At 35.7% G+C, this 288358-nt stretch overlaps 1 protein-coding gene and 1 pseudogene across 4 annotated transcripts; both read right to left on the bottom strand.

The window, feature by feature from the left end:
- Nucleotides 1–84940: 84940 nt before the first annotated feature.
- USP25 (ubiquitin specific peptidase 25) lies at nt 84941–212629 on the bottom strand. 4 transcript variants are annotated; one of them, XM_027582611.2, is made up of 26 exons: nt 212438–212629; nt 188621–188698; nt 185291–185435; nt 174218–174341; nt 166510–166672; nt 158570–158656; nt 150639–150776; nt 148762–148838; nt 142059–142132; nt 137307–137455; nt 131025–131152; nt 130547–130642; nt 129216–129374; nt 128402–128628; nt 125229–125299; nt 124348–124576; nt 122719–122919; nt 114447–114580; nt 109274–109387; nt 107290–107385; nt 98279–98457; nt 96108–96186; nt 92706–92785; nt 88629–88752; nt 87163–87358; nt 84941–86842 (listed from the first exon to the last, which is right to left on the bottom strand). In XM_027582611.2, the coding sequence occupies exons 1-26, from the start codon at nt 212480–212482 to the stop codon at nt 86670–86672; spliced, it is 3366 nt and encodes a 1121-aa protein (XP_027438412.1). In that variant the 5' UTR covers nt 212483–212629; the 3' UTR covers nt 84941–86669. The 4 variants fall into 4 exon arrangements, with proteins under 4 accessions (XP_027438412.1, XP_027438415.1, XP_027438413.1 ...); XM_027582612.2 differs by having other exon boundaries at nt 84943–86842; nt 114447–114577; nt 212438–212623; XM_027582614.2 differs by lacking the exon at nt 212438–212629 and having other exon boundaries at nt 174218–174354; nt 188621–188700.
- A 381-nt stretch (nt 212630–213010) lies between these two features.
- On the bottom strand, nt 213011–232952 carry LOC113915864 (annotated as a pseudogene).
- Nucleotides 232953–288358: the final 55406 nt, after the last annotated feature.

Genomic DNA, 288358 nt, shown 5'->3' with positions numbered 1-288358 from the left:
TATAATAAAGCATACCATTGATAGGATATATCCGTATATAAATTATAATATAGAGAGAGAGAGGAATAAAAATATTATATAATATAAATGTGTGTCAAGAAGTTTCACAACTTAGGGAAAGGATTAGAGCAAATTTTTAAATTATCTCTTATGGTTTTCCATATTTGCTAAATTTCCTAGAATTGTGCATATTTTAGTTACAATCTGAAAACCAGTAGGTTAAGGAAATATTGGAAATCGCAAAGCTGAAGAAACATATTTTCACATATTTTGTAGTTTGTCTGATATTAGACCTACGGTTTTAAAACCGAAAACCCCTAATGTGCCCCAGTCAGGAATATATAAACATACCAGACTGGACTACTTTTTCCCAACAAAGGACTTGTTTTAATTCATGAAATGTCTTCATGCCTAATAGCAAACAGAAGAAAACCTTTCTCTTCTCCACTGAGAAGACAAGAGCACAACCGTGAGTCCCTGAAAACAGAGGAAGCTAGCTCTCAGAGCTCTAACCCTGGCTGCAGGCATTTGGAAAGCTTTTTGGAAGGGAACAAATCGTTAATAAAGACTCAATACTTACAGTGACCTTTGAGCAATTCCAGATGTAGACGTGCAGATTTTTCCACAAATAATAAAGAAGGGCTGGCTACAAGAAGTGACAGTCCGAAACAGACTTGCAGGAGGCTAGAATTACATGGGACACAGAAAAGAGACTGAGCAGAAATGAAACAACACAAAAAGAATTCAGATCCTTCACCAAACACCAGAGATTTATTCTCTGACATGAGCTTTTACCAATTCTTTCCTTCGTGGAGAGGAAATACATGTTATTTTATATTTTCTGGGTATGATTATGGTTTTATCAGTCTTTGTGATGCACTTCGTCTCCATCCTAACACTATGTCAAGTTTTTATACAGAGTGACTCATTTAATCCTCATATAAACCCAACTTGGTAAAGATGATTATTCACATTTTATAATTAGAAAAGTGAGGCACAGACATTTAGGTAGCTTGGCCAAGATCGTGCATCTAGAAGAGGGGTCGACAAACTTCTTAAAGGGCTAGAGAGGAAATATTGGATTTGCTGACATAAGGTGTCCGGCACAATTATTCAACTCTGCTGCAGAGTGCCAAAACATGTCCTCAAACCAGTGAATGTGGCCATGTTACCAAACTAAGTCTGTGCCTGTCATAATTAAACTGCCATACAATAGAGGATATAAAATCAATGGGGTTCCCCTTCCATAGTCTGGGTTCACTCCTTCTCAAATATTCTTTTGGCTCTCTATACGATCCTGTTCAAAGGAAACTGACCACTTAGCGTGAACTGCCACTTGCTGTGATTTGGTGGACGAAAGGAGTTGGATTCCCAGAGAGCATAAACAAGGTAGGTAGCTTTCCAAACAAAATGGGATTTAGCCACATTTTGTCAGGATAGATGTGCAGGCCTGAAATCTGGGCAATACTAGGCCTCCTAAAATGGAGGGGGGGAAGAAGGAGATGATTTGGGGCCCATTTTTAATTTAGAAATATTTAGCTTAACAAGTTCTATGTCCCCAATATTTTTTTCTTAATTTCAAAATTATCGTCACTGAGTGAATTTGTCTCCTAAGTATAACAATATTGGGAAACATAGCTGTATTCATTTTAAATTGCTTAAATTTCAAAGTTGTAAGGAAAAGATATTTTAACAATATTTAGTTTTTCTGGAATTTATGAAGTAGCATTGAAAAATAATCAACAAGCTGTGCCAGTTATTTGATTTTTTAATAATAAGGTCTTTAGTAGAATTTATTTGAAAGCTGCATCCACGAATACAGAATGAATCAAGATTATGTAAGACTGCTAAAACAATTGAGAAGTTACATGATCTATAGACAGGAAAAAGAAGAGTCAGAAATTTAAACTCTCAGTCTTAGTTATTACGGCCCAGTCAACAGACCTTGAGCCATTCTCTCTAAATCTGAATCTTCTATGGGAAAATGGCATTGATAATCACCTGCTAACTGACCAGGGCTATTGTGAAATTTATATGAAAAAATTCAGAAAGTTACCTTGTAGATTTAAAACACTATCTTCATTAAGGTAGTCTCCTGAGACTTACAATTTATTTTTGCAAAGAAAAATATCTTTGTTTTTTTTTTTCCTTCTATCTTTCACGGGCCTAAAATTTCTTTCACCAGAAACATAGTAAAGAAGACACCCAGAGTTCCAAATCTTTACCAGCCCATCACCGTGAAAAAGAAAAGTCAACCCATAATCCTATTACAATTTCAGTTTTCAGGACCTTTAAAATTGTTTCCTTACCATCAATAATCACCATTTCTAAATATTCCACTTACTAGATCCCTAAACGTTTTCTCAAATACTAAAGACTAAATCACAAGAACATTTAGAAGAACACAAGTTATTTGTTTTAAGTAGTTTACACAAACCAATTGACTAAAATTTTAGCTAGATTTCTAATATCATAAGGACACTGTAACAGATTGTGTTATTTTTTCTAAATATTTGCAGCCCAGCTCTTGGGAAAGATTATACTCTCCCACTTCCTGATGTCGAACTTTGTCATATGACTCGTGAAAAGTGAGAAGAGACATGTATGACTTGCAAGTAGAAATTTAAGAGCCACTATAATTTGCCAGTTTCTCTTTACTCCGGTGCTAGAAGACTATTACATTCCAGATAAGGGCTCCATCAACCAGGGGTCCAGAGTGAAGACAACATGGAACAGCACTAGACCAACCCATGAGACTATGGAGAATGAGTGAAAAATAAAGTTTTGTTCCTGCTGGTTACCGGTATTTTAGGTCACTTGTTACCACAGGATAACCTAGGCTATCCTAAGTGACTAATTAGAGAACGCCAAAGTCCAATTACATGCTATACCTTGACACTTTAATTATAATAATATAAAGATGGCAGTAGGATAAAACATCTCATTTATTCCAAAAGAAGCATTTCAATGTTTCCTACATGTTAACACAATTAAAACAGGATATAAAACTAATTTTTGTCTGCACTAAATCACAAAAATGTTGTAAGGAGTTCAGAATCCTACAGAATGTTTAAGTTTTTTACAGGATAGGAAAACATACAACCAGAGAATCACATCCAGAAATAATGTTGGCCACTATTAAGGGGTATCTTTAATCTGGGAAAATGGGGCTCTCACCACCCTTTTCTATAAGCACTTTTTTCTTTCTTGTTTTTAGCCAAGAAACTTCAAAATTATTTTCAAGGAAAAGAGAAAGGATTCTCAAAATATATTAGCAAAATTCAATAGATTTCTTTAATCCAAAGACTAATAATATGTACATTTCTTTGCCCAGAAGCTATGTCCTAATATTATGCAGGACATATCAAGATTTCTGTTTTTAATAAAAAGTAAATCGTGTCATCAGTATTTTTTTAAACCTAATATCTCTAATATCTGGCTCAACACAAGAAACATAACGGTTTCAGGGATAACATCAGACATGCTCTACAATTTCAAGAAATTATCAACACAGTACCAAGGATACCCTGCCCTCTGCTGTCTGTATCATAATTTTGCATGTTTAATAGTTAAATCACTTCATTTAAAATCCAAGTTTTTTCTCCTTCACATCGTTCTATTTAAACATTGTTTCTATTCTATTAGCTGTTCTCTTAGACAATGTAACCTATGTATTTCACTTTAAATACTAAAGCTAAGTAATCCCTTTATACTGTTCCTAAGTATAGGAACCCAAAGTGCTTTACTGTTAACCAGTCATTTCTCAACTTGGAGTCTCTTGTTGTTCCACATTAATTTCTCTTATTTTTACTCCATCAATTATAAAATGTGATTATTTCATATGGTAAATGTTGGCTAATTGTCTCACGGGTATTTCCTATTTTATTTAATTGCTATTCCTCCTTGCACATTAGACTTTCCTTTGAAATCACTTCATATTTAATGCAGATCTACTGTGAAATGTTCTCCATTGTTATTTGCAAAAATCTCTAGTTTGTCCTTCTTTAAAGGTCCAGTAGTAATCAATTCCAGATAAACAATTATTTTCCATGACTCCTTGGAGATAATGTTCTCTAGTCTTCTAGCTTCCATTGTTGCTACTGATTCCATGCCTCTCCATATTCCAGGTGGCCTCTCTCACTCTGTTTAGCGATTTTCCAATATGCTGTCCCACTAACAATCTAGTCAAGCTCTTGTCACTACTGATTTAGGGGAATTTCCCAGAGAATTGGGAAATTTCACTTTTTCACTGGCTTTCTATATCACCTGTACTGTAGGTCCCCCCTACAGTTGTACTATATTAAATTTAATATTTCACATTTTCTTGTCATTCTATATATATCTTGATGGTGGTCTTATACAGTAACATTCAATTTTTGTTTTAAATCACATACTTGTATTTGTCACAAAAAATGCAGTGCTCCCCCAATTATCATACATTTTTGCAAATTACATGCAGTGCTGGTATTAATCTTAACATTAAATAGTAATGAACACATTTTTAGACAAATAAATTTAAATAGAATATATAGAATAGATTTGCATATAATCTGAAGTGCATGTGCCACTTGGTATCATAAAGGGTCTTCAAAACTTACATAGACAGGCTTTGTTGAGCCATCTACCTTATAGTAGAGCTAGCTAGCTCTGTTCCTTGGACACTCTAGATAGCTTCAGACACTTTTAGATAACTCAAGAAATAAGTCTGAAAAAATACACACAAAATATTATTTTCTTTCTTTTTAAGATTTATTTATTTTAGAGAGATAAAGAGATAGAGAGGGGTGGGAGGGGCAGAGGCAGAGGGAGAGAGAGAATCCTCAAGCAGACTCCCTGTTGAGCACAGAGCCTAACGTGGGGTTCAGCCTCACCACTCTGAGATCATGACCTGAGCTGAAATCAAAAGTTGGGTGCTCAACCAACTGAGCCACCCAGGCACCCCAAAGTACTATAATTATTTTCAATTAGTAAATATGGTACCACTCAAATAACATTATGTCCCAACCAATATGCAAACAAAATAGGTGAAGTCTTACCACTAAAGTAGTCCTCACTAATTCAACAAAATTTGTTTTATACCGGACATGCGCTTGATAGAGATGCAAATGATAGAGCAGTAAAAAGTGGGCCCGTCTGAGGTCATAGACTGTAGTCTCCTACAAGAGAGTAACAATTGTCAAGCCCATACAGTAAAGTGTGGTGAGGGCTACAATAGGAAAAGTACAGCCCATCGTGTGAGTTCTTAATTTCAGAAACATTTTTAAAAGATTCAGGCTCTTATGATCTGGCTTGAGATCACACCATAGACAGAAACTTGAAAAGTATCTGTTTTATTTCTTAGCCCTGAGAATCACATCATAACTCATTTGTTCTCCCTAGATTATTTGAAATCCTAGACGGCCACTAAAAACAGTTCATAAAAAATTAAAACTTATTAAAAATATTAGTGAGGATTTACAAAGCTTCTTAGTACAGATAGTTGCAAGTCAATACAATTTTGAAAGGGCATTTCCTGTGATGGATGGGTTCACTCAAAATGCAGATTATTGGAGATTTGGTAAATCATACAACTATATCTGAGTTCTCTGAAATCAAGGCAGAGTGAGAACCCAGCAAATAAAAATAGGTAAGAGATGATATATGAACCAAATATACTTTTAAAAGTGTACTGTGCCAGTTTAAGATTTAATTGGTGTAATATAATCCTGCATAAATTTAAAAAGTATACCAAGTTATCAGGATTAGAGACTCATTAAAATGAAGGTTCTATTTTAAATACAACAACCCAATAAGCATCATCTTGCAACGAAGTGAAATGACCCACTTTCTTTTTCTTTGTCTTCTCTTAAGACAGGGAAGTTAAAGTAGCAAGGGGGCAATGCATATACATACTCTCAGAGGTATGCAATGCTGTGTCTGGGAATTCACCAAGTCAGAGTAAAAGGACAGTTCACCCTCCTGATGTGTAAGATTTACCTAAGTGTATATAATTGAAACATTTCAATAGATTATATAGAATACATACATTTGTTAAAATGCTGTGATTGGATATATGACTACATGCTTGACTTGTGTCTGTGGTTGGCCATGTCTGGTTGTGGTCTTTTCTTGGGGGTATATGATCACAGCCTATTTGGGTGTATTTCAAGAGATCTGAAGTTACTGCTGTTAAGAAGGAGCACTCAGACACAGAAGCCTGGGTTTGAGGCTGCCTCTTACACTCAGTTTAAGGCTGTGGACAAGGCCCTAGACCTCTGGGCTATTGGTCACAGTGTCCAGATCCCTAAAATGGGATCTCTGAGGCCCTTCCCACTCACATTCTGTGTTTCTGTGTGGTTTCTGCTGAGGTTTCTTGAGTCTCAAAAGCACAGGCACTCTACCTTCCTAAAAAGTATTCTTTGAGTCCCCTGATACAATAATGGACCATATTTATTCACTGCCAGCCCATGTTCAAGGAATTTATAAGGTTGGGGCAATTGGGAATGGTGGACCAGGGCCAATGAAGGATACATGTGTATAAATATCTATACTCAATATTATCTTTTATTAGTCTTCTGATGTTCATTATTAGTCTAATGTTTATTCATAAAATTACTTCATCCCAGACTGTAAACCTTACATTGTAGGAATTATACTCTTTATTCTGCCATCCAGACAGTAAGTTCTCAGAAACTTCTTGATCAATCACTAACTCAGCTTTAAACACAATCAAGCAATTATTTGGTACCTGAAGTTTTCACCCACTTTACTTCAGACAAAACTCTGAGGTGTATTTCTTAAATATAAAATAAGAAGTTAAATAATACTTCTCACTTTTATTCCCACAGCAGTTACCAGACAAAGAAGGTAAAGAAAAGATGAAACATTTAATTCTATACTTGATCTTAGCCAAAAGGCCAAGAAGCTGAAACATTTAATTCTAAAACAAGAGTGGGCAACACTATCATTTTATTAATACAAACCCATACCTGTCATTTTCATGTTAAACATGTTTATATTAGGAAATTGGTCCATGAATTATTGGTAAGGAAATTTTTCATGAGGAAAATAGCCTTTAAAATAAATCTTGTGCAGTGTATAAGAGTATATGCATAAGGAGATGGAAGGAAACTCGCAAGGGAGAAAGCTGTCTGAGCTCTTAGGTATGAATATAAAAAATCTCCCCTCATTTCACCTCTTTCCTCAGGGCCAGATTGTTCTGTGCACTGAGCCCATTCCAACTTGAATATACTTAATATGAATGAACATTATAGCAAACGTTAACAAGACCAAATTTTGCTACCACAAAAATTTTAAAACAAATAATCACCATAAGGAAAATAGTCATAAACCCTGGCTTATGGCCTGTGCTTGGTTGGGTTTTTAAAATATGCTACTCAAAATAATTCCACACAGTTTTATCAAGTTCTTAACACTCATTACTCCAGTGGCTTTCAAATTTTTACTGTGATCTCCAGTAAAAAATATATTTTACATCATGGCCAAGTGTATATACTTATGTGTGTGTGTGTGTGTGTGTGTGTGTGTGTGTATAATGTTATGTAGAGTTATATATATAAACTTTATGTATTTATATATATGAAATTATAAAATGGAAAAATGTTTTATAAAACACACCTAACCTTACTGCATGCTACACACGATATTTTATATTCTCTTCCTTTTTCTTTTAAAAAAGGCTGTTTAAGTCCCAGTTAATTGACTTTGCAACTCAGTACTGTATCATAAACCAATGCACAATAGAAAACAGGGACAAAATATCCTCTTCAAGAACATGGAGTAAGAGCAAATAAAGGGGCGCCTGGGTAGCTCAGTTGGTTGAGCATCCAGCTCTTGATTTCCAACCGACTCTTGGTTTTGGCTCAGGTCATGATCTCACGGTCTGGGATCAATCCCTGCGGTAGGCTCCGCACTCAGCACCAGAAGCTGCTTGAGATTCTCTCTCTCCCTCTCCCCCCCCCCCACCTCTAAAAAAAAAAATAAATAACAATCCATTTCACTCAGTAACTCTGAGAAGTCAAGGGCTTTTTAACTATATTTATAATTTATAAATTTTTATTTCTTTAACTGGCACTTAGTTCATAAGATTACTCAACAACTGTGCAAAAAGTACTGACTTTTTGGAAGCCCAAGTTTTAGGTTTGAGTTTAGGTTTCACCACTCTTTCCAAAGGGTAAATGACCAAACATGGTAGAAACACTTTGTAATTCAGATCCCCAAAACAATGTAGTTAATCCTCAACAATTATAGTACCATTATATTTTCATAGTTTAGAGTTAGAAAAAACTTTTCCATAGGACAGCCCGTTTAAAATATGAATCTCTTTCCACTTTTTCTCAATCATTCTAAGATCTTCCCTTTCAATTTTCCTACTGCAAAATAGTCCATCCGTAAGATTTGACTTTTTACTTGCCTGTTACTTCTTCAGAAATCCCCTCTTCTGATCTGCAAGACTCAGCCAATATCATCCTGAAATCAGCCATCATGAAAACAAATGTTTAGATTAGACTGTCTTTTGAAATTAAGTGATTCAGAATCTTCTATGCTGCAGATATTTCAGTGAAGTAGTGGTCTTATTTTTTTTCTTCCACTAGGCTGAGACTTGGTAAAAAAAAAAAAAAAAGTCTGTGCCTTAGTGCATTTTATTACCTTCATTATTAATTATTTTCTAGCTACTCTACTTCTGTAGTTCTCAAGGCAAGAAAATCTTTAGATCTGAAACCGGAGGGAGCTTTTGAAAACCATGGGATGAATCGGTCTCATTTATCTGCCCTGGGGTGGGCCTCTGGCATTGATTATTTAAGTCCCCAGGTGACTCAACTGGGCAGACAAGATTGAGAACCACTGGCTTCATTTATCCCACTAATTAAGAAGCAGCTAAGATACTCAAAATTCAGCCAAGAGACTCAAAATTGATTCAGTCAAGAAACTCAAATTACTCACTTACATTCCAGTGAGAGGAAGTTAGGACCATTATCAAAGATCTTCCAAGAGTCACTATCCCCTTTCCTAACATCAGTAATTTTTTCCCCACTGAATATTCAGGGCAGCATAGAAACCATCATTTGTCCCATCTTTAAAAAAATTAAAAACTTTTAACCAGCATATAGTACAACCCCTTCTCACCAACACTTCACTTCTATTTTTCTTGATACCAAAACTCTTCAAAATAGGACCTATACTGGCTGTTTTCACTTTCTTTCCTCATTTTCTCTGGAACTTATTCCATTTGTGATTTCCCCACTGCAGCCACGTCCTTGAAGTTGTTTGTAGGAAAGTTACCAATAATTTGCATGATCTTAAATAAAACAGCTGGTCCTCAGGCTTCCATAGCATTTGGGGGCTGTGGCAGAATTTGATAGCCCCTCCCTTGGTTACATACTCTTCACTCACTTCCAGGAGGGTTTCCCCGGTGGCTCTTCCTTCTCCATTCCCTTGGCTGGCCTCTCCTCTCCAACCAGCTCCAGCTGATGCTCACGACTCAGTCATTGCACGTCCGTGCTCATTCCCTTTCTGGTTCCCCATCATTCTTAGAGCTTGAAACAGTGTCTCTCTATAGAGAACCAATGAATTTAAATCTCCGACTCTTTTCTCCTCCCCAGTGTTTTTATACCCAGCAGCTTACTTGACATCTCAGTTGACTATCCATTAGGCATTTCAAACTTACTATGCATGAAAACAAACTCTTGCTGTTAGCTCAGATGTGTTCTGTCTACTGGCTTCCCCATCTTGTCTTCCCCATCTTTCTAGCTCTTCAGGTCCCACACTTGTTTACCATCTAGGACCACTCATTCTTTTACACACCCATTTGTTCACCCAGCAAGCCCTGTGGGGTCAGAGTCTACCTTACAAACAGACCCAGAGTTCAAGTTTGACCACCTGTACTGCTTCCTCCCTAGACCATTCCCTCTCACCTGGGTCACTACAGTAGCTTTCTAGGAGAATCTCCTTTCTTCTCTTACTGTCTACAGCCACAGAGAAGCCAGAGGTAGAATTTTAAAATACGTGTCCTATTTTGTCTTTCCCTTGCCCAAAAGATTTATATTCTGTTTTACTAAGAACTGTGTTCAAAAGATTTACAATTGTTGATAAGATCCCATGTGCTTTAACTCCCTATTCCTTCTCTAAATTCATTTCCTGTGCTTTCTCATCATGCATGCTGCTCCAGCCACATTGGTCTCTATGATGTTCTTAGCAGCTACAGATATGATCTCATGTCATGGCCTTTATATTGGGCTCTTCTATTTGCTAGAGATGCTTTTGCAACCCTCCCCTAATACACCCAGATACTTCTAATGGCTTATCTCTCAGTTCCTTCAGGTCTTGCTCAATGGTCTTATCAGGCCAAACTACTAAAATTATAATACCTCTCATAATCTCTATACCCTTTCCTGGTTAACTGATCCATGGCAATTATTAACTTATCACCATTTGATGTACTGTAGGTTTGGTGGTGGGATTCTCACCCCCACGAGAATATAAACTTTGTCAGGGAGGAAATTTTTGATTCGGTTTTGTTTTGGTTTTGGGTTCTTTTTAAGGTTCTATATTTTTTTTTAGCTTTCTTGAGGTATAATTGACAAATTGTAAGATATTTAAAGTGCACAACATGATGGCTTGATATGTTGTATATTTGAAAGGATTCTTCCCAAGAAGTTAACAAAATCCATAACCTCACTTTTTTTGTATGTGTGAGAGAACATTTAAGTTCTACTCTCTTAGCAAATTTCCTTACACACTATGGTCACCATATGAGACATTAGATCATCAGAACTTATTCATCTCATAACTGAAAGCTTTTATACTTTTACCCATCTCTCCCTTTGCCTCTCCCCACGCCCTGCCTTAGCCCTTGGCAACCACTTTTCTACTCTGTTTCTAAGAGTCCAACTTTTTTTTTTTTTTTTAAGATTCTACATATAAGATTTGCTATTTGGGGGTTATCTTTTCAGAAATCCATCTCTTAGTTTCATTGGTCTTTTTATTGTCTTCTTAGTCTCCATTATGTCCACTCTTACGTTTGTTATTCCCTCCCTTCTGATAACTTTGAGCTTAGTTTGTTCTTCTTTTTCTAGTTCTTGAGGTGTAAAGTTAGATTATTGATTTAAGATCTTTCTTTTTTCTTGATGTAGGCATTTATTTCTACAAACTTCCCTCTTCAAACTGCTTTTACTGCGCCCCATAAGTTTTGGTATGTTGTGTTTCCATTTTCCCCGGTCTCAAGGTATTTTTTGATTTCTCATATGATTTTTTCTTTGACCCATTGGTTGTTCAGGATCATGTTGTTTAATCCCCTATTTGCAATTTTTCCAGTTTTCAAGGGCAAGACATGTTGTTATGTTTCTTCACATTCTTACTATAATATACAATGGTGTTTAGCACTCATAGTGTTAGGCTTTCAATAAATACCAATTCAGTGAGTGAGATTTGTATAAAATAATGCTTTAGGGGCTGGGAGAGAAAGAATGTTTCTTTTCTTTTCTTTTTTAAATCTAGCTGAAGAGTATAAATGGGAATATTTCCATAGAGAGTCATTGAGAAGCTTTTTTAGATTTCCACCATTCCCCAGTCTTGAAACTCAAACACTCAAGAAGCAGATTTTTTTTCTTCTCTAGGATGTTTTCCTTTGGGGGAATTTAAAAGTCATCTTTTCCTCTACTGGACTGCTAGGAAATTAGAAGTTTCATTTAAAAGGACAGAAGCATATCTAAGTCTGGCCAGCTAGATAAGTGAGAACTAATCCTGAAGCTTTCAAGGAATGGATATTGCCTGAATCCCCCATTTTTATATTTTATTTCAATAATTTTTTGAAAAAAAACCCTAGAAAATACCTATCACTGAGTATCCTTTTAATTGCATATTCTAAAAAACAATATTTTTAAAAAAAAAAAGAAAAAGACATAACCTTGTTAAATAAATTTTAAAGAAATTTTGTTCAATTCACATGTCTAAGCTTACAGAAACAAGATTTATGTATTTAGTTTCATTGTACATCTGTGATATGAATTCATACTTCACTAGTTATTCCAGTACAAAATATCACTCTTCTGTCAAAAGAATGGAATTCAAACATGTTTAATTTGAGTTTATCATTCTTTTCCTAAAACTTATTTGCTATGCACACGGAATAAACTAAATTTATTTGTAGTTGAATTTTCTCCTCTGAAAATATCTCACCTTCACTAAAGCAAAAATCAGAGCTCTCTTTAGTTTGTTTTGTTTTTCAACTTTACAACTAAAAGTATTGACTTACCCTAATTGTATATTTCAGATATATTCAAAAGGTAGAAAAATCAATTAAAATACTAATAGCATACACAGTCTAAACATATGCTTAAGTTAAAGGAAAATCTTATTAGAATTTATTTGGAATTTGCACTCAAAATCAAAAGAAAGTTGAGGGATAGGACTTTTTCTGATAGAAATTTGTCTTCACATTCAAAATAGTCATTATTACTTTTGAGAAAGAATTTATGTTTTTAATCACACTGGGGAAGGATGAAATTAAACATCTTTAAAAATGTCTTCTCTAAGCCAAACAAAGCTATGTTTTTATTGGAGGATTTATCTAAATTATCTAAACCACTCAAATCAACATTTTCTAATTTTTCAAAGTGATGAATTACTATCATATAAAGTTTTCATCTAATGAACTATAGAAATAATCCCTGAAACTAAAGTCTTTAAAGCTTTCATCTAAATAGCTCAATCATTCCCCTAGTGAAAGCAGAGGACTTAGACTTGCCTTGAAAGGATCTCTCTAGATCATCCCATGCTCTGTTGGACATATATGCATCCTATAATCCTTTATCAAGCAACTTTTGCCATTGCGTATCGAGTTTTAAAGATCAAAATTCTTGCTTCCTTCCATAAAGAATTAACAGACAGCAAAAACAATTAAAATAAAATAAATGCTGTGCTGGGGTATGAAAAGTCTGCTATGCAGGATAATCCAGGTTCTGTAGGGCCTGAAGCTTACTCTATTTGAGGGATCTTTTTTATGAAAGAGAATATAAACTTACAAATATAAAAGTAGGTATGTATGTGAACATTTCAAATGAGAAAATAAGTATTGAAAAACTGCAAAATTTTTTAAAATGCTGAAAATACTACAAATTTTACAAGATCAGCTAATTCTAGTATCAAGATCAGTCTTTTCTCCAGTATAACTTATTGAAATTATTTCCATATTGATAGTTGAGAAAACTTATATCTTCACACTTGTTATTGATAATGCAATAAAAATGTTTAGGATTGTTATCCAATTTGGAACGTCTTATCAAGTTTCTTTCATACAAATAAGATTTCAGGCATTTAAGTATGCAAATGTACATGGACCATCTCACATTAAGTTGACAACATGTATCAGCCAATTTGTCACAAACATCTTCATTGCTTTGATGGCTTTAGGAGTTTCATGTTGTCTTCATCAGAGTCAATAATGATGTCCAATTAGCAATAAATTTAAGTCTTTTTCAGTGAGCTCATATGACTCATTCTTTTTCATTAATTTGATTATCTAATGATTCTGTGGCTATTCATTCCCTTGCCCTGGAAAATATCTCCCTCTTTTACAAAGTTACTACTTTAAGTATGATTTGAACATTGTTTTGTTACAATTTGCTTCTCATTGTCAAGATATTTTAGGTAATTTTAGTGTATTTAATTAATTATTCCCCTTTTTTGCTCTTGTTTGCATATTTCATTATTTTTATGTGAATTATCTCCCATTTTTAAATATAAATGTCTCAATTTATCTATAATATCTTACTTGTTAGATCAAAGCATTCCAAAAAGTATTTCCGTATAATAGCTAAATGTCTCCCCTTAGCTTTATCCTAAAAATGCTCTAGTGACTGCAATGAGTAGAAAAAGACCCAAATCATAACTAATTGCAACTGAACTATCTTTACCCCATAGTAAATATGCATTATGGCATGGAAAAATGGAAAGAAAACCAAATCATGCTAGGTAGCTCAAGGAAGGCATCACAAGGTATATGAATTTAATGCTAACTCTTAGAAAATCAGTCAGTGTTCATGAGGTAGGGAAGATTGTGGGCAAGCATTTGTGCAAAGGTTCAAAGCCCCATGGCACTAACCTCTGACACTGACATCACCATCTTTCTCTTCTAGTTAGTTATCCAACATTCTTGTTTCCCAATTTCTACCTACTCATGTACAGTAACAATTGCAGTCATTATAACTTGAGGACAATTAAAATAAGCCATGTGACATACAAATTTCTAGGTGAAAATAGAATAAAAGCACTTTAAGATGTTGGGGTTGTAAAGGTAAAGACCATGTGAAGAATATATTTGAAACATATGAAACCATGGAGGACATGTTTATTTTCAGTCCATGGTACCAAAAGGGAACCATGTTCTGGAAACTTGAAGGAGGCTTTTTTTGGAAAACGAATGCACATTTTTATTCAGTGGGATTCATCAACCTGGAAGGTGATGAACATTAAAATCAAGAGTTTCAAGAAAGCTTAAATGACATCATGGATGAGAGATCTTTATCAAGAGCAAATTGTATCTACTTCTAATGAGCTTCTAATATCCACTCTTTGCAGTAAATATCAAAGAAAAGGGAGGCCATCCTCTCCTCATAAAGGGGTCTTATTAAAGTCAGATGCTCTGGAGTTGGATGGACTTTTGCAGAGACTAAATGATTCCGATGTCCTTAGTTTCTCAAACATCTCTAAAGCCTCTTAGAAAAATAGATATCAACATCACATCCAAAAGATTAGGAACAAAATGCACACTACACATATGGTTTCTTTTTTAATTAATATGATGGCTAATTTTATGTGTCAACTTGACTGGGCCACAGATATTGGTCAAACACTATTCTGGGTGTGTCTCTGGTAGTGTTATTGGATTGGAGATTAACATTTCAATCAGTAGACTGAGTAAAGCAGATTGATTACTCTCCCCTGCTTGAATGGGCCCCATCCAATCAGCTGAAGGCCTGAAGAGAACAAAAGATTGACCCTCCCATGAGAAAGAGGCAACTCCTTCTGCCTGATAGTTTGAGGTGGATCATTAACCCCCTCCCCGCTCCTTGCAATTGAGTACCTTGGCACCAGCTCCATAACTCAAGCTGAAACATTGTCCCTTCATCGGTTTCTGAGTCTATCAATCAATTTCCTGGTTCTTAGGACCTTCCGACTTGTACTAGAACTATACCAAAGGCTCCGCTGGGTCTTTAGCCTCCTGACTGCAGATCTTGGGATTTCTCAACCTCTGCTGTCATATGATCCAATTTCTTTTTTTTTTTTTGAGCCAATTTCTTAAAACAAATCTCTCTATATACAGATAGATAGCTATCTAGATATATATATATATATATATAAAGTTATATATATATGTGTGTGTGTGTGTATATATATATATACACCTAAACATATATCTATCTATATAGAGAAAGGATTTGTTATATTGATTCTTGTTTCCCTGGAGAACCCTAACTAACACAACTGATATAAATAAGACAGAATTTAATAAGGTAGCTAAGAAGAGAATGTCTAAAATTAATACTCAAATATACTTCATCTAGTCTTTATGTTTGGCCAGTGAGATACAGCATAAGGAACAAAGGCAAATCCCATCTATTCAACATACAATCATGGAAGTTAAATTTGGTCCACTTCATAGATAAGGAAAATGAAACGCAGTGAGTTTAAATACTTTCCCAAAGATATACAGCAAATCGGTGGCAGGACCATCAGTAGCACACCTTTTCTGAATTCTAGTCTGGTGTTCTATCCTTCACACCAGTCTATTAATTTCACACTTCTTTTTACATTTTAGTGGTTTAATATGTAAAATAACCTCGGAAGCTACTCATACTCCCCACTTCATTATTGTGCGCCAATCCTTTCTTGAGAATGAGTGTGTTCTGCTGAACAAGACAGGTCCTTGAGCTGGACAAGAAGTATGCTTATATTTTAGGGAGGGTATGGCGGTAAAGGGCCAGGAGAGATGAGCAGAATGCCTCTGGCTCATGAGAGTCAGTCACAGAGAACACTTTGTTGTCCACTCTAAGATGGGAAGGGAGTAAATACGGAGCTGGTGCCAAGGTACTCAACTGCAAGGAGCGGGAGGGGGTAGGATGCCAAGGCCTACAGAGAGGCATTATCCTGGTAGCCTCCTTGAATCTCCCCTTCTCCAGAGAGGGCTTTGGTGACCTGAACATGTCATAAACAAAGCTGACGCTGCCACTGCTAAGAAGCACAAAATTTTGTTTCAAAGGACTTTCCCTGAATATTCTTGTATGAGGCCCTTACTGTGCAATCAACTGACCTGCTTTGGGTAAATTTCCACCACGATGCTTATTCAATTTTCACACCCTTGGAAGTCTCACTCAATATTTAATGATACACCGGCTTGGCAAAATAAAAGAAACAGTAGATTATTCCTGCAAAATACCTCTGCTTGCTACAGGAAAAAAAAAAAAAAGTGTGGAAAGAAAAATAAGGCATTGATTCAAATTTCCCCGGACAGCTTTTAAAGCCAGCTGAAAAAAACAAATCATATCAAAGAATACTTCCTAATTTCTAAGAAAGCAAATAAAACAGCCATTTAGTAAGTGTTCATCATGACTAGCTATACATTTTTAGTCAAATCTATAATAAAAGTTTTATTTATATAACTGGCATGTTCAGTATATTTTCCCTATTCTACAATTTCAAGCAAGATTTGGAAATTTAAATTATTGTAGATGTAGGTGTTGTACGTTTTGCTGGGATCAGATTTACATCGGGTCCCTGGTCAGAAATGCAGCACCTACCACCCATTACAATTGTTCCTGTGGGAAAAATCAATCTTTTGGCAATGAAGTAAGTCATGACAATTTCCATGAACATCCTCTAGTGAAAAGCGAGGATAGTTTGTTATATGCCTCTACCACATAGAAAGGACCAGAGGGAGCAATATCCTAGTATTTACCTAGGATAAATCATTCAGATTTTATGAGTCTTTGCATAGATCCATTCCCTCTGTCAGAACCAGCTACGTGTCCCTAAGAGGGTTTTACCGACCTCCAGGTGCTGCTGAGCTATGGTGCCCGCCTGTCCACAGGCAGGAAGGTCAATATCCGGGATGACCTAGATGAAGGGTTTGACATATTCTATGGTTAGTAAGCTGTGAACCCTAGGATATATTCAAGAGCTAGTTGTCAGTGACCCTAACTCTCTACTCACTTCTGATGCCTCTCTTTTTAGGGATGAATGAGGGATAAATTTAGGTGGGCACATGCATGGAATCCAATGCTTAATTTGGACGGTGATGAGATATCCAAGAAGAGAGGCAATTTCATTAGAAATATTCAGATATGAAGAATAAACTATATCATATCCACAAAAGTTATTTTCCAGAAGAATCTGTGGTTTAAAAGGTGTTTGTGGCATCTGGATATTTATTTTCTGACCCAAGACTGTCATAAAGCCAAAAAACCTAAATAAATAGATTAAGGCTTAACAAATTAGACTCCACTCAAAACTGTCCTTCCCACATGATGCTAACTTCCATTCCCACCCATCACACCAACCCCTTAATGGAACCAGCCTATCAGTTCTTTGCCAGGAGTCATGACAATCTGACTGTGGATACTGGTTGCTAAGTGAAATGACAAATTTTGTAAAAAACGTGGGGTTTCATGAAGTCCACGAAAGTGATTTTGGAGGACTGCTCTTATGATATGCACAGAAACTGACAATGAAAATTCATCTGGGGGGCGCCTGGGTGGCTCAGTCGTTCAGCGTCTGCCTTCGGCTCAGGTCACTGTCCAGGGATCCTGGGATCGGGTCCCGCGCCGGGCTCCCTGCTCCGCGGGAAGCCTGCTTCTCCCTCTCCCGCTCCCCCTGCTGGTGTCCCCTCTCTCGCTGTCTCTCTCTCTCTGTCCAATAAATAAATAAAATCTTTAAAAGAAAAGAAAAGAGAAGAAAGTTCAGCTGGCTTACTCTTGTTAATGACTGAGAAAACAACAACAACAGTTGACTCAAAAGAAAATGACTTAAGTATCAAAAGGTGAAGAGAGGATTAGGGAAAAAGAGGGTTTAGGAAAATTCCATTTCTTCCCAAAATATTACCAGATAGCTTTCTTCTACGTAGATACTGTTTTTGGGCTCCTCATCTAAAAATGGAGAGGAATCTTCCTTATGAAAGTGAAGTGAGAACAGAAATTTACTTCCTATCCTGCGCAGAGGTTCACTCAACCAGTGAATCCTAACATAGAACAAAGTTGAGGGAAGATACCAGAAGATTACAGGAAAAGTTGAGGGAATGAGAGATATGTAGTTTGAAAACCATATTTAGTATGATATGTTTTTGAAATTTTATAAAGCAGACAAAAAATATTTTGTACTATCAGAGTAGTAAATAATACAGACACAGAAAAGAATGCTTATGAAATCTTTGTAAGTGGCAATATGCATATGATTCTGTGATTTTTAAGAAGGTTTATTTAATTCAATTAAAGAGAAGGGAAATTTGAGAATTTTTTTCTAAGGCGCCTGTGAATAGAAAAGGGGGAGAAACACTGATATTTGTGAACGGGCCAGAATATTTTAAAGTTGGGGAAAGAAAATAAAATCCATTTAGTCATTTGAGGTTTGACCAAATCTATTCAGTCTAGTTGTTTCCTCTAATCAAATGACAAATAAGCTGACTTAAAGGTGGTGGATCTATTTTGACATTCTCTCTCCTCCCACCTGGATTCAGACCTAGCCTCTAAAATTGACTCCTTTATTTGATGAACAAGGATGGCCAGGGAAAGGCAAACATACACATAACCTCTTTGCAAGCTCAATCTATGTTTCTATGTTCCTATGAAGAAACCCTAGTGTTCAATGCAAGTCATGTATTTACACTGGTCTTAACTATATTTATAAAAGCAGAGCAGAGATCCTCCCTTGATCCTATAACTCATTCTGAGTTCTGGGAGGTTTGTATAAAGGTCAACTGTCATAATTGTTCATTTATATGGGAAAGTATTTTAACATTTTTATTGAGATCTTGGGATGCCCGATATAGGGATATAAAATTTCTTTCTTTTCTTTCTTTCTTTTTTTTTTTTTTTACTAAACCCTTTAGACAAGCTAGGAAATAGTACAGGATTTAAGCAACAGAATTTTAAAGCTAGACCAGACCTTAAAGATCATCTAGTTTGCTCACTTTTATAAATACAAAAATGAAGGCCCAGAAAACTAGAGTCCCAAGCTCATGCTTCCACAACAATGCTGCAAAGTAAAAGGCAGGACTGTAGGATTGGTGATTTCAGGAATCTGAACTTAAATCATTACTCCACCATTTGTAAGTGTGAGATGCTGGACAAATCATTTAATTCCAAAGGAAGCTGTTTTAATGTGACTAAAGTTAAACAATTTATCCGTTTGATTATCCATCTATAAGATTAGGACAATGATACCTAGCTTTCAGGATTATTGACAGAAATACAGGTAATATTTAAAAATGCTTTTAAAATGTTAACTGCTGGGGCACCTGGGTGGCTCAGTTGGTTAAGCGGCTGCCTTTGGCTCGGGTCATGGTCCCAGGGTCCTGGGATCGAGTCCCGCATCTGGCTCCCTGCTTGGCAGGGAGCCTGCTTCTCCCTCTCCCTCCTCTCTGCCTACTTGTGCTCTCTAGCTCTCTGGCAAATAAATAAATAAACTCTTTTTAAAAAAATAAAATAAAATAAAATAAAAATAAATTGGTAACTGCTATTTTTACTTACTAGACAAAATTCCAAAACACCTTGACTCTCAGACTTTTGCTCTTTCTAAGAGTATGATGTCAGTATGAGTTTTAAAAGTTAGATTCATATTTTTTTAAATCCTTTTACTAAAAACCTCCCTATTTCTTGATAATGTCCTCCAATAATGTCATAATTAGGCCTAGATCATTGTTTGACATGGAATGGGACTCAACAGCACACTCAGAATGCTCCAGGAAAAATTATGCAAATAATTCAGGAAACGCTGTATGCTTTGGCTCTAAACTAAAGAGAAGCAGAGTTTGTGAACATCCAAAAGGTTTCTGAAAAATCTTGCAGGGAGAAAGAAATCTGCATAAACTACCTTAACCAGTTTCTTTGCACACTTAAACTTAATATCTACTAGTATCCTCACAGACTTTTGTTACCTGGACCACCTCCTCCCCAAAAATAACTTACAAAAGTGCTGCTAAAGGCACAAGTTAACTAAAATAATATGTATGGATAACTAAAAAATAATGGCTTTAATGCCTTCTAAGTGTTGAATAAGTAAAATATCAAGTCAATTGATTTATTTGTACTTGGAAAATTTCACACATAGGATTATAGGATGGGAGAAGTGGGGGAGACCGTCCATGGGTTCAGAGTTTTACCTTGGGGTTGCCCAACTTTATCAGTGTGCTAAATGACAGTGAATTACTTCCTTTAGAATGGTTCCATTTAGATTGTGTGAATTTTAACCTCAATAAATTATCTTTTTAAATTTCACAAATGCATAAAAAGTTCAACTTCGAAGTGTTAAAACCTAAATATTTCAAGAGTTGTATGAGAAACCAACAAAAAGTTCCACAGATTTAAAGCATGTATAATCATGCGTATCGACTCATTACATTGTACACCTGAAAGTAATTTAATGCTATGTCGATTATACCTCAATTTTAATTAACAAATCAAAGAGCAAGTTTTCTAAATGGTCTCCAAAATGTCTATATGTCTTTGTAAAAATAAAAATCAATATTTCTTTTAAGCTCTGAAATTGCAGAAGCTATATAATAAAGTCAATACTGGGGGAGGAGGGTATTTTCTACAGGTAGCTAATATTTTACAGGCAGATTACAAACCACCACAAAACACATATTGACAGAGATTGACTGTAGCTGCTATAACTTAATCTCAGCAGTCGTGATCTCAAACCTCTAGAGCCTCACTTCATGGTTTATGATATAGTTACATCACAATCCCTCAGTGGAATTACAGCTTTGTCACTAATCTCTCCCTATCTGTTATCCTGTAAGGAAGGAAGCTGCAAGGCACCACTAGAAAGAGGCAATGGCATGAGTGATTGCATTCAGTCTCTTTCCACAACAATATCTGTAAGTCTGGGAGTGATAAATGGCACCCAAGTTATAAACGAGCAACAGGGTCAGTAGCACCAAGCAGCCGAGAGTTCAAAGAAAAGTCACAATTCTGACGGGTTCAAGAAAAGGCCACATACTGCTGGCATGCATCAGCAGAGATAAATCCTTAGAGATGCCTTACTGCAATTACAAAACAGAATTAGAAAAAGTCTGTAATTGAAGAACTAAGATTTTTGTCCAGGAATGGAATGAAGACATTTATTAGCATAAAAGTCAATGTTTTTATGGGGAAAACAATGAATTTAATAACGTTCCATGACCAGTCAAGAATCTTGATGGGAAATATCTTAAAATGTTAAATAATTCCTTGACACTGAAAGACATGTAACTGAACAGCACTAATTTTCTTTTCGTTCTCCTCTCCTGACTCTCTCAAATATGTCTGTAGAGTCCAGAAGAAACATGGAGAGAAATGACCTCTCTAGGATTGTTTTACACTGTGTCTATATCTCTTTATACATATCCTTAGGTGAATGTGATTTTTCCTTACGAATTAAAATACACAAATCTTCTAACAATACCACAAATAAAAACCACTCACTGAGTGTTATAATGGAAAAGTCGCCTGAGAAAACTTATTTGACCTTTCATGTAACGGAGACCCAGAAATGCTGAGGGTCTTTCTCAAGGTCATGTCACTGGTAACTGGCAGGTTAGGATTAAAATCATTGAGTTCCTGATGTCTTCTCCTATCTTCTTTCCACTTAATAAAAATTCCAGTAGCTCAAAGAGATAGCTACTAAAGCTCTTGTGGCATCTAGGTCTCTCATCAGATGGCTGTAGTCCTCAAACTTTTATGCTCTATATAGATTTGTAATAGATTTCACTAATCTTTGCTATTTCTCATTTATTTGTTCATGAGGATCAAGACAAATTGTATCATATTGGAAAATTTGCTAGCCCATTGTGATGCAAAACTGAAAAAGAATACAAGAAGATTCCACTCATTGGAATCTCCACTACTCCTCAGAGAAAGAAGCCTTAAAACAAAGTGGTCTTGAAGATATTGAAAGAGCTTCCCTCCATTTTCACTCCACTTCCTCATGAGGATACTCACCATACTCCTATGATAGCCATGGAGATTTTCTTCCTTATTTTAAGCAGTCATGTTTAAATAGAAATATTTTATTTTTTTAATGAAAATAGGATAAATATATTGGATAAAAAAGGACAAAAAATATTGCATCACATCTCCCATGAGTGATTATTAACATTAGGATTATGATTTTCACAACGCTTTTCCCTGAAGCAACAGGATATGAAATGTTAAAAAGCTGTTTATTGTATCCAGCAATGGAAATGTAAGGCATATTTTGTATATGTGTGCTTTTAAGCTTCAAGATGATTTTACAAAATTTTAACAACAGGACACTAACTAATGAAAAAAACATACTATATTTTCAACAGTGTTATAAAACTGTAATTAGTGCTAATCAAAGGACATGGGAGCTCTTATTATCCAAATTGGTGGACAACCCAAGAATGACTTACTTGTCTTTAAAGACTATTTTTATATGTAGTTATTTTGTGCATGTCTAATGTTCTGGAAATACTTCAAAGTATTAACATTTTACCATAAAGCTTTGAAGATTTATTTTCCCCGTTGTGTCCCATAACTGCCTCCACAACACTTTCCAACTCTTCATGAGAGCACCTCTCTGACTGGCATGGGATGAGGCCCAAAGAATTTCTGCAAACTTGCCGACTCACACCTCTCCTGAATGTGTATAATAATGCTTTTGCTTCCAAAGCATCTCTTCTCTTGCCATGCTAAACTTGGAAAACATAATATGGGTATTTCAATCAAGTACATAATTAATAAGTCTAGAACATGAAAGTGAAATTTTTTTAATGAATAATGCAAACCTTGGGTGATTAATAGAAAGCCACATAGCCTCACATACATGTGAGAATTATGGAGAGTGCTTGCACGCGACAGGAAGATCAATTTCTATTGCATCTTCTATGCAACCACTGGCGTGTCCTGTGCACTCTAGATTCTAGAAAAATTATAGTCCAAGCCAAATCCTTCTGCAACCACTTCAAAGATTGTCTGAATTCTTTCTTTGTGCTGGAATGTTCTAATTATTATGGCTAGAAAAACCAAGTTGCAGGATAATCACCTCCTCAGTCAAGATTGGACTAAAATAAAACAGACCTGAGTGCCCCAGGACTTCTCTTGGCACCTTTTCTTTAATTTGAGTAGGTTCCTTCATGAATATGCAAAATACAGAATTAACCATCATTTTGTGACTCCATGAAATAAATCGCTCATACTAATTTATCCTGTTACCAATGCCATGTGTACCACTTTGCTTTCCTCTTTTTGGTGTGGGTTTCCAGAGAAGCTGTGCGCTCAGTGTCACTGTAAATGTTTCCTTTAGTCCTTGCTAAGCTAGAAAAATCTATGCTCCATTTTCATGGGGGGACATCATGAATAGAGAAATAGCCCAACCAAAGCACTTTTTAACTTAATTAAGACTAATATTGTAATGAACACATTAAAACATAAACATTGTTGGCAATTGGCTGGAGCTGAAGACTTCTTTTAAACCCGTGGTGGATTTTATTGTTGTAATAATGGTTTTTACCATAATGAAATTTAATGCATTACTGGGGAAAAAGCCATGCTGTGTGGTAGGGTTCTGTTTATATTTCGAAACACGTTAGTGTGAAGCTACAGTGAGATCTAATAATAGAAATGAACTTACCTAAAGATGTATTGATTTTTATATTAGGTCATGTTGAGAATTTACAAAGAACATCTAGTCCATGAAAAAAAAATCCTCTTGAGAATAGCATTGATTGCAAGAAGGGTAATATTAGAAAAATGGAAATCCTCTCCTCCCACAATGGTATACATTCATATAATGGATTAAGTGCACTAGGTAGTTTAGGAAAGGTCATCTTTCAGATAAATGATAAATTTGATATATTTCAATAGATTTAATCACCCCCTGAGATTTGATCAAAACAATGAAGTAAAAAAATAATATCCATCTCACCCATACAATTTGCTTATTAAAATCACCTCACCCATATAATGTGCTTATTTATTCTAACTTCTGAAATTTTAAATATTATTTCTATTATCATGACCTGTTAAATAAAATTCCCCACAAAATAAATTCCTACCATGTTAATACTTACTTCAGTCATGGGATGGCTTCAAAGAAGGTAAGATTGTCTCTTAAGCAAAATACCCGAAAGGAGAAGGAACAGAGTGTTAAGGCAGTATTAGATTCTATCTTTTACAAAACCAGACATCTTCCCTAAGACATAAGAGACTGGAGAGGGAAGGTTACTTTCTTACACCCACATTAGAAAGGTGGAATCAGCATTTAAGTTTATACATATGTATTTAAAAAAAAAAAACCCACTTCGCTAACAGTTTTTTTCAGTTGTGTATTTCTGCATTTGCGTCATTCTAGTTTATGTTGTTTATCCACATTCTCTGCTATATTCCTAATGTATTTCGTTTTGAAATATTAGGTCAGTTTTCATTTCTTGGTGGGCATGCCTCTGGAGTGTTTTCCTAATCTGTAGGGATGTTCTGCTGCTCCTTACTCTCCTTTTTCCAATATTAAATTGGTATGAGACTCAACTCACTTTTTCTATTGCTCAATTTTAAGTAAAATGAGCTTTCAGGTCCTTTTTGAAAGAAGGGATGAGCCAACTTCATGGCTTTAGAGCTCCCTCTTTTGTTGATTTCACAAAGTGATTAAAACAACGCGGAGTCCTGCTTTCTGACATGGGCTTCTTCCACCTTCCTTTCCTATTTTCACCTAGATCAAGGGAGGCAAACTACAACCAGTGGATGAAATATGGACCTCTGGCCTGTGTTTGATACTGCCCTCAAGCAAAGAATGTTTTTCACGTTTTTAAAATATTGTTTAAAAAAATAGAAAAGAAAAAAGGAAGGAAGAAAGGAAAGGAGGGAGGAGGGGTCGAGGGTGGGGCAGAGGGAGGAATAAAGGGAGGGAGTGAGGGAGGAAGGGGGATGATCTAACAGAGACTGCATAGGGCCCACAGGCAAGCTTGGAGACTTACCATCTGGCCCTTTCCAGAAAGTTTGCCATCTCGAGACCGGGATCAACACTTTCCTTTTGAACTTGTTGTCATTGTCCTGTTTGGTTTGGAGTCTACTGATTCTACCGCCAGAATTTTCTCCTGGTTCAAGACTTTGACCTGGAAGAAAGCTTCCACCTTTTATTACCAAGGAAGGATTCTTGGGGTCCAGACCTAACAGTGGTGGCCATCCACTAACCAGTAAATCAGATCCAGGGAAACCCCTCCAGCTTTGCTGTTTTCAGATTGCCACACTTTTCAGCAGGTTTTCTCTCTATCTGTGGAAAGATTCAGGGAGAGCTGAAATTTAGGCCACTGCTTCCATCTTCCGAAAATCTTGAGTTAATTTTTTTTTTTTAATGATAAAGAGGACCTAGAAAGATGAGGAACCTTCTGTATTCTCTTTATGAACTGGAATGTGATTTTTTTTTTTTTTAAGGACCAAGTATGTGTTTGGTAAATACTTATTCGCTTGATTGTTTCTTCCTTCTTTATCTTTAATAAAATATTTAATTATATTTATGTTAATAAAACTGACCAAATAATTAAATTTCAATTTACATACCAATCTACAATAAAATCACATCCCCTCAGAGATAGCAGAGTATTTCCACAGGGTTAATTCTATGTCTCCTCTAATAATAAATTCTGCAATCTCAGAGAGTGTAAGCTCTTTTACTCTCTTTGTTTCAGATTTTTTTTTTCAAGGATGAAGGATAATATGAACCGTCATAATTAAATTTATTCTATGAGCATGATAGAGTCCCTTACTATATTGACTGGACCCATGGACAGGTAAATATTCAGAACTCTGCACAAAGTATTAAAAGTAACTCTGAGGAGACCCTGGAGAGCAAGCAAGAGCAGGAAGAAACTGGAGGGCATGGGACTCTCTCATGAAGGAAAGGAGCTGCATCAGGTCCAGTCCTTGTTTACTAGCTTTTCACTGAGGACGTCCAGGCAACACCCGGGGGGTGAAGGATGCTGACACTTAAGCCAAGGCTCAGACCGGCTGACTGCAAAAGTCAGAGCATGGAGTTTGGACTGCTAAATGGCTGAACACTGAGAGGGGGAAAAAAATCAAAGCTAAAGTCCACAAAGCAAAAGGTCCTCAAAACTGCATATAAGCTCCCACCAAAAATCTTGGCTGATTCTTGGGTATAGCCTGGGTGGGAGATGGGGAACTGTTAGTTTGCAATGTCAGGAGCTCCCCTGGTGAAATCATAAACTGGCCAGCAGATGGAGGGCAGAGAGAGACCAAAGAAAGTGGCAGATGCTCCAGATTGGTAGGTGGCAGGTTTAAAAAGCAAGGGAACTTACTAGGCTTTTCTCGGGTCGCCGCAAGAGGAGTAGATGCGGGCACCACGTGCCAGAATTTTGAGTTTATATAGAAGCTGTAATGCGGTCCAGTCACTTTATCTTCCAGAAGATCTCAACACATTCCTCTCTCAAGGCTTTGTCCTTGAGGTGGCTCTTAGTGTGGGGAAAAGTAAGGGAGCCCTACATTCCACAGGCAAGGGAGGGGGTGAGGAGCCTCCCATTGCGGGGGTCCAGCTCTCAGGTCAACCAGCGGTCATGTCCTCTTGATGGCCTCTTCCAACTGGAACTTCAAGGTTTTGTGTCAAACGCAACACCTGGGAAGGCTACAAGAACGAAGCAGTTTCAGTTGCAGCTCATTTCAGGGCAGACAGAGTTTAGAGTTTAAACCCAGTTAAATTAACTAACTACCTGCTGGGACAAAAATCAGCACTCTTCAAGAAGGTTACAAAACCCAGAGTCTCTCAGGGCAAAAAGTAGACAATAGACCAACCCCTCGCCTGAATGACCCAGATGTTGGAATAGCAGACAAGCATTTTAAACACCTATTATGAAAATGCACAGGGACTTAAGGAAAAAATACAGATATAATCAATGACTGAGGGAACATTATAGCAGAGAAAGTGAAAATCTACAAAAGAATAAAATGGAATATCTAGAACCAAATAGTAAAATATATTAAATGAGGAAGTACTTGGATAAACTTAACAGCCAATTGGAAATGACAGAAAAATTATAATAATGCAATTATTAAAATTTACAATGTATTATAGTTATAAAAATAATTAGTATTAAATCATAATTATTAAATTATAAATTATTAAAATAGAACATTATATTTATTATAATTATATTATTATTATTAAATCTATGCATATGTGCTGAAATATAAACATTAAAGATGAAAATTGCTAGCTGCTGTCAAGGTCTGTTTGTTTCTAAACACAGGTCCTGAATGCTATCTGGAACTCACTCTTCTTCATATCAACTGAGTAAACCATCTAATACAGATCAAAAAAACACAGAGTCAGGCATTTATCTGTGAAGCCAGGAGGAAAGAAAGATCATTATCTAACCCTCATCAACAAAAGGTTTTCAAACCAAGTCGGCTCAGACTTTGAACTTGGACCTTTAAGGCCTGAAAGTATGATCATCAGAATTAACCTAGGTTAGAGAAACATGATTCTTAAAGCAAAAGTCTGGGAAAAAATCTTTTTAACGACCTTAGCATTTTCAATTGAATTTTTAACTACTTACAATATATATAACTTTATTTATTCATAACTTTGGTAAAGACCTATAACATGCCCTGAGATGGGCATCACAGGAGATACGAAGTGAATGAGACATATTCTTAGCCTTTATAGGAATTTAAAATCTAGGTTAGATACTAAGATGTACATATACACATGTAAAAAATAAAAATAGAATATGATAAGTAATTCAAGAACAAAAGAACCAGGGAATTGTAGTCATTCAGAGAAGGAAACATTTACTTCTAGGGTGATTGTCTAGAAAAGATAGCATTTTAGGCAGCTTTTGAAAATAAAAAGCTTAGTCTGAGTTTTGGCAGTGGACATGTTTGTATAGAGCATTCGAGTGGATAAGGCCATGTTGATAAATGTTGGCAAATCAGATAAAAGAACAGGTTGCAAGTTTAGACACTCTTTATACCATCATTATTCTGCCAAGGCTTATATAATTTGAATTTTATGTAAAATAAAAATAATCTACTTATAGATCCAATCACAAACAAATCTCGCTACTTCATTAATGTTATTAACACCAAAGAATCAGATTTTAATCACCAGCATATTCAAGAAATTTCTCATGATTGCAATTTGAGTTTTAGGTTAAGTTACAAACAGTTTCTTTTTATATTCAGTCATGAACAAATCTCACCACTTTTATCAACATTATTAAAACCAAAGAATCAGGTTTTAATACCCTGCACACCCAAGAAATTCCTCATAACTTACTCTTTTTTAGAAATAAAACAAAAGAAAGAAAATCATATAAAGACATGAAATTTATGCATGCTACATCTCTACACTATTTCTCAAGTGAAAATAAACTGCGTTGTTAATGAGCATATTCCATGTATCAGGCGTAATGGGAAAGCAATTTATGTGTATCATGATTTCATGTAGCTGTCTACTCTGTGCAAAGCACTGTGCTAGATACTACAGAAAAAAAAAAGAAGACAGGTCTCCATCTTTTAAGGCGTTTGCACATGAATAAGGGAAACACACATGAGTTCAGTTATGCCTGAATGAGGTCTATGCATTTATCAGCCCAAAGTTGTAAATATCCTTGGCAATTCAGAAAGCGAGAACATTTTTCCCTTACCCCCTGTATGACTTCCATCCTTTTCTTCAGAATCTCCGTTATAGTTCTCTTCCCGCATCACAACACTTCTTAGACTGCATTTTAATTGTGTGCCTGACTTGCTCTGATGGGCCAAGACTGAGCCATCACTTTTTTTGCCTCTCAGAAACTGGGAAGTCCTTGAATATTCCATTATACAATAAATATTTCATTAAAGGAGGAATAAATAAATGAGTGGTACCTTTATTTTTTTAAAGATTTATTTATTTATTTGAGGGAGTGAGAGAACACAAGCAGGGGGAGAGATAGACAGAGAGGGAGAGAGACTCCTCAAGCAGACTCCCCACTGAGCGGGGAGCTGGTCACCGGGGCTCGATCCCAGGATCTGAGCCAAAATCAAGAGTTGGTCATTTAACCGACAGAGTCACCCAGGCACCCCTGAGTGGTAACTTTAAAATCACTTGAGATTGTAAACCTTGATTTAACAAAAGAGGACTATATATGGTTATGACCATAGAAATTACAGAGCTATAGATTAGGATGGAATCCAAAAAGATCCAAAAAGATCAAATCCTTTTATTGTCTCAAACTGACTTCAATAATCTTCTCCCAAAACATTATAATATCTAAATTATTTTAAGTGTATGTGCTGAAAGCGTGACCTTATCGTATATTTTGGTATTATATGCCAAAGTTCAATTAAATATTTAGATTCGTACTTTCTAAATTCTACTCATAGAAAAGTTCTCATCTTTACTCCGTAATAGAAACTGGAACTATCATGTGATGCAAACCTTTTCTTAAAAGGTTCCATGTCTTTGTTGGAATTTAAAATAATAACAAAGTTTTTCAGGTCTATCCTACTTTTTCCTCTTTTTTTGAAAAATATAGACTTTTTTTAGAGCAGTTTATTGCAAAATTGAGCAGAACGTACAGAGATTGCTCATATACTCCCTGGCCCAGCTCCCTCACTATCAAAATCCTGAACCAGAATGGTACATTTGTTACAATTGATGAGCATACATTGACACATTATCATCACCCAAAGTCCATAGTTTACATGAGGGCTCACTCTTGATGGGGCACATTCCATAGGTTTTGACAAACATATCATATGTATCTACAATTATAATATCATACAAAATAGTTTCACTGCCCTAAAAATCTTTTGTGTTCTGCCTATTCATCCCTCCCTCCTCACAAACCCTTGGCAACCACTGATCTTTTGTTTTTTATATATAGATTTTATTTTTTAGAGCAGTTTCAGGTTCACACCAAAATTGAGTGGAAGGTATGGAGATGTCTCCTTACCTCTTGCCCCCATGCATGCACTTTTTCTCCTTAATCATTTCCATTATACAAAGAGAGGTAAATGCAGAACCAGAAGCCAAATGTCCTAATTTTAATCATGTGTTCTTCCTTTCATTTTATAACAAATCTGCTTCTCTAAGCAGAGTCCCCACTGTAACAGGATGGGCCTTTGGGTCCATCTGCACAAAGTTCATTCAGGAGTGATTATGGCCCTAATTAGCTTATTAAAAATTCTCCTCTGAGAGCATCATAAATTATACCATTGCAATCTTAACCAAATTTTAGTGAATACAAATAATTAGCATTCAAATTTTGTGAACGCTCATCTCTCAGAAAGAGCTCTATGTATTCGATCTGTGCTTTCTTTCAAAACAGCATTCCCTCTTAAAGGAAGTCAGTTACCTTGTAAGGAGTCAGTCAACAATGTTCTTTCATTTGTAATAAAGAGCCTTTGGACTAAATGACATGTTAGTTTCTTTCCAGCAATAAATTCAGTGACCACACCATCCCTTTCCCCTATAGAATCAGAATCTCTCAGAAAAAGTGTATTAATTTAGAAAATTTAAATGTTAATAAAATATTTTTCTATTCCAGAAGTGATATCTTCTTCCAAGATTTAGCAAATGGGATAAGATTATATGAAATCAATTTTGCAGTATATGTGGTTAATATTTAATTATTGATAACAAAAACTATTATTTAGGTAATATAGTTACATAGGTATTATAATAGTTTATAATGTTGGTTAATATAATTATTGCCATTATTATTATTAAAATGATGCCAATATCAGAGATAAATAAAATATTATTATATCAGTGGAGGGCATTTATATGCCCTCATAGGAAAGGTAAGAGTATGATTGGAATCTGCTAGGAGACAGGATGTCTTAAGGAGAAGTTTATCAGTACTTCTCATCAAATAACAGTCTTCTAGAAATAGAGTGACTTACTCAGATCCCAGGCCCAAGATAAATTGGGGAAGCAAACTTGGATGTATTGGAGAGTAACTTCCCTGTGAGCTGTTGATAAGATGCCCAAATGGGTAATTCACCATCCAAAACAGTACATCTGACAGGAGCACAACATCTCCAGACAAGGGAGATCGTGAACTCCCCTCCATTGGGAAAAGAATGTGCTTCAAGGCCAGAACCTCACAGGAGCGTTCTGTTGGCATCATAACACGAGGCTGACTCCTTCATGAAATTGTGGAGTCCACTTTGTTGAACTAACTCAAAACAAAATGAGAAACCATATAGATGGTGGTGGTGGTGATTGGGGTGGCTGGTGAGGGGAACACCTGGAATTTAGGGATGAATAAATCCCTTTAAATTATAATTTTGTGTCCTAAGGTACCTTTCTTAAACTGTCCTGAGATGAAACAACTGTGAAAAAACAAATTAAAATGTGGGTTTTTTATCTTAATTACTCCATGCATCATTAAGCATGCTGGTTTTTCAAGATGCTTATATATAGAAAATTGGATACTATCTGTAGTTCAACTTTGTTTCTATCTGAAAAACAAAAAGCTACCAAAGTAGAGGACTTCACAGGTTAAAATACATAAGGAAAAGTTACGGTCCAGTGACCATTCTGAATGTGAAGACGAAGATGGATATTTCTAAAAATACCAAGAGTTATTTAATGATTCATATGGCTTTTCCATTTTTTACTGAAACTATCAAGTGATGAAGTTGATTTTATAGAAACTAACTTCTGGCTTATGAGTGAAATAACCCAGTAATCCAGTTTTATTCTCAGAAAGCAGGATTTCACATATCCACACACCCACCACCAGAGACCCGACCCTCTTGAAGAAACAGAATCACAGTGGTTCCAGAAGCCAGGGAAGAGGTCAGTGTAGGCACTGCCCCCACTTCCAGAAAGAAACCTGACTTCCCATCTTCTTTACAAAACACTTCCTAAAACTTTATAAGATGATGATTTATACCTCCTTTAATTTGAAGCTAGTCAGGTTGGTTAGGTGAAACAATTAGTCTTGATAAGATAATCCTATACTTGAATGCTGGTAAAATAGAAAAGGACGTTGGCTAAAATGAGGATCGCAATTTTCTGATTGTAAAAACACAGCCTAAGTAAAGGTTGTTTTAGCCTTTGCTTCACTTGACTATCTACATTGCTCACAGAGGCAGTCAGACATGGCATCCTTTATTGATGAAAACAGGAAGTTCAAGTAAGTTCAAATGAGAAATTTATACAGGAAGAAGTTCAGGGTATGCTTGTATGACAAAGTCGATTCAGCTCAATGCTCTATTTTCTATATCTAAGAAAAAGGACAATAACTGATTTTAAGGATTAGCATGGAAAACAAAATTTACATTGTTTTGTAGGACATAAGAGAGGGAGATTTTATACATTTAAGGAAAAAAGGTTAACCTCCAAAGAAGTCCAAATGATGGTAGTATTTACAGGGTTAGCCAGAGATACTAGAAGTTTTTAAAGCTGGAATGTGTGCCCTGACTAATCAAGTCATCTCTTGAAATTTTAATTATTTATTACATCTTATTTCTCCAATGAATGAAGTTAATTTGAGTAAATATCAATTCCAAAGCGAATAAAAATATAAATCCTAAATTGAATAAAATAAACCCCTTATAGCACAGTGACCTAACCTTTCTAAAAAATTAAGAACTCTTGAAAGCAGAATTTTAAATCGCTTGCCTCAATTCTGCACCTGTTAAAGTACTATCCTAAAAACACTCCTTTCCTGCTGTTGCCTATCAAATTATTGTACAGGTCACTACTTACTTGTCATATAAAATACTTAACACTAAAATTAAGTTGTAGCATAGCAGGGCCATCCCAAATATAATTTTTATCCCTGAGACCTACATCAACAATTGAATTCAACTTTTTCAGCTGCATCTGCTCCTTTTTCCCCTATCCACTGCCCCACGTCCATCATACCCTCTTTCCCTCACCTATCATAATTTACAAATGTACTTCCTTGCCTTCACTTTCTGAAATCAAACACTCTACGTGTTTAAACAGTTTGCATAAACTCTCTCTTCTCACCCTAATTAAAACTGGCTCTCTCCTGAATATACCATTTTCTTTTCTTTTTTTTCATTATTTTTTTATTATGTTCAGTTAGCCACTGTATAGTACATAATTAGTCCTTGATGCAGTGTTCAATGATTCATCAGTTAAATATAACACCCAGTGCTCATCACAGCACGTGTCCTCCTCAATACCATCACCCTGTAACCCCTCCCCACTCTCCTCCCTCTGAAACCCCCCAGACTGTTTTCTCTATAAAATTCTGCAGTTATAAAAACCACTGTAATCCATGTAATCTATGGTTCTATTCAATCCCCACACATGGAGTCTATACAGACTTGGAGAGGAAACAGTAAAAGGCATTGATCCTGTGATTCCTCAAACCATAAGTATATACTCCTCACCACAGTCACGATGTGACTTCCTGACCAGGAAGGAAAGGAGAGACTTCTCCTCTACATGTTATTTATACCTCTTCCTCCATCTTTTCCCAAAGAGAATTGACGTTACATCCCAATGACAGATTAAGCTGTTCTTTTTTTTTTTTAAATATTTTATGTATTTATTTATTTGAGAGAGAATGAAATAGAGAGAGCATGGGGGGGTGGGTCAGAGGGAGAAGCAGACTCCAGCTGAGCAGGGAGCCGATGTGGGACTCGATCCCGGGACTCCAGGATCATGACCTGAGCCGAAGGCAGTCGCTCAACCAACCGAGCCACCCAGGCACCCAGATTAAGCTGTTCTTAATTTAAAGCTGTACGGAGTTCAAGAATGAGATTAAAGTAGCAATACAACCTGAAATGGATACCTGGCTGTCATGTACCACACATTTTCCTGGGATTCCCAATAATATCCTGAAACAGTGATGAAATCCTTGTTCCTCTTGTATATTTTATAAGTTCACAGACTCTGTCATGCAGTTTACAAGGCTTTTCTCCTCCATCGGGTGTGCAGTAAAGATGGAGCTTTGTTCTCATGCAAAAATAATTATGAGATTGTGAGACACAAGATGAGCCCTTTATATGTAGTCAGAGAGTTGCACCAGTATCAGTGAGTTCTAAGACAAATTCAAGCAGCTAATATATGTGTATATGGTAGAGAGGGGCAGAAAAAAATATTGAAAAAATAATGATCAAAGATTTACCAAATTTGATGAAAACTATAAACCTACACAGCCAATAAACTCAGTGCTCCAAAAACAAGACACACACAAAAAAGTATACCAAACTATAGCATAATCAAACTCTGTAAACTGGTGATAAGAGAAAATCTTAAAAGTAGACAGAGTTAAAAAAATTATATAGAGAGGAACAAAGTTAAAGACGACAGCAAATTGACATCAGTGTTACTGGAAGTCAGAAGACATTGGGCCAATATCTTTAGGGTCCTGAAAGGTAAAACAGTCTAGAAATCTACATCCAATGAGAACAGCTTTCAAAACAAAGTCAAAACAAAGACTTTTTCAGATATAAAAATTCTGAAAGAATTTTCAGCAGATCTGTACTATAAGAAATATTAAAGAAGTCCTTTTGGTAGAAGAAAAATAATACCAAGATGTAATTTCATATACCCAAGAGAATGAAGAGCATTGTAAATTATATGTAAATATAGAAGACTTTTTTGTTGTTATTAAAGTTCTTCATAAATAATTGAGTGTATAAAAAACTTACCAAGCTCCTTGATGAACTGTTTAACATTGTTTAACAGGTTTTGTCTGTATTCTGAGTCAAAGTAAAAGCTAATAATACTAATATCCTATAAATATTCATTTTGAAGTCTTAAGTGACTAGTTTAGTTCATCAATTAAAATACAATGTGCTAGGGGAAAAAAAAGTGTTCCAAAGCACCGTAGCTTAAATCAAGATTAGATTATCTCATGCAACAAGACTGCAGGTAGATTAATATTGGATTTAGGCTGGAGTGTAGCATAACATCAAGAACGGAGGCTCTTTCCATCTTTTTGTTCTCCCATCCTTATATGGTAAGATTTTTTTTTTATGCATATTGCCTCCTACTGCAGAAAGAAGAAAGAAAGAAAGAAAGAAAGAAGAAAAAGAAAGAAAGAAAGAAAGAAAGAAGAAAGAAAGAAAGAAAAAAGAAGAAAGAAAGAAAGAAGAAAGAAAGAAAGAAAGAAAGAAAGAAAGAAAGAAAGAAAGAGAGAAAGAGAGAGAGAAAGAAAGAGAGAGAGAAAGAAAAAGAAAGAAAAGAGAGAAGAGAAAAAAATGGCTACCACAGTCCCAACAGTCATGTTTACATTCTAGGCAATAAAAGGGAAAAAGAAAGCAGCATCAGATATGCCTCTCACTTTCAACAAAATCTATCCCTAAATCCATCAATGGATTTTTCTTAGATCTTATTTGTTGAAATTTGGTCACATGGTCCCCTTAGGTACAATAGGGCCAGCACGTGGCAAAGAAAGACAAGAATGCCATGTGTGGCATAAACTAATAATATTTTATGACGTGGGGCTGGGAATGTTGGTATCCTACACAAATCAGGGTTCTAGTAGCAAGAAAGATGATAGAAATGGATATTGAATAAGCCACTGTGCCTACTAGTCAGTGACTGCAAATTACTCATTGTGAAAAGACCTAACGCTAAAACTTATAGAAGAAAAAAAATGGAAAGTTGCATGGTGTTCTTAATGGATGACTGCCAACATTTTCACATTTCATTTCTTCAGTATATTGTGTAATAATTTCATGAAATCTATGAGATGTGGCAAAAATTTTTTTAACAGGATGACAACCAAAGGAACAGTGATAGAATGGAAAGTTCTTATTAAAGAAATGTTTATTAGTTTCATCAAATAAATTGCCTAGCCTGATGTCCAGGGCTTCTAGTGACTATCTCCAGGGGCAATCTACTTCATATTTGGAATATGGACAGCAGTTATTTCTTATATTTAATCAAGTAAGAATGTGGTAATAAGTTTATAGCTGTGCATAAAAGAAAATGTTTCTATTTTCTGGTGGAAAGTAGAAGCCCCTCTTAGTAGGAGTTATGAGATTAAATTATAAGCACTCTGCAGAATAAATAACTCTTCACTCCTGAAGAATAAGGAGGAAAATGTTCTGTCATAAGATTGACATAAGTCTCACAAACTCCACTAATCACCGATGAGAAATCAACAGAGACCACACAAGTAACCACCCCTCCCAACCTAACCAGCACCAGGAAATCCCAGCATGACAGCCACCAGATGAAACAAGTATATTAAGAAGTAGGAAATAGGATGCCAGCCTGTGTCCCTCTATTACAACATTTGAAAGTCATTATCTGAAAAAAGAAGTCATTAATGAAGTAAAAGGAATCATATGGAAACAAAAGTAAATGAGAAATCTTGTCTCACAATCTCATAATTATTTTTGTTTAGTTAAATCTCTTTAATTCTCAGGTGATTCCATGATTTCATATATTCCATTTCTTTGGGAGCTATTACATCTAATGGGAAAATAATTTTTTAGGCAGCTAAATAATAGTACTAGAAAACAATGAATGAGTAAGTTATATAATCAAACACTTTGTTTAATAACTTTCTATAACTACTTATAGAGTTTTTTTCTAAATATGCTGGAAGTCTGAAAAACTAGAGGCTTCTTTGCCTAGTAGTAGTGCTAGGAGCAATTAGGTAAAGCATAAGCGATCGGAGTTTTCTAATGATACTCAATTCTGATGGTAAAAAAGCATGATCACAGAGAAGTTAAATGAAGTCTTTTAAGTTAAAGATCTTTCACTTGCTTATAGCCTTAAACATAGGTGTGATAATGATGCATCTCACCACTCAGAATTAATTCAATGTAATCGACATGTAATGACTGAAGTTGGCCATATGTTAATTGATTAAACGGAGCAACAATTTATAAATGGTTGGCTAAGGAATTCATCAATATTCTAATCAAGAAATGAGTTCTATGACTAAATTTGAGTTGAAAGTAGACAATATTATTAACATAATTTTAAGGTTATCAGCAAAAGAATTAGTTCAAATCGAATATTTTTTTACAGGAGTGGGGTAAGGGATATTGAGCCCAGCCCAGAATTACTCCACACTCTTTAGTAGAGTCTTGAACATTAAGGCCATGTCAGCAAGGCCTTGTCTACAGAGTATTTGAAGTAAGTTCTTTTGTGCAGAATATATCCCTTATTCTGATTCTTTACTCACTAAGTGAACTACCAATTATGATTGGCTAAAGGTGTCTATAGGTAAAGAACATTGTAGCCTGCCAACATCATATCTGGATGTCTAGAAGTAACATTAAAAAAAAAAAAAACAAACAAACAGAGATTAGCATTCCAGTCTATGCCTGAGACCCCTGTGAATTTAGATTACACAACTGATAATATATCCATTCTGGCCCTCCAAACCAGGAAAATTCCAGAGGGTTAGCTGCCTTATGTTGGCTACATTCCTCTTCCTTGCCCTTTCACATCCATTATCCCACACTGTCCTCTGAATATGAAAATTATGTCACTAGTCTACTCCTAATAAGAGGCATCTAGTAATTCTTCCAGAATTCTAGATAGATTGTACTGATCAATAGCCTTTTACCAATAGAATGTAATTGAAACTCAACCTGGAGAGTAAAGGTATGATTTATGGCCAATTTGGGAGACTGAACCTTCCACTTTAGCCTACTTAGTACCTACTGCCAACTCATTGGTTACCAACCCAGACATTATCCAATACGGCAGCCTCACTTGGTTGCCAGGGAGGACCTGGATCTCTGGGAATGCTAGCAACATTTTGAGACAAGACCCCCTTTTTATTCTCCCATGTATTTTAAAAATTTAATCATTGTCGTTTGCCTATTGGTTTTCTTCTTCTTTGACTATCTACTACACTACTCATAATTACTGTAACATCGACTTATGTTTGCTTAGCAAAAATTTCAATAATCTCTAGCAAAATGCAGGGCACTTCATGTCTTTATGATGATCTAAAAGATTAATCAACACCAATTAAGGCATTAGTTTCCCGTTGCCTGGTACAAAAGTGTATGGATTCAAATACAGTTTGTTAAGTAAGTTTCAGAGACCATCAATGAATGGATAAAATAAAGGATTTCTGATGTTTCTGAAATTTAACTCACATTATGGCCTGTCCATATCACAATTAGAGCAATATTTGGGGTATTGAGCCAGCTGGAGGAGAACCAGACTTGGAATATAATAAACCCAGGAGAGGAAGCCCAGGACAGGAAGCTGGAAGCAGTGTGGTGTTGGCTAATGCCACACTCAATCATCTGCTAGATTAAGTTTTGGCCATGTCAGCTAGCTGGAGGAAAAATGTGAAGCAGAAACTTGCTCATTATAGAGGTGTGAGTTGACTAAAAACAGAGTAATACTACTTAGTAATTATCACCTTTCCCCCAACCGCCCCCCCTCAACACACATCTAATAATGGATGGATATCTGGCATGAAAATCTTTGACCACAAAATGAACAAGCAAAGGGTCCAGGAATTGTGCCCCAGGAAAGAGCTCAAAAAACAGACACTCTGAAAATCTTCACTTTGCTTCCCTAGGTTTATTGAAGATGGTGTCCCCAAAGGACCAATTAAGATTCTTCTCCCAGATCCAAGAATCCTTCTAGGTTAACGAGACATATCCTCTTTTTTTTTTAGACCAAAAAAATCTAATGTTTTGAAGCACTTACAGCTAAGAGGGGAAAAACTTCTTTGTAGTCTAACTCTGTAAATGTCTGTTTGCATTCGTATTTTTTCTCCTAAAATTCTTGATAATGCATGGTAAAAGTAAAATAGCAGGTATAAAATAATGTTTAAAATCATACAAAATTGCTGGAGAGGGGGGTGGAATGGGGTGGCTGGGTGATGGACATCGGGGAGGGTATGTACTATGGTGAGTGCTGTGAATTGTGTAAGACTGTGAACCACAGACCTGTACCCCTGAAACAAATAATACATTATATGTTATTAAAAAAATAATTAAAAAACAAAAATAATAAAGTCATACAACAAAATCTCATTGAGGAATGTTGCCTTCTTCTACCTTCAAAACATAGAAAGATATTGACACTGATCTATATTAAGCAAACTGTCACCGCATTTATAAGGGGAGAAATAGGGCATTTCCTAGAGACGGAAGGATTTAGACTAGACATTTGTATTCATGCAGCACCACTGAGAAACTGTTAGCAATTTTTTGGAAAAATTATTTACTTCACAGAAGACCCAGAAATCAGTGTCATCAAGGTTTGCACACACCTGATTCCTTGTTCCTAACTTGCCATTGTTACCCCTTTGCTTTCACAGTCTTCTCATTCTGTAATTTGGCCCTATAATTTGGTTTTTGACCTGTTTCCTGCCTAATAGCCCATGCCCACCCCTATAGCCTGAACCCTAACCAGCAAGGGAGACCTATGCTTACAGATAGTTCAATTCTACAATGACTACCTGTACGCTGGGCTCTCAGTAGTCAAGGTTTTCTGATTTCCTTGCTACTGATCTGACTGGAAAATGACTATTTTCTTCACTGCAAATTAGATGGCAACACTCCTCAAAAATGGAGCCCCCAAAATTCGTCATCCTTTTACCATCAGCGTCTGTATCTGAGCACTTCCCCTATGTCATTTCTTCCCCAGAGAACAGATTTTGTGCTAACACCCAAACATGTGAAGGACAGATTTTCTGCTTTGTCCTACTCTAGAAAGACCATCAATATTTGGCATGAAGTTATCCCAGGATGTGGCATTATGGTAGGAATAATTCTAAACATTAGAATTATGTTCTAATTGATGGGAGAATCTGCCCTGCCAAGAGTCCCATCCCCTGATTATTTAAACACTAATCTAGGCACTGTTAGAAGATATAATTAAGGTTACTAATCAGTTGACCTTAAAATAGCGAGTTTATCTTGGATTATCTGGGTGAGCTCCACATAACCCTATGAAGAGAAAGATAGAAGAATTAGTTTTAGAGATACATTAGAGGAGGAAGAAGAAGAGATGTAGCAGAAAGAGGAAGTCAGATTCCAAGCAGGAGAAAGATGTGACTGTACATGTTACTGGCTCACAGATGTGGGAGCCCACAGGCAAGAACCTGAGAAGGGTTTCTAAGAGCTAAAGGCGTGGGGTGTCTGGGTGGCACAGTCAGTTTGGCCTCCGACTCTTGGTTTTGGCTCAGGTCATGATTTTAGGATCGTGGGATTGAGTCCCTTGGGCTCCGCGTTCAACACGGAGTCTGCTTGAGATTCTCTCTCTATCCCTGCCTCTCCTGCTTGTGTGCACTCTCTCTCTCACATAAATAAATACATCTTTAAAGAGAGAGAGAGAGAGAGAGAGAGAGCGCTAAGGGCAAATCCCAGCTGACAGCCAGCAAGGAAATGGAGATCTTGGTCCTAAAACCATGAAGAACTGGATTCTGCCAACAACCTGAAGGATCTTAGAAGGGGATTCTTTCCCAGAGGTTCCAGATAAGAGGCCAGCTCTTGATTTCAGTTTTGTGAGACCCAGAGCAAAGAAACCTATGAAGCCATTCTGGACATAAGACCTGTAGAACTGTGAGTCATAAATTTGTATTGCTTTAGGCCATTAATTTTATGGTGATTTGTTATGGCAGTAGTAAGAAACTGCTTCCAGACGTAAAATACACTCACACAATTTTTTGTGAAAAAACAATTTTTTCCTTAGGAAAACGATACCTGTGGTTAGGTTTAGCATCAATATTCTTTTTTATAAACACAGTGAGGAGTTTATCTTTCTTATAGTTCCTCTACCACTTAACTATTAGCAGCTTTTTGTAACCCTATATTTCTTCATTCATTATACAGTATTGAGTGTCTCCTACGTCCAAAGGTCTTTAGCATGTACAAACAATCTCTGCCTATGGACTCCTCCTTGTATGGAAGATGAGGTGACCTTGACAGAATAAAGTCTAAATCCCATAATATGGCATGCACAGTGTTCCATCATCTACCTTCTGCCTGTAATTCTCCACTTATCCACTAAGATCCAGCCCCACATGACATCAACATCAAACCCTTGCTTTCCTTTCATGCCTTTGAAACTTGGAACTTACAGTGTCATACCTCAAGGTGGCTTTTCCCTCTATCTGGAACTCTCCTCCCCCAGATATCCAGATGGACCTCTCACTTCCTCAATTTTTGCCACATTTTGCTTTTAAAAAACTTCTACCCTGATCATTCTACTGACCCTTGCAAACTACCTCACCTCCACACTCCAAATCACCCTTATCCTTGCACAAATATTATTCCATAACACTTAGCAATTTCTAATGTACTATATTACTCATTTATTATATCTGTTGGGTGTTGTCTCTCTCTTTCCCTGATAAAATATAATCCTTTTATCTGAAAGTGACTTTTATCTGTTGTGTTCACTGAGTGATCCCTAGCACCCAGAACAGTGCCTGACTCATAGTCAATAGACCCTTTATAAATATTTGTAGAGCACTGAATGAACCTTTTCAAGGCTACAGATTTTTAATAGTTACTTGTAGGGTAGAGTTTGGCAGAGCCCAGTTAATGTCCATGCAAAGTGGAGGATTAACTGAGAGACGCACTGGTCACTTCGTTAAGACCAGGAAACAGGCCTAGGACTCTACAATTTTTAAGTGTCTGGTATGCTCAGTGTTCTTCTAGAACTGGCCTACAAATATGGAGAGCATTGCTGGACAAGTTTTGGTGAAATAAGGGTCAATCTTGCACTTAGAGAATACTACCAAAATGAACATCCTTCGAATTCTTGAAAGAGAACAGAATAGTTTGAGTCTCACTCATAAATTCCTTTCCCCAATTGTCCCTTTATATTTCAATAAAGACAAAAACAATGCTGAATTGAATGCAATATTTATTACTGCTCTAGTGCTATTCCTATGGGATGCCAGTATCCTTTCCAATACACCCTTCAACAGTTTCTTCTTGTCTTTTTTTTTTTTTTTTGAAACCATTTTTACCTTGCTATTTCACATACCAAGAATGCAAGGATGAAAATATATAATTAGAGAAGACTTTTTCTTTCTTGTTGTTACAATGCAAGTTGTTCATTTGAGGTTATTCTTTAATATTTTCTAATTGCTGACTCATTATTCTAAGTTGTATCTAGGAGAAAAAAGTTTTGCAACAGCTATCAAGCACCTACAAAGCCACATATGGCTCCCCATACGTAAGCAAAGCACAAATTGATATTTATAAACTTCAAAAGTTTAAAGCGAATCGTCTGGAATATGTGGCTGAAAAGTACTAACACTGTCAGTGACAAGGAGTTAGTGTGTGCTTACTGGTAAAGAATTCTAGCTCATGCTGGCCTTGAACAACATGCTTGAACTTGCCCACCATTTAGTAGGTTACAGTTTGCCAACTTTACAAAGGAAAGGTTTATTAAGGAAAAATTTCAACCTCTCCATCTTTAGCCTTCTGTATCTTGTCCAAAGTTGTTTTGCCAAAGCCAAAGCTTTAAGGGCTGGGCTCAATTTCTCATTTTAAATAGGGACCACAAATAAAACTGTCAACAGTAGAATAAATGTAGGAGCTTCTTGCCAAAGTGGTTAGACTTAGTTTGGCTAGCAGTGCCAGGGGCAAACACATCCATAGGGCTCATTCAAAGACTGACACATTTTGACTTGGTCCCAACAACAACAAGTGGAAAAAAATCAGTCCTCAAATCACCTCCTTGTGGGTTTGCATGTTTAAGTTATGCCTGCTGCTGAGACCTAACTAGCAGCTATTTCAGACATGTTTCATCCCCCAAATCCCAAAATGGATCTAATCACAGAGTTTAGTACTTAAAAGCACAACAAGCAAACATGACCAATTTTCCCTTAAAGCTGGAGGCATAGCAGATAAACAAAGATAGCTTGAAACTCAACATGTTTAGGCATGAAGGATGAAGGAATCAGCAATTTATTTCAAAAATCCATGAAAATTCATTTTTTAAAAAAACTTCAAATTTGCCTGGCAAATTTCAATTTTAAAAGCAATCTCGACAGTCTGAAAACTCTATAATAGATGTTCCAAAGGGTACTCGCAGTGAACAATTGATATTACTACCAAAACATTTGATGTTTGCATTTCCTAAGGTAATGGTTGTCAGTATGACTATTAGAATGGCCTGAGGATTTTTTTTTTTTTCTTTTTTAAATCTGATGCCCATGCTCTACCCCAGAACAATTAGACTAAGATTTCTGTGAGTGAGGTCCAAGTGACTCTAAAACTCAGCCAGGGCTGTAAACTGAGGTCTATAGACAAAGGGAAGGTAATAAGAACTGTGAGAAAAAATGTTTTCCACTCTTGCCTGATGATCAGTGTTCCTAATACCCACCCAGACTTACTATGTGGGCCATCCTCCGGGAAATGTATTTTTTAAAGAACAACACAATAATATTTATCATCCGGAATCTGGTCCTGTAAGGAGAAATGTGATCCCTTCAGAGATCTGTGGCAAGCACTTGAGAACAAAATGTTATTTAACCTGACCTCCATATCACCACCCGAGCCTTTTCAGGAAGGGTAAAGTCTACATTCACCGAGACACACTCTAGAGAAAGCTCAAGTTTACCCTCATATTTTCAGTGCACGCCAAGGAAAAGGAGATGTGAAAAAGTCAGAACAAGAGAGTCTCAGAGCCACTGAGCCAAGCTATTAGAGGACAGGTGGAGATTTTAGTGGGAAGAATTGGATTGGAGCAAATCCTGTGTCATTTTCTAGTCCTCCCCATAGAGTCACTCCGTTCACTCACACCAGTGTTCTGTTCACCCTCCTTTGTGTATTGAGCCAGGCCTGGATCACCTTCACTGTAGCTGGTACCTCCAACTTCACAAGGCCTGAAGACAATATGATTTCACCATTTAATAGAATACTAAAAGACAGTTGTATCAGTTTAAATGGCTGCATTCTACTGTCTACTTGTTTTTTACTTTTTTTTCTATTCTATTCTTATTTTTAGTAATTTGTTTTACTCTTTCCCCTTGCAATACTGTGGTATATAGCAGCATTCATTTAATATCCCTCTAACACACTGTAACCATAAGAGGCAAAGATAGGCTTTCCCACTGCGTCACTGAATTCTCTACATAATCTGCCCTTTGTGACATCAGTGGCAATGCCCAGTGGACCAATAGAGAAGCTGGTAGGCACGTAATGTTCTGCAACAGTCTGGAGGGATTATTTGTACTAATAGGACATGGCATACCAAGGACTGCACGGTGAGAGATGCAGATCTTATCCCAAACCTGAATATCTGTTGGAAAAGAGCACCTTAGGAACAAATGGAGTAACCACTAGAATATTCTCAGGCAAAAACTTTGTTGCAATTTGAACAAGACTTGAGGTTCTATGAAGAAGGTGGAAAAAAGACAAAAATTTTAGAGGTTATCATTCAAGGTACCCTTATTTCTACCCAAAGGCAAAGGAGGCACAAAGATACATGAATTTAATCAAAGCTTTTTTTTTAAGTAGGATATTATAATATATACCAAACAATTTCAGTTTTGTTGGAGAAATCTGGGTGCATATTTTAAAACTTTAATGATGTAGGAGACATTGTTAAGTGATTATCTCTGAGTAGTGGGATTATGAATGATTTTAGGGTTTTTTTTTTTTTGCTTAATTTTATTTCCTAAATGTTCTACAAATGAATATTTATTTTTGCAATAAGATAAAATGTTAAAATTATAAAAATATTGATTGTTCAAATTTTATTTGTATACTATAGATCTGTGGTTTAAGAATGTTAAGTTTTTAAACCTCATAATCTGAGGTAATTTGGTTTTAAGCCATTCACATAGTGACAGCTTGTTAAAGAAATAAATGTGTATACTATGGAACTCAAGTTATACTTTAATCTAACAAGGTAGAGGAATAATTAACTATTCATTATCAAAATACAAAAAAGTTGCAGGAATTTTTTGTCAAATACAAAAATTTTTCTATAATAATTATTCACTACATTAGCTAATATTTTTTCACTCCTATCTTATTCCATTAATCTAGCTTGTCTCACAAAGCTTTAATATTGACAATATCATTGACTGTGAATAGATGCAAGACTCTTTAGTTCTGGGACCCAAATCCTAGCACTAACTCAACTGTCCAGCATGCTCACCATCATAGGGAAGGGAATGGGATGACTTTAGAACAATTGTTTCAACTAAAAGCCATAGTATTTAAAGGCACAGTCGAAAAATCCATTGTTCTATTCAGTTATTCCTTTAAAAAAACAGAATTTCATAATATACTACATTATAATCCATCACTATATTAAATTAAATGATTACCCTTTGACCTTATTTAAAACTAGTTAAGGTATTTTAACGAGTAACTATTAACTATTAATATTCAATTCTTGTTACATGTAAGAATGACATGCAAAAAAAGGTTATATCTTGAGGATTTCCATTATAATTCATATTTTCTCTTTGTTAAGCAAATACTGAAGGTTTTGTAATCACAGCTCAATAGATATTTTAAGAGAGAAGTAATGATACAGTGTTTGGATGACAGTATGGCCAACAGAAACAATCTCCCATAATCTTCATACCTGAGTGTAGTGGGTGATGAAATAGGGAGATAGAGTTATTTACCAACATAGCATCCTAAACTAATAACAACCAAATTTACTCATCTCCTCTCTTTCTGATAAGGTACATTCTGAAATGGAATAACTTTATATCAGACCCAGTATGATGGAAGGATCTATTGATTTAAGAAAGCTACCTGATAAAAATTTAATTTAGCTAACTTTGTTAAACAGAGAGGTATATAAGGGCACATCCAAAATATCGCCATTTAAAATTATAAATTTATAATATATAGTGTGCATTTCATTATTCTGTTGATTGATGTTTATTTTGTAGGTAAGTTACCAGAATATTGTTCAAGCCTCCGTACTTCTCAAAGACTTTCCTGTATGACATTCAAGAACAATATGCCCATCATTCCTCCCATGGCAAAAGTCATCATCAACAATATTAGCATCAAGATCATCATTAAAATTATGATCATAATCACCCTTGTTATAGCAAATAAACTCTAACCAGAAGCCACCATTTGAGTTTTATCCGTGGCTTAAGTCATATCTATGGCACTTTCCTGCCATGTAAGGTTAGCCTTTTAAGAAATAATATTCAAAATTAAGGATGTGAAATAGTGAAAAACAGCTAATATTTTAAAAACATATTTCATATATGTATCTTAAATCATAAGAATATAAGAACACATGACAAAATTTTTATATATTTTTTAATTTTGTATTGCTTATTTTTAAAATGTCATACTGAAGCCCTTGTATGTGATCTTATTCAGTATCCTTGAACATTATCATTGCTAGTCTATTATCATAAAGAGTCTTTCAATGGAAAATAAGTTAAAATTAGGGAGCTGAATGTATAAAAATGTTGGCAGTAGGATAAATATCACTTGTAGTACTGAGATTAAAAATGGGTAAGTAGGGGCGCCTGGGTGGCTCAGTCGTTAAGCGTCTGCCTTCAGCTCAGGTCATGATCCCGGGGTCCTGGGATCGAGCCCCACATCAGGCTCCCTGCTTGGCGGGAAGCCTGCTTCTCCCTCTCCCACTCCCCCTGCTTGTATTCCTTCTCTCACTGTGTCTCTCTCTGTCAAATAAATAAAATCTTTAAAAAAAAATGGGTAAGTATAACTACAGACAAGAAAGATGTGAGTAGAGATTCACTGAAGCTCAGTCACAAGCAAAACATAATAGGTGGAAAATCACTGTTGCCAAAGGAACTGAATATTCCATAGCCATAAGAAATTTTATTGAGCCATATTTTTAAGCAAAGTTTATAGGCAAAATATATGCCCAGGAGGCATATTTCAATTGTGATAGACCCTTGAATAGTGACTATAACAACAGGTAATTTATTTGGAGAAAGACTATACTTACAGTCCAAAGCATAACATTCACCTGTGAAAACTGGCCTTTATAATCCTATCTGAACATGCAGATCACACTTTCCACTCAAACCATGCCCATCACTAAAAAATGAGAGGATAACAGGTTATATTTATCATTAGGGACCAGGATACAACCATGTTGAACATCGCTTAAACTAATCCGTGTTTAGGAGAATGATGATCAAGAAAGAGTCAACCAAGAATTATACAGGTGGAGGATCAATTGACATATGTCAGGGACTAAAACACAGAATAAAGAGAAAGGTAAACAGAAGGCAGTACAAAGGAACTAGCCCTCCTTTTGATTCAGGGACACTAAATGGAGAAGCATCCAGTAGAGAACACAGATAATTTTATGGTAGTACTCCCCACGTGTTTGTCTTTTCAGTTTCTTTTTTTATTTGTTTTTTTTTTAAGATTTTATTTCTTTATTTGACAGAGAGCAACACAGCGAGAGAGGGAACACAAGCAGGAAGAATGGGAGAGGGAGAAACAGGCTTCCCGCGGAGCAGGGAGCCCGATGTGGGGCTCTGAGCCGAAGGCAGACGCTTAACGACTGGGCCACCCAGGAGCCCTGTCTTTTCAATTTCTTAATGGTGGCATTTAGAGGTCATTTAATTTTGTTCAAGTTTAAATTATTAAATTTTTATTATGAATTATGCTTTTGACATTTGTCTAGGAAATCTTTGCTCAACCTAAGGCCAAGAAGATTTTCTCTTATTTTTTTTATTCTAGAGGTGTCATAGTTTTGCCTGTTGCATTTAGGTCCATGGTCCAGCACCATTTCTTGATAAGACCAGACTTTCTCAGTTGGGTTACCTTGGCACATTTGTCAAAAATCAATTGGCACAGATTTACTATTTTAAGATGGCAAAATTCCAAAAATTGATCTACAGATTCAACACAATCCTTATCAACATCCCAGTTGTTTTATTCTTTTTTTTTTTAGAATTTGACAAGCTAATCATAAAATTCATGTAGAAGTGAAAAGAATCGAGAACATCCAAAACAATTTTGCAAAAGGAGAATGAAATTGAAGGAATCACTCTTCCTGATTTTAACACTTACTACAAAATTATAGTAATCAAGATAGTGTGGAATTGGATTAAGAAAGGCATACAGATCAATGAAATAGAATTGCAAGTCCAGAAATAAACCCTTACACTTATGGTCAATTGATATTCAACAAGGGTACCAAGTCCATTCAATGGAAAAAGAAAATTCTTTTCAACAAAAGGTTCTGAAAAAGCTGGATATCCACATGCCAAAAAAAAAAAAAAATGAACTTGGAACTCTTCTTTATACCATACATAAAAATAAACTTGAAATGATCATGGTCCTAATTGTAACAGTTAAAATTATAAAACTCTTAGAAGAAAATATAGGAATAAATTTTCATGACCTTGGATTAGGCAAAGCCTTTGGAGATAATGACAAGTGACAGAATAAATATTAAATAAGTTGGACCTCATCAAACTTAAAAACTTTTGGGCTGCAAACTATATCATCAAGAAAGCAAAAAGATAGTCTACAGAATAGGAGAAAACATTTGTAAGTCATATATCTGATAAGGGAATTATATCCAAAATATGTAAAGAACTGCTACAATTCATTAATAAAAAGACAAACAATCCAAGTAAAATATGGGCAAAGAATCTGAATAGACATTTCTCCAAAGAAGATACACAAATGACCAATAAACACATGAAAAGATGCTCAACATTAGAAACACTAGCCATTAGAAATATGCAAATAAAAACCATAATGAGATACTACTTCATGTCCATAAGGATAGTTATACTAAGAAGACAGATAAGTATAGGTAGAGATATGGAGAAAATTGGAACTCTCACACATTGGTGGTCCAGAATATAAAAGGGTGCAGCCAGTTTGGAGAACTGTTTGGCAGTTCCTCAAAATGTTAAACACAGAGTTACCATAAGAACCAGTAATTCTACTCCTCAATAAAATATCCACAAAAAATGAAAACATGTTTCCACACAAATACTTGTACAGAAATATTCATAGCAGAGTTATAATAGTAACCAAAATGAGAAAACAAACTCAAGTGTCCCATCAACTGATGAATGGATAAATCAATGTGATATATCCTTACAATGGGATATGATTCTGCCAACTGACTTTTTACAAAGATGTAAAAACAACTCAGTGAAGAAAACTTTTCAACAAATTGTTCTGAAGCAATTCAACATCCAAAGTCAAAAATTTGAATTTCAACCTGAACCTCCTATCTTATACAAAAATTAAGTCAGAATGGGTCACAAACTTAAATGTAAAATTATAAACTTTTGGAATAAGACACAGGGGAAAATCTTCAGGATCTAGGACAAAACAAGCAGTTCTTAGACTTTATACCAAAAGCACAATCTATAAATATAAAAACGGACAAACTGCTCCACAAGAAAATTTAAAACTTTTGGGACACCTGAGTGGCTCAGTCGGTTAAGCGTCTGCCTTCGGCTCAGATCATGATCCCAGGCTCCTGGGATCAAGTCCCACATGGGGCTTCCTGCTCAGCAGGGAGCCTGCTTCTCCCTCTGTCCCTCCCCTTGTTTGTGCTCTCTCTGTCTGACAAACAAACAAATAAATAAAATCTTAAAAAAAATTTTTTTTAAACTTTTGTGTATTGAAAAACCCTTTAGGGGCCTGGGTGGCTCAGTTGTTAAGCGTCTGCCTTCGGCTCAGGTCATGATCCCTCTGCGGGGAGCCTGCCTCTCCTTCTCCCACTCCCCCTGCTTGTGTTCCTTCTCTCGCTGTGTCTCTCTCTGTCAAATAAATAAATAAAACCTTGAAAAAAAATAAAAAATCCTTTAAAGAGGATGAAAAGAGAAGCTACAGATTGGATGGAAATATTTGCAAAACATATATCCAAGAACTCTAGATTCTACAAGAAATCTACATTCTAATATCTAGAATGTATAAACAGCTTTCACACTCAACAGTAATGAAACAGACAAGCTAATTAGAAAATAGACAAAAGACATGAACTGAAGAGCTTATAGAGACAGCAAATGTGTTCATGAAAAGATGTCCAAAATCATTAGCAATTAGGGAAATGCAAAAAATGCAAAATGTATCACTACATTCCTATCAGAATAGCTAAAATAAAAAATATTAGCAACATCAAATACTGGTGAGCATTTGGGAAAGCGTCACCCATACGTTGTTGGTGGGAATGTAAAATAATACAGCCATTCTTTAAAATAACTTGGCAGTTTCTCATGAAACTACACACTAACAACCATATGACCTCACAATTGCAGTTTCGGGCATTTATCCGAATGAAGTGTAGTATATGAAGTTCAACCTAAGGAAAAAGGCTGAGACTGAGGCTGCTTATTGTCAGCCCTACCCACTCTACCTTTCTTCCTAACTTCAGCTCAGCCTGAATATTTTCTACTTGAATGATTTGGACAAAAATTGTGGACAGGGAATGGGAGAAAAGAGTAGTGAGCTTTATCTCAGATTGTGCAGTGAAATTCCTAAACATATGATTTCCATAGCACTTATATTCTGATCGTTCAGTAAATTAAAAAAATACAAAAAATATTAAATTGCAAAGTGCCAAGGATGTATATAAAGATGTTCTTTGTAAAAGCTAATACTTTTTGCTCATATTTTTCAAAGATTTATTTATTTATTTGAAAGAGAGAAGTCTTTGACAAAGCAGGAAAAAATATGCAATGGAAAAAAGACAGTCTCTTCAATAAATGGTGCTGGGAAAATTGGACAGCTATATACAGAAGAATGAAACTCAGACACTAACACCATATACAAAGATAAACTCAAAATGGATGAAAGACCTCAATGTGAGACAGGAATCCATCAAAATCCTAGAAGAGAACATAAGCAGTAACCTCTTTGACACTGGCCACAGCAACTTCTTTCAAGATACATCTCCAAAGGCAAGTGAAACAAAAGGGAAAATGAACTTTTGGGACTTCATCAAGATAAAAACTTCTGTACAGCAAAGGAAACAGTCAACAAAACAAAAAGGCAACCCACAGAATGGGAGAAGATATTTGCAAATGACACTACAGACAAAGCGCCGATTTCCAAGATCTATAAAGAACTTCTCAAACTCAACACCCAAAAAACAAATAATCAAGTCAAAAAATGGGCCGAAGACATGAACAGACACTTTTCAAAAGAAGATATACAAATGGCTAACAGACACATGAAAAAAATGTTCATCATCATTAGCCATCAGGGAAATTCAAATCAAAACCACATTGAGATACCACCTTACACCAGTTAGAATGGCAAAAATGGACAAGGCAAGAAACAACAAATGTTGGAGAGGTTGTGGAGAAAGGGGAACCCTCTTACACTGTTGGTGGGAATGCAAGTTGGTACAGCCACTTTGGAAAACAGTGTGGAGGTTCCTCAAAAAATTAATAATAGAGCGACCCTATGACCCAGCAATTGCACTCCTGGTTGTTTACCCCAAAGACACAGATGTAGTGAAAAGAAGGGCCATATGCACCCCAATGTTCATAGCAGCAATGTCCGCAACAGCCAAACTGTGGAAAGAGCCGAGATGCCCTTCAACAGACAAATGGATAAAGAAGATGTGGTCCATATACACAATGGAATATTACTCAGCCATCAGAAAGGACGAACACCCAACTTTTACATCAACATGGGTGGGACTGGAGGAGATTATGCTAAGTGAAATAAGTCAAGCAGGGAAAGTCAATTATCATATGGTTTCACTTATTTGTGGAATATAAGGAAGAGAATGGAGGACATTAGGAGAAGGAAGGGAAAAATTAAGGGGGAGAAATCGGAGAGGGAGATGAACCATGAGAGACTACGGACTCTGAGAAACAAACTGAGGGTTCTAGAGGGGAGGGGTTGAGGGATGGGTTAGCCCGGTGATGGGCATTAAGGAGGGCACGTATTGCATGGAGCACTGGGTGTTATTCGAAAACAATGAAACATGGAACACTACATCAAAAAAAACGATGTACTGTATGGGGCCTACCATAATATAATAAAATAAAATTTAAAAAAAAAGAGAAAGAGGGAGAATGTGGGGGTGTGGGGAAAGGGGAGAGGAAGAGAGAGAATCTCCAGCAGACTCCCCACTGACATGGGGCTTGATCTTACAACCCCAGGACCATAACGTTAGTGGAAATCAAGAGTTGGATGCTTAGCCAACTGAGCCATCCAGGTGCCCCACTTTTTGCTAAAATTTTATCAAACAACATGCATAAGTCCAAAGTTGTAGAATTTCAATTGAATAGGATATTGCACATAAGTATTTACATTTTGAGATTTGCCAGTATGTTTATAAAACATAGTTTTATTGTTACAATGATATGGTATATTCTAATCTTACCAGCAGGGATTCTGTTAGACAAACATATTTTAATGGTACATGTTTGGAAAAGAAATCTCTTGAGACAAAAATCCTGCTTTCTAAATTGCCACCCAGACATGAGAGACCACCCAGTTCCAAAATCCAACAAGGTTATGTGAAATGACTGATATTTGGTTGAGATAACAGTATTTTAGTTTGAGCATTCTGAGTTTATATTTTGCCTGAGCCTTACTTTCAGAACAACACACATTTCTTTTGCATGTTTTTATAGTGTTTGTTCTAAATAAGTCAGTTCTGTAAACATGACTTCCGTTTTTATTAATTTCATAAAAAACATTTTGAACAATAAAACTTTGGGTTAAAAGTAACTGTGGAAGAATTTTAATACACTCTCCTGTTATGTTTTTGAAGAAACCATTCTTATCAATAGTTCAGACAGTGGAAAGGGGTAACCACTAATCCAGTAGTTTCCTCCTTCATCTGTAGAGGTATTTATTACTTGTGGTCATTTCGTTATCTGTTACCACACCCCGAACGGTTGTGGAGACACATTAATGCACAGTCTTTTCTCTTACCACCGTTTACAAACTGTTCACATGAAACTGATGATCCTTTCATGTTTATTAAACCCCACAAGATTTGTCCACCTTTGAACACTTGGAATGGAAGGAGTTACTTTCAAGAAGTGTGTTTTCAAAGGCGGCAGGATGGGAAGGACTGAGCAGCAGCCTGGTGAGCAAAACACTAAGAGTTCTGTTGTCATCTCGACCTCGGTGACCCCTTCACTTCACTTCCCTCAGCTGCAAAAACACAGAAAGCCGCATTACCCTTGCTTATTCGTGGACATGAAAAGGAAACCAGGCAACAAAAATGAGTGGAGGTCAGATTTGGCCACAAAGTCTTGTGCAAAGAGGTGAGTTGAGAATCAGAGGACCTGCACACTGTTTTCCACTCTCAGGACTACGTGACCACCATGAGGCAATGCTTTCATGTCTTCATCACAAAATGGCCATAATCACAACAACCAAGTGAACTGCAGACTTTTAAAAAAAGGAATACTTCCATAGGTACTCTAAAATATAAAGGCTGAATTAATTTGATATATTATTATAGCTATCAAATAAATACAGAATAAGCTCTGACCTCATAATTCATTTTCTAGGTTTCAATAGGAACCAAATAAATTTTTAGTCTTAAGGCAAATGTCCTTTAGTCAAAGGAGTTTTAAGGTTTTAACTCAATAGGGAAACAGATTACCAAAAAACAAAAGAGATTCCTACGGGACATTTGTTATTGGATATCAACCTTTAAAAACAAAGCTGTGATAATACATAGAAGTGAATCAGAACCCAGTAGACTGTTCTGTCAAATGATTTTAGAAACTAAAAACGTTTACTCAGATATGACTGGAATTTCAAGAAAGACAAATAAGAAATGTATCTTAAACTATTTTTTCTGGTATTAACAGTTTGTAGTGATGTGTTGAAAACTGTTAAGACTTTCAAAAAGATGCCACTAAAAAATGTAGCAATTACTTTTAACTTGAAAATATCTATTACCTAACAATTGGTTAGCATTATTGTCATTTTTCAAACTCAAGGATTTTTAATGACTCTAGCAAATCAACATCTTAAAAACCGTATCTTTATATGTGCTGTCAATTCCAACATACAACACCTAAGTCAATAGGAGTTATGAATAGTATCTGAGGAAGCTTAGAAATGCAACACATATACTTCCAACTTATCTGCCTCTTTTCTTGATCAAAGACTACAACATGCTATGCACTTACTGACTATTCCTTCTGAATATTAATAATGTTGTATGCACTTACTGACTATTCCTTCTGAATATTAATAATGTTACCAAAATATTATATAATATTCAATAATCAAAAACATAATCATGTTTTGTTCTCCTAACTGCATTTAGCCTGCAACTTTTTCAGTGCAGATGGTCTTCACATTATAAGGGCATTTTGACACTAAATTGTTTTCAGGAAGTTTTCAAGTGACTTGAAGTCAAAGCAGGGCTGAAAGAGAAGTGCCTGTTAGTTTTACCCACACCATCTAAAGGCTGATACTGTAATTCTCTTTTCCTTGCTGAGCTGTTTGCTCTTTCATAGAACATGAAATTACGTGGAAGGTGAATGAAAAAGTAAATGTGTATTATGACTTTAAGCGGGGGACAACAGAAAACCGCTCGTGGGAAGTAGGAACTGTAACAGAGGAGTTGAATGCGAAAACACAGAGAAACACAATTGCCTTACTTAACTCAAACATTATATCTTTTACTACAGTAATTATATAAACTGAAATCATAACCTAATTTTTGCCTAATTATACCTTATAAGACACAATTATATTTGAATTTATGCCATGGTTAAATGATGACTATTTCACTTTACACTACATCATCTATGCTACTCTGAAGCTACTCCCAATCAATGTTAACTTTATATGAAAGGAATAAAAGTCCTCGGCAGTCTGTTCATGCAATCATCCTCAACTGAGTGTTAAATGGTAGTTGGCAAATGTGTGATACATTATCAAAGTGTGGGATACCAAAAAAATGGAGCTTATATCTGTGAAATTTTCCTGTTATGCCATTGAATTAATTAAAACTTTAACATAATTTTTTAAAAATATACATGAAACTTGAAAATTCATCAATTCATGGAGCTGCAGAGACAAAGTCATGATTACTTCTAACCAAACTAGCTAAAGCATCTTTTCTTGGCTTCTAACCAAAATTAACTAAAGCCTTTTTTCTATTATTCATCTACAGGTATCAAGGAAGTAAGGAAACTAATACTTCTGGCATCTTCTTTTTTTATAGGAACTTTTAAGTACTTTCTCATTTAGTCCTTACAATAACCATATGAGTCAGCTTTTATTATTTGTATTTCTCAAGTGCGGAAACAGAGACACATACACAACTTTCCTACATAGAGGACAGGGAAGTGATCAAAATTCATTTTGCTCAAAGAAATTTTATGGCAAAAATGCTGAGAAAGTGTGATAAAAAGAAAATTATAAAGTGGTATTGTTTTTTTTTTGTATTTTCTCCAATTTGTGAGTGATTTCATAATGCAAGTCGCATCACTTAAATAAGGGTTATCAGATGTTTACAGAGCAATTAGTGTATTTCAGAATCAGATCAGTGCAAGGAAAAACTGACCACTCCATATGGACAACTGCATTTGAAATGATGTTCTACGTCATTCATGAGTGCCATCTGAATCAGTTCTTTTAACAACAGAGGCACTGTGAATTCTCTAGAATATTTTAAAACTTGTTTTATTTGTTAATTTTTTAAATCGTATTGATGATAATCTCAAAATCATTAATTGCATGAGGACCAATATTACTGTCTGTTCTGGTCTTGGTGCCTGCATCTCTTCATGTGTAAGTCCTACTGATATATCTTCCTGGTACAGGCAATGAGAAAACAGAAACCAACATAATACTTAACTGATGTGTTCACACAAAGTAAAAAGAAATGATATCAAGGTATACTGTATAAATGAAGTTTCCTGGAAAGAGAGAAAGGCCTGGGAGAATTCATATATCATGCAGTACATGGAAATAGAGACGTGCTAAATATTTTTTAATATACCATAGGAATCAGAATTATACCCTAATAAGCAGTATTTTAGTTTAGGAAAAGAAATCATCTGTCACATTCAATTAAATAACAATGCATTATGAGGTATTTATTACACACACAAAAAACCACTTCAGGAATAATTTAACAACGTATGAGCAACTCAAGCATTGAAGACCGCGGAACACTGATGCAAGAAATTAAAGAAGGACAAATTTGAAAGACTTTTAAGCTACTGATTTCAGGACTTACTCGAGTATTTATAGTAATTAAGACATTGGTAAAAGTGAGAACAGATAAGGAGATCAAAGTAATAGACTAAAGAAAGTCTCCAAATAGACCCACATATATATGATTGATGGATTTTCAAGAGAAATAGCAAGGTAATTCAACAGGAAAAGGATAGTGCTTTCAACGGTGCTGAAGCGACTAGGTCTCAGTTTAGGACCAACTATCCTCATTGCTCACATCATACCATGCAAAAGTATTAACTTAAAATGGATCACAGATACAAACATAAAAATACCTCATGAAATTTAAAAACATCTGCCCTTAGAAAGACACCATTATGAAAATGAAAATGCAAGCCACAGTCTGGGAGAAAATATCTGTAATTTACACATCTGACAAAGCACATATATCCTGAATATATAAAGAAATCTTACAACTCAATAGTAAAATAAAATATTTTAAAAGGCAAAATTTTGAATAAGTATTTCATAAAGATATATGAGTAGCCGAACAAACACATGAAAAGCTGCTCAACATAGCTAATCATCAAAGAAATACAAATTGAAACTACAATATGATATCATTACACATCTTATAAAACAGGTAAAATTTAAAAGGCGGACAATACCAAGTGCTGACAAGGAAGTAGAGCAATAAAAATCTCAAATATTAGTGGTAAAAGTGTAAAGTTATATAAAAATTTTAAGAGAACTCTTTGGCAATTTCATATAGGGCCAACCATCACCACCATGTTACCCAATAATAAATAAAACACAGATGTCTAAAAAAGATTTGTAAATGGAGGTTTATAACAGTTTTATTGAAAATAACAGCTTGAAACAATGCAAATGCTCACCAACTATTGAATAGACAAATAAATAATGGTATATGCATACAATGGAGGACCACTCACAAATTAAAAGAGTCAGATTACAGACATACCAACATGGATGAATCTCAAAAATATTATGCTCTGAAAAGAACCCAGACACAAAAGTCTGTATATTGTGTGACCCTTGTCATATGAAATTCTAGAACAGGCAAAATTAATCTATAGTGGCAGAATGCAGATGAGTGATTGCCTGGGGTAGGATGGGTGGGGAGGAAGTAACTACAGAGGGATAGGAGGGAACTTTTTTTGATAAAAATGTTCTATATCTTGATTGATCTGGTGTTTGCATAGGTACATATGTCTGTCAAAACTCATGTACACTTAATATAAGTGCAATTGATTATTCCTCAATAAAGTGCATTTAGAAAAACAAAACAGCACCCTGAATAAAGTAGATACAGAATGTCCCTGAGACTTGTTTTCTTGGTCAGAATTGGAAAAATGTGTCATGGTTGAAAATTGCCTTCTAGTCCTCTCTTATAGAACTTTTTGTTATAATTGTTTTATCATACATTTGTCAGAGTCTAAAATGTTTTTATGCCCCACCTTTAAGGCAAATCAACAACAATGGTGAGGACCTGTTGGCCGTCGTTGATGCCAGTGTTTGCTTCTGCAGTTTGCTTTAGGAGGGACAGAAAGAGAGCCCAAGAATAAAAAGGCCATAGACTTCAAAGGAAATTCTGATGATTCTATAGTCATGGGAACATATAATGACCAGAACTGGTTCTAAACGTGTCTAATCCACCAATGACAGTTATAACGCAATGATAACACCACAATTGGTTTTAAATTGGTCTACTTGGTTGGTGACGATTCACTTCAGTGAACATCCCTCTATAACCAAGAAAGATCAGGCTCTCAGAATGCCATCACCCTCCTTCTGCTTCCATGAGCAACACAAAACACATTTCTATGATTGACGTCAACCCACTCATGCCTCTATAACCAGCAAAACCCAAAACAAAATCTTTCTCAAGACCGTCAAGCTGTTGCTCTACAAAATTATGCCTAACCATCAGAGCTCTTTCTGGTGGATGCTGCAGTTTGGGCACTTACATTGCAGATATTGAGCAAGACACTGAATCTTACCCTTTGGCAATTCCCAGATCTTATTTTACAGATGAAGAAAATGAGGCATGAAGAAATTAAAGAAAAAATTTTAAATAATTTAATTAATTAATAAAGAAAAATGTTTTTAATATAACTAATGATTATATAACTAATATAATCCAGTAGGAACTAAATACCAATCTACTGAGAGTAGATCTGACAGGAAAGAGTAGATCTACTCTTTCTCCTCTGGCAGTCACATATGCACATGTGCACACATGTGCACATACATAAAGGTCAAAAAATTTTTTAAAATAATAGACACTACATAAATTAGTTCCAAGGTTACTCAACTTTTTCTTATTTAGGCATAAAGGATTATTCAAAGAAGAACAATATGCCTCCTAGTACCGAGGGGATCACAGTTTTGTGAAGGAGACATGCAGGTAAATAATAGCGGGGACGCCTGGGTGGCTCAGGCAGTTAAGCGTCTGCCTTCTGCTCAGGTCATGATGCCGGGTCCTGGGATCAAGCCCCACATCGGGCTCCTTGCTCAGCGGGGAGTTTATTTCTCCCTCTCCCTCTGCCCCTCCCCCCTGCTTGTGTTCTTTCTCTCTCTCTCTCTCCCTCTCTCTCTCGTTGTCTCTCTCTGTTTAAAAAAAAGAAAGAAATAATAAGTAATATGGTAACTAGAAACCAAATAAACCAGATTGGTTCTAGATTCCTTGCTTATTAGCAATATAAAGCTGGATAAATTACTTATCCTCTCAGAGTGTCAATTTTCTTACTCATAAAATGCAAACAATAAAACATACTTTGAAAGAGTATTGGGGAGTTTGAAGATTCATAATAAAATCGTTAAAAATCACAGTGACAGAAACAAAACTAGTTACCATTCTCATTTTATCAACACCATCATTCCCAAGAAAATAGGTAGAAAGTGTTTTGTTAACAGACATGAGAGAATGGTTGCAATTTTGAAAAGAAAGTAATAATATATGGTATGAGTTGACAAGACGGGATGAATAGCAGTAACTTGAATGGAAAGGAAGCCTGAGGGGGGAGTGGGAGGGAGTCATGAAAGCACCCCAGGCAGTAGCCACGGGACACATAAATCCCCACAAGTACAAATAAGTATTAGTAGTATTTACAGGGTACATGCTCTCCACTAGGCACTGTGCTCTCATTGATGTAGTACCTCATCCATGGCCTATTTACAATCCCAAGAGTTAGGTACTTCAGTACTGCCTTTATACAGATGAGAAAACAAGAGCACAGAAAGGTATTGCTCCTTACCCAAAGTCACAGAGCTGTTTTGTAGGAGACCTGGGAATTAAACCTGAGTAGAACGTGATAGCTTATACTCTAATCCATCATATGATAAAACGATAAAGAATGTACTTTAAGGTGTATGACTACTTTAAACACATTTCAGAACTATCTATGTCAGTAAAGTTTTTCAGAGGCCAATGAGAACATTTAGAAAGCTAGCATATTCAAAAATTTAACAAATCCTTAATTTTTTTTGCAATACAATTAAATATTTAATTATGTGTGATAAGTACAAAACACAGTATAAAAATTCAAGTGTGCGCAAAATGCAGTTTTATTTTTCTATTACTTAGTTTATTTTCTATAACAAGCTTCTAAGTAGTCAAATCACAAAAATTTAATATTCATTATTAAATGAATGGGTGGGTGGGAAGGAGTTGCTGGGCATCTCGCCCTTGTGTTACTTTCTATACAGGCTGCCATCTCTTGGGATTGGCTGAAAAATCCATAATTCATCTTCCATTGATTTCTGTCCAAACAGGTCACTAAGTCATTGGTCCTTCCCATTCAAGAGGCCTCTTCATGCATCCTCTCTCAAGGCTACCTCCCACGTCTTTTCGGGTATGTAGGATCATCCTGCTGCTCTTCATCTCACAAGTCACAGAGACTTACAGGATGACAGGCTATCTATGATCTCTCATAATTTCCTTGCTCCTCTTAGTTTCAGGGGATGTTTCTATTTCTCAGGTACTGACCTAGGGTGTGAACAAAGTGTGTGTTGTCATCAGTTGAACAGAGATATTTATCCACTTAAATTCATTTTATCTTTTTCCTGGACAAATATTCCATCCTCTCTTCCTGAGAGATGTGACAATGTAACTGAGTTTTAACCAACAGGATATATGAGCAGCGATAATATGGACTACTTCCTGAGTAGCCCCTCAACCTTCCAAACAGGCACTTCTATGTTCTTCCTCCCTTTGTTGTCATGACACAGACAGACAAGGCCCTAGAAGTTGCAGAGATACAAGCTATACAAGCTGGAAAGGGCCTTGCTTCTTAAATGAGAGTCATAATCTTGAACACCATTAGGACTGCTATTGATTAAGAAATAAACTTCTGTTGGAGATGCCTGGGTGGCTCAGTCTGTTCAGGTCAGACTCTTAATTTCAGCTCAGGTCATGATCTCAGAGTCATGAGATCCAGCCTTGGGTCAGCCTCCACATCCAGCAGGGAGTCTGCTTGTCTCCCTCTGCCCTTGCTCTCTCTCTCTCTCTCTCTCTCTCTCTCTCTCAAATAAATAAATAAATAATTCTTTAAAAAAATGAAATATTATGTTTTTGTCTAGCCATTACTATATTGTCTAGATTACTAGATTAAGTCATTTTTTTTTAACCACAGGCTAGTGTATCCTAACTAATACACAGACCCATCTGATTAATATGCTAAACAGTGGCTTCTATTCTGTGATGCTGATGTCTCCAAGGGGTGTTGGGAAATAGAATACAGGTATCACTTATACTCCAACCCCTCAAACTCATCTGGAATGTCTAAATGAATCTCTGAGTTCATCAAGACAAGGAGCCATCTCCTTTTTCCTGAAGGACTCCCATTATTTATCCACTCATTGCTTCTCCATCTTATTTCCCTCCCCCCACCCCCAGCTCCAGGAATCTTTATTATTTCAATGGGCAGGTAGAAAGTTTTGTGTTACTCATCAAATACTCCTTTAAAAAAATGTTGAAGAGATTAAAAGATCATTAATTGATTAAATACTTTGGAAATAAGTAAGGAAATAAGTAATGTTCTAGCTGATTGAGAGAAAAATATAAAAAATAGCAAAGGTGAGAGAATCTCTGTTCATATTTCCAAATATTAACCCATGACATTTGCAGTCTTCTGTCAAATAAATCACATACCTAAGAACTGCATTATCTCTTAGGATCTTGGTGAGAAGCTTGAGTTCTACCCAGAATTTGGGGAACTGTGGTACTGAAAATTATTATTTTTTGATAGTGAGGAATTTGGTCAATGAACACTTGTTTACTGAATACCTATTATATATATATGTGTATATATATATATATATATATATATATATATAAAACCAGTCACTGTTCTAGGTATTGAAATCTTCAGAAGTACAAATACTTGTAGTGAACAACCAACGTTCTCTATTTTATTTCAAAATACAAGTAGCCCATGGAGATACCCTCCCTCCTTCAAGCATGACCCACACTGAAATGGTAGAGCAAGACAGAGACCATGGCAAGTTTTGTAATTCTCCATAGAGGTTTTCATAAATTCACTTAATGTGTACCTGGAAACATCTAGGTATGCTATGTGACAATATGAGTGTATTATTATTACTTGCATTGTTTCTAGAAAACAGAACCCCTCAAGTCCAGTTCTTGACTTGTGACACATTTTCTTTTCTCCCCATCCTCTGCAGAAGTACGCATGAGGTTCTGTGGTGTAGGACTCAGATATCTAAGAAAATTGCCAACTGCCTCAAATTCTCTTAGGGCCTGCGTCGCTCCTTAAACTGGACTAAAGGAGTGCACATTCAAACTGTATACTTGACACATGCTGGACAAACCCTAGTTTGCTGATTAAACATGCAGAGCAAATTTCAACACTGGTCCCAGGTGATATGTTCGGTGTTAAGTTTCCTAAAATAATTGTTTTACTGGTTTCTCAGTCATGAATCTATCTTGGTATTAAGCATCAATCCATACTGTGAGAATTCTCACCCCAGCTGGCTAAGCTAAGAGAGTGAGAAATGAAAATCAGATATGATTCTCATGAAATAAATATGAAAATTGTGCCTTCAATGATGGAACACTGGAGAACTGAAGGACAGGGGATTTTTAGGTTTCTGGGGAACTTCCTTCTTCCAAAAACAACTTGATTTGCATGGGTTGGGATATTTTGAGGTTATGAGCTGTGGGTTAAAATAAAAGCTCAGGGCTCACAAGTCTGGTAAAACCATGACATTCTCTTTTAAATGGAATTTCTGGCAACACCAAGATTTGTATTGCTTTTACCTGGAACCGAGAAGTCAAGTTTGCAAATGGGTAGGGAAGAAAAGTAAACAACACTTGTTTATCATATAACCAAGCAAGCAGGCAATGACCCTGGTGCCAGGTCTGCCCAGCACTTAAGCAAGAATCCTGGTGAAAGTTTCGGTGAGCCACTACTATTGCTTTAGCCAGTTTTCCCCCCAACGACTTGGGCATTTCCATCCCATTGTCCTGAGGGAGGGCCTAGGGGTAAGTCTGCATATTTGTGGACAATATGGCCATGGTTGGGAAATACCGTTGTGAGAGCATGCTGGTTACATCAGCCAATGTGCAGTTTCACCATATGCAGTCAAATTAATCCCTGTCTCCCGTCTCTCACTTTTTTTTTTTTTTTTGGCTTTTAAATGATTTCCTTTCCATCCTACTCCCATGGGGCTCAAGCTTCCTTTCTTTTTCTTTATACTTTTACAACTAATCACTGAAAAACTCATTCTCAATTTGGAAAGATGGATTAGAGGCACTTTTCCCTATTTCTCCCACTAGGTACAGCTAAATATCCTGGACACTATATATAACAAACAAAAGAAGGCTCTGAATGGTGGAAAAAAGACAAACTGGCTAAGGACTGTGGACTCAAGGAATGATACCAGGGTGAGATCCCTGGGTTTTCTTTCTGCTTCATATGCCCCAGACTCGTAACTGAAAAAGCCAGCAAGCAGGAAATGCTAGAGGGCACAGATTAACTAAACCTCTGCAAGTCTATTTTTCTCTGCCCAAAGGACAAGGAAAGGGGCATCTTAGACAATCACACCAAACAAACGCCACAGAAAAAATGGCAACCCCCATGCCAACCCCACCCTTCTGCGTCAACACAGGCTGAATGAAACGTCTAGACTTCCACCCTGACCCCAACCTGTTGGTGTGGTGTTGGAGAAGACTGAGTGAGGAGGTGGGAAATCCCTCTCCCTCAAGCATTAATGAATTCCACCCTACTCTGCAGGTGTCAGGAAACTCTGGGTTCTATCGCCACACTGTGGTAATAAAGAACCCGTCCCCCTCCATGCTTCGGTGGTGTCAGATGAGGACTAGTGGAGAGTCAGAACTCTTAGCACTGCTCATGGGTAATGAAGCCACCTCTATCCTTGCCCCATATGTCAGTGGAGGCCACAGAGGAAACAATAAGCAGGCATTCTAGACAAGGGAGGTATCAGCAAAGGTTTAGTGGAAAACCTGAATTTTCACCCTAACCCAGAAGTACTGAAGTACCCTTCAACAACCCACCCCCTGCATCCAACTAGGGCGTCAATAGAGGCCCTGTAGGCAACCTGGATTTCTACCTTCTCCCAGCATTAATAAAGAGGGGCTCATATCCCTTGCCAGTGTCAGAGAAGGCTAAACCAAAAGATTTATATAAAATCCAGTTTCATAACATAATATTCACAATGTCCAAGATATAATCACAAATCACTCATCATACCAAGAACGAGGAAAACCTCAACTTGAATGAGAAGACAGTCAATAGATGTCAATAGCAAGATGGCACAGATGTTGGAATTATCTGACAAAGAATTTAGTATCATTCTTAGTTTGCAGATTTACTGTAAACATTAGTTTCTCAGTGAAGTGGGAAGCTCAATTAAAATAAGTCTAATGAAATATAATTCACATGTATGAAATGTATTTGTAAAAATGGTCAATCACTATCAACAAACATAAAGAAGTTAATGACAGCAATTAAAGATGGCATTTTACAAAATGAGACTGGAATATAGGTTAAAATATTAAGAACCAGGGTAATAAAGTATCCATGTTTTACTTCATCTACACAAATTATTATCAAATCACTGTCAACTGAATCATATGGATTGGGGTTCATTTGTCCATAAGCACTTACTTACATAATCTCCTTCATCATCCTCCCAACCCTGCTTTTTAAATCACATTAATCACTTCCAAGTGACTATCTGATTGCTTATAAATTAGAATTCTTAAAATATAGTCAAACACAATTATGAATATTATTTTTTTGAGAATAGAACCTAGTGAAGATGTATTAGTCAGGGCTCTTCAGAGAAACAGAATCAATAGGATCTATCTATCTATCATCTTTATCTATACATCTACATTTCCATAACTATTCCTATATGTTGAGAGAGAGAGAAAAGAGACAGATTGATTATTATGAAGAATTAGCTCACACAATTACAGAGACTGAGAAGTCCCACTATCTCCTGTCTGTAGGCTGGAGACCCAAGGAAAGCTGATGATGTAGTTCAGTCAGAACACAAAGGCTTGAGAACCAGGGCAATCTGTGGTGTAAGTCCCAGTCAGAAGGCAGGAGAAAACCAATGTCTCAGTTCAGCAGTCAGGCAGAAGGGGCAAGTTCTCCCTTCTCCCAACTATTCTGTCCTATTCAATTGATTGGAAGATGCACATCCATGTTGGGGAAGGTAGTCTGTTCTACTGAGTCTATCAATTCAAATGCTAATGTCATCTGGAATCACTTTCACAGACAAACCCAGAAATAATATTTAGCCAAATATCTGGGCATGTTCCAGTCAAGATGATACACAATACAAAAGACAAGTGGGCCATCAAACTTTTAGTTAAATAGTTAATTTTGTATTTGCTCCGAACTTTCCTTCCTTAAAGAGTTTTCTGTACCTTGTTCTTTGGAAAAGCAAGCCCCAAATTATTTCACTGAATTTGATAGTCTTTAAGATACCATTTCACTATAAATAGTATTCCTCCTCTCTCTCCTTTTATAGTCAAATTTTATTGAGTCTTTATTTATGAGATAATGTCATGATTCAGAAGCAATACAAGGCTTTTTATAGATTGTTTTTCCCTCCAAGATAAGGCTGTAAAAGTTCTCATAAACCTCTCCGCTCTTAAAAACAAGAGTTGGCAGACCCTGCTAGGGTTTCAAAACCATTGGATAGCTTCAGTTGCATGGTCATTTGTCTTAACATGATATCTTTCACCTGGTTTTTAATCTCAAGAGAAAAAAATTGTGGATGACTAAATTTTTCATTTAAACGAATATAAAAAGATAAATTTATCATTCTCCACTTTTATCAGTTTTATTTGGAGTTTTGTAAATCTCAGGGATGGGTCCTGTAATGAAAAAGAAGGAGAATATTCAACCTGAATATAAAATAAAAGGGGAAGGAAGGAAGGAAGGAAGGAAGGAAGGAAGGAAGGAAGGAAGGAAGGAAGGAAGGAAGGAAGGAAGAAAGGAAGGATGGAAGGAAGGGAGGAAGGAAGGAAGGGAGGAAGGGAGGAAGGGAAGGAGGGAGTGAGTTAGTTATTTTCTTATGCAGCAGCTCTAACATATTACCATATTTGTAAGGAATTGTTTCTTGTCTTATAAAACAAATAAGACCATCTGACTGGACCAACTGACTGTGAATAAAGTTCTTGAAAGCTGCCCAAAACACAGAAAATGGAACTTTTCTACCCTGGACTCTGTCATATTACAGAGTTTTCTCTGGTAGAGTACACTGATTATAATTCTTTCCAAATTAGCAAACCACAAAAACGTAGGAAGCAGAAAATTACTTGCAAGCAAAATGAAACCAGTTTTTACAGTAATTAGAAGATGAGGAATTTGGGGGGGGGGAATTAATTTAAAGAGGGAGAATCTATACTACTTAGATAACAACACTGTTACAGAAACTTTACAGAAACCAGCATGTGATGTGGTAAGCACCCCATGCTCAACTCTCTGGTATCCGAGACATACCCCCTTCCAGTTATACAGTTTAGATGGAAATATGAGAGGCAAACACTTTAGTTTTACCCATGCTGTATTTCCTTTCTGCTTAAATTATAAATGATTGTGCACAATTGGGAAACATGGTAGTGATGTTTAGAAACTCTTAACCTTTATGAATTAACTTTGAGATAAGGTTAATCCTTATGTTGGTAGGTAAACTCTGGAAATCTTAGCACAAAAATAAAGAACTTATAAAACATTCTTTCTGATTTTTAGGATGCAGTCATATTTCTGTGTAACATCTTGAGAAATAGCAAGCCTCTGCTCCAGTCGAGTTCTCTGATTGGTTCTGCAGTCACGTCAAAACAAACTCCGGACAATGAGGATTTGGAACATATAAGGGTAGGATGAAATGCCAGGATTTCCAGAGAAAGTCCTGGGTGGGTGGGTGGTGGCAGCTGTCTGAAGTTCTAATAACGTTCAGACCCCCTTGGGCAGGAGTTAGTTTTCCTACAGATGATATCTAGGGTCTGCTACTTTATAGTAAATTCCGATAGTCCTAGAGAGTCATGAAGAGTAAATTGTTAATTGGCCCACCTGTTGAGCACTGCTATGTCACTTCAACAGCTTGTAAGAATCATTTCTGAAAGGAGAATTGGAACAATTTTATGGGAGTTAAGTGACATTAGAGAAAGCAAAGTCGAAACAGAAATCCTTATGGAACAGCTTTTACATACTGCTTTTACAGTTTACAATGTGTTGTACATGCAACCTCAGCCGATGGCCTATTTATTCCCACCCAATCATGTTGGATGGGATACAATTTCATGTCTGGATGAATCAGCAGAACATAAAAATCAGCTTGGCCTTAACCACACAAATACAATCTGAACTCAATTTTTAAGAAACCACAGATGTTCCCCTTAGGGAATGGACTGTTTGTGGGCAGGCTGTCTCATTTATAAGAAAATTATTCTCCAACGGAGAATTTTCACAGACTAAAACTAAGAATTCCAGTGTTTTCATTGCATAAATGTACCTAAATATTTCAAGGGGATATTCCAAAACCTAAACATGAAATATTTTTTGCAGTTTAAACACCTATATGAAGCTCTATGTAAAATTCTACCCAAGGACTGATTTCCCTGATTGGATAAATCGATGGATTCCAAGTTTAAAAAAATCCTTTGCTTTCACTTAGGAAAAAGAAAGCAATCTCACTTATCTTGTGCCAGTTATCGATTGTTACCTCTCATTTCCAAATCCACCCTCCGTTGCTCTACTTATGATATTGGAGATGGAGCCTGTAAACATTTCCCTTTACTCAGGTGACACAATGTTCAATGTTGTCAGCAGATGGCCAGAAAGAACACGGCAGGAAAAATGAAGCTTCCTTGCAGTGTGTTTTCTCGGCTTGCTCCTGTGGCACACAATATCCAGCAGGGCCTACGACACCCAGTGGTGACCCCTCCCCACCAGTGAGTTCTGCTGAATGGCACTGCTCCCCTGGAGGGGAGGAGTATCTCTTTCAGATTTGTTCCTTTGTGCTTTGCCTCTCAGGCTTAGAGGTAATGACTTTTCCCTGTATCTGTTCTATTATTCTTTAGTTTTTTCTGTGGCAAGTAATCTGGATTGGTTATAGTTATTAATTCTTCATATTAAACTTTCTTTGTTAAAATTCTGTGATTCCTCTCTCCTTACTGGACCCTGAATGAAGACCCAGTTTTTAATTCAATAATACCTGCCAATATAAGCACAAAATTGTTTCCAAAAAAAATCATGGTATAATAACAGAAAATCTAAAACACTATCTTAAAATATGATCCCACAGTTATTCTTTAAGTAGACATTATTTTTAAAGTATCCGCCTACTGCCAACATAAATATACCATTTATTAGAATAAATATTATCAAACTAATTTGTTGATCTCTGCTGTTTGAAAGAAAATTTTATTTAGAGGAAATGCTGCTGAAATATCTACACAGGTATTGATCAGTAAAAAGGCCAAATAAAATGAGATCGACTTTGTACTTTTAAAAAGAAGTAGATTTGCTTACATATTAGATTATATAACTTAAAATACTTCTGAACCTGCCAGAATAGAAGGCTGCCAACGCTCTCACTAATGGAGACATTTTAAAGCACATGGAGCAAAGGAATTGGGAAAAAGTTTGAGATATTAAGAACAACTTTTGCCTTTAGCCAAATAAATATGTAGGTTAACATTTTTTTTCATAATTTTCCCATTAAAAGGTACACTCTCTCCCTCTCCTCCAGGTGCAAAATACCGTCAAGATGTCAGAATTTAGTTTTGTAACTTCTTGTAGATTTAAGGTTATTTAGTTGCAAGCAACAGAAACTTATGTTGTCCAATTTAAGCAAGTATGAAATTGACTTTAATGTTATTGGGGGCAGCTTACAACATTAGCAGGAAGTCAGGTTCTGGAAAGCCTGAGGGTCAGGCTCTGGAAAGGCTTGGACCAAAAGCTTCTCTGGAGTTCCAGGCAGCACACATACTTGATCATCCTCTCAAGGATGAGTTCCGAACCCTCTTCTGTCCTTGTCTCTCTACTCAAAAGTCAAAGTCCTCAGAATGGAAGCCCAGTTTCTCCAGCTTAGTCATATGCCCATTCTTTGCTTGGAAGAGAGAGCATTGTGATTTTTTCAGTCTCACTAAAATGACACAAATTGGGAGAGTTAATTAACTCAGTGGAAATTAGGATGACATTAGCTGAAGTAGGGTGAAAAGATACTGGAAGCTCAAAAATCTTCTTCACTATATACACCATCAAGGTTAAGTCTCTCATTCCTTAAGCATCACAGCTAAAAGAAAAGTGATAGATGAAATTCACTCCAATTGTAATTGGCTAAAATAGTTCACAGTCTAGTAAACTTAGTTCCTTGTGAGCTATCTATGTTATAAAAGTAAGATGACGACCCCAAAAAGTACTGAGGAGACAAACCTACTTTGCATGTTCCTCATGCATATTTCATCAAGCCAAAAACATCAGACATGATAATATGGCATCCACGAATAATCTCTCTTCTCCAAGAAGGATAAAGGAAGTCTGATGACTACTTAATTTTTTTCACTGTCCTTAGGACTCACTCCAAAAAGATGTTCAAATGATCATGAAGAGTGCCTGAGTATATTAGTTTCCTGTAGTTAGTATAACAAGTTACCACAAACTGGGTGACTTCAACCAACAGAAATTTATTCTCTTACATATCTGGGGGCCAGAAGTACAATGTCAAATTTCCCTGGGCTGAAATCAAGGTGTTGGCGAGTCTGTGCTTCCTCTAGAAACTCTTGGGGAGTATCCATCCCTTGCCTCTTCCAGCTGTTGGTGTCTGTTGTTATTCCGTTCCTGGGGTCCCGTCACTCCAATCTCTGCATCCATCTTTACATGGTCTTCTCCTTTTCTGTCTTCTCTTCTTCTCTCTCAATTTCCCTCTCCCTCTCTCATAAGGACACTTGTGATTGCATCTAAAATCCATTCACATAATCCAGAATAATCTTCAATGTCAAGATCCTTAATTTAAGCACATATGCAAAGACTCTTTTCCTTTATAAGGTAACATTGGTATGTTCTAGGGATTAGGACCTGATATCTGTGGGTGGCCATTATTCAGCCTACTACACTGAACATCACCTAAAGAGCTTTGAATTTTGTCTACTAATGTAATAGCTGAGTGACTTCAGGCTGTTTTCCTTGGAGAGAGGAAAAATGTGTTCTATACCTGGAAAGAAAAAGATGGATTATGAAGCAGCCACCCACTAGCATTTAGCTGTAGTCTTGTGACTACTGTGTGTTCAATGAAAAATGAGTGGAAATGATTGACATATGTCATTCTGGGCCAAAGGTACTAAAAAGCTAATGTGCCTCCCCAACAGTCTCTTTTCCTTTCTGCTGGCTGGATTAAGACTATGAAAAGTGAGTCATTGGGACATAAAAAGAACTCAGTCCCTCAATGATTATGCGGAAGAAAAATATCTGCCAGTATATCTCAAACAAGAAAAATACAAAGAAATAGACACCTGGAAATATTGTAGTGAAAATACAAACACCAAGCAAATAAAGAAGATCTTAAAAACATCAGAGAGAAAAAGGAGACCACCTACAAAGGCATGATAGATTGATTGATGATAGACAGATTAATGATGGAATTTTCAACATTAACAAGGGAAGCCAGAGATAGTAGAAAGACAAAATGTGAGAAAATACATATCAACCAAGAATTGTGTATCCAGCCAAACTCTATTACTAGAACAAGGGTGAAGTAAAGACATTTCAGAAATCAAAATCTTTGAATGTTTATCACCTTAATGAGAGGAACTTCAGATGTACTTCAATAAGAAGAAAATTGATTAGAGGATGACAGTCGGAACATAAGAAATATTGAATATAATGATTAATGTGTCTGTAAATATAAAACAACTTGCCTATATCAATTATTAATGATAATATCTAACTTTGAAAGTTAAAAAACGGAATAGAACTAACTACTAGGTAGCTACAGCACAGGAGTTGCAAGCCCGTTGTATTTAAGTCATCTGCCAATTTAATTTGTACACTCTAAATTTAGATTCTACCACAGGTTACAGCAAAGATCTGGCTGAGGATGCCAGTTAAAAGAAATAACCAAGGAAACTACTTACTGTTATAAAATGCATTTATTTTCATTCAACAAACTAATTAAGCAATCAATCAATTAAGCAAACAAGCCATGACAGCTGATAGACTGGAAAGATATGTACTACTTTATGTTTGTTATTTGACCAGACATTCTATTTCCTTTGGCTATTGTTTATTTCCATCTGATCCTTTGTTCACAAGTATTCTCTACCCAAACAGAAATAGGTGGTCATAATAACCTCACATAACTGTCTTCAGCAAGATCAGTGCATTCTGGACACAGGCAGGGAGTCCAATGTTGTTCTTGTCTGTTGGGTGTCAGGCTAAGCATTTTATGCTAATTAGGGACTTAGGCATATTTGATATGCCCTTGCATGTACTGGTTCAAATTAACATTAACCTTATCAGTGCTTTTATATTCAGAATAAATTAGATGTGTACAACAGATGTTGCTTTTTACAAATTTTCTACCAGGTATTTATCGGTATCAAATTTTTTTCAGAACTCTGGAGATTAATCCATCTGAAGGTTTCCATTAATGGTGGAGTAATGTTCTATCAGAGGATGCACCTCACAAGAAGCACCTATAAAACTTGGACTAATACGGAAAAGCAATGGAGAGTGAACTGAAGCAGACGGAACTGGATGTGTAGTATACCCTCAAGGGAAGGAGTGGAAAGATTAGAAGGAGGCAATTTTAGCCTAAAGTTAATTGCAGTCTTTGAGGCCATCCAGTGGTAATGGGGCCATTTGTAAAATGTATTTCTGTATTTCTGAGAAGAGCCAGAAAACTGATACCAGGAAAATACCACTGAAGTGAGAAAAAGCTCTGGGAAGGAAAGAGACAGCAAAAGAACATAAAATCCACATTTCTAACCTCTGAACAAACTCAAAATGGCCCTCTCCTCGTATGTATTCTGTGGCAAAAATTCCAGCCATCTCAGCCTCTGTGCATTCTAATTTCTGCCTTCTCAATTTACCAAGACCATCATACTCTGCTTGATTTTCTTTTTGTGAGAGATTAAGGTCTTCTTAAATCTTTCCTGGCCTGGACACACCATAGCCTTGCCAATGTGCCTGACTTTCTACATCCCCAGGACTATGTCAGAGCTTTTTGAAAACCCCATATGAACATCTTATTCTCCAAATTTTCCTTTTATGTTTTTGGGCCAGCCTCTTGTTTGCCCCAGCTGGTATCACCGCCTCGGTCAGCTACCCGGATGTTAAATAATTGTCACTGAATTTTTTTCACAAATGCTCTGGGCATAGAACCTTTCCCATTGAGCAAATTCTGAGTCAGTTCAACTAAAGAAAAGTCCTTTGACGTGGACGTTCCAGGTAGCTGCCAGACACCTGAAGTAGTAACAATTATCTGGAGATGAGGCTTTTGGAGAATGCCAAATCCATTCTCCCTCTTCCGTGTGACTTAGCCCCTGGCTTTCAAGGCTACGATGGGGTTGGAGGAGGGGGATGAGAATAGGGCAGGTTAAAATGCCACAGAACTCATTCTTCTTACCTAGATTGTCATTTTTGATGCATATACATTCCTCAGACTGTTATAGTCCTTTGATTAATTTCCAGAGTGCTAAAAAAAGTTGGTTTTAATCATTTTCTATAATGTTCTCATAGTTTTTCTGGAGGAATATATTTTCAGAGGTTCTTACTCCACCATTCCAGAAGTGTTTTTTCTCCCACATATTTACTTTTTATTTTGCTCTTCGTTCTTTCTTACATTTCTAATTGCCATTTGAAGTTTTCTATTTTGCCAATGAATTCCTTCCTTGAACCTGCTTAGAACACTTAGTTTAAAGTCTTGGCGTGATCTTTTCATGATCTGGTTCTCCCATGTATCTTTTCCTAATGATTTTTCCTTGTCATTTAAATTCAAGTTCATGTCTTCTTTTCTGCCAGTTTTTGTTGTACTTATCTTGCTTTGTCTGATTCAGCTTGCTTGATATTATATGTAAAGTCTGAAGAGACTGTATCAGGCTCGGAATGATGTATATTTTATTTCCAGTGGGCAACCCAGCTAGCAATTCACAGTAATCTCATCAGTCATTGGAAAGACTCAAACCTGGGCTTTAGTTCCTTCAAAGGCCTATTTCTGTTTATTCTTATTCTTGGAGTATAACCTTTCAAAGTGCCAGTACAAGGTGTTTTCCAAGGTCTCTCCCTCTTCATGGGTCCTGAACGTCAATCCTTCCCATCCTCTCAAGTTCCATAAGTCAGCCCAAAACACTACCCAGCTACACCATCTCGGAGCTGCCTCTTTAGGAATTGGTAAAGGCATTGAAGAGAAAAGCAGCACCTGATGTTGGGCTTATCCAACTTGATTCTTTTCTGTCTTCAGGCCTGTGCAAATCCTCCGTCTTCATTACTTAGGTAGTTCTCCAATGCCTTCACATAGCTACATGTACTTTATTTTGTGCAGCTTTTTTTTTTTTTTTTTTTACTTTTCCAAGCAGGAATGACTGCTTTGAAGCAAATGATTATGTCATTCCCAGAAATAAAAACTCCACTCAAAATTTTAGGTCTTGACTTTAGGGTTCTGAATCAATTTGGGAGAGTTATTTTTGTTTGTTTTTGGTTTGGTTTTGTTTTACCTCAAGGAAGAGTCACTTCCTACCAGTTTTATGGAATCCAAAAAAGAGAATATTGGTCTACTCATGCCACTAGAGACCTCCTTGGTTAGAATCAAATCTGCTGACCCAGTCTTTGTGTTTGGTGCCCAGATTTGCATTCTACAAAGTTCCTCTTTCATTTTTAGGCAAAGGAAAGATTAGAGAACATTTGCCCTAAAGGAAGAAACCAAAAAGATCATCCAAACATTGGCTGGTATATTAGTTTTCTAGGTGCCATAATAGAATACGACAATTTGAGTGGCTTAAAAATGAAAATTTATGTTCTCACATTTCTGGAGACTAGAAGTCCAAGAACGAGGTGTTGACAAGATTGGTTTCTTCTGAGGCTTCTCTTCTGAGCCTGTAAATGGCCATCTCCCTCCTGTGTCTTCACAGAATCTTCCATCTCTACAGGTCTGTGTATCAGTTTCCTCTTCTTACAAGGTCACCAGTCATACTGAATTAGGGCCAACTTTAATCATTGCATTTTCTCATAATTACTCTTTAATAACCCTACCTACAAATACAGCCAAATTCTGAGGTAATGGGAAGTTACAACTTCAACATATGGATTTTAAGGAAACACAATTCAACTCTAACACCTGGGGTAATAGATCTTGGCTCTCAAGGAGAAATATCATTATTTCTGTACATTGGTGGCCATTACAATGTAGGGTCAAATCCAGAGAGCTCCTATGGAGCCTTCAGGAAAGAGCTCTTCAAACCACTAAACTCAGTGATAATGTCTAGAGACAACTTCCCCAGGAAATGTCAGTGGTTCTTATGCTAAGTCCCCAAGACTGCCTTCCTTTCTGCCCTTTCAAGGGCCTGAGTGTTCAACATTTTCTTGAAAATAATGAGATATCTCAGTAGTTTTTGAAAACTATTTTTTTAACTTAAAGTTATCTCACCTAAATTTTTTAATTTCAGAAAATAGGAAGTTAAAATGCTTTAACTTCTTTAGTAGACTTTTAAAAAATAAGTGAAATACTCATAACTTTTTCAAAAGAATTTATATCATCCCATTAAAGACCAACCCTATGGGGAGCATACATCTTCAGATTCCTGACTACTGAAGTATCACAAGCATTAAATTACCAAAATAATAGAGCTCACGCTGTAGATACCTAATCTCTGGGGTGTAGGAACATTTCAAGGAGAAGTTAATTATTAAATTTAAATAGTAGCACATTTATTTAACAAACATTTTCCAAATATCTATGTAATTTTGCATAGTTTAGGCTTTGTGGGGTTACCAAACAAGCAAGCAAACAAACCCCACTAATCCACAGGCTCTATCTTCAAAGGGTGTATAGTCTAGCTGGGGAGACACCGAGAACATGAAATGTTACAGAGCATGTTGAGAGTCATCCTTACACTGAGGTCATACTATTCTCTGAGTTATAACTATAATACATTAGCATGTATTATATTGCCAAAGCAAGTGCAAGGATTACTAAAGTGTAAGGTAGGAAAATTAAGACTACATTCAATTCAGCTAGAAATAGCTGGATTTCCAGCAAGGTCAATCGCTTATGTTATAGATAGTTCAAAAGAGTAGCTAAAAGTAGAAAGCATTTTCAGTGCAAAATAAAGGTTATAATGGTTATAATGACAGGTCCTGCATTCCTGTTTGAATTCCAGAACAAGAACAGTTTCTTTTTTCGTACATCCAAGATATGAGAGCAAAAAGAAAGATTCTGGGAAAAAAATTTTTGGAAACATTTTGGCCATCCTACTCTACTGATTGATTGTGTAGGCTTGTATAACTCCAGAGAATAAAAGAATAAAATGCTGTCACTTAGTACTTACTTTTTGTAAAAATATGAATTGAACATTTTACAAAGAATTAAGGTGTTTATAATAGTGCCACCTTAGAAGAAAAAGTAAAGAAGCTTTTAAAATAAAAGTACATATATTTGAGCAAATATATTAGCGTTTTATTTTCCACTTATTAAAAAAAAAAACTATTCCCTAAATACAGTATTATGACACCACCTACTGGGAATTTAGAAGACAACAATCAAATTATTGCATGTAACTATCCCTTCTTCAACTAGAAGTGCTGTTAAAATTATCAATAAAGTGATCAAAAGAATGCCCAATATACACACACTAGTGAAGGCATAGAAAAATTTAACAAAATTGTTAGTAAATTTTCATGTTAGGAGAGCCTCTAGTTCAATCATTTTTCTTTGCTTTTTTGAGTACTATTAACCAGGATGATCATACCTAGATGAACGAGTTTGGCTTAATGAAACATTATAGACATTTATGAACCAGAACACACATTTATTAACCTGTAATGAGAGAATCGCTTATAAAGTGAACTTGGTTCGATTTTTGCATCAATATACTTGAGAAATGTAATCACATCTAATTGGGTAGACATGTGTCACTGACTGCATTTTCCCAGAAGCTCACCCTGAGGCAGAGTTTGTGTGCAGAAAACAGATCACCTGTGGAAGTGATAGGGGAAGCCGGGACTGAACAGCGAGTGAAGGACAAGAGTGGGAACCAAAGACTTTGCCAATCCAGTGGGGAACTCTGGAGCATATATGGCCCTGCACTGGGCCAAAATGGCATGACCTTTATTTACTCCATGCATCTGTGGGCATGCCCTTGGATGAAGCAGCCCTTTGCCCTGAGGCAGACCCTGGGCAGGACTGCCCCCTACCAAGAGAATCTAGGTAGTGCTCCTCTGTACCCACCTCAACGCGGGATGAGAGAGAGGTTCTAAAGATATTTTAAGGCCACATTTATTGGAAGCGTTATCAATCTGATAAGTGTGATCATACCTGTCATGCTATTTCAACCCTTCTACTTTCTAAAATTCTTCCTTTCCTAATGCCTAACTGCCATCAAAACGGGGGCAAATTCTTTTCCAACATCAACATCTGAAAGGGCTCTTTATGCCAATTTCTGCAAATGTTTATATTTACCTCTTGGTCATGGCTTATATAAAATCAATTTAAAAACCATGTTGCTGAGGGCCAACACTTTTCATTTTCTATTTTCAGTCCTTCTAGGTATAAGTTGCTTGACGCACAGATGGATTTGAATTTGCTCCTGCTGCCAGATTCCTGCTGCCACTATCAACCTGCCACCACTTCAAAGGAAAAAGTTCTCACCTTGAGATTTTTGAGACCATGGATGCAATGTCAATTCCAGCCTCAAACCATATCCCCAGATAAGCAGCTCGTGGCTGTGAATTTCTCCGTTCATCCAGAGCAAAGGATGAAAAAGACACGTTTCTTTACTGCCTTCCTTGGGAAGAAGGTTTTTCCCCTTTTTCCTAATGCTTATTCTTTTTCCTGAGCTTTATGTTCTTTTCCCCAGCTTACTGGCCTAAATTAAATTTTATGGGCCCAAAGATTCACTTTATGGTGGGAGGAGGAGCTTTTAAATGAAAAATGTAAAATTATGTAGGAAAGTTAATATTAACTGGAATAGGAAAAGAAATAGCAAAAATTATAAAAATATGATAAATACTAACAAATATAATTAAATCGTCATCTCAGTAATTTTTTTCTGACATTTTTGGTCATGTCTCTTCACATGTTAATGATTTTGTAATATTTTCTATGGGGAGACTAGACAAGTAATTTAGTCTTCCTTTTGGCATAGTTGATCAGAATGTGTCCAGGCTTACGTGATTCTTGGCCTTTGAGAGTATTCCTCACTTTCTTCCCAGCCTCAGGGATGCATTAAAACTGCTCTAATATTTTATCCATTATTGTAAGTATTTTGTTAATGACAGTGCTTTCTAGATGCAGAGTCCCTGATGGATTCTTGAAGACGTTCTATCATGCCTTCTGTCTCTGCCACTCCAGAGATATCCCTTGTGCAGATAACGGACTCTTCTGTCCCCATTTTACTCAGAAACACCAGTTCCTACCTGTTGAAAAACTCTTCTGTCTTAGACTAACAGACACAAGGCTTTCCTACTTCTCTTGATATTCTCTATTTCCCTCGAACACGGGCCCTTTTATGCTCCTCAAAACTCAGCCCTGGGCGCCCCCTCTCTTCTCTCTACATCATCTTACTATGTATCATGGAAATTCCCTTCACTTTAACTGCATGTCAGAGCTGATTCTCAATTTTATATCTCCAGGGGACAATTCTGCTCCAATCTCCACTTGCAAACTTACATACATACAGAAAATGAAAACGTATCCTATCATAAGAAATTGGAAGCAAGTCTCCCCCATGTCTTTTTCTAATCACACATCCTTCCTCCTCAAAGTAGCCATTATCCTGACTTATATGGTAATCCTTTTATTGATTTTTATTTTAACTTTACCGTTCATGAATGAATTCCTAAATATTTTGATTTTACCCAGGGTTTTTTTGAACATTAAACAAATAGAATGATACTGTCTATGATTTTGTCTTGCTTCTCTCACTCAGTGTTATCACATAAGATTCTCCTATGTTGATATATACAGCTATCGTTTCCTCCTTTTTATTGCTATATAGTATTCCATTATGGGAATATACTACAATTTATCAGTTCACTGTTGATGGCTATTTGAGTTGTTTCTAGTTTTTGCTACTATGAACAATGCTTCTAAGAACACTTTTGTATGTGTAAGCTGATACACATATACCCAAATATCTTTAGGAAAAACACTTAGGAATTGCTGTATAATGTACTTATAACTTCAGATGTTCTAAAATAATGTTAAATGTTAAAATGTTTTCCAAAGTGTTTACACTAATTTACACACCCACCAGCATAATTTGAGTGTTCCTGTTGCTACATACACATCTCCCCATTTGGTAGTGCCAAAAGTTAATTTTTTTTACCAATCTTGTGGGTGTTTGGTGGCATATTGTGGTTTTAATTTGCATTTTCCTGATTATTAATGAATTGTGCACTTTTCCATATTTACCAGTCATTTGGATTCTTTGTAAAGCCTCTATTCAAGTTTACTTTTTTACTGGATTCTCAGGAATTTTTGTATAACATATATTGTATGTATGTACACACACACACACACACACACACACACACAATTTGCTTTGTGGCTGTTTTTCTTCCATGCCTTCGTTATAGCTTGCAGTGTGTCACCCGTTAGAGCTGTAAGTCCATTTCCCAGAACTTCCTTTTCTCTGTGGTTGCTAGTTAGCATTGGTCAAAACAATCACAAAATTGGGAAAATAGACGAATTAGCCTTTTTTCTCTGAAGGCCATTGGTTAGATGCGGTGACAAACACATGCAGGGATGCCAGTATGTTCTAGTTTGTGTCTGCTCTCTTCCACTCTACACCCAGCTCTTTGCTAACTCTGTTGACTGTCAGTTGCCCCAGGACCATCATTATGGTGGAGGCACACCTTCTCGTAGAGCTCCCTGTGAGCTTTCTCTCCAGAATCCCACTTAGCAGCTGGACATGCTTGGCTTCCCAGGTTGACTGGTCAGCGACAATTTCTCTAATTTCCCAACTTCTCTCCCATAATTTCACTCCCAAATCCTCCCCAAATTCTCTAGTTTTAATTATCATAAGTATTTTTATCTCACAATTCATAGTTGTGACTCCCTCATTCAGCCTCATAAATGTAGTTATTGGTATCAAAAGTGGTTCAGGGTAACAGAATCTTCAGTGTGATAATCTACCATTTTTATCTCCAATCTGATTAAAGTGAATTAATGTTGCTTATCATAAAGTAATGACAGTTGAATAAACAAAAACATAAATGGAACTGAGTAGAGTGTTTATAAATATCAAATATAAAAATTTATTTTCTAGTGGAGATTACATTTTAGATCAGTAAGGGAAAAGAGGAATTATTTTATAAATAGTATTAGACAACTAGATAATCTTGGCAGAAATTTATGAATCTTTACCTCACTCCTTAAATTAATATAATTTCCAACTGCACTAGGAACTGACATAAAAAATAAAATCATAAAAATATCAGAAGAAAACATGGATGAGTATTTTCATAATCTTAGACAGGGAAAATTATTCGTAGACAGAATATCAAAGGCAGAAACTATAAAGTAGGTCAACAGATTTGATTACATAAAAAGTCAAAAAACAGTATTATTATAAGCAAGCTTAAAATAAATGACAGAAGGAAAATTTTTGCAATGTGCATAATAAAGAATGATTCCTAATATAAGCTACTGTAAATTCAGACATGAACAACCCCCGTAAAAGTGCAAAATGTAAGCAGTTAACTACACACAATACAAACAGCTGTTAACATATTAAAATGTTTACTCACTAAAAATAAAAAAAATAATAAACTTTTGTTTGTTACTAAAAACTGTCAATATTCTTTGTTGAACCTGTGGAAACAGACTCCCATGCTCTAGTGGTGGCAGTATAATCAGATAGTTTTGGTGAAGGTCCGTTTGACAATTTAGCTCAAAATTTTAAACATGGATACTCAGTAACTCAGAAATTATACAAGAAATTTACTGGAAAGACAAAAGGCGTGAAAACAATATTAGTATGCACACAGACATAAGTAGCAGCCTACATTGTATGTCCATGAACAAGTTGTAGTTTGTTTTCCTTATAATCAAATGCTGTAGAGCAGTGAGACAGATCTATACACACGTCCTTGAAAATGTCTACATTTATATTTTTAAATTTTTTATGAAAATCATTGAATTATAGTGTGTGTGTGTACATGTGCATATACACAGAAAATGTGCAGAAGGATTAACATAAAAATGTGAACAGTGTCTTAACTTCGGGTAGATGGATTTGGGTGGATTATTACTTTTGTCTTACCAAGTTTGTCTTATGTATGTACACCTGGTATATATTGTGTGGTATGTGGCACACATGCGAAAAAAAAAAAAAGGAACAAAAAAGAAAAAATATATATGTGAATGAACGGTTGGGAGTGAATTCTTTCTGCTACTGATTTTAAAAATAAAGCACAAATGGATCATTAAAAGGTTTCATTTGATAGAGAAGAGCAACAAGATTTCAATTAGAACTAGCGCATTTACTCTTGAGGTCCCAGAGATAGTCTACAAATACATTCCTGAATATTTAGCATTTTAGGGATTAACATCTTTAGGTAAAAAGGAATTCTTAAAAGGAAACTAATGTGTTACCTATTGTCTCTCAGCTCCAATTCCACCCTTCTATCCTTTGCTCTGTGATGCTGGGGCTGGGACTCCACAAACTACATTTTCCTGACCCCCTTGACTGCTGCATTCCATTTAGATTCTGCCAGAAAGTACTACAGAGAAGGTGGAAGGTAGGAAGAGGAAAACAAGATTCACTTTTGTCTTTGCTTGCCAATCCTACCAGTGTTGACCTAATGTCAGTTAATTCCAGTCTTCAACTACTTTCAGAAAGTCTAGAACTATCTTCACTGCATCCCTCAGAAGTAGCAAGAGCAGATAGGTGGTGAACCGTCTCAGAAGTTTATGCACCAAGTCCATGCGCACTCCTGTTTAGGAGCTCCAAGGTTCTGGCAACCCCAACTTTTCCCCCTTGTTTCCTCACCCCTAGGAATAGTGGCTACCTCCTGCAGTTAGGATATCCAGATTGTCCTCTATGCCTCTATCACATCTCCTTTGTTGAAATACCTACCGTGGGCTCTCCTGACAAGACACATGCTGCGAGAGGTGCTAGCTAAAGAGCAGATACACTAATGTGATTAATGGCAGGATCAAGATAAAAAGACATAAATGCTAAAGACTGGTTTGCTCAGGTTAGCACTTTAAAGGTGCCTGAAAGTTCTCATCTTGTCAGTGTAGGAAAATGTCCGTATCCCCAAGGGTCTTCAGCAGCTCTGTCCAATAGAACTTTCTGTGGTAATGGAAATGTTCTAAAATATGTCATCCGATGTGTTGCAGGAATCTCATGCGTCTATTGAGCATTTGGAATGCGGCTAGTGTGACTAAGTAATTTTAACTTTATTTGGTTTAAATTTAAATAGCCACATGTGGCTAGTGATTATCATATCAATCAATGCAGGTCAAAGATGGTTGGCCACAAGGCCAGAGAACCTGTGAGACTACACTTCTATTAAGTTGCCGGATAATTTAACAGATGCTGAGGTTACAAAACCAGGATATTTCTCTCTCTAAAGGAGTTCTGTCCAGCAATGGAAGACAAAAATGTAAAACCTCTTTGAAAGATTGTTCTGCTGACAGTGTTGAAGATGGACTATGGGGGCAAGATCAGTGACAAAGAGGCCAGTATGTCAACTGTATTTCAACTAAAACAAAGAACTGACAGAGGGACATTCAGGAACAAATCTAATTGTCCAAATTAAGAGATGAGAGATCTCATCAACAGTACTACTGAAGAAATGCATGAGCAACGTATTAGCAATTTTGACCTGTTGACACTTGGTAATCAATGGGAAATAAAAGTAGAATTGAGAATAATTCCCCATGTCTGGATTATTGTATCATTCACCAAGGGAATACAAGAGAATTATGTTTGGGAAGAAGCGATGAAGTCAGTGGATGTGCAAAGCCTGAAGTGCCTATGAAATATCCAAGTCTGTATATTGACCAGATCGTTGGCAACATATATGGGTCTGAAACGCATGAGGTTGGTTTGGTTAGAAGTTAGAGACACAGAATGGTGAATCATCAGCACGCAGGCAGTATAGGATGACAAACTAGTAGACACGACCATCCAGAAAAGGTGAAGTTAGAAGGGAGCCAAGTACAGATCCTCGACACTCATATTTAAGGAGTAGGGAAAAAAAAGAAATGACAGGGAATGCAGGTAGGAATGAGAGTAGCCCAAGGAAGTCTGTCTCAGGAAGGCAGATTCTGGGAGTAAACAATAGCAACAAATTATAAAAGGCTGACAATTTTTGAACACTTACTATGTGGCAGACATTTTCCAAGAATTTCATATACAGAAACCCACTTAAACTTTTAAGAGTCCTATAAGGTAGGTTATACTACAGTCCCATTTTATAGATGAAGAAATACAAAAAGGCACAGAAAAGTCCAAGAGTAATAGCTGGTCAAGTAAACAGCTGACCCAGGATGCAGACGAGGCAGTCTGGTTCTAGAGCCTGCACTCTTGACCACTCAGGAAAGAGAAGGAAGTTCAGTAAGTTGGAACTGAAAAGCATTTGAGCATAGCTTTGGTTGGCTAGAGCACACACTAAAATGGGCATGCTCTATAGCTGAGGGGGCCATCAGCAAATGTAAATCCCTTGCCTTTTCGTATGACATACAAGAATGCAAAAAGCAAATTTTTCCACCCTGCTTTAGCCAGGCTTAGTTAGTCTCTCAGGGTAAGGGCAGAGTTGATTCTTAGAAAAATTAAAGTTGGAGAAACACCTACCAAATGGTTTCAAACTAGTTCTCACTTTAAAAAGTCTTTTAAGAATCCACATAATAGATAGGACTTATACACCGTTTTTAAAGAACACTCCTCATGTGATTTTGATGCAGAACCGGGGTTAGGAATACTTGCCTAGCTCTAGTTTACTGAAAAAGTGAGAACCATTTGCTAAAGGACAAACTGATGTTTTACAGGCTTTGGGCTGGTATAAGGCAAATAATAAGCTTTTTGAATTCTACAGAAGAGCAAATATGTCCCCCAAATAATGGATGTACTTTTAAGGTGTAAATTCATTTTACACTACATCTGATTTTATATTTTCTTCGTAACAGTGGGTTATCAGTAACATCCATCCCTTATTACATCTTGGTTAACCAACTATAAATGTATGGGTATGGAGGTTAAAGTTGAAGGGTATCATACTCAATGGTCCCATTTTCTTCGTAAGGCAAAGGAAAAATCATCCTGTTTTACTAGAGCTGGCACTGAATAGAAGGTGGAGGATGGTAGTGGTTTGAAATAGCCACTGAGAAAACCTGTGCATAGAATGAATGATACTCGAAATTCCAATGTGTATGCATGTGTGTATTCAACTGTGTATATAGTTCCCTCAATCATGACTCATTTACTTTTATTATTAGTGTCATAGTTTTTATTTGATTACTGTCATTTCTACCAAAGCTCATTAGAAAAAGAACTGAAGGCCAGAAAGTACAGGAATGAGAAGAAAGGATGCATAAAATAGATGACCCTTTCCTTTTCTGCTCCCCCCCTGCCAACCAAAACCCAACACTTTTGTGTATACACTGCATAACATTACCCAAACATGGAAAAAACATGTGGCCACAGTGGTTAACAATAGCTACCTCCGGGCTGGGGGTGGAAGGGAGATGGAAAAGGGAAGTGGAGTAGGTAAAAATAAAAACACTAGCAAAATAGAAACAGATCCATGGTACCAAGTGGAACTTATGGAAAAAAAAAAAAAGAAAACCCACATAAACAAGGGCAGATCAACATAGACTATTTCACTCATTCAGTAAAGATCTGTTCAGTGAAAACACACTGAACTGATACTGATTACGTGGGAATGTATTGTGAGCAATTCTTAATTTGGTCTGCTATAACCTTAGTTTTTAGAATACAGTGAAAGTAAAAGAAGACAAGAGAGCAGACAGAACAGCAGAACTATAGATACTTGCATTGTAATCCTGAGGATAAAGGGAAGAGACTATCATACTTTTGTGTCTGGAAAGGAGGTACATAAACTAGGCTGTCACACACTGTGGACTGAATTGTTACCCAGCCCAGAAATCTTATGTTGAAGCCGCTGCCCCCAATGTAACTGTATTTGGAGATAGGGCTTTTAAAAAAGATTGAATGAGGTCCTAAGGGTGGGGTCCTCACCCAATATGACTGGTGTCCACGTGAGAACACAGCAAGAAAGCTGCTGTCTGTAAGCCAAGGGAGAGAGGCCTCAGGAGAAACTACACCTGCCCACACATTACACTTCTAGCCTCCAGAACTCTGAGAAAATTAATTTGTTCCATAAGCCCCTCACCGAGTTTGTAGTACTTTGTTATGGCAGCCCTGAGAGTGATATACATACTTTGGATGAAGTTATCATGGGCACAACAAACGATATTTAAATCTGCTTAATGATGTACAATAAATTAAAAAAAAAAATGATTACACAAGGGTATCCCTAACTCACTGCCCGCAAGCATCTGAGTGACTGTACTTTTGGGGGATGGCAGTAGGATTCAGAGGCAGAAGTCAACAACTCTGAATAATAAACAAAGACACTGAACTCTGGAGAATTAGGTATAGGAGGAGAAAATCCACCTTAGTCTCAATAAATCTAAAACTAAGAAAACAAATTTGTAGTTACTTCCTTGAAATTGCAACTGAAGGAAATACTGAAGAGCTTCCAACAAACAAGGGATCAGAAGTAAATGGAAGTTAAACAGCATCAATTTAAGGTGCATAAAATGCTACTGTTTTATCTAGTACCGTGGTTCTAAGTTTAGACCAGATTGAAACTTATTGATATAAAAACAAGTTGTTTCCCCAGGTCTTCAAAAAGGTCACTTTTTGAAATAAGTACTCAGGTTCATTAATAGGAATGAATCAACTGGCTTTTAAGCAGAAAGTGAAATACAATAATAATACTTACCTTCAGCACGAGCCACATGATTCCCTGGATGTGTCTTGTGAAGGGAGTAATTTCCATATGGTGTTTGAGCACTTGTGTCTCAGTGGTAAATTATATACATAAACACAACCAACTTTACCATTATGGTAGAATATCATGTAATACTGAAGATACTTTACAAATCCTTTGATGATACATATGGAGTTTTAAAACTTTGGACAAGACCTGAAAACCAATGTAAAATACTACTACTGCTCAGTAGAGAATTTAAAATCTAAACCAAAACACATTTTGGTAGCTCCAATGTGCAAAATCTAACCTTAAAAAAGAAACAGTACCAATTCCTTGTCATTAATACCTCAATAGTGCATTGATACCTTGATAGGGAACATTATATAATGGCTTAATATTTTCTTCTTCCTCCTCTGTCCCGGATCTTTTATGAGAGGCACTTATAGAGCGTTCTAAGTTTTGGCGACGCCATAACAAACATACACAGAGTATAATGATATATTTTACTATGCTAACAAAGTATCATTTATAAAGAAATTTTTATAAATTCAAAAATAGGTTATTGGTAACATGATTACCTTTAAAGCATTGATTTTCATTCACAATATGACTTCATTAATCTTAAACAGCAGTTCCATCTACAAAATATTCTACAGCTTTTTCTTTTTGAAAAGGAGGAAAATAAAAGCAGGGAAAGATATTCATAATTTCTAGTTCAACAATATCAACTTCATTTCACAGCATTGATTAGTAGAGAACATTTTCAATTAAAGTGGTATACAATTTACAAAAATAGAATGATTATATAATGCAAAACATTGTCCTCCATTATGAATGTGTGTGTGTGTGTGTGTGTGTGTGTGTGTGTGTGTGTGTGTGTATACATATACAGATTTTTTATAAGTTTCACTATTAAATAGCCCTTATTCAAGTACTTTTTTCTGGTATCTCTTGAAATAATCACCTTGCTATATTATTTGTAAATATATAAAAAAATAAAAGGTTAATCTAAGAAAAAGTTAAGTTTCAGTGTGGTTGACTTAAATATCAGCCGCTCACTTCAGTGAAAACCTGATTTGAATTCAAAACAGGTTTAGGTGCCATACTGAGTTTAACAACTTAGTCAAAAATATAGATATATTTAAGTGTCAAATACTTAGTAAATTTCCAATGTGCTAACAGAGAAAAATTAAAAGTTTGTATTAATCTATTCATCTATTCATCTGATCTTACACAATCCCCAGACAAAATTCACTTATATATAACTAAAATGATACACTAATATACAATATACCTGCTTACAAACACATAGGTAGCCATAAATAAAACTTTATTCTTTAATTTCATTTACAAGCTACCAAGTATTATGTATCGTACACAGTGCTGAACACTTAAATGGCTGTAGTCATGGAAGGATCCAGACTGAATGGAAAGCTGTAGATAAAGAAAAGATAAAAGCAAACGTAATACTGTAACAGGAAGGTGGCAAAAGCATGGTTTTGCCATAATGAAATCAATCAGATTTGTAATTATACATCAGTTCTGGTTAAAACAAAGTCTGAGCGCCATGCGATTCTCAGCTTTATTGTTTGCAGTCTGGGTAAAGTCTGTATAGTCATTTTGTCTTTTGCAGTTATTAAAATAAAAAAGTTAAAAACTATAGCAGCAACAAGCAAACCCTGTGACAGGAAGGCAAGGGTTAAGAACTAAAAAAAGTTTATACAGTGTGTTTAGGGAAAGTGTGTGCAGTTTATCTTCCATCAGCAGGAGTTCGACTGAGGGACAACATGATTCGGGCAAACCGCTCACAGAGTTCATGTGTGGAATACGAAGGTAACTCCGGTGGCTCATGGAAACCTTTAATCTCAGTAGAACAATCGAGCAGTTTTGGCAGAAAATCTGTCAGCTTCTCTTGGAGGTTTGCTGTAAATAGAAACAATTAGATGTAGCTAAAGATAGAGAGGGATTTATTTAAATTTAAATTAATTTAAATTTAACATGATTTATTAATTTAGATTGGTCAATTGATGTTTCATTTCAAAGTACAATAATTACCATTTGGTGGAGAGGTAAAATATAAATGGCAAGGCAATGTGCACAACTTGGTTTGTAAATAAGGAAAAAAAGTGATGTGAATGTAAAAATATTACAGAATATAAAAAATGATAAAAATGAGTAACATCTAATTCTAACGGCGCTTAATCCCAACAACTGAAGTGCCCACTAGCAGTGGTTAAACTTACATTCCATTTCTTGTCCAAGATAGGAACACCACCGATTTCTCATGTCTTCCACAGCAAGTATATCTTTCTCTTCCATTTCATCCACCAATAACAAGGGCAAAAATGGGACAATAAACTCATTCATGATAATCAGACCATTGTTTACTTCTCGATCCTCTCCAGATTCAAACAGTTCTGCTGCTTGCTCATTTAATTTCTTAATGGAATGAGGAAAAGAAAGAGAGTTTTGTTTCTTTTCTTTAATTAAATAAAAATACTTGTGTTAATACCAAAAACAACATAATAAGTATGTTTACAAACAATATTAGAACAAAATGTAATCGGGAAAAACAATCTCAATCTATTCTAGCATGAAGTCTCTTACAAAAAGCTATGCACACATACAAAACATTGTATGCATACATACAATAACAAAAAACAAAAAGCTTTTGAAACTGGCCAAATTAAGAACTATCCTCCATGGATACAAACCACTAACACTTCGAGTTTTAAAAATACACTCAAATGCAATAAAAGCAGCTGAGAGAAAAATAGTAAGATCACAACCTCCTAATATTCTCATTTGAAAATTTTAAAGACATACTAAAGACTACATTAGCTTATACTATGTAGTTCTACTGAAAGAAAACATTTTACCAGTACACCTACTTAAAGTTGTTTAAAGTACACTTAAACCATGTAACTTATATAGGTTCAAAAATCATACATTCTTGAATACTTTTGTGCATGTGTGTGTATTCTGTATAGGAAAAAAAATCACAACTTAGGTGTTCAAAATATGTAACAGAGTGATGTTAATAGTTAAGAATGAAATTCAATCAGAAAAATGTATAAAGATGAAATTTGTGATTTTATACATATTAGCTAACTAGAGAAATAATAACAAAGTACTCCAGACATCTAGAAAGTAATCTAGTGCAAAAAAATTGCTAAAAAACATTTTTTAAAGTTTATGTAACAATAGTAGTATTTCTACACATGAATAGTAAAAATATTGAGGAATAAAAACTACCAATGACTAGGTGAGAGAAAAGGATACTGTATTATAATGAATCTTTTGACATTATGTATACCAAATATACTATATATAAAAACTCAAAAATTCTATTATTTTTCTGGAATAATAATAATAATTCCTCATGCTCTATGCAGCACCTCTTCTCTCACCAAAAAAGGGAATGGTAGAATGATGAAAAAATTTAAGTATAAAAATGTAATTATTTTGATCCTATTTTAAGAACATTTCTGGTTTATCACCTGCAATATTTAGGACTAATAAAGAGGAAGGGATAATAAAGAATGGAGCGCACTCTCACATCTTCAGGGATTAAACCCAGATTATAGACATCATCATGACGCTTTCCCCATCAGAATTTATAGTCAATCACTTACACATGAGTCTGGAAAATGTGTTCAATATAAGACAAAATGATAAAGCAAACATGACCTATGTATATTCAACTTACTAGTAAACATTCTCTTCTATAATGTGATAACAATTCTTCATCATGTCCTCTGTTTGGGCCTTTGGACAAGAGTTCCTTGTTATTCTGATAAGCACAGATAAGGAACAGCAAGGAATCTATATAACTTAAAAATTAAAAGAAACATAGTATTAGTATTTCATCTTTGTTAAAAAAAAGTCAACTACAATTATAAAATACTTTAAGTATACATTTATGTTTTGATTATTCAGAACATTACCAAAAAAATATTGTCTGATGTACTATAAGCCTGAGGACATCTTTTTAGCAATAGCCATATATGAAACCAGTTATACAGTTATGTCATAAAAACAAAAAAAAAAAAATGGAACTAGGAATTAAGAAAAGACTGGGAAGGAAAAGCCCATAATTGCTGAATTTAGATAGTTCCAGTCTTCTTTGGTAATTGTTTACCTCATGTCTTCCATTTAGAGTCAAAATTAAGACTGATATGAAAGCCCAGAATCTTTTTTAACAACATGTCATTTTTGTTTGAAGGAAGGATCAGGTTACTCTGTTTCTTTATCACAAACATCATTTGTTTCATTCAGTGACCATTCAGGTTTTTTCTATGTGTAGGCACAGTGCTTATCATTGAGAAAAATGTAACTGGTAGAGGGGAGAATATCCAAAGGAGACCCAGGTAGAAAGGGAAAAGAATCCTTCTAAATCTGAAAACTCTAGTGGGATACAAACAAAAACAGTGCATACTAACATAAAAGCTGGCAGTTAGGTCTCTTATATTTGTTATAAGTAGTATTAATATGTTACATTAATGTAAGCCTAGAGGTTATGAAGTTCAAACAAGGCTTTAAAAAGGGAGGAGGGTAAAAATGTTTGAGTATTCTATTTGCCTCTAAAATAATTATCCTCTCTTAATATGCTGCAGGAAATAAATACAGCTATATATTTGTATAACTGAAATATGAACAATATAAGCTATCTCCTTTGTGAGTTTTCCTAATCGTAACATACCTTCTTATGGATTAATTCAGAAAAATGTAACACCCTAAAAGGTGAACTATTATAAAGAAACACTTTTAAAATTCTAGGTTACACTGAGTTTTACTGTTTTATTATTCAATTCCATGTGCTCAAATATAAATCAATTCTATACTTCAATATTAAATGTAGAACTGAAATTAATGACAACTCAAATTACACACCTGAACTATTTCATAAAAAATAAGTTATTTCATAGTTTTTTGAAAAGGCTTCTCCCAGGAATTTGTTTTTGAGAAAACTTACGAATATGGAATTTTATTTTTGAAATAATATAAACATAACCTCAGCTAGAGACCTGTTTTACTTATGAAAGAAAAAAAGAAGGGAGTGATAATAATATTAAATGTTTTACACCACTAAACTGAGGTAGTCTGCTGGCACATCTACCTTTTCTTTTATAGCCATTAAGTTTCCTATTCAAAAGTCTCCCTGATTGACATTCATATCTGGCCTTCAAGACCTGAGTCACCTCTCTATAGCTCTGAAACCATGACCCTGTTCCAATTTTTTACTGAAGTACACAATTTCCATATTTTATCAACAACCTCTGAAGTGCCTACAAACGTATCTTCAAACAAATCAAGAGTAAGACTCAGCAGTCCAGGTACCACATTCTTATTTTAGGATAAAACAAGACCATGTAGCTTGTAGATTCTTTATCCTCATTTATACTATTGTAAAATTATGGTTCCTAAAAACATGATTTCACTTCACTACTCTCAGACTTGGCAATGGACTATCAATCAATATTCCATTCAAGGCTTTCAAGTGCTATGTTTTTATTTTATTTTAAGATTTTATTTATTTATTTGACAGAGAGAGACCCAGCAAGAGAGGAACACAAGCGATGTGGGGCTCGATCCCAGGACCCTGGGATCATGACCTGAGCCGAAGGCAGACGCTTAACGATTGAGCCACCCAGTCGACCCGTATGTTTTTATTTAAAAAAAAAGTTGGACAGAACTTCTGGTAATATTTTCTAACCTGTTAGCTGTGGTAATTGCTATATTTAAAGTGTAAAATTAACATTTCTTTTTATGATATTCTATAAATATTTGTCACCATTACTAATTTTCTAGTTGACCTTTCCAATTCAGTAACATTTGCTACACCAGAATATTCACTTTCTGAGTAAGTATATATTTGAGAATAAGCAAATTATGAAATTAAAACATACTTCCAAGTTATATCTCAAAGTCCTTTAACAAATGTTAACTAAGAAAAGCTAATATAGAAGTAAATGCAGAGAGCAAGAAAGTGACAGTTTTCATCTTTTTAATTCTCGTTGAGAAAAATAAATACTTCTTGTACTTACCTGATTTCATTAAATTTTACAAGAATAAAGATCTCTATTTCACTTTTTCTCCCTAGTTAATTGTGTGACCTTGAAAAAGTTATTGCATCTCTCTGGAGATATGTGTAAGTAAACACAGTTTCTTTATCTATAAAATGGAAATGCCTGATTGATCTTAGATACTCTGTTCAATTATAAGATCACATTACTATTTTTCTCAGAAATATTAATCTTAAGATATCCTAAAGTGAACCTGAATATTCCTATTAAAGAAATAAAACTATGACCGAAATAAAATAACTCATAAAATGGAGCTACTAATCAAAATACTTTTCTATTACAGTGACCAAAGTGAATTATCTTATAAATTACACAGTATCTGTGATGAGCAGCAGGTGTTGTATGTAAGTGATGAATCACTGAATTCTACTCCAGAAACCAATATTGCACTGTATGTTAACACAATTTAAATTAAAATAAATAAATTACACAAGAACTAGGGCTTTAATAATGTATATTCAAGTATTAACATTATTTTTTAATTCTGGCTAACTTCTAAAACTTTGGTTAAGTGTAAAAGGGATGGGACTGTGCACTGTCCCATAAACAGAGCAGCGCGATCCGACAGAACCTTCTGCAGGGAGTGTTGTGTCTGTGCTAGCCAATACCGGAGCCACCAGCCACAGGCGGCTATTAAACATTCAAAATGCGGCTAGTATGACTGAGAAACTGAATTTTTAGTTTTAAATTTCTTAAATTTAAATTGTCACATGTGGCTGGTGGCAACCAGGATGGCCAGCACAGCTCTAGAAGTAATAGCCTGCATTGTCATTTAAAAACAAAATTGCATTAACATCTCAGCGGAGGTTTCCTATACTTCATACAAGACAAGAAAAGAAAGAAAAGAGGGAATTCAATAACCCTTTTACTTGAATGCACTATTAGAGAATATTTAAAATATAGCACTTTCTAAAAAAAATCATTAGTCAAGTACATTCATGTTAAAGAATATGAATTAACAAATATGTGGATAACATGTAAATGTAAACAAATGAATAATGTAAGTAAATAAATCAATAACCATCTTTTCTCAATAACATTTAAAAGTAAATAATATTATAGTTAATAAGTAGCGATTCCTTTAAAACCATCTGTAATTTAAATGAAAAATTATCTAAGATGTGTTTGCAGTCACAATTCTTAGAAGACAAGTGATCAATTCTTTACAGTGTTATTTTTTATAGTAACTGGAACTTTGGACAAAGAGATTAGAAACACTATCTCAGACTGAAGTCAAGTTTAGACTCAGAATATGAAAATGGCTGGAGACTGAAGGCAAATGTTCGGAATACAAAGAATTCCGTGTTGGGGTACCAGTTTCTTTGGTCCCCAGCAAACTTCTAGGCTTCAATCTAATCCTATTCCATCCTAAACTTCAACTGTAGTATTTGAGAGCTGATAAAAACAAAGACTAACTAATGCCAACCTTACAGATTTAATTGAAAACAGAAAATATATGGGGTATGTATATATATATATATATATATATATATATATATATATATATATATATATAGGATATATAGAGAATTAGTATAGAGAACTTTCTATACCAACTATACAATTTCTCTGTAAATCTAAAACTTATAAAATTAAAAGTTTATCAAAAATATATATTGTGAATAAAATATTTTCTATAGATGAGGTCATATCCGAATAGAATTAAGTACAAAAAATAATATTTGACCACTCTGCCTTACCTTTCTTTTTGAAAATTTTCTAGCCCAATTATGAGATACATGGTTGTTTCCCTGAATCTCCTATAATCCTTATGCCACTCCTGTAGGTAAAAAAAATTTTAAAAGAATGCAGAGTAGGATATTAAAACCACAATGAAAACTGTTCATAAAGTAAAGCACTGTTCCGACAACTATTCAAATTAATAGAACCAAAGAATTCAAAATTAAGATAAACTAGACCTAAGTCAAGACTTTCATTTTTGATACACAAGATTACTTTATTAGTATAATAATAAATGTAGAAATTATTAGAAATTAATGAGGAATTAAATAATGATTGACTGTAACAGAAATACAAAGGCAAGATAATCTACCGTGTTTTCTGTCTCTCAAAAATTCTTCGGTATAAAGGTATATTATTAAAATATTATTATAGATGTACAGCACATTGGATGTAGGAGGTAAATGAAGTTACTACTCTAACAGAATCAATACTGAAGACTATTATTTGATGAAGAACGTTAAGGAACTAAAAGAAAAATGTTATAATAAATTTATTTAACCTTTTAATTTTGGACATTTATGCTAATTTTATTTTAAATATGGTAGCTGAATAGTTTACTCATCTGAGATATGGTGAGAAGAATAGAAGCATGTCACATTTCAACTGCCTCTCCCTCCAAAAACCTAATTATTGGGCATGTAATAGGACTCAACAATTCAGAATTGACACCCTCTAGCTAGAAAACAAAAATCACGATTTCTCTTTAACTTATTTGAAAAAAAAAAAAAACCTGTTTCAAGAAAAACCGTAACTAAATTCAATACAGGATTTAATAAATAATTAAAGTTAGCTTTTCTGGGAAAGTATTCAAATTGGCCACTCTACTGTCATTAGAATTGCCTGATAAGTTGTGAGTAAGCTTTTTCTGTAAACACCTAGCCAGTAAGTGTTTTAGGCTTTGCAGGTCTTGCAGTCTCTGTTTTCACTATTCAACTCTGTGACTATAGTGTAAAAACATTCATACACAATATGTAAACAAATAGTTGTGTTCCAATAAAATTGTTTTATAAAAACTGGTGGTGGGCTGAATTTGGTCTGTGGGCCGTTTGCTGAGTTGTGACTCAGAGCAAGATAAAGATATGCAGGACACACAGAATCCAAACACATGTCATGGAAGTACGTTTAAGACTTAATGGCTCTGCAGTTAGAATATGAGGAGTGTTCAGAACAAAAATATGTTGAATCCAATCAGATGAAGCAACCCTGGGGAGAGAATGCAGAGTCAAATCATAATTAAAAATCAAGTCCCATGTAACTGGAATCTTAGGAACAAACAGAGCGAGTAACCCACTTGCTTGTCATCTCTGGCATATATGTGTACATTTATTTGTGCATATGTTCTCAGATTTTTCATTCTGCTATATTGTTCTAAATTACCTACCCTTATGCTATTATTATTATAAAGCATAATGGTTAAGAATGGTATCTCCTGATTTCTAGTAGAATAAGCTTTCCTACCTTGTTCTTCAAGAATGTCTGAGCTAGAATGAGATTTTGCATTTCATGAATTTTTTTTTTAAGTTCTATTTAAGTAATCTCTATACCCAACATGGGGCTCAAATTCATGACGCCGAGATCAAGAGTTGCACGCTATAGTGACTGAGCCAACCAGGCACCCTCATAAAATCTTTGAAATCAGCTTATCAAGCTCCATCACACAACTTGCTAGAAGTTTGACAGGGACTGCACAGAATCAATAAACTACCCTGGGGTAAAATGGCATCTTTTTCTTTTTTTAAACATTTATCTTTTGAGAGAGGGAGCACGAGCAGGGGAAGGGCCAGAAGGAGAGGGACCAGCAGACTACCTGCTGAGCAGGGATTGTGATGCTGGGCTCGACCCCTGGACCATGACCTGAGCCGAAGTCAGATGCTTAACCGACTGAGCCACCCAGGCAGCCCAAAATGGCATCTTTACAATACCAAGTTGTCCAAACATAATATGAATATCCATTTATTCAGGTCTTCTTTAATGTCTCCTAAAGTCATGCACAACTTTTGCTAAATTTATTTCTAGTTACTGCACACTTTTCGATGCTATTATAAATGATGTCATTTTTAAAATTTTTACTTTCTGATTATCTGCCGCTGGGTTAACGGAATAAGACTGGTGTTTGACATAGGTTCTGCATGTTGCAAAACTCTATTATTATTTCCAATTAATTTATCTTCAGATTTTGTTTGTATTTTCTACATGTAAAATCTCCAAATAATAACTTTGTTTCTTCTTTTCCAATCTTTTACTTTTTGCTTATTTTTGTTGCCTTGCTGCCCATTTGAATTTCCAGTACAATTTTGAATAGAAGTGGTTACAGACATCCCTGTCTTTCCTGATTACAAAGGAAAGCTTTCAATGCTCACAATTCTATACATTTGCTAGTTTTGTTGTTTTTTGAGACACTCTTTAGCAGATTAAAGTAGTTGCACCTTGTATTCCAGGTTAGCTAAGGGTTTTCATCAAAAATGAATATTTTTCTTTATGTTAATGTGGTGAATGACAGTAATTATTTAAGGGAATCAATCTAAAGTAATTAAGTTTGTAAATGGGACCAAACATTAATCAAAGACACTATGAAATCAACTTAAAATTGACTAGATTTATAAATTAAAAAAGACAATGTGTTGGGATGCCTGGGCTCAGATGGTTAAGTGTCTGCCTTCAGCTTGGGTCATGATCCCAGGGTATCATGGGTACTCCATGAGTACCATAATGGGCTCCTTGCTAAGCAGGGAGCCTGCTTCTCCCTCTGCCTGCCGCTCCCCCTGCTTGTGTGACCGCTCACTTGCTCTCTCTCTCTCTCTCTGACAAATAAGTAAATAAAACCTTTTAAAAAAAAAAGTAAAAAAAAAAAAAAGACAATGTATAAAGTTAAATTTAAAAGTCTGAAGAAATACTAGGTGTCTGAATTGGTAAATTAAAAAAAAAAAGTATTAATTTTAAAGCCAAAGTTAACACAAAGAGAAATTTGTGTACAAAAATTACCATGAGCATGATGAGTGTGCATGCATGCTCTCTCTCATATGTACAACACTGTCCAATAATGACAAATGTATATGGCATACAATGATTAAAAGCAAGTTTGCAACTTCCTCCCCAAAATATGTGATGAGGCAAAGAAAAAATACAGCATGGCTTCAGTGACCATAATAGCATTTAAGAATGCAGGTTCTGTTAAATTAAAAAAAAAAAAAGGATGAAGGTTGTGTTAACCAAGCTGTAATCTGCTAGCTGTGAAAACTTTGGGCAGGTTACTTTACCCTCTCTATGCCTTATTCTTTCTTGTGCTCAGCTGTGCTGAAATGATCAGTGAACTACAGAATTCCTCCATCTATAGTTCAACCTCTCAAAGGGCCCATTACCTCATATTCCTCCAAGTTTACTTCTTCAGGTTTTATCATTTCAAGTTTGGCTTGAGCAACTTTCATTATGTTGTGACACCTTCAAATAAAAGAAATGCATTCCTAAATCAAAAGCAAAATTCATAAAAACTGAAAAATATGTGACACAAAACTAAACTACCCAACACATATGAAAATAAAATCCAGTCATTAAGCAATACTTTTTTGAGGAAGCAACTCCCAAATAACCTTAATTGAAAATGTTTTTTGGATCAATGTTGGATAGTTACAAAGTAGATAAAGAAGACAGCATCAATAATTCTAACTCAAATTTACCATGTTATATTTACATACGGCTTTTAAATTACATTCTATCAACACATATTGCACAAGTAAAAAATGAAATGTGTTTTTTTATAATGTGTATCTATTAAGCAAGCTTAAGAAACATTAAATCTCATTTTCCCCTTTCAAATGGCACTATTCATAGAAAGCAAAAAAGGAACTCAAAAAGTGCGTATCATTTCAGGTAGTTAAGAGACATTCTTATGCATAAAATCATTGTTAAAGAAATCTCTGCAGAATATATTTAGTTATCACATGGATCTTAACTCTTTCAAGTATAAGAGAAATTAGACTATCAAAACAAATTGACCAATTTTCAGTCCCCAGGACAAAAATTGCAAGAGTGAAAAGTCAGCATGATTACCCCATGAATATTTCCCCCAAATTCAATAGCATATATTCACTGGAATACAGTGTACCAGCAACCCAAATAATAAGGGTTATAATCTGTCTTATTTCTGAGCTTTGTGGTGGTTATATGTAAAATAAGTGATGCTCCTACTACTAATAATAAAGTAGTAATAGCTAACATTCACTGAGCACTTTATTGTCTATCAAATACTGTTCAAGCCATTTACTTGTATTACTTCACTTAATCTGAAATTTCACAGCAGACACATGGTAAAGCAGGAATTTAATTCTGAATGCTTTGTTTTCCACACATTCTCCTCTGCTATACATATTTTTAATTCAGTATTTTTGAGATATTCATGAAAAGATAATCATTTCAGAATTAAAATGGACTACAATGAATTCCAAGGTAACATAAATGTCTCTGTACTCTAAAAATAACGTCCAGTACTTGGATCTTTACCCAAGGTCTAAATTTTTTTAATAGTATTCATTCTAACTAGATTATATTTTAATTTCTTAATGTTAGTTAAAAAAAATTCTAGGGATTTTATACAAATTTCTATGGGAAAACATTTTTCGGTAAACCAAAACATAGTAGATCCTTAAATAACATGGGTTTTGAGGGTGCACTTACAACCAATTTTTTACAGTATTGTGTGTTTTTTCTTTCTTATGATTTTAATAACATTTTCCTTTCTTTAGCTTACTTTGTGGTAAGAATACAGTATATAATACATATAACATACAAAATATATGCTAAGCAACTGTTTAATGTTATCAGTAAGGCTTCCAGTCAACGGTAGATTATTAGCAGTTAAGTTCTGGGGGAGTCAAAAATTATACACTTTATGTGCAGATTTTTGACTGCACAGAGAGTCACTCCCCTGATCTCCACATTGTTCAAAGGTGAACTGTAATTTAACCATTTTAAGGCTTCTCTTGATATCAGAGGGCATTATTTTATTTGTGTATACATTTAAATACTTTTCTTTAGTGATTCTCAAACACATATTTTGTATGTCATCACTTGTGGGAGGTGCTACCATCATTTAGCAGGTAGAGGTCAGGAACACTGCTAAATATCCTACAAGTTATAGGACAGCCCCCCCCACAATAAAGAACAATCTGACTCAAATATACATACTGCAGAGATTGAGAAATTCTTTATTTCTCTAAAATATTGAGTCCCCAAAGGGCAATGATTATATTCTTCCGTAAATCTTTGTTGCTTAGCTCAGTACCTTAGTCAATAATTAAAATATACTAAAACAAACTAAATTATTTTCAACTCAAACTTTTAAAGGTCATGACCATAAACTCCAAAGAAAGTACAAAGCAACTGTTCAAATTAAGTGAAGTCAAGTTTTGTGCTGTATTTACTGAAACAGGTCTTTGTGTAGGTATAAAATAAGTATTAAAAAACTGCATAGAAAGCTATTTTTAAAAAAAGATAATTTGAGCATATGAGTTCAATATTTCACATTTTAAATTACCTTTCATCAAAACTCAAGTTTCTATCTCCAAATTGTTCTAGCAATGTTTTCTCAATGATTTTCTTTGGTGCTTGGTTCTGGATAAAATAGACCACTACATGATGTAAACGATAATCTGTTTCTGGTGGGGTATCTTCTTGGGCCAATTTAACCAATCTTGAATACTCCAACTTAATTGCCTAGAAAATGTAACAAATGCCAATTTTGGTTAATTGTAATAATTAAAATCCTTCAATATTACAGCTTTAATTATTCTTGTGTTCAAAAATGCTTTTTTCTTTTAAAGTATTACAAAGAAGGTAGTACATCTAAAAATACTGTCCCATGTTCTACAGTTTAAAAAGAACCTTCTAACACTGACCATATGTGTACTTCCTTATCCCTTCACTGTAATAATGTTTTTTTGTTTTCATATAGAGAAGTATTAAACTAAACAATACACCTAAGTGCACTATCAGAGTCTGGTCAGTCTACTCAGAAGCGTCCTACGACTGTGATACTCAATATCCCTTCTCCTATGCTTTCCAGAATCAGTTTCATGTATATCTTGAATATCCCCAAATTTTAGGGTTGAAATACAGCTTCCTGGAATGCCCATATCTGAAAGAAAATGGCTGGTTCTTATATGTATAATAATACCACTATAATTACCTTTTAGCTGAAGAGTCTAAAAATAATGAAAAAGTAAGCCCTGAGACTCTAGTTACTGCAGACTGAATTCCTTGTTGCTTCAAAAATATTTGAAATTTATTTGTGTAATAATTAATGAATATTATCACTATTATCACCTTATGCTTGAAATTCCTTTTTTTTATAAACAGAACTCAGAATTTATAACAGGAAATAATACTGACATGTTTCTACACATCAGCAAACCATTTGGAAGATACTGGCGAATACAGAAATAAATGTAGGGTTATATATCAAATACTGCTGTATACAAGAAACCTGTATAATTAATAATAATACTTTTTACAATATTCATTTATATTGGACTTATATCTAAATCCTAGCTTTATTAACTGTAAAACATTATGGGGCCACATGCAAAATAAGTTACAAAAAAAATCAATTTTCTAGTTGTTTTTGTTTGTTTTTTTTAAGTATGCCTTTCTTAAGCAATTCTTGACCATCCAGATACTATGCTATATTTTATAGAAGGGAGAAAATGTAACTGACAAACATTAAGTGAAACATTCTAGTTATACATTCTTATATATGATTAAAGGGAAGGCTAATAAGTCCTTTCTATATAACTTTGCATTATAAACGGAATTATTACTTTATAGCTAAAATAATTTTTTTTTTGTTATACATGCTGTGGTTAAAAATAGCCAGGAAAACTATATTTTGACATGTAGGATTATTAAGGCTCACTTCAATGCAAACCTAACTAGCACACATAGGCTTAGATTAGAACTATAAAATCTTCTCATTTTCCCAATTTGAAAAAAAAGGGGGTACATATTCATTTAATAACGAAACTATACTGAATTTGAGAATAAATATAAAACAAAAACAGTAACAGTTCTTCCTTATTATAGTCTTCAGACAATGACTGTCAAACTATTCCAAGTTCTTTTGAATATTTAAGTATTTCAGATATCATGCTTTTGGCCAAAATTAGTATGGCCAAAATAAAATAAATTCGTATTGAGTCTCTTAAAATAGTATTATAGGTTTAGAGATAAGGAATTACAACACTAAAATGGTTACATATATTTTACCTACGTTCAAAATAGAGACACTATATTTTTCGTAAAGAGCAATTAGATTTCTATTAGCAAGCTAGAATACATATCCCTCTTTTATTCTAAAATTATGTTTATCTCTTAATTTTGTTCTATTTAAGCTTCTCCCAATTTACACAATGCCAAAGTTAAAATCTATAGATATTTAAACCAGTAAAGGTAAAAAGGCACATTTTAAATTTCTACAAGTAATTTTTCAAACACAAAAAAAACCATTTTACCAGCACAAATTATTTTTTATAATTATCAATTATTTTTATTTATGAACTTATTTCTAAAAAAGTTTTCTGATGTTTAAATATACTGCAATCATATCTATTCCTTCAAAAATTTCAACAGATGTTCCATGCCAGTATATTTAGCAGAGTTCTTCACTATTTATCATTATGAGTAAAGTTAACACTGCTGAGTTGTCAAATTTGATTCAGACTACTTCCTCAGAATCCTGCCCTAGAATTATTCTTGTCCTTTCCATACTTTGGCTGCCTATGAATGTAATTATTTAAGTTAACTACCACAGATACTGCAATGAAACCATCAAACATTTACAAGATGAAATGGAATACTGTCATTAGGTGACAGAATTGCTTTGCAATTAATTTTTAAAAAGTCTCTTTCACCAGACCTTTAACATGGTCCCGGTAATCAGGCCCAAAGTTATCTATTCAGTCTTATTTCCTATGACTCTTCAACAAAGACTTCCTTCCACTTAGGTCAGGCTTGTCTTCCCACAGATGCACGAGCCCTTGTTTCTTCTTCTTCTTCTTCTCTAAACGCATGCTGTCCTTTCTTGTTTGTTCCTCATCTATCTATAGATGACCCATTCAATAAGTCTAGTTTTCTTTCTCTTTTGAAATCTTCAGTTGCAAAGATCCAAATGACTACTACACCTAGACTTTACCTTTCTAAATCATATTATAAAATCATACTCTAAATGTATAATTTTTACACTTTATTCTGCTATAACTGTATACATACATCAGAAGATACCAAATATATAAACATACCATATATTCTGAAGGCAGAAAAATCTAAGGGAAAATCAGACCAAGATTCAGAAAGCTAGGTATACCATTTATTAATTGTGATATAAAACAAGGCACAAAGTTCTCCAAGTCTTAATGCTCTTATCTCTGAAATAAGGTTAGCTGACTTCAAAGAGAGTGTGTATCTATGTGTGAGTATGCTCATAAATTAAATGTTTATAGACTATTTTTTAAAAACTGACAGTATACCAAAAGATGGAAGAACATCTACTTCAAATTCCAGAGGATTGTAATCATATAGGCTATATGATTTGATCACAATGCAATACATACAGGAATTAAAAATAAAGACAACTCCCAAACTAAGCTCTTAGGAATTAAAATAATACTGTCTTAAATTATTCTTGGGCCAAAGGAATCAAAATTATATTAATATTGGAATCATAAGATATCAAAACCTATAGGACACAGCCAGACTGGTAGTCAAAGGAAAATTCCAATTTAACCAGTATAGAAAAAGTACAGTTCAAGAAGCAGAGGGGGAGGGGGTCGGGTGGGGTGGGAGAAGAGAGGAGAGAAAATAAACTAAAGGTAGAAGAAATAAAATAATGTGGCAATTAGATAAAAAAGTCAAAAGCTTTTCTTTCCAAAAAGCTAATGGAAAACCAAAGTATGGGAAAACACTCTCCACCACATGTAAGGTGACAATACCGAAAATACTAAAACAAACAAACAAAAAGCTTTAAAATTTGTTTTAAAAAAATAATACATATAACCTTATGCCAATAAACTACATATTTTTAATTAAACAGATGATCATCTAGGAGAATATAAATTACCTGAATTGGTTTAAAAGGTAGAAAAACTACCAAGTTCTTGAAGAGACCCAGTAAAGCTACAGAAGAACTGAAAAGGTTGCCCAAGATCTGTACCCGATAAAGGAATCAGGCCAATATTGTTTTAGAACTGTGCTGTTACGTCAAATCTTCAAGGATCAAATGATTTCTCTATCTACACTACTCCAAAGCCTGAGAAAAGGGAAAAGTCTCCTTAATGATTACACAAGGCCAGTATAATCTGAATATAAAATATTGACAAATATAACAAAGGAAACTGGAGATCAATTTATCTATGAACACAGATGCTAACTTCATCCATTTTTGATAAACTATATTGTGTACAAAAAGAATATATAAAAACAGACAATGTTTATAATGTTTAAAAAAGGAGGGTCAATGTTAAAATCTTTACATTCCAAGGATTAAGGATTACAAAGAAATCTGTTCACATCTCAAACAGATACATTAGAATATTTCTAAATTCCGGGCACCTGGGTGGCTCAGTTGGTTAAGCGACTGCCTTCGGCTCAGGTCATGATCCTGGAGTCCCGGGATCAAGTCCCGCATCGGGCTCCCTGCTCAGCAGGGAGTCTGCTTCTCCCTCTGACCCTCTTCCCTCTCGTGCTATCTTTCATTCTCTCTCAAATAAATAAATAAAATCTTTAAAAAAAAAAAAAAAGAATATTTCTAAATTCCAACACCAGTTTTGAAGAAACTCTTTTAACTATGAATTTGAGAAAGTGTTTTTAAATTTGTAAAGGAAAATCTATTTAAAAAAAACAATGCTATACATCATACTTGAAAATAAAACACTAGAGACAAATCCATTAATATCAGAAAGTAAGCAAAGGAGCTTATTACTAAAATTATTTTCATATTTAACTATATTCTGAAAAATCTGGTTAACATAATAAAAACAGAAATGAAATAAAAAGTCTAATGGAAATTATCCCAATTATGAGATAATTATTGGGAGCCAATGTACTGAAATAATTACAAGAATCAACTAAAAAATTATTAGAAAACAAAAGAGCCCAATAAGGTAACTGAATACAATATAAACAAAATTAATTAGCTGTCCCACTACCTACCCTACCAATAACCTGGTAGAAGAAGCAGGGGTAAGTGACTCAATTCATAAAAACAAATCTATTTTATACGTTTATTGTATCTGTGATTGAGCTGGTGACTCTTCCTAAAAAAGAGGTTAAACCTTAGCAAGTCCACTTACTCAGATATTAAGTTTCATTCTCCAATTTATCTTCTTATCAGTAAAAACCAACATTTCAGTAGCAAACACATATAACATTTTAAAAACTGATCTAATCATAATACATATGGAAGTCAATTTTTAGAAACAGGCAGAGTTGAAAATCTTCTCATAACCAAAAAGCTAATATAAAATAAACCCAATAAAGACATTTTTGGTAATGTGACAGAAGATATATAGATATGTCTACATTACCATAGTATACTATAATTATATATAATTATGTATAATAAAATAAAATATTAAAAATAAAAATTAATATACTATATCTAATTTAAGCAAACAGTAAGACAGAAGCAGCTATCATATGTTAGTTACTGTGTTATGTATATATTTTGTGAATTAATACTGACTGTTGAGATAATGATTAGAATCAATGGCCAAGAAAACAGAACATGTTTAAATAGGGCAATCACTGCAGAAGGAACAAAAAAAAAATTATCAAAAAAATCTACAACCAAAAAAGGGGCTAGGCTCATTATGGTTTTACAAGTTCTAACTTACTCTTATGGAATAGATAATTCCTATGTAAACTACACCAGAGTATAAGAAAAACAGAAAAGCTTTCACTTACTAAAGCTAACGTAAGCATAAAATCAAACCTGATGAAGATAGCACAAAAAAGAAAAATACATTTTTAATAATAGAGAATGTAGAAAACCCAAATAAAATGCTGAGTAGTGTGTACATATGAATTCATAAAAATAAAAATTTACTAAGAAAAGTGCTTTAAGAAACTACTGCAGAAAATTTACAATACCTTGAGTCAAAGAAGACTTTTTGTATAGCAATGAAACTCCAGAATCCAGAAAGGAGCAGAAAGATTTGAAAGCACAGTGTTTTTATAAACTTCTTTATGAAAAAAAGGTATCATAAACTAACTCAAACAGAAATGGCAGACTGGGAAAAAACAGGACATAGATCCATAAAGAGAGTAATACATAATAAATGAATACTAAATGCCTTCACTTTAAGAATGCCCACAATATATTTCTGAGTGATATAAGTTACAAAGTAATATGAATAGTAAAATGAAAAATGAAAAAAAATTCCCTGTATGACTGTATAAACAAAAGGAAAAAATAAGAAAGGTTACACAGTGATCACAGTGGTTACACAGGTCAGTGGCAGACTGCATTATTAGTTTTAATTTAGACACCTATATATTACTGAATGATTGCATTGTTTACATATTGTTATTTACATGACAAATTTTCTAAAACTATATATTATCAGCTAGAATTTTCCAAATGCAAATCATTTACCTATACCAAAACTACACATTAATTATAAACGATTGATAATATTTACATAAGAACATATGTATGTGTGTGTATGGTGTGTGTGTGTGTATATGTATGTATGTGTGTATATATATCCCTCAATTACAGATAGGTGAAAGTAAATACACACGGACATAAACTTCAGAGATCTGCTGCTGCCTCAAAATCGGAGGGTAAACTGAGAAAGAGAAATACATGAAATATGGAAAATACGTAAAAGACAAGATGCAAAGGGCATCCCCAGGTAATGGTGAATAAAGATCCCAAGATATTAATTATACACTGGGGGTAAAAGAAAATCAATGCAGACTGAAGCAGGTTACAAAGCTCTGGAATAGACTTATAGAAGATGTCTATTCCAGAAGGAATCTATTCCAGAAGAAATTTCCCCAAGAAGATAAAACTGACAACAGAATATGAGGAGATTTAAACAACTTGCAGAGAGTTTAGAAGCACATCAGTAATACATATAGAAAACTAAGCAAACTAAAAAGTAAAACAACTCTAAGAAAAATGCAACCTGGAGGGGGGAGAATGTCAAAGTAATGTTTATGACTCAGCTCAATCCTGGGTAGCATACATAGAAATAGTAATACAAACTGAGAATTCTGATTTAATCCAAATGACAAAATTTTACATCTGTGTGTGCGTGCGTGCGTGTGTGTGTGTGTGTGTGTGTGCGCGCAGACAGATGGAAGGGTAGAAACTATGGGGGGGGGGCAGGGAAAGGAGAAGGAGAGCTCCTTGTTTACATCCCCTAGCAAGGAATTCAACAGGAAATGTGGTAAACTAAGAACCACAAAAACTCAAGCATTCTGTGTTTACTTAAAGATAAGGAATTCATGCCAAAAGGATTAGATAAAATAACTGGAAGCTGTTACCACAGCAGGGGTGGGGGTTGGGTGTACTGTTGTTTGTAGTGTATATAATTAGCTGGCTCTTTACAATATATGCAGGTATTAATCTAAAAAACATGAAATTCCCAATTCAACATAAAGATATCCAACTTGAAAAAAAATGACAATGTCACTATAAATGACAGATAATTTTCCCACGAGAAATAGATAAAAACTTTAGAAAACATACATTCATGTGTATTTTAAAGAAAAGAAAATGCAGACCACCTGGAAATAAGGTTAACAAAGTTGTTTTGTTTTTTTGTTTTTTCAATAACAGCAGTTTTTCAACCTTTCTTAACTTATTAGGGTGATCAACTCATCCTGGGACCAGTTTATTTAACACTTAAAATCCTGTATTCCAGAAAACCCCTCAGTCCTGGGCACACCAACATGGCTGGTCACTCTGATTCTAACAAGTTCAAAAGTGTTTTATTAATATAAGGCTCCTATGCACAAGGCCTTTTTTTGTACTACAGAATGAAAGAAATAGTGAAAATAAGCAGTTTTTTGAAGACTGAGTTGGATGAGGGCAGAATATAGAATATTAAGGGAAAATTTTAGATTTTTAAGGTCAAGAATGGGAGCATACAGCTTATTGTAGTGAACTATACCTCAATAAAGCCTTCTTGTTTTTTTAGGGGGAAAAAAAAACACTAAAAAGGGCGCTAAGTGAAAACAACTTGAAGTTTTTGGTAAATCAAAATAAAAAGACAAAACGTAACAATGCTTTCATCTTTCAAAAATGTAAAACCAGTAATACTGTAACTAAAATATTATAAAGATCTGGTATTAGATGATGTGGAGAACAAAGGCAAAAGAAAAAAAAAATAAATTTCCTTACAACTGACAGCCCACTCATTGTCAAGCCCTTGAGACAAGCAGCATGACCTTCCATCTAGGAACTCAACTGCCTCGATGTTAATACGTTACTAAGGGCTCAGGCGACCTTATCTTCATATTAGCCTGCTCTCCAGGATCCTGTAAGTCTCCTTTAATATATAAAAATTCCTTTGGAAACTTCCTTTATCTCTAACCCCCATCCACCACCAAAATATATGTTTGCAATCATCCTCCAAGCATATCGTCCACTGATATACATGTGAAGGGTCCCATGACCAAGGTTTCACTAGATGGTGATAAATGACCTTTTCAAAACAACAGCTAGCCCCTCAAGGTCCTGGACACCAGGCTTCTAAATTCCATAGAGACTTGTGCTATCTCTAAGCCCCCCACAACCTGAAAGCATACAATGGACCACTCCTCATGACCCCAGTGCAGCTCTTCCTGCCCACGGGTCCTGTCCCTGGGCTTTCATAAAACCATCTTTCTGCACCGACGACATCTCAAGAATTCTTTCCTGACCGTTTGCTCCCCTGAACCCCAACATTTTCACATCATTAGAGGGGAAAAAAAGATTTGGTCATGGAATAATGCAACTGCTTGATGGTCTCACACATTTCTTGAAACGACTAGGATATTAAAAATTAAGTCAGGAGACAACGTAAGTGAATAAGAAACATAAAAATAAATGAACAAATCATTTTTGAAACAACCAAGTGAAGAAAGCAGTTTAGAATCAAATGATAGTGAAATTTCTTTAAAAAATATTGTAATATTGGCGAACAGTATTACCAATGAGAAGAAAATAAAATATACCAGAAGCAATTACTCAGTCCCTATTTTCACTCATCAATACCTTTTATTCCTTTCAAACAAAAACACAATTCAAATTTCTGCTAACAACCCAAAGGTGCACTATTAGGGTAACTCTGGTAAAATGTTTTGTTTTTTGTTGAATTATCTGGGTTACCAAAAAAAAATCATTCTTATATGCATAAAAGAAACCCTCAGAACATCAGGTGGCCGTGGCTAAGATAGGAAAAGAGAAATTATATAGGAAACCAAATTTAATTCAAGGAAACAAAATATTTTAAGAAGTTCATTTAAAAACATTAAAAACTTAAGTGAAAATGTTAATTGTACCTTAAAGAACCCTGCTTCAGGGCCACACCTGTCATATACATTCCTGGATTTACCTATCGCCATGATAATACCTTGCATGTTCGGTGTCATCATGATCTGCCACAAGGAATTTAAAGTAAGAGTTTTTGAATGAATGGTTAACATACAAAAAAAATCAAAAACCAAAATAATATCTTGACATGCAAGTTAAAAGTCTTGTCTTTCACTACTTATAAATTAACTATTGTATATTTTATGGCAAATATGATCCAATATGCATTTAAGTATCTTTCAAAAATCATCCATACAGGGCCACAGCTAGCTCCAGATGGTGCCTTTGTGCAAATTGCAAAAAGGCATCCTCTCTGAACTGAAGAATTCTAAAAAGGCACCTCCCTCTTGACAAACAAATCAAAAAGTGCTGCTCTCTGAGAACCACTTAGAACAAGCAACACTTTTTATTTTAAAAAGTGCCTCTTTAAGGTTGAGGAGCTCAGCATGAGCTCCATTTCACCTCCACTTTGGCCTGCTGGCTGGGCTCCCTTGCACAACAGTACAACCTAAGCATCTATGAGCTGCAGCCCTGTATCCATATGACTTAAGGTTCCCAGGTACATGCACTGTTAAACTGTCACTCCAATCAATTACAAAAACAAAACAAAATGCATCTCTGCCAATAGCATAAGCATTTGCACAAAAGATAGTGTTAAGTGATTAATCACAATTCTAAATTTTTTAAAATGCCAGAAGGCTCACCCTAAAACAAGCACTGAGGTGCTTGGTCAATAAATCAACATTTTTATTAAAAACATGACAGTTTCCATAATTTTCAAGCAGCAACACGGTAATGAAATAGCTAACTGGAACAATGTACTATTAAATATTAAATACTTAAGTAATTCTTTGTTTTCATAACAGCTTATCATTCTTAGCTGTCACATTTTAAAATACAAAATGTAAATGTAAATACAAAATGTAAATTGCAAAATGAAACCACTCAAAGCACTATGAAGTTACTGTATTAGAGCAATCAAGAGATTGCATCCATCACCTCTGATTCACTGAACCTATCACCCAAATTTTGATTATATACTGACAGTCACAATATACCTAACATCTGCTTCAGAAAATTCATCCCACCAGTTCCTATCTCATAAACCAGCTTCTTATTCTCCTTATGGCCCATGTTTTCTTACATTGGCACAGTAATCTTAATGTTGTAACACCTCTGGTTTCGGTGATTAACTCTTATATAACCACTTAATTGTAATTCTGAAGTAAGTCTGAAAAAAAGTTACTTGGAAAAAACTAATATATATTAAATTCTCATCCACGCCAGTAAAAACTAACCAATGACAGAATTCAAGGTCTTCTAGGGATTACTATTCAGAAACAGCTTTACTGGCCCTCTCTCAAATATAAGAAAGATCCAATGTAAGAGTCTTAAGAAAAAAGTGCAAAAAGACAAAAGCACATTTTTATCTGGATTCTCAAGAACCGTGCATAAAGCACTGGAAGGCATTCAATAATGATGAATCGCCCAATTCACACTCACATGGAGGTTGCAGAAGCAAAAATATCCAACATCTATTTGCAATCAGGCTGTAGGATTTTTTTGGCAGGAAACAGTAGGCAAAGTATTATAATACATAATTCAAGTAAAACAGGAAAAAATTATTTTTAAATGTTCAAATTTTTTGCTATTTAATTAAACAAACCTTATTGTAATCTATCAACCTGAGAATAAACTGATCATGTATCTACATAAAAGAATTAGCTCTAGAAACATTATTCTTTTGACAAATTCTAAAAGCTTTCTACTTAAATTTTCATTTGAAATTCAAAGTTCTGTTAGCAGTTGGTAAGGTAATTTCAGACCATGGGTGGCCAAGCTGTATGTTATGCAGCAATACACATAAATGTGAAGGTGCACGCATGCCCGAAGTACGTGTATTAAATAGCCAAAGATAAGTAGGAATAGTGTAGAGGTCTACAATAAAGGTACCTCGTCATCATAACCCCCCTCCTTTGACTCAATCATGAATTTCCCTACATGAGGAATCGCCACCTCTACAACTTGCTGGTTAGAAGGTGGTTGGCTTGTGGTATTTTCAGGTTTCTGCAGGAAAAAAATTATTAGTATGAACATTAGAAAAGAGAACAATGGAAGTACCAAGTATAAAGGGCAGAGATTCCTGAGTCTTTAAAAGAAATCTGCACTTGCTTAATATGAAATGAAACCACCTAAAACCAACATTAGAAGTGAAAGCATTAATCAAGTAATAACATAAGACATATAACTTTCCTTTTACAACTCAACCACTAAATTAAGTTTTTTTTTTTCCACTAAGCATCTTGGACACCAAATCCTTAAAAATAATAAACACTGGAGTTGCATTTCCTACTGCTATCTATAAGTTACAGCTGAGGTTTTTATTTTTTTTAATTCTAATAATTCTATAAATCCTTTCTTGATAACTCCATCAAAATAACACATGACCTCATCTGAACCCATGACAGTTTGTATGTTTTCTTTCTTATGGGTTTTACCTTTCTATCCTTTCTAATGAATTAATAGTATATCCAATTTATATCCATACTCTATTGTGTTTAACTCACTCTGTACAGCCTACGAGTCTTATATGATGTATTGTACAATGTATTTATGTATGTGTCTGATGAATTCTTGCTTCTGAAAAAGATGGTGTAAAGTGACATCCCTTTTTAACAATTCAATCAGAATTCTTTCTCTTTATCCTTTTCTTTGATAACAAATTCTATGAATTTCCCTACTCCACACTAATAGAGTAGAAGCCAGTGTGAAATCCAAGAAAGTCCACTCAAAGATACTAATATGGTTCATCCAAAATTCTGTCCAGATTTCAAAGATCTTATACTACTGAATAAATTTATAATTAGCATAGTCACTATTTACCTATAAACAAATTTCACAAGTACTTAAGGTGCTTGAAAGCAGCTTACTTAAGTAATTTCAATTTGTAGCTTTAGTTTTCTGAAGCAAAAGATAAATTTTAGTTTTGACATAAAATTTTAATAAAAGCAATTAAAGGGCTTTTATTTCAATTTGAAATATAAGTAAATTCTGGAGATGAGAACATGACTTTCCAGAAGTACATATGCAAAAAGAGTTTAAACAATAAAACAAAACTAACGGCCAAGACTGACACTGTCCCTTTTAAAAGAAATGCTGCTTTTAAACATAACATATTTAGAAAAGGTTTCCTTATTTTGAGTCCTCAACTTTTCAAGAGGAAATAATCAACCTCCAAGGTTGTTGTGATCACGAGAGATAATATTCAGCTAATCCAGTATCTCATATATACTAGTTGTTCTATAATGACAAGTATTACCAGTATTACAATACTATTATGCTACTTTAAAGTGCTTGTATTTGAATAGAATAACCCAATATTACTAGCACACATACCTAGAGAGATATGCTTATTAACCCATGACAACTAAGTATTTTAAATCCTTCTAGCATATAAAAGAAGAGTAAATGTGTTTGGTCTTTATCCACAATAATGAAATTCGATCAGGTAAATTAGGAGATCTGTCTAGACCTTGTGGTCAGACACTTCTCACAATCAAATCAATCTAAAACAATACCATCTTAAGAAGAAAGAATATAAATTTAAGTAGCAACTGGGAAACTGATCAGTATCAGCATACTGATCCTTATGAAACAATATATGGCTTTTGAAAAAAAAAGTTGCACGTCGGAAAAAATAATGTTAATAAACATTTTCAGTTACCACAGAAGAGTTTCAACAGCATTTTACTGACAAGTTATATGCGTGCAAGTTGAAAAACCAAAGAAACTTTGGGTGAATGTAATAATTCTGTTGTATCATTCATCAAGTTTAGATATCCTAAGGTACCACAAAAATTTTCCATATAAAGAATTTGAGGACTCATTAAAATAAAGTACATGTGTATTTATCTTTCTCTATTATTGTCAGGTCCTATATAAACACCTTAACAACAGCTAAACCTGAAAGGAGTTAATAAGTGTTTCAGTTAATAAACGTTCCCAAAATAATTAAAATACAAAGATTTTTATTAATTGCCTGAAATCCATTAAGTGGACTGTTTTAAAAAGTGGTTTTTCATGAAAGGGCAATTAGAAAGCTATATAACTACAACCACCTTGACCCCCTACCTTTTAATCCAGTAATTCAACTATAGGGAATCTATTCTAGAGAAATAAAATGGAATATGGAGAAAAGTTCATTTCTAACAGCCTATTTATAATAATATAAAAGTAGAAGCAAATATACAGTGGGGGAATGGTACATAAATAAAGAATTTGATCACTCAATGGAATAATACTCAACCATTAAATGTTTTTCACAGAGAATTTTTAACATGGGGGAAATAGTTATGTCACAATGTTAAATGATTAAAGAAGAAAAGGCATATATAAACAAAATTGTATATGCAGAAGTACTTCAGCTACAAAAATAAAGCCCAAACCTGTACATAAAAATAAGAATAAAAAAAAATACCAACATATTACGTGATTAGAGCTTTGAGTAGTGGGACTACCCATGATTCTTTCTTGAAGTATACTTTTTTTGTATTTTTGAAATTTTAAAATATTCCGTTTAAAATTAAAGACATTCTTCTAAACAGTAAGCTTTTTATACGTTTAGAGACTCTCTCTCTATGACTATGCTTCCAGGGAATTCTTAAGCTAAGGTTGGAACTTAATATATTGTATATTTGTGAAATGGTTTGTATTTAAGTAACAAAAAGAAACTAACAGCTGCTTAGTACCTGTACTACATGCTCACTACCTTCAAAAAAATAATCTTAATCCCACAAGGATCTCCATTTTATTTAAAAGCAAACTAATGTTTAGAAAAATTAAGCACCTTATTCAAGTTTGCATAGCTAGTAAGAAATAAAACCAATATTCAAAAACCCAGGACTATCCAATCCCAAAGTCTGAACACTCTTCATGTATGCAATTTAGTTTCTAAGGTATATCTTTAACTGAGAAAAACCAGTATGTGGTTATAATCCTAAGCAACTAATCAGGAGACCAAGAACAGGTTGCTTCAGAGAGCCATGATTAACATATTCTTAGACATGCTGCAGGATTTATACAAACAACTCAGGCCAACTGTTGGTGCTACTCCAGCAGATATGCCAAATGGAAAAATATTTATGCTAGCTGTCTATCATACTCTCTCAATGTCATCCTCCTTTCTCAAATAAAGGTGAAGCAGTAGACTGTAGGCTTATAAGATGATACTCATATCATATATATATTAGTTATATATATTATTATAACTATATTATTATATATAAAAATACATTTAAGTGCTGGTTTCTGCAAATTTATGTTATACATGATTAGCCAAACTAAAAAAATGTTTCTGTATTAAGCTAAATAATACCTTTGGCTTTCTGATTACAGTTAAAAGGATGATACTTATTAACCATAATGTAGGCTTTAACAAATAAAATTCCTAATCAGCAAAGGGCCAAGCAAATTACATTTTTAGATCAGGCAAAAATATTTCTCCCTTTTATCTACTTCTCTGCCCTTTGTACCTCCCTAGTTTTCCTCTTCTACCATGCCCCAAGAAGTTAGACATCTCAGATCCATTACAAGAAGCATTTTCCAGGAATGCTTTAGAGTTGAATTAGCAGGGGTTCATCTTAAGCTCATTAGAATCTCCAGGACATTTGCAAAATTTGGAATAATTTAAAAAAAAAACCTATATTAAAACATTTTTTATAGTAAAATGATAATAATCAAAATTTTTCACATAGGAAGTGAAATAAGTGATTTCTAATTACTTCATTCATCAAAACATAACAGAATACCTCATTAACTGAACATTTTGGTAAATCAAGGTCCTATCATATTAAAGACCTTATTGCAATTAGCAGGTTATTGTTGAGATTAAGTTCACTAAGTAGAAAACCGTGTTAAAAAACTATGTCCTGGGGGCCTGGGTGGCTCAGTAGTTAAGCATCTTTGGCTCAGGTCATGATGGTCCTGGGTCGAGTCCTGTATCAGGCTCCCTGCTCCACAGGGAGTCTGCTTCTCCCTCTGCCCCTCCTCCCACTCATTCTCTCAATCTCTCTCTCTCTCAAATAAATAAATAAATTTTAAAAAAAGAAAAAGAAAAACTGAATGTCCTGTTCCCTTTAGTTCTCTAGGATGGTAGTCTTCAAATACTAAATTTAACCATCAAGAAACCTGCATTACAGCTGCTTGTGCTCACTAATAAAAAAATAAGTAACGACAGCAACTGAATGTTTTTGTAGTATGAAATTTGTGAAATAACATCTCTCAGAAGGTCATATGCACTGAAAACACAGTACAATACCAATGTACTCAATTTATTGCTATAAAAAGACACAACTGAGAGCTACAACACAGGCGAGTTATAATGACAATTCTGTTTGGACACTCTACTGAAATATGCATAAACCACTTTGCAAGATCACATTTATCCAGCTAATAATACTAGAACCTAGAATTTCTAGTATTTTACTTCTAAACATATTCCATGGAACAATGAAAATTATTACCTTATATTTCCAACTATTCCAATGTAATAAGACTAAAGATAGAGGGAAGGGGTGAGGGATAAAGAGAAATAATGCTAAATTTTATACTTCTCTTTTTAAGTTCCAAATCAAATGATCACTTTAGTCTATGATTTATGATTTTTCCTCATTCTCTAACGGGAAGGCCGAAATTTATTTTTAAAAAGAAGCATTTAGGGGCACCTGGGTGGCTCAGTCAAGTTAAGCAGCCAACTTGTGATTTTGGCTCAGGTCATGATCCCAAGACCCTGAGATTGAGCCCTAAATGAGGTTCTGCGCTCAGCAGGGAGTCTGCTTGAGGATTCTCTCTCTCTCTTTCCCTCTGCCCCTCCCGCTGCTTGGGCACTCATGCTCTCTCTCTCAAAAAAAATCAATAAATCTTTAAAAAAAAAGGCATCTTTAAAAAGATTACACCTGAAGGAGCTACAGTCTGGGGGTTAGGTAACACCCACAGTCCCTGATCACGTTAATGGTAGCGTTGGCCCTTGGCCCTGTCTCTCCTGACTCCCATGTAGCTACTCTCCATTACACTGATGGAAACGTCATGAAGATGGCTATGTTCAGAGAGCTAAAAGAAAAGTTCTTACCGACTGCAAAACTGTTTCAGGACTTTTATCTTCATGCTCATGTGATGCCTTGGTAATTATTCGAATAGTTTCTTCTTTCAAGTGCTTTGAGAAATCACTTCTTGATGGCTGCTCTAGATATTCTGGTTCTCCTGCTTGTGTTTCATAAGAAAAGAATCATTTGTGTATCTAATACCAATCACAGAGAGCTATCTAAAGATGAATCTGTTATTTAATTCTAATTCAACTTATAGAGTAACCAATTTTACTTTTATTTAATATACCACTCAACATAGAGCACCTACCCCAGAATTTGACCCCTCCCCCCCAAAAAAATCAGGTTCAATACTAGTCAATTACTGAAGAAAATACTCATTGTCTCATAGTCTATGGTTAGAAATTCATAGCAAATGTTTATGTCATGATAAATACTAAAATCTCATTTTGGAAAAGCATCAGCATTGTACCAAAAAAGAAAAAAAAAAAAAAAGGATTTAGTGTGTATAACAAGCCTGGTCTGAGTTTCCACAGAGAAGACAGCAGCTGTTTCTCTGGCCACAAAATCCTTTTTCACACCTCCCTGACCAAACCTAACCCTGAATGAACCCAGCCTTCTATCTTTTCTGAACCTTCCCTGGTAACTGAGTGTTGTCAGAGGAAAAACAATTGCAACCTGGCAAACTGATACTAATATAAATTCAAGACTTCAAATACCATCCTTGCAAAGAACTCCCAAAGTTTCATCTATCATCTAGGCTCTGAGCTCCAGACCCATAGATGCAACAATGTACTCTGAACATCCCACTAGATGCTTTACAGACAACCCCAAATGCTTTATATAAGTGGGCCTCTGTCTCTCTCTCCAACATAACTTTGTATCCTGTGCTCTATGCTCTTTTTCAGGTTATCTAATACATCAAAAAACAGGTTTTTCCTTTCAACCTTCAGATCTTCCACATTTTCTTCCCTCTGCCTATATATTCAACCCACTCTCAGTCTCCCAACTAAGAACTTCAATATGTCTTTTTGTTTAAATAACACTTCCTTACAAAAGTATTCCTGATTATAACAATTTTAGAGCAGGGTTTCTCAGCTTCTTGGCACTACTGACATTTTGGTTCATTTTGATTCCTTGGTGTGGAGTGGTCCTGTGCTCTACCCCCTAGATGCCAAGTGGTACTGTCCCTTCAGGTGTGACAACCGGAAATGTCTTCAGTTTGTCAAATGTCCCCTGGGGGGCAAAATCACTCTCAAATGAGAACCACTGCTCTAAAGTAACTTATTCTTTCTTTTTAATAGCACTTTACCACAATTATGACTTAATTAGTATTATATTTGTTTCAAGCCCATATCCCCTGCTAGACTAAGAATCTCAAGAGTAGAGATGCTATCTCCTTTTTGTATTGCTATTTCTTCGACACCGAGCATACAATAAGCACAATGGAACTTAATGGAACAAATGAATTAATAAGTAACGGATATAAGGAATAAGAAAGTACACTAAAATGTTCTACAGTGTTACTGGGATTGGTTAAATGAGCCCTTCCAAACCAACTGGCTTGACACAACAGGACTATTGTCATCCTTTCAATACCTGATTTAAAAAAAATAAACTCTCAAAGTGAAATATTATTCAGTAAGAAATACTATAATTTCAACATATATGCATGGGGATACATCCATCCAATAAATTTTAATGAAGTATTTAACTATGTGCCAGGCACTAAGCTAGACAATGGGACTCCCAGTATGAACAAAGCAGCCAGTCTCTCAAGCCATGAAGCTTAGAGTCAACCATGGAGAATGTCATTAATCAAAGAATCACACATGTGAATTGTGACAATATTATAATAATACATGCTAGGAATAAAATGGGGGAGCGATAACTTAGATTATGGAATATGAGATAAACTGACTTTTTAGGATCATGGGTTGATCATCCCTCATGGAAGGATGATCTGAAAGAAGGCCAGTGTGGCTGGACTACAGTGTAAGAGGAGAGATATAGCAAGAGATGACAGGGGCCAAATCAAAGGGCCTTTGAGTCTAATTAGAAGTTTTGAGGATAAATACAATGGCAACGTGGCAAGTTGTTTTTCTTTAAGATTTTATTCATTTATCTGAGACACAGAGAGACAGAGCACAAGCAAGGAGGAGGGTCAGAGGGAGATGGAGAAGCAGACTCTGCTGAGCAGGGAGCCGGGAGCCGGATGCAGGACTCGATCCCATGACCTGAGCCGAAGGCAGACATTCAACTGACTGAGCCATCCAGGCACCCCGTAATGTGGCAAGTTTTAAAAAAAAAAATTATTATGGCTCCAGTGTGAAGAATGGATTAGAGAGGAAAGTAAAACTACAGGTCCGTGAAAATACTAGAAGGTACCAGAACAATATGAGCAAGAGATGGTGGTGCTTTTGGAGAACAGAAGCAGCAAGAGAGGTAGAGAGAATTGGTAAGATTGAAGCTGTATTTTGGACACAAAGGTTTGGAGGCTGATGTGAAGATGACTAAGTTTTTGTCATGAGTAACTAGGATGATGGAGGTAAAATTTATTATGACAAGGAAAACCAGAGGAAGAAATGCTTACATGTGTACGACAAGAGGGAAGTTTAAAGAAGTCAAATGCCCTCATTTCTGTATTTCCTGACTTTGTACTGCAATGTTCTTTCAGTGCCCTGTATGGATGGATAGGGTAAAGAAAATTTTAGACTGTAACTCCAGCTGATAGCAGGATGTGAACTTAATGCAATGAGGGCCAAGAAATCCATCTGGCCTGGCACTGGTCTAACACACTGAAACATGGATAGTCTATGTAAAATAAGTCCTTAGGAACAAAAGTAATTTTATCTGATCAATACAGTAAAATATATCTTAGGTCCCCAGGGTCAAGATTCCCTTCCACATAGGGATTTGAGTCCAAAAAACTTATGAGTAATGTTGAATGATCTTGCCTAAATGTCATACAACAGAACTTTCTTCTAGAGTTTTCCTTGTGTATGTATCTTCCAGGGAACTGACATTTGAGTGGTGCTGTAGTCACTAGGTGAACCTATGAGGATTTAACATCTGGGAGTTCAGAAACAAAAACCCAAACTTCAGCCAGCACGTTTATTGAGCCTGCGCCTTTTATATTAGTAATGAAGAAAACTGACATAAAATTCACTCACTTTAAGAACTCCCAATAAAATCAGATAATTATATACTAACTGGTCCCTCAGCTTAATATATTGTTCAGGCTTCAATTTGGAATACAGCTGGTGATTACCAATAATCTACGGAGGTATATAATATCCCTGTATCTAAAGTGTCTCACATCATTTATTCGTCCTATGAGTACTTCACTGAGATTTTTAAATGGTTATCTCCACATAAGAGATTTTCCAGCCATGCTCTAGTTCATGATGTAGAGGCTTCATTCACCTATTTGGACATTAAAGAAGACCCAACATTCTACGAGTACTCTGAACCTGTTCCTTTGGTCCACCTTCACAGTGAGTAAGGGATTGGGAGGGCTTGGGAGTGTTCTACTTGTGTATATTTCCTGTTTATGCTCTTCAACATTTTAAGAGGAGAGTTAACTCAATAATCAATTGGCTTTCTGTTACAGCATAAGAACCTTTTTTTCTTTTTGTTAAAATTTAAATTCAATCAATCAGCCAACATATAGTACATCATTAGTTTCAGATGTAAAGCTCAATCATTCATCAGTTGCGTATAACACCCAGTGCTCATCACATCACATGTCCCCCCCTGTTTTAAGATTTTATTTATTTATTTGACAGAGAAAGAGAGAGGAGCACAAACAGGGGGAGCAGCAGAGGGAGAGGGAGAAGCAGGCTCTCCACTGCGCAGGAAGCCCAATGCAGGGCTCGATCCCTGGACCCTGGGACCATGACCTGAGCCGAAGGCAGACGCTGAACCGACTGAGCCACCCAGGTGCCCCTCACATGCCCTCCTTAATGCCCATCACCCAGTTACCCTATCCCCACACTCAGGATCTTAAATCTACTATTTAAAAAAAAGAAAAAAAAAAAGGAGCAACATCTCCTCTTTCAGAAATATTTAATACCTTGCCTTACTGAGGAGTCTTACTTATTACATTCACATTTAGAAGACTATTTAAAGAAGATTACTTCAAAGACATGCGGAACATTCATTTCTAGAAATGTATTTAAAATCAACGATTCCCCAAAAGCAGCCTATAAAGAGCCATGGTAGGCTGGCTGTGTAGAATTACGAGAGAAACTTTTAAGACTTCAATTTCCTGGGTACCATCACAAACAGAATTGTGGGAATGTGGGGAGGGGGGGTAGAGGCTTAGGAACCAGAGTTAAACCTAAAATTTACCTAGGACAGTGCTACATCTGTACCACACATTTTTAGCCTGCTTCTCTAATGTATCGTTATTTTGGCTAGACTTTTAAAATGTCCCATACAATGAGGATCACTTAAAGGAAACTCATTATTGGAATCTCCATAGGAAATGAATTCAACTCAGAAAACATTCAAGGGTCATCTACCATATGTCATTTATTATGTTAGATTCTGAAGATATAAATAAGAATATCATTTCCTGCTTTAAAGGAACCTGAGAAATATTGATGATATTGTACATTCTACCAGGTCTTACTCTCAGGAACCAGCTGTACTTTCCTGGAATATCAGCTTGTTTTTAACTTGTAGACAGTATCTGTAGAGAAGTCCCAGAGCCAATTCTGCAAGCCCCCTCTAGGTAAATTTATGAAATCTTATGGAATGCATTCCATACCAATATTAACCTGTTTACCTTATTTTTTCTACCTTTTCAAAAAAAATCGGATATGCTACACAGGTTATGAGGACTTCAACAGTTTTTCCAGAAACAATAGTGTACTGCATGTTAACTAAAATTTAAATTAAAAAAAAATAGTTTTTAGGGGTGCCTGGGTGGTGCAGTTGGTTAAGCAAATCTGCTTGATTCCCTCCCCCCCACCCCCCTCACACTCCTCCCCTCCCACTCGTGCTCTCTCAAATATTTAAAAAAAAGTTTTTGAATAAGACAGGAGAAACACAAGTAAAAGTGCAAAGCTCTTCTCTCCTTCTGAACAATTTCTCTGTTTTATAAATATAGCTTGGAGCCATACTGTTTAACCAGAGGTACATCTCAGAATTATCTGAAGATCTTTTTAAAAATATATATTCTGGACCCTTCCTTCAGAGGTTCTGATCCCAGTTAAGTCTTAGGTGATCTTACTTAGGTGGAATGTGCTGTTTATACTCACAAAAAAATTCCCCAGGTATAGACCGTATACACCGTAGTAAAGAACTGTTGAATAGATCTCTAAACATAAGTGTTCAGTTAAGTTTTTATTTGCAGTAAGCACGTTTAAGGAGGTAGCATGAAAAGGACCAAATAATTTTTGGTTCCATCATTTATTACTTAGTTTCAGTAAGACAAGGAATGGTACTAGAGAAGTGAGGACTATGGATTTCTTGGTCACATGTAAGCAGAAGTGGAACAAATACAGATTTTAATTAATACTATATAAATCAATACTCTTATTTGGAATCACTCAGAAGAAACTGATTTTAATTGTTCTCATGTTATAGCTTTATTGAGAAGATTTTTGAGGAAAGAAAAATCACTCTGATGAATTTTATGAACAAGATTTCCTCATATCACTTCCACTAGTCACTCGTAATTCTAGTGCACACCTGAGAGATTTAAATATAGGTTCTCTTTAACATGCTGAAAATATTATACCAAACTGAGCAAATTACTTTGGAAACTGTGAAGAGAAATAAGATGACATGGGCATTAAAGTAAACTTTCTCTACTAATGATTGGGGAGATAAGTGGTTCCAATAAACATTAATGAGTTCCCTTATACAACTGTGGTATGTTAAATTGCCCTGCAACAGAGGATGGACTTCTTAATAGGATATATAAAACAATACAGTAGTAGAAACCAATCTTTTAAACAATAATCTCACTCCTCAAATTTATAGACTTAGCACATTCTATTCCTATGAACTCAAAAGTGTATGCTTCTAGCAATTCTATAGGGGACACAATGTTTCCAATTCAGGCAGTTATTGCCACTACTTTCTAAAAACCTAGTCTGGAAGATAATTATCATAATAGTTATATGTGAGTTGACCATTTCTGTCTCTTTATTTTTTAGTTATTCTGATTCCTCTCAGGAATACATCTCCATCCTCAAGTACTTTTTTTAAATACTAAAAAGAAAGACATGAAAATATATGCCTAATACCTACTCCCGGTTTTTTTTTAAATTACAAAACAGCATTTAAAGTATATGGTAGGAAGTATTAATCAGGATAAAGGGTATGGGGCATATAGATGTGGCCTTTTATACAGAGAGAATATAAGATAACAAGTGTAAATGGGAGGGCAAAGTTGTCTAGTCCTCTCAGACAGCAATATTAATGGGGAATATGTATTAGTTTGAATGGAAATAAAATGTGTTAAGTCTGTAAATTTAGTCTTGTGAGAGACAAGATGAAGAGAAGGAGACCGTACAGCACTTAATATTTTGGTGCCACAAAATATAAGTGAGCCAAGAATAGAGTTGGAGCTTAACCAATGAATGTAGGATTCACCTTCATCTGAGTGCTTAGGTACGAATATCACTTATGCCAATTAGGCAGCCATATCCTCCCACTAGTAAGGTAAGAACAGACACATGCAAATGGTGTGCATAAAAGTTAGTGGAAGTATAACAAAGTAGCTCCATTGGGGTTAAGTTCTGGGGATCCGTTTGAGAAGGATATGTACTGAAGACAAGTGATGAAATCACAAAGGGATGGAATTGGCTCAAAAATGAAAAGAATTATAATGTATATATTGTGATTTGAGTACAAAAATCTCTTGATATCTACTGAGTCATTTCCTATGGAAGTAGACGAAGTCACTGTAAAGAAACTGCATTACTGTGAAACCACAGACCTTCATGTAGTCTACAAAGTGGCTCTTAATGTACGGAAAGAAATACAGTCCTGCATCATGGTAGAGCTTACCACACTACAATGGTGGCATTCAGATATACTATATTGCATTTAAGTGTCATAATATTGGTATCTTTGTTGGTATAATACCATTATCTTGGTCTTTTAAAAATTCTGAAACAATGCCTGTTAACATCAAGATCAAGGACTCAACTAATCAATTTATATGAAAACAAGTTAACAAGTCTGGACAGATCTGTGTGTGCCTGCTTTATTCACAATACCAAATTGTGGTACTATACATCTTCCATTGAGAGAATAATTTCTTCTAAAGTTCAAATGATAATGCTAAAATTCACCAAAGTAATTACTCCTGTATGGGAACTGGTCTGTAAAAGATGAAATTAAACAAACATCTAAAATGCTTTTTTTTTTCTAAAATGCATTCTTAAAAAATAAAAAAACAAAACACACAGATGTTGCATAAAAAGGCCATTCAAAAAGATCCACTCAGAGTTATAAAACAGACAAATGAGTTTGACAAAAATATGTTTATCTCTTGCCATTCCTCCAACTAGTACAGAGAAATAGCACTTTTTCACAGTAGAAAATATGTCGCCCTAAAATATATTAACAACTCTGTGATGATGAAAGTAATCTTTAAAAAAAAAAAAATCAGAAGACATTTTATTTTCAATTTTGCTAGAACATGTTTATTCTTGTACTGTTTACTCTGAACATTTTATTGATTTCATCAACTAATAACTTTAGAATATTTTAAGTATTAGTTTCAGCTAATTTTTTAATTTTAAAAATTCTGAAAAAATCAAATAACTGCTCTATAATAATAGCATAATTACACAAAATATTACATAAAGTATTATACAAAATTATACAGATATACCAATAATGCTATTGATAAATTTAGTCTTGTGAGAGACTAATGCTATTTTGTTCAAATGGGAAATTACTAAAGTTCACTCTCTCGATAGCTTTAGTGAAAAAGTTTGGATTACTTGCTAGTTTTCATGGCTTTTCTAAGCTTCTGGCCAAGAAGGGTCAGACCCAATCAAAATGGGCAGGATGGGTAGAGAAAGAGCAGAATCATCTCATTTAACTTGAAAAAGGTATATATGAATACAGCAGTGCCTGGCAAAGGGGTAAACTAAATTGTTATCTGTGGCAACTCAGAGGAGTGATGGAATTTCAGATGATTTTTACTGTCTTCTTCACACTTTTAACATAATAAAGTTCTTTTTTAAATGAGCATATCTTATTTTTATGATAAAATATCAGTAATAAATATATTGATAATAAAATAAAATTTAATCAAAATGTACTAACCTGTTGTTACAGAAGACTCTGACTCCCTCAATTTCTGAGATGCTAAAAGTTTTTCCTGCAAAGCTTTCTGGGCAAGTTGCGCATCCCATTCTTCTAGTTCTTTTTCAAATCGCTGGTTGTCTTCCTCAACAAAATCTCTTAAATCCGGTGGTAATGTTTCTATTCCAACAAGAGCCTGCCCAGTTTCCTTATTTAACTCCTCTGCAAATCATATTTCAAAAACTAATATAAAATTAAGAATTAAAGGAAAAATGCAAAGCTCAAAATAGGATGCATTTCAAATGGGATTTAAAGCATGAATTATTACCATTTTAACAAATCAATATTAAAAATTAAAAGAAAACTCAAACAAATGCTTGGATAAGCAATGATGCAAATATTTGATAATCTATTATAGGAAATGTTCTCAGCTTTTTTTTTAATCTCTGGATTAAGAGAGTAAAAATGAAACAGGATATAAAGCCAAAATCATTTGCTACTCAAATATTGACATAGTTCTACATTTTCTATTTTAAGAAAATACTAGATATTTATTCATAAAATAAAAATCGCAAAATGAGAATAACTCATAACCTTATTAAACTCAAAACAGAACTAAAATTCTTTTTCATCCAAAGCAGTTAAGCATAGCAATATACTTATAGGCAATTTGAAAACTAATCAATATAGCAAAATTTTCAAAAACATTACAGAAGTAGTATTTAAGAGAGTTACTGAACTTCTACTGCACACATACAAAATACACTGTAGCTTTCCATCATAAGTGGACCACCTAGCTAGTGCTGCTGAATGGTTAAACACAAAAGGAAAGTTGATTTTTATCAGTTTCAACAAAACTTTATTAAGTTACTTTCTACATGCAAAGCCTATATTAGAATATAAGAAATAAAATGATTAAGACATAGTATGACATGGTCCCTGGCTTTGAGAAGGTTAGAGTGAAGTGGAAAAGACAAGTTGACATATAATTCCAACACACGTAAGTGCCCCATAGAGGTAGGTATGCTATGAGAACACAAGGAGAGGTATTTTCTGGTAGAGGTAAAAAAAAACCTTGGCAGAGCATATGACACCTGAATTGAATCTTGACAGATGAGCAGAAATTAGACAAAAGAAGAAAGAAAAAAGAACATTCCCTCCAAAAAATAAAAAAACAAAAAACTAAAGTTATAAATGTGTGCAATCATTTGGTGTGAAGAGAATACAACAACAAGCAGTTCAAATATCAGTAAAGTATATATAGTTTGAAATGGACAATGGTTATAAATGAAGCTTGAAAGACAGAGGCCAGAAAATGGAGGCCTTATATATTAGGTTAAGGAGCTTAAATATGAGTCAGTGCATGATGTGGTCCTTAAAGGGATTTTGGCAAGGAGAAATAGGTCAGATTTGCATTTTATAATAGTTACTAAATAGTTAACTTTGAATACAAAATATTCCAATTGTCAGCCCTGATTACATTACTCTTTAATTCCAGTTTCTCACTTATAATAAGTCAACCGCATTTCCTAATCATAACCATCACCCTCTGAGTCAATTACACTTAAATAATCACACCAGAGACCGGCGTCACATAAAAGAGCTACTTATTTAAAAATATAGACTACCCTATATATTTCATGTGCTTACCTTTTATTAAGAATTGTGCCTTATCATTTATGTACATTAAACAGTATGCACTGGCATTTCTATAACCACCAAAAGAGTCCCTCACTAGCTCTTCCCATGATGATTTTGTCACAGCAATATCATTGTACTTCATCCACCTGTTTTCACGATGATCAAAAATATATGCCCAGTAGTGCCCGGCATTAGCTTGGCCTTCATGAACTAAAACAGCATGTAAGCGATAAGGAACCTAAATATGAAAACAGAATAGTTAAGCCACAGTTAAGTAGTCTATTAATACCACATTCCATGAAACCCATAAACTATCTGATTGAAGAATACCATAGAAAACTGGCTGTGATTACAATTTTGAAAAAAATACACTATGAAATAAAAAGGGGGGAGATAAATAAGTTAATGACATGTAAAGCAGGTGTATAAATAGGCTATTTTTGAAACTCTGAAAATATATTTCTTTCAAATGAAGAACTTATGATGAATATTTTATATATAGTACATGATTTGTCTAAACCTTCACAATTACAACTTGATGACTGAATTAGCAATAGGGCCTACATAATGTATACCGAAAGTTAAAATGTAACTGAGCCCTGTACTTCTCTCCCCATCTTAACATCCTTAAATAACCATATAATTTCTCCCATAGGACTTTCTGTAAACACTAAGACCTTCTGAAAATTTTTGCTAAGTTTTACTGTAAAATAATAAAAAAAGTAAACAATAAATATACTATGAGAATACAAGTCAATGTTAATATGAAATCTTTAAGATCAGCAATTTTATAACAAAACATTAGGAAAAATTAGCTTAAGAATTAGGTTAATCATACAAATAAAAATATGTAATTTTGACAGTCCTTACCAACTTAAAATTTAACTTACTTGGATCATAGATTTGTCAGAGTACATTAGTTCAATTGTTCGATGGATTCTGGATATGCTTTCCTGCAAATCTAAGGATAGAAGATGTCATTTAAAATGATTAACATCAAGTACGTCTCTACTAGACATAAGATAGTAACTAATGGTTCTCCTACCAATATGTTAGAGGAATAAGGAAAAATTCCTAAAACTGGTTGTAAAAATATTACTATTTGGAGTCTGTATAAAATGAAATATAGTTCTCCTTAATAAAAAATACAGCACAAGCGCATAATTAAAAACCAAAACAAATACGATTCACTTAAAAATGTGCCGAGCCTATAAGTGAACTTTATTCAAACTATAAAGGAAAAGTGTCAACAGAAATCGAACATAAAGCCCCTTACATATTTATTTAAAATAGGAAAACTATGGAATGAAATAAAATAACTTTGCCACAAACCTTCTATATACATATATGTCATTGAATAAAAATCTACCACAATCACCAATGGAAACAATGTTGAAACTCCCATTACTTATTACTTCTACTTCCAGTAGAAATCCATTCTACAAAATTATTCACAGCTATATTGCCCATGACAATAAAAAAATTAGAGACAACCTAAATACCTATTAATGGGGAAATGGTTAAATTATAGTATAACCTATACTATGAAGCCATTGAAAAGAAATGGGAAGAAACCATGAAAGACTACGAAAAAATACCAGTGACTTCAGAGTGGGGAAAGACCTTTTTCTGAGCCTGACAGAGAATCCAGTAACCATAAAGGAAAAGATAAGATTCTCTCCCCAAACTTAAGAAAACCTACATTATAAAAACAAAACAAAACCAACACCAAAAAAAGTCAAATGATAAAGACAATTAAGAAAATAATATCTATAGCAAACACTATAGGCAACAAGTTAATACCCATAATATCAAAGTTTCTATTGAGCATTAAGAGAAGGATAAATAGTTCGATATAAAAAATGGGTGAATGTCACAAGAAATTTATAGAAAAACAGAATTTCACTCAAAATTAAGGAAATGCAAATTAAGATACTAACATACCATTTTTTTCAATGTTCAGGCTACCACAATTTTAAAAAGCACCCAAGGCTAAGGAAGATGTTGGGAGTCAGGCTCTTCCACACAGTTAGTGGGAATAAAAACTGGTTCAATGTTTTGGAGGGAAAATTTTAAAACAGTTAAAATTTAAAATATATACACTTTGGACCAGAAATGACACTTCTAAGAATATATCCTACTCACAAAAGTGTATCAATATGTATGTAGAAGGTCAGCACTATTTGCAGTGAGTATCAAGATAGAAATTAAATAAATTACACCCTACTCAGACATAGGATGTAATTATTATTATATTATTATTATACAATAGTTTAAAAAACAATGTTAACAGCTAACAACAGGGATAAAAGAGAAGAAACAAATATTCCAAGGAAAATCTTACCCAATCCATTGTATTACTATGGTCCAAAGTATTAGGTATTAAGGTTCCTACCCTTATCAGATGAATGTCTCTCAAGTTCCTCAAACTTAAAATGGCCAAAAGTGGACTCATCTTATTCCTACTTCCTCCCCTGAGTTGGAGACCTGCTCACCCACCAGTCTGCCCTTTTCCAAAGTACATTCCATCTATCTATTCATACCAGCATGAGGAACTAAGGGAATAGTCCCTAATTCCTCCCTTTCTCTCGCCTCTTGTCAATGACCTACCTCTGTCAGTTTTCTCCAAAGAGTAGATCATATCCGTTCATTTCTTTCCTCCCTCAATGCCACTACCTTGGTGTCAAAAGCTTCCTAGCTTCCACCCTTCAGAATGTAATCTTATAAAAACAAACACAACCTGCCAAGTCCAGTAAAAAATTATTTAATACCTAGTACAGTGTTCAGGAAACACAGTGTGCTCAATAAATGTTTACTAATGAATTCAAATGTAAAAATATTCCCTTATATATGAAAAATACTAAGGGAAACATTTACAGCTACTAATGCTAATTGTTAGTTGCCATCATGCCCTATTTACATTACATTATATTATATTAGGACTGCTCTTTATTTACATATTGTCTATAATGAGTCAAGTTGGGCACCTAAAATCCAACAATCCATATTGTTTAAACTAATTCCAATCTTTTGGTATAAAAGAGTAGCTCCTAAATTTTTATTTTTTCATAGGATAAAATTAGATGACAGCAATAGGATATTATATTTTGCCATGTAAGGAAAAATTATAATAAAATCTACCATAAAATACTAACATCACTTCATTTAAAAAAAGAAAAAGGACATTTTAAAAACAGTAAAGTAGCAAAGATATAATTTCAGAATAAAGGAGAGTCCCTTCCAAGAAAGGCCAGATGGCAACTTAACACCAACACATATACACAACACACATGTACACTCATACTCCCCACATAGCACTGTCCCCATTTTTCTTATTTTGCTACATGCCAGTTAAAACACATTACAGACTGGCACTGAGCTCACAGATCATATCTGGAAATCTCTGTTAGGGCAGATTTAAAATTAAAATTCACATTTCTGGGGTGCCTGGGTGGCTCAGTTGGATAAGCATCTGCCTTTGGCTCAGGTCATGATCTCAGGGTCCTGGGATCCAGCCCGGCATTGGGTTCTTGGGCTCCCGGATCAGCAGGGAGTCTGCTTCTCCCTCTCCCCCTGCTCATGCTCTCTCTTTCTCTCTCTCTCTCTCAAATAAATAAAATATTTTAAAAAAATAAATAAAATTCACATTTCTAATTCTTAAATCTAAAAAAAATGTTTTATCACTTTAACTCATTACACAAACATTAGGGAGAGGATATAATTGATAAATACATAATTTAATTGCATGAGGTTTCACCAATGGAGTAGCTGTGAATACCAGTTTGATATAAATTTAGAGCATTAGAAGAGAAAATCAGACCATCTGCTATGTCATTAATCAACTAAGTAGTCCAGAGAAAATCTGTTGGTCTCTCTGAATCTGATATTAAGATCATAAAAACAGGTAGTCAGGCTAGTTTCTGTTATAGAAAACACTTTCTAGGAAAAAAAAAATACATTATAATATTTACATATGAAATCCAAAGGTGATTTCCCTTCTTAATTTTAATATTATACATATCCATCTGAGGTGACAGCAGCTCTGCTGTGAGAAGCTTCTTACCTCTGGTGTCATTTTCTATTTCTGTCCTCCAGCGATGTAAACAGCTTTCTAGAACAGAAAGCTCTTCTTCTGTTATGTGCCTTGGTGCTGGATGCATGGGCAAATCTGGGGGTATCCGAGACTGAGTGAATGGTTTATGTATTACTGATCTCGATGAAATCGCAGCTACTGATGTGGGTGATGTGCTTGGCAGTTCTGAAGAAGGGGCTCCCTGTTGTTCTGTTGTGCTATATTTTTAAAGCATAAAATATTTATTATTAAACTTTCCAAGTTGAAGCTCTGGACAAAAATTGTGCCAAATACATAGCATTAAACTGGCTTATAATTTCAAAAAGAAAAAGCCTTTAAAAAAAGAGAGAGAAATATGTGGATTAATTTAATATCCAATGAGATTCTTAATATATGAGAAATTCATTATTATCAGGATGAAATTGTGGCTTTATAGAAGAAATAGTTTCATCATTTCAATAAATCTTATGTATACCAGAATTTTAATACTGATCAGTTTACATTACAGGAAAAACTAACTTAACAATATTTTCATGGATAAAAGGTGGAAATCTATACCAAAATAACACATAATTCTGAACAGAAAAAAATACGAAAATTTCAATCCACAACCATAAAATCTGTTGAAACAGTGAACTAAGAAAGCACCCAGAATATACACAATCTTCTAAGTGAATCTAATATGTTTAGAGCCCACTAAAATAAATCATAATGTGCATTTTATGAAACCCTCTTTAAAGGCATCAATTACATTACTATGTAATACAAGTAACATAGCTGGCTCTGAAACAGGAAAACTTTTTACCTTGGTAATGTCTGTGGTGTGGAACCACTAGGTGGGGAACTAGCATCAATATCCTCAATGGGAGATGTACAAACAGGTTTACTTGAAGCAAATTCCAATGCATACTGTAGAACATCTACCAAGGGGAATCGTTTGGGACCCGAACCATAGCTTAAATATCTGTTAACCATAAAATGCATACATGCTTTTAGTTGTATATAAAGCACATTTCGTTGTTTTTAATAACTGTTATAAAACATGATAAAAACACTTTAATAAATCTTCAACAATGCAATTAATTTTGCTTTCAAATGAAGATGTTAAAACTGAAGATACATTCAAGAAATAACTTAAATGTTCTCCAAATTAAGGAAAACAAAGTTGATTACAACTGAATGTGTCTGTATCCTGTTACAAATTTTAAATGCTGCTCTAAGGTGTAACCCAATAGGAAAATGAAAACTGACAGTTCCATTTCCTGAGACTATTTTTATTTTTAGATCTGTCATCTGGTCTCATGATATACTAAAATACAGATTAATCAGAGTTTGCAAACTGGGATCTCTCAGGCCACATTTTAGCCTGTAGACTTCTGTCTGAATTACAGAACATTTGACTGTCTAGATTCCAGCGTCTTCTGGGAAACTATCAAAAACAGTGAGAGATATTCACACATGGCGTCACACATGATACCACCCGCTAAGTGCAGATGGTAAGCACTCCCTCTCCACAGGGATATGCACTCTAGGCTCCCCTTGCCCACCAGCTTACACCTGACTTGCTTCTCTTCTTAATAAAGTCTCTATGAGGCCCTAGTAGGTATGTGAGTTTTTATCTTCTGTATCAAGGAGAAAAACTCAGTCACCATTCATTTTAATGGAAATCTCAAGAGTGAAGTTTAATCTCATACAAGAAGAAACCTTAAAATTTAGATTAGTTTAACTTTTTTTTTTAAATAATCTCTTCACCCAATGTGGGGCTCAAACTCATGACCCAGAGATCAAGAGTCGCATGCTCTACTAACTGAGCCAGCCAGGTGGTCCTTTTCTTTGGATTTTTTTTTTTTTTTTAAGATTAGTTTAACTTTGTACGTCTTCTCAGCACCATGAGCATTACCAGTGGACAATGAAAATATTTAATTTTAAACACTAAGATAATCACTAATGCCAACTATGAATTACTTTAGTTTCTAACAAACTCAGAACTAAACTATACAAGCAAAATATGAATCCAAAGTGATTACTACTAGATATATAAATCACTCAAAGCAAATTTAAAATGAAAGATTCCAGAGAGTCACTAAAAATATGACTTCCTATAGTTAGCTCATAATTTCATAAAAGTTACAATACCTTTCTAGTCTTTGTTGTAATACTGTGAGGTAATCTTTTAGTCTCTTGATTTCTTCCCTCTTAATTCTTGTTATTTCTCTGTTTCTGTGCATATATCTATCAGGAAAAAGACAACATTACCATTTTAAATAACATGGAAATAGATACAGTATTAAGTCTAGCCAACACAACAAAAGATCAATTCATCTAAAATTTTACAGTGAAATATCAGACAACACAAGAGTATTCCTTAAAATTCTTAACAATTGCAATACCAATACAAAAATAAATTTTTAACTTCCTGATAACATTTTTCCCAGTAACTATACTTTTCTAAATAGAAAGAGAACTCCATTTTCCTTGACAAATAGTATTATGCAAAAAGGTAAGGATTAATTCTAAAGAAATTAAGCAAAATTTTTCTCTAAACATAATAACAACACTTTATTTGGTTACTAAACAGTTTCAAAACTAAATCATGCTGTATACCAAACCATACCTGTCCAGATACAACACCTGAGGAAATTCTAATTTGTTGTGAATTTTTTCTGGTCTTCCCAATGCCTGATTGAATTCAAATCTTGACAATTCAAATGTTAACACAGGTGGTAGTTTGGTGAACCAATGCTGAAAGAAAACAATAAAAAACCTTACTATCACCTTCTGTTTCCTCCACTGCAGTATTAGGCACATGGTGTCAGCCCTGGCATTTTTATATGTATCATCACAATGCTGACACCACAGACACATGCGAGGTACGCAATTTAAAGTCCAACTTCCTCCCAAAACTTTTCCACACCTCTTGAAAATTCCAAGGATGGGAATAATACCCACCCAGGGGAAAAAAAAAAATTCTAACAACTCTCCTTCTTCCACAATAATTTTTTACATTAAAATTTCTAACCTAAAGTGACAGACATTAGTTAAAATTATGGCTTAGTAGCTCAAATTTTCTGGTTTCTTCAATATTATGTCACTATTACTACCAAGAATGGTACATATACTTATTAATCAACCACAGTTCAAAAACCTTGACAAAGAAACTTATAGATGTAGTACACACACACACACAAATTTATTTTTACAGCATAAATGATCACAATTCTTACTAAAAACTAGAAACTGATATTCCCTTGTTTTAAATTTAATTTTCCTACTGGAATTCTGACTAATTTAAGAAAAAGATCTATTACTAATATGGAGTTTATACTAATGGTAACTATATTTAAAATCTTTTTAAATGACTAATGTTTAACAAATTGAATGCCTCATTGCTGTGAGCCAATTCCTCCAAAAACTGGCAACTTTTCAGTTAAGCATGAAATGTAATAAAACTACAAAGGAGAATTATTTTCATAAAAAAGATTCCAGTTTTACATAAACATATTTTTATTTTTATTTTTTTTAAAGATTTTATTTATTTATTTGACAGAGAGAGACACAGCGACAGAGGGAACATAAGCAGGGGGAGTGGGTGAGGGAGAAGCAGGCCTCCCGCCGAGGAGGGAGCCTGACGTGGGGCTCAATCCCAGGACCCTGGGATCATGACCTGAGCCGAAGGCAGACGCTTAACAACTGAGCCACCCAGGCGCCCCTACATAAACATATTTTTAAAGAGAAATGAACAAAAACTCATGAATCAGCAAATACAGAAGTATAAAATAATGTAACAAATATTTTTAAATGCTTATTATAAACCACATAATGTACTACTGTAAAAAGTAATTGCCATACATTACATTGTGTGTGATATTTTCAAGTGACACAAAAGGCCACCACACAAATATCAACTAGCTAAGAGTACACTAATTTAAATTCAAACATCCAAAAAAAGCAATAACAGTACACATTTGGCAAACTTGATTTGACTAAAAGCTTGAAAACTGCTACTTTTCTCTAAATAAAGCTAATAAAAATAGTTATTCAAAACTATTTCTCCCTCCCAAAATGCTAAAGCTTATGTGAATTGAAATTTCCTGAGTTAGACTTGGTTTATCTTTAACAAAAAGTCAAAGTTTAAGAAATGTGTTTTATATGGCTATTAAAACTGAAGTTTACTAGAGAAAGTTACAATCTCAGGAAACAAACTGAGGGTTGCTGGAGTGGCGGGGGGTGGAAGGGATGGGGTGGCTGGGTGATAGACATTGGGGAGGATATGTGCTATGGTGAGCGCTGTGAATTGTGTTAAGACTGGTGAATCACAGATCTGTACCTCTGAACCAAATCATACATTATATGTTAAAAAAAAAAAAAGAAGAAGAAGATAGTAGGAAGGGAAAAATGAAGCGGGGGAATCGGAGGGGGAGACGAACCATGGGAGATGATGGACTCTGAGAAACAAACTGAGGGTTCTAGAGGGGAGGGGGATGGGGGGCTGAGTTAGCCTGGTGATGGGTATTAAAGAGGGCACGTACTGCATGGAGCACTGGGTGTTATACTCAAACAATGAATCATGGAACACTACATCAAAAACTAATGACATAATGTATGGTGATTAACATAACATAATATAATAAAATTTTTAAAAAAAGACCTAGTATCAGAAGAATCTCTTAAGTTTTGAAATTTCTTGAGCAAAGTCTGCTTATTTTTTTTGTTCTCACAAGGCACTGGTAAGAATTTTACTTAATTCTAATACACACCTAAAATTAGTATTAAGAATTAGACATACCCCAAACATATCACAAAGAAAACTTTTGATGCCTTAGGATAATATTCTCTACTCCATTTTATGATACTAAAATAAGTAAGTAGGTTTCAAGAACTATCACTTTCATATTTTATTGCAGTATTTTAAATGTCACCATTAAAATTAAATAGTTACATACTTTAATTCATGGAAACCTACCATGGCCAATAGAAATAAAATCACCCAAACTGGGGGTATCCTTCTCGGTAGACCATGAAAAGTCCAGGAAATAACTTCCATACCTTAAGAAAGAATGTTCATAATAGTTATGTACTATGTCTCTGTTGTGAATGTATTTCCTTTAACAGCAGTGACAGTTTTTTCCTACAGGAGTGGAAGGATTTCACTTTCCTATTCTAAAGCTGATGGGGATAGGAAGAGATAGCCGGACATTCCCCTAATTCATCTTAGAAGGTATTATGGGTTTGTCTAGCTCTGTGATTTTAGGATTATAAGTATAGCAGTATATAACTAGAATTTTAAATATACAACAATGAGATGTTCTTCTTTCAAAATATTATTTTTCCATTCAATAAAAAACTATATTTGCTTCTCTAACTGGTATGCCATGCTGTGAGACACAGGTCATTAAAGGTAAGTATCATGCTTATGGTCTCCATGTCTCTATAAACATTTTATTATTATTTATTATCATATTATGTTATATAAGTAATAGATTAGGGCAGTTAGTGAATAAAAAAACATAATCAACATGGGCAACAAAAGTGCTCTCAAACTTATTATGACTATAAATCTAACTTAGCAGAAATATTTTCCAGAGAGAATTAATCATCTTTATGAGTTGCAACAGCTGATTTTTTATTAATATGTTTTAAATACTTTGCTTTTGTGAGACTACATGAATGCAGGAAGCAGGGGACAGAAAATTCAGACCTACCATTTCAAATTGCCACAGAACATCAAACAAAACCAGGATATAAATCAAACACAAGAAGCAAACAGTTCCTATCCTAACCTGAAAATTCGTTTTAGTCATTTAATTGGGTTCACCCATTTGCCCTTTTACTCTAAAAGATAAATTTCCCATATAACATCTACATATATCTAATATAGTACATGTAGGTACTGTTTCTCTAGTTTTTAAAGTTCCATAAAGTTTCTTTTAGCACTTTGACTATAACTTAGTACAACTTTGTGAAGGGAAATTTGGCCGTACTTATATTTTTAAATGAGTAGGTCTGATGACCAAAAAATTCCACTTCTGACTATCCTTCATTCCTAAGTTCTCAAGGGTATTTATAGAAAGACATTCCTTGAAATAATTCTTTGTCCAACCACTGTCTCACACAAGAATGAAATAAATTTAATTTTAGAAATACAGGCTATGTGATACTATGCAGGTTTTAAAAAGAATGGTGTAAAGCCATATATATTGATGTGGAAGGATGCTCGTGATATACTGGTGAGTGAAAAATGCAAGTCACAGGACAGTATGAACAAATACAAATACTTATATGTGCATAGTGATAGTCTAAAAGAAAATGTACAATAATTACTAGTAGTATTCACTACCTGAAATTTTTTTGCTCCAACAGGCAATCAAGAAAAAAAAAAATCTCGGGGCACCTGGGTGGCTCAGTTGGTTAAGCGACTGCCTTCGGCTCAGGTCATGATCCTGGAGTCCCTGGATGGAGTCCCGCATCAGGCTCCCTGCTCAGCAGGGAATCTGCTTCTCCCTCTGACCCTCCCCCCTCTCATCTCTCTCTATCTCATTCTCTCTCTCAAATAAATAAAATCTTTCAAAAAAAATTCTATAAAAGAAAAAGAAAAAAAAACTCCAGGTTTCCTAGAAAGTTTGATCCATCTATAAATTGCACACCATTTAGTTCAAAGTTGTAATTTAGAAAAACATTTTATAAGTAGTTATCTTACATTTAATCATTTTTAATTTATTCAGTTGTCTCTTGGTATGGCATTCCAGAAATTTAAACTCTTATAGGCCACTGGATATTTTAACATGAGTGATTCAGGAGACTATAGAGGTTTTCCCAAATTACTTAACCAGAGCTATTTCAGCAAAAGAGATGTTTCCTGTATCAAAGTAAAATCAGTAACTTTTACTAAATAATAGTTTAAGAGATAAAAGGTGTTATCATCAGGGTCAATGTTAATTTACAAACAGGCCTAAAATGTTACTCACTGGTGTTTATAGATACTTAAGAAGAAACAGAACAGTTATCCTGAAGGACATAATGAAATAAGATGATAATTTAAATACACTACTAAAAACTTTTAAGATAGTCTACTGTAGCCAGTGAGTTTCTTAAACCAGGCTGAATTATTATTGAAACTATTGTGTCCTACAAATCTAGGCAACTAGTATTAGGAATACAGGTAAATGAATTTGCTCTTATTAAGACTGCTTACAAACTGCTGAGTTCAGAGGAGACAAACCACTGTTTCTGTTAGGCTGGATGTAAAAACCTAGGCAGAAAATATATATGGGCATTCAGAGTATGAAGCCAAAGATGGAGGGCAAACTAGATTTTTTTAAATAAATAATGAAATTCAGATTCAATATAAGAAAAACATTTTTAAAAGCTGGGAATACATAAGAAAGATTATTTACAAATAAACCAATGTATATTTCACTTACAAGCTACTTTGATAGTGTAAGGAGAATGCCATCCCTCTTTTTCCTGCCCAAACCCATCTTTTTGTTCAATAGAAAAGAGATCACACTTCAGGCAGGGGGTCTGCTTTCCTGTTCCATTATGGGATGCTGAGAGAGTCCCAATCTTTAGAGACCAATCAGTAAAATAAATAAGCTTAATTTAAATATTCTTAATTGGAGGTCTATCTGGGAATCACTGGGGAAGCTCTTGGGCCCATGTACCACATTCCTACCCTATATTCAGATTTGACAGCTTTGAAGTAGGGCCTGGGCATCTGCAGAGAATCACTTATGTAGATGATCTATGATGTAGAGAGAAAAACTACCTCAAATATTTTCTCTCTCTTTCCTTCCCTCCCCCCTCTTAAAAAAAAAAAAATGCCAGAAAATAGTAAATGTAATTTATTTTTTTTGTTTGGGTGTATAAGGGAAGAGAAGGAAATGAGGATGAAGTTACAACAGGAAAGAGTTAATTATATCTTTTTTAAAAAGCACATATTCAGATAAAAGCAATTTATTTTCAAAGACACAAGAACTCAGTCCCTGTTTAGAAAAACACAGAGATATCATCACCTAACATTTATTAAGCCCCCATTTGGGGATAAAGTCCTCAGAAACGTTTTTGATAACACTGAGACATTTCATTCATTCAGTCAATAAATATGAATAAATATGTATTATGTAATTCTATTTGCAGTCACCATACTATCCACTAGAGATATAATAGAGAATGACAAAGATGAAGATCCCTACCCTCATGCATGGAACTTACTTACAAGTAAACAACTATCAGCAACTGCTTAATTAGAACTGATTTTGGAGGAAATGGTCTGTCCTTTGCCTTCCATTATAGTAACACATAAGGATGAATATACGTGTGGGTGGATGGAATACAGATGAAGCTAACAACATGAATAAAGAGAGAGAGATGGGTGGCAAGACAAGAGACCAGTGGAAACAAACAGGTTTATATTTTTTAAGGTTTCTTTCTTGAAAAAGCAAGTTCTTCCATCTGCCCTTCATGCGATTATACAGCAGTTTTACAAAAAAAAAAAAAAAAAGGAAACTAGACAAATTCCAACACTATTTGATTTAAGTAACATATGTCTATATAAAATTCCACCCTAATTTCAGTGTTTTTCTTTTTTACTTCCAGGACTAGCACGCTACAGCGACTGGTACCTTCCCTAAAAAGTCTAAACAGCCTCAACAGTATCCTAAAAGAGGATTTTAACAGAAATTTTTAAGCTAAATTGTTAAGTGAGAATTTAACATAGATTACAGACATGTTTGTGCCAGTTTCCCAAATGTCTAAACTACCATAATTAAATCCAAACACATCATCTGAGTATTCTCTCAGTTATTAGGCAGCTATATCATTAGGGCCCTAAATTGTGCTTTACCACACTGTTAAGAAAGACCTAGGGAGAGAGGAATAGTGAAGAGGCTAAACTCACCTCTTGGCCCGATTTTCCTGAATTCTCTGAATGTAAGGACTCAATTTCTCCTTCAATCATAGCAGCTTCTAGGCACTCATGTAGATCTTTGAATCCATTGACCTGAAGTGGGTACTGACCAAACATTTCAGTATTTTCGAATTTTTTACCTATAGGAGAAGGGAAAGTTACCTGTTATTCAATATGGCCTTTTAGCCACTAAAAGTAAATGTGTATAAGAATTACCTCCTGAACCTGAAAACCGTCACTCTATGTTCCACAAGGTACTCACTGTCATTTCCTTGTTGGTTTATACATGCACATATGCACACTCACATCCAGCCATATGTATCAATTACACACCTTATGTATGTAAGTAATCACATGTATGTGTGTGTGTGTGTCTGTGTGTGTGTGTATATATATATATTCTTTCAAAAAATACCTCCTAAGGACAGAATACTATGCTAAACACTAAGAATATGTATAGCAGTGAACAAAAGAGATATATATGGTCCCTGAGCTGAGGAAATTCTCAGCCTCTTTTAGAAGAAAAGCATTACATTATATGTACATTAACTGTACATATAATTATGAACAAAAAATTATTTATCCTTTTAAGTGTTATAAAATGTGTGGTAAGACAGTGCTGTGAGAGGGTATAAAAAGGAGAGCTAACCTAGTCTTTAGGGCTGGAGGGTAGAACAGGGAAGACTTCCATAGCAAAATGACATTTACACTGAGACTTGAACGCTGAGGAGGAGTTGGCCAGGCCAGACTGTCAGGGTGCCGGAGAGAACTCCTGGCCAAGGAATAATACACAGAGACTTTAAGGATGCAAAGAACATGGCCTGCTTGAAGAATTAAGGGGAGGACATTATAACTTAGGACAGCAATGGGAAGATGACAATAAAGAATTAGGTAGGGGGTCAAAATCTACCAAGTATTATAATAAGCCCTTGTTAAGAATTTTTCTTTCTTAGTATATTCTGATTAACAGAAAGTCACTGTGAATAGTTAAACCTGGGAAGAAGAGGACCAGATTCACGTCTGTGAAACATCCTTACGGCTTCTGTGTTAGGTGGAGGGTAGGAGACTATTATAGAATCCACCCAGAAATAGAGGCAGTGTGGAGCATGGTGTTAATGGTAGAAGTGTACAAAAGCAGATGAAATTACACAGACATTTATACACATATTCAGGAAGGAGTAAATATGATTGACTGGTGGCCGGCTCACTGGCAAGATGGGAGGCAGAAGAGTAAGGAATGCATCAAGAATGATACTCGATTTCCATCATGAACAACTGACTTGAAAGGCACTCCACTAAAGAGCAAGAGGAGAATTTTTTCCCACTTGTTTTAAGGTAGTAGTGGCAATCATTGTTTTAGAATGGCCCATGAGATTTCCAGTTGAGAAGCGAGTTGGATATGAGTCTGTAACTAAAATTAATCTTCTGGTCTGAAGCTGTAACTGAGAGAATCGCTGGCTACTGACAGCAGTTAATCAAGGGAGTGAATGAGACTGCCAAGGGAACTGGCAGACAGGAAAAGGCAGGGGGTATGAGCTGAGGCCCAAGGATCTCCTACCTCTAGGTAAAAGAAGAGGCTTTAAATACCACAGAAACAGGAAAAGAAAAAAAAAAAAAAAAAAAAAAAAAAAACAAGAGAAAATGGTGCCACAGAAGCCAGGGAAGTGTTTTTAAGGACAGAATATAGGAAAGAGGAAAAGGAAGAGAGAGTAAATAGCATGAATAGTTGATAAGAGTTCAGTATGAGAACTGAGTGGGATCTGGCAGCCTTGAACCCATGTTGGAAATTGATAACCTTAGAAAGATCCCTTTTACAAGGGGTCTGGGGCCAGAAGCAATAGTGGGATGGGTTGAATAATGGGGATTTAGCAGGTAAAAACAAACTCCTCTCCTGAAGGTGGCTTAACTGAATAAGATTAACTGAAAAAGACTGTGTGAAAGGAGTTCTTTTTTGTTTAAGATGTGAATTACCAGACCATGTCTAAATACTGTTGAGGAAGACAGTAGAGGGCGAAGATGAAGATACAAGAAAAAAGCAAGATAATGGAGAGTCGGGTCTGAGTGAAAGCATGCAGGGATGAGATTCTGAGCACATATAAACAACAGCCTTCTGATAGAAGACTGAATAATTCATTATTATCTGGAGGGACAAATAAGAATGTGGTAGAGGTACGAACGGATGGAAGTTGTGGAGCCTGAAGCTCACCTATTTGAGAAAGTTGTGTTTTAAGTACTATGATACAACAAAATTGCAAACACAAAATTAGATTCAGGACCTTAGGACCTACGGCTAGATTTCATTAGCTTCATGGCAAATCCATAAAATCTGTGGGAAGGTCTTTCTCAGAAAATGAAGAACCAGAGAAGTTAGATTAGAAGTAGAAAAGATAAAAGTCATTATTGCAGAAAATGGGATAGAAGACAGTGATTTAACAAAACAAGTATGACTGCCACTAGTGTTACAGGATTCGGACCAGTGAAGCTGTTATCTACTACAAATTCATGATCCATTTAGTTAGCCCATTTGAGTGAATATTCCCCAGTAATAGTCAGGTACTCAGTGTACACAGAGAGGAGATGAATAGCTCAGTGGTGGTCAGAGAATAGCCAAAGAGGGAATGGGGGAAGGGGAGTGTTAGATGTGTATAAGAATGATCATAATGGGCAAAGAAGGAAGAAAAGAAAAGGGCCAAGAGGAACAAAATGAAGGGGTCAATGGACTAGATTTCGGGAAAAGTTGAGGAACTTTTGCAATGAGAACACTTTAGTAAACAAACAAAAATCACCTCCAATTGAGAGTTGCTGGTCTAAAAGAAAGCATTAGGAAGATATATGTAAAAGTGATTAAGAAAGACTTTGAAAGAAAATTATTTTTACTGAAGTAAACACAGAGTTCATATACCACGCTGGACTATTATGCAGCCATCAAAAGGAATGAGATCTTGCCATTTGCAACGACATGGATGGAGCTGGAGGGTATTATGCTGAGTGAAATAAGTCAATCAGAGAAAGACAAGTATCATATGATCTCACTGATATGAGGAATTCTTAATCTCAGGAAACAAACTGAGGGTTGCTGGAGCGGCGGGGGGTGGGAGGGATGGGGTGGTTGCGTGATAAGACATTGGGGAGGGTATGTGCTATGGTGAGCACTGTGAATTGTGTAAGACTGTTGAATCACAGACCTGTACCTCTGAAACAAATAATACATTGTATGTTAAAAAAAAAAAAAAGAAGAAGATAGCAGGAAAGGAAAAATGAAGGGGGGGAAATTGGAGGTAGAGACGAACCTTGAGAAACTATGGACTGAGAAACAAACTGAGGGTTCTAGAGGGGAAGGGGGAAGGGGGATGGGTTGGCCGGGTGATGGGTAAGAGGGCACATACTAAATGGAGCACTTGGTGTTATACACAAACAATGACTCATGGAACACTACATCAAAAATAATGATGTACTGAAAAAAAAAATAATGATGTACTGTATAGTGATTAACATAACAATAAAATTTTAAAAAAATGAAAAAGTTACAAATAAATAAATAAATAAATAAAACCACACTTATGTCGCACAATAGTTTGAAACAACTAATATCCAGTACAAGGACTTCAACACTGATTGACTGACAAATTATTTCAATAAATCACTTTTAAGAATCAAGGTAACACAAGTAGAAAGGATATAAATAGTGCACAGTCATCACCTGATTAGAGCTACTGTATTGCTTCAAATACATTGTTCTACTTCAAGTAAAAATCAGTATACACAGTATGGACATCCCAAATTGGAAAGTAATGTCCTATGTAAAATATTCTATATAAGGAATATTTAGCATTTGAGGCAAAAAAAAAAAAATGTACAGACACTTCAGTGTAACATTTTAAATGCCTGACTAAATCCTGAGTTATTATCTGCTTTTTTCTACATCCCAAACTATAAAATTATATTCAAACAAAACTTCATAGGAATCCATTACTTAAGATACTGAAGAAAAACCAATTTTCCAAATTTTATACTTCAGGTGATTTGGACTAACTTTCCAAAAGCTGATGCACTGGGCCATTCGGAAGATTTGGAAAGTTTTTCAAATGTTCCAAATTTTTTCAAAACTTCATGCTTTGGGATTTAGTAATTATTGTTATTTGAAGTATATTTAATGAGTCAGTTCCCTTCCCTTTATTAGGAAAACAATCTGGTCAGACCCAGATTTTAAGTACTAGGCATTTAGGATAGATGGAGTAGTATCACTCTTAAATTATTTTTCAAAAGCTAAGAGTATGATTCTTTCTTGAAAACTAGAGCCTAAAGAATTTTATAATCACCTGAGAAATGTTAATACCTTAACTATACTAAATTATTAAATGCAGCTTTCAACATTCATAGAGTTGAAACCCTCAAAAACAGTAACCATCCTACCAAAACCAGTATTCAACTCCAATGTTATTTTCAAAACCAACTGCCCCCTTAATTCCCTGTACCCCAACAATTCACAGAATCACATTTTCTCAGGGAAAGAACATCAGGATAACTATTAATTAGCATGTGATAATACACCCTGTACCTTCTTTTTCATTCACTCAAGTAAATGTTTTCTTATAAATGATTAGTAGTAGCAATGCAACAGGAACTACTAGCCAGAGTAAATCAAATTAAAATTAAAAACCATTCAACAAGTAAGGAGTCACTATCAAGACAAAAGCTAGTATCTCTTCAAATGTCATAATGAGCAAACATGTGTAAACGTACCTTCAAGTACTCCCACAGCAAGGAATCTTCCATAGAACAACTCTACCATGGGGTTCTTTGGCTTCTCTTCATCCCTAAAGCATGGTAAAAAATATAAATGTGGTATAATTTTTGGACCTGTAAGTAATAAGACATTCAAAGAACAACAATACATGCCAAGATGGTAACATTTATGTTGTTGTCACTCATTCAGCGCTATTGACATTACCTTGGACAAGGCACTTAAATTTATTCTTCCATTTTTTCACCTGTCAACTGAGGATAATAATAGTAACTGAACTTAAAGGGCTGTTTAAAGTGTTAAAATGATTTGCTGCCCGGAATGACATTACAAGAGAACCTGACACAGTCTGTGTTCATGGAGCGCCTGATCTTTCTATTACCATTGTGCATTTCAATCTCATACTTTTAGTCTGTACAATACATGCTTATTTGGACTTGCTAGGAAGAAAGAAAAGCCACTCTTGGAGTACATTTCTATAAAACTTTAACATGTCATTTCCCACATTTAAATAGAAGAATGCACACCATTCAAAAATAGCAGCTACCACCAATGAAGGAGCACACTAGCTTTGACCCAAAGTAGCTCAGGAGCTACTCTGTTTTTCATGCTACAGGCACGATTAGGCATTTGTGAATTTTCCAAATTCTTTAACATACACATTATGTTTTTTTTTCTTTTCTCGCTTGAAGCAAACAGAAGTTAACAATTTTTTAACCTTTTCTTTTTATGTTTTGTTCTCTGTGGTCTGAAAACAGTTTATCTTGGCATTACTACATAAAACTCTGTGGTATCCACAACTGTGTACATAATTTATCTTCATGAGTTTTGTGTTTAAACCAGTAAAACCGATTTGCTAAAAAAAGGGGGGTAAGGACATGGTCTTTTTATAAATGTAGTGCATTGCATCATCATTTACTCCTTTAAACAACTGGTGAGAAGCACTTCACTTACTCCTCACAACAATACTCTGAGGTAGGATGTTAGTTGTTAGTGATACTCAAAAAGATTTCTGGCCCTCTACTTCCAGATATGTGGTTAAGATGTACTTTTCCACTCACATTTTATTTAAATTTTGAAAATTTGAATTGTGGTAAGATACACATAACACAAAATTTACCATCTACCCATTTTTAAGTGTTTGGTGGGTAGTGTTAAGTATATTCATATTGTTGTGCAACCAATCTCCAGGAGTCTTCTCATATTGTAAAACTGAAACTCTACACTCACTGAACAACTCCACATTTCTCCCTCCCCCCAGGCCCTGGCAACCACTGTTCGAGTTTTACAACTCCTGACACATCAAGTAAGTGGCATACAGTGTTTGTCTTTTTGTGACTGGCTTATTTCACAACATAGCATCCATGTTGTAGCATGTGTCAGAATGTCCTTCTTTTTTTAAGGATGTTGCACTGTATGTATGCCCCATTTTGTTTATCTGTTCATCCATGGACAGTGGGTGCTTTCCACCCTTTGGCTATTGTGAATAATGCTGCTATGAACATGGATGTACAAATATCTCTTCAAGATCCTATCAATTCTTAGTATATCCCCAGCAGTGGATTTGTTGGATCATATGGTTAATCTTGTTTTCAGCTTTATGAGGCATAAGTGACAAAGTCTAAAGCATACAATGTGATGATCTGATATACATATACATTGTGAAAAGACTCCCTCCTTCAAATAGCAATTCCATTTTTAATCTTTTGAGAAGCCACCATGATGTTTCACATTCCCATCAGTAGTGCACAAGGGTTCCGATTTCTTCACATCCTTGCCAACACCTGCAATTTTCTGGGGTTTTTTGATAGTAGCCATCCTAATGGGTGTAAGGTGTTCCCACTCACTTTCAAGTTAGGCAGACCCCATGACTTGCTTTGTCCAACAAAATGTGAGCACAAGTGATGTGTGGTAGACACTTTGAGAGCCAGTGTACTTTCGTTGACGTGGTAACCCCAGAAGTGGTGATGACGGGAAGCGTCTGTAAACCGAGGGCCCTGAATGAAAGAATGAGCAGAGCCCCTTGCTCACACGCACTGGACACATCATCTAACAATATGATATAAGCCTAAAAGGTTTGGGGGTTGTTGCCACTGGACTATCTAGCCCACTCTGACTGATAACAGGTAGTACAATTATTTGCTTTACTGATAATAAAGCTGTAGGGCAAGTTAAGTCACTTGCCCAAATTCACACCACTGGTAAGAAATCAAGCTGCAAAGTGAACTCAAATCTGACTCCAAAATCAATGTATCCTCTCCGACTACATATACTTATTCTTTGGGCATTTTAACTCTATGGGAAAAATTTATTTCATACCTTATGTATCTTATACTGTGCGAGTAAAAAGGACTTGAGACTGACATGGGCGAGAGGAACGATCCAAAGATTGTCTCTCTTGACATAAAAATCTATGAAACTTTAGATGCAAATATTAGTGGGAATCTCCTTTCCATGGCCTCTTATTTTAATGTAGAAAATCAACATCCCTTACTGCCACACACATGTAAAGAGCAATGACTTAACAGGTTGGTGACTTTACCAGAAGGAACCGAATGTTGAGTGGCTCTACAAATTCTGAACTTTCTTTCCAAAGCTCTTCTCAAATCTTCCTGCCCGAATTTTAGCTTCCCCTCCACTGGTCTGTGGTAAACAGACATTCCCTAAAGAGTCAGGTAGGAATCTTCCAGAAATTGTTTACCTTGTCCTTCTTTCCAACCTCTAAGAGGTCCTATTCTTCATCTGGCATTTAAACTGTGAATCTCAGGGGCCCAGACTGGTTATGCCAACAGACACATAAGGAATACAAGTGAAGAGCAATTAAAAAGACACGAGACTCCTATAATAGAAATGATCTACAGGGGTGCCTGGGTGGCTCAGCCGGTTAAGCATCCACCCTTGGTTTGGCTCAGGTCATGACCTCAGGGTCCTGAGATCAAGCCCTGCGGTGGGCTCCACGCTCAGTGGGGAGTCTGCTTGAGATTCTCTCACTCTCCCTCTGCTCCTCTCCTCAATCGCACATGCACCCACTCTCTCTCTAAAATAAATAAACCTTAAAAAAAAAAGAGAGAGAGAGAGACCCACCATTAACATGAAAGCAGTAGTAAAGACAGACTGACACAAATATCAAAGGCCAAAAGAAATAACTCCAGAAAACTTGTATCAGGGACATCCTACCCTTGGGAATTAGGTTGGGAAGGAGTGCAAAGGTCTAGGGTAGCTGATAGAGCAAACTAGAATGCTTTGGGTCAGAGCCTCCCAATCTTTTTGATACCATTGGTATATATATCATATGCAGAGAACTTTAAGGTAAAAAAAGATATTTTCTCATGATCACAGAAATAGGATCAGTAGCTCCACAATCCATAACCTGGCTAGCCATGGTACACCAACTGGAAAGTTCTGTTCTATATAGGGAGAGCACAGAGATTCAAAAACAGTTAGCGGGATGCCTGGGTGGCTCAGTCGGTTAAGCATCTGCCTTCAGCTCAGGTCAAGATCTCAGGGTCCTGGGACGGAGTCCCACATCGGGCTCCTTGCTCAGCGGGGAGCCTGCTTCTCCCTCTGTCTGCCGCTCCCCGCTTGTGTTCGCTCGCTCTCTGACAAAATCTTTAAAAACAACAACAACAACAACAAAAAAAAAGTTTTAGCTCCACAAAGAGTAAAAAACAGAAAATGATGGGGAAATGAACAAGAATGTATTTCAAATAAACTTAAGATTTCAGGTGAACTGGAATGGAAAAGTTCTAGCTTCTTTTAAAAGAGTTTTAGAAAAAAAGGGAGATAATTTGTTAGTTACTAGATCAAAGAGGTGACTAGAACCCAAAGAAAATTAACAAGTAAATAAATAATAAGCAATATCTCCAAAATCAGCATAAAATGACCCCTCAGAAGGAACATGGATTTAGGCACTCTTCTCAGGCTACAGATAAAAAGCAATTGGGGGTCATGTATTGAAGACAGGATACACTAAATGAAGTGCTTATAGAAAATCTGGATTTGAGAGGAGGAACTAGGGATTTCAGGGTAAAACATTCAAAGAATTACTGAGAAAACCTCAAAGACTCCATTATCACAGATGAAGATACATACAGATACTGTTCACACTCTGAGGAAACACATGCAATGAATTTTTGGTATGAGCACTCTAAGGAAAAATGCAAGGGACATGAGCTGTACTAGAGAGGAACTAGGGCAGACAACTCTCATTAGTGAATCACTAACTCTCATTATGAGGAGCCTATCAAGACAATATCAGAGGAGCAAGTTAGAGAAAAACAAATGTAAAGGCCAGAAAACAACCCAAAAGACAGGAAGAAAAGACAGGCATCCATCAAACAGGGCTGGCTCTGCATGAGATAGAGGCTAAAGAAGGTTAAACTTAAAAATTCAGCCAAACCTTCCTAAAGGAATAAAAAACATATATGCATGTGAACTTTATTGGCATATGCCACCCAGAAAAAAATGCAGCAGAAAGAAATATATTCTAGGCCCAGAATATGCAAAAGCTGAGGAAAGAGTGTCTCTTCACTGGATGCTTGGACTCAGCTTTCATATGCAGCAACAGCAGATTCATGCCAGCAATCTGATGGGGAGATTTTCCAGATGAAAGTAACATGAAAAGAGAAGTTAACATGAAGAAAAGTAAGAAACTAACCTAAGAGGAGGGTTTCCCAGGCCTAAGCAATTACACAGCAAAAGGCAATGAGCACAACCACTGTGGCACAAAGATAAGTCACTCAGTGCAGCACTCAGAGCCACAAACTGAAGAAGCTCATAAGGAAAATGCAACTACAACTTGTGGTGGACAAGAAAGAAGCTGAGGACCAGAGCTGTCAGCATCATAAACTTCTAAACATGCCAGAAAGGAAGCAGCTTTCAAATGCCCCATTCCAAGACAAAATTTAGCAAAACTACAACTTTTTTTCCTCAAACACTGTAAACATAGCATCATAATTAATCTCTTCAGAGATTTCCCCCAACTTAGTTTAAGTTCACATAATTGTCAGCAAGCAACTGGCCCTCAGTGACAGGCATCCAGGCAGAATTAAAACCAATGATTTACTGTTTATAGCATATCCTAAAATTTCTGCTACAGACTTTGGCAACAACTTGAGTCTGGACTGCACAAAGTTCCGGGAATATTATATAGTTGGACTGAGAGCTCAAGGGTTGAAGTTTTGCTTTAGTTCTAAAATTTCAAAGGTAAGAGACCATTCAGTGTTAATCATGTGTGTCCTAATAACCCTCTGAAATCTAGAATTCAAGTGCACGAAACTGACCATCTGAAGGACTGAAGGAACTATACACACCCAAGTGAGGGAACCGGCTACAGAATCCCCGCTCTATGCAGGCACAAAAATAGCATGCCTATAGCTGAGACTGAACAAACTTAGAAACTCAGAAGTGACTTTTATTTTTTGTTAGACTGCAACCACAAAGGCAAAAAAAAAATCTGATTTTCAAATATAAAATTTCTTTGGACTTACCTTAAAGATTAAGGGAAGGGGCACCTGGGAAGCTCAGTTGGTTAAGCATCTCTTTTTTTTTTTTTAAAGATTTTATTTATTTTAGAGAGAGAGAACACTCATGAGCACAGAGCAAGGGGAGGGGCAGAGGGTAAGAATCTCAAGCAGCCTTCCCACTGACTGCAGAGCCTGACAAGAAGCTGGATCTCATGATCCTGAGATCATGACCTGAGCTGAAATCCAGAGTCAGACACTTACCCGACTGAGCCACCCAGGGGCCGCAAAGTGTCAGACTCTTGACGCTGAGCGTGGAGGCGCCTTAAGATTCTCTCTCCCTCTGTCCCTCCCCCTACTCTCACTCTCTCTCTCAGGAAAAAAAAAAAAAAAAACTCAAGGGAATATAAGAACCTACTTTTCACCTGAGAATTGGAGAATGAAAGGAGGAAGTCTAGATCTATATTAACGTTCGGAGGTATCTCTTATCAACACTGTGTAAGTAGAATATATTTTACTTTAATTTAGTCTCACTGCAGACCTGTTATAATGTTGTTTCCCGAACAGTAAAGCTGGCTGTAATTTAAAAATAAGAAAAAAGAGAAGGGAGAGAATTTTCAGCCTTGGATTTCTACCTGTCTTCTAGGCAGACCTTTGAGGCAGGTCTACTACCTGCATCTTGCTGGATCACATTGGAACCTATAGTGGTAAATGATCCACCAATGTTTTATAAAGATACACAAAGGAACCAATGGTTGGTATCACTCTTAAAAGTATGCAGATTTCTTAAATAACCAAAGTCTTATTGGTTCAACCTGATGGACAGAAAGTAAAAAGCTAGAAAATATTGAGGAACCTCATATCCTTGTCATTTTGATTCCATCTGAAAGGACTTCATCAGAAGTAACACTCCTGGTATCTTGCCCCACCACTAACCCATTCTTCCTCATGAAAAAGAGACTGTTGAATCCAAGGAAAAGACCTGGGCATGTGGGATTAGCCCTTTCAGGGGCTGCTTTTTAGATCTTCTGGCAAGATTCTAATCTTACAGGAGATATCTAAAGCTACTCAGAATTTAGGCCACAAATTTCAAATAACTTGTCAATACAGGTAACATTTGGGGTTCCCATACATCTCTAGTTTTCTATTTCTCCATAGACACTGATACATAAAAGAGAAAAAAATGAGTGTTATTTATCAATCTCCTAAAACTCCATCACTAAATTTCATGGTAACTTACGTCTCTTCTTCAGCTTTCATTTGGAAGGCATCTTCTAACCAATCTAATAATTTGTGTGTAAACTCACTCACATCTTGCTGTGGAAATAAAAAAAAGTCTTGTTGATATTTGAGCCTACCAATAAAAATACTAAATATTGCAACATAAAACTTATAGTCACATCAAACATAAAATTACTGACTCCTCACAAAAATATCATATGAAATGTTTCAGATCAAGTACAAGAAATATTTATAACCTAACCAGAGAATAAAATCAGTATCTGAGAAAAATAAGCATTATATTGATAATCACAGTGACTGGGTTTCACTATCGGAAAATAAAAATAAATTTATTATGTTACAAATAATATATGCAATATTATATATACACACATATATATAAATTCTAACGTACAAATGAGATTTTTAAAACTAGAGAGTTCTCTAACGAATCTTCATAAAATGAAGGACCCACATTACCAAAGAGCTCTTCATTATATAGACTGTTACTGGCTTCTTAGAAGGAAGACATGTTTTTCAGCAATTCATTTTCTGAATTCAACTTTTACATACTTTTTAAGCCATATCCATTTTTTTTTTTTTTTAAAGATTTTCTTTATTTATTCATGAGAGACAGAGGGAGGGAGAGAGAGAGAAGCAGGCTCCCAAGGAGCAGGAGGCCCGATGCGGGACTCGATCCCAGGACCCCGGGATCATGACCCGAGCCGAAGGCAGATGCTTAACCATCTGAGCCACCCAGGCGCCCTAAGCCATATCCATTTTTACTAAGATATGTTAACCTGGACAGGTTTAGTCTAATCAATCACTGACTCCCTGACTATCGAGTCCACCATCTCATGAACTTCAAACGAATTCTCCATTCAGAACTAGCACCTGTATCACCCTTGGCCATCCCTTCTTTCAGTGCTATTTCCCCTAACATGAAAAAACAGGAATAGGCAGTGGCAGGTGTATTCATCGGCTACCATAATTCTTTCAATAATGTGAGGTGGAACACAGAAAATAGGTTCATCCAGAACCTAGGGAGAAAAAAATAAACCAATCCTACTAAGACTGGGTTCATCAAAGACGGATCAATCAGTGTAAAGCAATCTGCCTTTATTTATCAAAATAGCCCCAAGTATTAAACAAATTTACTATTATATATTTTTCTAGCTATAAGTTTTCTAAAGAGCAGCTGGGTCAATCCATTCACCTTTAAAATGTTGAAACTTGGATCTAAGAAGCTTAAGGAATTGTCCCAAAGCCATACAGTTAAAGACAACTAAACTCAGCACAAAACTCCAGTTATAAACATCCATACCAACTGTAGTGGGTTAAATAGTGGTCCGCCAAAATATATGTCCACCTGGGACCTCAGGATGTAATCTTATTTAGAATATGGGTCTTTGAAGATGTAATTAAGGTAAGGACTCTCAACATGAGATCTACACAAAGATTGGAAAATAAAAGCAACAATAACAAAGTTAATGTAGTTCAGAGTTCTAAGTAATTAAGGAAACTACCATGCCAACAAAAACAGGCATACCAAAAGCATGTATACTATACTGGCCTTGGGTTTATCACACATTCGTGAAGATTTATAACTAACATTTTTGAACATTCCTAATTTTACCCACTGTTTTCACTTATTAATTTCTATCACAATATAAATTACAGCTTCATTTATCTTAGCACTTTCCAAGATCACTGTCACTTTTTTCTTAACTTAAAAGCAAATCTTCCAAATAAGCGATGTTTTAAATGGCTACAACTTATTTTTAATAAAAAGGAATAACAATATCTTCAATTGTCGTGTCTGAAAAAACTGCTTAAGGAATGATCAGATTAAATAAAATACAAACATTAATAAGTAAGTAAGTACAAAAAAGCTACCTGCTGGGAGTCATTTGATTTGAAAGCATCCTTAAGAATTTCAACTGCTCTTGATGGATCAACATATTTCCTTTTAGTACCAACAAGAAGTGCAAATAGATACCGCAGCTCACGCATAAAAGGCAAATTCCGATGCTCCTATTGGGGGAAAAAAAAAAAAACCCTTAAGTGAAGATTAACAAAATCTTTACTGGTAAACAGATATTCATTTTAATAAATCAAAAATTTAACTAATATTGATTAGGGAGGAGTCCAGCACTCCTACATCATAATTAAAAAGTGTTGTGACCTAGGACATTCAATGGAGTCCAGGACAAAAACAGCAGAGGACCTAGGCTTAGCTCACAATTTCAGCACAAATGCCACATTTTCATAGCTAATCATGTTATTACCCAGCCAAGAATATCCATCCTCTCCTCATTCAAGTCTAATTTATCATAATCCTTTCCATTCAGCAAGGCCCAGCTGCTGTGGACAGCAGTAACAACAGCCAACATTGAGTGCGTGCTAACTTGGTGCCAGGCACTGTTTAAGTACTTTTCCTCAATAAGCCCATTTAAACAAAGATCCCTCCTCCTCCATGAAACTTTCCCAGACCCCTCCAAGTCAATGATTCATTCCTTCACACTCCACGTCTACTAAAATGAATGTCTTTCACTGAGCAATGAATCACCAACTGGCACTGTCATGGGATGATCCTAATTATCAGACAGTATTAGTCTAATAAGTAATTAGAATAGATACTAATATTAAATGAACACATCATCCTTCTAGTGTTCCTCTGAAATCTCAACTTTTGTTTCTCAACAAGACTGTAAACTTCTCAAACACAAGAACTTCTATATTTCCTCCACAACTTTCTGCTACACAAAGCAGGCATTCAATTCTTACGAACATCTGATTTCACCAAACCCTCTAGAAAAACCAACAACCCAATATTATCAATCATGAACAACTTATTTTAAAACAAGAAGGAAATCTTTTTAAAGAATGTAATTCACATACCTCAGTGAAATAATTTATGGTAACAAATCAAACAAGCAGTTCTTACTATAGTTAGCTCTTGCAGTAACAATTTTAACAGATGAAGCTTATATATTTAAATATTAGAAAAAAATGTCTGAAAGTATATGGTTAGTTTTCTCAACATCATAAAACTGTAGGGGCATGTGTGTATATGTGTATAGTTCCTGTCCAGAATAATATAATCCATATAGAAATAGCTGTTCCAAGAATGCATTAAAAAAAAAAGGGAGTCCTAAAAAATAGGTGTAAAGGAATAAAACATTTGACTCCAAATACTTGTCACTTGATCCAAAAACAATATACCATTACAGCAATCACAAAGTCCATTATCTGAATGAAAATATTAATTTATGGAAAAATGGACTTTATGTAAGTATAATAAATTCCATCATCAGGGCGCCGGGGAAGCTCAGTCAGTTAAGTGTCCAACTCTTGGTTTTGGCTCGAGTCATGATCTCAGGGTCCTGAGATCAAGCCCTGAAAAGGGCTCCACGCTCAGTGGGCAGTTTGCTCAAGATCCTCTTTCCCTCTGCCCCTCACACCCTCCAACCCCCGCACTCGCTCTCTCACTAAAATAAATAAATCTCTTAAAAAAAAGTTCCACCATCAATGATAAAGTTTAAAAGTTCTAAATGAAAGAAAGCTAATCTATGATTTTTCTGTTGTACTTCATACTCCAACACAATTGCCTTATATAAATACTGGGTTTGAAAAGTGTGAACACAAAGAATTTTAATCCAAAAAATAATTTTCAGAAATATCCCTAATTTCCTGAGATCAATTTCTCTTTCATCACCACACCTACATCAGTGTAGTTTTTGAGACATCTCAAGGATGAAATAAATGACTTTTGAAAAATAACTCAATTTCTGCTGAGAAGCATATTGGAAAAGTAATATAATAATATATATATAATACAACGAAACATTTTTGCTCTCAGCCAATTTCCGTGGCTAGAAAATCTTTTTGAATTTCAAAAGGCAAAACTGTAATTGATGTAATTTATTACTGCACGTAATAAAGTATACAATTTTATGAACTTCAGACATGCAGACATCCGTAAAAGCATCAGCGCGGTCAAGATAATGGAACTATCTGGCGCCTGGGTGGCTCAGTTGGTTAAGCGACTGCCTTCGGCTCAGGTCATGATCCTGGAGTCCCTGGATCAAGTCCCACATCAGGCTCCCTGCTCGGCAGGGAGTCTGCTTCTCCCTCTGACCCCCCCCCCCCAATGTGCTTTCTCTCTCTCTCAAATAAATAAATAAAATCTTAAAAAAAAAAAAAAAACAAGATAATGTGACTATCCATCACACCCACAAGTTTCTTCAACCCTTACTCCCCTCCTCCCTGATCATCCCAAAGCAACCATGGTCATTTTATATTTTCTAGAAAGTTATATAAATCAAACCATACCCTATGTACTTATTTTAATCTGGCTTCTTAAAACAGAAGTAATTATTTTGAGGTTCACCCACATGATTGTGTGCATTAACGATTCGTTCTGTTTTGCTGCTCAGTGGTGTTCCACTGTATGGATGTCCCACACTTATTACCAAGTGACCTATTCCAGATGCTGTGGATATTATTTTAAGTGTCTTTGTGTAGACATACGTTTTCATTTCTCTTAAGTCAAAACCTGGAGAGGGCCTAGGTTGTATGTAGATGTCTTTAAGACACAACCAAACCATTTTTACAGAAGTGTTATACTATTTTATATGCCCACCAAAAGCATAATGGGAGTTCTAGGTCCACATTCTACAATATTTGGATATGGATATTTTTAACCAGTTCTTCCAGTGGGTCCAATGCGGCACCTCTAGTTTTAATTTGCCTATTCCTGTAACTAATAATGTCCAGCACCTTTTCCTGTAGTTATTTACAGTCTGCATATTTTCTTTGGTGAAGTATCTGTTCAAATATTTTTTTCTAATACAGTAATAGGTTATCTTATTGAGTTGTGTAAGTTCTATATATATTCTAGACACAATTCCTTTATCTAATATATATTTTGCTAATATTTTCTCCTTGTTGTGGCTTAACTTTTCATTTTATATAAATGTTTCCAAGATTACAAGTTTTTAATTTTGATGAAGTCCAATTACTCAATACTTTCCTTCTATGATTTGTACCCTTGTTTAGCCCCACTTAAGAAATCTTTTAACCCAAGACACTAAAATTTTGTTTTCTTCAAAAATTTTTATAATTTTCATTTTCTTTTAGATCTATAATCCATTATTAATTTTTTTATATATTTGAAAAATAAATGACTATGTTCTGTAAGGGTTGAGGATTATCTTTCTATGATACCATTAGTTTAAAAGATTTTCCTTTGCCTATGAACTGTTTTGTCAATTTTAATTAAAATTAAACTCACCTTATATATATAGGTCTATTTCTGGACTCTATTCTGTTCCATTTATCTATAGAACTCTCTTTTCACAAAGAAGAATGCCTGAGAGTTGATCCTCTAACACTGTCTTTTTAAAATTATATGGCTAGTCTACATTCTTTGATTTTCCACATAAATTTTATTATTACTTTTTTAAGAGTTTATTTATTTGACAGACAGCCAGAAAGGGAACACAAGCAGAGGGAGTGGGAGACGGAGAAGCAGGCTTCCCGCAGAGCAGGGAGCCCAATGCAGGGCTCGATCCCCGGACCCTGGGATCATGACCTTAGCCAAAGGCAGATGCTTAATGACTGAGCCACTCAGGGGCCCCTCCACATAAATTTTATGTCAATTTGTCAATTCCTATGAAAAAGGTCTGCTGGGATTATGGTTGGGATTGTACTGAATCTATAAATTAAATTGGGGATAAGTGATACCGTAACAATATTGAATCCTCTGATCCTTGAACATATCTACTTCCTTAATTTCTCTCAGCAATATTTTGTAATTTTCCATAAAACTTTACCCCTATTAGTCCACATTTTATGCTACTGTACATAAGTATTTTTTAATTAAATTTCCCGTTGTGTGTTGTTAGTATTTAGAAATACAGTCGATTTTTGTATGTTCGCCTCCTATCATGTAACCTTGCTGAATTCATTTCTTGGTTCTATCTTTATTTATTTACTTACTTATTTACTTAGTACTTAGGATTTTCCACATAGACAATCAAGTCATATACACAAAAAGAAAGCTTTTCTCTTCCCTTTCCAATCTTCATGTTTATTTCTTTTTCTTGCTTTATAGCACTGATTAAGAACTCTAGGCTACTGTTTAACAGCAGTGCTAAAGGATTACATCCTTCCTTGTTCCTAATTTTTGGGGCAAAGCATTCAGTCTTCCGCCATTAAGTATTATACCAGTTGTAGGCTTTTCATAAACAATCTTTATCAGGATCAGAAAACTTCTTTCAATTTCTAGTTTCTGTGAGATTTTAGATACATTTGTTTTTGTCAAAGTCTCTTATCTACTTAGATGATCATACGGTTTTTCTTCTTTACTCTGTTAACATGGTGAATGACACTGATTTTTGAACACTAAACCAATCCTGCAGTTCTAAATAAATCCCAGTTGCCAATGAAGTAGCATCCTTCAGTGATATTTCAGGATTCAATTTGCCAAAAATCTGCTACAACTTTTGCTTCTATATTCATGAGGAATACTGGTTTTTAGTTTTCTTTTCTTGAAACATCTTTTTGTATTTTGGTTTCAGGGTAATAATGCTGGGCTCATAGAATTGGGAAGTTTTATCTTTTCTTCAATTTTCTTAAAAAACATGTAAAGAATTGGTATTATTTCTTCCTTAGATGTTTAGTATAATTTACCAGTGAACTACTTCACTATTGACTTTTTATTTTTTCGCTGAGTAGGTTCTTAACTAAAAATTCATTTTTTAATGTAATATAAGGATACTGTCTGTTTATAATAGTCTATTATTTTTTATTGTCTAGAGAATATGTAGTGATATCCCTCTCTTTCATTCTTTATATTGCTAATTTGTTTCTTCCCTCTTTTTTCTTGGCTCAGTCTACGTAGAAATTCATTAATTTTACTGATCTTTAGAAGCAGCTTTTGGTTCCATTAATTTTCTCTACTGTCTTTCTCATTTCTATTTCAATGACTTAGCTCTTTATTATTTTCTTTCCTTTACTTTTAAATATTAATGTGCTTTTTCTTCTAATTTCTTGATGTGCAAAATGATGTCATAAATTTGAAACCATTCTTATTTTCTAATGTGTTTAGTTCGTGTATTTTCCACTAACCACTGCCTTAGCTACAACCCCTCTAATTCTGGTATGTCATATTTTAATTTTTATTGTTTAAAACATTCTAAAATTTCCCTTCTGATTTGTTCTTTGTCCCCTGGGTTACTTACAGTGTATTACTTAATTTCCCTACTATCAGGGGGATTTTCTAATCATCTTTCTGTTGTCAAATTCCACATAATTCCACTATGGTCAGAAAACATACTTTGTATGCTTTGAATCCTTTAAGATTTACTGAAACTTATAAATCCAAACTTGTTACTCTATTCATCACTAAAGACAGAAATTCCAGAATGCCTCTGTTATTTGTAAAATTTAAAACTCCTTCAGGTATTTGCTCATTGGTATTTAACTAAACTTTCCCTGTTCATATGTTTCTCATCTCTGAGTAGTGGAAAGTATGGAAATATTGTTTATTTGGAAATATTTGCCCTGAAATCAAGACTTCAATTAATATAACCTTATGAGTAATAGGTTTTAGCTATTTATATGGAGATTAGCTCTATAATGAACTTATGCATCTTTGTTTTCTCAACATCTAACATGTTTTGTCATCAGTTTGTGACTTTTTAAGCCAAAAGACACTGTATGTGGGAGTGGGGAGGGATGAGATGTTTACAGTGAGAATCCATCTTTAAATTTCTAGTAACCTCACAATTCTCCTAGACATTAAAATTACAAACAGTACAATAAGTATTTATGTATAAAATTAGTTTCAACTTCTAGAATAACCAAGTCTACCTAAAATACAACCTGATTTCAAAACTACATCTCTTTCTCTCACTCAATAAGTATGTAATATTTATGACTGATTTACCTGCTGATAAAAAATAAACCTAAAAAAAAAATCCTGATTAGCAATGCATGCAAATGACATCTCTGGGATCTGACCAAAGTGATCCCCAAGGGTATTCTGTATCTTAGCACATTATTTTTCAAACTCAGTGTTGCAGTAAACATTAACATTAGTTGGATTTAAATTCACTATTAAATAGTAAGTGGCAAGAAGACACATTGACACCTTTTTAAAAACCTGTGTCTTTTATCACCTCAGTTGAATGTAACACCAATCAGTTTTTCTGATAACTATTCAGAATGGAAGTAGAGATACTTTTAACTCCTTAACCTGAAGAGATCCCTGGACATGCTGCCCCTTCCATTGCAAGAAAACAAATTTCTCTAGAAAGGTGATGAAGATTGGATTTATGTATTTCCCTAGTACTCAGCTGAACAATTTTTAAAACTAGCTCTGATACACAAGCATGGATATCACAATTGTTTTTTAAATAGGACTGTAAAACTGACTTGGTCTTACTCAACATTTTGAAGAATAAATTAACTCTGTAAAGCACTAAAATCCAGAAACAAAAAAGAAAAGGTCAAGATACATATGAATACCTAATTGGAAGCAATATTTCCAAATAATGTCATGTAAATTATAAATCTACTTCAACTGAGATATCAGAAGAGAGAACAGTGATTATTAAACAAGTTGCGATAAAGAGAAGCAATAGTCCAAAAAGTTTCACGGCAAAACTGTAATAAGTGAAGGGTTTTTGCTTAATTTCTCTGGAGGTCTGTGGGGTTGTCAAGTGATCTGGACTCCCTCTTGAAAATGGCTTGTTTACGAGCCTGATACTTTATAGCTCAAAGATTATAGCCTGAAAAGCAAGCTATAAATTGTTATATTTAGCTTGCATTATAAATGTTTCATGTTTGCAGAACAAGTGGTTTTCAAATTACACATTAAGAGAAAAACATGATTTAATTATGTAACATTAATACAATAAGTCACGCAAAGTTCAACACTTTAATGAAACCTAAAACTTTAACTTCTTTGTGCAACCAGTCCCCTTTAGGGCTACAATTTCTTTATGACAAGATCCCTAAAGCCCCAAACATTCATGTACATCATCTCCATAATTAACTTTTTCCATTAAGTATAAATTTCTGCATCAGTCCTATCTTTGAAAAACTAATATGAATACAGTAACTAACATCATCTGAGGCACTTACTATGTACTAGGCACTTCTAAGCCCTCTGTATGTTTTATCTCATTTAATTCTCACAACTCTATAAAATAATCACTATAATTATTTACACCTTTCAGATAAGGAAAACAAAACAGGCAGGTCAAGCCCTAGGTCCACAGCCAGAATACCCAGGCAATCTAGCCCTGATTATCTATCTGTGTGCTCTGTCACATTATATTGCCTAACAGTATTAACTTACAAAATAGAAGTTACAGATTTGCACTGCAAAGACAGTCAGTGCAACACTAATCTTTCAAAAGGCTCAACTACACAAACAGTTTAAAAGAAATTTTTATTCCCACATAATTTTTCAGGAGGCAACTGAAGAAAGACCTTGAATTATAAACTGAAACCTATAAAGTTTACTGAAATTTGACAGTACAAAAAAATGAAAAAGCAATTACTAAAGTGACACAAAAAATTGGCATATTACTTGACCCACGTGTGAAGAAAAATTCATATTTATAAAGTTACTGTAGTAACCAAAATTAACGGGTTGATATTCAAATTTAACAGTTCCAGATCTGATGAGACAAACTGCCCCAAAACCAAGCACAGATAAAAGAATAGGATGACATATATAGATAGATAGATAGATAGATAGATAGATAGATAGATAGATAGATACTCTGCTAAAAAATCTTTCATAATTTTACCTTTTGGTTTCGGGGTAAATCTTGAGCATTTGACGGAGGCTTGTAATTCAGAACTAATCTTCTAAATTCCAAAAGATTGAATAATGACTGAAAAAGAACAACAATTTAAGATAACCTAAGGGAAAATTCTATTAACAGAACTATAAAAATATGACTGGTCTCAGAGATTTATTTTTGACTATACTACTTATACCCAGGATTGTTGCCACTAGCACAAGGCCTATTTTCTCCTAGAGAAAATGTCAAATTTCTTATATACTGACACACTGTTCTTGATCATTAACAATTTTTAGTGTAGTGGAAAGCAGAAAATTATATGTGGACAATTCAAAAAACCTAAAGGCTGTCTTTCTTTAGGTGCTTAATAAGCAGTTTCCTCAAAATAAAAGGTACACAAATGCAAAGTCTAATTATGTTCACTGAGTTATCTTGAGGTATCAATTTTACAAAAATATAGTACAAATAAATTTATGGGCCAGATGCTAGAGACAAAAAGAAATTACCTATTATCTCCAAGCTCAAGGAGACACACAGCCTAGAAAACACACAGATATTGTAACAATAGAAATCTGACTCCAACATACAATAATACTGATCTCACAGAGTGTGAGAGCATATGAAAGCTGCCCCTGGAAAGGCTTCCTAGAACTGTTTTTTAAACTATTGCTTTTAACACATTAACATCATGGTGAATATTTGTCCAAAAAAATGAAATAAAATACGACTGAAAATATTAAAACATGTCATACATAGTAAACACACCACAGAATATTGTTTGCAAAGTTTTCATTGTACATATTTTACATATACATATATGTGTCAAGTGCTTTACAATATAAAAAGTATTCCCTTCTGGGAGTCACAGTTTATTACCCTTGAAAATCACTGTACAGGAGGCAATAATGTACGAGGTCTTAGCAAAGCTGTGTGAGCCAACATGATAGAAGATGAAGGTAGCACCACAAATCAATGATAAAATAAGGTTTTGTTTAGGAGCTGGGTATTGGGAAAACTGGCCCACTATATATAAAGAAATAGAATCAGATATAGATATATATAGATATGGATGTGGTTTAAAGACCTAAATATGAAAGAAAAAATCATAAAGATGGTAACAGAAACTGTAGGAAAACATTTTGGTTATCTTGGAATCCCAAAGTATTTCTTAATTAAACAATATGAACACATGAGATAATTCATTTATTCAGTCATTTAATAAATATTTATGGAGCACCCACTACATGCAGACACAAGGGAGACAGGCAGCAGAAAATAAAACATATTGAGTCTCTGACAAAATAAGAATAGCATAGAAAGTGAAGGGTATGTAATCAAAAAGAAAAAGGATTTGAGAAGCATGTGTTTTCAAATATAGCTGTGTATCAGAGTAATTGTGGAACTTTAAAAAATACCTATGAAGCCTCTCAACAACGATATAAGTACCACAGAAAACTCTGAAGTACATCAACGAATCAATGGCTAATTTCAAGAAGGACAAGATTAGCAATTCAGATCTTCTTGATTTACAATGGTGTTATATCTAGATAAACCCACCGTAAGATGAAAATATCATTAAGTTGAGGGTGCCTGGGTGGTTCAGTTGTTAAGCATCTACCTTTGGCTCAGGTTATGATCCCAGGGTCCTGGGATCCAGCCCTGCATCAGGCTCCCTGCTCCACGGGAAGCCTGCTTCTCCCTCTCCCACTCCCCCTGCTTGTGTTCCCTCTCTTGCTGTCTCTCTGTGTCAAACAAATAGAATCCTTAAAAAAAATAAAGAAAATATCACTAAGTTGAAAATGCATTTTATACACCTAGCCGACCAAACATCATAGCTTAGCCTAGCCCAGCCCAAAACTGCTCTGAACATTTATATTAGTGTACAGGTGGGCAAAATCATCTAATACAAAGCCTATTTTATAACAAAAATATTGAGTATCTCCTGTAATTTATTAACTACTATACTGAAACTGAAAAACAGAATGGTTGTATGGGCACAAAATGGTTTTAAGTCTATCAGTTGTTTATCCTCATGACCACGTGGCTGGGTAGGAGCCAGCATCAAAAGAGTATTATACCGCATATTGTTAGCTCAGGTAATGATCAAAATTCAAGGTAAAGTTTCTACTGAATACATATTACTTTTGCACCACTATAAGTCAAAAAATCTAAGTTGAACCACGATAAATTTGGGGCCACCTATACTCTCAAATGTTGCCAAATCCAATAAAGGGCAAAAAACTAACCTTTGGATTTGTCAACTGGGAAGTCACCTTTTCAGTAGAATGGCAGAGGAAGAACAGCAAGCAATGAGCAGTGAAGAAATGGGATATAAAGGGAACAAAGTATGGACTGTTTTTAGGAGAAATTTAAATAGGAAAGAGAATAATGACAAAATAGGATAATCCCAACCCTACTTCTTTGCTCTAAGCTCCCACTGGGGAACATTTTTTAATAGTTTACTTTTTTACTGAAATTCTCAATCTTGCTTTTAATTCCTTGGTCATATTAATACATATTATAAACAATCCAATTTTCAGGTTTCATATTGCTGGTTATTTTATCTTAATTTTTGGATATACCCTATTTCCTGGTATGATTATGACTGATTTGAGTGCTAAACATTTATTTTTATGTGAAAAGCAGAGAAAATTCTAAGTTCTAGATAATATTACCTTCTAATAGAATTTACATTTCCTTCTGGCAGGCAGCAAAACTGGGCCATTTGCAATCCCAGATCAACTTAAACCAAACAATTCTGAGATGACGTTGGGATTCAAAAACTATAAAGCCTGGCCTATTTTCAGTTCTCATTAATCCAAGGTTCTAGCCCTCTAGAATTTAACGAAGTATTTACTAACACTCCAAGTCTGTACAAAACTTTGCTTACCTTCCCAGCCATTCAGCAGCCACTTCTGGAATTACTCAAGGGTAAAATCAACCCAACAAATGAAGCTTACTCTAAAAACCCGGTTCTCTCAGAGCTTAGCCTCAAAATCCCACACTGCTTTAGTGTTATGTGATATAGTCTTCAAAAGTTTATCTGTTGTTGTTTTGGTTTGGTTGGGTTAGGTTTCAGCAAAATACCACCAGGCAGACAGTCAAAAACAACCTAATAAGCTATTACCCAAAGTAGAACTTGGGACCATTACAATGAATCATGGAAATTAATGTTTTTAAGTCACTAACATTCTGTATCCTCAGTCACAGTCATAATAGTATTGGTCAACATATTTCTTCAAGAAAGATGGGAAGGGTAATTATCACTACCGCCTAAATTGTGTTTGTGATTGATGCACCCTGAAAACAAGTATCCTTTCATTCAGTCCAAAGCCAAAAGGTATATTTTGAAGAGCACTTGGTAAAATGGAATTTGGCTAAACTCTTGCTAATAACAGAAAGCTATGAGAGATGAGATTTCAAATAACTTGTGGAAGACAAAGAGTGATGACAAGAGAGCAAAGGGATATAAACTGTCTATAATGAAGACACTGAGGAGAAGCAAGATCAATTCTCCTTGGTGGATTAAAAAAAAAAAGGAACAGTGTCACTAAAGTTCAAGGTAAGGTAGGGACTGAAAACAGATGGCATGATTAAAAGATAAAAATCTGTATACAGAGCAGTTAAATCCCCATATCCTTCCCAGATACAGAAAGGTCAGACAAATACCACCTCCTTCTGTGGGATACAGGATATTTAGTCTTTGGATATAATTGAACTGAACTGACTTGGGTTCAGAAAAATCAGTCATAGTGTGTGTGAGAGGGAATAAGATTTAGGGCTACAAGGAGGATTAAGTAAAAACCCTGCAAGGTGATCCCCAGTCAACCTTTCCACAATCTTCTTTCTCTTAGGCCTGCTTTGGAAAGCCAGCAATTGTGCTCAAAACATAAAGAATAGGAATCCAGCTTGGACTCGAGACAGAGAAACTTTCCGTGGTAAAGGGAAACAAATTTAAAAAAAAAGAAAGAAAGAAATTGAGCTAATATGTTTACAAATATAGAACATATCATTAAGACCATAACAGAGATGTTAAGAGTATTTAGAAAATTTTAGGAATAAGTATATAGAAAATAGAAAGAAAAAAAGGTGTTTTCCTGACAACGCCAAGAAAACAAAGGATTACAAAGGGCTACTCCCAGTAAATCACTGTAATGTTTATAAAGTCATAGAAAAATGTAAACACTGACTACTGACTATTTTAAACTTACGATATAACTATGTTGGGAATGAAAGAAAAGGCAATTCTAGGTATGTGAAATGAGACAGCTAAATCCCCATTTATCTCATCAGGAAGGCATGTCATTTAGAAAAATGAAGATAAAAGGAAAAACAGCTAGAACTGGTTGTAGTTATTAAGAAGCAGAGACTGTGAAGTAGGGAGGTTTGGGGCAGATTACTACTATTTTTCATTATAAGCCTTTTACTGCTATGGAATTTTTTATTTTCTCTTTGAACTATATACTTAAATTCTTTGATGAAAATTAAAGATTTAAGAGCAAATAATGTGAATAAACATGTTAAATGATATCTTAACATTTTTTGAAAACTTGCACCATCTTCTCAATCCCATCCATCATTAGGGTGATAAAAGCATCTTAAGTCTTCAATTCCACCAAAATAATATACCCTACTTTTTCCAAAGTGTCAAACACTGTATTCTATCCTGATATAAAACAGTAACCTAGAAGATGTATTCTCTGCCTTCAGGATGCTCATATTTTAGTCAACCCAGAGTGACATGACTTATGAGTTAAGGTGACCAACCATATCTTTTATCTTCCAACTCACAATTCTTTTGAGTGTGAAAGAGAGCTTTAAGACTTGATAACAGGCACCAGTAGATCTACAATAGAAGTAAACTGGAGCTGTACAAGGCAAACTGAGAAGGATGCACACCTTACTTCTGAGCATCTCAGAGGCATCCAAATGAGAAAGGTACCAAGGGTCATCATGAGAATCCATGAATTACACCCCAAACTAGCAAGAGAGGAGTATGCTTCTAAGTAGCTACCTCATTCACTGATACCCTAGTGGAGAAAAAGCAGCCCCCATTAGTCCTTTCTAGGTGTTTAAGTTCCAGGATAAAAATACTCCTGACTAGCTAAGGGGTTAGTACTCAATCTAGAACAGTCAGGCTAATATTGCTAGCATCCACAAGATTACTTAAGCCATCCTCTGTCCCATCTTCTCTCTGCTTATAGTCCCTTTCTGATATTGTGTCCCTTTTCTCCCAAAATATTGGTCCCAGTACCTAAAAAGACAAGTATAAAGCTGTACCCTCTGTAGCCTATCCCTGCTACGTATTTTGCAGTTAGAGGTTTATTATCCAAGGAAATTTCTGTAATTGGCAGATATACTTACAAGGAAAAGAAGTCCCAATTGTTTCACACTAGTCCTGCCAACTAAGTAAATTCCATCCCTGAGAAAATTTTGTAATTGAAACCTTACAGTACATTTACATCATAGTTTGAGTAAGTTCCAATTCACTTGGGAAAATACAATTAAGAAACTTCCAACAGTAACAGACTTCCTGCCCCACTTTTCTTTCATAGGTGAAAAATTCCATTTATGATGATAAACTTTTACATCTCAAGTAGTATCTGTGGAATTAAACAATAATGTCACAAAATGAAAAAAAAAAAAAGATTCCAATTACCAGAGACAAAAATGAAAAGCTAAATAGAATAGAGTAAAATTACAGTAAGGGGAAAAAACAAAAAAACCTGAAGTGATCTTTTGACAAATTCTTCTTCCCATCCACACTTTTCCAAAATCTGAAGTTTATAATGTATTTCCACACACCTAAAGCCAATGATCTAATACTTCATTATAACCCAAACTTTTCAAGGCTAGGTCACTTCTCCTAGGTATCCAGATTTCTCCAGAAAGAATTAAAAAATATATTAGTAACAATAATCCCAAGAACCCTATACTAGCCTATTTTAGGATTCTACCAGTTAAACAGCCAGTAATTTAAGGTAAAATTTAGAAATCAGTAAAATTACTTGAAATTTTAAATAGGACAAGCAATTTTTTCCAGTCCATTCTCCTCCCCACCAAAAAATACCAAAAATTTGAGAAGTAAAACAAAAGCTAAGATCAGCAAACACCACTCAGAGTAGAAATAGATGTACCACTGCTTCAATTTGAACTAAGATACTGAAAGAAGTTTATCCTATGAAAACAAAAAGTGGTTATCCCCATTTGTTAGTATGAATTTAGTTATCATTTCAAACAGGCCTTTCTTACAACACGGTGTAGAGAAATAAAAAGCACCTATTCTAACTAACAAATACTATTTGTAAGTACTTTCTTCTAACAGTTTTCTGAAAGAGGCTTCTAATCAATGAGCCTCACTAACTGGCCATTATAGTGTAGAGATAGCACCTAGTTGTCCAAATACAGGAAGCAAAGTGTATTCATGAAGACTCACATCACAGCCTTAAAACTGTGCTTCATATTTTTAAATAATGTGTAAATTATAAAATTTAAATTGGACAATAAATGTAAAAACTCTTACAGTGCAAATAAAGTAAGGCAAAGAGACTAATAAAATTTTAGATATTATGAATATCTAAATATTCATTAATAATTAATCTAGGATAGGAACAAAGGTATTATTATAGATTTATAATAATTCAGGTATCCCTTAACATTTTAATAGCCTGAAAAACAAATAGTATAGCATATCACTAACTAGTATATGCCACAGAATATTAAAGAGTGAGACATAAATCTAGAAAACCAAAGTTAATCAAATTGTATGGTATTATGTGCCACGCAAAAAAGTGGGAGAAAGTTGGAAATTGTAACACTGAAGTAGGAAAAAAGTTAAAACTACAGATTAATCACCTAGAGAACACAATTAACAATCTTAAAGAAAATGAACTAAATAACCAGAGTTAGCTGCTTTAATATCACAAAGAAGTTTATGCCATCATACATACAGGCTTGGAAAGCTACAGAATGAAGAGATGTTTTGAATATAAAAAGAAATGGCATACAAAATTATTTAAATAGTACTCATCAGGAATACTAAATAATGAACTATAATTCAACTGCATTAGGAAAATCAAACAAAATATTTTCTTAAAGGGTAATAAAAATTAATTATTCATAGATGGTTTTAAGGAAATTATTTAATTCAGTGTTTCATAATCTGATGGATAACATTATCAATTTCTAACTGAAAATGGTAAAGAACTAAAAATGGTCAAAAATAATAATAGTCATATCTTGTAAAAGAAGAACTAAGAAACAAGAAAGAAAACTAGTCCACATTAAGAAGATACATAACTATACATACAAAAATTCTTCATCTTAGAATAAGGATCTCAAGAAACATTTCGTAAGGGCCTTCTAAGTTAAAAAAAAGTGTTACTTTAAAAGTAACTAGTTAAACTATCAGTATTTATTCTTTACATCATTCTCACATATGCATTGAGAATTATGTCAATCTACACCCTCCTCAAACAAAATACCTCCTTATATTAAGAAGAGTACTTAAATGACTATAATTCTATGATTAACATTTTCCATTATATACAATAAACCTGATTTGATTAACAACAACAACAAAAACAGATCTGGTTTCATATCTTGGTTATCTCCTTCTCAAAATTTGCAGAGAATTACATACAAAAACGTTTTTCACCCTTTCCACTCTGACAACAATTCCTAATAGGGAGGGAGCAGAGATAAATTTGAAATAAGTGAAAGACACAGGCAGTGCTCTACTGTCAAAAAACTCCATACTGGGGGTAAGGACAAGGGAGAAGTGCGGAGTCCTACAGTCCACAAATGAGTTCAGTAGACAGAAGGGCATATTAAAATCTTGCCTGCATTTATGTTTAAAGTACACAATTTAAAAGAAACACAACCCCAATCCACTTTCCATTGCCATCATACCCACTAAGTAAGACCTGTATAAAGATCCTTACCTGAATAACAGCACTAAACCAGCAAGTATTGCCAACATTCTTTAGTCCAACAGGAGCTTTGTCCTGCCTTTTTCTATCATAAGGGTTTCGAGAATCCCTCCAAACTTCTGTAGGTGTTCTCTTTAAACATGCTTTATTTTCTGCTATGCTGGCTTCAAGAACTCTTAAGCAATGGGGAGAAAATGATGAAAAAAAGACAAATACTGTATTAATATCATGCCATACCCAAAGAAATAACATACCACAAACAGGATTTTAATTACTTAAGCTCTGGATAATGTATTTGGGGAAGTACTATTAAACACTAACTTTACTCAAGTAGAAGTTAGTTTTCTTTAAGAATATAGCAGTGGCAAACATATCAAGAGACATGCAGCCTTCTTTCCTAAGAAAAAAGGAAATCTCAAATGCACAAAGACAGTGTTATAAAACAGAAAATATGTTAAATTATGTTTCAACAAATTCAAGGTTTAGTACCAGGAATAGAGCACCTAGACAAGTTTTCTAAGAAATCACTATAGTAAATATTTACAAAATAACATGACTAGTTTTTCATAACAGTTGCTTCGAATCATCAGGAAAACATTAAAAACTGAACAAACTGCATTTTTACTCCTCTGACCATTAATTTCCTTTTCTATAAAAAAAAAAAAAGCTAAGGTAAATTCTAGGGTTCCTCTCAGTTCTAGAGATCTAGGACTCTATGACAGCTAACTAAAGAGAATATTTATGTGTTTACTTCTTCACCCAAAAGTTGACCTACATACATATCAGAATAATAAAAGGTTTACCTCTTCAAAATAAGCTTACCTACAGAGTATCTTAAATACACCTAAATATGGCAGAATAATGCTACTTTCCTTAAAGTAGCATTTACATGCTGTTCTTGCGCTTAAGCATGCTGCAACATGCTGGAAAATCCTGATTCCAACATCTGAACTAAAAGCATCTTGCCTGCTTCAAGACATTTGTTATTAACTACTCTATTAAATAAGCTAAGTAATTTTCAGGTGTCTCAATTAATTTTGTGTTAATTTTAAAAACCTCAGCAAGAATGAGTTTTTCCAACATTTTGGCTTAAGAAAATCTCATTCATGCTATACCATCTTTATTTTAAAGATTTTGCCCTATCAGACTAATGTCAAATTAATATAGCTATATTCCTTAATTATGGAGAAAAAGTAAATTATGCTTTTATCTCTAAGCATTATTTTCAACATGATGTCAGATACAACGCGGTAGGATTCAAACTTATCATTATTTAAAATAACTTATATGAACACAGGATAAGGCCTTTCTTTGGGAATCAATGAAACACACCCCCAAAAATAGCCGGTAACAACAACATATGTTATAATGCAAAGATCAAAGTACATTCACACATTTAAAAATGAACAGTTTACACTTCTATAAACTATTAAAAGTAATCCAACATTAGCAGCAGTACTCTGCCCAAAAATCAGCTCTTACATGCAACCACAGTCCCTAGGAGGCTTTTTCTTATAAACTATTTACCACTAAAAGGTACCACAACTCCTTGGAAGGTATTTAGTTAGGTTAATTGGGGCAGAAGAAAATCAGAATTTATCTAGAACATCCCACTGTTACCAAGTTTTCAAGAACGTAAGGGGAAGATAAAAAGTCAAAAAGACAGCATGAAAGACTTCCTACTGTTCAAGTTGTACAGTTCAGCATAATATAGTAAGAATAAACTGAAACAAACTGATTTTGTACAAGGAAACTAGTTTATGCTCAAAGGAGAAAAGTTAATACATAGTATATAAAAGCCAAATATAACACAAAAGACTGCTGTATATAAGAAGGTATATTTAATTTTTTACTGACTTTTATAGTGAGAGTTTTCACTTGACAATTTTGTTCTTTTTGTAATGTACATGTATATTTAGAAGTATATAAATAAGGGAAACTTATTTCCACCTTGGTAATTAGAGATGAATGAACTAAAACAAGCCATGCGTTCTGGGAAAAGTAGCAACAATACCACAAACAGAAGAATCAGCACCAGTGGTCATATATAAAAGACATCTTCAATTCAGTCATATGGTAGATCTCATCATTCATTGTAACAAAAATATGGACTTTAAAGAAATAGGTTTATTGTAATATTCCTTAACCATACCATATGGCACAAGTTACTAAAAGATATGAATGAAAGAATATCATGACTTTGTGATCTTCTTGATTTAGAGCTTATTAACGAAGTTTTGTATCACCAGGGACTTAAAACGTGCTTCAGTAAGTTTCCTACCACCTCTTCCTGGCTCCTAAAAAACTATAAATACATTTACCATACTGCACCAAAATTATTTATTACTCAGCATCTGGAGGGTAGAAACACAGAGCTGTTTCATTCCTAAAGCATACATGATAAATACTAGGGGCTAAACAAAGTATGGATGATTAAGATATTAGATGTTGCTATCTCTTTGCTATTTTTTTAGCAAAAGCCCAATCTCTAGCCCAAATATTACTCTATTCCCAAGCCCCCATCCCTTTCTGTAGTCCAGCATTGACAAAATGAATATAAACTTTCTATAAAGCCAAGTGCTACACAAGGGTTCCTTTCCTGGCCTCACCAAAGTAAAGCCATTGATACTACCCAGGCTTTGAAGTATAAAGTATGCAATAGCTACAAACCCAGGTATTAAGTCTGTCAGTAGAGAAAAAAACTAACACTGCAAATCTCAGAGCTCAGAAATAGCTTATAACAAAATATAGCATGCCAAGAAAGGCAACCCCAAAAGCCACAAATCAAAAACCAATTCCCACTACCCGTCACCTGCTTTCTTATCTTCCCAACACTGATCATGACCATGCAGCAACATAAAAGGATGACAAAATGTTTTGCCCTTTTCCTTCCACACTCTATATGGAATATATAAAGCACTTAGTTATGATAAATGTTCACCTCCTCATTAAATTTTTATTGTACTGATTTTGTTTTTTGGGTTTTTATGCTAGTTTTATTATGTTTGTATTGTTTAAATTTAAATTACTTAAATTACATTATAGCAGTAATGTTGAAAACATCTCACTTTAGATCATCTAAGTACATTTAGGGAAACATCATACTCACTGAAAAACATACATATCATTTAAGCTGAGGAAGGAAGGAAGGAAGGAAGGAAGGAAGAAATAAACATTTTGTTGATTTCATTTAAAAAAATATATTATTATTAGAATCACACTAAATCCATGAGTCAGTTTAAGGAGAACTGACCATTTTTACAATGTTCAGTCCTCCAGGGCACCGGGGTGGGGCAGTCAGTTAAGAGTCTTGACTCTTGATTTGGGCTCAGGTCATGATCTCAGGGTCGTGAGATTAAGCCCCACATGGGGCTCCACACTGGATGTGGAGCCTGCTTAAGATTCTCTCCCTCCCCCTCTCCTTCTGCCTCTCCACTCTCTGCTCCCCGCCAAAAAATTACAACGTTCCAATTTGTGAAATACATTTCCAATTATTTACATATTCATTAATGTGTCTCAATGATATCCTCTAATTTTCCTCTTGGAAGTTCTTGCACATTCACTAAATTTATTCTTGGTCTTTCACAGTTTTATGTTATAAATGGCAGCTTTTTAAAATTCCTCCCTATCATTCTTTTTTATACATAGAAATACAGTTTTTGCATATTGATTATCAAACAGCTCAAAACATGCTTTTTTTGTAAAGAGTACTTTGTAGAGGGATAATCTGCATATGGTAAGATACACAAATCTTAAATGTACAGCTCAGTGAAACTTTTTTCATATGTATACATCCATGTGATCACCACCCAGATCAAGATAGAGAAAATTTCCATTATTCTAGAAAATTCTCTCATACCCTTTTTCCAGCTAACAGTGTCCTCTCTACCTGCCAGAAAATTAACATTCTGACTTCTATTGCCATAAATTCATTTTGCGGGTCCTTAAACATCACATAAATGGAATCACACATCAGTTACTCTTTTGTGTCAAGTTTTAATTGTTTATAGTTTTTAGTTATTATCAATAAAGCTACTATGTACTCCATTCTCAAGAGTCTATACCTAGGGGTGGAAACACTAAGTACTAGCATAGTATATGTTGGAATTCATTAGAAATTCCCAGTTTTTCAAAGTAGCAATTCCATTATACATTCCTACCAACAATATGTGACCATTCCAGTTACTCCACATGCTTACCAACACTTGGTATTTTCTATTTTTTCATTTTAGCCATTGTGATACATATACAGTGGTGCCTGTTCTCTAATGGGATGGCTCAGCAAGTATGCACTACCCAGATGACCATCACTGCTGCTATCTACCATCATACCCAGCAGGGCAACATATCCACAATCATATGTTGAGGACAAATTAAGAGATTCTATGTTTCCGAAAGAGGCTACCACTGCCTGTCAGACATGTGACTCCTGCCAAAAGTTGACTTGTCTCATGATGAGGAATGATACACTGTATGGGGTGTGACTCCTGCCCAATTCTGGAAGCCTGACTACAAAGAACCTTTGACCACCCACCTCTCCCCTTACTCACTCCAACCCCTCTTGGGACTATCAGTGGTGCCTCATTATTGACACTTTTTCAAGTTAGAGCATTGCTATTCCAATCTTATCAGTCAACTCTGACCACAGTCTTGCAGCCCTTGAAACTAATCTGTTTCATATTTTCAATTTTTCCAGACCACTTTTAATCTGACAGTGGTGTACCTTTTATCATAAGAGCCGCTCAAAACATGGAATAATAAGCATTCTATGGATCTTCAACGATTCACAGGCATGTGATATTGTTGAGCCCTAGAATTATTTTCACAAATCAATTTAAAAAGATTTCTAATTGCCTCCCTCACCTATTCCTGTTCAACACATCTTCTTAAGGCAGTTTCCTCTCACAACAGCTTCCTAAGTAATGATCAGGATGAAAAGGGTGGGAGTTATAGAAACCTATTTTAAAAATTCAGAATCCCACCCACCCTAACCATTCCTTGACATGATGCTTTTTTCTTTGTGCTAATGACAACTCTAGGCCATTCTGGTTGGGAAAACCCCCAGGTGGCTCCCAATCTTCTACCCAATTAATTCAAAGTCATTTCATGAGGCAAGTCATTTTCACAACAAACACAACACAGACACAAATCAATTACAATGTAGTTTATTAGCAAACTTCAACTCTCCATATTCCACCTGTTCCCTATCTAAGCATTAGCAACCAAGAGATAATTAAATTAATACATCCAATCCTGACATTAAGGAGTAATTATATTAAGAAGCACACTTTAAAAATGTTCAATTTCTTAAGAAATTTCACCATGAAATTTATGAGTACTTAAAACAGAGGATTTTAAGATATAAAAAGATAGGCTGCAACTCAAATAATTATAATGTAGTGTTCCAAATGTATGAATTCATATTAAAGTATGTCTGCTAAAATATAACCATCATCAAATGATTCTAGGAATTTGGCAAAATTCTGTTATGTGAACTTAAGTAATGAATAAAGAAATTTATACTTTTAAGCATGATATATACACTTTTTCTTAAAAATACATCATTTCCCCCTTGGAATTTAGAATCCTAAGCCTATTAATAAACGCATAGGAACAAATTATCTCTTTGCCAAATGTTTAGCTAGAATTCTTACATTTCCTTTTTTCTGACACAGAGATTTACATATGTGCTTATTAACTGCACATTTTACATTTAACACTTTTTTGTTAACTGTAAATTATAAAATCTACACATACCACAAAAAACTTGTATTTTGCAACAGTAAAGTAATATGACTTTTTACTTCTACAGAACATAATTTTACACAACATTTTATGGCATATTACACTACACCAAATCTCTGTAATGTCATGTACAATAAAAATATTTATAAAATATTCACTAATTTTAATATATTAAAATTTAGAAGACCAAGAATAAAAAAGAACACCATCCTAAGAGATATTTGTTTCCATCTGGACAAAAATGAATTATCTAGAAAAATATATAAAATATACACTGAACTTTATAACAGATTAGGAATAATTTTAAACCTTTAACTTTCAAGTTATTTTTACTTATTAACTAATTAGTACGTGCTGTTTTAATTTGAAAACACATGATACAAAACTACTGCCACTATTTATAAGTATATAAGCTTCCAGACTTTATTCTATTTATATACTAATATAAATTCATTTAAACAAAAATATACACATGCTTTTAAAAACAAGATTTGGTATATATTCAGGTATATATTATGGTATAAATTTATGTACAAATATATATAATACATATGTAATATATGTTCTATTTTGTAATTTCTTACATATAATAGATCATTTCCTTTAAATGATATCCAACTCATGTATTTCACGTTTAAAATATTTCTCATCAAAGTTTAGTCAAGTTTTGTAATTACTCAAGACAATTATTTCATTCCAATCCATTTTTTGAAACAAACTTAATTTTACAATTTCTCTAAATCCTTCAGAAATAAGCTTAATTACAATGTCTAAAGATAATGTATGAATTTTGGGGTTTTCATTTAAAATTACTGGCATTAATTGGTATTACCCCCAACTGAAAAGGACAATGAATTTTAATTTAAGTCTTTCCATCTTACTATAATGTCTTACGAAGTAATTTCCAAAGTAACACTTAAAGACATTAAAAAGTATTACTAAGAAAAATTATGTGCCTGCTAAACAGAGCATTTTGAGACATCTACCACCACACAGTAATCTCAGATTACTTCGAAAGAAATATACTAATGATACCATGCTAAGGGAAATTATCTGAGAAAGCTGGTACATCCAAACAATTTGTATTAAAGGGAAAAGAACACTGGAGTCATAAGATTTACTTTAGCTGTGCACTTTCAGAAAATCATTTAACCTCTTAAAAGATCAATTTCTTTTTCAATAAATAGTTACCACTACCTCCATAGAGTTCTTTAGAAGATTATATTATATTTTAAGGATTTTTTTAATCAACATTGTTTCATGATAAAGTCAAATTTATTTTTATTTGATCCATAAATGAATCAAAATGTTTCAAACTAAAAAGTTTTCATTATTAAATCAAAAGATACATTCTATCACACATCTTGGAATCTTGCCTATTTCTTTAAAAAAAAAGCCTATAAATATACTATTATATTATAGATCAGAAGATGGAGAGAACTAAGGCCCATGGGCTATATCCAGCTGGCGGCCTATTTTTTTAAAACGAGATTTATTGAACCATAGTCACACTCATTAAATTATGTATTATCTATGGCTGCTTTAGCACTACTATCCTAGAGGTGACTAATTGTGACAGAAACCAAATGGCCAACAATATTGCCTAAAATATTTACCACTGGCCCTTTACATAAAAAGTTTGTTGACCCCTGCTATAAATGACTACAAACTGAATTGAACAATGTATCCAAAAGAGATGAGGGAAGAAAAAACAAATAAAAAAAATATTAAAATATACACCTAAATTAAATGCCTCATAATGCCACTCCAAAATCCTAAAAATCTAAACTCCAAATGCAGTCAGAACTAGAATACAGAAATTTTAGTTACAGAAAATACAAAAACAATACTAAAGTTTATTAATGGGTTTATTTAGAATAACGAAGTGTATCTTTGTGCCTCTTGAAATTAAAGCCAATTATTATTTCTATTATAAAAAGTACTTATAACTACTTTATACAAATTATGTTTTTACCTGCTAATGGCTTGCTCCTCATCAGTTATTCCAGTCTCCCTGAATGCCCTGTTTGATTCCGCCAAACTCAAGGCAATTGCTCTCTGAAGATCATCTTTATCATCTCCAGTGAGATCAATCACATCTGAAAAGCAAAACTATCTTTCTCAAAATTAAAAGCCAAACAAAATGAAGGTAATTCTTATCATGGGGATTTTATACCCAATATATCTTTTCAAACCAAAGTCAGCACCAACTTAATTCTCCATAAGAGCCTCTCTGAAGAGAATGCAAACACATTTTAAATTGGTTATATTTTAAAACTTAATGTTCTTCCCTAAAAAATATGCCTAAAGCATTAAGAGCATAAATATTTTTCACTGCACAGTAATCTCAATATTTACTACGAAGCCTCTGATTAAAAGCTAATAAGCAGAAAGACTGCTAAAAACAGGATTTTACCAACAAAAATTAAAATCAGCATAATTAAACATTTACATTTATGCTTTCTGAAGTTATTCCAAATATACATACATTACAGTGCATGCATACTACCACCTAGACATTATCTAACAAGTATAATAATTAATAACATCTCAAAAATTATGCTTCAGAACTGACCATAAATACATAAAGAACTATACACAAAAACAAGTCAAGTGTATATGTATACATTTTTTAAAGAGTGGAAGAATGTATTAAACTGTTAACAGTGATTAATTTTGAGGAGGAGGGTTATGGGAAGAGAAGTTATCAGGACCTTTCACTTTCTATTTTAAATACTTCTCTACCATCCGAATTACTGAATGAACATCCAGTCCTCTCCATTTAAAAAAACTTCTCATTTCATAAAAAGAAATATACAAATAAATGATACCATTTTCTTTTGTTAGAAAGAAAACAGTCTTGATGCTCTAAATATTCTTTTTCCAAAGAATAGCGGCAACAGCTATTACTACCTTCAGAAAAAAAACTTTTAATCCAATTTTCCAATATATCTGGTCAATTTCCTTCACTCAAAAGATGGTAATAATACCCCCATTGTCATAAGAACCATAATATATTGCTAAGTAGAGGATTACAAAACAGTATGATAAGACAGAAAGCTATAGCTTTGTGTGGTTAGGCTTATGCTTACAGGTATTTTGGGTACATTTTATATTCATTTTGTTTATTTGTATTTGAGACATGTTAAAAATTAAATTTTTTCTTTGTAATCTTGTAAAAAAAATTTTGCAAGATGGGAAACATAAAAAGGGGTAGGGGATGGGAAATAAAATGCCTGCATTTTACCATCTGACTCTAGGGTTATATGTAGTTACTCAAAAAGAATATGCCACACTTACTGAGAAAGAAATTATGTATATTGACAGTTTCAAAAGTCTACTTCCATTGTTACCCACACTTTTTCTCTGAACAGTCACAAAAAAAATATTAAAAATATTAGAAATAATAGTTGGCTATGGAAGGTGTTTTTTAAATATCTTTAGAGAGTATAATAAAACCTCATGAAAATGTAGTAAGTAAGGTCCAAAAAAATTCAGTCAAGTAAAATGTAGAACAGAACACAGCAAGGTACTGAAATGATGGAGCATGCCTACGTACACCGGAAGGCCGAAGGTTTCCTAAGTCTTGCTTACAAGACCCAAGTCCACCTAGATCACAATTGTAGATGGATATCACCTGGATGGAGCCATCCAGTCCAGCTTCAAAACTGATGAAGAAGCTAGGACTAGAGAAGCATGAATGCGCCTCAAAAAATGAGAACTATCTTGTTTATTAAATAATGACTAGAACTCAAGTGAGTAAAGAGAGAATAATAGAAGTAAAAAAAAATAATTTGAAAATCACAAAGAAGCAGAAAAACCAGTTTGGGGGAATATGATTAATTAGCTCTCAAACTCCATTCCCTCATCCTCCTAGTGTGCTTTCTTCAACTACAGAAGGTAGAAAGATTAAAACAAAACAAAACAAAACAAAAACAAATCTATTTTCCCAGTTCACTCACAGTTACACAGTTCTGAACAGAATTTAGGCTCCACCAGCTAGATGCACTAACACGGGACACAGAGGGCAGAAGTGAGTGGGCAGCCACTGTTCTACTGCTTCAGGCTATTTTCTCCAGCACGACTGAACAGATACAGGTTGTTCCACATAGCATTCCAGGGTCCAGTTTCCAGATTCGGGGATGTCAAAGAGACAGAGAGTAGAAGCGGCAACTAGACTCTGCATTCCAATGTTCAGGCATAGCTCAGTGGCAGTTACCTAATCCTGCCTGCTTGTTCTCTGGCCTACAGCTCCAGAAGTATGTTCTTAAACTCAGCTGTCCTAGAGGCAGCCTCCAGATTCACTACCTTCCTAATAGTGGCAGAGGGAGCAGCTTCCCTGGCTGGCCAGTCCTGCAAGAATCTGGGAATCATTTCACAAGTCTGAGCTAAAGATCCCTCCTCCAGTCTATCCAGTGATTTTTCTTTTTTTAAGAACCTAATCCCCTGTATTAAATTTCTTCTTTGAAACTATCTAGAGTGTTTACCGTTTCATGTCTGACAAGTAAAGGAAACTGGCTGGAGCAGAAACTCATTTAGAAATAGCAACAACTTATAATTAGAGCTTTTCATAACTTAATTGTAACTCAAGCAACATAAAAGCAAAAAACAAGGCAAAGTGTTCTTAACCCTATTTCATAAATAACTGAAGTTGTGAGAAATGAAGTATACCATCATTAAGAATAAAGAATGGTGGACAGGCTTTAAATTTAAGTCTTCTAACTATTAAATCTTTCCTCTATACTAGGAAATCTCCAAGAGTGGTTAATGGAGCCTTGGGTATTCCCCCATGACCCTAAAAGAGAAGGGGGTTCCATAAGTAAAAAAATATTCTCATAAAAATACTAAGATGCTATTTGCCTTTCTTCCCGTATCATATGTGCACTGATGATACAAAACAATAGCATCTTTGCACAAATTGAGGCAGTTAACACCAAGTTCTTTGGGCAATTCACTGTATTACAACTATACATACTCACTACTAAAAAAAAAAGCCAGTTTCTCTTAGATCCTTGATAAAAAGGGAAAATTTTATTGTATTAAATCTCAAACACTGATTTACATATTCTTTTAATTCTATATGACAAAATAGGAAGTATGCATAGTACTGCTGCTGCATCTAAAGTAAGCTTTTGCTCAAGAGAAAACACTAGTGCAATGCTTGAGTTGCAAGCCAATTAAACTGGCTGATTTTTTTTTTCATGAAACACACTATTTTTACTTGAAAAAACAACGAACAAACTACAAACTAGGAGGACTCAAACTTCAGAATTTGGCAGATATTTTCTAGAGAATAAACAAAGTGAGCCTGTCACCTGCGGGAGAACAAATGAAGGTATGTGTTGCCAATGAATAATGTGGACTTTTCAAGCAAAAATGCTAACTTTGGAAAACTTGTTTCTATCACTATGCACACATCTTCCCAACACCTAAAAGCTTTTCTGGGGAAATCAAGTGATTAACAATTCTGATTTGTTTTATAATGTAGACATTCTTCCAACATTTAGAATGAAATTTTTTCCATGGTATGATAAAATCATGCATAAGTAAATCCATTCAAAGAACAAGGTAGGGGCGCCTGGGTGGCTCAGTCATTAAGCGCCTGCCTTCGGCTCAGGTCATGATCCCGGGGTCCTGGGATTGAGCCCCACATCGGGCTCCCTGCTCAGTGGGAAGCCTGCTTCTCCCTCTCCCTCTGCCGTTCTTTCCGCTGGTGCTCTCTCTCTCATGCACTCTCTCAAATAAATAAAATCTTTAAAAAAAAAAAAAAGAACAAGGTAAGTTTCTAATATTTGGTCTTTGACCCATTTCCTGACACAGAGTTCCTAAATCATTTAGAATTTCCTGGGTGATAGGAGCATCTTTTGCTCTAATGAGATGACTCCTGGTGGACTCCTGTATAGCTTCAGGATGAATGCTGGTCACCAGAAAAACCAAACTATGATGAGAAGCTTGGAACTTTGAGAGGAACTTTTTTCTCCATGCAGGAGAGAAGGGCTAGAGATTAAGTTAATAATCAATCATGCCTACCCAATGAACCCTCCATAAAGTTCCTAAATATGGACTTCGGAGAGCTTCCAAGTTGGTGGACATAGTCACATGCTGGGAGGGTGGCACATCCCAACTCCATGAGACAGAAGCTCCAGAGCTTGGGACCCTTCCAGACCCTGCCCTATGTATCTCTTCATCTGGCTGTTCGTCTGTATCCTTTATCATATTCTTTTTATAAAATAAACCAGTACATGTGTTTCCCTGAGTTCTATGTGCCATTATCGCAAATTATCAAACTCAAAGAGGAGGCTGTGAGAACTCCCCAATTTGTAGCCAAGTCAGACAGAGTGTGGGTAACGTGGGGACCCACTACTTGTGACTGGCATCTAAAGTGGGGGGCAGTCTTGTGGGACTGAGAGCCCTTACCTTATAGAATCTGAAGCTAATGTCAGGTAGAGAGTGTCAGAATTGAATTGAATCGCAGGACACCCAGCTGGTGTTGGAGAATCAGTCAGGTGTGGAAAAAAATTCACACATCTGGTGTCAGAAGTATTTTGAGTGTAAGCAAAGGAAGAAACAAGCAATAGTATTCTTTAATGTTAGCATGATAGGTTAATCAGAGACTATTGGTCCTTAACTGAAAAGCTGGGGCTTTTTCCTTTAAGCAATGGAGGAGGTTTATTTATTATTTGTAATTTCATTATAATCACAATAATTTTTCTCCATGATGTTCCCATTACTCCATAAAGCTTCTTCGTTCCATAGGATATTTTAAAACAATACAGCAATCCTCAAAGACTATTATAACCTGCTCATATACCAAAAACATATGATTTTAAGACCAGATATTAACTAATTAAATGTTATTTCAACAGAATGGTTAAACATGAGTTTCTTCTTTTTCTAGAGTTAGAACAATTTCTCCTAAAACATGAAGCATGTAATGAACTTTTGTTTCACAATGAAAACTAGCCCTCTATGACTTTCTTATATGCTTATACTCAAAAAGGAACAGAGAACACACCTTGGCTATAAATAATTTCTAACTGAAACAATTTCTAATTTCAATTATAAAAATTAAGCCTTTTTAAAATTCCATCCAAATACCAGAGTATTATGAATATTTTTATATCTGTGTCAAGGAAGGACCTCAGTGAAACACCAAGCTTTGTTTCAATCAAGTACTAGCATGAACTAGTACTAGCATGAACACAATTCAAGGGCACGAATGTGTTAGTATTAGCTGAGTAACACTATAGAAAATCTCATGTTACAAAAACCCCCATCATTTTCAAGTCTGCCCAAATTCAAACTTTTTTTTCTGTAAAGTCAGAAATAAATATAACAAAACATAACACTCACCCTAATGAATCTTTCACTCTCCAAAGAACTACCATTTGAGTAAAACTTAAATACCAACTATGAAACATTTCTCTGCTCACTCCAAAATATAGGCAGTCATGAACTTAACAACGAATTAGACTTCAAATGTAGGCATTATTTATAACTCATAATTCATTTTCCCATAAAAACAGTATATTAAATGACATGAGGTTCCAAGTTAGTTTACAAAAGTCAATTTAGCCCATAATATAGTTGAAACTACAATACATGTAAAGATTTTGATTTTTAGGAGAAAAAAAGTTCTTCCATTGTTTTCCTTACCTACACAGGGTTAAACCTAAGGAAAATCCTTTTTTTTTTTCCCTACCCTGATAAGTCAAGTTTATATTTACCACCAGCAAAGATTTCTACGCAGGGGAATGATATGAATGGAAAGAACTGTTTGGGGAGTTAGGAGTTAAAGTGTTGAATAAGAGTTTGACAAGAGTTGTAATAATATATACCAGGCAAGAGCAACTGAAGGGAAAAGTACATAAAAACTGACAGAACTGCAAACTAAATGATTATTTTGAGATATTAGGAAGAGCTTGTTTTAAAAAAAAGAAGAAAAATCACTGGGCCACCAGAAGAGTGAGGATGCCCTTGAGAGAGAGGCAAATATGAACAAAGGTAGTCAACAAAAGTTATAGCCCATGGCTATCATTCTGCCATAAAATTTAAGAAAATTCATAAAGTTACACAAATCATTTTGCAGTACATGTCTGACAGAATTCTAAGTACATGCTTAGAATAGAGTAGAAGCCTAACCTATTTACATCCAACCGGTTACAAGTAACTTTCACACCACTGTAGCATCTCACTTTTAAGCTTAACCTTGACTTTTGGGGAATCGTCAAAATAGTTTTATGCATTAGAAATCTCTATGGAAAAAGAGATTTAACTTTCTTTGCATCAATTTTTGTTCTATCCATAGTTACCTGTTTAACATTTTTAAAGAATGGGAAAAATTAGCGTTCAATTAATAAAATCCTAAACTGCTTAACCTAAGCAATTTACCCTTAGCAGAGATGAACGCACTAGACTTGGATCTATTTATCACTTGAGCTTTAAATCACTGTTAGGCTGGCCAAGCAATATAAGACCAGAGTTCTAAGACAGAACCTCTCACTTTCTATGCAATCCTTACCTAATAATTCAATTCCTTTTGAGGGGAAGAAAATACACTGATTCTAAATTTGTGAAGGGTTGACCACTTAACAGTCATTCTGATGTGTTGTAACAATTTCTCTAAAACTTAAGCCAATAACATATGGCAATACTTTCTGTGTTAAAATTACCTACCCAAATCCCTCTCATCTTTTGACCCATACTTTGATTGCTCAATTGTAGTACATCTTGTTCTGGTGGGCATATACTGTTTTTTTCCTGTTTTAAAAAAGTTCAGGGCGCCTGGGTGGCTCAGTTGGTTAAGCAACTGCCTTCGGCTCAGGTCATGATCCCAGAGTCCCGGGATCGAGTCCCACATCGGGCTCCCTGCTCAGCGGGGAGTCTGCTTCTCCCTCTGACCCTCTTCCCTCTCGTGCTATCTCTCATTCTCTCTCTCTCAAATAAATAAATAAAATCTTTAAAAAAAAAGTTCAAAAGAATTTAATGGTCATGAAAGGAAGAATATTACCTATTTGATTTCAAATTGGGCAAAAGCCTTGCATGGTCATGTCTATGACAAGAGTTTGCCATGACACAAAAACTTAGCAGAGTCTAGTATATATCTATGATATCTTAATATTTTGCATTGTTTCCTAGTCCGCTCTGCATTAGTATTTTTTTACTGCAAAACTCCAACACAATTTTATTTCCAATTTTAGCTGGAGGTGGGAAGCATTCATTTGACAATCCACAATATCCAATCTGGACAAGAGATCCAAGGAGTAAAAAAAGATGCCTAAAATTTTAGCTAATATTACTACAAACGTTTTGGGCCTTTCCTCAGAATTCAGGAGAGTATGGAAAATTACAAATGCAATAAAAAGACACCAAGTACATTACTACTTAATTCCTTATTATGCAGAGTATAAGCTTCCCTTGAAATGTTTTCTTTTTTCTCAAAAATGAAAGATAGAAAGGACAATCATAGTCCTACTAACTACTGAAAATGTAATTACTTCTTCAATATTAAACAAAGGTTCACAAATACGTGTTAAATCTTTAAAGTGATATAATTTTATCTTCTGACATATAGAGTTATGAGTAACAGAAAATTTCCCAAGCCCCAAATGTGACTTCTATAGGATATTATTTTAAAAGCTAATCTTTTCTAGTCATTAAAAAAGATGTACTTTATTCCTTCCAAAGGAGCTTATATCAACAAGGAATCTTATGTATTTAGCATTAGAGATTTTTATTTCAAAATACCGATGTTTTTTGTCAGCACCATAACCAATAGATGGCTCACTTAAAGTTAGCATTGCTTTATGTTTAGCCCTGGTTGTAAGAGACTTAATACTTAGAAAAGAAGGAATTAAAAACTTTTTAAAAATTAAAAAACATGCCATATTTGAAAAAATTAAGTTACAATATGGTCAACTTTCAAATAACAACATATTTCATATAAAATTGAGAAAATGCTCAAAAGGATTTTTATATTGTTCTAGATATCTAGAACAATCGCTTAAGAACTTCCTCACACTCTGGTGCTTCAATACACCAAGACTCCTGTAGCACTTACCCAGTTTTCCCAATAGAGGCCTGTGTTTGAATATATATTTGTAATTATTTCCTATCTTTCCTCCTCACATGTTTTACCCCTCCTTCCAAGAAGTAAAAATAGACAAAAGACGTCATTTTCTTCTCAGGACTAATAGCATAGTAATTTAAAAAATCTGTTGAATGCATGACATCTCCTTACTTTCTCACTTTTAGACCATGTAACACTACTGTGACAATGACAAATTTAAATGCTGAATCTATTTCCTAAAAGCAACTGTACTTCTTAGAACTTTATGAAGTATGGTACAAATTTGTTAAATGGAAAAGAATGTTACCTCACCCCATTTTTTTCACATTTTGATACTATTATAATACAATCACATTTTATTTTTACAAGGGTTTTTCTCAATAATCTGCAAACAACTTTATGGACACACTATCCAACTTATTAAATTACTAATTATAAATTAGCACCTTGGTGAGAAGGATAGCACATTTTATTGAGAAAGAAACCACAACAGCACACAATTTGCTCAAAATGATGATCAGTTGTAATGAAACCAGAAACTCCATTTCTCTACCATTTCTTTAAAGTGAAATATAAAATTATACTTAATGAGGGGCACCTGGGTGGCTCAGTTGGTTGAGTGACCAACTCTTGGTTTCAGCTCAGGTCGTGATCTTGTGATCTCATGAGATCGAGCCCCATATTAGGCTCCACACTCAATGTGGAGTCCGCTTGGGACTGTCTCTCCCTCTGCACCTCCACCCTGCATATGCATGGGCACGTGATCTCTCTCTCAAATAAATAAATCTTATAAAAAAATTACTTAATATTTTCCAAGAGCTACATACACAAACACACACACACACAATTTTTAATTATCATTCAACGGGACACACGCCTTCTGAAATCAGGTTTGCCTTCTCCCTAAGAGCACCTATTCAAATCTCTTTTGTCCACAACATTTTCATTATTCCTTGTCAAAAGTCTTGAACAGGTGTTAACATATGGCTTAAACAATACTTGCTGATTTTACAGAGCAAATAAGACATCTTCTTTTACTCTGGAAAGTCTTATAAATCCTAATTCCCCTACCTACCTCTATATATACTACCTCATGTCACAAAGTCTACCATCTATATTAAGAATTCACATCTATCAGTCTAAAATCTTGTCATCCTTTCCACTAGAACAATGTTTCCACTAAACCATGTTTAGTCAATTTCCTGTTTCCTTCACTTTAACCAGTTGCCTTCAGTCGAAAACTTTTTTTCCTTTCTCTACCTAATTTCATTTTCCCCCAAGTCTTGGAACCTTGAAAGACAGTGTTATTCTCACACACTAGTTCCTCCACTATTTATACTACTCTTTTTTCTAACTTCTTTCAACAAGCTTCTCAACCTCATTCTTTTTCATTGGTTCTGAAACAGCTTTTTTATACATATTATCAAAAATAATTCAATGAACACTTTTTGAGAAACTATGCAAACTATTCTAGCATGATAGGCACATCAATGGTCTTTTGCCCTGTTAAGCTTCCTGTTTGGTAAGAAAGAAAGGCACAAGCAAATAATTTCAAAATAACACAGTATTCCTGAAGACCCAAGTACACTCTGGGTGCTACAGAAGCGCTTGCTCCAACCTAGAAGCCAGAAGCTCCTGACCTAAGTCTAAAAACACCAGAGGTAATTAAGCTGGGGGTAAAGGCTAGAGGGGATTCCAGACTGAAGGCACAGCAAGTGTAAAGACCAAAGAAATTAAATAGCACTGGGTGGATAAGAACTCCAAGCCATCCTGAATTATCATGGTTTTATAAAGTAAAAAGAGAAAAACAGTAGAAAATAAAGTTAGAGATGTAGATAGGGTCCAAAACAGTTTGTCTTGAACGTAGACATAAATAATTAGGTCTGTCTCACATATACAAAACTTCTTCCATCACCTATTACCTATATGAGGTAGGAGTATTTCAGCTTTTGACACATAAGATTGTTCGTGAACAAAAATATTAAGATTATCCTGAAAATTTGAAATTAAAATATTTTATCAACAAACATTAAAATAATCTTTACTGACAACAGTTATAAACAACCATGTGAATGTGTTCTTGCTGGTTGTTTTTTAACTCTGAGGAGGTCTATAAACAAAATCAGAGGGGTGCCTGGCTGACTCAGTCAGTAGAGCAGGTAACTCCTGATCTGGGGGTTTTGAGTTCAAATCCCATCCTGGGTACAGAGATTACTTAAAAATACAATCTTAAAAAAAAAAAAGTTTCAGAAATTCTCTTCAAATACAAGTTAATAATCAAATTTCTCAAATACAAAATGCATAAAAATAAATACCTTTTATAAAATAAATACATGTTATACAGTGCAGTCACTATATCATAATGAGATAGAGGTAACTAAACATATTTTGAAAAATTCAGCGCTACATATAAGCAGAACTATTCACATTATAAAGAAAAAGTAGAATCCCACATAAAACTTTCCATATATATGTATATATGTGTATGTGTGTTTATTTTGTTACATGGTAATAAACTTTTTTCTAAAATCTTCATTTTGGTGAGGGGCGAGGGTTGAGGGAAGGGAAATTCTGTTGTAAACCTATCAGTAGTTAGAAACAACAGCTTACCTTCAAAAATAATACTAAGGCCTCTACCAACACTTAAAATCCATAAAACAAATGTTTGTGCCCATATAAAATCCTGGAAATGTTTGTTTCTTTCATGAGTAGCACCTATAGCTGTTCTATAGCTCAAAACAATGAATACTAAATGAAATGCTCTATGAAAGGATACGTAACTCAAATACAATCTTTTACGCCTGAACTGGAGAAAATAATGCAGCTAATAAAAACATATACTCTTTTGAACTACACTTTGAACCAAGGTTAAAGTGAAGTGGTTCTTTGTCCTTCACCTCTGCTTAAACAAAATATATTCCCAAGGGAAGTTTTTCATTACATTCTTACTAAAATATTAAGAAAGAGAAGTAAACTTACTTGTGTCTGCTTGGCTTCCCACACTGATGTATCTATCATTGCCAGGAAGTGATGTTTGGTAGTAAGTTGTCTCCTCCTGCTGAGGGGTCTTGGCATTCTTTGCAGTAAGGAAAGCCACTGCTAATTCCAAGTTTCCATTACTATCCTTCAAATATCAAGAATGGAACATCAAACATTTTGGAATAACTTCCATACATTCCCACATGATTTATTTAAGTTTCTCCACAGCAACTAATACTTAATAGCAAAAATCACTTTTAGATTTGAAATCATTCTATGTGATCCTAATTTTACAAACTCATCATAAACAAAGTATATTCTATTAATAGTAATTCCTTTTTCTATTATGACTACTATTATAAGAATCAAGTCTATAATTTCTTAGTTTCCCATTACTTTCATTTCTCCTTAACAAAAGTCAATCACAAAACTTATGCTTCTAAACAAATAAACTAAAAAATGTTTTTTGGAACTTGCCATACAAAAGGATGAGAATGAATATTTAAAACAGTACTTCTGCAAAGAACAACTATAAACTTTAATATGGATGCTGAATGCACACCTACAGGCAACCTTAAGCAAATGTCAGACTTGTACGCAGAAAACAGCAAAACATTCCGAAGCTTGATAGTACAGAGAGACACACAGAACCAGACAGAAATACTCAATCCTGTCAAGATGACAATCCTACCCAAATTAAGTATATAAATTTAACATAGTTCTCATCAAAAGCATATCTGGACAAAATTATTCTGAAGTTAATTTAGAAGAAAGCAGATGCTTGAAAACCAAGAATTTTTTAACAGCAAAATAATGAGAAGAGACATAACCAGTTCTCTTTATTCTCTGTAGAGTTAATAATAAATACAACAGTAGTTCCGGGACAGCTAATTGAAACATTAGGAAGCCCAGATATTAATAATGAAGTGATCTTTGTAACAGAAGGCCAACACCTAAGACTATGCAGGCCTCATGAACTTTAGCATACACAGAGACTGTAATAGGAAGCCAGTGGAGGGTTTTGGACAGAAATGACATGGTATGACTTACATTTTAAAGAGATCACTCTGGCTGTGTGTTGAGAATAGACTATAGGAAAGAAAGGGCTAAGGCAGAGAGTCCAACATCACATTAAATGTGAGAGGTGATAGAAGGAGAAAGATGAGGATGATTCCAAGATTTGAAACCTGAGCAACTGGAAGAATGAGGTCCCCAACCCACCCCAACTCCAATTATCGTTAGCCAGGGAAGAGAGAAAAAAGTAAGAGTGCAGTTGGAAAAGCACCACTGCTTTAAACTTTATATCACAACCATTAGAAGACTCTTAAATGACTCACCAGAAATATGGGTATAATATAATCTGTAGCTGGATAAGTAAAACAGCTGTAGAGTAATGTGCAGTAACAATGGCTACATTTATCGAACACTTACTATGGGCCAAGAAATGTGCCAAGTGCTTTTTATATACTACCTCATATAATAATAATAAACTGAATACAACAGGGATTTACACAACTTGGAGACAGATCACTTACTTTGGAGGGCTAAAAATAGATTTTTAAAATAAAACTACTGAAATCAATCAACAGCATGGAGTTTCTCGTCAGTGCATTACTGAGAAAGTGAACTCATTATTAAACACCTTACAAATTTATACTGGGTAATGGTTAAGGTTTAAGTACACTGACCCCCCACCCTACCGACTACTGGTAAATGAAACCAAAGTTAAAAAAGAAACAAAAAACTATAGCACACAACTTAACTCAAAGAAAATGTGGACAACAGTTCATTTGATTAACTCTTTATGTTCATTTAATTAAACATATTTTACATGTTTCCCAAGTTAAAAAAAAAAAAGAAAAGTGAATTCCCCAAACTTGCCCTGACAAGGATTACCTTGGGTATAGCCTCACACTCAGAGATATAGAATGGTAAAGGCACTTTCTGAAAACAGACATGGAGTGACTGAGTCATACTTATCAGAATAAGGAAAGGACTAACAATCATCTAAATGTTATAATCATAAAAAATGAGGTCTGACATTTTTGCTTCCTCTCCAAATACTTAGAGTTGCTTCATCAACCCTGCATTAATGCTCTAAACAGCACTGTTTCATCATTTTCCTGATAGGAAAAAAAAAATGAAGCAAAGCTTGCAGTAAAAGTGGAAATTAAGTGTGCCACCCCAGGACCAGGCTGCTCGGTTTCTCTTCCAGCTCACCCACATACCACAGCTTCCTCAGTAGAGTTACAAGGAGGTGTTAGCCACTTAGAGTAGCGCCTAGTACTACAGGAGCTTAATAACCGCCAGTGATTATTATCATGATTACAATCATCTAAAAGATATGATTATTTCTAGAAACAAATGAAGAACTTTTGGCTAGGAATCAAAAATTACATAATTAAACTCATATCATGGAGTAAGTTCCGAAGGACTGAAGTTGTATGTATGCCTTACAACAGCAAAAATACTATATTGCTGTTAGCCTTTAGTAGCAATACAGAAATAACTTTAAAATGCAGTTCTAGTTCTTTTTTTTTTAAGATTTATTTATATCCTATTTATAAGAGAGAGAGCAAGGTGGAGTTGGGGGGGAGGGAGAGAGAGAATCTCAAACAGACTCCCCACTGAGCAATGAGCCCAAGGCAGGGCTGGATCTCAGGACCCTGAGATCATGACCTGAGCTGAAATCAAGAGTTGGAGGTTTAACTGAGCCACCCAGGTGCCCCTGCAGTTCTAGTTCTTAAACATCTTTTATTCTCTTGATCTTTTTCAGTGGGCATATCCACCTGAGTTTCTCCATGTGAAAATGAGGAAACAGAAGATGCAACCAAAACGATGCATTTTATTTACTGCATATACTAACCAGCTTGCTACTGAATGTTCGTAAGGTGTAATTAGTTAAATGTTAGCCAAGTTTTATTTCTCCTTGGAAGGAAAAATTTAAGCTTCTTATCTTCTATTAATTTTCTCTCTCCTCTTCTCCCTCCCCGTATTTCTCTACCCCACCCCACTCTCTACCCCCATTTAAATTCTAACATCACAGCTCTTGAGTACAATCAGCCATCGCATTTGGATTCATATCCTTCCATTATGCATGAAAGTGTTCCATATGGAGATTATCTGTCACTTCAAGGTATCCTAGAACATTAGGCTGCTGAAAACTAACATGCTCAAAATTACACCCTAAGTAAGGCTCTTACATTATAAAAGTTCTTTCCTATATCTCTATTACTACACCACAAAATGTAACTAAAAACCTTTCAAACATGGTAGACAGTAGAGATGAGGGTACAACTTAAACTGTATGCCATGAAACAGAGGCCATACCTTCAAGGCTTGCTGTAGTATCTGGGCATCATTAATCCCAGTGATTTCTCTCAGCTGATTCAAAAATGTCTGCTGGTGCTAGAGGAAAAAAAACGAAATCATTACACTTTAAATTCTGAAAATATATTAAGAATAAGAAAATAAATGACCTTTGGGTTAAAAAAAAAAGAAAAGAAAACACAAACTAGTACAGAGAAGAAAAAATATAGAACTCGACAAAGACTTAACAAATTTCACTATTTTAGGAAGAAACCATGCTGTGGGGAGCCCTACTCCATTCTCCTGTTTCCAAAAGGGAACTTCTACATCACTTCCCAAGGAGTCTTACTGATTAACCAGTTTCTGGTCTATTCACTGCCTAATTTATTCCTCCCCACAAGAAAAGCAGTGATTTGCACAAAGTTAAGGCTAGAAGAATTAAGGAAAACAGTTTTATCCCCTGGGCTTTCACTAGAGGCTGAGGCCACTGAATGAAATCCTTGCAGCTCTAGCATCTCCTCCCTGCCCCTAGGGTCAGCCAGCATCCATTCACCTAGGATGTCTGAAAAAGACAAGCCAAAGGACAGGCCATGCACTAGATACGTATATTACATCATGGGGGATCCTAAGATCTATTTGAGGAAAAATAAGATCATCTCATTCTCTAATCTGTCATAAAAGATCCCATCATTTGCCCTCATTTGCTTCAGATCTGTTGGTCTTTATGATCTATATTATACTCTGTCGGAGAGAAAAAGGGATGGGATTCCACTATCAAACGATGCCCTGAACATCCCTAATTAAGAAACATGTTCCTTCCTATATCTCTGTATTTCTTTAAACAAGTTCCCCAAAACTGTAAGACAGCACCATGAAATAAAGAAAGATCAATGGAAATGAAATGGAAGGCATCACTAGAATAAAAGGATCCGCTGAAATTTTTCTCGAAAATGTTTTACATTCATCTCAGTAATAAATCAGTCAAGAATAATCAATAGATGATAAAACTACAGGGTAAAAGTTTGATAAAAACAGGATAGTTACATAGTTTCAAACTCTATTCCTACAAATTATAAAGGGAGAAAGAATATAACTTTATAATGAAGAAACATGCCAAGTACCACCTCAATCAAGTAATCAAATTTAAAATTACCAATAATGGGATAAAATGACAGTATATGCCACCTGATATTGTACGATACAACAAGACGAAAGTATCACCTATGGTATTCCTGCCCAAAATGCATAACCTGAATCTAAATTTGCAGAAGCATCAGACAAATCCAAACTGAAGGACATTTTACAAAGTAATTACTGTCATCTTTAAAACGTTTATATCATAAAAGACAAAGAGTGAGTTTCCAGATTAAGGGGGACAAAAAAGGCCTGATAATCAAATGTAATGTGGCGTACAACACTAAATGCTATACAGGACATTACTGGGACAACTGGAGAAATACAAATATGAACTGTTTAGTAATAATATATTGTTAATATTAAATTCCTGAATTTGATAACGGCACTATAGTTATTTAAGAAAATATCTTTTTCCTTAGGAAATACACCCTGAAGTGTTTAAGTTTTAAAGGGGCATGATGTCTGCAATTTACTCTGAAATAGTTCAAAAAAAAAAAAAGTTGTAGTTCTTTGTACTATCTTGCAACTTTAATTTATAATTAACTTCAAACTTCAAAATAAGGTTTTAAAATATTCTGTATACAGATTTGTTAATGTTATAATTGTAAAATGTGCATTTCAAATTGTACTTGACAATTTAAATATGCATAATATATATAACTTCAGAGTTGAAGGGTCCTAAACAAATTACAAAATGAAATGAAAAAATAAATAAAAAGCATCTGAAAATCAGGTTTGAGATAATGTACATCTAAATATCTTTTACAGAAACCACATGTGTAAGTTAGAACTTATATTCAACTACATGTAACAGAGTCCCATCTAAATAGTAGCTTCAACATACTGCAGTGTCTTTTTTCTAATATAATTAGACTGGAGGTGGGCAATCCAGATCTGATAAGGCCTCCCACATGTTAAGAAAGATCTAAAGCTCCTTCTGTCTTCCCACTGAACACTCTTATATGTGACATTCATCAAACGTCTGTCACTCCAAGTCTCATCCTCAAGCACCCCGTCCAAGTTCTAGGTAGGATAAAAGGAAGGGCACAAGACAAAGGGCATAAGCCAAAACATTCTGACTTCTTTAAGAAGACCTATCTAGTGACTTCCACTTAAAGCTTCACTGAGCAGAATAAAATTGCATGGCCACTCATAGTTGCAAAGAAGGCTGGAAACATATTGTTCAGCTAGGCAAAAAGCCACTTTGAAAATGCAATCAAGGTTCTGTTTGTGAGGAAAAGCAAATAATGTGTATTAGATAAGCATGGGCAGTATCCACCACACCATCAATGATTTTTCATTTCCAATAACCTTATTAAAGAGCTGAAATAACCAAGACTATCTAACAATAAAATAAAAATAATAGCGTATATAAACAAGGTCATATAAAATGCCAGGAAGAATAGTTGAGTAAAAAAATCAAACTGTCAAACTTACAGAGGTGAAAAAAAGAATTCTCTTTAAACCTGCCAACTTTCCTTTGTTCATTTAAAATAGTACTGATAACTAGCAATGGAATCATGACTAAGTTACTCAATACCAAACATCACAACATTAAAGATGTAGAAAAATTTTACAGAAATTCTTATTATCTAAGGTCTCATTTTACTTAACAGAAAACTTAGAAGATTTTATATACCTCCTATAATCTCACCAACACCAGCACTCCAAACTCCATTCTTTACATGGAGCATTATTTCCCTCAACTGCAAATTACCTGATCATGGATCAGGGAAAGACTATTGAATGCCTCCCCCAAATCAGTCATTTATACAAATGTTACCAGCTATTATTTATAATGTTGGAAAAATGGAAACAATACAAATGACCTCCCACAAAGAAAGTGGCTCTAAACTTTAATATGCAGAAGAATGACCTGATGAGTTTGATAATAATTAAGATTCTCAGGCCCCAGTCCCAGAAACTGTGATTCCAGCAGGGTCAGGGTTAAAGGCTAGGGATCTGCATTTTTAATAAGTATCTTAGATGATTTCTATACAGCTGGACTTAGAGGCACAGTCTGAGTCAAGCAAACAACTGCATTTTTTTAATAGCAAATATACAACCTATATAGAAATTATCTTCACAAAATCATATTAAGCTAAACTGATGAAACACAAAATAGTATACACATTAATGACTACAAGGTAAAATGTAAACACGAATATAAAGCTCAGAAAAGATTACAAGAGCCTGTGTTAGACTCCCAATTCTCTCATCTCTGTATCCATACCTTTTGCCACTTTTAACTTCCTCCCACTAGAGACAGTTTATTTTCTGCATTGATGATGAACTTGCCCATGTGACATGCTTTGAGAAAAGACATATTAAAGACAGTCATGCAGATATGAAATATATTTGCATGACTGGACTTCCCTCCTGAACTTCTGTAACTTCCTTAAGAAGAACATGGCCCTAGGTAGCCCACTTGCCCCAAAAGAATGAGGCATCCATGGAGAAGAGCCACCCCAACCAACCTGAAAAACCTGTGAACATGATGACAGTATTTTGGTACACCACTAATTTTTGGAGTAGCCTGTTACAGTCAGAGTTGACGGATAGAAAGTGCATTTTTTAAATTTAAAATTATTTAGATTTTACTAAAATACTTAGTATTTTATTAAAGAGAAGCAATGTCTTGGAAATTTTATAGTTTGTAGCTACAACTTGACGTTTTGTTGTCTTTCACAATAAAGTCAACTAAATATCTAAAAAAAATAATCCAGGCGTATCTCTAGCATAGTTCACGATCTCATGAATTTTGACAGAAAATGAAACGAGGAGGAGAAAATGACTGGGGTGGAGAAGGCTGAGTGGGAAGGAGAAAAGGTGAAAAAATTTTCTTAGTTTAGTTACCAAGAAATGGGAGAGAGATCAGAAGAGGTGAGCTATGAGAAAAATTCTAAGTTTATGGCACAGAAGCCACCTCATTTGTAGTCTTCTCCTTTGTTACTGGCATCTTCCAGCCGTGCTTTTCCTGTCTTTGAAAACCTGCACCTTCATTTCCTACAATTATATGTTTTTGTTGTTGCTATTTCTGTTGTAATTAAGACCCTGGTCTTTCTTTCAAGGTTTGCACCTTTCTATTTATCACACTTCTGGTCTGCATATACCCTGCTCCTCAACTAAAAATGTCCTGCATATGGGTTCTCTCCTCCTGGACTAGCAACTTTGGATCCAAGATGGATCCAACCCACTTCCCTCTCTAGAGCTCCTTTTCTGAGTTCTGAGGTCTTTTTTGTATGAATTTATATACTAAAGTAGAAGGAGGAGGATGCAATCTGTTCACACTGCTAGACCAAGAAAGGCAAGACACCATGTTCAAAGAAATTCAGCAGCTGCAAACACCACAGAAATCAATAAGCTAACAAGCCAAGACTTCATGCAGGCCTTCAGATTCCTTCGTCAATGTTATTTTTATCACATGATTACATCTTTAAGTGCCTACTATGTGCAAAATACAGTACTATACACACTTTGGGAAAAGGAAGCATCAGTAATTCCAATATAAATTAAGAATCAGAGAGTTCTACAGAAATTCTTTCCCTCCGCGGTTGACCCTACCTAATGTTGGGTTCGTTTTAAATGTTTCGGTAAATATACAGCATATTTAACACTGGTGTAACTTCTTGAGAATGCAAGAAGAGGAATCACTGGCTTAGACCAAAGAAAGAAGGTAAGCATTTATTATGTCCTTGCTGTATGCCAAGTGTTTTAAGTGCTTCCAGTTTATAATCTCACTCAATATGAGTATACATGCACACATGCATGCACACACACACCCACCCACACACACACACACACACACACACACTCCAAAAAGTCACTCTCATTTCATGGCTAACAAGGTTTCAAGAGATTATTAAGTAGAGAGACAGGAATGAAAACAGGTTTTTCAAATTCCATGGCCCATACCCTTTCCATATTTTCTCTATATTTGATTTTGAAGATTAAAGATTCAATGAAAAATGAAAAATCAGTGCAAAAATCCAATACTATCTTCATGTAAAATACTTCAATAATGGCACACAAAAAAGTGGAGTACCACTGACTAAAAGGCAGGAAAGCTTTCTACATTAAGGGGCAAATGACTCGTAAGTCAGTCAATGGCTCCTGAATTTCCAAATATACCTAAAAACTTGGTTAAGTGCAAAAGAAAGAAAGTCAAGGTTTCCATCTCAGGAAAAAAAAAAAAAGGCAACTCCTAAAATGACCTCTAAAAACACTTTCAAGTTTTTTAAGAAAAAGAGGAAAAAATCCTAATTTGATAGAAAATTCCAAGGCATTCTTAAACTTCAGGATCACATTCACTAAAGCATTGCTAGGCACCATGTGGTATTTCAGTCACCTATCAATGAAAGAATTAATCATACTCCTGCCTTTAAGGCACACAACCATACATATATCTACTTTTGCAAATACCTTCTGGATCTACCTGATAACACTAACCTGCCCTAGTTCATGTTATCTCTTCCAATAACAAGATATCCCCAAACTTCCTGGACAGATAATTCCAAATACATAAATCTGTCCTTCATGGGGCTTCTTTGGGAGTCCCAAACCTGCCTCTGCCTCTATCCAGCTATAGAAGCCAAAACAAAACAAAACAAAACAAAACAAAATGTACTTCAATAGACTGAGGACACTGGGAAAAACCTTCCAACACGCACTAGGCTCTTCCAATAATCTACGGGAGCAGTTTTGTGCTAGAATCACATCGATTTCAAAAGATATCATCTATTCCACATTCTCTTTATCCTTATCTACCAACCCAAATTTACATACCACTTGCCTTCTATTAAGGTTGGAGGGTCTCGTGGTACTTAACCATAGATTATAATAATATACCATGGTTAATCACCAGACTCTAAATCTCAAGAGAGCACAGAATATTCTGCTAATCAATGTGCTCCTGGTAACAAGTACAGTGTCTGGCATGTGGTAGGCATTCAATAAATACTGACTGAATAAATGACTATTGCAAAGTTTGCAGAAATAAGTTGGAATAAGTCAGATCATGGGCCTTGAACTCCTCCACAGGAAAGAACATACTGATTATTGGAGACAGAACAAGAAGCACACATAAATCAGGTCCACTTACTAAACAAACTTTTCACACCCTCTTACAGTCTACCTGGAGTGTACAGTAAAATATTGTTGACATTTTCAACTGCAAATAATCTAGACAGTAACTCCATAATGGTTGGAGTAATCCTGTATTTTCTAACATCACAGAGTCAAGGCTTATCTCAATCTTTTTGGGTTAACAGCACTCTGGCATTACAAAAAATTAATCATATACCTCTATGGGTATGTAAATCTGAAGGCATGCATTTTCATTCTTCACTATTTACATTTAAGCTTAAATATTCCAGAAATTCTGAATTTAGAAAGATTTTCCCTATCATTTTATAAAATCCCAGGGCTACAAACGATCTTAAGCACCCGTATAATAAAATTAAAAAAAAAAAAAGAGGAAGAAGGAAAGTAAAGAAATGAGATAGGTAGCTAAGAGCAATCGATACTTGGTTTTTTCCACCCATCTTCACCTCAGTCCGTATTCTTACCTGCCACCCCAACTCTTCAACCAATCTAACAGCTGCCCATGCCCTTAACAGAAGCCCCCATCCTTATTAACAGGCAGATAACAGAAATGCATCAGAAACAGAAATTCTAAATGCATTTATCCCCAAAAATATTGTTATACAGCACTATAATCTAAGTTCATACAGAGTTAAATACATTTCCAGGCCAAATAAAAACCCAACACCATGAAACATGGTTTCTATGGGAACATGCATTCCAAAACCCGAACTATCCCAATGTTTTTAGAGTACCTATATTCTAGAAAACATTTGGGTAAACAAAAGTTTTGTGAATCAAATCATTATCTCTGAACTATAAGATCTGAAGTTTAAATAAAATATATATTCATGTTATCACTAGTTTCTACACTTAAATTTTCACAATAAACTTGCAGTCCAAAAATAAAATCCCTTATACTAATAAAACAAAATAAATACACTCTACATAGAACTCTTAAACTAGAATACTATATAATTCCTCACAGCTATATGTGTCACAATTAATTCCTTTGTTAAAGCAAATATAGTTTTTGGTCATACTAATTACATACATAATACACCCTACGGACTAGTAGGAACTCCAATCATCTAGACATAGTGCTAAGTTTAATAAAGCACATGCTCTAAAAGACTTTCTTTCTCGGACCCACAAAGCTATCTGCAGAAATGTCCCGGTCTTCAGCACCTCAGCAAACATGCTCCCCCCCCTCCCCATCCAGTGGGCTTCAATCACAACATCTACAGCAAGAACTGAAACTCAGTCTGAGGGCAGACCTCTGCCAAATTTACTCCTTCCATTATTCTTTAGAGTTCTCTTTATATTTTTGTAGTCAATCATATGTTACTCGTCAATACTTCCTTATATTAAACTTTCCCTATTCAAATTACTGTGTGGTTTCTGTGTCCTAATTGGACCCTTATTAATACAACTTCCTTAAAAGCAATTTTTATATTCTGACAATATATTAATGATGTAATTCTGTATTTTTAAGGGAAAAAGCCTCAAAATCAATTAGGAAAGGAAAAATTAACCATATGTTAAGTTCTAGCCTAGAACTACCATTAAATGAGCACTTCTTTTTTTAACTGAGCACTTATTAAAAGTATGGAAGGCACTAGAGATTTAAATACATAGGTGTATGATTGCCTAAATCATTGGCCACTGGTGACTGAACTCAATCTCCAGCCCCTCTCCTGGCCACTGGACTGGGGAGTGGGCTGAAAATTCTAATCCTCTAATCACAAGTGGTTGGTTTTTACAACCAACACCTGAAGCTGCCTAGCCTCCCAAATGGGAGTTAACTCATTAGTATACAAAAGACAGTAAATTCCAAGGATTCTAGACGCTCTGTGGCAGGAGCCAGGGAAAAAAGACTAAATACTTATTTTTTATTATACCATATCTAGCCACATGAAGCTACTGGTAGATAACAGAAAGCACCAAATTGTTCTGTTTTCCCTTGCTCATGGACTTCCCTGCCTAGAATGATACTGTCAATCTATCTAGTAGTCTTCCTTTCATTTCAACCACTCCCTCCTTGACAAAAGCCTTTCCCATTCTTAGATTCTCTTCTTCGTCCTACCAATACATCTTATAAATACTTTATTTAACTTCAAATATCATATAAGCATTTCTGGTCCACCACCACAAAACTATAAGCTTTCTGTGTATTACTTCCTTCTCAATCTGCTTAAAACAAAGAAATAATAATTGAATGCATGGACATGATAATGAGATGACGGAGTATCTAAGCAGAAATGTACAAAGGCAACTGAAAACCTGAAACGAGTTTATGTAAGGGTGTAACATTTAATTAATTTTGAATATACAAACTTAGTAGTAATGAACATATAGGAGAAAATACATGATCTCTCAAAGACAGCTTACAAAGAAAGAAAGCAGAAAAGCAAAGACTAAACCTTAGAAAATCCCGCCAGTTAACAAGTACAAACACATTGCATCGTATTAGCAGCCAAATTTTACTGTACAACATAGCCCAAATGTGAACAGTTTAAATACATGTACTGACGGTTCACAGAGCAAAAACTCACATACTCAAAGAAATCTTTCCCAATAGCTAGCTGGGCCTACATGCTGTCTTTTTACCCAACAATTCTCAACATTTTTGTGTCTGTAATATGCATTCAAATACTAAATATTTCTGGCAGCACACCTGAAAAGTTTTAAAACCTTCACCACAAGAAAGTACAACCCCTAAGGCAGCTAGCAATAATTACAACACATTATTACTCCAGTATATAATACTATCTCAAGGTGTCTGCAAAAGCAGTTCTCACACTGCACAGCAGTATCTCACCCTCTTGATTGTCCAGGCCCTAAGATATGTTCACAAGGCAAAGTACTCATGGGTTCTTTTTTTTTTTTTTTAAGATTTTATTTATTTATTCATGAAAGACAGAGAGAGAGAGGCAGAGGGAGAAGCAGGCTCCCAAGGAGCAAGGAGCCCGACACGGGACTCGATCCCAGGACCCTGGGATCACGACCTGAGCCGAAGGCAGACGCTTAACCATCTGAGCCACCCAGGCGCCCAGTACTCATGGGTTCTAATAAATAATATTTATTGGGCACTACTTAAGAGTAAGCTATAATTGTTACCTCTTATTCACAGGAAGTATATTCCACTCTATACTAAATCACAAAACCTGTTTAGTTCAACATTCTGCTTCAAAGATACTGCAATAATTAATTACCTTTACAAAGCTTTAGCAAAAAATAAAAATAAAAAGACAAAAATAAAGTGTGATCAAACATCGAGGTACATCTGTGAAGATTTTACAACACAAAAGGCTGAGAACACCACTCTAAGACAATGGCTATCAACTAACAGAGTCACTAAAGTAATGTGGATGACAACAGCAGTAAAATCTACTTCCAAAGTTTATAATAATATCTTACAAGAATATCCTGATACACATATACTAATCTCCTTGGTTGAAGTTGCAAGTGCTTAAGTTAGCTTCTGTAAAACACTACCATCTGTCAAGTTAACCTTGTTAATCTAAATTTTACTGACTTTCTATCTTTGCTTACATCTAGATTAGTCGGTTTTTGCTTTTAGTGCATTAAAAGCCATACAAAAGAACATAATAAATGTATGCCTAGTTATATTTATGCAAACTTCAGTAAAACTATAATAAAAAAATATTTTGAGAGTCCCAAAGATCTGTTTTCTTTTAGAAAGGTCCCAAGTCAAGAATAAAAACCTTGTCATCGGGTGGAATATTAACGGGGAGAAGGACGAACTTTTCAATAAAGTTGCTGGTTTTCCAGAGGGGAAAAGTGAATTTGGTCATCTACTCAAACAATGTGTAAAATTCAAATTCAAGTGGATAAGACTCAAATACTAGGGCAAAACGAGAAAAACAGTAGAGGGCAATAAGAGAGAATTTCTTTATAAAATAAGGTTTGGGGGGGCACCTGGGTGGCTTAGTCGGTTAAGCGTCTGCCTTTGGCTCAGGTCATGCATGATCTCAGGGTCCTGGGATCAAACCCTGCATTAGGTCCCCTGCTCAGCAGCAAGTCTGCTTCTCCCTCTTCCTCTCCCTCTGTGATCTCTCTCTCTCTCTTTCTCAATAAAATCTTAAAAAAAAAAAACAGGTATGGAAGTTCAAGGAAACTAATTACAAATGAGACTAAATTAAACTTCTATTCATGAAAGGGCACCATAAAGAGAGTAAAAAGACCTCCTGAAAATGGGAAAAGAAACTTGGAAAACACGTAAGCGGAAGAAAAAAAAGTAGACTGTAACAAACTCCTTCAAATCAAAAAAAAAAAAAAAAAAAAGGCAAAACCAACCCAAAAGAAGAAACACATATGAATTTCACAGAAAAAAAAAAAAAAAAACTCAATGGTCCATAAACATAAGAAGGTAAATGAATAACTTATCAGCAATAGAACGCTTCTGGTATATCCAGAAGTATAAATGAACTACAACACAAAGGTTCATTTATTTCATATGAACCTTGACTCTTACACCTCAGAGCACACACAAAAGTAAATTCTACATAGATCACAGACCTAAGTGTAAATGCTAATAAAACATTTTAGAAGAAAACAAAGGAAAAAAAATTTACAAACTAAGGTTCAAAAAAATTAGGTCAAAGCACTAACTTGTTACAAAGAAAAAAAAACGAGACAATGAACATCAACGTTAAAATACTTAGACTTGAAAATAAAAAGACAAGCTACATACACATTTAGAAAAATATATATATATACAATGAAAGACACTTTCAGAATATATAAATTCCTACAACTCAACAGCAACATACAAACTATTTGTACATGATCAATAAGGAAAACATGGAGGCAGCAGGTTCCCAGTATCTCCCCACCACACCCCCTGCTTGACTCCACTCTCCCATAGCCCCACTCCCTCTTCTCTATAGAGAGCCCCCTGAAATCCTAACGCAGGAGTAAGAGGAAGAACAAAAGTTCTGTTGGTCAGCCCCCTCCCTTTGTACATTAAACCCTGAGAGGTCTATGAGCTCACCAGCGATTCTAGCAGGACATGGGGTAAAAGGTCCCTGATCACCACAGGCACAGCTTAGAATGCACAGAAGGCATTCGCTTCCATCAGAAAACTGCAAACCTTGAGGCTAGAGCCTGAACCAACCTCCAACCCCAAGATGGCCAAGAGCAAGCCAATGGCAACACCATATAAAATCATTATTCACAGAGACCTGGGAGCATACCTCCTCACACAGAACCCCATGCCCTGAGGTGGCTACTCTGGTTCCCACATGCCCAGAAATCGAGGCTTCCTACGAAGAGTTGAACCCAGCCATCTCATATGCTGCCTTCATCTATCTAGCCAGAGCTGCAACATGCTTGGTGTAAGGGTGCCCTTCCTCTGATGCCACCAGCAAGAATGGAAACACAGTTTTCTGTTAGTTCTGCAGTCTTATCACTGGTTCGAAGTCCTGGTCCTACTGGGGAAGAAGCCCAGAAGTCAGTTCTGAGAATCCATACGGTGTGACCAGAATACACACAAAGAGTATCCACTGACCCCAGGAGGCCTGTGCAGACAGCTGCTTCTTCTCTCTAAAAACTGAGAATTTTAAACCTGAGACATTGGACTGCTGCTAGTTTCCTTTAAATCCTCTTTCTCTGGGGGCCTGCGTGGCTCAGTTCGTTATGTGACTGCCTTCGGCTCAGGTCATGATCCCGGAGTACCGGGATCAAGTCCCGCATCAGGCTCCCTGCTCAGCAGGGAGTCTGCTTCTCCCTCTGACCCTCTTCCCTCTCGTGCTGTCTCTCATTCTCTCTTTCTCAAATAAATAAATAAAATCTTTAAAAAAAAATAAATAAATCCTCTTCCTCAGCCCTGCTCTGCTCCACAGTCTAAGGCCTCATGGGAAGACTTCAAGGGTGTTCTTGATGAGAAACCCAGACCAGCTCAGAGGCCTCAGTGAAGGTACACAGCAAGCCCCACACCCCAGCTCGAAACTGTTTCTGTAGCTCCACCCCAAAGAAACCAGATATTTGATTGTGCAGGTATTCTGGCATGAATTTTAACACATAAGCTTGTGTATACAGGAGTGTACCACTGGTTCTCTACCAGTGTTACCATAGTAATGGACCTTCACTGCTAATGCTTCTTCATTCCTGGTCCTTCTCTCCACACTGCTCCCCCACATCCAGCTTCACTGAGGACCTAGCTCTCAGCTCTGCAGCCAATCCTACCCTCAGGCCTAGTACTGCTCACCTCCACCTCACCCACTTCCAGGCTGAACAGCACCAACAAAAACCCAGCAAGTATGAGCTGTTTCCTTTTCCGGTTCAAAACAGGCTCTTCTTTCTTGTTCTCCCATGGACCAAAAACAGTTAAGAAAAGTCCTTCTGACCCAAATGCTTACCTCTCCACTGTTCAGCCCACCTACCATTGGTCCTCCAAGTTCTTTCCAAATTTCCAAACCAACTACAATGTTAAAATATTTTGTACCCTGTAGAACAAAAAATACACCACAAAGATTTCTCTTGTGTGTACAATTATCAAAGACATTAATTTAATGTTAGTTTGAGGCATAAAGGATTTTCTATATTTTTTTAAAGATTTATTTGAAAGAGAGAGCAAGCACGAAGGGGGGAGAGCAAAGTGAGAGAATGAGGGGAAACAGACTCCCCACTGAGCAGGTAGCCTGACAGGGGGCTTGATCTCAGGATCCTGAGATCATAACCTGAGCCAAAACCAAGAGTCAGACACTTAACCAACTGAGCCACCCAGGCGTCCCTGAAAAGGGTTGTCATTCTTCAGCACTGAGCCTTTTTAACAGGTGTTTTAAAAAATAATAAAATGAAGGACAAATTGTGGAGTTTCATTTTGTTTTATGAGCATATCAGTACTTGCTCCTAGAATGTTGTACCTCTAGCAACATCTTTAACTTTTTAGCTATTTTCAGGGCACCTGGGTGGCTCAGTCATTAAGTGTCTGCCTTCGGCTCAGGTCATGATCCCAGGGTTCTGGGATCGAGCCCCACGTCAGGCTCCCTGTTCAGCGGGAAGCCTGCTTCTCCCTCTCCCACTCCCCTGCTTGTGTTCCCTCTCTCACTGTCTCTGTCTGCCTGAAATAAATAAAATCTTAAAAAAAAAAAAAAACTTTTTAGCTATTTTAAGGTGTGGAATAATTAAGTAGCTACTATTATTGCTGGTCCTGTAAGAATGTAAAACTGGATAAAACAGTTGACCTTTGAACAATATAGGTTTGAACTGTGCAAGTCCACGTATACACGACTTCTTTTTATTAAATACACTACAGCACTGCCAATGTATTTTCTCTTCCTTTTGATTTGAGTAACATTTTCTTTTTTTAAAAAAAGGATTTTATTTATTTATCTGAGAGAACAGACATAGGCACAGAGAGCAGGAGTGGGGAGGAGAGGGAGAAGTAGGCTTCCCGCTGAGCAGAGGGCCCGATGTGGGGCTCGATCCCAGGACCCTGGGATCATGACCTGAGCCGAAGGCAGACAACCGACTGAGCCACCCAGGCACCCTGACATTTTCTTTTCTCTAGCTTACTTTATTGTAAGAATGCAATAGAGAATACATACAACATACAAAATATGTATTAATTGACTATATTACCAGTAAGGCTTCCAGTCATAGTAGGCCATTAGTAGTTAAATTCTGGGAGAGTCAAAAGGTATATACAGATTTTTGACTGCATGGGAAGGGGAGGGTCAGTGTCCCAGCCCCCACACTGTTCAAGGATCAATTGTATATGAGAAGCAATATTTAAAAATCCTCCAAAAATGGCCAAAAAGCACATGAAAAAATGTTTAAAACCACTAGTCGTTACGGAAATATAAATCAATACCACAATGAAGTACCACTTACATGCTCACTAAAATGCCTAAAACATAAAAGTTAACAATATCAAGTGTTGACAAAAAAGCAGACTAACTTTAACTCTCACACACTGCTGATGGTAATGTAGGATAGTAAAATAACCATGTAGCAATCTTTTATAATAATTTTATTCCTCTGTGTTTGACCAAGAGAAATGCAAATATGTCTCCTCAAAGACCTACTTACAAATGTACATGTAACAATATCACTTATAAGGGCCAATAGCTGGAAAAAACCCAACAGCCCACCAACAGAAATATGTTCACACAGTTTGTAATATTCATATAGTGAAATATTACTCAGCACTAAAAAGGAACTACTAACACATGCAATAATGTGGCTCAATCTCAAAAGCATTTTGCTGAGAAAAAAAGTCAAAAGCAAAAAAAAAAAAAGGAATTTTAAGATTCCATTTATGTGAAGACCTAAGACAACCAAAACTGGCCTGTAGTGATAGAAATCAGATCCATGCTTACCTGGAATAGGAGTGTGGCGATACTAAACAGAAAGGGTGACACAAGGGTATCTTTTGGAGTTTATCTAATTATAAAATTTAAATTATAAAATTTATCTAATTATATACTTTAACATAGGTGTTTTTATTTTTTATAAATTATACCACAGTAACATTAACTTGGAAAAGTAAAGACAGCAATTAGTCGGATGTGGAAGGAAGGGACAGGCTGAGTGAGGCACAAAGGAAATTTCTAGAATAAAAGGATGCTCTATTTTATGTCTAGGGTGGTACAAAAGGTAGTAATGTTATTGTATTTCTTTAAGGTATACATAAGCTTTCATATACTTTGGTTCACACACACACACACACACACACACACACACACACACATTTAGAAAATGATTCATACACACTACACACCCCAAAAAGAAGAAAAACAGGAACACTGAAACCTTAGCATGTACAATTGTTTCCCAACTCCTTGATGTATGAGTCAATTAATAGAAAGACTAAATCTGCCCTACTAAGGCTGGGGGTAGGTGGGCAAATGTCCCATCTATGCATCTGAAGCTTTGGGTTTCCATACAGATGTTGGCCATGAAAGCCTGAGGCAGGAGGCATTACCCTTGCAACAGGAAAGCGTATCAGTGTACTGATGGGGAGAAACAAGTGAAACAGAAGAAAGCCTGTATGTCCGAAGACTGCTCCACTGTTAAATTGGGTGTATTGCAATAATTCAACCCCTGAAGGAGCCCTGCAGTCAATTTACACAAGTGCTGAAGCATTCTCATCTCTAAGAATACTAAATTAATTTCAACCAGTGGTCCTCAAACTTTAAGTACAGAAGAACCATTTGGGATTCCTGTTAAGAATGCACTAGTCCAACCTTTGGGCTTGAAACTGTAAGTCTGAGGTGAGGGACAGAATTCTACAGTTTTGGCAAGCTCTACAGGAAATGAATAGTCCACAAACCAAAGAAACTCTGGTCTAAACCTATATCAACAAGGCTAAAAAGACAAGGAAAATATTGCTGGACATTTGTAAATATTAAGAGCAAGTAATCTTTAAAAAGCAGACTGTACTGAGACAGTTAACTGAAGGAAGAAAAGGAAAAAACTTTCAAAAATTACCAATCATATGTACAAAACAAGATATCCTGAGACAAGGAGAATATTCTTGAAAATTAGTACAAGTTTGCCAAAATAAATATACGGGGTCTTTTCATAAGTTCAACTTTCACTTCATCTACTTAGCCACATCCCATAGTAACATTCCAAAATGGCTTTCACAAGCCAAATTTGGTCTTTCATATATTATGTACACTAATGATTATTGTAAGCTATGATACCATACTCACCATGTCTGATTTTATAGGAGATAGGATGACAGAGAAGTAACTGACAAACCAACTATCTCCCCACCTACCCAGGGGGGCCTGGAGTGAAACTTTCACGAGTCACCAGGACTCAAAGGAAAAAGGTACAGGCACACATCAAAACTTCAAATACTACAATATTCTTTAGTTCTTTAGAAATAGAAACCTTTTTATAACATGTAAGTTCATACAGCTAACGCATGTAAATACTTTAAAAACTCAGGAGGTACCAAAGTAGGGAACTGTCCTTTAAAATCAGTAGTAAGATAATATCCATTATCATCACTTCTAATCAACATTTATTAGAAGTCTTACCTAGTACAGTAAGAAAAAAATGAAATTACAGGCATAAAAATTAGAAATAAATAAAACCGTCATAATTTATTCATGATATAATCTTTTACACAGAAAATCCAAAATCATCACTGGAAAAGTATTAAAATAGAAAAGTTTAGCAAGATGGCTAGATATAAGATCAATATACAAAAGCCAGTTGCATGTGTACACACCAGTAACAGTAAATATTTTAAAGCAACATATAATTATTATCAGAGATTACCAACTATCTAAAATAGATGCACAGAAATTCTACAGTTAAAATTATAAATTGAAGAGACATTAAAGGAGACTTAAATAAAAGAAGTATACTCTGTTAGTGGATAGAAAGACTCAATACCATAAATATTTTAATGATCCCAAAGTGGTCTATACGGTCACTTGAATTAATAAAAAACTCAAGGGTTTTTTTTTAGAGGACTTGGTAAGATTATTCTAACATTTCTAAGGAAAATAGTGTCATGACACGTTGGAAGAAGAAAAGCCAACTTACTTTTCCAATGCTAGAGATTATTACGAAGCTTCAACAATGAAGACAGGATAGTATTGACAAATGAACGATGAAACAAAAGACAGAACAAGGGGAAAAAGAGCATCATGTGAAAACTTTTGTGTAGGATAAAAATGGCATGTCAGTTCAATGGGGGAGAGCATTAACTTTTCAATGAGGTAAAATTAACAACAAAACAAAAAATCATATATAATAAAAATTAAATTGGATCCCCACCTCACACCTGTTACAAAAAGCAACTGAAGATGGAATAAGGTCTAAGTGTTGCAAACATAACTTTAAAACTCTCAGAAAAGATAGATGAGTATATTTTAGCTATCAAGGTAGAAAAAAGTTTTTAAAGTTAAAACAATGAAAATTAAAAATATACACCTTCAAGAATTCATAGAGCTGCAATAAAAAGGAAATCAAAGGGAGGATAAACACAGGATTCAAGACGATTACAATCTCAAATGATAACAGAGGGATGGAAATGAAAATGAGACTATTTGGTTAGATACAGGTTACTTTCAAAGTTATAGGTTTGTTTTAAATATGATTCATGTGTTTGTTATTAAAAAGTAAAAATTCATGAGTATTATTAAAAGTTAATAAGCAATTTCATAAATAAATGAAAACATATTTGCATGGACAGCTGATCACAAATCAGTAGTTATGATTAATTCAATTCTGTGTATTTCACAACTAAAATGCAGATTATTAAAACAAACCCTCAAAAAAGTATATGACCACCTATGGAAGTAGTACATCTAGAACTAGCATTAAAAAAATAATAATTTGTACAATCAAACTAAAAGTTTATCTAACATATAGGACAAAAAGGGAGAGAAAGAAATTATAAAATAAAATTTGTAGCAAATAAGAAAGATGAATGGTATCTAATATTCAAATAATGTCATTACAGGAGGGCAGGAGAGAAGGAATAGAGTAGAAACAATAATTTTAAAATATACATCTTTTTCCTGAGAACATGAAAATTTCAGACCAAAAATCCTAGGCAGAACTGTTAAGAAGATACACACACACACACACACACACACACACACACACACACAATTTCTGGATTCTAAAACCAAAGAGGAAATCTTACAAGCTTACACAAAGAGTTAACAACTTATCTACAAAAAAAGAAGTAGAGTAACATCAAACAGTATTAAGTATGCCAGAAAAATATATAGTTAAAAGAAATACCTAATTTTTAAAAACTAATTGGCTAGTAATGTGTCTATAACACAAGTAACATTTTTGATGTAAGGTGTATCTTAAGAAATTTAAAATGCCATCATTTAGAATACAATTCCATATTAACCCAACAAAATCAGGAATGTTGTAAATAAAAATATGCTAAAAAGTCTTTCTTACTGGGGACAGATGGAAAGAGAGAAAACTATTCATTCTGACACTATCAGAAAAATATGCTTAGATATATATTTGTTTAAAATTAAGAGTAGAAAAGAGAAAGAGATTTACTAATCATAGATACAGATATAAAGAGGCAAGGGTGGGGGAGGTGATACATGAAAACTCTATCAATCCATCAAAACTGAGTGGGCAAAACAAAACTAATAAATAGAAACTCAGATGACAAAATAATTATCTTTATCAGTGACCACCATATACATAAATGACGAAATCCTACTAAAAGACTAGCAAAAGCACAAAAGTTTAGATTAGATCCATTAGAAATAAAAAGAATTTGATGAAACTACATTAAAATTACATCAACATCTCTCAGAATTTAAAAGACAGGGGAAAAAACATGAAATATTCAAATCACACTATAAGTGTTCATTTAATGTATAAATATAGAACTCTAACTTTCAAATACACATCCTTTCCATATGCTCATTAAAATCTCACAGTCATAAGAAAATCTTATTTCTAAAACTATTACAAATCATGTTTTCTAAACAGTACACTGAGACTAAAAATCAAGAATTTAAAAAATGCAACATCTTAGGAAGTATGCCAGAAAAAAAAAACTTTTAAACAATGAAATAAAAATGAAATCAAATCCCAAACAAAATCAGATGAAAACCCACAGCCGAAAATGCTTATTAACACGATTGGAAACTCACTAAATGTTGAATTCACGTACAAAAAGAGCAACAATAGTGACCCAAAAAGAAAGTAGAAAGGTGGAAATACTAAATACAAAAGCAAAAATTAGTAAGTTAGAAGATAAACAGAACTTATAAATGAAACAAAGAACTGGATTTTGAAAAGACCAGTAAAATAGATAAACATCTGGCAAACATTACTGAAAACAAAACAAAACAGTCAGGAATAAGAACGGAATCTATCTACATAGATTTAAGAGAAAACATCAGACCTATACATACTGACATACATACATACATATACATCTAAATGAAATCAAATCTAAATCTATAAACATTTTTTTAAAATGACTCCGGAAGAGATAGAAAACCTAAAATGTTAATTGTCAAAATGTGGAAAGCTTATCTAAAACTTGCTCAGATAAATGGTCAGCTTCTATAGTCATATTCACCAAATCTTCAAAGTAATAAGTACTGAGGTTAAACAATAAAACATGGCTAAATACCACCAATTTTGAATGATTTAACCTAATTCTATACTAAACAATTCCAAAAGCAAAGGAAAACCTAAAAAGCTTTCTAATGATTTTATGAGCTAACCTTACCTTGATAGCCCATATGCACAAAAGCAAACTATGTAACCAATCTCATTTAAGAATACAGATACTAAAATCCAGATTAAAATTTAGTATATTGAATTTGGCGGCATCATGACTACATGAGATTTTACCAGAAAGCAATACAACATAATGGTTAAGAGCCCATGAGTCTCATGACCCTGAATTTAAATTCTACCCCCAACACATACCAGCAATGAAATGTTCCTTCAGTTCTTCTCTAACACTGTTTCCTCAACCACAACATGCAGGAAAACAAAAACAAAAACAAAACAAAACAGTGCTCACCTAATAATTTGGGAAGATTAAATGAATAAAAAGTTTTAAAAAAATCTAAGCACAATTCCTTAATATAGGTATATATAACATATTCCATATGTTATCTATTACAATTTTTGTGTTTATTTTTCACATACAAATTAGCACATCGGTCATTGAACCAGGAAAAAGAAAAAGGCATTTTATAAAGAATTAACATCTAAATCTTATTTCAAAACATTAAGACTGTAAGGAAATCTCCATATCATAATGAAACAATACATAACAGAAACTAACACTAATCCTAGCAGTATTCTGTAATCTTAGCTAAGGCAATAAAAAAATGAAAAAAGAAGTATTAACAAGGAATAAGTCAGAGTGAGAATTACTTACAAATGACATGAACTATATACATAGAATATTAAAGAAAATCAACAGAATATTTATTAAAACTGATGAGACTTCATTAAGGCAGCTGGATACAATGTTAGTATACAAATCGAAATTAGGTGAGATGGAGGAATAAGGAAATAAGCAGCTGGATCCCGTCTCTGCCCAAACCAAGTCTTATGCTAACAACAACTTAATCAACTATTTAGTACCAAAGAACCTCCCTTTTATGCAATGTTTACAGTGATTTACATAACATTCACTGTCCTTTGAAATGCTATACTGTGTTTTTACAACTTTAAATGATAACTAAATTAGAAAATACTACATAATTTAACTAAAAAATTTACCCTGGATCCAGCCTGTATTGTTTTCCAAGTTTTGCTTTAACTCTTAAAATTGGTTGATCTGTGACATCTGTACCACATGACCCTCACTGTAATTAAGTGAAAGTTGACCGCTGATCCATAAAATTCCTTCTGCCTCATCCTCTAGTATTTTTTTGTCCTCCCTGTCCAGCAATAAATGCGTGCTTAGCTCCACTAAACACTCAGATCTAAAAGAGTTGCTCATGTCTAATCATACTAACTTTAAGGCTTTAAGGGAAGATTCAGAGGCAATTAAAGACTTGCCCAAGGTCAGAGAAAGGTGATTTAGACCCAACCCACACCCTTCAGTCTTTTCACTACACAGCCTTTATTCCAACAGTAGTCCACTGTTTCTCAATAATTAAATCTTGAGATTCAGTTAGGAAACCAAAATAACTACTACACTTACATTCCTTTTAGAAAATACTCGCTCATTATTTCACTCATCAAATATTTACTGAAACCTACTATGTGCAAGAAACGATTCTAAGCTCTAGGGTGAAACAAAATAGGCAAAATACCTGCCTTTATGAATCTTGTATTTTATTCAACTCAGAAGGATGCATTTAATGTAACAGTACCCAACTCACTTCCCTCTATAAATCAATTTGGTCCCTGGGAAGAAGCCTTCTATCACTGCCCTAAAGAATCCTCATTTGGGACCTGAAGCTATTATGTATGTATTAAATTTTTGAGATCTAAGGATGCTACACTTCGGTAAAATATCAAGCACAAATGTTGAGGATACCTGTTCAAGACCAAAATTATGAACAGGATTTGACCAACTCTACCTAATCTGTATCGCCTAAACCTCAGAAAAGCAGCTTTCTGCAGTTTTACTACATCTCATAACTCCCGCCATGGCCAAACTTCATCAATCAAGCAAAGAACACATCAGAGGAAAAGACAGCCAGCCCCTTGCCTTATACCGTGACAAGCTACTGTGCAGGTGAACAAAAGACCTATGAAAGCTTTGTGTTGTGCTGCTTTAAAAAAAAAAAAAAATTATTAATCATCCTTCTGAAAGAAAAAAAAATCTTGAAAATATAGAAAACTGTTCCAACCACCAGAATAGAACTACATACATAAAACTAATATGCATGTGTATTACATACACATTTTTTTTTAAGGGGAGCGGAAAATAGGCTAAAAATTTGGTCATGCGATATGCACTAGACACTTCTTGTTTTCCTGATAATTCATAAAGTTTCTAAGTGAACACAAAGAGTTTCACTTTTGTTTCTTCTAAAGTATGAAAGTCACTTCCCAGTTACTAGCTTATAGTCCCCTTCCTAGTTACTAATTTGGTGAATTTAAATCTATCAATTTATTTGTAGTGGATGGTTTAAAGTACTTATACCTACTACTTTTAAAAGTTATATATGAGTAACAGAGTAAAAGTATATTAACGTGAAAAGCAAACATTGTTTCTTTTCAAAAAACCCATAAATACCATTATGGAAGTATAAAAATAAATGCATAATATTGCTCTAAGAAAAATTTACCAATATCTCTAAAATGATTTGATACACACACTAACAATAGCATCATAATGGTAATATTTTGGATTAAAAACTACTCCCTTTGTGTAAGGAGGGGGCTCATTAAACTAGGAAACTGGATTTGATGGCCAAGATCATTTTCAGTAATTTGATTCTAGACCCTACAATTTTATGCATAAACCTCTGAACCAGGCAGACCTGCATTATCTGCTTCTATGCTAAAGAAGTACTTTAGTCAAAATCAACTAAAAAAAAGGACAAACTTCTTGCCATTGTTCAAATTTAAAAGATGTGAAAAATAGAAGCCACATTTCCCACTTTCAAACAAATCAGGCTTTAATATTCAACTCTGAAGTGAACTATAAACAAAAATGATACCAAACTTATTAAATACTGCTTAGCATACATATGAACACAAGATCCTGCTCTAAGTATTAACACTTTATCATATACTTAACATCAAAAACTAAAGTTTAAGGTATTCAAAACAGAAGAGGAGGATTAGGAGATAAACTGTCCTAAACTCCCATTATTAAATCTAGAATTATTTCACTGCCAATAAATTGCAGTCTGCAACAATCTTCTGAATTTACCAGTAACAGTTAACTTGCACAAGAATTCCAAAGACAACTTTCCCAAAGTGCCTAAAATAACAATGCACTACCCTTGCTTTCCAAAATTCTTGAGCATCTTCAATTACCTCAAGTACTATCATAGAATTCTAAAAATAATCTCAAAGCAAAAACTTAGCAGACAGTGAGTGTATAGATAGCCCACTTTAGGACTGCAGGCCTTAGTCTGAGACCAAGCACAGGTAGGATACAAACTACGCCAAAACTACAACAGGGTGGGGCATTCATTACTCACCCTGATAAACCAAACACAGCTTTGATAGCTGCTCACAGTAAACTCTAGTTACCCCCCAAATTCCAACACGACTAAAGCAATGTTTTCCTTTTGTCCAAAATGCTTTTCACAAAATGACCAAAAAAAAAAAAAAAAAAAGAAAGTCATAGCCAACACTCTTCAGGATATGGTGCAACCCATGATAATGCACTTGAGATTCTGAAAACAAAATCTCGAATAAAAGAAACATCTCTCACCACTCACCATAAAAAACCTGAAGCTTCACATAGATGTTATTTTTTTTACTTAAGTGAGTGACCATTTGAGTATGTGACTGAGGCAAGAGTAAAGGGTGAAGGATGGAATAAGGTCAAAAGGGGACAAAAGATTCCTGGAATAAACATAGTCAGAAAGGCTTCCTTTCTTAGGGACAATTTCTATATTCAGAGAGAAGGAAAACAGAAAAAGGAAAAAGAACAAACCAAATTCTCTACTTCTACAGAAAGTACACCTGGTAAATGTACCTGCTCCGCCAGGCAGGCAATTCAATTCCAGTGGAGACCCCTTTTACAAAATAATAGGCTTGGAATGCTCCCACCTTCGAAATACAAATTGTGTGCGGGAAGGATGACAACTGGTTATTCTTTAAAAAAAAAAAAAAAAAAGCGGGGGAGGGGGGGATGAAGTGAATAAAGTTTAATTCAGAAGCCCTAAAGAGGAGTGTAGGAATGTGAGGGTCGCTCTCAATACATAGCCGGCACTTTCTGCTGCAAGAAAACAATCGGCAAGAAGGAAGTGGATTGAAACCCACTAACTACACACCACTTCCCACACGCAACGTCGCACTGGGCGCGACGCCCCTAAAGGCGACCGGCAGGGGCGGCGGGCGGCGGGGAAGCAAGCCCCGGGCAGCCGAGGCCCGAGTGGCAGAGGGGGAAGGCCGGGGAGCTCCCGGCCGACCGGGTGAGGACAGCACTTTGGAAGGAGGAGCGGGGCCCGGCCGCGCCGGCTCCCGGACTCGCCTCACCTTCTGCGCCGCGCTCTGCTGCAGCACATTCTGCTCCACGGTCATGGCCCCCGCGGCGCTGGTGGCGACACAGGCGGCGGTGTGCGGCTCCTCGCGCCTCCGCCGGCCCTGCCAGCCGCGCTCCGCCGAGCTCCAGGGAGCCGCGCGGACCGCCGGGGAGTACAGCGCCCCCGCCAGCCAGGCGCGAAGGCGATGGCGGCCGGCGTGCGCGGGCACCGCGGGCTGGCGGCGAGGCGCGGACAGCGAGGGCCACGGCGGCGGCCCCACGACTTCGCGCGGCCCGCCTCAGCGCGGCTTCTTCGCCGCGGCCGGGGCCATGAGCCGGCGGCCGACGCCGGGGCGCGGGAGGGCGCGAGCAAGCCGGGCCGCGTCACGCGCGCGCGCTCCTTCGCTGGCGGCTCGCGGGCCACAGCGGGGAAGGCAGAGGGAACGGAGGGAGCAGCGGCCCGGAATGGCGCTGTTCTCCTCCCTCCGCGACTCCTCCTCCCCTCCCCTCCCCTCCCGCAACTGCCGTCACCTCCCCCGCCCCGCGGCTCCTCCCCCGCCGAGCCCCGCCCTCCCGCCGCCCTAACCCTATATTGTGACCCGCGGGGCGGTGGGGTGGGGCGGGGCCGGACTGCCTTGGAGCCCCGCCCCCCAATTCCGGCCCCGCCCCGCCTTGCGCGGGCCCGGCGTTCCCGGGGTGGGGCGAAGGCGCGCCCCGCGGGCCTTGTCTCGGAGCCGCCCCTGCGGCAGGTTGCGCGATGCCTGCCCTTCGCTCTGCGAAGCTCCAAGCCGAGGCCGAAGGACAGCGTTCTTTCTGTGCCCAGGACTTGTCGGATCGCCAGCTTTCCGAACTGCTCCAAGACATAACCTTTTCCCTTGAGCCTGGTAACGTTCCAAAACCGTGCTGGGTGCCGATCCCGGGCTCCTTTCTATGTCTCCGGTCCTCTCCGCTCGCCTTTCTAGGAATTTCACAAGCAGTAAACTTGCCCGAAGGGAAAAGTCAAGTGTGATTTAAGCAAAGGGCTGTCAGAAGTCCTTATGCTAGAATATACTTTCCTCCTTAACTAATCATTACATAAATGAATATTGACATTCTCCGTCTACTTCGTTCATGCAAACGCTGCGAGGCTCTGGAGAAATAAGGTTTATTTCCCGAAGATTGGATAAAAATGAAATATGGTCTATACAACACACAACACAACAAAAATACCACTGCCCAGATGGTACATAATTCTAATATACCAGTTGCCAAATAAGTAGCAATTAACCTTCCGGCATGGAATACTTGACCGTATATGGAACTGCAAGAAAAACTTAACATCGAGAAAGCGATCTTTACCCTCAAAAAAATCTTGAGCTTCACGAGCTAATCTGGGCATAGGAGGTGAGGGTGCGGCAGTGAGGGGGTAGAATAATCAAAGCAAATTGTCACAAATGCAATACACACATATGCAAATCCGGGTATAATTTTTAAACTGATGGCAAGAAAAGCAAGCTTAGTAAATGATCACTGAAATATTATCTGGTTTTATATAATATTCATGGATGATAGTGATTCTTAATATTTTGTAACAAAGCTCTGCACTTTACAGCCATCTTTACTCCGAACCTCAGATATATTCAACCGCCTTTTGAGATCTTTCCCTTGAGTCTTCATATGTATTTACTCATTTGATTTTGACATATCACAAATGTTATTTTATTGATATCCTATGTTTTTACCAGAGGAATTTGAAAAGTTGTGAAGTGGCTGGAAATACAGAATTTTAGAAATAATCCAACAGTCCTGATAGAATGCACAATTTTGTTAGGAGAACACTGAGACCCAAAGAAGGCTTCTTGCCAAAGAAAGCAAACTAGAGCCCATTTTACCTCACTTACAGACCAAAGTTCTTTCCAACATATCATCTTCATGTTTCTCTGTATTATGGATTAAAAAAAAGAACTCTATCCAGTTCATGACATCTGAATATAAGAAAGTTAAATTTAACATAAGTATCCAGTACTGTAATTAAAAAAAGGATATTGCCATATACTAAAGTTTAGTTTCAAGAATTTGGCAATCAATGTTCCTCTGAGTTAAATTGTTAGTTCTACAAAAATATTATTTTACCAGTGGTTACTAGATAATCATTAGATATATCTTTTTATAGGGTAGTCATATTTGGGCACTTTGATCATTTATTTCCCGCTTACTTCTAATGGTTTCCTACTGAAAATTTTAAAATCTTAATTGTTTTGTATGAGAAGGAAATTTCAAGTGTCCTTATATGCATTCTTTTTTAGAAAGCATACAATTAGAATGAATAGAGGATGAAATTTGAAAATTTCAGATAAATTTGCACATATGACACATTGCCAGATATCCTAATTCATTTTAACAATATGTCCCAATGTCAGTTTTTTGTTCATGAGTCAGCCTTGATATGTACGGTCATTACAAGTATATAACCTTAGAATATTATTTAATAATTCCTAAATTGTATTACTCTGGATTTTTGACGTGCAGGTAAACACTTAAAGTGACAGATTTCATTCAAATTAAAAATTTAGGGATACCTGGGTGGCTCAGTTGATTAAGCGTCTGCCTTTGGCTCAGGTCATGATCCCAGGGTCCTGGAATTGAGCCCCGAGTCGGGCTCCCTGCTCATCGGAGAGTCTGCTTCTCCCTCTGCCCTTCCTCCTGCTCGTGCTCTCTCTCTCTGAAATAAATAAATAAAATCTTTATAAAAAAATAAAATTAAACTTAAAATTTAGTTTTTAACAGCAAGTCTGTTTTTCTATGTGGGATCAAAATGATATTTCTAACAATATTCCGTATTGTGCCTTGTGTGAACCAAGGAAACTGGTATTCTATCTTGACTATTTCTCTTTATTTAGAACGAGTTTGAATATCCATTTCTGAACACCAAAAGTCTAGTATGTTGCCAAAGCACATTTGTAAGGCATGAGTAAGAGAAAAACATTCAACCACAGTGTAGATTTGAACAATTTCCATGACAAAAGAATGGTTCCTAACTCTCCCCTTGAGGAGGAACAGAATTATTTTCCTTCTGTAGGTCTATTGACATTCTAGGATGATTTTATTTCCACCAATAAGGGAACCATAAACAATCACTGAAAGAGGAGGTTTCCATGATGTCACAATGGTACCATTCACTGATAAGGTGCCCATAAATTAGAACCTGTAAGAGTACTATCTGCCTAATACATGTACAATAAAATGTTATTGAATTAAATGGGCAGTCATGAAGGAGAGAAACAAGTTTATTTATGTTTTTATAGGGCATGGCTAACTCTTAACTTCTCATTGCAACTGGACAGTTCTGTGGTCCTGACAGCCATATTGTTTATCTGACAAAGCATATCAATATTGGTATCTCCAGCTGTCAGTGGTACCTCATACACTGAGAGTCTCCAGATGTTGCTTCTTTGGTCAGCGTATTCATTTTCTAGGGCAGCCATAACAAAATACCACAGACCGGGTGGCTTAAACAAGAGAAATGTATTCTCTCACAGTTGAGAATGCTGTTAAGTCAAAGATGGAGGTCCCAGCAGGACTGGTTTCTCCTGCAGCCTCTCTCCTGGGCTTGCAGATGTTACCTTCTTGCTGCCTCTTCATATATTGTTGATCCTCTGTGCACACACTTCCCTGGTGTGTGTTCTTCTTTTTATAAGGTCATGTTGGATTAGTGTCCCATTCTAACAGCCTCGTCTTAACCACCACTTAAAGAACTTATCTGCAAATACAGTTACATTCTAAGGTACTAGGAATTGGGACTTCAACATATAAATTTTGAAGGAACACAATTTGGCCCATAACAGTCATATTCAATCTACTTTGCTTAATCCTACACTTCATACCTATGTACTATCAAATACCATTTTTCCTGCCCTATACCCTAACCCCTTAGATTAGTAAGAGATGCATTAAAACATTAAAGAATAGTACCTCCACATTTTCTGTCAATATTGACACTTCTAGTCGGAATAGTTTTAGGGGAAAAAGTTCTGTGAACTGAAAAAGGAATCCAATCTAATGTGAACTATTTATTTGCAAGATCCACTTTGAAAGTAAGGTCTATATGGAGAAAAAGCAATACTTTATCAACTGAGAGTCAGCACAAAAGTACAGATTTCTTGCATGAATCACTTGTTCCCCTTACTTTGAACAAGCTCCAAAGCGTACTCTGACACTGAAAATGACTTAGAGTTCCCATACCCTTCCTCATTTTTTACCTTTCTTCTGTTTCTACAATGGTAGACACACATTTCCCTGAAGGTATCCTATCATGTATATGGACAAAGAAAAGTATGTAGTCAAAAGTGATTAATGTCACTTCCTGAGACCTCTGTCCCTCGGGGGATAGAGTACCTGATTCAGAGCACATGATTGCTACATATATACAAATCCCAAAGAACAGCCCAGATGCAGATAGCTCTGTAATCTTGGGCAAATTGCTTAAATCTTCTGTGTAATCCTTGCCTATTTGCTTTCAGTACATTCTTGCACTTCATTGCTTTGCTCTGAATCACGGAAAGAACTATCCATGCATGTCCCATGCTCTCTGGCTTCAGAATGGATTTGGCATAGGTGGGGTATTGGAGGGTGAGAGAAAAAGAGAATCCAGGTTATTTCTCCTTCTCCTTCCTCTCTCTTTGGGCAGCTTCTCCTTGGGCTGTAGCTCTTCGGTGGGTCCAGCTCTCACCAAACTGGCCTACCCTGGTTCAAGGTCCTCCTGGTGAGGTGGGTCCCTGAGCTTTGGAAATCTTGACTCCTTCCAACACCCCCCCACACACACATTAAGAGTCATAATGATTTCTTGCTGTTGCCAAACTGGTTTAACTCCCTGTCTCTGTTTGGCTTCTTAGTTCTTTCATTACCGATATAACCAATTCTTTGGATTAAGTATCCCTTGATTTAAATATTGAGGGAGTATTATGTTTTTCTGACATTGCCTTTACTGACATGTTCTCTGGGTCAGTTCTGTCATCTATAAAATGGAGAATAAAAAATATAGGGCTATTTTGATGATTAAATGATTAAGTACATATAAAGTATTTAAAACACCATAAGGTGCAAAGTGAGTGCATAGTAAAAGTAAGCAAGTTCTTGCTTTTATTATAATTATAATTATTATGATTATTATTAGGTTTTCCTTGTGACCTGTACATTGAGAAGTTAAAACCCTTAGGTGAGCACCAAAAAGAGTTAGTCAACTGGGGTTGAATATTCTTAGTCTAGAAAAACAAGACATGAAGCAGAGTTAAATGAGGTCAGTTTACAGTATCTTACAGTCTAAGAAGATACTATTTCATTGACATTTCTGTAATAATTTAATATCAAATCATGTACAAAAGAACTTGCTTAGTTATTCCTAGGCAGCTACTTTACCACTAGTTTCGGACCCTTCGTGAATATTTGTATTCTTTCTTGGATAGTAGAAAAGACACAAAGGTCAGATGTAAATGCCTTTAACTTTTAAAAATACATACTAGAGATATGGCAAATCAAAAATTTATTTTTGGATGAGCAAAGTTATTAGCAAGTTGAAACAGAACAAAGGGAAAACCTTAAATATTAGGCAGAACCGCTACTCATTTTTGGGTTCTGCACAATGACATACTGAATGGGTGCTCATTAAGTGTAATTGAAAAGAATTTATGAACAAAAATGAAAACACATTTTTAAAATCTCCTTTCATACTTTTCAGGCTTTCAGGAAATGTTTTTAGTATATTTAGTATATCTGATATTTTATAAAATGAGATATGTAAACAATAATCTATTGTCTCAACATATTAGTTTGGTCTGTCTTTCATTAAGAACAACATATGGTATTTTTTTATGTGAAGGTTAGTTAAATGGTACTGTTCAAATATACCATGGCTTTCAGTTTGGGTTATAAACATCCATAATTATATGGAAATACTGACTGGGAATAAATGCTGTATAAATAAAAACAAGGTAACATTTTTTTAAAGATTTTATTTATTTATTTAACAGAGAGAAACACAGTGAGAGAGGGAACACAAGCAGGGGGAGTGGGAGAGGGAGAAGCAGGCTTCCTGCGGAGCAGGGAGCCCGATGTGGGGCTCGATCCCAGGACCCTGGGATCATGACCTGAGCCAAAGGCAGACGCTTAAAGACTGAGCCTTCCAGGCACCCCCAGTGTAGCATATTTTAAAATTAGATTCTATTGGTCTCAACTTCAGAACATTTGCTCCAAGACTGGCCATACTGTCAGGTGAGTTGAAATGGCTATTCTAGGCCTTCTCTTTTGAGGGGAATACAGGAAGCAGTCTATGATACATTAGAGTCAACTACTACTCTTTGTACACTTACTTATGTGCCAAGGCCCATGCTAAATGCTTCACACTTCAAACAACCTAATCTTTATAACAGCCCCATGAAATTGGAATTATTACACTCCTTTCATAGAGGAAGAAGCTGTGGCTTATTAAGTTAATTGCCCAAGGACACACAACCAAAACATATTAAACCAGTGTGAACCCAGGTAGGAGGTCTGTCTGACTTCAAAGCTTCTGCATTTAAACTCCCTACACTGTGGACCAGCCATTTTCTAAGTACAGTTGATAGATTCCTGGAGGTATTCAAAACCCTTCCAGGAGGCTGGCAAGATTCTCCCTTTTCCAACTATATATCTGTGTATATATACACAGATTTTCCTCTTATACTTCAACCCAAACAATATATGGTAACAGAGAGTAAAGCAGATTAGAGAATTATGTTGTCCTCTGTTAAACCAGACATTAGAGATTTGCAAAAATGTAAGCAGTCTCATTATTCTCACCTTTTTTGTTTTGAAAAATATAGTTATTGTCATAAAAGTAATATTTACATTAAAATGTAACGGGCTTCTTGGTTTTACATGAAATAATATGTTTGAAAATTCTCAGTTTTAACTTCTAATACCATAAAGATTGATAGATATAACTTACAGACATAAAATCTCATTGAGATCCTCAGTAATTTTTAAAAGTGTAAAGCAGTCCTAGGATCAAAAATGTTGAGACTCACTGCTTTAGATTTCCATCGTCATCAGTCATTTTGCAAGAACTAGCAATAAAACTGATCTGACAGCTCTTTATGTCTCTCAGGTATCATGTATCACTATTGTGATCCTTCAAGAAATTGAAGTAGAACTAAATTGAATCATAATTTCTTCCTTATCCAAGTACCATTCAAAAACTAGTTTATTTCTAGGTGTATAAATTACCATGTAGAAAAGTAGAGCCCTAGAAATGTATGGATGAAGAAATGAAAGACCTGTTGTTGAAAGGATCAAAGATGAATTATTTGAAAGTGGCCTGAAAATGGTAAAAGACAATTCAAATGCATATTGTTATAAGTTATCATAATATTTTGGCAGTAATGAAACGATGGTACTTAGAAATTGGCTTTAGGAGATAACCATAGTGTTATTTAATAAATATAATTTTATTGCACTAATATATTACTATATTATATGTGTTACAACAAATACAATAAATATAATAACTTTGCATTTAAGTGTTCTACCATATATAAGTCACTTGAATATTCAGTATGTCTCTCACTAACTATGCTATGAGACAGTACAGGACCTACTCTATATTCATTTTACAAATGTGGAAACCTAGTCTCAGAGTGGTTGAGTGACTTACCAACAATAAACAGCAAGTATATGGTTGTGTCAAAATTTTTACCTAGCATAATACGTCAGCAAATATTTATTGAATTAAAAAATAAAGACATCAGGCCTTTTAATTCCTAGTCCAGGGTCTTAACTCAGGGTAATGTATTTTGCAACCCTGCCTCATTTGCCAACACTATTCAAAATGAATTCAAAAGGGCACATTGTGGGTATTCATTTAGCACTCACGTATGCAGATCTTTGTCAGGAGAACAATAACAGATGAAAATGATATGCATTCTTTTATTAAGGACTTGTGTTCAATCCTTAAATTTATTTTTTTCCATCTTCAAAGAGTAAGTGATGTAATGCTAACTGTCTTTCAACATAGCATATTAGGATTAACTTCTAAAAAACAGAAACACACACACACACACACACATACACGAGTTTCAAAAGTATGGTAATTTTGCCAAATAAATGGGAGTTTAGTATACATCTTGTTTATGACAAGTCCACTTAAGGCAAACAAATGATCCCACCTTATTGGCTCTTTAGAATTTCAGTACCATGGACAAAGAAAAAAAAAAAAACACTCTCTACCCCAAAAAAACCTTATAGCCTGATGGGGAGTCAGCTACAAACACAGTGTCATAGTGTACAAGGTAATGAGGAAACTAGGAATAAGATTAACCTAACTATTGCTAAATAAGATGGTCTTTACTTTGATGCAGTTCACAATCTGTTGAGAAAATGGGGAATATAGATAACAATACTAGATGTTAATAAGCAAATTTATTTATAAATTACTGGAAGTCAGATGAAGGAGAAATGGACTCAGTCTGAGAAAATAAAGCAAGGTTTCACAAAGGTGACATTTGATATAAGCGTTGTGGAAAAAAAATGAAGTAGAAGTAATTGACAGCAGGATCCTCAGGTCCCAGCCTACTAAAAACTGAACATTTCCCTCACAGAAACTTGAAGTAAAAGATCATGAACCTGTTGTATTTTTTTTTTTTTGATCCAATTACCTGCATGTGATGAGCAGAAAATCCTGTTGATAGAGTCTCTACAACAGTTAGGCTGGTGAGTAGGTGACATGGACAGGGGGCGGGGATACCCTCAAGAATGGCAATCATACTTCTTGAACATTGCAGAACCATCATTTCAATTGGAATCATCCACAGCTGTGTATATGAATAGCAACTTCTGGGAAGACAGGAAGTCTCCAGAACCATTTTGTTATCTTCTTTATCTAACTACTGCCCAAAGTGACCATACACTTGGCCATTAAATAATCTTACTGTTATGTTTTAAAATTCTGAGTTTAGGGGCACCTGGGTAGCTCAGTCAGTTAAGCATCTGACACTTGATCTCAGCTCAGGTCTTGATCTCAGAGTCCTGAGTTTAAGTCCCACTCTGGACTCCATGCTGGGTGTGGAGCCTACTTAAGCAAAGTAAAGTAAAGTAAAGTAAAATAAAATAATAAAATACAATTGTCTGACTTTATTTCAAGTTTTTCTTGCACCTCATATCTGCTTCACATTTTTATCAACAATATAATCAAACTAAGCTTATTTTTTGAAAATGCCAACACTTTGTATTGGATGTATCAGAGGCTATGTTTTGGGGTAAAGGCAGCCCACTATCTGAACCCCACGTTTGGGCAATTGACCATTGTGTCTCGATGAGAGGTAGGGCCCCACATACTGCCACAGAAATAAAAAATGGCAGATACTTGCTCTCTCAGAGCCACAGAATGAACTCTGCCAATCAGATGTTCCCCCAGTCTCACTGACTCTCTAGGTAGTGAGACAAGAAAGAGACAATGTAGAATTCTTTCTAATGGTGGAAGTGGTGGGGGTAAGGGGAAGGTGGTAGCCGTGAGGGCTTCATGAGCGGTGCCTACTATCAAGTCAAGGACATAGCAACACACTGCACTGGCTTGAAGGCCATCTCTTTAACTGGAGTTCTAACCTTCCCCACACCGTAGTTCCTATTCATTTTCCAAGCTGAATTCTCTCTGCTATGTTTTATTCTGTCAGCTGCCAAGTAGGTTTCCAACACACTATTTTCTTAAAGGCAGAATTGATTTCTGTCACTTATAACAAGGAGCCCTGACTGGGCCAGTTTTTCCTAAGTAACAGAAATATAAGGTAATTGCATCTTGTAGTACTTCTAATTGGAAAATTTCTATGAGAAATGCATTTTAAGAATTTCCTAACAATCACTAAGTGACAGGTGATGGCATCCCAAAGGAAGGATGTCTTTATGGTTGAATATGAAGAAAGATACATTAATTTGAGTAGCTCACATGGACTTCCAAGCCTGAGGGGATAAAATTTTACTAGACTTTGCAATTCCAATGCTTGCCAATTATAACCAAAACATAGCTGGTTAATGGATACAACTCATTCTGCAGTTGGGAACAGTCAGAGGAAGCAATAAAAGTAGGAGATGAAAAGAGCAGTTTCTTAGCAGGGTTGAACAGAAAAAGAACCAGGGTACTACAAGAAGGAATTCATCCACTAATTAATTCATTCAGAGAATATTCAAGGAATTCTTGTGTCTAAGTGAAGGAAAACACAAAGAGAACCAGAGAGGAATCCAGCTCTCAAGAAGTGTGTGAAAATACAGACTTGTATAAATATAATGATACAAAGCTGTCATAGTTACCGATGATATTCCAGAGACCTGGGCATTAGTTTTCTACACTGCATCATAAATGACCACAAACTCAGGGGCTTAGAATAACTCATTGTATTATCTCACACTTCCTGCGAGTGAGGAGCGGGCTTCCCTGGGTCCTCTGCTCAGGGTTTCACACAGCTGCAAGCAAGGAATCACTAGGACTGGGGTCTCCCCTGGGCTCGAGGTCCTCGACCAAGTTTCCATGGCTGTTAGCAGAATCCGTTTCCGTGTGGCAGCAGCAAGGCTGGCAGTTTTCTCCTTCAAGAGGGAAGGAAAGAGAGAGGCTCTAACTCTCTGGAACAGGGCCCATGAGATTAGGTCTGGTGGTTGCCAGAGGGGAGGTGGGCGGGGGATGGGTGAAATAGATAAAGAGGGAAAAAAACCCACACATACTTTCAAAGCATTTCAGTAGACGGAAGACACTGGTAAAAATCTGCATGTGCACTAGGCTCTTCCAACATTCAATGGGGGCAATTCGGTACTAGAACAACACTGATTTCATCAAATCCAATCTAATCCACATTCTCTACCAATCTAAGTTTACAATTTGTTTTATTGGAAATTTACAATATAAAATTCCTACAGAACTGGCTGGTACACTGGGACTTTGGTCCTAAAGACCGAGGAAATAACTATCCCTCATAAAATTCTAGCCTTCTCATTATTCCTACTTTTGATATTTATCTGAACAGTTAACAGAATTGCAAAGCATTTTGTTTGCAAATATTTATTCTCTAAAGACTCTAAATTATATGCTTGATGGTGAGATATTAATTTATTATCCAAAATAAGCAAAAGAAAAATAAAAGCAGACTTAAATACCAATGACTACAAATTTGGATATGAAAAGGATGTTACTTTCCTCTTGAGATTTGTGTTTTGTTCAAAAGCATATAGCTAAACAAAAGTTTTAAGAAGAGTCATCTTAATTTTCCAACTAGTTATATTGTTTGTTCAACTTGAACCAAAATTAATGTGGAAAATATTTTACGTTGAATAGACTGCAAGGATCACACACACACACACACACACACACACACACACACACACACACACACACACACATCAAAAAGCCCCAATTTATGGTTAGTAACATTAGAACACTAAAATAGTTTCCATCTTACTTCAGTTAGAATTTACCCAGCACAAGTACTTTGCTGTTTAAATATTTATTAATGTGTTTAAATATTAAAAAGAAACCTCTCTGATACTAGACGTGCACTAAAACAAATTAAAATTGGTTTCTGAGTTTCAATATTGATATTCTCTTTGGGAAAAAATGAGAAAAAGAAAACAATGACAAGAAGTTGCACTCAGGGACGTCTCAAAGCCAAAAATAAGATATAGAAACTATATTTAGATTGATAACTGAAAATCCAGGGAATTTTACATATTCTTATTCCTGAACTCAGCTAAATAAAAACTTAGTACACTTTCTCGTTCTTAAACTGGGTGGTTGTGGAATGCAAGTAAAATGTACATGGTTGGGAATTATTGTCTTCTCTCTGGAGGTATAAAGATTTTTCAGATGTCTTGTTTTTATTTTTTGATATTTTGGTCTTTCCTGAACATAAAGTTGGCATTTGAGTGTGTATATTCTGCCGATATTTTGTGACACAAGCAGCATTTATTGGATTTACAAAGTTAAATAGTTTCCTTTCATATTCTGGAAAAAAATAGTATATTAGTAGTTACTCATTTTCCACATCTTAATCTGTTTTTTTTTTTTTTACTAATTCTATTCTTAAGGTGATCAACAGATTTTTTTCCTTCTCTTTGTATCTTGATGAATAACCAGCCAGTGCCTCCAATTTAATCGTAAATGTGAGTCATACAACAAATATGAATAAATCATAGAGCTAGAAATAGATTTTTCCCATTTCACAAAAATTGAAAAATAATTCTAACAATCTCAAAGTTTTAATTCAGGTCAGTGCTAATTCCAGGGTATAAGTGGTTTATTCTGCATTAATTTATTGCCTTAACTTAGGTTGTTCTTATTTTTAAAAGATAGTGATAATTTTTCACAATATTCTTGTGCTGTGAGGCATCCCGTTTTAGTGACATACATTCAAACACAAATGTATGTCCCATTTTTTAGAATGGGAATTAATTTAGAAGTCTTTCTTATTGCTTACCAATTTTTCCTGGCATCTTAACCATATTTTTAAAGTTTAAATTGATTTTTGTAACACAGGGGAAATATTGCCTCTTGTTTTTGATACTACATTCGATCATTAATGACATTTCTACAAGACAGCTATCAGCTAATCATCATGTTATGCATATATATGCCAATTTTACAAACACTCTGATGGTGGGGAGGTTAAGTTTATTTTTTTAAAAAGTCAACAGTATAGCTGGAGATGTTTGGAATTATTCTTAATTAAGAACAATTCTATTTGTCAACAGAATGGAGACTTTCAAGAAAAATTTTTTAAATTGGGATTCATTCAGTCTTTTTTTCAAGACCTTAGAGAGCCATCTCAGACTTTATACAGTAGTTGAAAATCACACATCTATCCTGTAATACACGTTTGATGCTAGTTCTGACTAAACTATTAAGGTTGTATACTTACCCAAGACAGTTTAAAAAGAGAATACAAAAGTGGTGGAAAAAGAGCCCATGACACACTAACTCCTCTCAAGCAGAATTATACCTTAATGCGGACTATACACCTACACTGCTTTCCTTTCATCAAAGTCTGTTGTCATTTAAGTTTGGAAATAAACAGTCAAATGAATATTCATCCAAAGATTCAAAGGATATTTACATTAGCCAGGCAGTGGCCTGAGGTTCAAGAGCAAATAAGGACAATAGTCCTTGCTCTCAGAAAGCTTATTTTCTACTAGAGAAAAAACACAGGTAAATACAAAGCGAGGATAAGTGCAATGAAACGAGTATGTTCAGGGTGACAAAGGCAGATGTGATCACTTCTGACGGGGAAGATCAATGTAGCGGATGGAAATGTTTGTGTCCCCCAACAGAATTCATATGTTGATATCGTGATCCTCTTTGTTTTGTTATTAGGAAGTGTAGGCCTTTGGGACGTGATTAGGTCGTGCGGGCAGAGCCCGCCTGAATGAACTAATCCTCATGAATGGATTCGTGCTCTTCTAAAAGGGACCTCAGAGAACTTTCTCACCCTCTTTCTTTCTTTCTTTGTTTTTAAATTTTATTTATTTATTTGAGAGAGAGAGAGAGAATGAGAAAGAGCACGTGAGAGGGGTTAGGGTCAGAGGGAGAAGCAGACTCCCCGCCGAGCGGGGAGCCCGATGCGGGACTTGATCCCGCGACTCCGGAATCATGACCTGAGCCGAAGGCAGGAGCTTAACCAACTGAGCCACCCAGGCGCCCTCACCCTCTTTCAACCATAGCATACAATGAGAAGTCAGGAGTCTGAACCCAGAAGAAGGCTCTCCTCAGAACCTGGTCATGCTGTCATCCTGAACTTGGACTTCCAGCCCTGAGAACAATGATTAAATAAATATCTATTGTTTAAGCCACCCAGTCTATGCCTCTTCGTTACAGCAGCCAAAACAGACTAAGATAATAAAGTCTTCATAACAGCACTGACACAAATTGTACCCCAAATGGAGGTAATTGCTCCCAGCGGAATGGACAGAACAGCACAAGCAAAGGCATAGAAACTTGATGCATCAGGTGCTTCTGGGAACCTCAAGAGTGCTGGTGCACAGCATAAAGGATGGTGCCACATAATGTTAGAGCCTTTTACCAGGCGAAGAAGGTTGAGCTTATAAGACATTATGTTGTCTGTTACTTGTTCTCAATATTTTTAGAACTACTTCTAGAATGGGAGCTCCTTTTCCTAGGAAATATCATGTGGAAAGCCAATGTACAAAAATTATACATAAGTGAGGCCTCTCTGATTGAGGATGAGGTGCCCAGAGGCACTGTAGTGATACAAAGACCTATTTCAAATGCTTGTCACATAAAGACACACATTCGAAGAGCAGGCACCTTGTCTTTGGAACATCGAAGATGGCATGTCCATTCAGCCCTTTGCCAACAGGATAAAGGCTCTTATTCCTAGTTCTATTAAAAACATGAAGAAGTGCTGCAAGAGAGGAGAATGTAGCCATATGGAGAAGGTGTCTATTGTTGTTTTAAACACCCCGCCCCGCACCACCCCCCCCCCAAGAGATCTGCTTTTTGTTTGAAAGGGTCCTGAGAATGAAGTTGGATGCAGTGGCTCCTGAAGCTAGCTAGGAAATGCATTACTTTTTTGAACTGCCCTGTTTGTTTTGCTTCAGTTCCTTAAACTTGGGATTGCAGTTGATGTTAGTAACAAAACAGCGGCTTGTTAGATACTGTGTGAAAGAAGAAAGGAGGAAAGAAAAAAGAAAAGGGGAAGAAAACCAATTAGATTGGGAAGGAAACATTTGAGAAAGAAAAACATAAAGAGCCCTTATGTCTAATGAAGCTTTTGCTGAAGTTTCTGCGGGGTGGTACGTAACATGACACATTCTCCCTCTCTCTGCACAACCTTAGCAAACCATCCATTTCTCATTACAGCTTGACAGAGTTTTGAGCGTTTTGTGAGAGATCCAACAATGTGCTGAAAACAGCTTCCAGGTAGATAAGGAACCAAGGGTGAGGCTGGCCAGGAAGCCTCCATGAGTGAGTTTTGGAAGATTGAGTGATTTACTGTTTTTTTCTGAAACCTACATATTAACTTAGAAGATACATGTCACTTTGACTGTTAAGGTTGTGTTGTCAATTAGGGTTATAAGGCCATCTGATCCTGAGCTTTCCCTGCTACTTGGATTCCAAGTTGTAGCTGCTTTTACTTCTTCCTCCTGCTTGGTTAGCAACTGGTTCTGAATTCATATCAACTGTGGACAACCATGAAGTGACCAGGGGTTATTTTGAACATCATTCCCTCAGATCCTCTTTAGGAGCTATAAAATTCACCTACACTAAGAACTGATTAGAATAATAACTAATAGGGGTACAGGCTCATATTTCCCCTGGCCAGAAAAGTTCCAGCTTCTTAATTTCCCATCTTAACTCTGTTGAGAGTATCAGATGCCACACTGAGGACAAATGAAGAAGCAGCCACAAAAGGAGGAAGCTTAGCTCAGCTCCAGGGGGCTCATCTTCAGAGCATACATACATAACATTCATCTTGCTATCAACCCTTCAGTGAAAAGTAAAAGGGGCAAGGTTTTGGGATTGTTAGTTTTGTTTTTGTCAGGCCCATGAAAAGAAGAACCAACTGATGTGGCTGAAGAAGAAGGAATGAGTCAACTTTTGATATATAGGGGCAATATAATGGTTAAAAACACAGACTCAAAAACAGTGCTTTTCAACCATTAATGAACCTACATATCACCTGGGAATCTTATAAAAAGTCAAATTCTGATTAGTAAGACTAGAATGGGGGCACAGGATCTGCATTTCTAAGAACATTACCAGTGATACAATTCTGCTGGTCCAAGAATTCCGCTTTGAGTGACAAAATTCTAGAGTCAAATTGCCTGTGTTCAAGTCCTCATTCTGGGTTGCACCAAGCTATGCCCTTGGGTAATTTGATACCATTTTCTCATCTGCAAAATGGGAATAATATTATTACCTACATCCATCAGTTGTTGTAAAAGTTAAAAGAGTTAATACAAATAGCACAGAGAAGAGTGTCTGGCACATGGTAGGTGTCAATAAATATTTGGTGAATGGTAGCCAAACCATGGAAACAACTCAGATGGGTGGATAGAAAATGAATGGATGAATGGATAAAAAAAAGATGTGATATACATACACAATGGAAGAGTAAAATGTTGGTTACTGGGAAGGGAGGTGGGGGGTAATACTGATGGCATTTAAGGGTACAAAGTTGTAATGAGTAGTAGATAAGCCATAGAGATCTAATAGACAGTATAATGAATATAGTCAATAATTCTGTACTATAATGATGTAATGTGATAAATATTGCTTCAGTGGCAATCAAATTACAATATATAAATATGTTAAAGTAATACACTGTACACCTTACATTTATAAATTATTTTTTGTGAAATTTATCAAATAAAAAATATTTGGTGAATGAATTACTTAGCAGCAGGATAGGAGAATAAGAAGACTAAAAAGGGTCCGTGTTTTTGAACCCAACTCTTTTACATCTCCTCAAAAGATTCATCTGACCTAATTCGGTACCACTGGTTGTCTTTGCATCAACTCTGGAGAATCCTAATTAGGGCTAAAAAGAACAAAATGGGAAGCCTCTGTAGAAGCTAGAGGATGAGAGTAGATAGGAGACAGGTAGTATGACTTGGACAAGATGGGGGCTGGGGAGATAAGTTTACAGACTCAGAGTAGAAAAGCGACAAAAAGACCCTGAGATTAGGGCAGTGAAGAGAACTGGGGAGGGGCACAATACAAGTATGATGAAGGAGGTTGGCCTGGTAAGGTGTGGCATTAATTAGTGGGCACAACTGATGTTTAGGGAGAAGTGCGGATAAGTCTCTCATTTTTCTAGCTAGGGTAAGAAGACAAATCTTGGGGATCATTTGCAGAGACGGAAAGTAAAGGGAGAGGAAATACATCATAAAGGGGATGGATAAAGAAGGAGGAGAATAAGATGGCACACAGACTGATTTTGGACATGGTGGAAATGGTTTTGGAGCTAGATAATGACAGACAATTAGCAATCCAGGCCTGGAACTGAGGAGGCACACGTGTTGACCAAACAGACTTGGAAGTCATCAGTATTTGTGTATTAAGGACCTAGACGTCTACCCAGCAAAGTAAGAGCTGTAAGAAGTGGACAAAAAATGGAGGCCATGAAAGAGACTGAGAAAGAAGGGAGAGGTAGAAATAAAGTCTAAAAGGACATAGAGGAGAAGGCTAGGGAGGAGAGCGCTTTAGCAATGAGGGGATGGTCCACGGGGCCCAATTCCACAAAACAACAGCTACTCTCCCAGAAACCAGTCCTTCCTTCATGATTCCTCTATATTGCTGCTGGGCCCAATATCCTGAAACACCTTTTCCATTGTGCCATATTTATTCTCTTCCATACTTTACAATGTATTTTTTAACTTGGAAAATATATTTTGTTTTGGAACATAAGCATCTGTGTATCTAAAGTGTTAAGAAATGCATGATAATAATAAATCTCAAATTTAGGATGATAATTACCTCTGCAGAGGGTGGGACAGTTATTATTAGGGAAGGAAGCACTCAGATTTCAACTGCATTGATAATGTTTAATGCTTAAGCTAGGTAACAGGATCATGGATTTAAGTTTCTGCATACTTAAATAATACCAAAAAAGAAAACTGTTTAAGAAATACCTTATAATGATAGCAACCTGAAATTCATCCTAAAATTTTTAAGGTCTTCTCAGTTTGGGATCTCTGTCTCAACTATTTTCCACAATTCCATAGAGTATTCTCTTCTGAATCCATCTTTTTTCTACATCATCCAAAAAGGTCATTGTCAAATATATTTCTTTGCCTTCTTTCAGTCATAGTGTCCTGTGCATCTCCATCTAGTCAGGAAGTACTCTCCAAAATCTTTACAGACCTTTAAGCTCGGAGATCCTTGTTGCCAATTTCTCCATTGGGAATGAACCCCCTGTCCTCTGAAATTCAATGAGTGTGTGTGTGTGTGTGTGTGTGTGTGTGTGTGTGTGTGTGTGACGATCTTATCTATCACTTTCAAATTTATCTGCATTATATTTCTCTTACTATATTGTTCAATAATTTTAATCTTGGTTACATAATAAAATTATCTGGGGAGCTCTTAAAAATATTCTTGCTTGGACCCCAGCTCAAACAGGCCCCACTTCAAATAGGCCTGAATGACAGAATTTTTAAAAAGCTTCCAAAGTAATTCTAATATATAGTTATAGCCTAATCATGCCTTGAAGACAGGGCAACCAGGAACCTCAACACCAGTACAGAATTTTACATATATAAGAAATGAAATATAAGCATATGCAATATGTAAATATGAGCTCAAACACCAATTTCAGTCAATGAAAGTAGGTAAAGCTAATAATCTTAAACTGTTACACTATTCTTCTTCTGACATTACAATATATATAAAAAATCCACTTAGCAGTAACTTGACCTTAAATGTTTCAACATAATGAATCTTTGGAAACAAGTTATGAAAATGTGCAAACAGGAACAGCAGAACTGAAATTGAACACTGACTGAAAGGATGTTAAATACTAAAATCCAAAGAGACAGGGCCATTAATAAGAGCTTTTAGTTTTAATGTTTGACAACTGATCCTTAATCCTAGAAAAGATCAAAGTAGCAGTAGACAAGTGTAAAGGATATAGCATAAAGAATGTAGGGCATTTAGTCAAAGAATGACAATGCAAATATGTTAAAGAAATTTGGTCAGGATGCTATACACTAGTGGAAAAAATGTAGGATCCTGTTCTAATTCTCCTAATTAAATAATAACTGCTGATAACTTGTCTATTGCCTTGCTTTTTAGAGGCAAATGGTATTTAAATGCCTAAAGTTGTTTCATCTATGCTAGTTCTGTTAAAATTATATGCTTCTATTTGCAAAAGTCTTGACAGCAAGAGTTAGATGATTGTTTATGTCATTGACATCCCATCAGAAAAGAGAATATGTTTTTAATCCAATTTTTCAGAAGTAAAATGAGTAAATATACTAGACAACTTTTAATGTCTCTTTCAACCCTTAGATTCTTTCAATTATTTCTATTGATCTATCCTCAAATTCACTGATTTTTTCCTCAGTCATGTCACAATCTACAAATGAGCCCGTAGCAGCATTCTTCATTTATGTCATAGTGCTTTTGATACCTTGCATTTCTTTTTTTTATTCCTTCCTAGATTTGCCATTTCTCTGCTTATATCACCTCTACATTCTTGCATATTGTCCATTTTTCCTATTAGGACTGCTACAATATTAGTCAGTTATTTTATTTTATTAAAGAATTTTTTTAAGAAACTTTATTTTCTTTCAACCTTATTTCCATTTTCTACCTGAGAGTCTGTGGATGAACAACTTAAGGCCACTCAGTGGTTGTTCTTACCCGTTGAGTGGCCAGAGCAGTGAGACATGCAGACCGGTCCTCAGTGGCAGGCTGAGCGCTCTAGTCTTTAGTGGATAACTGCTGGGTAGGCACAGAGGACACCTGCCTTCAGATCAGCCTGTGACCTTGGGCTGAGGAGCAGTGAACTTAGGAGCTGGAGCAGTCTATTCACCCTGAAATTCCTCCTTAGTCACATAGCCTTTTCAGCAGTGATCTGCTCTTCCTTTTTTTTTTTTTAAAGATTTATTTATTTGAGAGAGAGAGAGCAAGAGAGAGCAAGTGAGCACACGAGTGGGGGGAAGGGCAGAGGGAGAAAATCTTCAAGTTGACTCCCTGCTGAGGGCAGAGCCCCTCGCCCCTCGAAGGGGCTCAATATCACGACCCACGAGATCATGACCTGAGTGGAAACCAAGAGTCGGACATTGAACCGACTGAGCCACCCAGGTGCCCCTTTTCTCTTCCTTTTCAATCTCTTTTCAGGATTTCTGTAAAAGGAGAAATCAGACATGACCTCCTATGGATGTTCATAGATGCTGCCGCGCATGTGCAGAACTTTGGCGGGCAGCCCCAGCAGACCCACTGAGTGAGCTCCCTTGTTCTGCAGGATGTCAGTGTTCACGCACTGCAGAGGAGAGTCTGTGTTACACCGAGCGGTGGTAGGCAGGTTAACGTAAGACACTTCTGTGAGAGGCTGGTGGTAAGCCTTGGGATCAGTTATTACCAGAAGCTTTAGTTCCCGGAAGACTGCCTGGATCTGGTTCCAGGTTCCGGGAAGAAGTGGCCAGCGATAGGAGTGGTTCCAATGGCAGCAGGAAAATCCAGCACAGCCTACTGGCCAGTATTCCCAGACAATATGGCACTGCCATCAGCTGAGTTTTCAATGGCAACAATGGCATGAGCCATCAGCAGAAGCTTCTCTCAGGGTCTCTTCAGATAATATAGATGCCATCACTTTTCCTTTTTTAGATGTACTGTTCCATTTCAAAGTCAAGGTCAGTGCCACCTGAGTGGGTTCCTGCTGCAAGCAATTGGAGGACATCCTCCCTCTTCATTTGCAGGACATCAAGGGCTCCAGACACTATGAAAGTTTCCCTTTCAGTTACAGCGGGAACCCAGAACAATGCTGTATAGACCTCTCTAGATAGTGCAGAAAGGCTAATCATAGTTATTTTAAATTCTCTGCATGATATTCCCTAAGCCTGTGTCATATCTGAAGCTGGTTCTAACATTTGCTTTGTCATTTTAAAGAGTGATTGACTGATTGATTGGTTGATTGATTTATTGGGGGAGTGGGTGTGACTGGGGGGAGGGGCAGAGGAAGAGGGAGAAGGAGAGAAGCAGACTCCCCGCTGAGTGCGGAGCCCAACTCAGGACTCCGTGCTCAGTCTCAGTACCCTGAGATCATGACCTGAGCTGAAATTAAGAGTCAGACTCTTAAGTGACAGAGCCACCCACGCGCCCCTTGCTTTGTCATTTTTAGACTGTGTTTTTTTCTTGCCTGTGGTAGGCCTTGTAATTTTTTGTTGAAAGGTGAATATGATATGCATGAACAACTAAAACTGAGGTAAATAGGCCATTAGTATGAGGCTTTATGCTAATTTTTGCTGTCGCTCTAGATGCCAGGAGCTACCAATTCCTCTAAGGTCTGTGTTTTATTTTCCCTCTTGACATGGGGTTTCCCTAAGTATGCCACTGCAGAGAAAGTCTGTTCCTTGCAGAACTTACAGATGTCATCCACTGTTATATTGGAACCCTGTTGGTGTGGTGGTATGATAGGGGCAATGGGAAGCATTCTATAATCTTTACATTTCAGCGTTTTAGTGGGCCTTTTTGTCCTTGGACTATGACCTTCACAAGTTTTTCTCTAGTGGTAGAGCTTCTCCTACTTCCCCTCTAGCCTGGACTCCTTTCCATGCCTGCAGCTGTATGAATCTATTTCCTTGAAGTCCTGATCCCTGTTGACTATGTTTTGGGGGATTTTCTGGTTTTTTGTTTTGTTTTGTTTTAATTTTTTTTAAAGATTTTATTTATTTGACAGAGAAGAGAGGCAGTACAAACAAGGGGGAGCAGCAGGAAGAAGGAGAAGCAGGCTCCCCGCTGAGCAGGGAGCCCAACTCGGGACTCAATCCGGGGACCCTGGGATCATGACCTGAGCTGAAGGCAGCCGCTTAACCGACTGGGCCACCCAGGTGCCCCTGGTTTTTGTTTTATGCCTCTTCAAGTGAAACAGGAGGGCTGGAGGTGGGTGGAGGGGAAGGAATTCTCTTCTGCCAGCTGGGATAAGGCTCCGAAAAAGTCCTTTCCACAGGAGAGGAGTCCCTCATTATGGTTAAAACTGTTGTTTTATTTCCTGGTGATTTCTCTTCCCCATTCCCCTGCCAAGACCACCACAATCTTTCTTGGATCTTCACAGTGAGAACCTAGTACAGGTATGAGAATCAAAGCCCATGAAAATGTGGGACCCTCTTAAGGCTGCAGCCTCCAGAAGTTTCTCACTCTTACCTTGGTCCCTGTTCAGCTTCCAGCGATCCACCAAAATTACCATGACAGTGTTCCTACCAGTTTATTGCTCCTGCAGCTTCTGTTCCCGAGTAGCAAGTGTCACCTGTGTGTCTCTGGATAAACCTGTCCACTCAGATCTCTGGGTGGCAATTTGTCCTGAGACCTCAGTTCTCTGAGGAGCTCAAGAATAGTCATGAATATCAGTTTGTCCACATTTTTTTCATGTTGTAAGGACAGCGGTAACAACTTCCAAGTTTTCTACATGTCAAAGCTGAAGCCAGAAGCATTTAAGTTGTTATAAGTTATTTCTAATTGGATATTTCTAAACTTGTAGGCAAATGTAATTCAAGATTATATTCTATCAGAACTACATATCTTGTCATTTAAATATATTTTAAAACCTAAAAAAAGCTGATTTTAAAAAGGCTGCCCGTGTTGGATATTAGTTGAAATGAGTGTTTTAATTTTTGGCAATTTTTATTGTTGATAGTGAGAATTGTTTTTTGTTATTTAGTTTATAAGACAATTGCTTCTCAATTAATAAATATAGCAATCCTAATCTGCCATTTCATGAAATCTTCCTCAGAGGCCACATTATGTATACTCCCATTAACTGAGTAATATTTGTTCTTATTTTGTTAGCTTATTTTGGGTATTAATATATTTCTTTAAATAAATCATATCTGACACTTTGAGTTCAGCATTTCACCTTATATTTATGAAATTATTTGTTCTGGTTTCTTAACCTAAAATATTTTTTAAATTACATTTAGTGTCACAATCTCAGGATTATTTTCATTATTGAAGTTTCTCTGGAGTAAAGGGAAAGCATTGTTACCGAAAGGGTTCTGGTTCAGAACATGCTATCCCAAAATATGGCCCTTTGGCAGATTGAATAATTTAAGCTGAAAGAATTTGAGAAAGAGCAGGTGTTGGAGGGATTCTCACTATTCTCTCTGAAGCAGGTCATAAGACCCTCATGTGAGAGGTGCTCCCCCCCACCAAAGGAAAGGAGTATCGTTATCTCTGAATGTGAATGAACGGGTCTTGCTAAGTTTCCTCTGATTTATTACATGTAGTTCATACCCTTTTTATCATTTTCCCACAACTTGTCACTGCTCATCAAAACTAGCATAAAAACATTCAGGTTTAACTGCCTCCTCGGATCTTCACTTTCTTCTTCTTTTTTTTTAAGATTTATTTATTTTTAGAGAGAGAGAGAGGAGAGAGAGAGAGAATGCGGAATGGGGAGGGGCAGAAGGAGAGGGAGAGGGAATCTCAACCAAGCTCCCTGCTGAGCACAGAGCCCGACAAGGGACTCAACTCCACCACCCTGAGATCATGACCTGAGTCGAAATCAAGAGTCCGGCACTTAACCAACTGAGCCACCCAGGTGCCCCAGATCTTCACTTTCTTTTGAAGGCTCCTATGTGACATAAAACTTACATTAAATAAATTTATATTCTTTTCTCTTCTTAACCTGCCTTTTGTTATGAGATCCGGCCAAGAACTTAGAGGGGTAGAAGGAAAAAGATATTTTTTTTTTCCTGACATTGTAAATAAAGTTTTATTTTTGTCTTTGTGTGTGTGTGTGTGTGTGTGTGTGTGTGTGTGCGAGGTGGTCACTGACAGATATTTTTAACAAATCAGGAACATTCTCCAAGTTTAAATAATCATTATTTTGGCATATTATAAGAAAGATTTCGTCATTGGAATGGTTCTATGATAAGTTGTTATCTTGTGTCATATGCCAGGCCAATTGTAGTTCAGAGACGGTTTTAATCAGCTAGTCCTGGGAAGCAAAGTGCCTCTGTACGACTCACCTTCAGGGTTTCTGGTTTCTTGAATTGCTGTATAAGTATAGGCTTACATAGAAATAAATTTAAATGGTGTTGTATTCTTAGTTGAAGTAAACTACGACCCTGAAATTCTGTAGGACAATGACGAAAGCAAATGTTGGAGCTTAGAACTTTTGGATACAGTTCACGAAGAATGGAAATGAATTGGGATTTCTCACTTTTTTCCAATGAAACTAAATTCTACTGAAAGGCCCCAAATTATTTTATCTTTCTGAGAATCCTCTAGACAGGTATGTGTCTTGCTTAAGAGGAGAGTTTGTGAGATATCTGTGAGTCAGTTCAATCTCTCCCTCTCTCAAAGCTATTACACATATTCTCCTCTCTACAAAAGCCTTCAACACCTCATCCCTCTTCCTCATTCTTAACTGATGGTCTTGTTTCTTATTTCATGGAAAAATATGAACCTGCCAGCCTGCATCTGTAATCACCTCCTGTGGTTAAACGTATGGGTAGTACTTTGTCCTAAAGTCAACTCCTCCTCTGGTGTACTGACTCTCATCACCTCTCACCTGCTCAAAGACTTCATGCCTGCAATTGTTCCCTCTCCCTTCCCTCATCAACAACAAAAACAGGACAATAAACTCGTCCTGATTCTACATATCCTTCAGCTCCATTGTCCACTTCCCTGCTTCCCTTCGCAATGTCACCTCTTAAAAACAATTGTCTGTGCTCATTCTCTACACTTCCTGTTTCCCACACTCCCTTGAATCTACTCCAAATCTGCTTCTGTCTCTTTCCCTGCAAAAGAACTGTTTCTTCAAAGTCACCAGTGACCTCCATGCAACCAAATCCAAGTCAATTCTCAGTCCTGTTGCTGCCTCACCTAGAAGCACATTTTGGCTTACACAAATGGTTTTGTAGCTTTTGACACAAATGATTATCCCTTCCTTCTTGAAATACTTCCTTTACTCCATACCAAGGACTCTTTTTTGCTCTTGATTGTCATCTATCTCATTGGCCGCTCCTTAACAGTCTCCTTCATAAGATCTGGTTCTGCCTTGATAATCTCTAAGTTGGTCTACCCCAGAGAATTTTTTCTCTCTCTATATATTCACTTTCTAGGTAATGTCATTTAGTTCCATGGCTTTCATGCCATCTGTGTAACAATTTTAAAATTAATGTCTACCTACTCAACAACTCCATGTGGATATCTACAAGTACCTTACACATAGAGTGTCTAAAACTAAACTCTTGATTAGATCTGTTCTTCCCGAAGTCTCCATTATGTATGCATTTGGGTATTATTATTTGCCAGGTACTAAATGCCAAAAAATAGAAAGGTAATTTTAAAACCATTTTTAATAATTAACATTTGTTTTTAAAAATATAGTATGATACAATTTCTCCAGTGTGAATTATGCTTCTTTAATTGAAAATATCTCTTATTTTAAGGTGATGAAAACTAACATACTAACGGAGGCCTTTTTTTCTTTTTAAACCAAGAAATACTGATTCTATTGCCACTTAAAAGATAATTTGGGCTGTGTGCAGCAGGGGGTCTGAGAAGAGAGATTTCTAGGGGCCTGGACAATGTACTGTGACATGGGGAGTTGGGGAGTTTGGCTCTGGGAATGCGATATGGACTGTGGGCTCCAATCTCAGTCAGGACCTTGGTTCTAGAATGCAGTGTAGTGCAATCAACTAGACCCAGTGGAGTTGGTTGCAGCTTTGTAGTAACAGCCCTGAAGGTGAATGATGCATTTAGAACAGTGGGAAAAATCAATTTCTGTAGACAAAGCCCTTAATGATGATGATACTCTTAATGATGTTAATTGCCCTCAAAGAATATAATCAAAATGAGGAAAAGTTCATGATGGTTCTGATGACAAATCCCAAAGCATTGATATAATACCAGCCGCAGCTACAACCCAGCGACCAAATCCTGTGACCACTGTTCCAGTTGGTTCAACCATAGTAGTAGATCTAGCTCAAGTCCAACTGTTGTCTCTGCTTTGATTCCCACTTCTGATCTGTACCCATTGCTCCAGCATCACGGACAGGATCTTCTGAACCTACACCTCCTCGTGCAACTAAACAAGAGAAACCTGCCCAGAAGCCAGTGGAGACTCTAGTGACTACCACTAGCCCAATACCAACCAAATGGCACATTAGGAAATTCTCGGTAAAAACCTTTTTGAAGATGCAACAGGAGCACTTGCAACAGTTGGTCTTATGAATATATGGCAATGAAATCACGTCAACGAGCTGATTTCAACAACCCCGAGGAAGCAGTAAAGTACTTTTTTACTTTATGAAATATTTTAAAAATTACTAATAAGCTTTATTTTTAGAGCAGTTTTAGGTGTACAGAGAAATTGAGCAGACACTGAGAGAGTTTCCATGAAGATATATATATATATATATATATATATATATATATATATATCTTCCCCTAACCCCATGGTTTCCATTAACTTCTTGTATTGGTATGGTACATCTGTTAGAATTTATGAACCGATATTGATACAGTCTTTATTATTAACTTAAACTCCTTTGTTTACATTAGGGTTCCTTCTTCCTGTTGTACTGGTCTATGAGTTTTGACAAATATATGAGGTCATGTATTCAGTGTTACAGTATCACACAGATAAGTTTCACTGCCTGAAAAATTCTCTGTGCTCCATCTATTCATCCCTCCTCCCTCTCCTTCCCACTGGCAACCACTGATCTTTTAACTGTCTCTAGAGATTCGCCTTTTCCAGAATGTCATATAGTTGGAATCATACAGCATGAAGCCTTTTCAAACTGACATCTTTCACTTAGTAATACGTTTTCTCAGTTCTCTATGTCTTTTTGTGCTTGAAAGCTCATTTCTTTTTAGCACTGAATAATATTCCATTTTCTGAGTTTAGCACCATTTATTTATCCACTCACCTACTAGAGGACATTTTGGTTATTTTCAGTTTGGGGCAATTATGAATAAAGCTGCCATAAACATTCATTGTGCAGGTTTTTATGGGAACATAAATTTTCAACTCCTTTGGGTAAATACCAAGGAGTGCAATTTCTGGATCATATAGTAAGATCATGTTTAGGTTTTTTTTTTTAAAGATTTTATTTATTTATTTGACAGAGAGAGACAGCGAGAGAGGGAACACAAGCAGGGGGAGCGGGAGAGAGAGAAGCAGGCTTCCCGCTGAGCAAGGAGCCCAATGTGGGGCTCGATCCCAGAACCCTGGGACCATGACCTGAGCCGAAGCCAGACGCTTAACAACTAAGCCATCCAGGTGCCCCAGATCATGTTTAGTTTTGTAAGAAACCACCAAAGTGTCTTCCAAAGTGGCTGTACCATTTTGTATTCCTACCAGCAATGAATGAGAGTTCCTGTTGCTCCACATCTTAATCAACATTGAGCTTGTCAGTGTTTTGGATTTTTGCTGTTCTGATAGATGTGTAGTGGTATCTCATTATTATTTTAATTTGCAATTCCCCAATGACGTATGATATAGAACATCATTTCAAATGCTTATTTACCATCTGTATGTCTTTTTGTTGAGGTGTCATTTCAGATCTTTAGCCCACTTTTGTTTCTAATGATTTTATTTATTTATTTGACACAGAAAGAGAGAGAGGGAACACAAGCAGGGGGAGGGGCAGAGGGAGAGGGAGAAGTAGGCTTCCCGCTGAGCAGGGAGCCTGATGCAGGGCTGGATCCCAGGACCTGGGGATCATGACCTGAGCCAAAGGCAGACACTTACTCAGGCACCCCTTTAGCCCACTTTTTAATTATTTGTTTTCTTATTGTTGAGTTTTAAGAGTTCTTTAGAGGGACACCTGGGTGGATCAGTCAGTTAAGTGTCTAACTCTGGATTTTGGCTCAGGTCATGATCTCAGGGTCTTGAGATTGGGCCCCATGTTGGGCTCCACACTCAGTGTGGAGTTGGCTTGAGATTCTGTCTCTACCTCTGCCTCTGCCCCTCCCCCCGCTCATGTGTGCACTTTCTCTCAAAATAAATAAAATACTTTTTAAAAAGGAGTTCTTTGTATATTTTGCATACATGCCTTTTATCAGATATATGTTTTGCAAATATCTTCTCCCAGTCTGTGGCTTGTTTGCAACAGTACAAGTACCTTTTGATGGGAAATGCTGGAAGAGAAAGTCGGGCTATGGTTGACTTGCTCAGGCAGTGAGAACTGGTTTCCTCAGTTTTGAGCAGTGGCTATAGCTGCAATGTCTGTAGGACTTGCCCTTGAATTTTTATGAAATCAACCTCGGTTGACATGAGATACATCAATCAGTAGAATCCTTCACTGCTTCCAGAATTGCTACCTCCGACGGGTCAAGAAAATCTTCAAAGACTTCAGCAAATTAGCCAATGTGACAAATATTGATTCAGATATTACCTGGATGAGTTCTAGAAGTTGGTGCTCAAGGAGAAGGGGTGGAAGTGGTGAGAAAAGAGCTGCCGAGGCTGGAACCACTGTTAGGGACTGCATGTTTGTGTCCCCCCAGGATTCAAAGGTTGAAATCCTAACCCCAAAAGTGATGGTATTAGGAGGCGAGGACTTTGGGGGGTGATTGGATCATAAGAGTGGAGCCCTCACGAATTAGATTAGTGCCTCTATAAAAGGACACCCCCCCACGCCCGCTGGGAGCTTTCTTGCTTTCTCTACCATGTGAGGATCTAAGTCAGCAGTCTGTTATCTGGAAAAGGGTTCTCACCAGAACCATGCTGGCATCCTGATCTTGGACTTCCAGTCTCCAAAACTATGAGAAATAAATTTCTGTTGTTTCGATGCCATGCATTCTATAGTAATTTGTTGTAGCAGCCCAAGCTGACTAAGACAACCACATTTAAGTGTACTATCAGGAAAAAGACACTATCAAAAAGTTAAAGACATCAGTGTTTCCTGAGGGACTTGTGGTATAAATATATTTTGCTTTTGAGAAGATTGAAAAGGACTTTTTTTTCCTTCACATTTTACATCAGTGCATTATGTTAACTCTTCCCCTGGACCATGTGGGATGATTTAGGTTAATGTCCGTAACTTGGTAAAAGTTGGTATATTGCTGGGGATGGAAAGAGAGAGCTATAGGAAATAGGGCAGAGATGGACACAGTGTATGTCTATTTCAATTACATATCCATACAGTGCATAGGATATTGTACAATAAAAAAAACCAGCCCTTGCAGGTCTTTATTTCTTTCAGAAAATAGTATACATCAAAAAACTAATGATGTAATGTATGGTGACTAACATAACATAATAAAATAAAATTTAAAAAAAGAAAAAATAAAGAAAATAGTAGGGTACTTTTCTTAGGTGTTTCTTCTTAGTGTACTAGATCCAGAAATTTAGGGTCATGCCCTGTTTTATATTTCTTTGACTTAACATTGACTTTAGAAATAATCTTTGCTGCCTCGAATCTACAGTCTCTATTTTATGGCCACACTGGATAATGGCTTTGTGAAATTGAAAAATATTTTGGAACAACTGTAAACAGAAATGCCACATTTTTGCTGACTATTGTTGCTGCTTCAATTATGTATGACATTTGTGTAAGAAAACACATTCTTTCATGAGAATGTGGAAAAAAGGGAAACGTTTTTAAATGAAAATAGCTACTAATTTAAAATGATTTATTGATTATTGAATGTAAGACCCTTCTTAGATGATTTAAGAAGCTGTACAATTATAGTTTCTATATGCAAATACAAAGTTAGTTTCTTCTTCACATTGTTGGTTTGGGTAAAAATTGGTAGTTGTCTAAGTTTCAAAATAATCCTTGTGGGTTTCATTTTGATGTATCCTTTTGGGCAGTGTACACTTTTGAGGCCAATGAAGAAATGGAACAATTACTTTTCTTCAGTCTTACCCTTTCTTCAGCAGAAATGTGTTGACTAGTAAGCTGAGTTCAAACTGCTGCCTTTTTTTTTTTTTCTTAACCTGCAAAATGCTGATTGGGTTAAAAACCAATGGAAATGTTTCAAAACCAGGTTTTTAACATTTGTAAACTGTTTTTTTTTTTAATCAGATAAAGATATATGGCAACTAAAATTATATTTAATATTATAATACAAAAAGAGAAGGACAGAACTATATCCAGCATCTTTTATTTCATCAAGAAAATGGGAGCAATCTTTGGAGCGATGAGAGATGCACCTGGGAACATATTTTGAAAAATATAAAATCAAGATTTTCATGGCATATTAAAAGTAAAATCTTAATAGCAAAAAATAATAATTTAAATGTCTTTGGGTTACATAAATATGATATATAATTATCTACATAGTATCTCTTATATGTCATACTAGTACTCCCTGAATAAAATTCTTGGTCTCTTGCCCAGACCTAATTGTCTCCAAGATCTCCCATATTGGTAAGTTATAGCACTAGGCATCCTTACTCTAACTAATCTATAAATGTACTTGATTAACCCTTTCTCACATACATGTAATAAACAAAATCTCTAGACTTGTTATTGTTTGAATTTTATTTGTGGTATTTCTGACATGCCAAAGATGCCGGATTTTATGTCATTAAACCTGTCAGTACTTTCCTTTATGATTTATGATATTAGTGTCATGTTTAGAAAAGCTGTCACTAACCAAGAGATATTATTTGTATTATTTTAGAATTCAATATTATTCCATGGAAACTTTTTGACTTGGTCAACAGTTGGTTCAAACCCCCATCTGTGGTCTTTAAAATCCTAACTCCCAGTAACTCAGAATGTGACTATATTTGGAGAGAGGGTCTTTACAAAGGTAATTAATAAGATCATTAGTGTGGGCTCTGATCCAATGACTCATGTCCTTCTAAGAAGAGGAAATTAGGACACAGATATACACAGAGAGAAGACGTGTAAAGACACAGAAAAGAGAGGGTCGTCTATAAGCGAAAGAGAAAAGCCTCAGAAGAAACCAACCTCTTGATTCCTTGATCTTGAACTTCTAGCATCTAGAATTATGAGAATATAAATTTCTGTTGTGCAAGCCACCCAGCTTATGTGACTTTGTCATGGCAGTCCTAGCAAACTAATAGATATGATACAAGATAGGCCAAAAAAAAAAAATAGTTTGGTTGATTTTATCTGTTGTTTCCTCAATTATTTTATTCTCAGGAGCCTCTCCTGTTGTAAGGAGTTGTGATTCTAATGTTTAAATATATACATTTTTATTACAATGCGGTCTTAAACTTAAGCAAACTATGTTATTTGAAGAATAAAAATGGTCCAAAGCTAAAGGAAAACTGCACTGAACTCTAGATATGGGATGTTATATTCTAATATGGTTTACCATGGAGTCTATTTTACTAGCAATTTAAGGGATTTTTCAAGGACAATGTTGAATACATGTAATTTTTCACATCTCAAGTTGACTCCAGAACCAAACCTAAAATTTGACTCCACTATAAATTACAAAAAAGAAATCTTAGCTTGAGCCAGATATAAAAAGAATTCATACTTACAAGATATGTTAGGATATAACATATAATTAATATAATTCATATTTCAAAAGAATCAATGTTTTCATAAAATATTGAGTTTATCTGGAATATTAAAAAAATGATGACCTTTACAAGATAATTTCAACTTACCGGGCACCTGGGTGGCTCTGGCTTATGCATCTACCCTCGGCTCAGGTCATGATTTTGGAGTCCTGGGATCCAGTCCCGTGTCAGTCTCCCTGCTCAGTGGGGAGTCTGCTTCTCTCTTTCCCTCTAGCCCTCCTCCCTGCTAGTGCTCTCTCTCTCTCTCTCAAATAAATAAGTAAAATCTTAAAAAAAAAATTTTAACTTACCAACACAAGTCGGGGAATAAAGCAATTAGCCAAATGCCATTTATCTTTAGTATAATTGCTATGTTTTTATAGCATTTAAGTCAAAATGGAAACACCATTTGACTACAGTATCTCTACCTATAGGGATGTACCTACAAAATCAGGTTTCCATAGTACATGTGGAATAACTCCATAACTATAAGAGTTATGCTGCATTACTTAAGCCCAAAGTTTCCATTCATTCACACTGGATTCCCCATGCAAAGCACTCTGGAGTTAGAGTACTCTTAACCATTTTATCTACCCAATCTGTAGAGACTTGTTTTCGCTAGCTCTGTATAAGCACTTTATTTTTCTCAAGAAAATAAACTCTTGGGGCACCTGGGTGGCTCAGTCAGTTAAGCATCTGACTTCGGCTCAGGTCATGATCTCAGGATCCTGGGGTGGAGCTCCACATTGGGCTCCCAGGAGGGAGCCTGCTTCTCCCTCTCCTTGTGCCCCTTCCCCCACTAATGCTCTCTCTCTCTCTCTCTCTTTCTCATAAATAAATAAAATCTTTAAAAAAATGAACTCTTATTTCAAAACCACGTTTCGTGTGAGCAGAAAACTGTGGTAGAGTCTTATAAGTAGTAAAATGTTTCTCAATGCCAGAAAATATACTCCAGACTTTTTAAAAGGATGTAGTCTATTTTTAAAAAATCAGCCTCAATCATTTGAGTGGAAGTAGAGATGGCAGAATTTTGTGGGTTTTTTTTTTTTATGTTAGTGATTTAATATTTTCTTCCGAAAAATTGCCCCTCACTAACAAAAAAAAATAATAAAATGAGTTATATTTAAATATTGTTACCTAGTTACTTTTGATTATTCTTATGCCACTCATTAAGCACTTCAAATTAAAGTTCATAACCATGATTACTTTCTACCCTTTCCTCTCCATTTCACTGTCCTATGCCCACACTCTTGAACAGAATTTTCCAAATCAAGTTAACATATTTGCCTTCATAAAACAGGAGTAACAGAAATGTCTGAGAGAAAATGTGGCTGGACACAAGCATAAACCATCATATTTCCCATACTTTATTTCTTATAACAAAACTATTTGTAATCTCTGTAGATTTCACTTGTTTTTCTAATTACAATGTCAGCCTTATGCAGCAATATTTGTATATTTGAAGCAAACTTATATAGGTTGAATCCTATTAGAATGAATTCCAAGACACCCTTCAAATATTTTTTCAACAAGAACCCATTACATTAAATATCCTTTAAAATTAAAAAAAAAAAAGTATATGAATGTACCTTAGAACACTGGTTCTTAAAGAGATGCAGGCTTGGCCAAGGAAGTGGGAAGTCAGAATCTTGTCATCCCTGAAGAAAGAGGTAGAGGACATTCCCAGAAGGAAGTTGGTGACAGCGTCAGATGTGTCAGAGAGTTCAGAAAATTCAGGATTGAAAAATGCCATTTGATTTCAACAAAAAATTTGGTATCTTCAGTGAAAGCAGTTTGCAGGGAGCCTTTGGAACTCAGACAGCTGGGGGTTGGAGGTAAACAGGATGTTAGAAAGCAGAAAAATCTAGCGGTGGGAGTCCTTTCCAGAAGTCTGGTGGGGGAAAGAGAGAGAGGGGTAGCCGAATGGAGATACGGTGCTAGAACAAAGACTACAAAGTTACTAATGTGGGAGACACTAGGGAGCTTGAAGTACACAAAAGGATAAAGAAGAGAGGGAAAGATTGAAGACTCAAATGGGAAAAAGGATAACCAATACAGCAGAAAAACCCCTGGGTGGAAGGAGTGGATGGGGTCAGATAGGATTCACTTTTTTTTTTTCCTCTCTGAGTTGAAATTTATTTTTTATTTTTTATTTTATTATGTTATGTTAATCTGGAGGGTATTATGCTGAGCAAAATAAGTCCAATCAGAGAAAAACATGTATCATATGATCTTATTCATATGAGGAATTCTTAATCTCAGGAAACAAACTGAGGGATTCATTTTTTTTTTAAGATTTTATTTATTTATTTGTCAGAGGGAGAGAGAGAGCACGAGCGTGGGTGGGGGGAGAGGGAAAGAGAGAAGCAGGGCAGAGGAAGAAGCAGGCTCCGTGCTGAGCAAAGAGCCCTATGTGGGACTCGATCTCAGGACCCCTGGATCGTGACCTGAGCCAAAGGCAGATGCTCAACTGACTGAGCCATCCAGGTGTCCCAGGATTCATTTTATATTTTCTTATATAAAAAATTTGTCAGAGTGAGGAAGGATTAACGCGCAACAAAGGTAAAATCAGAATATGTCTCTAGGCTCTATATTAAGACTGCATATTTCTATACATTGCTGTTTCTGAAATACCCAGCTTCCTCCCTCCATGTACACCTATCTCCCAGTCATACTTCCATATATTCCAGCTCAAACATCATTTCTAGAAAGCCTTCTTTGGCATGTGTAGTCTGCTTTAGAAATTTTCCTTGAGCTCCCAGATGCTCCCCGTGCAGTGCTTTGTGCCTATTTTGTCCAATAATAGGCATTTACTTGTCCGTCTCTTCCTTTAGATTGCAAGCACTTTGAAGGTAGAAGCTTATCTTAATTGCCTTTGTATCTCACAGCCCCATCCATACGATTGTATTTGTTAAACCAATAGTGACTTCTGCTTATTTGAAATGAATTGTCGTATGCATACGTCTTATGGACACTGTTGAGTGGCAGGACGTGGAGATGGTAAATGATCTCCCGGTTCACGGCAAGAGAATTTCTGCTCTTGGTTTGCTTGATTCGCTAACCCTTCTAATCATCTTTGCCCTGTAGCTATTGTTCTCCCTCAACTTGGCTTTACTCCATCTAGGTTTTGTGTAAGTGGCTCCACCTATCCTTTTTCTTCATATCAAAAGTCACCTTAAGCAACAGATTTTTTACTGCACAATTAGGACTTAATGGAGAAATGCAGAAATGCATAGAACGGGAAAAAACGCAAAGCGGGATATTAAAAACCAGGATAAAAACCAATTTAAAGTCTCAGTGGCAATCAGTCCCTATGATAGGGAAATTCTCACTGGATATCTTTCTCATAAAAACACAATATTACCACCCTTTGCAGGGACTGCCCTTGCCTCCTTTCTCCCTCAAATTCCTTCTTTACTTTTCTCTCCAGGCCATGAAGTCCTCCCATCAAGGACTGTGGTAGGTAGAATAATGGTCCTCCAAGCTGTCTATGTTCTAATCATCAGAATCCGTGAATATGTTATGTTACATGGCAAAGGAAACTGAGGCTGCAAATCAGGTCGACCTTAAAATAAGGAGAGTACCTCAGATTATCTAGGAAGATCCAATGCAATCACAGCGTTTTTGAAAGTGAAGAGGATGGTAGCAATGTCTGTATCAGAGTGATGTAATGTTCAGAAAGACTCCACTGGTCGCTGCTGGCTTTGAGAGGGAAGGGGCCACAAGGAATACTGGAGCCCTCTAGAAGCTAGAAAAGGCAAGAAATTGCATTTTCCCCTGGAGTCACCAGAAAGGGGCTCAGCGCTCCTAACATCTTGACTTTAATGCCCTGAGACCTGTGTTGGATTTCCAATTTACAGAACTGTAAGACAAATTTGTTTAAGCCATTAAGTGTGTCACAATTCATTACAGTAGCAAATAGAACACTAATACAAAAACCAAGACAACAACTCCAAGTTCACTTTGACGTGGAATATCTTAAATCTTTTCACTCAAAATCTGCTCCAGCCTGAGCTCTGGGACCTTCTTTTGCCAAATTAAAAAGAATATTAACAAACTTCCCTTTACAAAATAGCTATCTATCCTCATGATGAATGGAAAGGAGCCCTCTCCTGCTCAAGTTCTCTTACCATATTTATGAAAACATTTTTCACTTCTGTCACAAATACCCTGTCCAACGAATGATTCTAGAATTCCAGGAAGATGTTAAAATATGTTTGCGTATACTACATTGTGCATTTTAAATAAGAATATATAAATGATGTACCTATTGAAGGGAAGGAAGTAAAGTTTGATGAATAAGAATTTTTTAAAATGGGGATGCCTGGGTGGCTCAGTCGCTAAGCGTCTGCCTTCGGCTCTGGTCTTGATCCCAGGGTCCTGGGACGGAGTTCCGCATCAGACTCCCTGCTTAGCGGGAAGCCTGCTTCTCCCTCTGCCTGCGCTCCTCCTGCTTGTGTTCTCTCTCTCTCTCTCTGACAAATAAATAATAAAATCTTTAAAAAAAAAGAATTTTTTAAAATGTTGGTTCTCCAAACTCTTCCAAGTTGACTCTTACAACTCAGCATTAAATGCCTACATGTTGAAAGGGCAGAATATTATGTTTAATTAAACATCATATGACTAAACCCTTTCTAGTATTCAAATAGAGATTTCTATACTGGATGTGAATAAAGTTCTAAGGCAAGCCTTCTCAGACTTTAATGTGCAAACAAATCATATGGGGATCTTATTAAAATGCAGACTCTAACTCAGTAGGTTTGGGTGGGGCTGATTCTAAGATCATAACTTGTTCATACACTTCTATATGATGATGATGATGCCCTTGGTCCTTGGACCACATTTCAAGTAGCAAAGTCATAGGGGACCTTAAGGGTCATAGTAGAATCTAATGGTTGAATGCTATGCTTTTATAAATTAAACATAACAAAAATACCTACTCACTAAGTCTTGGTTTATGTAGTAAAGAGAAAATTCTTTAAAATTTTATTTGGAATTGAAAATCATTTTATGACAAGACCTTAAGATTATGAATTTTATTTGCCATTGCTGATGGCGTTGTTAAACAATTGTTACAATTACTCCAAAATCTTGACAAACTTTGGGTACTTTCCAAGTGTGTACGTCAAGCATATGTTTCCAATTAAGCTTCCACTATCTTATTGTAAGGACTTGTTGATCCGTGTACCAGGAAAAGATAGGATCAGGAAGTCAGACGCCATTAGCTAGCTCCCTTTCCCACTGCTGTCATTGCCTGGGAGGTTCCGAGCCTTCAGTAGAAGCCTTGCCTTTGGCAGGGTTCCACATCCAACATGTTGCCAGAACAACAGTGCAACAAATCTGTTCCTATTATCTAGCTATAAAGCATGTCAAAGTCCCCTTGACAATGCCTACAAGGACCCCCCTCCCTTCATGATCTGCCTCTCACCAAGCCCCCCTGTCTCACCTTGTTGCAGTCTCTCTCCTTTGTTTTATCTGCAGCCACACCGCTATTCTTTTCAGTTCTTTGAATATTCTATTCTCCTTCCCACTGCAGGCCTATGTTTACACTCTTCTTTCTGTAAATACAACGGTCCCCAAACTCTTCACTTTAATTCCTAATCATTTTCTCATTCTCTACTCAAAAGTCGTGTTCTCGAGAGCCTTCTTTGACTCCTCAGACTAAATCATGTGTCCTTGCCATACACGCTCAGAGCTTCTTTCTTTCTTTATTTTTAAAAAGATTTTGTTTATTTGTTTGAGAGAGAGACAGTGAAAGAAAGCAGGAGAGTGGGGTGAGGGGCAGAGGGAGAAGCAGACTCCCTATTGAGCAGGGAGCCCGATGCCACCTGGCTCGATCCCAGGATCCTGGGATCATGACCTGAGCTGAAGGCAGATGCTTAACTGACTGAGCCACCCAGGCGCCCCTCAGAGCTGCTTTAATTGCATTTACCACAGGGCATAATTATATACTTGGATGATTGTCTGATCACTCTTTTTCTCCCTAGATGACCGTATGTTTCCTGAGGGCATGTTTATATCTACTTCCCCTGTACTGGACCCATATTGCCTAGCACAGGAGAAAGCATTTGATAAATATTGATGAAGGAATGAAGGTAAAAGTGCTTTCTTCATGAGCCTAGACAGCTAGCATTAGAACCAGGGACACCTTTTCTAATACAAAAATGGCAGGCTTGGAAATGAAATTTTATAACAATGCTTTTTTTAATTTATTGGTAACTGATCATTTGTGAGGCTGACCAATTCTTACCCGTATGATATGTTTATTCATTTTTCGTTTGTCACTAGGTACTCTGCCAAGGGTTGGAAATATGGATGTGGACTGAGCTGGGCTCCTCTCCTTGGGCAGCTGAGCCCAGTGCATCCCCCCCCCCCCCAGTTGACTGCTCAAGTGACCTGAGAGAGTTTTATGCACAGTTTTCCTTTGTGTCTGAACTATGATTACAATGGAGAATATGCAGCCAGGACAGGGTTAGAATCTGACTCATGTCATTTCCAGGACAAACATCTGTGTGGACTGCCTGCTCTATGTTTTAAACAATAGGATGGAGAAATAGTATTCCACTTCAGTGAGGCATGACATAGCCTTCACCACCTCTTCCTCTCAACTAAGTGTTGTTTGCAAATTCAACAATGATCAGAATCTGTGTTATGTAAATGCTTAAAAACTAATACCTACACACTTCACAACATTAGAGCCATAACATTTCCATTGTAGTTAGATCTGAACACAAAGCAGACATTTTGATGTTTCCCCTAAACTCATAAAACAGATTTTACCTATATATATTTTTCATTTTAAAAGGAATGGAAATATAAACATTAAACAAAACTGAAGACTTCTATTTTAGTTTTAAAGAAACTCTTTTTCAATATACCATCAAGAGGCACTTTATGAGAACTTCAGAGTTTCGCCAAAATGAACAGCTTCGAGTCAGAAGAAAAATGATACCGACTTTGAAGATTCATTCATAAAACAAATATTTATTGAGTTCCTCTTTTATGCTAGGAATCCTTGCCCATTCTCCCAGGAACAAATGTTCTTATACTCATGGAGTTGGTTTTTAGGAGGAGAAACTAACAAGGTAATGAATGCTAGTGATAAATATTATGATGACAGTGCGAGGTGTATTGAGATAGTTATAGGAAGTCTGTTCTAGAAAGGAGACACTTGGACTGGGATCCAAATGTTGGGAGGAATGTCTTGCAAAAAGCTGGAGGAAGAGCAGAGGGCACAAGGAATGCAGAAGATGGAAGGCAGAAATCATGTGGGCATATCAGAGAAACAGAAAGAGAGCCAGATGGCCCGAAGCTACAGAGGGAGATTGTGGCCAGATCATGGAGGTTGGAATTCTAAGTGCAATTGAAAAATCACAGGTGAGTTTTGAGTGGCAGTGATGTCACGTTTAAAAAATTACTCCGGTGCTACATAGAAAATAAAATTGAGTGAGAGAAGATGGAGAGAGATCAATGAGGATATTGCATTAGGAAGAGGTGCTAGTAGCTTGAATCAGGGCACTAGCCATGGAACTGGGCTGAAGTTCTTGCAACCAAAATGCAACTCTACACATGAATACTGCAAATGAATCAGAATTCTTATGCACGTTAGGGTTGTGGCTAGAGATTTTTAAGTTTGGAATGTATTTTATGAATACAATACTTATCAAACAGTATTTGGAAAACAGAATGGTTTTCTTGTTCTTATTTCACCCTATTATCTAAATAATTGTTCAAAGTACTTGTAGACAAGTGCATCTATTTTTCTTACATTAGAGCAGCTAATGCTTCAGTTTACAATAATCACCCATATAATAATGGTTAACCCTTTCATGTGAGGCTTTGCTTAGAGCCTACTTTACTTTAATGGCCAAAGATATTAAGGCTGTTATTCACCAGAGAATAACACACTGATACTCTGTCAACTTCTTAAATTAGAATTTATGTAATAGATGAAATTTTACATTGCCATTGTAGATGGGATTGAATTTATAAGACTATTAAAGAAAATCACAAGTATCTTCAGTAACCATAAATGATATTTAAAGAATAGTAATTTCCAAATCATATTTTCCACTGAAGTGTAATTCTTCACAAAATAACTATTTTCATAGGTAATGAATTGTCTCCATATTCAGAACCATAACCATACAGTTTCAAATGGTATGATCTATCCATTTTCAAAACTGCCTATGTCAGTTTTGAAAAAAAATTTCTCCTCTTTTTTAAATACCAAACTCTACATTCCTGAAAAAATCCTCTATTTATCCATTGTTATTTTGGATCCCTGAAAGTGTAACTCACAGAAAACTATAGCTCACAGACACAGAATATTTTAATTAACAATATTGAACAAATACTATTTCTGGTTTGCATTTTTCACATTCAAACCTGAATGAAAACTGTACCTAATATTTTATAGAATGAGATATTTCTCCCAATTATTTTCTGGATTTTATTATGCACAAAAAAACAGAGTTTCCAAGGAAGGCTGGTCAGTGGATGGAATAATAAGGGCTGTTCTTTTTCTGTTGCTCTTATGACTAAAAATATGCCTACATGTGCATCTCCATCATCATTATTTTCTGGAGGAGTTTTACCGCATTTTCTATGTTAAAACTCAACATATGCAATGATAATTTTAATTAAAAATAGTTAATAGTATAAAAGAGTTCAAGAACATTAAGAGTCATAGTATTCATATGAATAAAGTAGGGCTAATTTATATTGCCTGGTGTTCAAATATAAGAACAGAATTCAGGGCTTTAGAATATTACTCTAGTCTCCTAATTTTGAATACTCTCAATTAATTTTGTTTGTGATTTGCAGCAATTTGAAACCTATAAATCATAGATTTCATAGCAATCCTAGTATGAAAAGAAAATTCAACTCTGAGAAAGAGCTCCCAAGTGTTTTAGAGAATTAAATGGTGAGATTTGTGCTGAATTAAGTATCTAAGAGACAGAACTATAGCCAAAACGCTTAGAGAAAAAAATTTCCATTTTCAAAGAACATTAATTACTAATATGAGAAACAAATTCTAAACCTTATTTTTTTGGGTACATTATATTTTGATATAATTTCAAACTTAGTGAAAAGTTACAAGAATCATATGAATAATTCCCATATATTATTGACACAGATTGATGAACTGTTTATATTTGGTCCCATTTATTTTATCATTCTCTCTATCATCTATCTATCATCAGTCAACTTTTTCTGAACCATTTGTGTGCAAGTTGCAGAAATCTTGCTGCTTGACTCCTAAATACCAGTGTGTTTTTCCTAAGAAGAAGGCTATACAGTTATTAAAATCAGAAAAATCAAGCCAGCTCCTGTGTTACTTGGCATGTCCCCATCCTTCTTTGAGTGCTTCCATACTTTCTGTCCCAAGATGTTCCAAGTCCATCTTATACTTCCCCTGCACCAGCTGTGGATTCAATCATATCGCTGAGGAATGTTATCTTTTTACAACCAAGATATGGGCTCTAGGTGGTCACTATATATTTCAATAGTAGTTGACATAAGATGTCATGGGCAATTTAATCAGTTAAATTAAATCGACATGTATTGATTACCAACTAAGTAGAAGAACTGTAAAATATTTGAATAAGAAGGAAATGAGGAATTCAACAGGGTTTACACTCTGTGGTTTAATTTAAAGTCAATTGAAAATATTACCTGTTTTCATATTTGTAAGAGTTGTCTTCTTGTTGTCTTCTCCAAATTTGATCTGTAAGTTAATCAAATATTATTAGAAAGCTAACAGGTGGTTTAATGACCCAAACCTTTTACAAACAAAACTATAGCAATGAGAAGAAATAGAAAACATGTGATTAATTAGTAGGGTGGAAGAAGAAGGTAGAATGTGTTCAAAAGATGGAAAATTTCTAGTATTGACACAGATGTTGGGAAAACCAGAATTCCAACACACTGTTCTGACAGTGTAAATAGTTATTGTGTTAAAGAGAAGGTGGAAAATCTATCAAGAAAAAAATGCCCATGTCCTTTAAAAACAAGTGTAGAATAGGGATATATCTGTTCCTGAGCACAAAGAGAAAAGTACAAGTCTATTAATTGCAACAGTGTTGGTCAAAGTGAAATACTAGAAACAACTCAAATGAGCGTCAGTAGGGGGTGGATTAAATAAAATGGTGCTATGGTTCTGTTACAGATTACTATAGAAGGGAAGAGATTAAGTTAGGTATCAATGTACGGCTATGGAAAGATCTTTAGGACAAGCTAAAATAAAAGGACATGTTGCAGAATATTCCTTTTTATTTCTGTGAAGTAAAATTCCATATATGAAAATGTTAATGCCAAGAAAAAGGTCTGGAAAAATAACTTAATGATTAATTCAGAAGAGGGATGTGAATTTAGGGAAATTGGAGATTGAATTTTATTGTTTATATGTCTTTAATATCTAAAATTTTTTGACAAGAAAATGTTATGTATTACTTAAACAAAATGATTCTAAGTTATTGGACAAATTGACTTCTAAACCCATAATCTTAACACTAAATTACACCAGAACTCTGGCCTTTCCCCTTTTAGTTATCTATGGTTGCATAACAAATTCCTTCACAACTTAGTGGCTTAAAGGCCTGAAACAAACATTTATCTCACAGTTTCTGTGCATCAGAACCTCAGGCAGAGCTCAGTTGAGTACCTTAGGATCAAGGCTTCTCATGAAGTTGTAGGCCAACTGTTGAGGGGGATTGCAGTCTCCTGTGAAGGCTCAACTAGGGGGAAATCTTCTAAGCTCCCCCATCACATGAATCATTCCCCAGGGTTACCCCTAGAGCAAGTGATCCTAGAGATAGTATGATAGAGTAAACAGGATGGAAGCCACGGTCTTTTAAAACTTCAATCTTGGAAGCGATACCCATCAGATTGACTACATTCTACTCATTAGAAGCAAGTCATTAAGTCCAACATATACTCAAGCAGAGAGGATTGCATACAGGTGGGTGAATGCCAGGAGGCAGGATTCACATGCGGTCACCTTAGAGGCGGCCTACTACATCCTCCCCTTAGTAAAAATTTCCCTACTCAGAAACAAAAGTCTTCTAAGTTTGTGTATTTTTTAGAGTTTTGGAGAGGAAAGCCCCCTTCTTTTTATTTTAAACACTTCTAACTATTAAAAATAAAGGTATCTAAAAGAAGAGTTAATAACTTTGTAATTTACCTTTCTTATTTACATTATACAGCTTAACCCTTTCAGGATGCGAGTATATATATTTTTTCTACTTAACAAGCTAATTTCAGAATTTACAAAAAACTATTAGTAGCCTACTATACATGGTATGGTCTAGTACTAGGATACAAATTGAAAGTGATGAGACACATACTTTCTTTTAATCCTGTATGATTTTATGTTACTCCTTTTGGAAAATATATAAAAGTCAATGCTTGAGGCCCTTAATGAACATGCAGTTTCAGCCAAATGATCCTCCTGGTAAACTTTCTTGTGACAAGCTCAACGTTATTCAATATAGAATGAGTTAAGTGATGTGGGATTCTAAATGTTTTTTCTATTATACAAAATACTATAGACGGCCTTATTTTAAACTTAGGCTAAAATTCTGTAAAACAGTACATAAAATTCAGCAGAACAGATAGAACAGGATATATATACATTCATAATACAAATATTTAAAAAAATCTTGAAAATCAAGCCCAGGAGAAATGCTCTGAGCCTTACTGATGGCTATTCACAATAATGAAACTGTCTTGATAAGTATACAAATTTACTGTCATAAGGAAGCTTATTCCCTATTCCTGATGCTTCTTTTATGTGGAGGGAGCAGTACTAACATGACACTTGAGTTGTTTCCTTTCTCCTTCTCTCTCTTTAATTTTCTGGTGGGTTCGTGGAGCCTCCAGCCTAAGCTGCAGAAAGGACCTATTTGCGTTGCTCCTCTATGCTATTTGTTCTTCTGGGGCAAGCAATCACATGAAGAGATCCGTGACTGTCTAACGCTATCTGCTACTGAATAGGTTAAGTAAATGTGATGTAAATGTGATTTCAGTGTTTCAGGTGACCATGCTCATCTGTCTTCAGATAAATCAGATTCTCCAAAATGAGCTTTAGCGTCAATAAAAGTGATATTTTGCTCACCATTTGTTGTCTCTTTAGATTTCTTTTTCCTTTGGTTCAGAACTCATGTGGAAAACAAATGTGTTATGTTGGTAGCTCCCTGTTATGGGTTGAATTGTGTCCGCCCAAAAGATATGCTGAAGTCCTAACTCCCAGTACCTCAGAATGTGACCGTATTCAGCAGCTGGGTCATTGCAGATTCACTTAGGTCTAAGTTAAAATGAAATCATAGTGGAGTAGGGTGGGACCTTAATCCCATATAAAATGAAGAGAAGAGATACACAGGGAATATGGCCATGTGAAGATGGGGCAGATGGGAGTTATGCTGCCGCACACCAAGCAATAGCCAGGGCTACCAGAATCTGGAAGAGGCAAAGAACAGTCTTCCTCTAGAGGCTTCAGAGGGAGCAAGGTTCTGCAAACACCTTGATTTCAGAGCCTCAAGGCTGTGAAGGAACAATTTTCTATCGCTTTAAAGTACCCAATCTGTTGTACTTTACTATGGCAGCCTTAGGAAACCCAGACACCCTCTTAAAATATCAACAGACATAAAACCAGAATGAATAATCTTGAATTTTACTTTCTCCTCTTCATATCAAGGTGGAAAAAAAAAATCACTGAAAGTTTTCATTCACAGGGCTCCTGAGTGGCTTGGTCAGCTAAGCAACTGTCTTTGGCTCAGGTCATGATCACGGGGTCCTGGGATCGAGGCCCATGTTGGATCTCTGCTCAGCGGGGGGTCTGCTTCTCCCTCTCCCTCTCTGTGCCCCTCCCCACCATTTGTGCTCTCTCTCTCTTGCTCTGCTCTCTCTCAAATAAATAGATAAAAATCTTAAAGAAGAAAAAAAGAAGAAAAGTTTTCATTCACTATTGGTGTTGATGAAGCCAGTTTAACCTCAAATTGCTTAACTTTTTGTTGGAATATAGACTCAGCTCAAAAGAGATCCATGAAGACCTCTTTTAATTCATTAATGATACATGGTAACTATAATTAATTAACTCTAAAGAAAAGATTTGAGCTCAGCAGTGAACATTTTCATGATCAGATGCTTTTTCCTTTATGCGAATGCATATTGTACATTATGTATTGTGGATTTCTGCACATAAATTGCATTTCGGAAAGTTTTCTTTTCATTACAATGTGCAATTTCAGTACATTAAGATTTTCAGTACATAGTTTGTATCTTAATGCATAACTTGGCATTGTTGATGCATCTGGGTGAAATATTTTTCTCTCTTAATAGAGTGAAGAACAAATAAGCACTAAAGGACCACTTGGTTTTTGAAAGGACTCCATTCAATGCATTCAAAGACAACCTCCTATCAGTGGTTAAATCTAACTAGAGATGTAAATGGAAGAAAAAATGCTTCCCATAGAAGATAAAGCATATACGTGTGTGTGTTAGAAGATCCTTTAGTTGACTGAATTATCATTTTGGGACAGAAAACAAAAAGGATCATGAAGGAAATATGACTCAGTTTCATTTACTAAAAACAGAAATGGGCTCAATTTTTACTTCCTTATGCAGGTACCTCTAGGGGGATCTGTAACACAATTGATACAGAATCGCTCTTCTGTAATGTGTCAATGCTTTTGAGATAAGGGAATAAGCTGGGTGACAGGGGAATGCATCAATGAATACTCCAAAGGGGAGTGATATCTTTTTCTTCAGAAACAAATAAAACTTATTATATTTGCCAAAATATTTTGTCATGCCTTTGATTTAATTTAATCTGGAAGACACGAAGTAGAACTAGTGAGAGAGTTCGACAGCTAAAAATATCTGTAATAAGGAAACAAGGCCTGAATTTAATTTGATTTAGAGTGCTCAATGTTGCTAAGCACTCTAATGCAGTAATAAACATATCCCTTTTACAACTGTGTATTGATATAGGTAGGTTAACATATCAATTAGCAATGTTTTAAAAGTAAACTTCTAAGTTGATTATTTGGAACAAAGGACCTGTTACTTTGCTGTAAACATTCTAGTCCCCAGGCTAGCCTACAGAAGCCTCTTTAATACATGGCATAGTCAGGATATTATATTTGTAATAAAAATGTAGAAAAGAATGTATAACTGTTCTATGACTATTATGATAAAGCAAGAATGGCTACATCATAGCCAACTCCAATCAGGACAGTGAGCATTGAGATCCATAATTTTTTCTTTTTCTTTTCCTTAAAGATTTTTTTTATTCATTTATTTATTTGATTATTTATTTAGAAAGTATAAGCAGGGGAGGGAGCAAAAGGAGAGGGAAGAAATCTTTTTTTTTTTAAGATTTTATTTATTTATTTGAGAGAGAGAGAATGAGAGATAGAGAGCACGAGAGGGAAGAGGGTCAGAGGGAGAAGCAGACTCCCTGCTGAGCAGGGAGCCCGATGTGGGGTTCAATCCCGGGACTCCAAGATCATGACCTGAGCCGAAGGCAGTCGCTTAACCAACTGAGCCACCCAGGCGCCCCGAGAGGGAAGAAATCTTAAGCAGATTCCGTGCTGGGCGCCGGGTTCCATAATTTAACTTGAAGATGTAAACTATACACACAGACCAACTATAGTTCAAAATCCTTATGTATGAAAACAACATCAAAAGTCCTTTAGCTGATGCAACCAACTGCTCACAATACTACTAAGTCTTTAAGACTCCGTAAGTTTGGTTACAAATTCCAGCTACGAAGCCCTGGGAATGGAGTCTCTCTTACCACATGGCACCATGTAAAATATCTGAATGCTACAGAGTAAAAGATAAATGTAATGTAAATCCCAAAGTCCAGTAACTCAGGAATAAATATTAACTCTATAATAGTCTTCTGATGAGAAAATACACGAATTATTACAGGTTTTCTTTCTCCCAGAATATTTTTCTGTGAAGGTAAGATGTTTTCAACTTATAAATTATTTTGAAATTCCTTTTTTTTTTTTTTTTTTTTTTTTTTTAAGATTTTATGTATTGGGCTCCTGGGTGGCTCAGCTGGTTAAGTAACTGCCTTTGGCTCAGGTCATGATCCCGGGGTTATGGGATCAAGCCCCATATCGGGCTCCCTGCTCAGCGGGAGTCTGCTTCTCCCTCTCCCTCTGACTGCCACTCCCCCTGCTTGTGCTCTCTCTCTCTCTCTCTATCAAATAAATAAATAAAAATTTTATTTTTATAAAATAAAATTTTATAAATTTTATATAATTTATAAAAGCAGGGGGAGGGGCAGAGGCAGAAGGAGAAAGTGCTCCATCCCAGCACCCTGGGATCACCACCAGAGCCAAAGGCAGATGCTGAACTGACTGAGCCACTCAGGCGCCCCTGAAATTCCTTCTGGCATAATTATCCAATTCCATCCTAAAAGTTTTTTTTGTTTTTTGTTTTTTTAAAGATTTTATTTATTTATTTGAGAGAGAGAGAGAGAGTAGAAGCAGAGGGAGAGGGAGAAGCAGGCTTCCTGCTGAGCAGGGAGCCCGAAGTGGGGCTCGATCCCAGGACCCTGAGATCATGACCTGAGCCGAAGACAGATGCTTAACGACTGAGCCACCCAGGTGCCCCCTAAGAGGTTTTTAAATCTTTGTCATTTCTCCATAGTGATATAGGTATTTCTTTAAAAAAAAAATCTATACAGCATTCCCCACTGCTTACACAAGTAGATAGACTTACAAATTCAAGCTTCTGTAAATTTCCTCTTGAGGTATGTCATGCAATTTCAGAGATGTGAAAAATTAGATACAGCTACTAGTATACTAGTAGTAAAACTTTTTTTTTTACTATAAGTAAAAGTTTTTTTTTACTATAAATACTATAGTATTTATAGTAAAATATATATACTATTTATTTACTATAAATAAATATATATATTTATAAAGCTTTTATAAATAAAAGCTTTCCGTCGTTCTCTTATAAGCACCTCAGTTTGTATCTCCTCATCTGGTAGCAAGCCAGAAATGGTGCTGGGCGAGGGTGAGGAGGTAAGGTATACAATCTGGCAGACATACTGCGGCTGCCCTTACTTCTACCTCCCTACCCCTCCATCACCACCACTGATAGAAAGGGAAGGATTGAAAGATCCAGGACTCATTGGAATGGAGTGTTGGATTCTGGATAACGAGTTCTCCCAAGAATTTGGGGGAAGAAAGGAGGAGGTGGCAGTCGCTAAGCTAAGTTTGAACTGTGCAAAACTTTGTAAGCACCTATGAAGGAAGACTCACTTCTCAGTGCATACATTTTGGTACTATTTGAACTTTTAAAAATGAGCATGTATTATTCACTTATTTTTATTTTTAAAATATTTATTTATTTATCTTAGGGAGAGAGAGAGAGAGAGCACAAGCGGGAAAGGCAGAGGGAGAGGGAGAGAGAATCTCAAGCACACTCTGAGCTGAGCTTGGAGCCTGACTCTGGGCCTGATCTTACCACCCTGAGATCATGACCTGAGCCAAAACCAAGAGTCAGATGCTTAACCGACTGCGCCACCCAGGTACTGCAAACATATATGATATAAAAGTCATTTACTATCACATAAATTTCAATGATCTTTCAAGCATCTTTCTAATCATGATTAATAAAGCACAATGATACAACAGGATGATACATTTTCAATGACAGAAGTGCCTATAGTTTTTAAAATCATTTTATTTTATTTGTTTTTTCATTATGATAAGTGTACTCTTTAATCCCCAGCCCCTATTTTCCCCACCCCTCCACCAACCTCTCCTCTGGTAATCATCAGTTTGTTCTCTATAGTTAAGAGTCTATTTCTTGGTTTCTCTCTCTTCCTCTTTTTTCCTCTCCTCGTTTGCATTTGGATTTTGTTTGTTCTTTTTCTAGCTCCTTTTGGTGGAGGTTAGGTTGTTTACTCAAGATTTTTCTTACTTCTTGAGGTAGACCTGTACTGCAATAAACTTGCATGTTAGAACTAGTTTTGCTGGAGTGCCTGGATAGCTCAGTTGTTAAGCGTTTGCCTTTGGCCCAGGTCATGATCCCAGGGTACTGGGATCGAGCCCTGCATCGGGCTTCCTGCTCTGTGGGAAGTCTGCTTCTCCCTCTCCCACTCCCCCTGCTTGTATTCCCTCTCTGACTGGGTCTCTTTCTGTCAAATAAATAAATAAAATCTTAAAAAAAAAAAGAACCACTTTTGCTGCATCCCAAAGATTCCGGACTGTTGTATTTTCATTTTCATTTGTTTTCATGTAATTTTTTATTTCTTCTTTGATTTCTTTGTTGACACATTCATTGTTTAATAGCATCTTATTTAGCCGGAAGTGCCTATAGTTTTAAATTTAGTTTCACTTAAAAATGTTTTAGAAAATTATTGGTCTTTATGCAAATGCATGTATATAACCCAATAAAGAATTGATACTCCTGAAAGCACTTAATAGTTTTTATTCATGAAACATCATTACTGCTGAATCTCAAAGTTATTATATATGTCTATGGAACATTTGTGCTTTCCTCAAATGTAGTAGCAAACTTTACATTTTCTGTTATGGTTAAATGGCCCATTATAAACAAGGCCATGATTTTAAAGTTGCTGCAGGTAAGTTTACTATTAATCTCGTAAAACTTGGTCTCAGTCATTTTGTCAACATAGCTAAAACCCAAGAGACTTTATTGAAGATATTTTTGAGGTTTTCTACTCATAGTTTAAACTAATTCACAGCTATTCTTTTGTCCTATAAGTTGTCCACTTACCTGTTAAGTAAACTGAGAGGGGGGCACCTGAGTGGCTCAGTTTGTTGAGCAGCCGACTCTTGATTTTGGCTCAGGTCATGATCTCAGGGTCCTGGGATCGAGCCCTACATCAGGCTCTGTGCTCAGTGGGGAGTCCGCTTGAGGATTCTCTGTCTCCCTCTCCCTCTGCCCCTTCCTCTGTTCATGCCCTCACTCTCTCTAAAATGAATAAATCATTGACAGAAGTTAAAAAAAAAATAAACTGAGAGGGTATGGTTCTGATTCACAAGGTTGGTTTTCATTATTCCTATTATTTTAAGATTGTATGCAAAAGAAGGGTGAAAATACTTTGTCCTCATCTTTTACTCTAAATTCTACCTGTAAAAATTTTGTTTTTGTCCTCAGATTAATCTCATCAACCCTTCTTCCAAGTAAGAACTATTTTCTACCAACTGTCATTTTTACATATAGATTTCAGATGTACTCTGTGTTCTTTAATCTGTTTAAAATGTCCTAACAATTTTTTATTGATGGTTTTACCACAAAATCGTATTTCTTCCAAAATCCTAATTTCAAATGCATTCCACTTAGAAGTCTTCAGGGTTTCCTAGAACTTTTATCCAAATAGAAGTCCTTAACTTAATTGAATTTTTGTTGGCAGAACACTGAGTACAGGGAAGTGCTACTTATTTATATCAGTAGCTATAACCGGTGAAAAACATGCTGTTCTGGCAGAGTATTTATTAATTAAGTATTATTTCGTTTTTTCTATCAACTTACATATTTCAATATAGGCATAATTAACATCCTCATCATATTCAGATTTAATATTTAATATCCAATGATCAAAATCTTGTGAAATGTCTATGACTGGAGAAAATTTTTCATAACACCAATTATTATGTTTATTTAACGTGTTTATTTTGGAGGGCATTTGTTGGATGCCTTCCCAGCACTCATTCTCCATGGTCTCAGGGTTTTTTGTTTTTTTGTTTTTTGTTCTTTTGGGGGTATTTAAGGGTGGAGAGGTGTATCCATATAGTTCCGCCACGGTATTATAACAAGAGTCATATTTAGAAGGAAACCAGCTTGGCAGAAGGCAGGCTGGCAAGACAAAGAAATTGGATCATTAGTGAAGCTAAGGCTGAACAGGCCTATCTTTGGGTTTGGGGTTTCATGAGCCAACACATCCTTTTTAATTGCCAAGTCACGTTAAGTTGGATTTTCTATTATTTGCAAGCAAGGTATTCTAACTGATATGAGCACTCATGGTAGGAACACCTTCCTATGTTATGGTCTTTCATATCAACTTGTCCTGTGAGATCTGAGGCTTTGGTTCCAGTTGCTTGTATGTTTCCTTTAGAGTACTATTTCCAACTTACATGGGAAAGAGTTTTCCCCTGAATTTTAGCCCATTTGACTTCTCTTTTACTATTTTATGTAAATTTCTCCTTAAAGTTCTCAAAAAGGATTTGGCATTATTTATACTTTTACCTTTTAAAATGTAAATCGCGTAAAAATGCTCTGGAATGCAGAAAACTCTGGTAAATAATTTTATGGACTTTCTTAAATTTAAAATAATTGGATGTGTTTAATATAGGAATGTGTGAAATTCTGAGCTTAATTTCAAACAGATGCAGTAAGCATTGAAAAAATACACATAATTCTTATAAATAGTTACCTACTTGTTACTTGACACTATTTATTTGATAAGTTAATAAGTATGTCTACCATGAACACTATGTTTAACAATAAGTTGGCTGAAAACATGAAAACCTAACTGAACTTGAATAAACATTTCTAAACAAAATACGACAATAAAAAGTAACCTAAGAAATGGAAGTTTTCAAGAAATAACAAGTGTTGGCAAGGATGTGGAAAAAAAGGAACTCTTGTGTACTGTTGGTGGGCATGTAAACTGGTACAGTCACTATGGAAATAGTATAAAGTTTTCTCAAAAAACTAAAAATAGAACTACCATATGATCCACCAATGCTACCGGAGAAAACAAAAACACTACCTTGAAAAGATATCTGCACCCCCATGTTCACTGCAGCATTATTTACAATAACCAAGATGTGGAAACACTGTAAGTGTCCGTTAATAGATGACTGGATAATAAAAGTGTGGCATGTATATATATATACAATGGAATATTATTCAGCCATAAAAATGAAGGAAATCTTGCCATTTGCAACAGCATGGATGCACCTTGAAGGCATTATGCAAAGTTTAAAAAGTCAGAGAAAAAAAACATATGATCTCACGTATATGTGAAATTTTTTAAAAAGGGCAAAAAAAGCCCCCCAAAACCCAACAACAACAACAACAACAACAACAACAACAAACTCCCAAGTTCATAGATACAGAGAATAGATTGGTGGTTGCCAGAGGCTGGGGTTGAAGCATGGACAAAATGGGTGAAGGGGGTCCAAGGGTACAAATCTCCAGCTATAAAATCAATACCTCATAGAATGTAATGTATATCACGATGATATGGTTAACAAAACTGTATTGCATATTTGAAAGTTGCTAAGAGAGTAGATCTTAAACTTCTCATCACAAGAAAAAACTTTTGTAAGGATCTGTGGTGATGGATGTTAACTAGACTTACTGAGGTGATCATTTTGCAATATAAACAAGTACTGAATTGTTACGTTGTATACCTGAAACTAACATAATATTGTATGTCAATTATAGTTCAATAAAAAATTGAAGTTTTAATACAAATATTCTCTAGAAGTTCAAGCTTTATTTTGATCTTTTGTCTTTACTGGTAAATTTTGATGCAGACTCTTGATAGGAAATCTTGTTATTTACATTGGTATTAGCTGTACACTGACTGACTAAACATTTGATGAAATATTCCATTATTTCACACATTGTACCCTTGATTAAGACGGTAGCCAAACTCTTAGAATGTTTGTGAAAAGCAACAGAATTTGTTTTGACATTATTTTCATATAAATCAAAGTATCTGGTAAAGAAACCATAATTAGCCACTGTGAAAATGTGAAATGATTGAAGTACAGTAAAAAGTGCATATTGTAAATCATGCAAAGGTATGTGCCCCATGAATAAGCAAGTTCCTACTGGTTGTTAGACAGAACATCAGGCTGCTAGAGACCATGAAGGGTATGCCATAAACACTTGAATTATATCAGGGCAGGGCTGAAATTCCAGGGTAACACATTGTTTCATCTGTACGGATCATTCGTAATGAAACACATATTAATGCCTGGGTCACTCCAGCCCTTCCACTAGACCGCCAGACCCTCTAGGGCCCTTTTCCAACACTCTGCCTTGTATCTACTTGCCCTGGTCATTGCCCAACTGTATCAGTTGTTCAACATTTTTATACCATGGATCAAAGTGCCATCAGCATTTTTAGTTTGGTATCCTACTGATTTTTTCAATGACATTTTCACATTTCACTTAGCTGATTTTTTTTGTACTTTTGATGGTTCTTCCACATTACCAATATAAAAATTGTTTTGTCTCTCTCTGGGGAAAGGTGTGGGGAGGCATATGTGTCAAGCCTTTCTCCCCAAACACTCCCCCAACAATGCTAACCTGTTTCCTGTAACTGGGACTAGTGAGAGGTGTCTCAAAACATTCTGACACTCATCACACAAACAGGTAAAGTCACTGGCTTGGGATTGCAGTTGAGCAATTCTGCCCTTTTTATAAACAGTTACTGATCCCTTCTTTGGAAAGGGCTCTGTTACAGCTGCCTTGGGAATGAAATCACCAGCTATGTGCTCACAGCAGGAGTTCGGGCTATTCCTTCCCTCTGACTTTCCAGTGACCATAGAAACTTCAGTTCTTTACTTCTCCTCAAACTTCTCAAAATTCTGTCTTACTCCACTCTTTTCTCCCTTCTCTGCCCCCACCTCCCCATTCTCTTCCCAGACTCTCCTAGTCACTAAGGGCTTCTAAGATTAAATGAATGGGGAGAAAAATGGAAAAAGTAAGGAAGATGTGCTCGGTGAGATCTATGGAAGCGTATTCCTCAGACTTCACATTTTACTGAAATTGAATTCTTCAGCATACATCTGCCGACTCTCCTCATCGGATTCAGATTCACATGTCTTACTGGTTGGGATCTCTTAACTTATTACCACATAAAGGAACCACATTCTCCCCATTGGAAAATGTCATGATTCTAAGCAAATCTAACGTTTCCAAAAAGTAATTTATAAATGAATCTTATTGGTATTCTCTGGGCTAGTCATGGTATGAATTTATAGATTACATTATACTATTTGGCTTGGGCAAATATTCAAATTCTGTTTGCATTCTTTAAATACACAAGAACTATATAGCCATTTAATTTGGTATAGTCTTTATATACTTTTCTAAATATTTTACAGTGTTTCAAAACTACTTCTGCCATTTAAAACCACTATAAAGTGAATATTTCCCATATATCAGGATTTTTGATACAAAACTACTTCTTTGGGCAATTTGGGGCAATCCATTTCTTTGATTCAATAAAGGTACTCTCTTATTCAATTTCAGAACATCAGTTCTTCATATTTATTACAGAGGTATATATCATTTTTCACCAGATGGTCTTTCTCCTTTAAATTTAAAAAATACAGGCAGTTCATAACTTGAGTGGTGTGGTGGGAGTGACAGCAAAAAGTGAGGGTTCGTAGTTAAGCCAAGTGAATGAGGCATGATAGTGACGCAGTATAATCTACAGTGTGATCACCATAGAGTGCCTTCTGCGCGCATCTGGGTTTTCAAGGCTGTCAGGGATAGCAGTACCGGAGACTATAAATCATCTACTAAGAATGCCTTGGCTAATGTCTGTTTCTGAACAGAGAAGTCAGAGAGGAGATTGCTGAGCTTGGGAGAACACAAGAGTTATTCCTGAAAGGGATCAGAATATATTTTGAGGAGAAAAAGTGAGCAATTAGGAAACAGACATGGAGATGTTCTGGAGATGACAGAGGCTACTGGGGTGACTGGAACTAAAACTATGAAATCTGTTGAGCTAGAATTGTGAGTGGAGGAATTTAGCATTCTGTAGGCCTGAGATTCCAAAAAAGTAGCAGCTAATCCCTATTCAATACCCTTGAAATTTCATCTTGGCTTAATACACACTCTATTCTCAACTGCTTTCCATCAACATTTGACGTAGGAAGCTATAAATTATCCTTGGATATTAAGTTTGTACTTATGTACAGTATTTGCTTATTTCTTCAACACGTTTTACCTCCTCAAACTGGAGTTCAATTTAGTACCAGGATATCAATAACATGATGCAGAGCACAGTGTGCTATGGTTCAGAGGTGACATCTGAAAGGTCATTTGAAGAATAGCATTATTAGTTTCCAGTATATTAATGAAGGAAATAAATGATTGGCTAATTATATCTTATTGGGATAATAATTCACAACCAAGTTGACATGCTTTTAAAAATCACATTATCTGAACCAGAGCTGTTTATATGAGTGAGTGGGTGTGTATGACTGTGAGTGTGTGTGAGTGTGTGTATGTGGTTTCTCAAGGTCCCAGGAAGAAAAATGTGTTATCCTACCTCTAGTTTATTGGCACAAAAAAATAAAGTTATCCATGTCTAAGTATGTAAAATAAATTTCAGTGTTTCAAATGTATAGGGTTTCGCTTTCATTTAATAATGAAAAGGGAGAAGAATCTCAAAGAAATAAAGACACTCAAATTACCATTATCCAGAAATAGCCATTTAATTTTGAAATAGTCTTTATATACTTTTCTTTTCTAAATATTTTACAGTGTTTCAAAATTACTTCTGCCATTTAAAACCACTATAAAGTGAATATTTCCCATATATCAGGATTTTTGATACACAACGACTTCTTTGGGCAATCAATTTGGGGCAATCCATTTCTTTGATTCAATAAAGGTACTCTCGTATTCAATTTCAGAACATCAGTTCTTCATATTTATTACAGAGGTATATATCATTTTTCACCAGATGGTCTTTCTCCTTTAAATTTTAACTAAATACATCTTTCTTTTATAGATGTTTGATAATCAAGATATAGATAATGGCCTTACTCAGCAAAGCCCAGTGGAGGCAGTGTAGCACCAATGGGGAGGAGTTCAAAAGCAAATCTGGGGCACGAAGTTACTTCTTCCAGCACTTTATTCCACCTGTAATTTAGACATGGAACAATTTCATATGGTACATTTCCTCCTCTGTTAAATGGTTATAGCACTTTCTATCTTGATGGGTTTTTTTTTATGAGGAGCCCGTATCTCTCTGACCGTGAAAACACTTTGTAAATATATTGAATATGGTTAATTGGTGTAAAATTAATATCCATCCTCGCTTTTTTCTAGTAGGCCTTTCTGCGTTGCAGAGACTGGAAGACCACCCAGGCTCTCTGGCATCTATGGTTCTAGGTTTAAAATAAGCTTCCCCAACACAGTTGCCAGACCCCAGGAAGGTGGAAGCGAGTTGGAGACATCTCCTGCTTGATTTATGCCATGCTCTGCTGAAAGGCACGCTTGAGAAGCAGAATTAATGGTGTCAGGAGGAAATTTCCCTGAAGGAGGCAGCTGGCCCCCGGGGGCCAGTGTTCCAAAGCGCCAATTTTGTGGAAGCTGTGGGCTTTGCTCTGACAGTGACATTTTTATCCTTGGAACATAGTAGTGGTGGCATTTTTTTTTTTTTTAATTCAGTAGTTTCATCAGTGATTCCTAATTCCCTGACTTTCTGATTCAGACAGAGTCAGATCTAGAGGCCCAGATCAATCCACATGTCCAGTTCTTCCAAGGGTTTTACAGAATTCCTTGATTTGATTATTTTCCTGCTTAAAGCACTTAGAGTGATTCTAATTCTTGAACAGAACCCTGTCTCATACCTTCAATTATGAAGCAATATCAAAATGCTGGGCATCCAGTGACTGAATGTTTCTATTTTCTTTTGAGTCTTTCAGCCTACTTATCCATAAACTAAGTTGTAGAATTGAGATTCTGATGTATTCCATGATTTTCCCCCTGATTCCATATTATGATTCATAAAAGACTCTTTACTCAATTTTTAAAATTATTTATTAATTATATCAGCAAGCTCTCTCTCTCTCCTCATCACCCACATTTGGACTTCCAACTTTTTCTGCTTAGGGAGTTGTATTGAATTTCCTCTTTTTTGGGAGTTACCAAGACTTTGCTCTTAACGATGTACAAAATAATTCTCATTTGTAGGCTATCGTCGTAATTTCCTTCCCACATTCATGTTGGTAAATCCAAGGAATAAAATAGAACAGTTTCTAAATTATTTTTGACATTTAACGAGACTGACCTTTTTCAGCCTCTACCCTCTTAACAGGGTAAGAATTCTCAGATGACAACCCACAAGGACGATGAAGACAGGGAAGCATCTCATTTGCGAGCTGGTTTGAAAGACACATTTACCAGCATGGATAAATGAAGCACAGCACTAACCAAAATAGATTATTTAGAGTATTAGTCACTTCACAAATACAAAAGACCCATGGATAATTTAAGCTGGATGTATTTCAAAACACCTTGGCATGCTGCTGGTCATTAGGATATGGCTGGTGGTTATGTCAATATGTATCATTTACTAAGGAAGAATTCATCAACATTGCCATTCTGTATGCTCAATAAACCAGCAGATGGTGTATGACAATTTCTTCAAGGTGACATAGAAACCATCCCATTGAATCCCTCCTTGTTTCCTTCAACACTAATATATTAGAACAAGGTTTCCTTTGCAAATTTAAAGGAAAACGAGATATTTGATCAGCTTTCTTGTGCAGAAACAAGTGAATATTCAGGACACATCCAAATTCGCCTAGGTGATTTTGTGTGAAATGTATTGAAAAATCATAGACCAGAGTTCTCAAAGCGGAAAAAAAAGATTAATGTAGAAGAAAAACTTGTTGATTATCATGCTGTAACCTGACATGTTTCTGGTATGTTCCTTAACCCAGAAATCATATGAGATCAGCTGAGTTGAAGATAAGCTGAAGAAAGAGTGTAAGTACTCTCTTTTCTCCAGAGCAAGCTAGTGCAGCATGCGCAGAGTGGCTACAGTACTTGTATTTTGAGGGTTTAATTTGAGAAATGCTGAAATACTGGTATTACTACCAGTTTTTTATTCAGAACTGTGATGTTAAGGTATTAAATTAATAAAATTACCATACTACAACTGTAATACATTTTATGTACAAGCTTATAAAGTATTTGTAGATAGATACTTACTTTTGATAAAACATTTTTACAGGTACTATGTAACATAGGTTAAATTTGACAGCGACACAATCAATAGACACTTATAATTCTAATATAAATGATTAGCAGGTAGAATTAATAGAAGTTGATTTTAATTAAAAATGAAGTCAATACCACATAAAATGAGGAAAATGATATATTAAAAATGGAATATTATTGACTTTTCAAATCAACATGGATCAATTGTGTCATAGTTGAGTAATAAGCATGTTTTTATGAAAAAAATTTCCAGCTGCTGATAAAAATCTTTTTCTGATTTTAACTAGTTGGGGGTGGGGTGGTATATTGAGTTTGCTTTTAACCAATCAAAATGTTTCCTTCTGTCACCATCTTCAACAATCTAGTATCTCATTTGGTAACTTTATGAAGTGCTTTTGGAACAAATTTTTGTTTTTGAAAATGGTGTAACATTTTATTAGTGTCAAGCTGAGGTGTTTTGTTTTTGTTTTTCTTTTTTTCCAGTAAAGTATTTTGGTCTTGCTGTCTCCTTTAGTTTCATTATTCATTGATGGATATTTTTTCGCACTTCCATGTTCACATTTATATTCCACTTGTTCTGAAAGTCTTTGGACCAGAAGAGGATTTTTCTTGCATCTGACTCTGGATACTAGCCAGGATATTGTTGCTGACTGAGATTTACTCTGGTACTGATCTGCCCGGGCATGCAGGTTGCTCCATGGTTTGCCCTCCTTCTCCTCCGCCCCCCTTCCCTCTCCTCTTCCTCCTTTTCCACCTCCTCCTTCCTCTTCTTCTTAACACATTAAGTCCTTGACTTAAAATGAGTCTCCAAAACATAAATTTTTAAAATCTAGGAATGATAATATTTCAATGACAAAATGGTTGTTTTCTTTTTTTCTTTTTTTTAAGATTTTATTTATTTATTGGACAGAGAGAGACATAGCGAGAGAGGGAACACAAGCAGGGGGAGTGGGAGAGGGAGAAGCAGGGTCCCCGCTGAGCAGGCAGCCCGACGTGGGGCTCGATCCCAGGACCCTGGGATCACGACCTGAGCCGAAGGCAGACCCTTAACGACTGAGCCACCCAGGCACCCCATGGTTGGTGTTTTAGTATTTAAAGTAGTGCTATCTGCTAGGGAACTAAAAACCAGAAGTGCAAGCACTATGTGTGTAAGTAACACCAGTGATAAAGAATTGTCAGAGAGACTAAGTTAAAAGGATTTTAAAAACTAGGGAGAGCAAAGAAAAATAATAATAACAACAACGATAAGCCTTGACAACTTACCCTTCTTTGTGGTGGCAGCAATGTCGAATTTAGGGAGAGGTAGAAGGAGGAGGGGGAGAAACAGGAGACTACTTTAGTTTGATTTCTCTAATTATTATGATGTTAATAGCAGTAGCTAATAATTTTGAATGCTTTGTCACTCAGTATTCCAGAAATGGTACAACATACTCTATACAGATTATTTAATTTAATCCTTATGACAACCTTAAGAAAGCAAGTACTGTTGCTAATAACCGTTCTACTGAGGCTTTAAAATGTTAAGAAATTTGCCCAAGGTCACACTGCTCAAAACTCATGAAATTGGGGAAAAGAAACAACAGCTTTGATTGAGGAGCTCACTTATAAACTCTGTTCTAGAACCACACTCCTGTATCTTTATTGTATTGATATTGCAAGTGAAAAGTAAGAAGGGAGGTCTTTTCCTTATCTTGTTAATTTTGACAGTGAAAAACTTATATGCATGTGATCATTCAAAGAAAAGAAATATCCATAGTATCATCGGGAGAATGGTCAAGATCTATTTGCAGTAACAGTCCAAACAAAAATCCTATTCTGACATGCTAAACTTGAATGTGGTTTAAAAAGAAGCCTCTATGTATTTGGCAAAGGATAGACTCTGCCAATGATGAACACTCCCTATAGCAATCGCCCCCGTAAACTGAACTGTGGGGGCCTGGTGCACATTTATTACCCCAGTTAGGGATAGCAGCTTTGAGACAGTGGAATCATAAGCTCAGGACTGGAATCCAGGGTTGCACTGTATGGGGAAATTAAAAAAAAGAATGCTGACTAAAGTTCATTCTGCTTCTTCTTATCACCAGGTATCAGCATCTCAAAACAAGGTCAATACTAAAATCCTCCTGCCAAAAAGAGATCTCTTGTTAGTCTAAATTCTAAACACTTGCTGGGACAACTATTTTTTTTTTTTAACAACATGTATGCAAGCTTCAAATTGGCACATTTTTAAAAGTTACTTAACCCTTAATGAACATTTTATTCAATATGGGAGTACCTTTGGGAAACTCTTTGCCTCCTCCATACAGGTCCACACACGCATGGACTCAGGTACAATGTCATTCTATTTGTCTGTTTCCAACAGTTCAGTCTCGCTGGAATTTTCTCTGGATGCAGTGCCTCTCTTTAACTTTTATAGTAGCACAATTCCTGTATTTAAACGTGGATCAAAAGAAACGACTCAGTACATTGTAAATATGAAGAAATAGAATCTGACTTATTTCAATTCTAACTTTCCATTTGACCATTTATAGTTTTTTTCCTTAAACAATGAAAAAGTATGAACATCAAAGTGTAATATATTTATCTGCTAAGTGTCTATTTCAGTTTATATGAAATATTTTACTAAATCTAAATAATACTAACATTTATTCTTGCTAATTGTTTAAACATTTTAAAGCTCAAGGACAAATCAAGAAAATAGAAACTTCAGTGTTATTATTCATTGTGGTTCCCTTCCTCCCCCCAAACACAATAAGCAACTTAAAGTATTAATGCATTGTCTTTTCTCACTTTTATACTGTAATTTTTATGCTACTCTAAAAAATTGGCAGGTTCCTATGATGTCCCAGAAAAGCAAAACAACTTTGTTGTTTGCATTTCTTTCCTAGCTATAATTATGGGCTTGGGAACCCATTAAAAAAATTCAAAAATTTTATTGAGCACTTATTATATGTAAGATGCTTTATGGAACACTAAGAAACAGGGCTACTCATTCCTTGACAGCCGGAAACTTACATTAACTATATTTATGTTCATCTCCTTAGTAAAACACAACCAAGGAGTACAACATTGCCCTTGTCTTTTTGGAGCCTACAGTGTCATTGGAAATGGTAACTATGTACAAGTAACTATGACTAAACAAAGTATCCGAATATTGCAGACAGATGCTAGAGAGTTTCAGGAGGAAGAGAGAGAGAGAGCTCTTATTATCAGGATAATCACAACCTATGTCATGGATGATTACTAAAGCTGCACCTTGAAGAACTCATAAAAAACTTCAGATGAAGGAAAGGCTTTTATGGGGAAAGATCCTGACTTTGGGTGTGGATTTGTTAAATGACAGGAGATCCTTTAGTCTTGGTCATGAATAGGGGATCTATGGATTTCCTCTGCAAGGTATTTTAAGTGCTAGTGAATTGGATTTTTAGCTAGACCCTGAAAACAGTTTTTGGACACATCTAAAATAGCAAACAATTTATTCATCATTCCTTCACTTAGAAAGTATAGAATATTATAGAACTTAAGATCAAATGCACAACAATATGGCATAGGGTTTTTTGTTTTTAAAGTGGGCTTATTCTATCATTCCCTGTATAAAAATATGCAGAACTTCATTCTCCCTTTGGGAAGATACTATAAAAAAGACATCAGAGATTTAGAGGAGAGAAGCCACCTCCAGAGCTATGGTCATTGCAAATTCTACAGCACTGTGAAGTCTCCCAGTGAGAAGAGATGGTAACAAACTGAAGAATGTGGGCAACTTCACCTTCTTCTCTTATTTTTAGCTTACATCTCTTTTGAGATCTAGAACTGGGCTTGTGTTGTTAGATCTGAGTTAACAGTGTATTTAAATTTAAAATTTGTGTAGGGAAGGCTTTTAGCCTATTTTGCCTAAATATGTATATAGTTTTTTTTTTTAAATTAGTATTTTCTTTCTAAGCAAGGCTGAAAAGAAATATATGTTTATAATATTCTTTATTCTGCTAGGTGTTATGACTAGCAACCAGTTAATTTTTTGGAATCCAATTTAAATCATCTTTCTGTTGTTGCTGTTGTTATAATTATATTTCTGGATATGACTATTCAGTTTCAATTCTAGTAAAATAGCCAAGGCGCTGACACCAAAACCACAGGCCCAGTCTGCATTTTTGAAGTTGGCCACTTCTACCAAAGCATGTCTCTTCCATATGCCTCTGGACCTACTACTCTCCATAGTCTTCTTACAGCCTACTCCTCGAATTGTGAGACTCTTGAAGGCGTTTGAACTTGTGACTTCTGAGAGTTACAATATTAGTTTTTAATAGAAAGTTGTCCCTCTTTCTAACACTAATAATGAAAGCATATTAAAGGAGTCTTGGTAAAGCTACTGATAATGCCCTGATATCTATGTTTACCTGGAGGTCTTGGCAGTGCAGAGTTAAGTCACTGACTCCTAAAAACTAATGTATTCCCTCCAGTTTATTTTGGACAATTAAAACCAAAATAGCAACCAACATTCAGAATCTGGGGTCAAAGTATCTAAATAGACATTGCTGGATCCACTGACATTCAGAAATCAGACAGAATATCTTCTGGTTAATCACAACTAGATCTGCTCCCAGACTTGTGGAATTTGAGATATGGCATAGTTATCTTTGCCTATGCATGTCTGTAGGTCACGTCACCCTCTTGAATTCCAGTTTTATCTGTAACAGGGAAATGAAAATTCCTATCTCACCTGGCTGTTGTGGGACTTAAGTGAGCTAACATGAGCAGATGATTGATGATTATTAGTCACTCAATTAGAAATCATGCTAAATATGTCATTGTAATGCAAACTAAATTATTTTAAAACGCTGTTGACTCATTTTGAAACCCAAAATTGATTTAAAACTTGCCTTTGTATGATTTAAATGAGATAATATCTCTTTAAACATTATTATAAACTTTTCATAAATTATCTAGGTTTTCTTCCCGTGTCGGCACTAGGGTCAATTAGATTTTCATTTAACATTTGGAAAAAAAAATCAAGGTATGAAAATTTTTCTCCTTAGATTTGAATTTGTGAGATGAAAAATTTGCCTTAGAAAGTCTTCAAAGTTCTTAATTGCTAAATATTTCTTTTGAGACAAATTTTCCATTTTCATTTTCCCCTGCGTTTAAGGTTTATTTTCATAAATAATTTTGTGGTGAGTTTGCTTTGGAATGTATTTCAGGTGTTCCACAATTTATATACGGAAAAACTGAAGTGGTCTCATGTCTAGTTAATATCTGATATCCGGAAAACCTAATGATGAAGTCTTCCCCAAGTTGACATCTATAAATTTAGACATACTAATTGAAATGGGGAGACAGATCCAATTATCCAGATAACTTTATATAACTCCTTCCCTATCCTTCAGAAGTATCAAAAACAGACTTTTGCCTAGATTTTGAATCTTTTGAACAAAACGCTTTGTGGTCCAAGTCCTTGGCTAATTGCATCAATTTAGTGTAGGAGGAAACCTGAGGGAGAAGAAAAGCAAAGAACATGAAGATACACTCCAAAAATAACTTAAAACTTGTAAAATACATTGCTTTACTCTAATACACGGGTCTAGGGAATATCAATTCTTACTACTGCTTGTGGGGAACATTTTAGCAACACGTTCCAAAATGTAAAATGGACATACTCTTTGATTTAAAAAATTCGACTTCAAGACATTTATTCTAGGGGCACCTGGGTGGCTCAGTCAGTTGAGCATCCAATTCTTGATCTTGGCTCAGGTCAGGATCTCAGTCAGGGTCATGAGATCATGAGATGGGGCCCCTCATTGGGCTCCCTGCTGAGCATGGAGCCTGCTCAGGGGTTCTCTCTCTCCTTCTCCCTCTGCCCCGCTTCCCCCGCCCCCTGCTCGTGCACTCTTTCACTCTCTCTCTCTAAAACAAACAAACAAACAAACACATTTATTCATTTATTGTATAAACTCTCTTGTATAAAATGATGCTATGCAAAGATATTCATTATCACATTGTTGATTAAAGGAAAAGATCAGAATCAACCTAATTGTCCATTAATTTGGCTTTGGTTAAGAAATCAGTGACTTGTCTGTGTTTTGCAATGAGAAGCAGTCAGCACTTGTGGAGAGTGCAAGCCTGCAGCTGCACAGTTTGGGTTTTCATCTCGGCTCCACCACTCACTGCTGTGTGGGCAAATCACTTAGCCTCAGTGTGCTTCCATTTCTGTGTCTCTAAAATGGGACCGTCATAGTAAATATTTCTATTAACAAGGGCAGTGAGAGCTAAGTATGTGAAGTATTGAGCACAGTGTGAGCTAGAGGAAGCACTTAACAAACATCAGTCAATCTGCCCCCTTGCTGAAAACATTGGTTGCCAAGAGACCCAAAGAAATCGTGATCCACCATCAGTAGATGCTATTATAGAGAACACAGTGAAGGGAGCAAGTACTGTATTCTGAGATACAAACACATACATGGTAATGTAGATGATCCTATAATGTAGATTACTTATGTACATGTAGATTAGGGGACGGTTAACTTTACCCAACGACACTTGCTAGAAGGAAAAACAAAGAACTCAAATATTTATTTTCATAATGGATGCATGATAACGTGGCGATAGTTACGTTTGACTTGTGAGCTATTCCCCTTTGGACGGTGGCCCAGCTCCTTAGGAGATGAAAGCTGTGATAAAGAGTAAATCAAAAGTTGGATCACCAATTTTTTTTATAGGACACTATGGGGGTGAATCAATGTTGCCATTATCGTACGTTAGAATGCTGAGGGGCAAAGAATATTTTGCCCCACTGGAGTACATAGGAAAGGTAATAATATCACATGGATGAGAGAAAAATATTTTCCGGAGATAATGAAAATCTGCAGATGGTGGTGACAGCTGTGTTTTGGGCATCCCAGGGCAGCATCAGGTCTCAGAAACATACGAAGTCATCCCTTGGTGGTGGCTGACAAAGTGACCTTTGGTGAGATAGTCCAGAGGGGTTTGGAAGAAAAAAGTAAGTGATATATTCAAGAATCTTTCTATAATCCACTTGGACCAGATATTTGAGAAATCTAACTTGAACAAAACAGTTGCTAAATACATTATGTGAAAAACATGTCTAAATCCTTTGCTTCAATTTCTGAAACACCAGGAAAAGGTACGATGACACCAACCCAGGTCAGTCCTTGCCCCCGTGTCCTGAGATTCTCACTCCAGGAGCACGGCGTATTTTATTTCTCTAACATTTTTGAAGTTTTGGATTTGGATTTTTGGAACTGACTTTGTTTGGCAACAGTTATTTTGCCTAGTGGAATATGGGAAAGGTGTATTGATGACATGAGAAAAACGAAGAACAGTTTTAATTTTATAACTCACAGAACCAATGATTTCTTTCCTTTCCTTGTACCTGCATCATTAGACTGTCCTATATCTTTAAGGGTAATAAAGATTTGCAAACATTGTACCCCGAAGGCAGGAAAACCAAAACATTAAGCATAGTAGCTGTGAGTGAATGCAAACGTCTCCGGTGGAGACCTTTGCATTTTTGTGTGTGTGGAGAAATTCCTGAAGGAGAAATAGGCACTTGAAATTTTAAAATAGCAGACATTGTTTCTTTCTTGTTTTTCCTTCCTAAACCAGTCTTAACTGAATGAAAATAAAAACACAGAAAGGGAAATGTCAACTTCAATGAAATGATGAAAGCAGTTAGCCCCGAAACTTACTATATATGTATGAAGTTGGGCGACTAGGGGAAGGGAAATTTTCATCAGAGTAAAAGAGGGCAGCAAGAAATAAAGACGGCATTCTGCAAAATTATTAGTTGGTTTTAGAAAAGAGAAAGAGGAACTAAGGCAGTGTCTGCTCTCTTAAAATTGAAAGTCTCCATTTGTCTTGAGGAGCTCCTACCCACAAAAAGTTTAGTGGTTTCTGCTGTTAATATTTGCATTTATTCCTGTGACGGGTAATTGCTTTTATTTTGTGAACAGAGATGAACATAGATCTTCTTTTGTTTGTATCAACTGATTTGGTCTATACAGGCTATTGTTGGTAGTTTTCTGTGAAGCCCATTTGAGAAGACACCATCTTTGGGTTGCCCGGGTGGCTCAGTCAGTTAAGCGTCCGACTCTTGGTTTGGATTCAGGTCATGATCTCAGGGTCATGAGATTGAGCCCCACATCGGGCTCTGTGCTCAGCACGGAGTCTGCTTCAGATTCTCTCCCTCTCCCTCCTGCTCGCACACTCTCTCTCTCAAATAAATAAATTTTAAAAATCTTTAAAAAATTTTTTAAAAAGAAAAGATACCATCTTTGTGGTTGCTTTAGTGTTTACAGTATAAATCTCTAACATATCATATTTTAAAGTGATATTATACCACTTTATGTGTAGTATGAAAACTTTATAATAGTGTTTTCCATTTCTCCACTCCTACCCTTTGCACACTACTGTAATCATGCACTTTGCTTTTTCCACTTAATGGAATGCCATACATACTACATTTAATGGAATAACTTGCAACAGTTCTTTTTTAAATGAGGAATCACTTTGTGAATTATATGGAATATTTTCCAAAATATACCATCAAATAAAAAAAGAAAGGTGAAGAACAACATGCTATCCGGACACCGTGTGTGTGTACACACACATATACAGGTACATTTATGCTTATAGAGAAAAAGGCCATCTTGGAAAGAGATATAACAGTTCAGTAACTGTTCATAATCACTGTGAGGAGAGGAATTGGGGAACCTGTATTTTTTGCATTTTATACCTCATTTATACATCATCTAGTAAAACAAGCAAATCAGTACATAAGTACATGGTGGTAGAGAGGGGCTATACTGGGAGGGTTTGTACCAGATAAGGAAACATTACTAGAAGTCTCTACCATCAGACACTTGACCATATCAATAGCTGAATCATAAGGACCATAGGTAAGGAACAGAGGAGGAACGGATAGGGAATACTGAAGAATGAGTTTGGTTTTATGAATATTACATTTGCAAACATAGCTTTAGAGGTGTGAATTGAGAGCATAAAAGAAAAGGTATGGGTTTGAAATAAATATGCAAAAGCACCGATGTATAGGCATTGGCTGAAACGTGACAGTGAACGACGAAGTGTGCAGTAAGATGGGAAGAGGCCAAAAGATGGGGTTCTGCAGCAGGAAACAGAAGAGGTGCTATGTGAAAGAGAAATGAAAAAGAAACCAAATTCCACAAAGAATTAAGAGAGGCAGCGACGTAAGAGGAAACAAAGGGAAGGTGACACAGTGCAAGGACTAAAAATGGAAACCAATTTAAGGATAAGAGACAGTACCTGGTAGAGATATTTGATCTGCAGCTAGCATCTGTAGGTTCACACATCTTACATTTTACATATATTTACTTGAATTTATTTTTATTTTTTAAAGATTTTATTTATTTATTTGAGAGAGAGAGCACGTGCGTGAGAGTGAGAGTGGGAGGAAAGGGCAGAGGGAGAGGGAGAAGCAGGCTCCCCACTGAGCAGGGAGCCCGATGCCGGACTCGATCCCAGGACCCTGGGATCATGACCTGAGCTGAAGACAGACGCTTAACTGACTGAGCCACCCAGGGACCCCTTCTTAAGTTTATTTTATATGTATTGCTTCAACGTTTCATTGATGCAAGTTTTACATATTCCTTGCATACCTTCTACTTAAGGCTAAGATGTTGTAAAAAGTCCACTCTGTGCTTGTTTCTTATCACGAGCAGATTGTGAGGCTTGTGGCCAGGGACATGACCAGTGTGTCATTCAGCTTGAAAATACTGACAACTGAAAACAAGTCATGGGTTCTGAGGTCAGGCTCCGCAGCAGAAATAATTTGAACCTTTTAAAGATATCCATAGTGCTTGTTATCTGGGTCAACCGGGAAAGATCTCTTTGCCAAAGATTTGTCATAATCTAAGAATTCAGCCTGGTATCCCCACCCACTATCTCTACCACTGTACCTCAAAATAAAGGGGTTCAGTCCTGTGGTGGAACCTTCCTTTCTCTGCGAAAAGGAGAAGAAATGGAAGAGCACACGAGTTCACTCCTTGTGGAAATAGAAATCAGTGGCTTTTCACTGAAATGGATCTGGCTTGCACTCTACCGATTGCCAAAATAAAGGGTGGGAGGGTGGGCAGCCAAAGGCAGAGGCATTTGGTTAATGCTTGCAAATAATTTCGCTGATCTCAACATTAAAACTTAAATCTTTACAAAGCACAATTTAATTCAGCAATCCAGAAAGTAACTAAAATAAATGATTGTACTGAGAGTGTATATATTCCCTAGAGACTAATTTTGCCAGAAATAAGAAAGCTGCCTAGCCTATTTTTAAAGAGCTAAATCACATTTCTGTACTTTTAAGTTTATGTATCTTAGCAACCCACAGAGCAGAATATGCCTGCCTGAGAAAAGAGAAGATTCACACGCCTATATGCTACACTTTATGAAAATGTTAAAATTCATGATTTTCTATTACATTTCTGGATGAGAAAGTCCCTCTCCAAAGTATAAGAAAGCCATTTAATTGTATTGTATTTCATGAAGAAAAGGTACTTAGAGGTTTTCTTTCGTTTATAGAATTTACGTGGCATTTTAGAGGGATGAATCAAAATTTTCATGGTAGAACTCGTACAAAGTTTTCACTGCAGAATATATAATGGTAGATTTGAAGCAGGCATTTATAAAGAACGTCTGTATTACTTATCAAGCTTTATACTTAGACCTAACAATTTTTAGGGAAGTTAAAATATTCTGGGAAAAGACAGTATATATATCCGTAAATCAATTCTTTATATATTTAATGAGAAACTACTGAGAGCCATGCACTGTGCAAAAAGTCATCCAGATAATAATGGCAATTTCCATTATTCAATGCATTCATTCTAAGGGATAAAGCAAACTAAAAAAAAAAAATCATACCATGTAATGAGGGCAATAATAAAAGATGACTACTGAGATGCTGTATCAGTTGTAGTGTGAACACAAAAGATAAATAAGCTTTAAAGAAATAACTTTTGCTGAGGAAATACAGATTTTTGGCTAATTTACCCTGAAAAGATGCAACACATACACACTTACATGTATGAAGGGGAAAAAAAACTCCACACTTACCTCCAATTCTACTTAATAGATATTTGGGTACTTTTTTTTCCCCCTTGTAGTTTTCTTGTAGAGTTATCACTGACATAATAGTATACTTTTGCATGTTTTACCATTGCCATAAAATGTGCCAAATTATGTTATAAAGGTATGTTTATCACATGGGAAAAGAAAATACATACCTGAAATAGAGGGGCTATTTTTACCATAAACTCAGAGTCAAAAAGTAAACTTACCTGATTTCTTTTTTCTCTGGTTTAAATACTGCCTTGGTCTTTTTGATGAGAACAATGTGGCTGAACTATTCCTTTTATTGCCAGAGAATTCCTCTTTAGTTTTAAAAACACCATCTATGGTATGAGTTGTTGATTATGCTCTTTTTCTCTACTTCTCTTTCCTTTCTCCAGACATTTTATCATCATCATTTATATAATTACACTTGTAATATTTTCTCAAGCTTTCTTTTACCCTTTCAGAAAACCCAATATTAAAAGAATAAATTATTGAGCCAAAAGACTCCTATGAACCATGTCTGTATTTTCCGAAATAGTTTACTTTACCATAGAATAAGAAGGATACCTGTGAATAGTTGAGGTTTGTCAAAAAGACAGGTTAAATCCATGTAGAGTACTAAAGTTCATTCAATCCATGTATAATCCTAATACTTATAGCAAGCCACGAACATGATGGTCATTGATTTCTTAAGGTTGTACTAGGTTACAAGCAACTGTTCTCTCCATTGCTTTCTGCATGCAATAGCAGAACCTGGTGCTCCATTAATAATTTTGCTCCAATAATCTATAGGTTTCACACATACTCGGTTTCTGTTTGCCTCACTGTAGCAGCAGGTTTGGAGTTGAAAGTTTTAAATCTGTTCATCCATTGTTTCAAGGAGATAATGACTCACATTCACATCATTCCTTCTAGATTGCTTTTTATTGACTAATGCACAAGGCTCTGGGCAAATCTCTCTCAAATTTGTTGCCTCCTTTCTATTTCCACTTCTGCCACATCCAGTGCCTTAGTTCAGACCATCCTCTCTATCTGGACTGGTCCATGAGTGTCCCGACCTCGGCACTTGCTCAACAGTTTTCTTCTGGCATCCTAAGTGAAGAAGACACTCTCAAATCTAATATTGAACCTTTCTTTTAAAAAAGAAACTTGCATGTCTCTCAGGCCACTTTCTGAGGATTCCTGACAGCTGCCTTGAACAGGAAGAGATAAGAGGTGTTTGTGGCCATGATTGGCCAGATTTGCTTTAGAAATCTTCCATTACCACTGTGTCCATGGCCTTGGACAAAGTGAAGAGGAAGGAAGTCCTAGGGAGGGAGGAAAAGGCAGCCCAGGCTCTGGGGAATGAATCCTCAGGAAGGATGGCTTATTACAGCACTGATGAGCCCAGGTGTGTGAGCTGCGAGAGCAATAATAAAAGATGTGTATTGGGATAGAGTACCTTTAGAGACAGAGACATTTTGAATCTGTTGTGGCAATGAGCGGAGGAAGACCGGGGGACTGATATTCTGCCAGAGCTGGCTTGGGGCCAGGCCTGGAACCCAGTGTGTCCCAAGAGGCTGAACATGGTGTTTTCACTTTTGTGTCTTGGACCCAGCTAATTTAAATGGATATTTGATATGGGATAACAATAAAAAGAGGTAGTGAGATCTATCAAACTGACAGACTTAGTTCTAAACTTGGGAATCCCTTTCTATGTTGGGGTAGCCACGCTTCTTGGGTGTGGTTGTTAGTGGGGGTGACAACCCACATCCTCCCTCCTTCTCTTCTCTTTCTCTTCCTTTCTCCATCTCTGTTTTTTCTGTTTATTTTTATCAAGTAGATATATAATAATATTTATACTATATATAATGTATAGATTACAACAACACAAACACCCAGGAGCCTACCATCCCATTAAAAATGAAGAATATTGCATTATTTTAAAAGTTCTTTATGTGCTTCCCTCCATAAAGACATTAGTTGTGAGAGTTAGGCATACTTTTCTCATGATTTTCTTTGTAGATTTCTCACATGTTTGTAATCCTAAACACAACATTGTTTAGTTCTACATTTTAAAATTTTAGGTAATGAGGTCATGCTGTATGCATTGTTCTGCAGCTTCCTCTCTTCCCCTCTTCCCTCCAACTTATGCTCTTGAAATGCATCCTTATTGATTCTTGTTACTGTTTTATTTTCATTGTTGGATGGATTGCATTGTGATAGATATTCAGGTTGTTTCTATTTTGTTCTTTTCCCCCTCTTTTTTCTTTTCTTTTTTGTTTTTTGTTTTTTGTTTTTGCTATGACAGAGCTGCTGAGAGTGTTTTGTTACATGTTTCTTTGTCCATAAATGGAATAGTTTCTCTAGGGTGTAAATGCAGGAGTATAATTGCTTTGCCGTAGGGAAGATAACACATCTTCAACTCTAGACACAGCCCGCCTGTTTCCAGAGTGACAGTGTAGCCTTACACTCCTACCTGCCGTGTACCAATGTTTTGGCGTTCCATGTCCTCGATAACACTTGATATTCTTAGTCTTTAAAATTTCTAATCAGGCAAACATAAAATGATATCCCACTGTGGACTTTTCCTGAATAGTAATGAGGTTGAACGTCCTTTATATATTCATTGATCTTTGGGATTTCTTTTTCTCTGAAGTGCTTAGTTAAGTCTTTGCCTCATTTTTCTACAAAGTTGCCTGTCTTTTTAAATTTGCATTGCAAGGAATCTCTGCCATTGAAATGTATTTGGTGTAAACATCTTCTCCTGCTTTATGACTTTTTACTCTCTTTGCAGCATCTTCGGATGAACATTCTAGAGTTTAAGGTAGTCAAATTTATCAATATTTTCCTGCATTTTTTTCTTAAGAAATCTTCTATGTCTTAAGAATATAAAAATATTTTTGATATAAGTCTTGTAGTCTTTATTTAATACACTTTTTATATCGGAATAACTTTATGTTTACAGAAAACTTTCAGCAATAGTGCAGAGTCCTTCTTCAGTTCTACCCTTTGTTAATATCTTACATTACAATTGTACATTTGCTGAAGGTAAGAAATCAACATTAGCCCATTACTGTTAATTGAACTCCAGATTTTATCTGCATTTCACCAGTTTGTTTTCTCTTTCTGTTTCAGGATCCAATCTGGGTGAGATTGCATTTCCTTGTCATTTCTCCCCAATCTCTGCCAATCTGTGATAATTTTTTAGTCTTTCCTTGATTTCCTTGACCTTGACAGTTTGAGAAATACTGGCCAGTTATGCTGTAAAATGCCTTTGAATCTATTTTTTTTCAGATGTTTTCCTTATGATTAGAGTGAGGTTAAGTGTTTTTTGAGAAAAAAAAAATAGCACATAGGTAAAGTGCCCTTCTCATCCCAAAATATCAAGGGTTATATGATATCTATAAAACATCACCAGGGAAGTTAGTCTTAATCACTTGGTTCTGTACACCTGCCAGATAACTCTCCACTGTAAAGTTACTATTTTTCTCTTTTCATACTCTAATCCTTGGAAACAAATCTAATCCAGCACACGAAGTGGGATAGTGGTGGTGATTAAGCACTATCTCCTCAAGGCAGGAGTATCTAAATATGTTAAACGGAATTTTTCTGTAAGGAAGATTTGTCTTTTCTTCTCAATTTATTTATTTATTCAAGCATTTGTCTTTATTCATGTACATATGCATGTATATTTATTTTGTACTTTGGGTTGCCTTATAGTTTTTCATTCACATGTAAGACTTTTGTCTACCTGGAATTGGTAGTTTAATATGGTGTGAGGTTGGGAACCAGTTTTGTTCTTTTATATTATTAGTTGATTTAGCACCTTCGTAGAAAAAAAAACTATCCCCCCAACATATGCACACTTATCTGCTATGACAGTTTATTCATAAAAAGTTTCTGTTTAAACAATTCTTGCCAATCTAATAATTTAAAAATCATACTGATTTAAATTTCATGTATAGAGCTTTAAATTTGATGTTTTCTGTGATATTGAGCTATTTGGTATGCTGTATATTCCAAATATGTATATGTTGAGAACTGTTTATAGCACATATCAAGTAAAAATCTTTTAAGAATACTTGGAATTTCTTTTAAAGCCAAAGTAAAACATTCAAGGTAATAATAGCTACACTGTTGATTAGATGCTTACTGTGGGCCTTATGCTAAACCTTACCTACATCCTGTGTAATTTTCACAACATTTTTGCAGGATGGGTACTTTACGGTCTATGTAGATGAGAAAACTGAGGTTCACAGAGAACAAATAACTTATCCCAAATCACACCTAAACAGTAATAAAGTCAGATTCAAACCTGGGTTTTATTTCCAAGTTCATCAGTGATTTCTTCCAGATGCTGGTAGAAGGGCTCTGCTTGCTTTACAACCTAATACTTTTGACTCAAACAAATTTACAATGAACCATTAGTATAAACATTCCAAGAAACATTCACTGTTAAAGTACGTTCTGCTCCATCTGCCTCATCTCATATTGAATATGAACACTAGTAGTTTCAAATTGAGACAGATGCACAATTTAAAAACCAAACCTAGCCTGATTTGCCATAGAAATACTAAATTGTGCTTGAGAGAGAAAATGTGGCCACTTATAAATGAAACTATTAGAGAAAATCAAATTTACAAGCCTACTTAAGCTATTAAAATTATTTTTAGGGAAAGCAATAAACCGAGTGAAACAAGCAAGTGCACCCTGCTATTAAAAGCATGGAGAATTAGGATGAGACTGGAAAAGACGATGGGAAACTAATTTTTTGGAGTGATTTAACGTCTTCGAGGTAATAGGAAACACCTACTCGTGTGATAGATGTTTGGTTTTGAATTTTACTCTGCAGAACACATTTTATTTTAAGAGAATCCATAAGCATTTTAAGTAAGGGAACATAATTCCTGGCCAAGGATCTGTGTTGCTGATAAATCCCATAAATGGCAAACATCTGATTGGCGAGGCAAAATTCTTATAGAAAATAGGAAGCTAGAGGAAAAAAAAATTAAAATGTTGGTCACCAAAAAGGAGTGTTAGGCCTTGGCTTCCAAAAACAAACCAAAGCAGACAGGGTTAGAATGTTCTGCCAACAGATAGGAGCTCTTATGAATCACTTTCCTCAATTGTTCAGGAAACACTGCAATGACTTTGTTGTGGACAGCATATTCTATCCCCAAATATTATGCAGATATGCATCTTTATAAACTGTCAAACCATCCTTCACTTGCTTAGAATTTGGGGCATTATGCTCCAATATCTCTAATTCTATCCTTTAAGGTTACCAACTAAACAATACAGATGTTGAAAGTTAGTAATTTCAAAATTTTCAACATAAAAATTAGAATTATTACATGAATTTCAGCAAAATTTCAAAACCAAAGATACTAAAATCACAGATGTAAGGTGTACTCTATTAGCCCTTGTTCCCAAAGTCCTATGAAATCAGAAAACAGATTTATAGGAAATTTCCTGGATCGTGATGTCAATAAGCAAGTAGAATAAAAATTACTCAAAATGTTTTGCAAATGGTCATTCTGTGGGCGAGTTCTTAAATGATGGAATTGATAGGTGTGTTAATCAGAATAATGCCCCTCCCCCCTCCATCGAATGCCCAAGTTTTATTCTTGGAACCTGTAAATATTAAGTGACAAAAGGGAATTTTCAGAGATGACTAAATAAGGACCTTCAGATAGGGAGATTATCCTGGATTATCTTCGTGGGCTCATGTAATAATTAGGGTTGTTATAAATGAAAGAGGAAGTCAGGAGAGTCAAAATCACAGAAGCAGATGTGACCATCAAAGGAGGGGTCAGAAAGCTTCACTGTTGGCTTTGAAGATGGAGAAAAGAGCCATAAGCCAAGAAATGCCTGTAGAAGCTGGAAAAGACAAGGAAACAGATTCTCCTCTAGAGCCCCAAATAAAGCAGCCCTGTGGACACCTTGCTTTTAGCCCAGTGTGACTCATGCCAGATGTCTATTCTATCGAACTATAAAAGAATAAGTTTGCTTTGTTTTTAGATATTACATTTGTGGTTGATTTGTTGTAGCAACAATAGGAAACTAATATGAGGGGCATAAGAATACATTTCATAAAAATAAGTAATTTAAAAAAAAAAGAACCTTGTGATACAGGAGAAAGCGAGCTATAAAGATTTGCAGGGACATAATTATAGTTCTTTTCAAACCAGAGCAGTAGAGAACACTTCTATTCTTTGGTTCTACAAATATCAGTTACGGAGGCTTACATGTTCTGTTTCAGATTCGGTAAAATGTTTAAATCGCTTTGGTTCCATTTTACAGTGAAATTCATCTTAGCAGGAAAAAAACGAATTCATTCAATCAGGCACTAAGCATCTAAAACATATGCTTCATAGTGGGGATAGCAACTATAAATAGGAAGTGTCCCTTACTCCTTTATTTTGAGGCATATCATGTAGTAAAGTTCCTGTTTCTTCTTTATTTTTTTCTTTCTTTTTTTATTATGTCATGTTAATCACCATGCATTACATCATTAGTTTTTGATGTAGTGTTCCATGATTGAACCACAGTAGAAAATACAATTTTCTTTCTTTCTTTTTTTTTAAATACAATTTTCATTGCAACTCAGTATTCATAGCTTTCTAAGACTGAACCAAAGTTTGATATGCTCTAATATTTTTTATTCTCTTCTGGTCTATTTTAACAAATGCTATGTAGAAACTGCTAAATTGATTCTCTAACCCACTAATGGGTTTGAAAAACACTAGTGTCGTGACTAAATAAGATATGTAGAGAAATAGCTGAGTGTGTTATATTCTCTACTACACGAAAATGACGACCGTGGTAATTACAAGAAAAACAGCAATAGCTAACATTTGGATGCTTACTATATTCACTGTTCTAAGAGCATATGTAGCATTTAAAATACCCTAAGCAGGTAATCAGAGGTAGCAACATAAAAACTTCAAAGATCATTATCAAAATCTACACCAGAGGGTTTTTAATTAGCATCATCAATATTAAAGATGAGTTGTGCTTGAGTTATGGGAGTAGATGGGATAAGGGAATGGGCCACACCCGCGCGCGAACCCGGTGCTCTGAAGCCGGTCTGAGGCTCAAAGCTCCATGTGGCCATTCACCTTCACTTCAGAGCGGACGGTGTTCCTTGACTCAAACCAGAAGGTTGGCTGGTCTGCTTTCATGGTGCCTTCCCAGCCATGGTGGCCCAAGCTTAGGAGCAAAATTGCATGACGATCTGTGCTTGCTTGTTAGTAAATGTTAGGACTTAGTCTAAAACCTGTTTTCATTGTTAACCTACTGTGAGGTAGCAAGGTTATATGAGAGAGGATTGCCAGCCAGCGCCTACCTGGAATCTCTGGGAGCTGTCAGTATTTGCCAAAAGAATCTGATGATGATTAAATGGTCACCTTGGCTTCTTTTTTGGGAAAAAAAAGGTCAACTTGGCTTCCTTTAGTTCCTCAGCAGACTTTACAGTCTGTTCCAAGAACCTTGTATTTCCCCTCTCAGCCGGTGTTTCCCAAAGATAGGGATGGTGTTAGAAACCCTCAAATGGAATGGAGTATTCTACATTTTCAAAGGCACCCTTCCCGTTCCAAAAACAATGACGTTCGAGAACACCGGCTGAACGTGGGAACTTCTGTTCAAGCCCAGCAGTTAGAAGGTCAGACCCGCTGCAGTCTTACCTTCTTTCTCCCTCCCCAGCCCCAACCTGGG

The sequence above is a fragment of the Zalophus californianus genome, chromosome 1 (assembly GCF_009762305.2).
Source record: "Zalophus californianus isolate mZalCal1 chromosome 1, mZalCal1.pri.v2, whole genome shotgun sequence".
Lineage (NCBI taxonomy): Eukaryota > Metazoa > Chordata > Mammalia > Carnivora > Otariidae > Zalophus > Zalophus californianus.
This window is presented reverse-complemented; position numbering and strand designations above follow the sequence as displayed.

Excerpts from the sequence above, each read along its gene's own strand:
- USP25 (XM_027582611.2), bottom strand. The coding sequence starts at position 212,482 with ATGACCGTGGAGCAGAATGTGCTGCAGCAGAGCGCGGCGCAGAAG. Across the intron at positions 114,581-122,718 it reads AGAGTCTTCTGTAACAACAG|CAGGAGAACCAGAATATCTA; the intron begins GTTAGTACATTT and ends ATGAAACACAAG. Across the intron at positions 92,786-96,107 it reads TAAACTTGGAGGAATATGAG|GAGTGGCATAAGGATTATAG; the intron begins GTAATGGGCCCT and ends TTTTACCTACAG.